The sequence below is a fragment of the Hemicordylus capensis genome, chromosome 3, assembly GCF_027244095.1.
Source record: "Hemicordylus capensis ecotype Gifberg chromosome 3, rHemCap1.1.pri, whole genome shotgun sequence".
Taxonomy (NCBI): Eukaryota; Metazoa; Chordata; class Lepidosauria; order Squamata; family Cordylidae; genus Hemicordylus; species Hemicordylus capensis.
The window spans coordinates 22,860,106-23,148,463 of record NC_069659.1 but is presented as its reverse complement, the minus strand read 5'-3'; positions in this window follow the sequence as shown (position 1 = coordinate 23,148,463).

Below are 288,358 nucleotides of genomic sequence, written 5' to 3'. Positions count from 1 at the left end.
ATGGGATATTACAGGTCTTGTCTGTTTAATGCAGTTTCAGTCTTTCCTCTCGGGAAAGGATACCATTTGCACTCCCTCAAGTGAGCAGAATTTGAAATCAGTTCTGATTAGTGCCCTCCCTTTCTCCTCCTGGTTCAATTAGTAGAAGATATTGAAGCCGTGAATAACCTGTCAGGCTAGCCTTTCTGGGATGTTTACGGACACAAGTGGACTATATTATAAAAATATTGTACATGAAAATGGAGCATTTGTCAATAATTTCCTCAACAGCTCAGCAGGCATGCAAGCTAAGCAATAACCAACTCAAGCTGCTTCTCTGCGCTACATGTATCCCCCCACCTCCCTTTATCACCACTGCCACTGCTTAAAATGAAACACGGTAGCAATATCGGAAATCTGCACTGCTGCTTTTATGACCACTTTGCCCTGTTCTGGCTGGATGGTGGAACAGTTGAACATTGGGTGTGGCCCAGCACTGACTTGAAGGCCCTTCTAACTCGGAGCTGAAGAAGTGGCCAGATGTAGGGAAGAAGTAGCTGGGGGCAAGAGCTCAGCATCTTCCTATATCACTGCTTCCCAATATAGGTGTTTCCCATAGTCTGGGAAACATACCAGCGTGGATTTGAACCGGCAACCTCTGGCTTGCAAGGCAAGTCATTTCCCCGCTGCAGTGTTAAATGGTCTCTTTGGATTCTCCCGGAGACCAGTCTAGCTGCTGCATTCTGCACCAACTGTAGTTTTCAGACTATGTACAACGGCCGTCCCACATAGAGTGCATTACAGTAGTCAAACCTGGATGTTACCAGCATATGTTAAGGACATCTGAGGAGCTCCATCTCCAGTTGCCACTGATTCGTCTGGTGGCGACGCAGAGGTGGGCCTTCTCTGTAGCTGCTCCTGGGCTGTGGAATGCACTCCCGGCAGAAATTCATAATTTGAGTTCATTGCTGTCCTTCAGGAGAGCTCTTAAAACCTATCTGTTTGGCCTGGCCTTCCAGGGTTTTAAATTATTGACTGTTTTAAACTGTTTTAAAGTGTTGCCCTGATTTCCAGGGTTTTTAGCTGTTTAATTGGTTTTATTGTGTTTTAACAGTTTGATTTTAATTGTTAATTTGTTTCAATTGTTTTTATCATGCTGTAAACTGTCCTGAGCCATTTTGGAAGGGCGGTATACAAATATAATAAATAAATAAAAATAAAATAAATATGTACCAGTGCTTTAAGGTCATTTTCCTCCAGAAATGGGCATAGCTGATATTTCAGCCAAAGCTGATAAAAATCGGCCCTGGCCATTGCCTCAGCCTGAGTGACCAGAGAGAGTTTGGGATACAGAAGCACTCTCAAGCTACATACTTGTTCTTTTATTAACTGCGGACTGAAAGTAAGTCCTCAGTAGCCTAACTAAGATGTAGTGATGCTGATGAGTAGCTTTCAGCTGGGCCCTCAAACAAAGACCAAAAGGGCACTATGTAGCCTTTGAGGGTTGGTGCATTGATTCAGAATGAGTCTCAGACTCCCAGAAAGAATGGTCCATTCCTTCCCAGTGTGTCTGGAGAGTGGGCTCTTTGCCCCAGCTTTCCGAAAGGCATGAGGCATGTTGGGTCCAGCCATTGGCTGGTAAGTAATCTGGGGGAAGGGCTCGGGCGGCCGTTCATTTCCCAGCCTGCCTCAAACGCAATCCTTCTGTGAGTAGCAACCCCTCCCACTCATCCCTGGTTACAATTGTGGGCTTCTGCTGGTTGTCCTTTGGGGGGGGGGGGCGAGTAGGAATTTTTTGACCCTTGACAGATTGGCTTTGGTTGGGGCCCTTTTTGCCTACCTCACACTCTAGACCTTAGTAAGTTATTGAAGTTGGGTCCCCTTGGTCACAATGGCAGGCACAGTGTGGTTTCTTGGGCAAAGGATTTCTGGTGATCACCTTTTAGGCAAGCACTTGGTGTAAGTGGAGGTCATTGCCAGTCCCTAGAGGCTCTCCGGCTCAGGGAGTGTTGATTGATGGCTTACTCCAACCTGCTAAGGGACTCAACACCCTTTAAGGCTTTCTGGCTTGGAGATGGTGAGTCCTACGGCAGGTGCCTGCACATTAGGTGGGTTAAGATGGGCAGCAGGTTGCCTTAGGCCTGATGCTGCCTGGAGTGGAGGTGTCTTGCTTTAGGTGTTAGGTTGGTTGGCTCACGCGGAAGCAGCGAGTCTTGTGAACTGGTCTTGTGGTAGCAAGGAGAGCTGGTCTTGTGGTAGCAAGCATGACTTGTCCCCTTAGCTAAGCAGGGTCCACCCTGGTTGCATATGAATGGGAGACTAGAAGTGTGAACACTGTACGGTATTCCCCCCTAGGGGATGGAGCTGCTCTGGGAAGAACAGAAGTTCCCAAGTTCCCTCCCTGGCATCTTCAAGACAGGGCTGAGAGAGATTCCTGCCAGCAACCTTGGAGAAGCTGCTGTCGGTCTGTGAAGAAAATACTGAGCTAGATAGACCAATGGTCTGACTCAGTATATGGCAGCTTCCTATGTCCCTATGTTCCTATGAACTGCACTGGAGTGGGGTGGAGCATCAATCCTCTCTCTCTCTTTTGTTGATGACAATTAATAAAGTTGTGGCCCTATTTTATTCCACACTTATGTCTCATGTATTTATTGTCCAGATGCAAAGGTTTTCAAAAAAAGGATTATCAAAAAGGGATCCAGAGGCAATCCGGGAAATCACAGGCTAGTTAGTCTAACGTCCATTCCAGGCAAATTGATGGAAAACATCCTCAAGGATAAAAATGTAAAGCACCTAGAAGAAAAAGTCTTCCTGGGAGTGAGCCAGCATGACTTCCACAGAGGTAAATCTTGCTTCACCAACCTTTTGGAGTTCTTGGAGAGTGTCAACAAGTGTGTGGATCAAGGTGATCCAGTTGATATAGTATACCTGGACTTCCAAAAAGCTCTTGACAAAGTTCCTCATCAAAGACTCCTGAGGAAAGTTAGCAGTCCTGGGATAAGGGGACAAGTACATGTGTGGATTGCTAACTGGTTGAAAGACAGGAAACAGAGGTAGGTATAAATGGAGAGTTTTCACAATGGAGGGAAGTAAGAAGTAGGGTCCCCCAGGCATCTGTATTGGGACTGGTGCTTTTTAATTTATTCATAAATGATCTAGAAGTTGGTGTAAGCAGCGAGGTGGCCAAATTTGCAGATGATACCAAACTCTTCTGGGTAGTGAAATCCAAAATGAATTGTGAGGAGATCCAAAAGGATCTCTCCAGACTGCGGGAGTGGGTGACAAATTGGCAAATGCAGTCCAATGTTAGCAAGTGCAAGGTGATGCACATTGGGACGAAAAACCCCAACTTCAAGTATATGCTGATGGGAACTGAGCTGTCGGTCACGGACCAGGAGAGGGATCTTGGGGTCATGGTAGACAGTTTGTTGAAAGTGTTGACTCAATGTGCGGCAGCTGTTAAAAAGGCCAATTCCATGCTAGGGATCATTAGGAAGGGGATTGAAAATAAAACGGCTAATAATATAATGCCCTTATGCAAAACTATGGTGCAACCACACTTGGAGTGCTGCGTACAGTTCTGGTCACCACATCTTAAAAAGGACATTGTTGAACTGGAGAAGGTACAGAAGAGGGCAACCAAGATGATCGGGGGCCTAGAGTACCTTTCGTATGAGGCAAGACTACAACACCTGGGGCTTTTTAGTTTAGAAAAAAGATGACTGTGGGGAGATCTCTCCAAACTGGGGGAGTGGGCAACAAAATGGCAAATGCGGTTCAATGTTAGCAAGTGTAAAGTGATGCACATTGGGACAAAAAACCCCAACTTCAAGTATATGCTGATGGGATCAGAGCTGTCGGTGATGGACCAGGAGAGGGATCTTGGGGTTGTGGTTGACAGCTCGTTGAAAGTGTCGACTCAATGTGCGGCAGCTGTGAAAAAGGCAAATTCCATGCTAGGGATCATTAGAAAGGGGATTGAAAATAAAACAGCTAACATTATAATGCCCTTATACAAAACTATGGTGTGACCACACTTGGAGTAATGCGTACAGTTCTGGTCACCACATCTTAAAAAGGACATTGTTGAACTGGAGAAGGTACAGAAGAGGGCAACCAAGATGATCGGGGGCCTAGAGTACCTTTCGTATGAGGCAAGACTACAACACCTGGGGCTTTTTAGTTTAGAAAAAAGACGACTGCGGGGAGACATGATAGAGGTCTATAAAATCATGCATGGTGTGGAGGAAGTGGAGAGAGAGAAATTCTATTCCCTCTCACACAACACTAGAACCAGGAGTCACTCCATGAAACTGATTGCCAGGAGATCTAGGACCAACAAAGGGAAGTACTTTTTCACACTACGCGTGATCCACTTGTGGAACTCTCTGCCACAGGATGTGTTGACAGCCAACAACCTGGATGGCTTTAAGAGGGGTTTGGATAACTTCATGGAGGAGAGGTCTATCAATGGCTACCAGTCGGAGGGCTGTGGGCTACCTCCAGCCTCAAAGGCAGGATGCCTCTGAGTACCAGTTGCAGGGGAGTAATGGCAGGTGAGAGGGCACGCCCTCAACTCCTGCCTGTGGCTTCCAGCAGCATCTGTCGGGCCACTGTGTGAAACAGGATGCTGGACTAGATGGGCCTTGGGCCCGATCCAGCAGGTCTGTTCTTATGTTCTTATGCAATGATTGATTCCAGGGTCAGAGTCCATCAATATGTTCTCTTCCTCAGGAAGATCTATGCAGTTCATTTACTCTTCTCATTTGAAAAAGAATGATCAATGTATCAGAAAGCCACTGAGGACAGGCAGGTGCCTCTGAAAACCAAAGGGGAGCAACAGCAGGAATGGGGCACACCTTTATCTTCTGCTTGTGGGCTTCCTAGAAGCATCTACTTGGCCACAGTATGAAAGAGGGTACTTGACAGGTCATGGGCCTGATCCAGAAAGGGATGTTCTTATGAAAGGACTACAATATACAGGCTTTAACTGTACTCATAGTCACAATTTCTCTTAATAAACGCTTGGAACTGTGTGAGGGTGCTAACAGTGCCCTCCTAGATATTTTTTGAGTATAATATAGGACTGACATAATCATCAGGATTCATGATGTTCATGGAAGAATCTGCACATGTCCCCATCTTTCAGCCCATGGTATGATGGTCACATGTATCCACCATCATGTACAGAATTCAGCTTTGAGCATCCTTTTGGAAGTGCTGCATTTCTGATACTTTCCAAAGTGTGCTGAAAACCAAATTCTGTACTACATAGTAGCAGGTGCACAGACTGGCTCACTACCATGCTCAAGCTTTTCATGTGCATTTCCTGTGGCTACCACATACTGAATGGATGTGTGGAAAGAGTCTTTGATTTCTCAGTGAAATGACTGATGTATGTTTGTTTTTCAAACCTGTAGGTCCAAAGTTAAGTAACTAGCTGTTGACTGTAGGAGTGACAGGAGCTGAGAAAGCTATTGTGGTTATTTTTCCTGAGCAGAACCGATGCTATGGAAAATCAAGCCCCCACCCCACCCCCGACACACACACACACACACACACACACACATCCATCTTGTGTACCTATCCTATGTGTTCAGTTCCTGGGAAAACTGCATATCCCTTTAGATTCTGTTACTGTTCTAGAGACTAGGATGAGCAATATAAAAACCAAGAAAGCAGTCAGAACCACAGAAACCACAGACAAGAAGTGCAAGACAAGAAGGCCTTTCTCACGAGCATCTGGAGGTGGGTGTGGAGCACCTAGGGGCACAAAAGCAGGGTGGGTGGTAGACAGACAGGGGTGCCTATCACCCAAAAAATCCCAAGGCAATTGGACACTCCTCTGATTATTGGTGAATTGTTAAACTATTTTTGAATTCCTCATAGAGAATAATTAGGATTGCAGCAAATGTATAGCTTCACGTTGGGGGAAAAGGGGTGTCGTAGAGTGGAGTGTGGTGGCTGGTAGTTCCTAGGGCAAGGAAGCTATCAGAATTACTTGAAAGGAATTGGGCAAAGGGGTGATTTTTAAGTGATTTTTGAAGTTTACGCGTCTTTAAGGTTTTTCTCCATAAAGAAGCATGGAGGTGTCAGCAAATGTATAGCTTCACATCGGGGGCAAAGGGGTGGCCTAGAGCAGTGTGGGGTTGGTGGTCGTGTCAGGTAGGGGCAAGGAAGCTACCTGATTTTTTTCAAAGGATTTGGGCAGAGGGCTGATTTTTGGGGAATTGTTGAAGTTTACGCGTCTTTAAGGTTTTTCCTCATAATAAGTTATAATGGAGCTTTCAGCAGCCCCATAAGTGCACTTGGGGGGTGCTGGGGTGGCCCAGAGTGAGTGGTGGTGTAGTGCACATAGGGTGCCAACCACCCCCATGGGTTATTAACCCATGGGGTACAGGGTTCTGTTGTTTCTGAGGTATTGAGTGTGGATTCTATGATAGCATATTAGAGTGGATTCATGGTGTCTCTCTCATTGAAAATCTCATTTGCTACTGTATAGTGGAAGTTCTGTTAGGATGGTTCCTATGGAAAGCTGAAAAGAAAGATAGCTTTTCCCAAAAACATTTAAATTTGGACTCCAAATGCAAACGTGGGCCTTGGAGACCTTTTAAACACCTATCGTTGAGATTCTGACTTTTATACCTTTAAAAAAAAATAGCACCATTACAAAGGGAGAAAAACAGGAGCGGATGCAAAACACTTATGTGAACCCTTGTTGAAAGCAAGCAGGAGAGGGAGGGGCTGGGACCTTGAAAGATGCTGTGTCTAGTGAAGTGAAGGTATTATAATGATAATTGGTATCTTGGGTTTTAAAACTACAAATTATTTCCCTATTAACATCTCCTTTCCAGCTGACCTTTTATTGATTTTGACTGTAATTTCTACCTTCCTGGCAAACTCTGTTCTGTTTTTTCCTGCGAAACCTGGTTACCTGACGAGGCAGTAATATTATTAGCATTTTTCATATTATGCATTTAATCAGTCCTAGCTGTCTGCCTCCAAGGATTGCAGATAAAGATTAAAGCACACTTTTTAAACAAAAAGCCCAGCAGTCTACTTTTTGTACCCTTCTTGCATGGCCTTCAACACCATGGTCAGGCCATGGTCATTATCATGATCTGTACTACCTCACAGGTTTGTTGTGAGAATGCACCGGGTGAAGAGAACCTTGTGTGCCATCCTCAGCTCTTCCAAGGGAAATAGATGGCTTTACAAATTTAAATTGGACAAATTGCACAAGGCTACTGGGAGCAGCAGTAAGAAAACTAGTAAGGCCCTGGTGGATCAGGCCCAAGGCCCATCCGGTCCACTATCTTGCCCAATACGGAGGCCAACCAGGTGCATCTGGAAAGCCTGCAAGCAGGAGAAAGAGAGCAACTCCCTCCTCTTTTGGTGCTCCCTAGCACCTGGTGCTTAGTAGCATGCAACCTCTGATTCTAATGGAAGTATACATCTGCCAAGGCTAGTAGCAACTGATAGCCCTACTCTCCATGAATCTGTCAAATCCCTTTTTTAAGCCATCTACTGTAGACTGGTGGCCATCACCACATCTGGCAGCAGCATTAACTAGATGCTGTTCTAATCTTATGAGAGAGGGAGAAAAACTTCTCTCTATCCTCTTGATCTGTAGCATTGTGCATAATTTTATACACTTCTATCATCTCCCCCCTCACCTGCTTGCTTTCTAAATTAAAAAGGCCAAAATATGGTAGTTTTTCTGCGGGGGGGAGGTTACTCCAGCCACCTGATCATTTTGGTTGCCCTTTTTGGCACCTTTTCTAGTTCTACAACTGTAGAAGCCTGTGAGGGCACCGCCGGGGGTGGGGAAGAGGCACCTTTAAGGATAAATTAATTGGTGCTTACCTCTGCTCCTGCTGCACCTGAACACTGCTCAGAGCAGCAGTGCACTGCCCAGCACCTGCTGGGGTGGGCGATCGCCTCCACCATCCACCTGGCCTCCCTGGAACCGATCCCCTGCCAGCAGCCAGGTGAGTGGTGGAGGAGATCCTCCACTGCTGCTTGGAGTAGTGTTCAGGTGAGGTGAGAGCAGACGTAAGCACCGATTAATTTATCCTTAAAGGTGCCTCCATGCCCTCCCGCACCAGCCACTACTGTTCTACAATATCATTTTAAAGGGCCGGTGACCAGCACTATATACCGTATTCCAAATGTGATCACACCATAGGTTTATATAAGCCTTACAAATTGTATGAGAACATCCTTTTGCAAGTTAGGTGTAATCCACATGGGCAGCTTTCAGAAGAGATTCTTACCCAGAAAGGTGTCAGACAGGGGTGCATTTTAGCCCCACATTTGTTCAATTTTTATAGAAGTCCCTTGGTGGAGAGGCTAAGTAATTTAGATCACCACCCTCCAAAATTAGCATCTAAGCACATATCTGTGCTCCTTTATGCGGATGATGCCATGATTTTATCCTGCCCCCAGCCCCCTGTTGAGTTAAGAGCACTGCAGGCTCTTGCATGCTATTGCAGGGAAGAATCCTTGCAGTTTAATTAACAAAAAAAAGAAAGAAAGAAAATCTTGATGTTCACAAATTCCCGTAAGCAGTGGAATTGGAGTACTGACGGACTTAAAATTGAGCAAGTTAACCATTTGAAATATTTAGGGGTAGTTTTCCAAGCAAAAAAGTTAGTTTAAATGTGCATAAAGAGTTTGTAATGCAAAATGCCCAAAGAAGTATTTTAGCAGTCTTGGCTTTCCCCCCCTTCTTACTGGAGGACAGTTTGTCCCAGCTGCTATCAAACTATATGAAGCTAAAGCATTTGCTCATCTCCTATATGGTGCCCAGATCACCTTTTATATTCCAATTTCACAGCCTTAGAAACAACCCAAACCAAGTTCTTGGGAAGTCTATTTCAAGTGCCTTGCTGTGTGCCTAATGTGATTTTATGTTTAGAGGCAGGTGTACCAAGTGTGAAAATTAGGGTCTGGCTAGCAGTATGTATTTTATGGTTAAAGCTTATTTTTATCCCTAAGGGATTGGCACCTTTGATACTGAAGGATGGCTTTCAGTCGCAATGGAAACTATTAATGGTGAAGAAATTCTATTTATTGAGATTCTCTCCTGAGATACTGATAGGGTGGAGCCATGAATGTGCCAAGTTCGCCCTCAAACAAATGCTCCTCATTATCACACACCAAAACAATCTAAGTTATGTTACAAATAAGTTCTACTTTGGAGCCAAATATATAACTCCAAACCAGCAAGGTACTTTAGCACATTAACAGTGCCTAAGTATAGAACAATATTCTCATTGGCACATTTTAATGCTCTCCCATCAACAGTTCTGGAAGATAGGTTTAAGTGGGTTCCTAATGGGAACACATATGGTCATGAGGAGATGAAGCAGTTGAGTCTATAGCCCATGCTTTATTATTCTGTACTTTTTATCGAGATTCTTGTATTTTTCTTATAGCTCCTTTACTAAGAAATTTTCCAGGCCATTCAGATGAGGTTTTTTTTGTTTCTTTTCTTCCTGCTGATCATGATTCTGATGTTACATATAATGTAGCCAAATTGTGTGTGGTGGCCAATAGAATCAGACAGACTTTAATACCTAATCTAATTGGTATACTTTAGGATGAATTGTTATTAATGGTTAAAATGTTTTATCTGTCTGCTTTGTATTGCTGGTCAGAGACCAAAATAAAACTGAACTCAACTGAACTGATTTATATAAGCTTCTATGCCACACAAAATATGTCCCCAAGGGCTGCACAACCCTCAGAGACATATTTTCAGGTGGCACAGAGGGCTTGATGGGGAAGGGGAGGGCATCAAAAATGGCTTCTTCCCCACTGCACCAGGGCAGTTAGTTGGGAAGTTCTGTTAAGCTGCTTTCTTGCTGCACCAGTGCATCCTTCCGGTGTATCCCAGCAACTGTTTTGGCTTTATTTGTCATTCTTTGTCATTCTTTGATTTTGTTGGCTTCCCTTGTCAACTGTATAGTTAAGACCATTTACCAAAAAGGGGGAAAAAAGAAAAAGAAAGCAATCAACCCTTTACACATTGAATGAAATTAAACATGCTGACCCTTGCACTGAGAATATTATGACATAATTTGTCTTTCCAGAAGCAATTCTTTTCTGCCTGGGAAAAAACAACAACACTTGCCTTTGAACCTTTGATTCCATCTTCATTCCAGAATCACCAACAATTAGAAGTAAAATTCACAGGGAGCTGAGTTTCATTCAACTGCAACAGAAGTGCATTGGAGAGTGCTGACCCAAATGAATGAAAACTAATTTCTGTCATGTACATAATCTAGCATTTTGTGCCACAGTGTTGTACACTGTTTGAAGGTGTGAGACCACTTTCATTATGAAGTTGCCTAGTTACTGCTTTCAGGAGCTGCTGGAAATACACTGATCATGGTCAGTCCATTTTGTTTCAGGCAAGTACAAAGGATCGACTCTGGTTTTGCATCTCATTTTCTATCCTGGGCTTTTCCAGTGCATGCATGCACACACACAAATACATACATACATACATATATCTATAATCTGCCCTTCCTCTAAGAAGTGAAGGGTGGTGTTGGATGGTTATTTTTTTTTATCCTCACAACAACCTAGTGAGGTAGGTTAGACTTAGAGAGAAGTGACTGGCCCAGTGAGTTCCATGGCTGAACAGGGATTTGGATTTGAGTCTTCCTGGTCCTAGTTCAGTACTCTAACCATTACATATTACTGGCTCTCCATATAGTAATCCTGGGACAGAGAGCATCGAAGCCCAGAAAGGATCACTTCAAAAATTTGCTTGGAGTCAGAGGCGTAACTAGGGAAAACGGCGCCCGGGGCAAGCACTGAAATGGTGCCCCCCCACTGCGCCCCCCCAATATACTACATTATACTTAGGTTTTTCCTCACAAGCGCCCGCCGCCAAGCTAGGCCACTGACTGGCCGCCAGGCGCCAGCAAAGCAATGGGGGGATGCAGGCGGCGCGGAAGGGACCGCTTGTGGGGAAGGGGGCACCGACGCGCTCCCTTGACTGCTGCAGCGCTGCTGCACTGAGCAGGAAACATTTGTATTAACAAAAATTTAAAAAAAAAATAAAAAAAATTTGGTCATGGCGGCGCCCCCCATGTGACCAGAAAAGATGGCGCCCGGGGCACATGCCCCCCCTGCCCCCCCTATAGTTACGCCTCTGCTTGGAGTAATCTATTCAGAGAAGACTCCAGAGTTCAAGATCTGGCTTGATCATCAAAATCTGATGATCTTTCAAAATTCTCATTAATTCAATCTCCCTAGCTTAAAACAAAACACAAACAAACAAAAAACCCTCCATGGGATGTGGGTTCGCTTACATTCATTTTGAAAGAGGCTTATTAATCACACTGGCTGACATCCTGACTAAATTGCTCAACACAAATCCTATTGAAATTAAGTAGTCCTTTTCAGTAACTCCTGAGTAGTACTGTTGAGTAACTGTCTGAATGTCAGCTACTTTAAAAAAAATCACAAATGTTCTATAAATGTGTTTAAGACACTCAAACAATGCAAGTCATGTAAAGATTAATAAAGATTAAATTGCAACCTGCCATATAATTATAACTTCTGATTAGATAATTATTACCATGTATTAAAATATTATATATTAAACTTGACATCTGTTGTTTCTTTGAAGTATATTCTAACTTCACTAGAAGAGCTTTGCAAAGCCCAGCTGCTTTCTCTGGCTGACATGTTCCGCAGGGAAACACTGGAAATTCAGACCCACCAGTGTGGTTGTGGGGCTTTCACACACACAGTGACACTGCTGTGCAAGAGGGCTGTTCTAGTGCAGCTTATCTTTGCACAATTTCAGGTTGCATCCTATATATCCAGTTCAGGAGTGTAGCTATAATTGAATGGATGGGTTCAAAGAACCCGGGGGTCCCAGCTCCTGAAGGCCCTCAGATCCACCCCTCCCTATTTTCTTAATTATCTCCCTCACTCTGAGGGGCTGCCAGGTAGAGGGGTGAACACAGGCCCGCTCTCCCCTAGCTACACCCCTGATCTAGTACATGTACTGTGTGTTAGGGATGTGCATAAAACCGGTTCTCCCGGTTCGGTTCGGGTCCGGACCGGGTCCGGACCGGACCGGGGAGGTTCGGTTCTGGTTTTGCCGGACCACCCCCCCGGTCCTGTTCGGATCCGAACCGGTTCGGATCCGAACCGAACTGGTTCGGATCACAAAAAGTGGCTGGTTTTGAAGGGGACATTGTGTTCTACCTGCCACCCAAATTTCAAGTCGATTGGACCTTCCTCTGATTTTTTACAAATTTTTTTTAAAAAATTAATTCTTGCCCATAACTCGCAATGTGGAGCCCTTAGGGGCAAAAAAGCTGGGGTGGGTGGTAGCCACCCATGGGTGTCCTCCACCCCAAAAATCCCAAGGCAATTGGTTGCTCCTAGTATTATTGGTGAATTTTTGAAGAAAATTTTTTTTCCATTGCCTAGAATGGGGGTTTGGGGCTGCCCCAGACCCGCCTCTGTGGGGTGGCAGCACCCCCAAAGTGGGTCCGGGGCCATGGCAAAAATGCCCTCAGTCCCTCCCTGCAATCCCCGTAGAGATAGGAGTGATGGTTCTGTTGTTTTTCTGAGGTGTTCTGAGTGTAGATTCTATGATAGCTAATGAGATTTCCAATGAGACACCATGAATCCACTCTCATTTGCTATCACAGAATCCACACTCACTCAGAACACCTCAGAAAAACAACAGAACCACCACTCCTATCTCTACGGGGATTGCTGGGAGGGACTGAGGGCATTTTTGCCATGGCCCCGGACCCACTTTGGCGGTGCTGCCACCCCACAGAGGCGGGTCTGGGGCAGCCCCAAACCCCCATTCTAGCCAATGGAAAAAAAAAATTCTTCAGAAATTCACCAATAATACTAGGAGCAACCCAACAATTGCCACCCCATCTTTTTGGCCCCTCTCTCTGGGCGCCCTAACACGTAACACCTAGTCAGTCCATCTTAATGCCTACCTACTACCACCACTCCTATCCAAGCAAGTAAGAGGAGGACACTCAGAGAGACAACACCCACTCTCTGATCTAACAAAAAGGCCACTGCTGTGCTGCCTGCCAGCACAGCAGCAGCAGCGGAGCAGCACACTAAGCACAAGAGCAGCACACACAGAGAAGAAGCAGGAGGCGGAGCAGCAGAGCAGCAGACCTGCCGCTCTGCATGATGGGTGACGTGATGCCCAAAGAAACCACCGCCTCACTCAGTGCCTGCCACTGACTAGGCCCGACAGACAGAAGCCAGCCAACCTGCTCTGCTCTGCTCTGATGCTCCCCATGGATGATGCACACACACCCTACATCTGCATCCCAATGACCAGACCAGACCAAGTGCGCAGAGTCAGCACAGGCCAGCAGCCACCAGCCCAGAAACAACAACAGCTACTACTGCTACCACCACAACCAGTGTTGCCGCTACAATAACATTCCCAGTCCAGTCACGCGCGCCACAGCCTGAGCCTAGCACACAGCCAACAGCTGCTGCCAGCCAGTGCCTGGCAAGCCCAGCCAACATGAGGAGGAGAGAGCTAACAAGTAGACGGCGCACGCACATCACCAACCCATCACGACGGCGCAACTGCAAGGGGAGAGGGCACAATTACAGGCAGCAGCAGGAGGAGGAGGCAAGGCAATCCTAGCACAGATTTGAAAGTTTAGAATCCACCAGGACATCTTCTAGAATCTAGACTTCTGTTTTTTCTACCACCAGCTGTAGTGTCTAGTTAGTCAGTGTGCTGTGCAGCTGAGCTGAGCTGAGCTGAGCTGCGTGTGAGGAAGGGTGATTGTAGCTAGTTCTTCAGTTTCAGCAGACTGAGCATTGAGCATGGGCAGTGGCCTTGGGAAGCAACACAATTACACGACACTCACCTGCTGCTGCTGGTCCTAGAAGTTGCCTCTTCTCGTCTTCACCTCTTCGTGTGTGTGTGTGTGTGTGTGTGTGTGTGTGTGTGTGTGTGTGTGCAGTGAGTGCATGCCTTTTGCCTTGCTGGAAAGAAATGCTTCTCTGGTCCACCACCACATATCTGCTCAAGGACACAGAGGCCCAAGGCAGAGGTGGTGGTGGCACCAGTGTGAGTGCATGTGTGCTGGTGGTGTTTGCCACCACAGGTGTTTTGTGTGTGTATGTGTGCGCTGCTAGCTAGGAGGGGGGAGGGAGGCAGGGAGGGAGGCAGGGAGGCAGGGGGGAGGAAAGGGGAGGGGGAGAGGGATGTAGAGGGGATTGAAGGGGGGAGGGTCCGGCTCAGAGTTGGTCAGCCACATATTTGTGCACACACGTGCTCACGTGTGTGCTTCGGTGGGAGAGACCAGACTCTCATCATCTGCCAGACCGGGGTTGGGGGCAGGTGAGGCGGTGGTGGGCTGGAAGGGAGGGAGGATGGAAGGTGGTGAAGAGGAAGGGGAGAGGATGAGAGGGGAAGGATGGAGGGAGGCATGGGGGGGAGGAAAAAAAACATGTAGACAGACACACACCAGAAAGCATCCACACACAGAGACAGTGCTAGGCATCCATTCACACAGACAGACAGACAGACAGACAGACACACAACAGGAAGAGACAGACTGAGCCTGCACCACACACACACACACAGACCCGATTCCCCCCCTGCACAGTTATCAATCAATATGTTGTGTTGGCAGCCAGTTCATTGCTATTCTGATGGTTCTGGGTTTTTTGCCATCAGCCAACATCAACAGTGACCACAATCAAGATGAACATAAGATGATAATAATTCATTTGTTTCATTTCAAAAAATCAACCAATCATTTTCTCCATGTAAACCAAGCCCCCCACACATGATTTCTGGTGACATTTTCAATAAAATCAATTCATTTGGCATTCATCATTTTGTTCTCCCTTTGTCACCTTTTTTTCTTTCTTTTGCATAATTTTGAGGCTTGATTTTGACATGGGGTTTTTAAAGAAAAAATTATTTACATGTTTATTTACTAGTATTTACATATCTACACTGCATTTTTGAACGTATACCCACCGCTGCCGCTAAGTCTAGTACTCCGTGGGCTGTGCTACTTTGGGGGGGTGTGCCGTGCCCACGCCAGGTCCCCAAATGCTGACAGGTGGATAGATAAAGGGCCTGTGCTGGTCAGCATTGGGTTTCTTTTTAGGTGGGCGTGGGCATTGTAAACATCTGGCCAGTCGCAGCACTACAACTACTACTACAACTGCATCTCTGTGTGGGCACACTACACGCTGCGACTGGCTGGCACGGCTCAGCATCTGTCACGTCAGCTCAGCTAGAGGTGGAAGGGGGGAGGGTAGGGATAAGCAGAGGTCGAGCCAGGCAGGTGACCAACCATGGGGCAACCCACGGTAATCACTCGCCCGTCTCAAACTGCAGCTTGGGGTAGCCCAACAGGGGGAGGTTCACCTTAAGGAAGACCAGCTGCTCCACCAGACCAGGGTCCAAGCGGGAGCGAGAGGGTGTCACCACGTCCCCGGCACGTGAAAACACCTGCTCGCTCTGGACACTGGTTGGGGGGCAGGAGAGGAGGCGCATAGCCACCACCGCCAGGTCCGGCCAGACTTGGCGGCGGCTCGCCCAGAACTGTGCGCAGTCCACGCCGTCTCCCTCCACAGGCTCCTCCAAGTACTGCGCAACGCATTGCTCAGCACTGGAGGGGGGCCTGGCAGGTCGAGCCTCCCGCATACCAGGCATGGCGCCATAGCAGAACCGCTGAAACCACTGGGCGGATCTCGAGTCGGTAGCAAATGGCTGCTGCGATGGCGCCCCCTGGGATGCCGCGCTGCTGGACTGGGAAGAGGGAGGGGAAGGGGAAGCTGACGCCGGCTGGCCGCCCATGCTGCTGCTGGGTGCGGGTTGGGCCGCGAGGGCTGCCCCCGCACCACCACCAACACCCTGGTCTCTGCGGGCCCTAGCGGCCTCCTCCTCCCTAACCTTCTCGACCAGGATGCCCTTCCACCTGGGCAAGTCGTCGGCACTCACGGCATTGCCCTTGAGGGCTGGGTGACAGAGACAAGCGAGGACATACTCCTTCCTGTCTCCCAGCACATCAACGAGCCGCTTGTCAACCCCAGACCTCAGCCTCCCAGCCAGAGCACGACCCTCTGGCGTGGTCAGAGAGATATGGAGTCCACCCATCAGCTTCTCGAGACCAACAGCTGTGGGCAGCGCCTGGCTCAAGGGAGTGGTGTCGCCACACAAGCCCTTCGTGGCAAGCTGGAAGGGCTCGAGTGCCGACACCGCCTCGGACATCTGCTTCCACTCTGCGTTCGAGAAGTCGCAGACATCCAAGGACTCGTCCCTCGCCAGGGCGACAAGGGCTCTCTCCTGCTCCAACAGGCGCTGGAACAGGAGGAAGGTGGAGTTCCACCGCGTCTCCACATCCGTAGGGATGAGATGGCGAGGAAGGCCAAGGTCATCCTGCTTCTGGCGAAGCAGTCTCCTGGACTTCTCGCTGCGGTGGAAGTGGGCGGCCAGCTTGCGGGACTTATCCACAAGCGTGGCCGTGGCAGCAACAGCAGCTGCGATGGGGCGGGCCCCCTTCTCCTGGGACGCCTTCAGCTCCTTAAGGCCAAGGGCGTCCCTGACGGTCAGATGGAGCGTGTGTGCCATACACCGTATGTTCACACAGTCCATGACTGTCTCGACAGCGGCGGTAACGTTGGCTCCATTGTCGGTGACAATGAAGCCACGGGAGAGGTGTGGACACCCGCCAATCCACTCCTCTATCTGGCGGTCGAGTACGGCCGCCACCTCCTCCGCGGTGTGCCTCGTGTCCATCGTCTCCACGTGCAGGACGGCCCACCTGTGCCGTAGTGCATCGGGAGCCGCGCCGGACCCGGAAGCATCGCCCGCGGAGGTCCCCTCACTCTCCGGTCCCCACCAGTGGGCAGTGAGGGCCAGGAAAGAAGCGTGCATCCCACTGACACTGGTCCAGAGGTCAGTCGTGAAATGCACGCTTGTCCCGGCCGGAGCTGCACGCAGCTCGGCCGACACGAGCTCCCTGCACCGGCGGTACAGGGAGGGGACCACGTTCCGGCTGAACGTCGTCCTTGAGGGGATGACGTATTCGGGAGCCAGGTATTGGAGAATCCGGCGGAAGCCGTTGTTCTCGACCACCTGAAACGGCTGGTCATCGGTGGAAATCATCTCCCCTATGAGGCGGGTGAGGTGATGATGGTCCACGTGAACAATACGCTGGCTGCCCGAGGACTGCGTCCACCGCTGGACGGGCAGTGTAGCCTGCCTGCTGGCTGGCACACTGCCGCTGCCCGCCCTAGTGGCAGATGCACAAGGCGCACTAGCGCTGCCAGCCTGTCCCCTGAGACCTGGGTGGTGACGCTCTAGGTGTCTCCACATAGGCGTCGTACCCAGGTGCGCAGGGTCCCTTCCACGGCTGACAAGCATCCTGCAGTGGACACAGCGGGCGTGGAATGGGTCATCTTGAGGGACCTCAAAATGCACCCATACACCACTGCCCTTGGCCTCCTGCGCCCTGGCCGCCGTCCTAGGCCGTTTCTCGCAGGGTGGCTGCAGTCCTGGGGGGGGCGGCCGCCGCTGCCTGCCCACTGCTGCCACCCAACCCGCCCCTTCCGCCCTCCACAGCGGAGGAAGGGCCCGGCTCAACTGGCATCGGAGAGGCAGGCCTCTCCTCCACCACCTCGCCAGACCGCTCCCCACCAGAGTGTCGGGCTTCACGAGGGGGGGCCCCACTGAGCGGCGAAAGGATAGGGGGAAGGGGCCCCAGAGGGAGGGAGAACCTGGCTGCATCGCTGCCAGCCGCAAGGTCCTCACCGCCCTCTACCTGCTCTTCCAACTCCACAGTCTCCTCCACCTCAACAACTGGCGGTAGCTCAGCAGCACCTGGTGCCGCCGGCGAGGAGGGACCCGCCACAGCCCTAACGGTGCCTCTGCCTCTGCCGCGATTGGCGGCAGCAGGCGTGGGGAACTGAATCCTGCGCACCAAAGATGGGGCCGGAGCAAAGAATTCTCCAATGGGGAGAACTGGGGTGTCCTCAGGCTCCCCGCGTCCTCTCCCTCCCCGTGCCGCAGGCGCACCCCGCACCTGGCCTCTCCCACCTCTGCCTGCCAGCCTTGAGCGAGCCCTGCCCGCCACACGGCGCTCAGACATGCTGCTAGGTCAGAAGGAGGGAGACTTTAGGAGGAAGGCCAGAGAGGGTCAGAAAAATAATTTGGAGGGGCTTAGGGGCCAAAAAAAAGGCAGCTGATTTGGAGGCGGCGGGGGGGAAGTTTGTTTTCAAAAAAGGAAGCCAATTGGGGGGAAAGGAAGACTTTTTGATATGGGGGGGAAGCCAATCGAAGTGAGGGGGAGGGTGTCCTTTTTGAATTTGGGAGTCAACCACCAAGCCAATTGGGGAGATGGGTCTGGGAGGGTTTTTTTTTAGAAAAATAGGGGGTTAAAGGGTGGAACCCCGGTGTGGGAGGGTGGCACGGGCAGTTGGGTGGAGTAGTTGTGGTGTGGGTGGCAAGTTTTTAGCTTTTTTTGGGGGGGAGAGTGGATGGGGGGAGGGCACAGCACCTACCGGGGGTGGGGGAGGGATGCAGTCAACGCTTGGGAACCTGCAGATCAAAGGAGGAAACCCTTATTTAGTGAACTGGAACACAAAGTGTGGGTTCTGGGGGGTGGTTCTCAAGTAATGCTCCTGTGGGGGGAGCATCAAACTCAATGCAGCCTATTTAGTGACTCTGAATTGCACACAACCAAAACCAGAACCCAGTCACACCAACACAGAGGTTGAACCCACCCACTCTGTGACTCTGCCCGCCCAATGCCATGGCAAGCAAGCAGCAGCAAACACTTGATGGCAGCCTCATGGATTGAACATCATGATCATCATCATACGTGTGTATTGGCCCAGCATGTAGTGGCAGCATCAGAGCCCAGCCAGGACCCCACTCAGACTGCCCCAGAGGCAAGGAAGCACTCTGGCATGGCATGGGCCCAGCATGTAGTGGCAGCATCGCATCAGAACCCTGGACCCCACTCAGACTGCCCCAGAGGCAAGGAAGCACTCTGGAAGGCACCTGTTCAAAAACCACCTGCAAGACGCATGCAATGCAACGCAACACACAGCAGCAATTTCTTTACTGGGCATGGGCATGAAGACACAAGTTTTACAACAGTACATCTCCTCTCCAAGGTTCCCTCCCTCCTCCCCACACCCAAATGCATTTCAGAATAGGGGTGTCCCTATTTAAAACCGCCAGCTAGGGAGAGAAAGGGGCAACAAAAGGTGCACAATCGCACACGCACTAACCCCTCTTCTTCCGGTCCTTCTCCTGCCGCTCACTGCTGGTCACGGATTCGCCGCCGCCAGCCAGCCACCCTGGGCTGAGACACAGCAGGGCGGCCGCACGAGGCACACAGGCAACCGGGGTAGTTCAACAACGATGGAGGGGCAGAAGTGAGGAGACAACACTATTTGTGTCGCTCAACTCACCCCCAAGCAGAGACAAAATCAACCAAAAACTATAAAAAGAAAAAAAAAACCGATGGCAGTCGCCAGGTGGGTAGGCTACTGTGTGCGGCTGCAGCTGTGGGAGAGGAGGTGGAAAGTGAAGGGGAGCAGAGAGAGAAAAGACTAAGAGAGAGAGAAAAGAGAGGGGGGGCAGGGACAAAGAGAAAGAGAGGAGAGAGAGAGAAAAGAAAGAGAGAGAGAGGAGAAAGAGAGATGATAGAGAGAAAGAGGAGAGAGGAGAAGCGCAGCACAGCAGGGAGGGGGGATTCAGGTGTGGGGGGAGGACACAGCAGTAGCAGCGGTCCAAAGAGGTGGGGGGAGCAGAGAGGGTGTGTGTGGTTGGGGGCTAGTGTGTGGCAGGGGGCCTGGGGTAAGTGGAGAGAGTCGGGGGCAAGGAGGAAAAGAGGTGGGGTGGGGGGAGCAGAGAGGGTGTGTGTGGTTGGGGCTAGTGTGTGGTAGGGGGCCTGGGGTAAGTGGAGAGAGTCAGGGGCAAGGAGGAAAAGAGGTGGGGTGGGGGGAGCAGAGAGGGTGTGTGTGGTTGGGGCTAGTGTGTGGCAGGGGGCCTGGGGTAAGTGGAGAGAGTCGGGGGCAAGGAGAAAAAGAGGTGGGGTGGGGGGAGCAGAGAGGGTGTGTGTGGTTGGGGCTAGTGTGTGGCAGGGGGCCTGGGGTAAGTGGAGAGAGTCGGGGGCAAGGAGAAAAAGAGGTGGGGTGGGGGAGCAGAGAGGGTGTGTGTGGTTGGGGCTAGTGTGTGGCAGGGGGCCTGGGGTAAGTGGAGAGAGTCAGGGGCAAGGAGGAAAAGAGGTGGGGTGGGGGGAGCAGAGAGGGTGTGTGTGGTTGGGGGCTAGTGTGTGGCAGAGGGGTGTTGGGGGGATGGGGAGGGGGCAACAACAAACAGCAAAGGAGAAACTGGAACAACTCGGGCAGCAGCAGCGATTAGGCTGGATGGGGTGGTTGGGGGAGGAGCTGGGCCTGGGCTAGGGTCTGGGAGGAGGGAGGGTGGGGGGGCAGGCAGGGGGGGAGGAGGAGGGTAGCAAAATATATAAAGCAATATATATCAAGAGAACACAAGCCAGAAGTTTTAAAAAAAATGAAAAGAAAGACTATAACCAGCAGAAAAAACTTGGGTGTGGGGGTGTGGGGAGGGGGAACCAAACACAGACTCTGAGGGGGGCCACTAAGTGAACAGAGACAATGAAACCACAATTGCTGCAAATTAATAATAGCAAATGAATAAGTGGAACTGCAAGCAAAGAAAACTGGACTCTGTTTGGCAGCAGCAAACTTGGGAGAAGGCTGGATGGGGTGGGGTTGGGGTGGGGTGTGGTTGGACTTGGAGGGGCAAGTTTGGAGCAGGGAACCAAAACTGATTATATGGGACAACAAGAAACAACAACAGAATCCTCTGGGGGTGGGGGGGAGGGATTCAGGGAACCAACTCGCAGGGCAGCAGCAGTCAGCAGAAACAAACAAAATGGTACAATTTAAGCAAAACCAGCAAGCAATATATAAATGAAACCAATGGAATGCAATGTGAAAATCAAAAAGTTGGACAAAAACAAGGCAGGACAAAGAGCAATAATTAATGGAAGAAGATTTAAAGCAATGAGGATGCAGTGGGTGGGAGTGGGGGAGGGGGAGGGTAGGCCCAAAGGATGAGAAGGGAAAGGGGGGAGGGGGGGAGAAAAGCAGACAGACAAGGAACAGGGAAAATTGGGGGAAATTAAGAAGAAAGTAAAGTGAAGTAACACACATTATACAGACAAGAGACAGAGAGAGAGAGGAGACACACAGAGAGTCACAAAGGGCAGGTGGACAAAGGATTAGACAGAGCACACACAGAGAGACACAGGACACAGTCAGGACTCACAGAGACACCAGAGCAGCCAGCAAAGGGCAAGCAGGTCTCAGAGATGATCCCACAACTGCAGCCAAGAGAAGTTTCCAGAGAAGAGGCTTGGGTTTATATAGGTTTGAAATTCCCTCCTTTGGGAGCCCCCACCTTTGCACTCCCCCCATGGCCAACAGGGTGCCAGCTCTCAACAGTGCAACAGCCAAGCAGCCTACCAGACCAAAGGACTCATTCTGGCCAATCAAGGATCAATAGCGCAGCCAATACAATGCCTGGAAATAGCATCACAAAATGGATGCAAGGAGGAGCAAAAGTTTCGGGAAGGAGACACAAAATGGAGGACACACTTGGAACTTTAAAGAGACACTCCAGAGACTCAATTTCGTTCCCGAACTGGTTCGGGAAACCCGAGCCGGTTCGGTACCGAACTGGCTCGAATTCGGTCCGGCTCGGTCCCCGGAACGGCCCGATTCGGTCCGGGATCGAGCCGCCGGATCCGGACCGGTTCGGACGAACCGGTCCGGATCCGAACCGAACCGCACATCCCTACTGTGTGTTGTGACCTGTGATCGCCCAAGGCTGAGCTGTACTGGACCAGCCCACATGTGCAGCAGCATTGCAGGCCAGTCTGCACCACACACATTTTGCTGTGGAACATGTCAGCCACTCTATATCTGAAATTACATCAATGGTTCCCAACCTGTCGTCCGTGGACCACTGTTGGTCTGTGAGGGTACTGCAGGTGGTCAGTGAGTGGTTGGGGGGACATAATGTAATCATCATCATCATCATCATCATCATCATCATCATCATCATCAGCCTTCTCACTAGGTAAGTGTTATCTTTTTCCCACTGGTAGGTGTACTGCAGGAAAATGTACTATGACAAATGCAATATCTTTGTGAGTGAGCATAAAAGGTTATTAGAAATAGCTTCATTCTTAATACCCATTGATATAGAAGTTTGACTCCTGTCAGTAATATGATATTCCCTTCAGGGGGTGGGGTCACTCTGGGAAGAGCATCTGCATGCTTGCATGCAGAAGGTTCCAAGTTCCCTCCCTAGCTTCTCCAAGATAGCACTGAGAGAGACTCCTGTCTGTATCCTTGGAGAAGCTGCTGCCAGTCTGGGTAGACAATACTGAGCTAGATGGACCAATGGTCTGACTTGGTATAAGACAGCATCCTTTGTTCCTATGTTGCATAGGCGATGTTTAAAATGGCTTGTTTACGTGGTGGTCTGCAAAAGCTTTTGATGACAATGTAGTGGTTCACATAAAGGAAAAGGTTGGGAACCACTGAATTACATTAAAATAGTGAATGAATTTACAAAGTTTATAATACCTGCTCAGCTTTGTGCAACTTAGAGATGGGCTGATTTCAACCTTGTGTGATCCCTCTCTTTTTTAACTAGAATCGTCGTGATTCATTGATTTGTAAGTGCTTTGCCGTTAGAAATCAGGAGTGCAAACACAGAATCTCTTAAAGCCAAACTAATCTTCTAACAAGTTGTTCTAGTAAGAACTGATCTGCCTACTTTCCTTTCACTATCCCTACAACAGGACTAAATTTGGTCCAAATCAGTTTGGCAGTTCACAAGTTAGCCCACATGTGGCTCAATTGTTCATACATCTGCCATCTTTAATTGGGGTGGAGGACATCATTACAGTGTGTTTGGGGTGTCCCTATGGTGTCCCTATAACTGTACCAAATTTGGTACAAATTGGTTTCCATTTGCACCTAAAATGCTCACATGTCCACCATCTTGAATGAGGGTGGATGACATCATTACAGACTACACCCTTGATCCATCCCTATGTGTCCCTAAACCTGTAGCAAATTTGGTTCAAATTTGCTAAGCAGTTCACATGTTAGCCTATATGCACCTCAAATGTTTATGTGTCTGCCGTGTTCATGTGCCTGCCATCTTGAATTGGGGTGGATGCCATCATCAAAAACAATGTCATTGAGGTGTTCCTGTGTGTCATTCACTACAATTGTACCAAATTCAGTTCAAATTGGTTAGACGGTCTACAAGTTAGCCCTGTTGCCCTCAAATGTTCACACATCTGCCATCTTGGATCAGGGTGGAAGACATCATTACATTCTGCTCCATGGAAGTGTCCCTATGTGTTTCTCACTACAACTGTACCAAATTTGGTTCAAATTGGTTAGACGGTCCACAGGTTCGCCCACTTTCACCAAAAAGGTTTATGCAGCCACCATCTTGAATTGGAGTGGGTGACATCATCACATACAATGCCATTGAGGTGTCCCTATGTGCCTCTACAACTGTACCCAATTTGGTTCATATTGGTTCAAGCACTGCAAAGTTGATAGTGGGGGACACACACATAGACGGGCACACATTTGGAATGGCGGGTGATCTCATAATCCCACTGGGAAACAGGCTTTACAAAGGGCTGACATTCTCTGCAGGGCTATAGAAACAGAAGTAAACAGACTAGAGCTTAAATGCACTTCAGTCTTTCTCCGCAGCCCCAGTGACAGAGATGAAGTGGCCACATTCACACATAACATGAACCTGGAGCTCCCTGGAGCTCCAGTTTCAAAAACTGCATGTCCGAATCCAAGCAAAAATGCAGCTTCAGCAAAAAAAATAAACCCATGGTTTACCTCCCCAAACAGAGAATTGTACCTTCGGTTTCTAATGAGCTGCCTGGAAATCCAGTTCCACAGTGCCAGCATTACATCCTAACACTGGCACTGCAGTTTGCCTTTCCTCCAACTGGAGTTGAGGGAGGAAGTTCCTCCCACACTCCAGCTGCTATTGGCTGTGCAGGCTGTCCTTCATGAAAGAAGGAAGCCCACACAGCCAGTTCACCTTCCTCTCTGCATACAGCGGGACTGTAGAAAAGGAGTTCTCTGTTTTGTCCGAATGCAGATGGCAGAGCGGGGGAGAGGGGATGTTCTGTGTTATGTCAAAAGGCAGCCAGTGTTTTTAGTTGCTCTCCCTCTTTCTTTCTCTCTCTTCAGATGGAGTTTTTCCTTCCAGGCATCTATCCCAAGATAAAACAGTCAACTGGATCGGTAAGACTTTTAAAACAGATTAAAACAGCTAATAGTCAACTGCAAGAATAAAAGATGGGGCAATTTTCTCAAAATATTTAACAAGTCCTCAACAAAATCAGTTTAAATCCAATTTATCCTTCAGGTCAGAAAGTAAAATCATATTTAAACTCAACCTAAATGTAGCCTGTTACATTCAAGGTTTTCTACATGATCAATAGCAAATGATCCTAAATCGTTCTCTGAGTGTATTTGACTCAAGATGCCAGACCAAAAGTGTGCCTGCATTAATTTGCTTGATTTTACTCTTATGTTCAATAATCCTATTCTAAGGGATTTTTGTTTCTTTGTTTCTTTGTTTTACCTGTCCGTAAAAGATTTCATGTACAGACTTCAATTACTCAGCACCATTACTCAATATTCAATACTCAGCCCCGTTCACCATGGAATCTTTATATTGACAAAGACTTCATTGTACTTGATTAAATTTTCATTGATGGTTTAGTAACCTGCTAGTTTTCAGTATTGTTTGTAAGGCAGCAGTTACTGGCTGATATCCTAACAAAGCCCTTAGGTCACAAACAAAGTTGTGGTAGCGCAAGAAGATTACATAGTTGCACACACACACACAAAAAGATTTATGGGGATTTGTGGGATTGTGCTCTTAGGAACATAGGAAGCTGACATATACCAAGTCAGACTATTGAACTTTCTAGCCCAATATTGTTACATCCCAGGGCTGCTCAGCTTCAGCCCTTCTGCAGATGTTCTGCAGATGATACAACTCCCATAATCCCTGGCTATTGGCCACTGTGGCTGGAGAATATGGGAGTTGTAGTCCAAAAACACCCGGTGGGGCGGGGGGCAAAGTTGAGCAGGCCTGGTCTACACTGACTGACAGTGGCTCTTTAGGGCTTCAGATGGGTATTTTCCAGCCCTATCTGGAGATGCCAGGGATTAAACCTTGGACCTTCTACATGCAAAGTAGATGTTCTTCCACTAAGCCTCAGCCATGGAAAAGGGAGTTGGTGCTGAGATTACATAGGGAGCTGCCATATATTGAGTCATACCATTGGTCGCTTTAGGAAAATAGGAAGAACATAGGAGGATGCCTTATACCGATTCAGACCATTGGTCCTACTCAATATTTTCTGCACAGACTGGCACTGGCAGTGGTTTATCCAAGGTTCCAGGCAGGGGTCTCTTTCAATCCTCTTTTGGAGACATCAAGGAGGGCATTTGGAACCTTCTGCATGCAAGCACGCAGGTGCTCTTTCCAGAGAGGCCCCATCGCCTATCTTACAGTGCTCACATTTGGTCTCCCATTCAAATGCAAACCAGGGCAGTCACTGCTTTGCAAAGGGGACAGTTCGTGCTTGTTACCACAAGACCAGTTCTCCTTTCTTGTGCTGTTGAGCTCTTGTGCAAAGGTTCCAGTTAAAACAGTATCAGAGTTGCACAACTGTTGCTCAAGCATGCTTCTGGTTGGGTTGGTGGGAGCTTGCTGGCAGCATGAGCAAGCACGGAGCCAGCTGAATGGCAGCCTGGGTCTGGTCCCACCTGGTGGCCCATCTAGCAACGTCCTGTGCACGTGATATCACATTCATGGGGCGTGGCTCGGGCTCCAGAAGAGCCCCAAGAGAAGCCCCCCATGCCCCAGAGAGCACCAAGCAGCACTTGCCACCTGAAAGCATCTACTGTATTTCCCTTTCTCTCCCTTGCTGGAAATAAAGGAGCCTGGGTGTGGGCAGGAGGGAAATTATCTAGGGGCTCTTATGGAGCCTGAGCCATGCCCCCTTTCGGTGGCCCTTTCCATTAGTGGCCTGGGTTCTTTGAACTCGTTTGCACAATGGTGGCTCCACTATTGAGCATGAGGGCTTGCAGATGCCACTGGTCCCTCCCCTGCTGCTTCCTGTGTGTTGCAGCCACTCACCCATGCATCGATGTCAGCCACAGGGGGTGTGGCCAGCACCCAGAAGTTGTAAACTAGAAATGTGCAGGAGCTCCCCAGGAGAGGTCATTGGCCTTTTTTTGTTCCCTTCTATTCTCTCAGGAGTTATTCCTGAGTAGGAACCTCCAACGTTACCTCCAGATCTTGCTTGGGATGAAGTTTGGTGGTGACACAACTGGCTACATGAGGTGTGGCGATGCTGCTGCCTCCAGCATCAGACCCACTGGTTGCTCATTGGTTGCTCATTGGCTGGTAGACAAGCACCTACTCTCCCCTGCCAGTTGCTGCCACTCATCCATCTCCTCTTCGTCTCCTCACTGACCAGCCCGTTCTGCTTCCTACTGCAAAGAGGAAGGCAGTATGGAGTGCTCCACAAACTTACTTCCACTCCATGTCCCCCTTCTGCCTCGTCCAGTGGTAGGGAGTAGGACAAATGGTCAAGCAGGAGGAGATGGATGTAGTGGTGGCCCATCCAGGTCAGGTAGGTGTGTGTGTGTGGGGGAACTGTAGGTGTAGCTCATTCCCATTCTTCTCACAGCACCGCAGCTGCCTCTCTCTCCCTTGCCCCACCCCACCATGTTGTTAACCCCAGGCACTCGCGCTGGTTAGTCACCTGGTGCTACCTGGATGGGTGAAGAGGAAGAGGAGGGAACCCAGCTTCCGTTTTGCAACTCACAGTATCAAGCCAGTGGCATATATAAAAATTAATTCATAGCATGTAATTCAAAGATATTACTGCTTTAAGAGAGGGAAAGGGAGAGAACCACCAATGTTATTTTGTCTAAAAGCCTGCCTCTTTTGTATAGCAAAAAACCAACAGGAATGTGCAATTAAAACCTCATAGAGAGAAGGGAATATCTTTCAGGATACGGCATCATCTATGCATAATGGTTTGAGGGGGTTTTGTGTTTGGAATATATATATATATATATAATATATATATATATATATATATATATATATATATATATATATATATATATATATAGGAGTACAGATAACAGAGCTGTTTGCAAGTTCTATTATTATAACTTCTCAAGGTCACACACTCATAAGAGACAATTATCATATCATTAGCCTTCTCCTATAAAACTAATTTCCTATTTCAACATTGATGTGAATATCCTTAGCTGATTGAAAGGGATGGGGAAAATTCAGGCATAATTTTCTTTAATGGGTTGAGTCTAGGGAGTTTACTTTTCATAAAAAGAGAGCGGGGGAGATAAAGAGAGAGGTTGCCGTGATAGCACACTAAATACTTGCTAGCATGGTTCCCAGTTACAAAGGATTCAAGGAGGCCATCATTCTATGAGAAGGATCCAGGCCAAGTTAGTTGTGAGTAAGCGCCATTAAAAAGAATGCTCCATGACTAATGTAATTCCCATTCATTTCAGTGGCTGCTTTCCTTACTAGGCAGTGCACCAGGGAGATGTGCCCACACTGTGGAGAGAGGATTCCTAGCTCTGTAGAATGGAGCACAAAACAGGGCGTATGTGTGATTTTTGTTGCTCTCTTCCCTCAATAATGCCCGCTGCCCTCCACAAATATTCCCTAAGGGTCGTGCAGCACTCAGGGACATAATTGCAAAAAGTGAAGGGCACTTCAAGGGGAAATGGAGATATCACACACACACACACACACACACACACACACACACACACACACGTACTCGGGAAGCCTTCCACACTGTAGTCATGTCCTCTGGGTGCACTGTCATAGGAACATAGGAAGCTGCCATATACTGAGTCAGACCACAGGTCCATCTCGCTCAGTATTGTCTACTGAGACTGGCAGCGGCTTCTCCAAGGTTGCAGGCAGGAATCTCTCTCAGTCCTATCTTGGAGAAGCCAGGGAGGGAACTTGGAACCTTCTGCTCTCCCTAGAGTGCCTCCACTCCCTGAGGGGAATATCTTACAGTTCTCACACATCAAGTCACTGGTTTCATCAGGATATCAGTGAAAGGGTCTTAGACATAGCTAACTTAGTTGGGGTCCAGCATTGTATCTCTCTGAGGTAATTCACACAATCAAAAACTGTGTTCTACCTGGGTTTAGGAGCTCTGTGTGCTCCCAATTTTCTGTTGTGATGAAGCAAGGTAGGAGGAAAACATGTGTTATGTGATAGTGTGGATGCAAGGTAGGAGGAAAAGTTTTCCTCCTACCTTGCTTCCACATAACTGAAAATTTTGTGCACACACAGATCCCAAACCCAGGTAAAAGGCAGCTTTTGCTTGTGTGAATGACCTCATAATTTCCACATTCCGATTGAACATAACCCCAATTCAGAGCTCTGATGAGAAATTGTGCTTGCAGTTACAGTAGCTGAAAGTGGGTAGGAATAACTACTGCTACTACTACTTCTATTTATATACCGCGCTTCAACAGAAGTTTCCAAAGTAGTCTTTAAAAAGACTTTTAAAAGTGCCTCTTTGCTTGGTTAGCAGGGGGTCCCGATTCTGCTCTGTCACTCATTCACTCATTCACTCTTGATGCTTACAGAACTGTTTGTGTGAAGAGGGAAGCACTGTAACTGCTATAGCTGGTGTTTCCACAGTCAGCAGCCTGGGGTGATCCCAGATGGTCCCCACCTGATAACAGGGAAAAGAGGAGGAGACAGAAGCCCAACAGAGCTGTCAGATCTCTGTTGCGACAGCAGGGAGCCTCGCAACAGTTCTGAGGCTCCCTGCTGTCATGTCACATGGAATTCCACCATTTCCTGGTATAGAGCATGTCAGGTCCAAAAGATCTATCTGGCCCGACAACACGCGGCCCTACATATTAGGCTTCCAGTGTCAACCTCGAGGTCATGAAAGAAGCCCAGAATCTGATTTGTGAAAACTGAGCTGTTTTCTGAGCTGGAGGGAATAGTTCAATTTTTTCAAGCCCAATGCACAGCCTGAGTGGGGGGAGAGGTTTCACCCATCTAGTTTTGTCCAGATCGAAATAAAGAATAAGGCAGCACCTTTTAGCCTAATTTCATCTAGTATAACACCACAGATGGGGTGCTTCCACACTCAGCTTTTACTGTGGTATTGCCAATGTTTTTTCACTCATTTTTGAGGCACATGTAATATGATGCAGCCATCAAATCAAAAGCTGTCTTGCGGGCATTTCTAATAAAAATACACTTGATTGATGGATGGGATGCGTGAATAAACCATCTAACAGAGGATGAAAATATGCATGCAATGAACAGCAATGGTTCAGATCACAATTATAAAAAACCACCTATCTGTTCCAGCGCATAATTGTCCTGAGCATGTGATGCCACCGTGTGGGGAGGTTGAAATATAGGTGGGAATGAGGAGAACAGGTTCTGCACATCCCTACTTAAAGGATAGCACTCAAATTATGCTTGATTTATATCTCTGTTATTACATTTTGAGTTTAATTAAAGGCACTTGCTAATAGAGAAGCAGCACAGACTTGAAGTGTTCAGGAGGAAAAGGTTGGACTGTGCTCCTCATGCAAATGAAGTGGCAACCATGCATCTTCGGAATGTTTCCCACTCTGAGCAGCTGGCGCTATTTAGTCTGACAAATGAAACACTTCAGACAGTTTCTCGATTGGTGTAATTAAAAAAACCAGAAAATAGCAAGGTAAATAAAGTAATCATGGGATCAATAAAGCATTATTATTATTTTAATGAAGATCTCACCAGCAGAAAGCAAGGTTTGGAAGCATGGGGAGGGGGGGGGACATATCCAGTGCACATTGGTCTCCAGTGGTGCTCTTCAATGGGGAGCCAAGGAACAATGAAGTTTAGGTACTTCTACTTAAAAATAACTGGGATATTCCCAATAGATTTTGCAGTCAGAGGAGGGGAAGGTGAATCCAGGAAATAGGTTGCACATTGTTACTGTTATTCAGACAGATGGGTCATTGGACCACTAATGTGCAATACATTGTCCAGTAAATTGAACCAAGTCAGAGATCCCCAAGTCAGATATCCCAGTGCACACCAAGATATCCTCGGGGAGTGAGGACTTGAATGGGGTCACCCCCCACCCCAGCAATCAGACACCAGCACATTACTTTATTGCCACATTCTTCGTGCATGTGCTCTACCTAGAGATGTGAAGGCCTGGAAGAAATGGGCGGTTTCCCCTTTTTTCTTGAATAAAACAGCCCCCCTTTGGCGGGGGGGATTACAGAAAGAAAGAACACTGTTAAAAAAAAAAATCCCCAGGCTTTCTATCTCTAGTTCTACCATTGAGCTACAGCCCCATCCCTGGGCAGGGAGTGGGGCGGCTGACATCCAAAGCAATGTGGTCATGTGAGGAAGCCACTGTGGACATACCACAACATGCTTTCCCACTAATGCTGTGTCTGTGCGTGCAGCAGAGGGAGCGATTTTTGACAGTTTGCAGGGCCTCTGGAAATGCCCTGTGTCACTCAAAAATATGTTCCTGAGGGTTGTGTAGGCCTCAGGGATATATTTTCAGGTGACACAGCGCACTTATGGAGGCAGTACAAATTGCTAAAATTGACTGCTACCCATTGCACGCCCCATGCTGCACAGCTAGGAAAGCTTCTTGCAGTGTGGATGTGGGTATGTTCACAGTGTCTTGTTCTGGATGTAGCCCCTGTCTGGAATCCAACTCTGGCTGAGACTCGACAGCTAAACTCCGCCGGTTTCTGCTTGTCCTGGTTCCATTCCCTGCTTCATAAGACTAGAGATTTTTGAATCAAAACCGGAGAGGCATGTTATTTACCAATGGTCACTCAGTCGGTTTCTTCATAGCTGAGCACGAATTTGAACTCTGATCTCCATGGCATCATTCCAACATTCTGTTGATCACACCCAAATGGCTCGTGCCTGTGGATAGGGAAGCTACAAATCTTGAAAAATATACAGTAATTATGTACCTTCGGAAGTACTTGCACAGAACCACATAGGAACATAGGAAGCTGCCATATACTGAGTCAGACCACTGGTCCTTCTAGCTCAGTACAGTCTTCACAGACTGACAGCGGCTTCTCCAAGGTTGCAGGCAGGAATCTCTCTCAGCCCTATCTTGGAGATGCCAGGCAGGGAACTTGGAACCTTTTGCTCTTCCCAGAGCAGCTCCATCCCCTAAGGGGAACATCTGACAGTGCTCATACTTCTAGTCTCCCATTCATATGCAACCAGGGCAGACCCTGCTTAGCTAAGGGGACAAATCATGCTTGCTACCACAAGACCAGCTCTCCTTCCACCACCCAGTCCTGCTCTGTGGTGTTTGAGTGGAAAGGACAAGGAAATCATTCTGCTCTGCTTGAATTTCTGAGTGACTTACGTAATTCACTGCGGGCAAGAGCAAAGCGGACTATGGGCACATCAGCGATAGCTGGGAGGGGTGGAAAATGAGCTACAGGTGCAGCTTGCTTATTTATTTATTTATTTATTTATTTATTTATTTCTCAAATTTGTACACCGCCCCAAACTTCCGTCTCTGGGCGGTTAACAATTGCATAAAACAAGTTAAAAGATACACAAAAACTTTAAAAAAATTAACAGTTTATAAAACACCAACAAATTAAAACTTTGCATTACTCTCACCTTCTTCTTGCCCCACCTGGCTGCCTGTCTCTCTCTTGCCTCATGCCACCACAGCATTAACTCCAGGCATGTGGGCTGCTCATTCACCAGGCTGGGGAACCCGGCGAATGAGCAGCCTGTGTGTCTTAACACCATGATGGGCAGAGGCAAAAGGGAGACAGGCAGAGAGGCAAAGCAAGAAGAAGGCGAGAGGATTGCAAAAAGAAAAAGAAAAAGAGGGGAGGAAAGCAACTGTGGTTTATTTTCCGCCCACCCGCTCCACCCCTACCGAGGGGGCACATTCAAGGCCAATGGGCACACACTAAGAAGTTAAGCCTGACTGTGCATCTCTGATCCAGGGAGCAGTGGTGTTTTTGATGGATCCCCCTCATTTCATACCACTCCTCATACTGGGATGAGGAAAAACTCCATCCCTCACCACCTCCTCTGGATGTGAGGTGCACGCAGGTGCATCAGAGACTTCCGGTCATATCCGGACAACGGGGGCACTGGGGCAGCAGGGAGGTACGCTGCCACCCTGATGTAAATGGACGTCAGTTGGGAAAAAGTGGCAAGAGGGGTAAGTGTACCCTCCCCCGCTCTTAAAGCAGCACCCCTGCCACCTTTGAACCTCCCCGCTGTGGTTTCGTACACATCACTAATTGGAGCCTTTCCCCACATGCCCCAAATTCTCCAAGGCAGTGAAGCAAAGTCTAAAATACCTCACCTTCCCTGTACCAGAGGCCTCCCTTTGATTTCAAAGCAGTCCTAGAGCTCCCTGGGAAGCTGCAGGGCCTACTTGAGAAATTATTGCACCCCCCTTCTTCTCAAATCCATCCTGGGCCTGGATTCTTCTCCCCATCCCTAAAAGGAAAGCACTTATTCCCTCACACATTTCGCTGTTAGTGACTGGGTATCATCAAGGAATACACTGAGACCGCCAAACATATACTGTATGTCTCTCTGGGAACAAAGATTAAATACTAATTTAACTCTTGCCAGTGGATAAAGGTAAACTGGAATCATTGTCTTTTTTACTATAAGAATCCATTGCTGTAATATTAATAGTGATGCATGAGAGAGTTAAAGGTTGTATAACTTCTTATTGATCCAACTTCTAACTGAGGTTTTTGTGGGCAGAGTTTATTCGAAGGTAAATGTTTTCTGGCATAATCGGAGGGTTGGGAAATGATTATCTTTACAAGAGCGAAGGGATCAGGGATGACAATCTGGATTTTGGCCATCGCTTCCTGGTCTTTCTCTATCATTCCATTGGTTTCAAACAGCTATTCATTGGGCATCCTATGTGGGAGAGGAACGGAAGCAATCTTATAAGACTCATTAATCTTAATTAGGTTTATTTTCCCAAAGAAAGTTGTTAAATGACCTTACTTATGCAAATTAGTCCTAATTACTTTGAGTAAAGGATCCAAGTTCAGTTATATGGCACATTGGAATGCAGCCAGTGGATGTAATTTGAAATATTTCAACTCCTTTGTAATTCTCTTAAAATTATTTTCAATAAAGCATATCAGTTTCAACTACTAAACTCAATGGCTGCAGTCTGTCTTGCAAGTGTCTTGCACAGTCTTCAGGATGTAGCTAATTGATAAAATCAAAGGTATTGACTTTGGCTGGAACTAGATGTTCTAGAAGAGATGTGGTTGCCACCAGAAACAACATCACTGTGTCTCATCCTCTCACTTTCCTCTGCGACATCTAATAATGCAAAATATGTGCAGGGGTGGAGCCACCATTGCATGGTAGGGTTCAAATAACCCAGGCCACCAATGAAAAGGGCCGCTGGGGACCTCTGTGCATGTGATATCACTCATAAAGCGGGTGTGGCCCAATAGCTGGAGGGCCCTTCCCAGCCTTCCCAATCACATTTCGATGTATTTATTTCCCTTTCATGGAGGGAGAGAAAGGGAAATATATGCAGCCAGTCAGCAAATGCTGGTTGGAAATAAGCTCAGGAGAGCTCTCACAGCAATCCAGAGCCCCGGCCATGCTCCCTTTGCACGTGATGTCACATGCAAAGGGGGCTTGGCCCGGGCTTGACAGAGCCTCCCAAGTTCTCTCAAGCTTATTTCCAGCCAGCATATGCTGGCTGGCTGTACTTATCTCTCACATACGGGGGCCGCCAGTGGGATGGACTGCCCTTCCTCTGGCTACGCCACTAAATGTGTGATTTAAATGGAGGGGAAGGTGATACTTGTAGTGCAGTCAGGGCTGGCCCATCTACTAAGCAGATCTAGATAGTTGCCTAGGGCACCAATTCTTGGTGTGTGTCCCAGAGAGTGCCAGAATCTAGCACTGCCAATTATTCTTTCTCTCCCTCTTGTATGACACCCCTGAAGTTCTGCATAGAATGTGTTAGCCAGGCTGGTCTCTGGGTCATCTAGGAGAGACCATATTACTCCTGTAGTGAAGGAGTTACACTAGTTGCCAATATGTTTCCAATCAAAATACAAGGTGTTAGTTATAACTTATAAAGCCCTAAACAGCTTGGGCCCTGGGTATTTAAGAGAACATCTTCTTCGTTATGAACCCCACCGCCCATTGAGATCACCAGGAGAGGTCCGTCTGCATTTGCCACCGGCTCGTCTGGTGGCTACTCAGGGACTGGCCTTCTCCGTTGCTGCCCCGAGGCTTTTGGAATGCGCTCCCTAGTGAAATAAGAGCCTCCCCATCTCTGACCATTTTTAAAAGGTCTTTAAAGATGCATCTGTTCACCCAGGCTTTTAACTGATACTGTTTTGATTATTTTTTAATGTTGTTTTAGAATATTATTTTATTTTTTAAAAATTGTGTTTTAAATTTCTTGTTTTTGTTTTTAACTAGTGTTTTAATGTTTTTATCTTGTTGTAAACTGCCCAGAGACGTAAGTTTTGGGCATTATAAAAATATGTTAAATAAATAAATGAATGAATAGTGGTGTAACATGTAATCCTGCACTTGGCTTCCCAAAGGACCTACAGATTCTGCGCTCCAAAATACACATGCATTGCACCTCAATTCCCAGTAAACAGCTAGACTCCTAAGTTGTACTCCCTCTTTTGAATATGAATTGTCTGCCTCCACATTCATTTCCAAGAACAAAAGGTCTCCGATTTGATTTCCAAATTAACAGCGCTATCTTTTTATCTCTGAAATGTTAGAGCTCTGCCCCTATAAGAGACTAGGAACTTGTTCCTACTTTATGCTCAAACCAAAGCAAGCTAGTCGTTGGCTGGTCTTCTGCGTGGGCTGGTCATTCAGTCTCATGAATGAGAAGCCTGCACTGCTCAAATTAAAGTCAGGGCCCTGCACTTCTTGGCTGTGATGTGGGGCAAAATCAAATTTCACCTAGGGCACTAGAGGATGATTCTGCCGCCCTTCCTATGGGAGAAGCTCTTGGAGGAACTACTGTCCACAGGGTTCTCTGCGCTTTTTCTCAGCCTCCCCTGCATCACTCCCTGCCTGCCTCCCGATTGCTCTCTAGAATCTCCACAGCCCCCCGGCTTTTCCCGTGCCAGTGCTGAGTCAGCTTTTAAAGAACATCCCGTGGGGCAATTGCCCTGAGATTGGCTGCCACCTCATGGTTGGGGGCAGGAATTCCAGCCTGGGCATATGACTCTGCAGATCTGCACAGTCCTAGTATAAACTGCTCAGCAAGATTGCTAGTATAAACTGCTAGTCCTGGTATAAACTGCTCAACACGATTCCCCTGCTAACTGAACAGAAGAGGCACCTTTTTAAAGTGGTGAACATAAGAACCACTGGAAGCCTATAGGCAGGCATCCTGCCTTTGAGGAGGTGGCTTATAGCCCTCCGACTATTAGCCATTGATAGACCTCTCTCCACTATGAAGTTGTCCAAACTCCTCTTAAAGCTATCCAGGTTGTTGGCTGTCACCACGTCCTGGATGCCTTTAAGATGGGTTTGGATGAGGTGAGGTGATTCTCTTTACTGAGCAGGGGGAGAGCAACTGGCCCTATCCATCCCCAGCACAGCATCCTTCCAGTGGCTGTTGCTGGTCCCTATCTTATGTTTCTTTTTTATAGATTGTAAGCCCTTTGGGGACAGGGAACTAGTGTCTGTGTCTGTGTCTTTGGGAACTTTTGTTGAAAGCAGTATATAAATGTTGTGTTCATATTCGTATTTTTATTGCTCAGATACACATCAATATTTGTGCTGGACTCTAATCGCCAGCTTTGTGCCTGACCTCTTTTCATTATCTCTCTGCAGCGCTATGCACACATGACTAACCCTATGGTCCTCTGTGGAAACATTTTCTAAGCAAGATAATCAGGAAGTCTCACCAAATCTTATAACTGTTGAACTGATCTGGAACTGAAAACATGATAGAGATGCACTTCCTCCAAATACTAAGGGAGATCATATATTCAGAATCAATCCAACAGGTTAATATACTACATATTACATAATATCACGGCTGGCCCAAGAATTTTTAATTGGTTTGTGCTGATGCCACTAATTAGAACACAATTAAACCAAATTAACTCAAATAATAACAGAACACTTGCCAAAACTATTACAGCAAGGGGATAATGTAAAAGTGGCCACAGTTCATGATTTCATATGTTCTGAATGACCTTTCATAATAACAAGGAATTTAGGCAGCAGGATAGTCTTGTTTCAGCCGGTTAAGCAATTTGTTAAGCTTCCCTGTTTGTCTGGTTTTGTACATCTTTACAAATTGTAATCAGGTAAACAGAAACAATAATGTAGCATTAGGTTTGTGTAAGTAGTGAGTATTTTCAAATAGAGCTGGGTGAGCTCCGTTTACTTATAATAGTATGGAACTGGGGAAATAGTGCACAAAGACAGGAAGAGTTCTAGCCTAGCAATCCCTCCTCCATTTAGATTAAGGGCCAAGAAAGCCCTTGCATTGCCAGCAGCCAGAACTGTGGGGGTGGGGCGGTTCCTAGGGGAATGAGCTATTAAATTGCTGCCTAGAAATTTACAATAGCACACAGCATTTGGGGAACAAGGAACTACAAGGAACTGTGCCTTAGGGATGTGCATAAAACCGGTTCTCCCGGTTTGGTTCTGGTCCAAACCGGGTCCGGACCGGACCGGGGAGGTTCGGTTTTGGTTTTGCCGGACCACCCCCCCGGTCCGGTTCGGTTTCGAACCGGTTCGGATCTGAACCGAACTGGTTCGGATCACAAAAAGTGGCTGGTTTTGAAGGGGACATTGTGTTCTACCTGCCACCCAAATTTCAAGTCGATTGGACCTTCCTCTGATTTTTTACAATTTTTTTTAAAAAATTAATTCTTGCCCATAACTCACAATGTGGAGCCCTTAGGGGCAAAAAAGCTGGGGTGGGTGGTAGCCACCCATGGGTGTCCTCCACCCCAAAAATCCCAAGGCAATTGGTGGCTCCTAGTATTATTGGTGAATTTTTGAAGAAATTTTTTTTCCATTGGCTAGAATGGGGGTTTGGGGCTGCCCCAGACCCGCCTCTGTGGGGTGGCAGCACCCCCATAGTGGGTCCGGGGCCATGGAAAAAATGCCCTCAGTCCCTCCCTGCAATCCCCGTAGAGATAGGAGTGATGGTTCTGTTGTTTTTATGAGGTGTTCTGAGTGTAGATTCTATGATAGCTAATGAGATTTCCAATGAGACACCATGAATCCACTCTCATTTGCTATCACAGAATCCACACTCACTCAGAACACCTCAGAAAAACAACAGAACCACCACTCCTATCTCTACGGGGATTGCTGGGAGGGACTGAGGGCATTTTTGCCATGGCCCCGGACCCACTTTGGGGGTGCTGCCACCCCACAGAGGCGGGTCTGGGGCAGCCCCAAACCCCCATTCTAGCCAATGGAAAAAAATTTTTCTTCAAAAATTCACCAATAATACTAGGAGCAACCCAACAATTGCCACCCCATCTTTTTGGCCCCTCTCTCTGGGCGCCCTAACACGTAACACCTAGTCAGTCCATCTTAATGCCTACCTACTACCACCACTCCTATCCAAGCAAGTAAGAGGAGGACACTCAGAGAGACAACACCCACTCTCTGATCTAACAAAAAGGCCACTGCTGTGCTGCCTGCCAGCACAGCAGTAGCAGCGGAGCAGCACACTAAGCACAAGAGCAGCACACACAGAGAAGAAGCAGGAGGCGGAGCAGCAGAGCAGCAGACCTGCCGCTCTGCATGATGGGTGATGTGACGCCCAAAGAAACCACCGCCTCACTCAGTGCCTGCCACTGACTAGGCCCGACAGACAGAAGCCAGCCAACCTGCTCTGCTCTGCTGCTCCCCATGGATGATGCACACACACCCTACATCTGCATCCAAATTACCAAACCAGACCAAGTGCGCAGAGTCAGCACAGGCCAGCAGCCACCAGCCCAGCAACAGCAACAGCTACTACTGCTACCACCACAACCAGTGTTGCCGCTACCATAACATTCCCAGTCCAGTCACGCGTGCCACAGCCTGAGCCTAGCACACAGCCAACAGCTGCTGCCAGCCAGTGCCTGGCAAGCCCAGCCAACATGAGGAGGAGAGAGCTAACAAGTAGATGGCGCACGCACATCACCAACCCATCACGACGGCGCAACTGCAAGGGGAGAGGGCACAATTACAGGCAGGAGGAGGAGGAGGCGGGCGAGGCAATCCTAGCACAGATTTGAAAGTTTAAAATCCACCAGGACATCTTCTAGAATCTAGACTTCTGTTTTTTCTACCACCAGCTGTAGTGTCTAGTTAGTCAGTGTGCTGTGCAGCTGAGCTGAGCTGAGCTGAGCTGCGTGTGAGGAAGGGTGATTGTAGCTAGTTCTTTAGTTTCAGCAGACTGAGCATTGAGCATGGGCAGTGGCCTTGGGAAGCAACACAATTACACGACACTCACCTGCTGCTGCTGGTTCTAGAAGTTGCCTCTTCTCGTCTTTTCACCTCTTCGTGTGTGTGTGTGTGTGTGTGTGTGCAGTGAGTGCATGCCTTTTGCCTTGCTGGAAAGAAATGCTTCTCTGGTCCACCACCACATATCTGCTCAAGGACACAGAGGCCCAAGGCAGAGGTGGTGGCACCAGTGTGAGTGCATGTGTGCTGGTGGTGTTTGCCACCACAGGTGTTTTGTGTGTGTATGTGTGCGCTGCTAGCTAGGAGGGGGGAGGGAGGCAGAGAGGGAGGCAGGGAGGCAGGGGGAGGAAAGGGGAGGGGGAGAGGGATGTAGAGGGGATTGAAGGGGGGAGGGTCTGGCTCAGAGTTGGTCAGCCACATATTTGTGCACACACGTGCTCACGTGTGTGCTTCGGTGGGAGAGACCAGACTCTCATCATCTGCCAGACCGGGGTTGGGGGCAGGTGAGGCGGTGGTGGGCTGGAAGGGAGGGAGGATGGAAGGTGGTGAAGAGGAAGGGGAGAGGATGAGAGGGGAAGGATGGAGGGAGGCATGTAGGGGAGGAAAAAAAACATGTAGACAGACACACACCACACTACACACAGAAAGCATCCACACACAGAGACAGTGCTAGGCATCCATTCACACAGACAGACAGACAGACAGACACACAACAGGAAGAGACAGACTGCACCTGCACCCCCCCCCCCACACACACACAGACCCAATTCCCCCCCTGCACAGTTATCAATCAATATGTTGTGTTGGCAGCCAGTTCATTGCTATTCTGATGGTTTTGGGTTTTTTGCCATCAGCCAACATCAACAGTGACCACAATCAAGATGAACATAAGATGATAATAATTCATTCATTTCATTTGAAAAAATCACCCAATCATTTTCTCCATGTAAACCAAGCCCCCCACACACATGATTTCTGGTAACATTTTCAATAAAATCAATTCATTTGGCATTCATCATTTTGTTCTCCCTTTGTCACCTTTTTTTCTTTCTTTTGCATAATTTTGAGGCTTGATTTTGACATGGGGTTTTTAAAGAAAAAATTATTTACATGTTTATTTACATACAGTATTTACATATCTACACTGCATTTTAGAACGTATACCCGCCGCTGCCGCTAAGTCTAGTACTCCGTGGGCTGTGCTACTTTGGGGGTGTGTGCCGTGCCCACGCCAGGTCCCCAAATGCTGACAGGTGGATAGATAAAGGGCCTGTGCTGGTCAGCATTGGGTTTCTTTTTAGGTGGGCTTGGGCATTGTAAACATCTGGCCAGTCGCAGCACTACAACTACTACTACAACTGCATCTCTGTGTGGGCACACTACACGCTGCGACTGGCTGGCATGGCTCAGCATCTGTCACGTCAGCTCAGCTAGAGGTGGAAGGGGGGAGGGGAGGGATAAGCACAGAAGTCGAGCCAGGCAGGTGACCAACCATGGGGCAACCCACGGTAATCACTCGCCCGGCTCAAACTCCAGCTTGGGATAGCCCAACAGGGGGAGGTTCACCTTAAGGAAGACCAGCTGCTCCACCAGACCAGGGTCCAAGCGGGAGCGAGAGGGTGTCACCACGTCCCCGGCACGTGAAAACACCCGCTCGCTCTGGACACTGATTGGGGGGCAGGAGAGGAGGCGCACAGCCACCACCGCCAGGTCCGGCCAGACTTGGCGGCGGCTCGCCCAGAACTGTGCGCAGTCCACGCCGTCTCCCTCCACAGGCTCCTCCAAGTACTGCGCAACACATTGCTCAGCACTGGAGGGGGGCCTGGCAGGTCGAGCCTCCCGCGTACCAGGCATGGCACCATAGCAGAACCGCTGAAACCACTGGGCGGATCTCGAGTTGGTAGCAAGTGGCTGCTGCGATGGCGCCGCCTGGGATGCCGCGCTGCTGGACTGGGAAGAGGGAGGGGAAGGGGAAGCTGACGCCGGCTGGCCGCCCATGCTGCTGCTGGGTGCGGGTTGGGCCGCGAGGGCTGCCCCCGCACCACTACCAACACCCTGGTCTCTGCGGGCCCTAGCGGCCTCCTCCTCCCTAACCTTCTCGACCAGGATGCCCTTCCACCTGGGCAAGTCGTCGGCACTCACGGCATTGCCCTTGAGGGCTGGGTGACAGAGACAAGCGAGGACATACTCCTCCCTGTCTCCCAGCACATCAACGAGCCGCTTGTCAACCCCAGACCTCAGCCTCCCAGCCAGAGCACGACCCTCTGGCGTGGTCAGAGAGATATGGAGTCCACCCATCAGCTTCTCGAGACCAACAGCTGTGGGCAGCGCCTGGCTCAAGGGAGTGGTGTCGCCACACAAGCCCTTCGTGGCAAGCTGGAAGGGCTCGAGTGCCGACACCGCCTCGGACATCTGCTTCCACTCTGCGTTCGAGAAGTCGCAGACATCCAAGGACTCGTCCCTCGCCAGGGCGACAAGGGCTCTCTCCTGCTCCAACAGGCGCTGAAACAGGAGGAAGGTGGAGTTCCACCGCGTCTCCACATCCGTAGGGATTAGATGGCGAGGAAGGCCAAGGTCATCCTGCTTCTGGCGAAGCAGTCTCCTGGACTACTCGCTGCGGTGGAAGTGGGCGGCCAGCTTGCGGGACTTATCCACAAGCGTGGCCGTGGCAGCAACAGCAGCTGGGATGGGGCGGGCCCCCTTCTCCTGGGACGCCTTCAGCTCCTTAAGGCCAAGGGCGTCCCTGACGGTCAGATGGAGCGTGTGTGCCATACACCGTATGTTCACACAGTCCATGACTGTCTCGACAGCGGCGGTAACGTTGGCTCCATTGTCGGTGACAATGAAGCCGCGGGAGAGGTGTGGACACCCGCCAATCCACTCCTCTATCTGGCGGTCGAGTACGGCCGCCACCTCCTCCGCGGTGTGCCTCGTGTCCATCGTCTCCACGTGCAGGACGGCCCACCTGTGCCATAGTGCAGCGGGAGCCGCGCCGGACCCGGAAGCATCGCCCGCGGAGGTCCCCTCACTCTCCGGTCCCCACCAGTGGGCAGTGAGGGCCAGGAAAGAAGCGTGCATCCCACTGACACTGGTCCAGAGGTCAGTCGTGAAATGCACGCTTGTCCCGGCCGGAGCTGCACGCAGCTCGGCCGACACGAGCTCCCTGCACCGGCGGTACAGGGAGGGGACCACGTTCCAGCTGAACGTGGTCCTTGAGGGGATGACGTATTCGGGAGCCAGGTATTGGAGAATCCGGCGGAAGCCGTTGTTCTCGACCACCTGAAACGGCTGGTCATCGGTGGAAATCATCTCCCCTATGAGGCGGGTGAGGTGATGATGGTCCACGCGAACAATACGCTGGCTGCCCGAGGACTGCGTCCACCGCTGGACGGGCAGTGTAGCCTGCCTGCTGGCTGGCACACTGCCGCTGCCCGCCCTAGTGGCAGATGCACAAGGCGCACTAGCGCTGCCAGCCTGTCCCCTGAGACCTGGGTGGTGACGCTCTAGGTGTCTCCACATAGGCGTCGTACCCAGGTGCGCAGGGTCCCTTCCACGGCTGACAAGCATCCTGCAGTGGACACAGCGGGCGTGGAATGGGTCATCTTGAGGGACCTCAAAATGGGTAGCAAAATATATAAAGCAATATATATCAAGAGAACACAAGCCAGAAGTTTTAAAAAAATGAAAAGAAAGACTCTAACCAGCAGAAAAAACTTGGGAGTGGGGGTGTGGGGAGGGGGAACCAAACACAGACTCTGAGGGGGGCCACTAAGTGAACAGAGACAATGAAACCACAATTGCTGCAAATTAATAATAGCAAATGAATAAGTGGAACTGCAAGCAAAGAAAACTGGACTCTGTTTGGCAGCAGCAAACTTGGGAGAAGGCTGGATGGGGTGGGGTTGGGGTGGGGTGTCGTTGGACTTGGAGGGGCAAGTTGGGAGCAGGGAACCAAAACTGATTATATGGGACAACAAGAAACAACAACAGAATCCTCTGGGGGTGGGGGGGAGGGATTCAGGGAACCAACTCGCAGGGCAGCAGCAGTCAGCAGAAACAAACAAAATGGTACAATTTAAGCAAAACCAGCAAGCAATATATAAATGAAACCAATGCAATGCAATGTGAAAATCAAAAAGTTGGACAAAAACAAGGCAGGACAAAGAGCAATAATTAATGGAAGAAGTTTTAAAGCAATGAGGATGCAGTGGGTGGGAGTGGGGGAGGGGGAGGGTAGGCCCAAAGGATGAGAAGGGAAAGGGGGGGAGGGGGGAGAAAAGCAGACAGACAAGGAACAGGGAAAATTGGGGGAAATTAAGAAGAAAGTAAAGTGAAGTAACACACAGTATACAGACAAGAGACAGACAGAGAGAGGAGACACACAGAGAGTCACAAAGGGCAGGTGGACAAAGGATTAGACAGAGCACACACAGAGAGACACAGGACACAGTCAGGACTCACAGAGACACCAGAGCAGCCAGCAAAGGGCAAGCAGGTCTCAGAGATGATCCCACAACTGCAGCCAAGAGAAGTTTCCAGAGAAGAGGCTTGGGTTTATAAAGGTTTGAAATTCCCTCCTTTGGGAGCCCCCACCTTTGCACTCCCCCCACGGCCAACAGGGTGCCAGCTCTCAACAGTGCAACAGCCAAGCAGCCTACCAGACCAAAGGACTCATTCTGGCCAATCAAGGATCAATAGCGCAGCCAATACAATGCCTGGAAATAGCATCACAAAATGGATGCAAGGAGGAGCAAAAGTTTCGGGAAGGAGACACAAAATGGAGGACACACTTGGAAATTTAAAGAGACACTCAGAGACTCAATTTCATTCCCGAACCGGTTCGGGAAACCCGAGCCGGTTCGGTACCGAACCGGCTCGAATTCGGTCCGGCTCGGTCCCGGAAGGGCCCGATTCGGTCCAGGATCGAGCCGCCGGATCCGGACCGAACCGCACATCCCTACTGTGCCTTGTAGTAATGCACCAGAGAGAAGTCCATCAGGGGTTTGGATAACTTCATAGAGGGCTATAGGCCACCTCCAGCCTCAAAGGCAGAATGGCTCTGAGAACCAGTTGCAGGGGAGTAACAGAAGGAGAGAGGGCATGCCCTGAACTCCTGCCTGTGGCTTTCAGCGGCATCTGGTGGGCCACTGTGTGAAACAGGGTGCTGGACTAGATGGGCCTTGGGCCTGATCCAGCAGGGCTGTTCGTATGATTGTAGCTCGACTGGGGACCTATAGGATATCTGGCTTTGCACTTACTGCAGTGGTGGGGTTCTGGCGAAGTACTGTGCCTTGAGAGATCAGGCAGAAATTTGTCAAGCATTTCTGGCAAGTGATTTCTAGCAAGTGATTGCTAACTTGGCAAAGAGGCACCTTTTAACGTGGTGATTCTCTTTATTTAGCAGGGGGAGAGTAACTGGCCCTCTCCACCCCAGCACAGTACCTCCAGTGACTGTTGCTGGTGCCTATCTCATGTTTCTTTTCAGATGGTGAGCCCTTTGGGTATAGGGATCCATCTTATTTATTTGTTATTTCTCTGTGTAAACTGCCCTGAGCTGTTTTGGGAAGGGCAGTATAGTAATCAAATTATTATTATTATTTATTTACACAGTCAGTCAGGTGTTATTGACTGGTTTGTTTTATCCAGACATCGAGTCCTTCCCAAGGACCTGCGATGGCTGAATTTTATTGTCAGTTGTTATAGATATCGTCGCAGAACATAGGCTCTTCCCAGTAAAGCTGCTTTTTGTAATTGGCTGATGGTGATTTCTGTGGCCCCTATGGTGTTGAGGTGCTCTTCAAGGTGTTCTGGAACTGCACCTGGGGCGCCAATTACCACTGGGATTATTTTGGTCTTTTTCGGCCTTTCCATTTCAATTGGTAGATCTTTGTATTTTGTGATTTTTTCTATTTCTTTTTCTTCTATTCTGCTATCCCCTGGTATTGCTATGTCGATTATTTTAACTTGTTTTTCTTTCTTCTCGACTACAGTTATATCTGGTGTATTGTGTGGCAGATGTTTGTCTGTTTGTAGTTGGAAGTCCCATCATATTTTTGCATCTTTATTTTCTACAAATTTTTCAATTTTATGGTCCCACCCATTTTTGGCTACAGGTAGCTTGTATTTTTTGCAGATGTTCCAGTGTATCATCCCTGCTACCTTGTCATGCCTTTGTTTGTAGTCAGTCTGTGCAATCTTTTTACAACAGCTGATTAGGTGGTCCACGGTTTCATCTGCTTCTTTACAAAGGCGGCACTTGCTGTTTGTTGTGGATTTTTCGACTTTTGCTCTTATTGCATTTGTTCTTAGTGCCTGTTCTTGTGCAGCCAGTATTAAACCCTCTGTTTCTTTCTTCAAGTTGCCATTCTTAGGCCATTGCCAGGTCTTCATGATGTCTGATTTTCCACTTATATTGTGCAAATATTGACCATGCAGTGGTTTATTTTTCCATTTTTCTGCTCGGTTCTCGACTTGTTCTTTCTTGTAGACCTGCTTTGTTTCATTGGTGTTGAATAGTTTCTCATTATTGACCATCTGAAGTGCATCTTCTTCACTGTCCTTGATATATTCTTCAAGGCCTCTTTTCTCCTCCTCTGCTGTTTGATGGACTTGCAGCATTCCTCTTCCACCTGAGCTGCAAGGGAGCTATAGCCTATCGACATCACTGCGGGGGTGTGGAGCATGATTGATGGTCATGGTTTTCCTGGTCTTACGATCTAGCGTCTCTAGCTCTGCCTGGGTCCAGTCTATTATTTCTGCAGTATATCTGATAACAGTTATAGCCCAGGTGTTTATGGCTTGTATGGTGTTCCCGCCATTGAGTTTGGACTTGAGGATTTTTTGAACTCTCCTGATGTATTCACTTCCAATTTTTCTTTTAACTTCAGTGTGTGCAGTGTTATCAGCCTGGAGAATGCCCAAGTATTTGTAAGGTTCTTTCTCTTCCAGGTTCTTGATCTTGCTTCCATTGGGCAGTTCTATTCCTTCTGTTTTTCTCATTTTTCCTCTGTTCATTATTATTGCAGCACACTTGTCTAATCCAAACTCCATTGCTATATTGCTACTGAATATACGGACAGTGTTTAGCAATGATTCAGTTTCTGATTTGGACTTTCCATACAACTTCAGATCGTCCATGTACAGCAGATGGTTGATTTTACTGGATGTTTTAGATGTTTGGTATCTGAGGCCTGTTTTGTTTAGTATTTGTGAAAGTGGGGTCATGGCGATTACAAACAACAGAGGGGATAGTGAGTCCCCTTGGAAAATGCCTCTTCTAATGCTAACCTGTCCGAGTGTCTCGCCATTGATTGTTAACTGTGTACTCCACATGCTCATTGCTTTTTTAAATAAATATCTGAATGTTTTTGCTGATACCAGTTGTTTCTAAACATTTTAGTATCCATGTGTGAGGCAATGAATCAAAGGCTTTCTTGTAGTAAATCCATGCAACACTTAGATTTGTTTTTCTTCTCCTGCAGTTTTCTAAAATCATTTTGTCAATCAGCAGCTGGTCTTTTGTGCCTCTGGTGTTCGGGCAATTTCCTTCCTGTTCAACTGGAAGCTGTTTGTTAGTAGGGATGTACACGAAGTTTTTTTGGCACCAGCGGGGGTAGTCCTTTAAGGGCGGGGGAGGGTGCACTTACCCCTCCTGCCGCTTATCCCCCGCCGGCGCTCCGTCACTGTTAAGCCCCTCGGGGCTGCAGCATTCCTCCCTTCTGCCCCATTTCTGTCATCAGCCGGAAGTGGCCAGAAGAAGCAAGCATGCACGGGTGCATGCACGCCTGCAGCGGGTGCAACCTCCCCTGCCCTTAAAGGACTACCCCCGCCGGTGCCAAAGCACCGAAAAGGCCCCCGGAGCTGAAACGTTTCGGAGGCCTCTATAATGGCCTCCAAAACGTTTCGGGCATAAGCCTATTTGTTAGTTAATAAGTGTTGCATCACTTCATCTGCTATTATTCCAGTTAATAATTTGAACATGGTTGGCAGGCAGGTTATCGGTCTATAATTACTTGGAACTGCACCCTTTGCTGGGTCTTTCATGATGAGATGAGTTTTCCCAGTTGTTAACCTTGCAGTCTCCAGCCCTGGTTGCTCAACTGAAGATCCTGAGTCCTGTTGCCCACTTGCCACCAGATGTCCAGGGACTCCAGCACCTGGCGCAGTCCTTGTTGACCCGAGTGATGACCGATCCCGTATAGATTTCTTAAAGTTACGTCTCACCATATAGTTGATGGGAGAGGCATTCTTTGTCTGGCTCCTCTGGTGAGACCTGTCCAGTATGGTTGGACTTCTGGCATAGCTCTCACCTTCCTCAGAGCATGCAAGCCCCACAACCACACCAAGGTAGTGCCTCACTGGGGGCCAAGGTAGTGCCTCACTGGGGGCACTACCTTCTAATAACAACTACTACTGCTACTACTACTACTACTACTACTACTATTATTATTATTAATTGGGGAAGGTTTTTGACTTCCTGAATTTGGTGGTGGTAATGTGTAGGGATGGTAATTAAAGGAAGTAACGTATTGCTGTGCAGTGTGTCCTTTAGGCAATATGACTTTTGGGGTCTTTTGAGCACATAAATGACATTAAAAATACTTTGTGGAAACCAAATTTGGAAGAAAACCCTTTTGGGAATTATTGGTGGCCACTTAAGGAGTTTGAAGAGAAGCACATTTACTGCATAGGGAATTTTACAATGACATTGTGGGGCCATTTTGAAAAGCCCATCACCACACACACACACACACACACACACACACCCGACCACTGTGTGTGAGAGAGAATGTGTCTCCCAGTGGGTTTGGAAACTTGCATAAGCATACAACATTTATCTGAAATATGTGGCTGGTAGCTGGAAGTGAAATAATTTGGCACTATTTGGCACTAAGCCCCAGCATGAAATGACTTTAGGTCAAACATGCACACAAGCCTCCGGCATGTCCCAGGACTGAATGAACCTCCATGACTAAACCTGTGCTCAGATTTAGAATGGGGATGAAAGAACAATTAACATTGATTTCTGCCAACACTAGCATGTGTTCCTCCTGGACAGATCTGAAGAACATGTACGTTACATTCAGATTACTTGTGGGTTCTTTTCTTTCCCTTGGCTAACAGCCAGACTAACACTGCCCCAGTGCAAATATGTGGCACTTTTGCCAGGATGTTGTGCTTGCTAGTTCCACTAAGTTGGGAACTTGCATTCCAGAGTAGTGTTGTGCTTGTACAGCAGCACGCTTCCAGCTATAAAACAACCTCCTCGGTCTATATAGGTGATAAGGAATGATCCAAACCTATCTGCTATCCTTGTTGTGCACACAAACAAGAGTGCATGAGATTGAGCAACTTTGCGCATCTGCTCAGCAACAGGACCTTCCTGCTTGCGTGCATGCATCTTTGTTCAGTGCCCTAGTCTAGTGCTGTCTAAATGCCGGTCTTTAAGGTCATTCACATGACCAAACCCTTGAGGGAAGGCAGGAGCCTACCTGCCGGCCCCATGAACCAAAAGCCCAATCAGGACTTTGCCACCCACATGCCCACACAAACATTGCAGCGATCAGAAGGTGGAGAGAAGGAAGCTGGACCACCAAGTATCCCACAACACACGACTTGAGCAGCATGGTGCATTGGAAAAGTTCCCGCTTCTTCCCCCAGTCTTTGTGGCCAAGATGGCTACCAGCAGCCTGGGCATAGGCAGATTACAGGAGAGGCAGTGGCAAATATCCCCTCAGTGGTATTTTAAAAAAGAAATATATACATTTTTGTGCATATGTGTGTGCGTTTTCACTTGACAGCACGGCGGCAGGTGCCTTCCATGCAGGATGCAAAGGTGCAATGGGCGGCGGAAAGAGCCGGCAGGTAGAGGGGCAGCGATAGCCAATGAGGTGGAGAGGGCAGCTATGGGTCCTATCCCAAGCTCGCCTACTTCCCAACTGAGAGGGATCGCCCTGTTTCGGGCCCTTCTGTGCATGCATGTGCATGTGCAGAAAGGCCCGAGACAGGGTGATCGCTCTCATTCGGGAGGTAGACGGGCTTCGGATAGGACCTATCGCTGCCCTCTCCTCTTCATTGGCTATCGCTGCCCCTCTACGTGCTTGCTCTCTCTGCTGACCATTGTCCTTTTGCATCCTGCACAGCACACACACACACCCGCCACCGTCATAATTTGGGAGGCGGGTGGGTGGGTGCAGAGGAGCTTGCACCACGCGGTGGCAGTTTTGATTAAAATATAAATTCAATTAAACTCCCCCCCTTCCTTGCCGCTGGGGTGGCAAATCTTTGGCCGCCTATGGGTGGCAAAAAGCTTAATCCACCCCTGAGCCTGGGAGCAGCTGCAGGCAGTGTGAAAGCCCACATGACCAGGCAGTGATGTAGGAGATGCATGCTTGACCACCTACTTCGCTTTTAACCTTGGGTTTGAAAGCAGGGCTACCTGGGGGAGGAACAGCAGGATCCAGTAGGATCAGGAGTGATCCTGATGCTGATCCTGGCGCTTCACACAACCTATCTGCCAGTTAGGGCTGTCTGCCCAGTTAGGGCTGGTCGTGTGAATGACTTCTTTGTATTTTAGGTTTTTAGGCTACTGCTTGATCACATGTTTTTTTTAACCTGTGCATGAAAGCCATAAGGGACATAAATTACTTTTTTAAAACATCACTGCCAGTTTGTATTCTCAAAGGTTTTATGAGTTGGGACACTCAAATATAATGAATCACAGATAATATAACAAATGTATCTCAGAAAAGCATTAGGCACTGTTTGATAGGTGTCTTCTCAGTTTTGTAGAAGTCGTATAAATTTACTTAAATATGGTTATACTAACAATTCCTCGGTGATGGGAAAGAAGGTGTTTGAGATAGAATGGAATGCAGTAAATGTCCCTTTGTTTGCAAGGAGGAGCAGATGTGGGATGAGTGAGATATTTTGACAGGGGATATTTATATTAAAAGGTGTGGCTGCCTTTCATCAGTCGAAAAGACGACAATGTTTGGGCCTTTTTATTTAGAAAGAAGGTGGCTAAGTGGGGACATGGCAGAGATGTATAAAATTATGCACAGTGTGGACCAAGTGAATAGAGAGTAATTTCACCATATTATCTCATGATAATATCTCATAATAATATCTCATAAGATGAGAACCTGGGGGTTTCCACTGAAGTCAAATGCTGGGAGATTCTGAAAGTACAATATGAACGTCAAGTACAGCATGCAAAGAAACAGAAATAAACAAATCAGACTCCAGCAACAGCCATTTGGCGGGGGGGGAGCTTTTTAGGGTCAAATATAAGGTTGGTTCCAGAGGAGGGCAACAGGCAGAAAGCACCCCCTGGAAAGGTAGTTTGCCACCCACTTGCCCCTCGTTTCAGAAATCTAATATGTGGGACATAGCTCATCCACTCATGAACGCAGTTTGTTCCTTCTTTGCCCAACCCACCTCCAGTTTTTTTCTGGTCAAATATTACAAATACAAATATGACAAATTTATATATATATATACCGCTTTTCAACAAAAGTTCCCAATGTGGTTTACATAGATATAAATATAAATATTTACATGAAATGAAATACATGAAATTGTTAAATTATTATTTTTTAAAAACTACATACTAATTTTCAATAAACTTTTAGTTTCAATTAAAAAATGATCAAACTAGTTTATATCAAACCAGTTTATCTAGTGAACTATATGACAAAATAGCTCACAGTCTTAAACACACATATACACACACACCAGCCATTGGAGGGATGCTGTGTTGTGCTGCACAGGGCCAGTTGCTCCTGCAAAAAAAATATGACAACTACCACTTTTAAAACAACCCTCTTTGCCTGGTTAGCAGGGTATTTTAAATTGCCCTTATATAAAAAAAAGAAAAATCCTAAAAACCTTTAACTCCACTTTCTTTGTTAGATATTTGTTTAATTTCAGTAAGTGTAGAAGTTGCATAGTAATAGGAAACCACACACTAGCCAAACAACAGTTCTAATACTTGTATATCTACACCACAGGCTTAAAGGTATACTTAAAATGATGCTACAGTCTCAAGAAACAATTCCAGTACATAGCTCATCCTGCCGAAAAACAAAGAATAGATCATACATATTCAGGCGTTGGTTGGGATGCTTTTTGCAGCCAGGTATGTTGCGGTGGGAGGGAAACCAGATTTCTAAGAAGACCTAAAACAGACAGTCATGAAAGTACTTCATAACAAAACCACTTCTTTGGGAAACTGCTTTTTTGTTATGGAAGCATTAATTTGTTTTCAATGGTACACACAAGATGGGATTAGATTTTATTGAAACCAGACAAAAACTGTGTATTTCTTGATGCTTAGCCAGAGTACAACACAATGAAAGCAGCGTTAAGCTCTGTGAAATTAACATATCTGCAGAAACTCATAAAGTAGGAGAAAACCAAGAGATGAAAAAGCTGCAATGGATCTTCAAGCTTAGCATCTTGAGCAGCCAGCCAATGGGAATCATCTGAGAAGAAACGGCATATCCTATCATATGCTGCTGGCAAATGACTCAGCACTTTAGCTTTAAGTTGTGCATTCCGCTTCCCTAAAAATACCATCCGGGCAATGCGTAATGATCTAGGGGGGTATGGTTCGCCTTGAAGATTTCGGTGCTTTCAAGACTGCAGTGGAGGAAGTGGGGTGAAGTCTGACAGCTAGCCCTAAGGTTTTGAAACCAGTTAGAGTTAGCTGCTTTGGATTTTACACCACTTCTCCCTTGCAGAAGCTTTGAGGGGAGAGAGAGGGGGGGAGGAGGAGAGGACACAACCCCAATCCATGGCCACTTTCCTGAGGGAGATATATGGCAGTATATGGCTGATTCCTATGTTCCTATGACCCAGGCCAGCTTTTGATGGGGCTTTAGTTGCTTGTATTCCAACCCTGGGGTAGAGGCAGGGCTAACAAACAGTCAGCAGCAAGAGCATGGAAAACAAAGCAGTCTGCACTTCCCTCTCTGTTCATAATATCCATTTCATTAAACAATTAACATCCCTGATTCCACTCCACTGCCTTGTCCTTGCATACCACAATTCTTTCCCTTGGATTCTACAATGTCATGCTGTAACATGGCATTCGGATGAAGCATTATATTCCCACACACACACCATTCGAAGAGCCTGTCTTGTTTCATTTGGTGGAATGAAACCTCTTTCACTGCCATATCTGGCTGAATCCGTCATGTTTCATTAGTCTATTGACACCGCAGAACACAATATTATGGGGGCAACTGGAAGTGTCAGATTAAAAGTATGGTGCAGCAGCTCGGGAAATGAAACCCAGCTCTTAAGTTTTGTTTTGTTTTTTACTCCCCTGAAAAGCTGCTTCAAAGGGTGGGAGGAGAATATACACAACAATAAAATCTATTACATTCTTTTAAAACTAGCATGGCTTTTCTTTTTCTATCTTTCCTTTGGCCTTTGTTAAATTAAAAAAGAGCTTATAATAAAAATTGAAAGTGTAGTAAAGATTGTGGTTTGCCAGAAATAAAGGAAATGCCCATCTAATGAACTGGCAGTCTGCCTATGCTGGGAAATATGATCTCATATTTTGGAAGGGCAGTATAGAAATTGAATTATTATTTCTTGTTTACACAGTCAGACAGGTGTTATTGACTGGTTGGTTTTATCCAGACATCAAGTCCTTCCCAAGGACCTGGGATGGCTGAATTTTATCATCAATACTGTTGGTTATTATAGATATTGTTGCACTTGAAGGGCCTGTATCCCGGGTTGAATTTTAAAATGAACCCAGGTACAGTAATTCACACCAATTTGTGTACACCTCCACAGAACAGTGTCTGAATCGGGATAAAGAAGGTCAAGGGATGACTAGAGGATCTGGGGAGGTTGGAGTAGATCTGGGCAAGCAACAGGAACATGGAGGAAAGCTTTTCCAAGTGTATCCTCCATTTTAGAAGGGGAATGGTGGTGCAGTGGTAAAACTGCCGCCCTGTAACCAGAAGGTTGCAAGTTCGATCCTGACCAAGGGGCTCAAGGTTGACTCAGCCTTCCATCCTTCCGAGGTCGGTAAAATGAGTACCCAGAATGTTCGGGGGCAATATGCTAAAATCACTGTAAACCGCTTAGAGAGCTTCCAGCTATAGAGCGTTATATAAATGTAAGTGCTATTGCTATTGCTAAACACCTATCAGGGTTGCATGCTTAAAAGAGACCTCACTTGGGAATATTTTAATGAGGTTTCTGTACATGTGGGTAAGTCAGGCATGTGTGCAAAAATGCAAACAGTGCAACAAAGAAATGCAAGGTCTGGTTGCCCAAATGAAACAGCATTATGATCTTTGAATACGTACTAAGTTTATATTAGACAACAAGAATGTACTTTTACTAGAAAATCGTGGGTTAAACTGAGATTTAAATCATAGCAGCCCAGATTGCAACCATTCTATACAGTTTCTAAGTCAAAGCCTTAATGAACTGGGGGGTGGGGGCTTACTCCCAGGTAACCGTTGTGTGTTTAGGTTTTCAACAAAAGGATATATATCCCAGAAATGTTTATACTGTGAGACAGTGAGAGAAAAGTCTTGCTTTTAAAAAGTGTGCATGTGCGTATTTGTGAGAAGAAAGGAAGTTAGTGGGCTTTGGTGGAAACTTCTCATCATCAGAACTTGTGCTAATAGAATGCTTTCTTGGGCTGAGGATTACAACTGTCAGGGGTACAAGCTGGCTCCAGTGATCTCTCTGGGGACCCCATGATCGCACAGACAGTGAGTCTGCAAAAACAAGATGGCTCAGAGAGACGCAGGCTATTCACCTACCCCCTGCATTTTATTTTGCCAGAGTTTGTGTTGCTTTTCTGTTCTCTTCATTTGGGCAGGTCTTCCAATTACTGAAGGAAGTCTTCTTCCCCTCTAAAGCTTCCTTGACTTTATTTGTTAGCCATGCTGGCAAAGTGGTGGGGACATGTTCAGAGGCCCTGGGTGGTGAATTTTGTTCATAGAGGGGACACTTAACCTCGTTTCAGCCAATAAAGTTACACAAAATGGCCGCCTGACCATTATCATGCCTGTGCACATGGACCTTTCCGGGGTCTGAAACCTGTTCCCATTGGTCCAGGGTGGCTAGGCATGTTCGTAGAGGGGTCACATGCCCACCTTCGGGACATGTCTGGACATATTCCGGGGGGTAGGAGTGGAAGGTGGGGGCCAAACCTCCGGGGTGAGGGTGTACCCCTACGTCTGACCATTTCCGGCCACATGGGGGTCTCCTCTGACCCTTTCCGCTGACGTATTTCCGCTGACGCATATCCGGCGATGTATTTCCGGTGACGTCAGCACATTTTGACAGCTGCACTCCCGTGACGTCACTATGACATCATCTTCCAGCCACGTGCATTTGTTTGTAAACAAAAGCACATGGCTTTTGACAGCAGGTATGTCTCTATACTACTCATGCACACTGGTTCCATTGGAAATGATCAAAGTGCCTTACTGTGACTCCTAATTCTTAGTAGTCATAGGAACACTCTGTATGTGCTAGCAGTGCCAATAGGCTTTGCAGTATCATGGAACCTGTATGTGTGCCCTGCTCTTCCATTGGTGGGATGTAAGCCACTTAGGATTGATCAGTGGTAATGGTGAATTCTAGGGTTGCACCAAATATTCTTTTTTCAATGTGTATCTTTGTTATGTTGTCTCCTTATTCAGTCTTTATCCTAATATTCTGGTTTGATTCTCTGCAGGTCCCCAGGATGCAAGCTACTCCCACAAATCACCTGCATGCCAGGGAACCTGTAAACGAATGGTAGGTTGAAAGCCTGTGTGTAGTATGGAAGGTCCTCCTAGGATTGGTATTGGGCATGCATATTGCAAATACACCAAGTGAACTGGGCAAAAAATGGCAGTAAGGATTCAGTAGATTGCTTATTCTGCAAGGCTGCCCATGCAGAAGGTTCTGCATGTCCTGGAGAGATAGATTGTCCCAATTTTTGTGTTTAGAATAAAGGGTTCCACAACATTCTTCTCCCATTGCATCAATATCATTAGAAAGATCATTGCAGTCAAGTTTGTATGTGTATACAACTGCACACACACACACACACACACACACAAATATGGACTGTATGAAGACACTTTGTTGGCCAATTTGATTTGGAAACAGTTTGGCTGGATTCAACCACCAAGGCTTAGATTCAGATCCAAAGTGGCAGAGCAATGGCATAAAGCCGTGGAAAAGACGACAATTCCACGAAAACTCTCAGCCTTTCCCAGGACTGCAGGAAAACCCCATCTTTCAAGTTTCTTTTAAAGCTGAAACTGTTAAAGACACTGCTTCCTCAGTGCACTCTGGGTGGTTGGTGGGAGGAGTCAGCCAGCAAGTACCTACAAGGGTCAGGGGATCTGTGAGTCAGGGAAGCAGGAAAGCCTTGACCCTGAATCAAAGCATCCACTTCGATTTAGACTGAAGAAAAGCAGGAACCCCTGAAATCCTGAATGGAATCAGTGGCGCTCAGACTAAACTAGGGCTCTTTCACACAGCCCTTATGTCTATGTGTATAGTGGCATTGCAAATGTGATCAAAGTGAACAAACAACTTGGCTTTGTCCCCCCCAAAATTGCAAACATTTTTATGCTATATAATCCAGCTCTCTTCTCCTTTAGCAGCTATTCCCTTTGTTGATAAAATTGGCTGCTGCTTTCGGTTTCATCCTCTTTTTGTTCTTTCAGCATCTTGCCTCCTTTCTTCTTGCCTTGTGGCATCTTTCCATTCCTTTCTCCAAGGTTACCATAGAAATATCCGTCCAGACGTTTCAGTACAGATAAAACAAAAAATGACAACCATTTTGGACGAATACAAAGCAATCGTGTATGTGAGTTGCTATTAATTTTATGTATTTTGGAAACCAAGCAATGTGGGCAGAATGCTGTCGAGCCGGTCCTCTAACGTTTCGGGATTTTGCTTGCATTCTGCTCTTTGCTTTGGTCCCATTAGTGGTAAATAGCACCCTTATTTGAAGCATGTCAACTAGGCAAGTCTGTTTTATCTTCATTCAGCAGAACTTTTCTGAGGAAATAAAATAAAATAAAATAAAATCTTTGGCACTCATTAAAAACAAGAGGCAGAGCAAAGCTACATAGGACACAGCTGCATAGGAAAATAAATAAATAAGTCATATAAACGGCATGACTGAAAAGGTGAGAGGCCATCAAAGAAAGGCTGGTGCAGAATGCCAAGCAATGGGACTCCACATCGTTTCCACATTCTCTCTGATGACACATGGAAAGTGTGAATCAAACAGAAATTATTCCTCAGTAGACTGTGAGTGGATGTTACTTTCACTTTTGTTTCCCATCTGATGACCTTCAAACAGGTTAGATGGTGATTATTTAAAAGAAAGATTTATTTTCAAGTTTTCTACATTTCCCCAAAGAATTGTGTATTGGTGTGAATCCAAAGAACTGTGTGAGTTGTTCTATATGCTCAGGGGAGCTTTGGACTGGTAGTTCTCCAGCAGCAACTTCTCATGCTGCACATCAAATCTCTTTGGAAATGCATAAGCTTGTGATCTGTCATGGAGAGCCTGAGATTCAAAGGCCTGCGGCGCGCCTGCGCAGTTGGAAAGCAACGCCGGGCCAGGAGGCAGGCTCGGCATCGCTCTGCCTGCACTCCGTCCTTGGCAGCCGATCCACCGCCGCTGCTCGGGCCGCACTACAGCCCATCGCTGCCATGCCAGCCACAAGCCACCGCCGCACTCGGCGGGCCACGGGCAACCCACCACCGCACGCCGCCGCCAAATCGCCGCCGCACGCCCGCCACCACACTAGGCAGGCGATCCAGGGGGGCGGGGGGAAGCCACTTTTTGGTGCCCCCCACGTGACCCACTGGGGTGGTGCCCAGGGAACGTGCCCTGCCTGCCCCCCCCATCATTACACCCCTGCTGACCCCAGACCTAACACCTATGGCCTGTTTGGGGGGTTCGTGGTTTTTTCCAAAAAGTAAACTTACCCCCTCCGGGGGGGATTCTTGGAGGCGGGGGGGGTGTCCATGGAGGTTCCCCCTCCCCCCGCCAGCCTGACATTCTTCGGCCTGTTTGGGCCCTCCCCCAACCGGCATGGCAGCCATTTTGGAGGCCACAACGCCTGCACAATGGGCCTCTTCATGGCCTGGCATGACCCAGGCCACACAGATGCCCATTGTGCAGGCACAGCTGCCTCCAAAATGGCTACCGTGCGGGGGGAAGGGGAGGCCTGAACGGGCTGAAGAATGGCCGAACAGGCCGGTTTTGGATTGATGGGAGGCCAGCGGTGGAGGGGGAACCTCCACAGACCGCACCACCACTGCCGAGAACCACCCCAGGGGGTATGTTTTTAAAAAAATAAGCTTGTGAATTCCCCCCTGGACTGGACCAAACTGGGGGGGGGGCAGGGGGTGTCAGACCAAACTGGCCTGGTCCAGTTTAGGTCTGGTTTGTACTCAACCTGAACTGGACCAGCCAGTTCAGTGCACACCCCTACTCACATTTCCTTTTGCAAAATGGTAAGAAAACACCCTCCAAATATCCAGATCTCTCTGAAGTTCCCTAAATCAATTTGGATGTTACCAATCAATCCAGATGGTTGGTTCTCATGATCTATTTGGCACTGAAAGATGGGAGGAAGAGGAACATTCCTGATACTCAATCATGTGGGCAGCCAAAAAGTCGGTCAGAGGACTGCAAAGTGATCATGTGTGAGGCACAATCATAGTTTGTCGGCATAGGCGACCGGCATCAATAATCTTAGATTTGATCTAGGGAAGAAGAGATCTGCTGCCCACTCCAACAGACTATGATTGTACTTCACACATGATCACTTCCTAGTTATCCAACCGGCTTTTTGGTTGCCCATATAATCACATATAGGGAGTGGGCACATATCCTCCTCCTGAATTTTGGCAGCAAATGAATATTGAGAACCAGACTGTAGAGAAACTGTAAATCTGAAAGTACAGAGATTCAATTCAGATTTAGCTATTCATTGCCAGATTTAGCCTTAATCTCAGCTGAATCCGAACATAAGAACAGCCCTGCTGGATCAGGCCTGAGGTCTATCTAGTCCAGCATCCTGTTTCACACAGTGGCCCACCAAATGCCTCTGGGGAGCCCACAGGCAAGAGGTATGTGCATGCCCTCTCTCCTGCTGTTGCTCCCCTGCAACCGATAGTGAGAGGCATTGTGCCTCTGAGGCTGGGACTTTGAGTATCAAATAAGAATTTGAAATGTCAGTCCTAATGTTATCTGTTGCTTTCTCCCCAGGTGGTGTGGAGAAGAAGGATACATAAAATCCCTGAGAAGTACTGCTAGCTTTATCAGCTTCCTTTGAGACTTCTTCGATCTTTTGTCCATTGAGGAACCTCCATATTAGCTTTAGGTTTTGTTTCCATTGAAATCTGGTGATGGGAAGGATTTGAGGGAGGACTAGCAAATGAGATTTTCAATGAGACACCATGAATCCACTCTCATTTGCTATCATAGAATCCACACTCAGAACACCTCAGAAACAACAGAACCCTGTACCCCATGGGTTAGAAACTCATGGGGGTGGTTGGCACCCTATGTGCCATACACCACCACTCACTCTGGGCCACCCCAGCACCCCCCAAGTGCACTTATGGGGCTGCTGAAAGCTCCATTATACCTTATGAGGGAAAACCTTAAAGACGCGTAAACTTCAACAATTCACCAAAAATCAGCCCTCTGCCCAAATCCTTTGAAAAAATTCAGGTTGCTTCCTTGCCCCTACCCGGCACTACCACCAACCCCACACCACTCTAGGCCACCCCTTTCTCCCGACGTGAAGCAATACACCCTCCATTATACCTAATGGGGGAAAACCTTAAAGACGCGTGAACTTCAACAATTCACCAAAAATCAGCTCTCTGCCCAATCACTCTGAAATTGGGGTGGTAGCCTCCACCCATTAGGCACTACCACCCCACCCCACTCTTTTGGCCCAGATCCCACGTTATGCCCCCAATTTGCCCCAAAGACACTAAAACCTCAAAAATTCACCAAAAATCAGCCCGTTGCCCAATCCCTCTGCAATTGGGATGTTAGCCTCCACCCATTAGGCACTACTACACCACACCACTATTTTGCCCCTGGGACCTGAAATTCAAGCAGACGTCACATCAGACCTTTTTACATTGAAGTCAATGGGAGGCAAAAAGGTGGGAAATTCAAATAGACGTCATTGCTCAAAATGGAGTGGGGGGGGGGGAGAAGGCCACAAAATGGAGGTCCGAAACATCCGAATATTTCGGATCCGAAACAGGGGTGATTTATTTCGTGTCTGAAAACTCCTTTGGGTTTCCTCAACATTTATCAAGATGTTTTAGATCTCTAAATCCCTAAACAGCTTGGGCCCTGGGTATGTCTTCTAGTGGTATGCCCGAACCGGTCCGGCGGCCATTCCAAAGAATGGCCGAACTGCCGGACCGGTCCGGCCCTGCCTGGTCCGGGTCCGGGTGGGGGGTATGCCCTTAAGGGCGGGAGGGCTTGCTTAGCGCTCCCGCCTCCTTGCCCCCGCCAGCGCCCGTATTTCCTAGTATAGGGGCGCTGGAAACCAGCCGCCCCCCCGCGGCGGCGGCGAAAGAACTCCCCATGCCAGCCCTCCCTCCCTCCCAGCTAGCTGGCCGCCCGCCCGCCCTCCCGCCCGCTTGCTCACCGTTCACCGGATAGAAAACGAGAGGAGCTCCGGCACAGAGCTCCTCTCGTTTAGAAGGCCTCCCGCAGAATGGTGTTTTGCGCACGCGCGCATGCGCACGCCGCAAAGCACGCCGTTCACCGGAGGCCCGGTCTACCCACTGGGAAAGGGCCGGGTAGACCGGGCCTCCGATCGCTGGGTAGACCGGGCCTCCGATCGCCGGAGGCCCGGTCTACCCAGCGATCGGAGGCCCGGTCTACCCGGCCCTTTCCCGGCGGGTAGACCGGGCCTCCGGCGATCGGAGGCCCGGTCTACCCGCCGGGAAAGGGCCGGGTAGACCGGGCCTCCGATCGCTGGGTAGACCGGGCCTCCGGCGATCGGAGGCCCGGTCTACCCAGCGATCGGAGGCCCGGTCTACCCGGCCCTTTCCCGGCGGGTAGACCGGGCCTCCGGCGAATGGCGTGCTTTGCGGCGCGCACATGTGCGCGCGCGCAAAACACCATTCTGCGGGAGGCCTTCTAAACGAGAGGAGCTCTGTGCCGGAGCTCCTCTCGTTTTCTATCCGGTGAACGGTGAGCGAGCGGGCGGGAGGGCGGGCGGGCGGCCAGCTAGCTGGGAGGGAGGGAGGGCTGGCATGGGGAGTTCTTTCGCCGCCGCCGCCGCGGGGGGGCGGCTGGTTTCCAGCGCCCCTATACTAGGAAATACGAGCGCTGGCGGGGGCAAGGAGGCGGGAGCGCTAAGCAAGCCCTCCCCGCCCTAAAAACAAGGCCCCCCTTCGGTGCCGGTCCGGACTTCTCTGGACCGTGCACATCACTAATGTCTTCTTTGCTATGAACCACACCACCCATTGAAATCATCTGGAGAGGTTCGTTTGCAGTTTCCTCCAGCTCGTCTGATGACTACTCGTGGACTGGCCTTCTCCATTGCTGCCTCGCGGCTTTGGAATGCGCTCCCTAGTGAAATAAGAGCTTCCCCATCTCTTACAACTTTTTAAAAGGCAGTCAAGATGCATTTGTTCACCTAGGCTTTTAATTAGATATTGTTTTCATTGAGTTTTAATAGTTTTAACATTTCAAATTTTAATGTTTGAAATGTTTTAATCTTTTTATTGGTTGTTTTTATTGTTTTGTTGTAAACCGCCTAGAGAACTTGCATTTGGGGTGGTATAAAAATGTGTTAAATAAAATAAACTAGCCGACCCGCACAGAGCATCTGTGCACTCTTTGGGGTGGACTTTCCCCCCTTCCCCCTGCCCCAATCTCTCCTGCCCGCCCTCCCCCTCCTGTCCCACTCTCTCCTGCCCTCCCTCCCCCTCCTGCCCCACTCTCTCCTGCCCTCCCTCCCCCTCCTGCCCCACGGTCTGCTTCCCTCCCTCCCTCTCCTGCCCCACTCTCTCTTGCCCTCCCCATCCCCGCACTGAGTTCTTTACCTCTGCTGCCACAGGCCTTACTGGCCGGAGGGCGGCCAATAAGGGCCCCGCCACCACTGCTCCTCCTCCCGGGTGGTGAACAGGGAAGTTTCGCTGCCCGGTTCCCTCCCACCCCAGCCTCCCACGGGTGCCTGGCTTCCGCGGGCGGGGTGGGCCCCCCGCCCCCGCCTGGCTTCCATGGGTGGGGCGGGCCCGCCGCTGGGCCAAGTACCAGCTCCACGGCCTGCTGCTTGCCTCCGCAGTACACTCCCCCCATCTTCTGCCCCAGTCCCCTCCCCCAGCCTTCTGCCCCAGTCCGCTCTCCCCCCAAGCCTTCTACCCCAGTCCCCTCCCCCCAAGCCTTCTGCCCCAGTTTGCTCCCTCCTCTGTTTCCCCCTCTTTCTTTCTCTCTTTTTCGCTCTCTCATTCATGCTCCCCCCACGCTTTTTAGCCTACTTGTGTTTTCCCTGCTGGCCATTGCTGCCTCCTCCTTCCTCCAGTCCCCAGTGTCTCGGGCTGCCAAGCATTCAGCCGGGTCCTTCCTGCATGGCCCTCCCTCTAGCGAGCATCTTCCGAAGCGGCCAGCTGTTTGTCTCTGCCCAGCCAGGCTCCACCGCTTTCTGTCCCTGCAGCTTCTCCCCTCCCTTCTGCCCCAGTCCATTCAGCTCTCCTCTCCGCTTGCCCGCTTTCCTTCTTTTCCTTTCCTCCCTAAGTGGCCACTTCCCTACATGGCCAACCACTGCCCAGCCAATCCGGCGCCTCCGCTGCCCAGCCAATCTGCTGTGTTGCCAGGAAGCATCCCCACAGAGGCACGTCTACGAGAATTAATATAATTAATAGATAGATAGATAGATAGATAGATAGATAGATAGATAGATAGATAGATAGATCTAAATGTAAATGTAAAATAATAAATGTTTCATGCAAAGAAGAACCCTCACAAATTATATTGCATTTCACTTTCATTGACATTCCTGTAACAACTTTATCTGGCATTGCATTCCACTGAATTTATCTGGCATGTGATCATTTTTTCTAATATGAAACCAGATCTGGTCAAATCAGTGGAGGGGAGTTAAGACTAGGGATGTGCAAAACGTTTCAGATACAAAATGTTTTGTAGACAAAACAAAACACCCATTTTCCAGATCCAAAAGTTTTGTATACAGAACAAAACATCCCTGTTTCGGCTACAAAACGTTTTGTTGTTTCGGACCTCCATTTTGTAGTGATCTCTGAGTCAGTCTCCATTTTGTGTTTGACATAACTTTTAATTTCCCACCCTTCCAGCCTTCTGATCGGTGACCTAAATCATGGGCTGACCTGCTGACAATTCCCTCCTTGTTCCCCATTGGCTCTTTTGCTTCTTGCCACTCTTTACTGACCCCACATTGGCCAGGGGAAGGGTTGCTAACCCATGGGGTGCTGGGTTCTGCTGTTTCTGTGGTGTTCTAAGTGTAGATTCTCTGGTAGCATATGAGAGTGGATTCTTGTTTTTCACTGATAATCTCATATGCTACCAGAGAATCTACAATGAACACCTCAGAAACACAAAACCCAGTACCCCAAGGGCTTGTGGGTGTGGAGGTGGTTGGCACCCTATGTGCACTACACAACCCCTCGCTCTGGGAAACCCCAGTGCCCCCCCAAGTGGAATTATGGGGCTGCTGAAACCTCCATTATTCCCTATGGGAGAAATCTTAAAAGACACGTAAACTTCAACAATTCACAAAAGATCAGCCCTTTGCCCAATGGAGAGGAGAACTGGTCTTGTGGCTGAGCATGACTTGTCTCCATAGCTAAGCAGAATCTGCCCTGGTTGCATATGAATGGGACACTTGATGTGTGAGCACTGCAAAATATTCCCCTCAGGGGATGAAGCTGCTCTGGGAAGAGCAGATAGTTTCAAGTTCCCTCCCTGGCTTCTCCAAGATAGGGCTGAGAGAGATTCCTGCCTGCTACCTTGGAGAAGCCGCTGCCAGTCTGTGAAGACAATACTGAGCTAGATAGACCAATGGTCTGACTCAGTATATGGAAGTTTTCTATGTTCCTAATTCTTTTGAGATAATTCTGGAAGTTTCCTTGCCCCCATTGGGCACTACCACCCACCACACTCCGCCCTGGGTCATCCCTTTCCCCTTGATTTGAAGTGATACATTTGCTGGAATCCCCATTATTCCCTATGGGAAAATTCTTAAAGATGTGTAAACTTTAAAAATTCACAAAAAAATCAGCCCTTTGCCTAATTCCTTTGAAATTTGGGTGGTAGCTTCCACCCATTGGACACTACCACCACCCCCCACTCTTTTTGCCCTGGGACCCTTTTTAAAAATCCAGATCGATTCAGATTCGGAAAATTCAGCTACAAAACAAATCAGGGCTGATTCAGATTCAGAAAATTTGGGTACAAAACAAAACGGGGGTGTTTCGATTTGGATACATATCAAAACAAGAAAATTCCAAAATGCACACCCCTAGTTAAGACCTTACTGATTGTCAGGGTTAGGGTTATATGGAAGTTCAAATGGTGAGGAGAGGCTGTGGCTCGGCAGTAGAGCATCTGCTTTGCATGCAGAAGGACCCAGGTTCAATTCCTGGCATCTCCAGATAGGACTAAGAGAAATTCCTGCCTGGAGCCCTGGAGAGCCACTGCCAGTCAGAGCAGACAATACTGAGCTTAATGAACCAATGGTCTGACTCAGTAGATGGCCGCTTCTTATGTTCCTAGTGGCAGAGTACATACTTTTTGTACAGAAGATCCCAAGTTCAACACAGTATCTCCCATTAAGGCTTGGAAAGACCCCTATCTGATACAATAGAAAGCTTCAGCCAGTCAGTACAGTCAATGCCGGACTAGATGGACTAATGATGCAATTCAGTGGAAAGCTTCATGTGATACCCCTGGAAACTTGTGTGATGCAGAAATGTAAGGTAGATAATTAAGAACTAAAATATATGTGGGGAAATGAATGGATGGATCATCTTCATAATTTTGGTTAAAAAGTAAATTTTGTTATATATGACAACAGGGAATATTTACAACAAATACTTATATACTGAGTTTCAACAAATATTCCCAAAGCAGTTAACATAGATATATAAGAATGAATGAATGAATGAATGAATGAATGAATGAATGAATGAATGGCTCCCTGTCCCCGAAGGGCTCACAATCTAAAAAAGAAACATCAGATAGACCCCAGCAACAGCCACTGGAGCGATGCTGTGCCGGGGATGAATAGGGCCAGCTGCTCTCCCCCTGCTAAATAAAGAGAATCGCCCATTTTAAAAGGTGCCTCTTTGCTTAATTAGCAGTGTAGGTGTGAATTCATCTCATTCTGATGTTCAGGCTGAGGTCAGGAGATGAATGGATGCATTGACAGTATTGCTGATGAAATTACTTTTGTTTGTCTGTAGGCAGGGGCAGGTGAATGATAAGTCTCCTTCCCTTAATCTTCTGCCCTCTGGGCTAAAATCCAATTCAGCCTTTGGTCATAGAATTTATCTTCCAGAGACTTCATCATCCTTGAGGAAATTCTCTGCATTTCCTCTGGACTGTCAATATCCTGCTTTAACTGTGGCACCTAGATCTAAACACAGAAGGCCAGATGAAGCCTTACTAATATTAACGAGTGTGGTGCTTGTGCTTCTAATAGTACTAAAGCAATACTATTACTACTACAGTCAGAGGGTGAAGGACTATTTTATATCCTTCAATAATGTACACATAGGAGACCTATACTGTAACATTTGAAGTACAGAGCAAGTAGCCTGCACTTGGATCCTTAGCCTACTACATGCCATGTCTAGTTCCTGATAAAACATCTAGTTCCTGATAAAACACACCTGTCTTCTCATGTTCCAGGGTGTCATGGCACAGACAGCAGATCAGTTAGGGATGTGCATGGAACCAGTGCCTGCCGGTTCAATGGTGGGGAGAATAACTTGAAGGATGGGGGAGGGTGCTCTTACCCCTCCCACCGCATTTCCCCCGCTGGCACTGTCTTTTAAAACAGTCCGGCGGGTCGGCACCATACCTCCTTGCTGCCCCAGTGCCTCCTTGGACCAGAAGTGGTCAAAAGTGCCCAGTGCATGCGTGCACGTCGTGCGTGCACGTGACTGTGTGCGGCATGCACACGCACACATGTACATGTGCACCAGGCACTTCTGGCCACTTCCAGTCTGAGGAGGCACCGGAGCAGCAAGGAGGTACACTGCTGCCCTGCCGGAACGTTCTAAAAGACAGTGCCAGTGGGGAGAACTTGGCAGGAAAGGTGAGAGAGCACTCTCCCCTGTTCCTTAAAGATATCCTCCCCTTCGAACCGGCCGGACCTTTGAACCAGTTCGGAGGTCTGTAAAAGAGCCTCTGAACCAGTTTGTGCACATCCCTACTGGGTATTACAGATGTTTCAGACCAGCACTGACCTCTGCTTAACAGCTAACGCAAGGCACTTCTAGCTTCTCAGCAGACACTGCCGACAACAGCAGCTGTTTGAGAAGGCTTCTTTTCTGCCAGGTTGACACTTCCCATTAGGAAATCTTTATCCTTCTCTTTTGAGTTTACTGCACATACTTGGTGGGTACATATTTCTAATGTCAATGCTTAACACATATTTCTATTGATCTTCAACAGGAAAGGCAGCACAATCATTTGGCAGAAAGAGAAAGTTAGCGAGTTTACACTTAATAAATGGTTTCTTAAAAACAGACACAGAATGTGTATCCCATGTTCAAACACTAGGGATTTAGTTTAAATTTGAAAGCTTTGGGGCCAGTTTGGAGAATACTTCGTTTGACTGTCCTGTCCTGCTATGAGTATGCATGTCTCCCTCCCCAGTGTGCTGTTTCTTAATTGCATGGGATGACCTTTCATCTGAATCGATCCTGTACACATGGTGGAAATATTTTTTTTCTGTACTACCATATTTACCCAAATAGAAGACAATTCTGAATTTAAACCAACCTCCTTAAAATATGCAGATTAAATATTTTGTGCGCATCCCTAGTGAGGTCATCAAGGGATTTGGTGTTATCATTATGCTGATGACACCCACATCTATTTCTCCTTGTCATCAATATCAGGAAATGTCATTAGCAACTTAAAGGCCTACCTATGGGCAGTAATGTGCTGGATGAGGGATAATAAACTGAATCTGAATACAGGCAAGACAAAGGTGCTAATTATTGGAGTTTGTAATCTATGGGATGGGATAGAACTTCCTGTTCTGGACAAGGTTACACTACTCCAAAAAGAACTGGTTTATAGCTTGGGAGTGTTCTTGGACCCAGGTCTCACCCTGGTGCCTCAGATTGAGGCTGTGGCCAGGAGCACTTTTTACCAGCTGTGATTGATTCAACAACTCCACCCGTTCCTTGAGGAGAATATCCAGAAAACAGTGGTACACCAGCTGGTATAACCTCCAGGTTGGACTACTGCAATGCACTCTATATAGGGCTGCCTGTGTACATAGTTTGGAAATTTCAGTTAGGTCAAAATGCGGCAGCCAGATTGGTGTCTAGGGTATTCCAGAGAGACCACATTATGCCTGTTCTTAAACAGTTGCACTGGCTGCCGATATGTTTCTGGGCAAAGTACAAAGTGCTGGTTATTAACTTTAAGGCCCTGAATGGCTTAGGTGTGGGTTACCTGAAGAAGTGCCTTTCTCTAGAAGATCTCCACCACTCATTAAGATCATCAGGGGGCGCCTTCTCAGTTGTCGCCCCTGGGTTGTGGAATGTGCTCCCTGTGGATATAAGAGGATCATCTTCCTTGGAGGCCTGGACGAGAGTCTTCAAGACCCATCTTTTTAGCCTGGCTTTTAATGATATCTAGTTCAAATTTTAATTTTAAACTGGCTTAATTTTTTTCTGATTTTATTATGTGCTTTTTATTTTCATGTAAACTGCCCTGAGCCACTTTAGGAAGGGTGGTATATAGATTGAATGAATGAATGAATGAATGAATGATAAGAGCCTTGCTGGATTGTTTTCAAGGCCTATCTATCCCAGCATCCTGTTTCCCAAAATGGCCTGCAAAACACCTCTGGAAAGCCCACAAACAAGTGGTGAGGGCATGCTCTCTCTATTGCTGCTGCTCCCCTGCAACTGTATTCAGAGGCATCCTGCCTATAGTTCAGAGGTGGCCTATAGTCATCAAACTAGTAGCCCTTGATAGACCTGTCCTTCATGAATTTGCCATCCCATCTAGTGGCCATCACCACATCCCATGACAGAATATTCCATAGATTAGTTATGTGCTGTGTGAAAGAATGCTGCTTCCTTTTGTCAGTCCTACATTTCCTGGCAATCAATGTCATGGGACAACCCCTGGTTCTAGCATTGTGAGAGAGGGAGAAAAACTTCTCTCTGACTTGGACAAAAGGGGTGAAGAATTTTGATGTAAACCTTGCCTGTGTGGAAAAAAAAGACCAGTTAAATGGCACTAATTTGGATCAGTACTATATGTATATATTTCTATGTCATGGACCAGTATAATGCTTTCACTACCCGCATCTACCGTCCCCTTCAATGTTCTTTTTCTGTGTCCATATCTTCACTCTAGTTAAAAGTCCTTCAGCAATGAATAGGGTTTTGATTGCTGATGAGATGTGCCAGCTGTACTTGGAGTTGAAAATTGATTACGCACAATCCTCACTGAGTAATGGGTCACCATTTATTATTAGCTTTGATTTCCTTGGTTTACACACATTGGAGTGCCCACTTCTCTGTTTCTTACTTAATAGTTCACTTAATAGTTCATCTTGTTTCTGCTACAGGAATTTTCCATCAGTTATGAGAGAGTGAGAAAAAAAGCAAGATTTTTGAAGAAAGGCATCTTGACATTATATGTCTTTGATTATGATGAGCCTATTCAGTCATTATACGCCCTCCACCATGAAGGAAGAGTGTGATATAAATGTCATAAATAAATAAATTACAGTGGTTGTTTGTGTGAGGGGGCATGAGGGCATGCTTATTGGCCATACTTGAACAGACCAATGCTGAGTGTGGGGACATCCAGGGGGCATGGCCAACTGACACATCAGCTCAAAGATGTGGCTAGCCCAAGTGCTCCTGTTTCTTTCTCCACACATGCAGTGAATGCAAGGAGAGTGATTTCTGAAGAGGGTATCAGTATCTTGCATTCATTGGAGCTATTCACACAACCATTCAGGAGGGCAGGGCTGCAAAAGCGTACCTTCCCACCAGACGATCCTTCAAATGTTGCAGGCAGGTGGAGCCTCAGTGCCTCCCCCCACCCCCAAAACAGGAGACCAGGCAGGCTGGGTTGGTGGCCGGGTCGGTGGCCGGTGGGTCGGTGGTCGGGCTGCTGCAGAGCATCTGGTGGCAGTGCAGGACAGTGGCACAGCCACCACCTGTGGGACATTTGGGGGCCCCTGGCTGGTGGAGGACCAGACTTCGGACCAGAAGCCTGGTCCAAAGAGTGCCATTGGGCTGAGACACCCTCCTGATGAATGTCCTACGGGAGGCAGGACTTCTGGACCAGCATTAACTGATGTAAGTGTGTCCAGCAGAGTTTTTGTAGAATGCCTGAAAAGCAGTGTGATCTTCTGGTTGTAGTGCAACCAGAAGATCACACTGAATACTATTCATTGTAGTGATTTGTGTGCTCTTCTGGTTGTAGTGCAGCTTTGTTTATTGCACAAATGCACCATTAGAATGTTGGGCACTACGTTTCATAGACTGGGACAACCGAAACCTGGATTCATAAGTAGGATGTCTGTTCCGGGTAAGTTGCTGGAAAGCATACTTAAGGATAAAATTGTTCAACACATAGAAGAACATGGCTTGCTGAAGGAGAACCAGCATGGCTTCTGCAAAGAGAAGTCTTGCCTCATTAGTCTCTTGGAGTCCTTTTATAGTGTCAACAGGCAGGTGGATAAAGGTGATCCAGCTGACAGAGAGCCCTTTCTCAAGCTTAGTGTGAAAGGGCTATTGAGTTTTCGAGGAGGAAGCCCTAAAGAGCTTACCTCCCCACAGATGAGCATTCTGCCATCCCTGGGCAGGCGGATCACCTGCCCACATGAGCACTGGCTGCTGCCGGCAGCTCTGAGGGTTGGGGTACCAAGATATACCATGCCACATCACCCTGCCCCCTGGAGCTCCAATAATGCTCCAAATGAGTGCATGGTGCATTATGGGGATCCCCCCTCCCCTCCCTGAGTCTGCCAGCCACAGCTGCTTGCAGCCGTGGCTGACACATGGCCAAAAATGAGGTTATCGGAGCGCTCGCTCCCTTAAATTCATTTTGAATGGTGGATCCATGGGCGGGTTTGCTGCAGTGGTGATCGTGGCAGTTCACCGTGGTGATTGCCGTGGTGATTGTGCTGATCATGGCAGTTTGCCACCATGGTGATCATGGCAGTTCACATGCGTGTGCAAAACCAAGCTGGGTTCCCTTTTTGCACATAAGTGTGAACAGCCTCAGAGTATACTGGACTTTCCAAAAGCTGTTGACAAAGTTCCCCGCCAAAGGCTCTTGAGCAAACTTAGATAAGGGGACAGGTTCAGTTGTGGATTGATTAAAGGGCAGGAAACAGAGGGTAGGGATGGAGGGAATGTAACAATGGAGGGAAGTAAGAAGTGGGATCCGCTAGGGATCTATTTGGGGACCTGTGATTTTTAAATTTAATCATAAATGATCTAGAAGTTGGGGTAAGTTGCGAGCTGGCCAAATTTGCAGATGACGCGAAACTATTAGTAGTAAAATCTAAAACAGATTGCAAGGAGCTCCAAACTGGGTGAATGAGTGACAAAATGGCAAATGTGGTTCAAAGCAAGTAAGCGTGAAGTGGTGTGCATTGGGACAAAACTCCAACTTCACATATACACTGTTGGGAGACTGAGAGTGATGTTAGGCTGGATGTGGACAGTAGTTCTCCCGCTGCCAAATATTTGAGAATCACCAATTTAACAGTTGCCTCTTTGCTTAGTTAGCAGGGGTTGTTGCTGCCTCCCTGCCTTAGAGTTACTAGATGCTATCCTTCTCAAAGTCAATTGGAAAAACATTTGTCATAAATCATAATGTCCAAAATAGTAACTTCTCTCCTGATGTCCTTGAAGGGCCTCCAATTGGATGGATTACACAGTACAGCTTGATGGAAGGGATTGGAGTACCACAGAGAGATCTGGAGAATAGGGGTATTCTATGAAAGTGGGACTGCGCAAGGAATAGCAGTTCCTTCCCCTGCAAGGATTTTCTCCTCTCCATTCTCATATGACAAGCCAGGTTAATTGTGGTGCGTCTCTACAGGCAGTACGTCGCAAGGAGCAAGCATACAAAAGACTGCAAAGCTGTGGTAATTGGGGTCACAAGCAAAATAGGTGTCTTTTGCAGTTAATGATGCAGTAATATGAGTTAATAACCTGTTGGTTGACAAAAACTGTCGACGCAGACAAATGAACTTTCATATAATCTCTTGTGCCATGATTGAGAATCATTTTGCACATCAGTGACTGGCAAACTGCATAATGTTACTTTGTTGCAACATAAGAACGTATACTGAGTATATGAACATATACCGAGCCAAGAACATATACCGAGCCATATACCGAGTCATACCATTGGTCCATCTAGCTGAGAATTGTCTACACCAGGGATTCTCAACGTGTGGGTCCCCAGATGTAATTGGACTTCAACTCCCATACTTCCCAACCAAAGGCCACTGGGGCTGGGGATTATTGGAGTTGAAGTTCAATAACATCTGGGGACCTACACGTTGAGAATCCCTAGTCTACACTAATGGTTCCCAGTGGGTTCCTCCTGATTTTGCTGAACTACAACTCCCATCATTCCCAGCTACAATTTATTGTGGCTAGGGGTGATGGGAGTTGTAGTTCAGCAACATCTTGAGGAACCCAGGTTGGGAACCACGGGTCTTCACAGACTGGCAGCAGTTTCTCCAAGGTTACAGGCAGGAGTCTCTCTCAGCCTTATCTTGGAGATGCCAGAGAGAAAGCTTTGAACCTTCTGCATGCAAGCATGCAGGTGCTCTTCCCAGTGTGCCCCCCCCCCACCCTAAAGGGAATATCTTACAGTGTTCACATATCGTCTCCTATTCAAATGCAAACCAAGGTGGACACTTTTTGGCAAAGGGGACAATTCATGCTTGCTCTCCACCCATAATATTGGTGCAGTTACACAAAAGCGCTCTTGAGCAAGCTCAGCCCATACCACTGCGCAACTCCATTTAAATTTTTTTAGATTTACATTTCTAGCCCGCCCCATACTCAAAGGTCTCAGAGCAGGTTACAATGAAACCAATATAAAACATAATTAAAATACATCATCATAAAATCGAAAATACAGTAAAAAAAATACAGTGTCTGAGAGGGGAAGAGCCACTACATTACTAGTCAAAGACAAGAGTAAAGAGGTGTGTCCTCACCATTCTCCTGAATGTGCACAATGTTGGAGCGTGATAATGTTTCTGGTCAATGACCGAAATAAAGGAGGAGGAGGAGGAGGAGGATGATTGGAGCTTGGTGCACCTCAGAGGGGAGGGCTTTCCACAACCTAGGTGCCACCACAGAGAAAGCCCTCTCATGTGCTCCTACCCCTTTAACAACTGCTGACAATGGGGGCACTACCAAGAGGGCTTCTCCTACAGATCTTAATTGACGGGCAGGTTTATATGGGAGAAGTCGTTTCTTCAGGTGTTTGAGGGCCAGGTTGTTCAGGGTTTTATAAGTCGATGTTAACACCTTGAATCGGGCTGGGTGGCAAATTGTGGTAGCATGCATGACTCGTCCTCTTAGCTAAGCAGGGTCCGCCGTGGGTTGTATATGAATGGGAGACTTGATATGTGAGCACTGCAAGATATTCCCCTTAGGTGATGGGGCCATCTAGGTTCCTAGTTCCTTCCCGGGCTTCTCCAAGATAGGGCTGAGAGAGCTTCCTGCCTGCAACCTTGGAGAAGCTGCTGCCAGTCTGTGAAGACAATACTGAGCTAGATAGACCAATGGACTGACTCAGTATATGGCAGATTCCTATGTTCCAAACTGACAACCAGTGCAGTTCCTTTAAGATTGGTGAGATGTGCATCCAATATTTGTGCAAATGTTAAGCTTATACAAGAGCACTCCTGCACAACCGAATGAACATTATGCCACAGTGTGCATGTAATGTTGCACAGCATGTCAGTCAGTTTTTTTTAATTTGAAGGCACACCTAAATATTAATGTGAAAAATGGCAGTGTTTGACATTAAATTTGTTTTTGTTTTGTTTTTTGGCACGGCATGTTTGATTTGTCTTTTTGTTGTTGAAAGTACCAGCTGCTGGGACTGTGATCCAGATTAGGCCATGGCATGCATGGAGGGAGGTTTCACCTTTTGTCCCCATGGTCTCAATTCCAGGAAATTTCCAGCAGGAAATTCCGGGAGCCCTCTAGCTGCCCCAGAGAGAGAACAACAGTTCTATCCCTGGGCAAAGCTGCAAGAGAATTTAGAATCATAGAAAGTTGGAAATAAAAGGTCCTTTAGAGTTCCAACTTAGTCCAACCCTGGAGCCCAGCCCCCTGCTCAGTGCAGGAAACTCCTTTGGAGAGGAGAGCTGGTCTTGTGGTAGTGAGCATGAATTGTCCCCTTTGCTAAGCAGAATCCACCTTGATTTGCATGTGGATGGGATGTGAGCACTGTAAGATAGAGGATGGGACCATAGCTCAGTGGAAGAGCATCAGCAGGTCTGAGAAGGTCCTGCATGAAGCATCTGCATGAAGAAGGTCCGAGGCTCACTCCCTGACATCTCTAGGAAGGGCTGGGAGAAACCTCTGCCCGTAGCCTTGGAGAGCCACTGCCAGTCAGGGTAGACAATATTGAGCTAAATGGGCCAATGGTCTGACTCAGTATAAGGCAGCTTGCTATTTTCCTATGTTCCTAATCTAGATCCGAAGCAGATGTTTACATGGGGATGAGGGAGGGAGGAATGTGCACCTCTGAGGCAGAGCGATGTCACATAGAGCTTGGTTTAACCACAGTTCCATGTGATATCTGAACCAGCCCAATGGTTGACACCCTCCGCTGCAAGCTGCCTATCTAAGTGACAGATGAGCTCACTGCTGCAAAGCCCCTTCAGACCTCACTGCCACAACAGGCAGGGAGGCTCCATGGCTAATAAAGAATGTGTGATCTCACTCCCACTGCCATTCCCATTGGAATGATCACACCATCACACACTCCTCATAAGAACAGCCCTGCTGGATCAGGTCCAAGGCCCATTTAGTCCAGCATCCTGTTTCACACAGTGGCCCACCAGATGCCGCTGGAAGCCACAGGCAGGAGTTGAGGGCATGCCCTCTCTCTTGCTGTTAATCCCCTGCAAATGGTACTGAGAGGCATCCTGCCTTCAAGGCGGGAGGTGGCCTTTAGCCCACCTTGGTAGCCTTGAAGCCTCCCCATCTTCACAGGCTCCACCAATGAGATTTAAAAGGGCTCAGAAGCAGCAAAGTGGCCTGCTGCTTACATTGGCACCTGTTGCTCAGATCTGTACATGATAGTCACTCAGGCTGTTCCCAGGACCAGAGCTACCTGGGTTAACCCTCTTCTACCCAGATAGCTCTGGTCATCTGCAACAAGAACAGCTCTCCCAAGCCAGAAGCTCCATTCCTGGGCAGCCCAGATTGCCTGCCCAGGTTAAAAGTGAGTGAGAAGGAGAAGAAACCTCTTCCTACCACACCCACGGGCCGTGTGCACTGCCACTTCCAGCACTGTTCCCGGGCAGCCGGCAGCCATGCTTCTCAGAGAGCGGGGGGTGGGGGGAGCAGCCAGGCAGCATGGCGCTTCCCCAGTGCACCATGTTGCTTATGCAGTGCATTGTGGGATGTCTGGCATCCCCGACTGGCTTATCCTCTCTTGATAGCCATGGGGCTAGCTGCCCTGCTGCTCGTGTGGGTGGTGGAGCCCTGATGGGCGGATGGTCATCTGGGGGAAGGCAGGTAGGTGTCTTTCTTCTCCCAGCCCACCCTGTTGTGGTTGTGTGAATGACCTCACTGTGTTTAAAGCCACGCATTTGTCCCTTAGAGTGACTCTGTAAGAAAGTGGAGATGCTCCTGAGGAACTGCTACCAAACCTCATAGCCTCATGTGAGAGTTTGTGGGATGGTGGCTACTTTCTTTCTGCTCATGATTCACTGGATCCAGTCCCAAATGTGGTCCCACCATCACTGCACATAAAGGCATTATGATACTTGCTGTTTTATGGCCAGTCCTTTTTCTAATCCTTCCTAACATGAAACAGACCTCTCTTTTTTTACAGTTGCTTCACACTGAGTTGATGAGCATGCACTTAAACATTTAAGTCCCATTGATCTCGATGGCATTTTCAGTTCTCTTAATTTTCTCTGGACTGTGGCTATTACATTTACCCATGTATGCCAATACAACTTCTGCTAAAACCTAGCACGCGCATCTGCCCTTACTAAGCCCATTTTGAGATTTAATAGGCTCATTTTAATTAGCCTCTCATCAGTTTAATATTTTTCTCCAGCCATTCAGACACTATGTCATAAACATATCTGTGGATCACTATACTCTCATGTAGCATCACTTCCTTATTCAATGCATGTCTGCTCATATCTTGCAATGATCCCCCTGGTAAATTAATGTACTTGCCTTAATGATATTTAGGTGATGTTTTCATCTTTTTCAAATCTTGCATTTATGTTCCAATTAAACAGGTACCTCTTTGTTGTCTAGTATGTCCAGACTGTAATAAGTTGCAGGCTTTCCTTAAAGTTGCAAGCACAGTCAGGTTGGCTGTACATACAGTCCCACAGGCTTTCACTCTCTGTTCTGCTTTGTTTATTCTCTGACCGCACGTAAAGCAGGAAGTTAGCACAACTCTGGCAGTGCCACACACTGGCCAACTCTTGCATTCAGTAGCTGACATACAGATGAATCCTGTTACCCATGGGGGTTTCATTCTCCACTGCAACTGTGGAAAACAGAACTGTGGCTAATGGGGAATTAAGGGAATGGGACTGGGAATGGGGGGGATTAGGTTCCTTCCTGAAGGCTGGGGAAATGGGCAAAAAATGCCCCCCCCCAAAGCCCTACTGAGCTCCATGGGTCTCCAGCTATGCAGGAGTGCCCCCACATCCCAATTCACCCATTGTCCACAAAAAACCATGGGGAAAATGTTGTTTTTAAAAACGAGTCACAAAATGACGCTTTTTCTTAAAATGGTGGCCGGAAATGACTTTGCAGGTCATTTCCGGCCACCCTGACATTGCAGATACGCAAAACTAACCCTTTCCACCACAAATGCCAAGATCGGGTGTCAATTGCCTGACCACAGATATACTGAACCGCGGATGTAAGGGCAGTAAATAGTGAGGTTTGTCTGTAGCATGAATGGAAACACAGGCAGTTCGTGCACCAGCCATGCTGCTGCATATGTGGAAACATCGCAATGGTGTTGCATAACAGAGCTGTTCCACTCTGTTTTAAGGTTATGCAAATGCAGTTGCACGCCTCAATGCCCATTATTTCCAATGGGTCATGCAACTGTGTTCATGCAACTTTACAAGGGAGCAGAACAGCCCTGTTTCATGACACCATCAGTGGTGTTTCCATAGACACAGCGACACGGGCAATGCGCCAACCATCCACATTTTCTTGTGTGGTATGTTAGCCAGTGATTTTAACCACACACCCTTTGTGGCAACTGCAGGTTAATCACTGAATGCATGAGCTGGCCAGCAGGTGGCGCTACCAGAATCACCCTAGCTCCCTGCTGACTGAGATCTGGACATCCCCATTGCCATGGTAAGACATTAAATCCTGAACAATAAAGAAATAACATCATCAGCAATATTCTTGTTTATTTACCATTTATGTAAAGTAACATCTGTAAAACATTCTACATTCAAGGTACCATTTCCACATTACATTAGTAATCTGTACATAGGAACATAGGAAGCTCCCATATACTGAGTCAGACCATTGGTCCATCTAGCTCAGTATTGTCTACACAGACTGGCAGCAGCTTCTCCAAGTTTGCTGGCAGCAATGTCTCTCAGCCCTATCTTGGAGATGCCAGCGAGGGAACTTGGAACCTAGATGCTCTTCCCAGAGTGGCTCCATCCCCTGAGGGGAATATCTTGCAGTGCTCACACATCAAGCCTCCCATTCATATGCAACCAGGGCAGACCCTGCTTAGCTAAGGGGACAAGTCATGTTTGCTAACACAAGACCAGCTACCTCTTCACTCACTCTCTCCCCACTATGTGGCTATGGACGTAACAGGAAACCAAAGGTCCCTTAACCTTCAGTAGCCACACATCAATTTGGTAGCCATACGTCCAAATGTGGGCAACCAGAGTGAATAGAGAAAAGGGACCCATGGTTTCCCTCCCTGAATTTCAAACTGAACCTTCAGTTCAGAGTGGAGTTTGGTTGCCTTTAACTCCAGTTCCATGGTGGTGCCTGCGTAACATCCAAACGCTGGCACCTCAGTTTGCTCCTCGTGGAATTGGAGTTGAGAGAGGAGGCTCCTCCCTCACTTCAGCTGTCATTCTCTGCCAGGGCTGTCCTGCATTAAAGAAAGAAGCCCTGGCAGCCATTTCCCTCTCCTCTCTGCAGTCATCATGACTGCAGTTAGTCCTGTCCGAATTCAGACAGGAGAGTGGGGAGAGGGTTGCGCAGAACCGCGGGCCCAATGGACCCGTAGTTAAGCAATGCATCCGAAGGCAGCAATTGTCAGAGCAGCCCTAGTCAGACATTATGCTGCTCATGCATAGAGGCATATTCTGTACACATGTGCATGTTTTTCTCTCTCCTCTGAATGTACACATGATTATTTATAAAGTGAATTGGGGAGCAGGACCCTCAAATGCAGATAGGAAACATGCTACTATATGTGCATTGGACATCACATATGAATGAATGTACTTGTATAAAAATCTGTACACACATAAACTGTTCACAGATCACATTTTTATTGGACATAATCCAGACTTGCTTCTGTTGGCCAAACATACCCAGACATCCACATGTTCAAGAAGTGTGAAAGGAACCTTAACAGGCATGTTTACATTCAAAGAGGAATGACTTAATGGGGCTGTCAATGTCCCCTGTGCATCTGTTAGAGAGAACTGCAAAGGATTCTGGGATGCGTTCAAGGGTGCAGACTCATTTCACACAGACTTCAGGCCAGACTTCTTGAAGCTCACATAATCACCTTACATGAATTCAGAGTGTGTGTGTTAGAACAAATCCAGTGGTGCTTTACAGCAGAAGATTGAGTAGTGACAGTCGCAAGGGATCTTATCTACTGTTCCTGTTCTTCTCATGATCGTTTTTCAAGGAAGCTTATCTGCTTTTCCTGATCTTCTCATTAAGGAATCATGATAAGCTTGCGAGAAACCTCAGCATCTCCTGCAATAGTCTGAACAACACTGATCTAAAACATTAATCTAGAAGCCATGCATTACCTTATCCCTCTCTTCCTCCAAGTTGCTCAGTACGTGGTTCTTTTTCTCTCCCTGCATATTTTATCCTCCCAACCAGGGTAGTCATCTAAGGGCCTGTCTGAAGAGGAGAGCTGGTCTTGTGGTAGCAAGTATTAATTGTCGCCTTTGCTTACCAGGGTCTGATTTGGTTTGCGTTAGGGATGTGTGGACCGTCTTGAGGTCGAGCCCTCAAGCTGGACGAGGCCCAGTTCAGTCTGAACTCAAGCCAAACCCTCTTGGCCAGCTTGGGGCCAGTTCAGGGGTTCAAAACTTTTAAAAAATTGAACTCACTGCTGTGGTGCGGGTGGCTTTGGTGGGTGCTTGCATAGCTGCAGGGGGTTCTCTGCAGTCTCTCTCTCCCCTCCCTGGCCTCCCCCGGTCCTGTGAGGGCCATTTCAGCCCATTTTTTAGCCTCCAAAATGGCCACCGCCACCAGGAAATGGGCTGGATCACCCCCCAAATGGGCCAAAATGGCTCTTGCACAACTGGGGGAAGGTCGGGGGAAAGGGTGATGAAGGAGGAGAGATGGAGACTATGAAGGACCCAGCTCCCAAGGCTGCAGGACCCATGGCAGTGAGTAAAATATAGTTTAGAATCCCCAAACTGGCTAGAATTTGAGCTGGGCTGACATGGGAGGATGTTTGGGTCCACAAAACTAAACATGCCTGGTTCGATTTGAGTCTGGTTTGGACTCGAACTGAACCAGGCAGACCAGTTTTGTGCACACCCCTAGTTTGCATTTGAATGGGAGACATGTGAGCACTGTAAGATATTCCCCTTAGGGGATGGGGCCGCTCTGAATGCTTAGCTGCAGGAGGCTCCAAGTTCCCTCCATGGCATCTCCAGACAGGACTGAGAGAGACTCCTGCCAGCATCCTTGGAGCAGCTGCTGCCACTGGACAATGCTGAGTAGGGATGTACACAAATCATTTTTTATTCAATTTGTGGCAAAAACAAATCATCCCTGATTTGTTTTGTGTCCAAGTCTACCCCCACAATCACCCCAGATTCGATTTGTATTTGCTTCAATTCAATTTATATTTGGATTGATTCAGAGCACTTAACAAGGTCCTAGGAGCATCAAACATGGCTGGTGGGTAGGTCCCCATGGGTGTCACCTACCACCCAAATTTCAAGGGAGTGGAACACTTGGTTGACTTTTAATTTTTTTATTTTTTACTGATTTTGAACATTTCTGCCATAGAAAAAAATGGGGATTCGAAGTTGCCATATCCTAATGCTAACACGGATCCCCAGATTTCATTTTAAAAAACAAGGCTAAGCTCTAGCCCTTATAGAAGTAGAGTTATGGAGCAAAATGTGCAGTCATTATTTTTCAAGTGTTTGGATTCTTTGGTGTATAATAAATTTTCTTCCTAATGAATCCCTATGAGGATTCATTGCACACCTTCATTTCTTCTGTTCATTTTGACTATCATTGGACAGTGCCAACTGTAAACTGCCATGTGTCAACTACACCCCCCCACACACAAACACACTGGGGTACTCAGTTTCTTTTTGAGGTATTTTTGAAGTGTTTCGATTCTTTGTTGTCTTCATTACACACCTTCATTTCTTCTGTTTATTTTTACTCCACTGCTTTGCAGGTGGGGGTAGGGAATTAGTGGCATCCCATGTTCCAACTACCCCCAAACTCACAAGCCACTGGGTACTCAGTTTATATTTTAGGAATTTTTGAGGTGTTTAGACTCTTTGGTGTGTAATGACTCTTCAGAGGGATTCATTATGTGGAAAGGTTATTAGACACCGAAGAGCCTAAACACTTGAAAAAATCCTAGAACATAAACTGAGTAGTACCCCACTGCCTTGCAGGTGGGAGTAGGGTGTAGTTGGCACATGGCAGTTGACAGTTGGCACTGTCGAAAAGACAGTCAAAATGAATAGAAGACATGAAGGTGTGTAATGAATCCTCATAGGGATTCATTGAGGGGAAGTTATTATACACCAAAGAATCCAAACACTTGAAAAATAGTGACCACACATTTTGCTTCATAACTCCACTTCTACAAGGGCTAGAGCTTAGCTTTTATTTTTTAAATGAAAGCTAAGGATCTGGGGGGATCATAAGAGGGATCCAAATCTCGAATCAATTTGAATTGAATCAGGTGCAATTCAATTTGTACCCGAATCTAGCCAATGGACCACAGGGGTGATTTGTTTTGTCTCCAAATCACCCAAATCATCTAGGTTCGAGTACAAATCGATTTGTACCCAAATCAATTTGCACATCCCTAATGCTCAGCTAGATGGCTCAATGGCCTGATTCGGTATAAGGCAGTTTCCTGTGTTCCTGTGAAGGAGATTTGTTGTTTGCCTCAGCTGTACAGAGGTCTTGAACGCCACTGATCACCAATGCATTGTAAGAGGGTGCAGAACTGAGGGCTGGGGCAAAAAATAGTTGCCTAGGAAGTTCAGTGCAAAGGTGAGATTTGAACCAGAAACTCTCTGAGGTGCTGTTGTCATAATGCTACCCTCACTCCTTAGCTAGAGAGCTTGTTAGCTCCTCATGATATTTTCCCATGGCTCCAACACAGGAGGCAACCTTAGACATAATCAATACAAACCGCCACAATGAGCCTCCGGCATTTCTTCCTTAAGTGAAACCATGCAATGCAATTGTGCTGCCGAATCTTCCAGAGACCCCTGTTGGCCCGATGCTTGTACAATTACTGCCAAGATGAATTATATGATGAATTCCATTCAAGCAGAACTGGATTACGAGGATGAACATATTACCTGCAGTAAGATTGATTTACGTTGTGGAGCTTTATGCTTTCCAAAAGGGCAGTCACTGGGACTATCATGGTATGGTAAATGCTGCAAGAATTGTGTTTGATAATGTTCCCTATCTCTGGACTGGGACACTTAAGGAGACATGCTGTACATTAGGCAACAGCAGCCAGACTGACTTGGAGGCAAACAAGAGAGATAGAGGTGGTGTTCAATCATGGAATTAAAAGTTCAGAGGAGGCCATGATATCCTCCTTCAAACATACACAAAAATGTCTGAAGCAGATGTCACCCAAAGAGAAGGGTTTCCAACCGTGGGTCCCCAGACATTGTTGGACTACAACTCCCATCATCCCCAGCCACAGTGACCTTTGATCGAAGGAAACTAAATTAATTAATAAATTGTGGAGCCCGAAGCCCTTGTAAACCACAATTCCTAGGGATCTTTATGCTAGGAGGTTCCTGTTGGAAAGCTTTAGAACAATGAAAAGCAAAGCCGGCATTCCCTTCGTACTCTCCTGTCCCCCTACAAATATATGAAAGTATAGCCTCATTCAGATAATATAAAATTGCTTTGCAGTAGGTGTGTATAGTGGGGTGAAGGGAGAGGAAGTCTCGCCCCCATTGTGGGAATCAGCCGCACACACCGCCACTGATGCTGACAGTGGGGCTTGTCTGAAGAGAGGAGAGTTGGAAGCATGGTGGCGGGCACTTCCGTGATTATGCGACTGAATCGATCCAGTCCTGCAATCATGGAAGTGCCCACCATCACACTTCCAGCTATTCCCTCTTCAGACAAGCCTCATGTAAGCATGAGTGGCAGGTCACACTGCTGATTGATTGGGGCGGGAGTTCCTCTCCCTTTTCTCCACTGTTCACAGCTACAGAGGAGCAATTTTATGTCTGAATGAGGCTTATGTCAGAAGCAGATGTCACCCTACCTTCTAAAACAAGGGTTTCCAAATATGGGTCCCCAGATATTGTTGGACTGCATCACCATAATACTAATACTAATACTATTATTATTATTTCTTGTCTACACAGTGAGGCAGGTGTTATGACTGGTTTGTTTTATTCAGACATTGAGTCCTTCCCAAGGACCTGGGATGGCTGAATTTTATTATCAATATTGTTATTATTATAGATATCATTGCAAAATGTAGGCTGTCCCCAGTAAAGTTGCTTTTTGTAGTTGGCTGATGGTGATTTCTGTGGCCCCTATGGTGTTGAGGTGCTGTTCAAGGTGTTTTTGAATTGCACCTAGGGCGCCAATTACTACTGGGATTATTTATTTATTTATTTATTTATTTATTTATTTATTTATTAGATTAATATACCACCCTTCCAAAATGGCTCAGGGCGGTTCACAACATGATAAGAATAATTAAAACAAATTAACAATTACAATCAAACTATTAAAACACAATAAAACCAATAAAACAGCTAAAAGCCCTGAAAATCAGGGCAACAGTTTAAAAGCAGTTTAAAACAATTAATCATTTAAAACTCTCGAAGGCCAGGCCAAATAAGTACATTTTAAGGGCTCTCTTGAAGGACAACAATGGTCTCAAATTACGAATTTCTGCTGAGAGTGCATTCCATAGCCCAGGAGGAGCTACAGAGAAGGCCTGCCTCTGCGTCGCCAGACTCGCCACCAGACGAACTGGTGGCAACTGGAGACGGACCTCCTCAGATGACCTTAACGTGCGGTGGGGATCATGTAAAAGAAAGGGGAGAGGAGAGCTGGTCTTGTAGTAGCAAGCATGACTTGTCCCCATAGCTAAGCAGGGTCTGCCCTGGTTGCATCTGAATGGGAGACTTGATGTGTGAGCACTGCAAGATATTCCCCTTGGGGATGAAGCCGCTCTGGGAAGAGCAGAAGGTTTCAAGTTCCCTCCCTAGCTTCTCCAAGATAGGGCTGAGAGAGACTCCTGCCTGCAACCTTGGAGAAGCTGCTGCCAGTCTGTGAAGACAATACTGAGCTAGATAGACCAATGGTCTGACTCAGTATATGGCAATTTCCTATGTTTCCTATGTTCCTAAGGCTCTCTCTTAGATAACTCGGACCTAAACCATTCAGGGTTTTAAAGGTAATAACCAGCACTTTGTATTTTGCCTGGAAACATATCGGCAGCCAGTGTAGCTGTTTCAAAACAGGCATAATATGATTTCTCCGGGTTGCCTGGAGAGCATTTTTTTGGTCTTCTTCTGCCACAGCCTTTCAATTTCAATTTTAGATTTTTGCATTTTGTTATTTTTTCTATTTCTTTTTCTTCTATTCTGCTATCACCTGGATGCTGATGCTGCTGCTGATGATGATGATGAACATTTTTATACCACTCCATCCAGAGGCACAACAACAAACAATGAACAAACAATCACTAGAAACAAATTTTAAAACAAATTAAAGCCATTAAAAATAATCAAAAACATTTATAACAATACATCTCCATCCACAGTGGCTTTTGCTCTAAGAAAACTAAATTCTAATATGGATCTGGGAACCCTAGGAAACCATAATTCCCAGGCATCCTTATGCTGTGAAGTTCCTGCTTGAAAACTTTAGAACCTAAAGGAAACCAGATAAGCCCAGAGGTGCAGCTCAGTAATGTTGGAGCCCCTACCTAAAGACTTTTGGAGGCCCTCCTCCCACCACTGCAAGTTAAGCATCATCACCCTAAACACACACACACACACACACACACACCATGACACACAATATTTTTAACACATGGGTTCTTGGGGGCACAAACAGCAACTGAACTCACAAGAATATAAGAATACAAAGCAGGTATATTTATGCAAATCTGCATTAGCAGAAACATTTCAACATGCAACTTAACATATTCCCATCACACATATTTTTCAGATAGATAGATAGATAGATAGATAGATAGATAGATAGATAGATAGATAGATAATGTGGGCCAGTGGTGCAGTGACCACACCACCTGGGACTGTCTAAAGAGGATTTGGGAACCACCAGAGGGTGTGGAGGCCCTGGACTTTGACCCAGAAGACCAGGGGTAAGAGCACTTTTCGATAAGCCAGTCACTTCATGCTCTCCTGTCACTATTGCTCCTCCTCCTGTCAATCAACAGGGTACATCCAATAAAACTGGAGGTCTGTGGGGTGGGGTGATGAGAGAAAGAATTGGGAGAAGGGGATGAGGGGAAAGAGCAAGGCAAACATCAGTGAAAAGACCCTAACAACTTCCTACTGCCCATCAATGCCCTATTCTGTCCTCTCCTCTCAGGGACACTGTTTTAGGAGGTACAGGCAACTGCAGAGGGAAGGGAAGTGGTCAAAAATCACCCCTCCATGTTGCATTGGTGCAGTGTTAGTCTGGATGAGAGCCGCTGTATAGATTTAGGCCAGCACCTTAAAAGGCTAATGATGGTGCCAGTGAGTCTCTGTGGGGAAGGAATTCATAAGCTGGGACACCACCAGTGAAATGATATGTCCGGTAACCATCCACCCAAATGTTGAAGGCATAGGAAGCTGTCTTATACCGAGTCAGACCATTGGTTCATCCAGCTCAGTACTGCCTGACTCACTGGCAGTGGCTCGCCAAAGTTTCAGGCAGGAGTCTCTCCCAGCCCTAACCAGAAATGCCAAGGAGGAAACCTGAGACCTTCTGAATGCAAGCAGATGCATTTCCCTCAAACTAATGGAAGAGCCCCATACCTTACAGAGATATCTTACAGCAGGCAGTGCTAACATAGAGTCACCCATTCAAATGCAAACCCAGGTGAACCCTGCTTAGCAATGGGGACAACTCATGCTCACTGTCATAAGGCTGGCTCTCCACCCCTCCGGAAGTCATAACTGATTGGCAGGTATGTATAGGAACCGGCAATATTTCAGATACAGGAAGAGGCCCTCTTTATTTGCAGGGGTTTTGTTCCCGCCTATTTCCACAGATAATAAAACTGTGAATAAAGCGAGTGAGACCTTAACTCACTGGGGACTAGGGGGTTAGGTTCATAAGCACACTGAAGTGAAATCACAAGAAAAAAAGCAGGGAAGCAGAAATAAGCACAGTGCCTTCCTTTCCAGCTCTCCAGCAATGCCCCCTCCCCAAAAGCCTCCCATATGGGGCCTTTTTTTGTGTGGGATGGGGTGGGGTGAGAAAAGAGCCACAAAATGGCTCTGGGCTACAAAATGGTGGCCAGAAATGATATCAGAAGTCATTTCCAGCCACTGAGGAACTGCTGATATACAAAAATAGTTCTATTTTCACCCCGCAGATAAAGAAACCAGCCCCTATGACCTGACTGCAGATACGCAAATCCTCAGATGGAGAACCTGTGAATAATAAGGGTCTCCTGTGCTCTGATCCCACACTATTTGGGGTTGATGGATAGCTTGGAGCTCAGTGGTAGGTTACCTAATTCGTATGCAGAAGATCCCAGGTTCAGTTCTCAGCATTTCCAACTAAAAGTACAAGAATGACTCCTGCCTTGGGTTTTTGAGCATATATCAGTCAGAAGACATAGGTAGATGGACCAATTGATCATTTGATATAATAATAATAATAATAATAATAATAATAATAATAATAATAATAATAAGAAGAAGAAGAAGAAGAAGAAGAAGAAGAAGAAGAAGAAGAAGAGCAATAGCAATAGCAATAACTTTATTTGTTGGCTGCCCCATTACAAATTGTTCTCTTATGTTATTTGATAGAATATGGCAGCATCATATGCTTAGCATGGAATTCTTAAACATAGTAAGAATGAAAGCATATTTGAAATGGTAAACATGGTTAACATGATAAAAATGGCAAACAATCCATTTGAAACATGATAATCAATATCCCTAATGTGTATAGTACTCATCTATTTTGTATGCTGTTAAATCAAACAAATTCTTGAAGACTTGTAATCTGAAAATTAGAATTCCAGTCACCACTATTAACAATTTTGAAGTAACATTAAGATCTTTGTACTTACTTAATTTCTTTAGTGCGAGGTAAACCTCATCCCACCAAGGCTCTCTAAAGTACTTAATATTTCTTTGTGTTATTTATTCATTGCTGTGTTTGTGCACCGGTTTAATCTGGCCCAACACAGTCTGTGCAATTTAATCTCAAAAGTGCAAGTAATTCAAACAGAGACCAAATATTGCAAACAACTGAAGTCACTTTTTTAAAAGAAAGAAAGAAATAGTAATGAACTTAAGCTTCTAGAAACTGAAAAGCAGGGCGATGCCTTAGCATTATATAGCACGGAAACAAACTGGATAGTTCCAGTCAGATTGAAAGAAAGCTATTGTTTGGATGTTAGGAACATAGGAGGTTGAGGCTCTCCACATAAGCAGTGTGGAGAGCCTAGGAGGGTTCTGCAGGGAGGCTTGTTGCAGCCTCCCGGTTGGGGGTCTTCTCGTGAGTCGCTGGAGCCGCTCCGTGGTGATTCACGATCAGGAAAACAGGGTCAGTGGAGCGTGCACTCTGCTAACCTCAACCGGGCAAAGCTCCTGGTTTCTCCTGGTCATGGGAGCAGCCTCGTTGCCATAAACCAAATCAGACCGTTGGTCCTTCTAGCTCAGTAGTATCTATACTGACTGGCAGCAGCTTTCCAAGCTGGTAGCAGCAATCTCTGCAGACAGTTGGGCAGCTAGCCTTGGGAGGCCAAATCGGCTGTCCACATGATTACTGGCGGCGGCTCCGTCACAGAGCTGGTAGGGACGGTGGGCATTGGGGGCTGCCTGGCCCCCAGAAGTCCCAGAATGCCCCACGCAAGTGCGCGGGGCACTCTGGGGAGACCCCCATGCCGGGAGGCTTGTTGCAGCCTCCTGATTGGGGGTCTCCTCATGAGTTACCGTGCCGCGGTGCTGCTCCATGGTGACTCACAATCAGGGAAACAGGGTTAGTGGAGCATCGACTTGGTTAACCTCATTTAAGGGGAAGGGCACATAGAGAGGTTTGATGCTGGGAACTGCACAGTTCCCGGTGCAGCACACAACTAGGGAAAACCGGGCTAGGCTCCCTTAGCCAAGTTTCTCCTTGTCATGGGAAGAGCCTCATTGCCTTATACAGAATCAGTCCATTGTTTCTTCTAGCTCTGTAGTATCTATGCTGACTGGTAGCAGCTCTTCAAGGTTACAGGCAGGAGTCCTCCCCAGCCATACCTGGGGATGCTGCCCAGGATTGAACCTGGAACCTTCTTCATGCTCTACCCCTGAGCTATGGCCCCATCTCCATGTTATCTTCTGCTGGTCATCTAAAGAGCATAATTCTCCACTTTTTCACTGAAGCAATTGTATGGACATGTTTCCTTTATATTTTACATGTGCTAAGCACATGAAAACTGTAAGCATACAGACTGGCATCTTGTCTAATGAGCGCCAGTGCTTTGTGACATGTGCTGGTGTTGCAGATATGATTGACTAACTCAGCACCAGCGCTCATGTGTGGGGAGGGGATTGTGACAACCTCCTCTTCCCTCAGAAGTGTTCTATGTCACTGGAAAATATCTCCCCAAAGATCACACAGCCCTATAGTATATGCACAGAAATGGAAAGATAATAGAATGCCCTCAAAAGAAGATTGGTTGATAAAAATTTTGGAATATGCTGAGATGGCAAAACTTACAGCACTCATAAGGGATGAAAACTTGGAATGTTTCAGAGAAGATTGGGAACCATTCTTACTTTACTTAAAGAACTATTTTTTCCAATATGGACCTTTCAGCAGGGTTTGAAATTTAGTAACAACAGCAGGTTGGGTAGGGTAAAATCGAGTTTGCAATGTGGAGTATATGTGTTTTGAATTATTATAGCCATGGTAGATTTGTATAGCTAATATGAACTGTGCAGACTGGTAAGCAGGAAGTCAAGATTTACTTAATTTAATGTAATTGGACTGTTAAGATATTGTAAAAACCAATAAAATTTTAAAATGCAAATAGTAGCACACACAAAAAAAATTCACACAGCCCTCAGAGACATATTTTCGGGTGAAACAGAGGACTTCAAGCGGAAAGGGAAGTCATTTTTTAAAAAAACCCTGCCCTGTGAGTATCAGTGCTGCATTGGTCAGGAACTCATTCACAACACCAGTGCATCTTACAAAGCACGAGCACTTCAATGGACAAAATAGCAGCCATAGGATTGGATCCAATGGCGTCTCAAGCAAACATAAAGGCACTCCCATTCATAAAGGCACAATTTCTGCCACCTTCCTTCTTCGTTTGAAGCTTCACACATCATTTCCCATACTATTTCCAAAGCCTGCTTTTAGAATGACTTTTGGGGGCTGCTGATGGCTATAACAGGGAGGAGAGGGCAGGAAAGTTCCTTTATGCAAACTACTCACAGAGGCTATTCTCACAATGGGGGAAAACTGGGGAGGCTATTCTCATGATGGGCTTTTCCCCATGGTGAGAACCACCAGACTTGCCATCGAGCCTGGTGGTTCTCTGGTGGCTAGCCTGACAAAGAAGCCCTTCCCATTAACCCAGGTTAGCGGAGCGAGTGCTCCACTAACCTGGGTTTTCTGGCTGTGTGCCACCGCAGCATGGCTCTGTGCTGTGGCAACATATGAGGAGACCCGCGCCAGAAGCCTGAAACAAACTCCCCGGTCCCAGGGATCTCCCCAGTATGCTCCGTGCACCTGAGCCGGGAAGCCCCTGATCCCCACCGCCCCAAACAGCTCCATGACAGAGCCAGTAATCGTGTGGGTGGCCGATTCGGCCTGGGAGTTTCTTCTTACTTCCCCCACCTTTGAGAAGTAGATTCCATAGTTCTTAAGATTTCAGTATAGTAGGTGCCAAAAATGCACATGTGTGGAGGTGGGTCATCACAGTGAGGGGCTCCGGTCCCATTTTATGAAGATTTATTTACACATTGGAAGAGGGTCTACACACAAACGCCAATGTAGGCTCTCTTCTGATCCCCTCCCCAATTAATATGGAGAGGAAGGTTGCTTCTGTGATGCCATGCCTATCCACCACACACTTAGTGTACTTATTGTACTCTGCTGAGCAAAACTGAACATCCCTAGGGATAAAATTTAGGAGTTGCTAGTTATGATGAGAGGGGGAAGATTTTGTGTGTCTTTACTAAGGTTTCTTTAAAGTTGTTACTTCCTAATCTTCTCAACAGGGGCTTGTTTTGCTGCCACCATATGGTCTCTTAATAACCAGGAACTCTTTATAGGGGCTTCAGGTTTGGTGACTGTAGATAGAATCCAGAGGAAAGAGTTGTGACATGCAAGGACATGACAGCGGAGTTGAATCAGGAATATTAATGGTTTAATGAGACAGATGTTATTTGTGTTTGGGTTTGGGGCAGTATACAAATATGTTAATAGAAAGAAAGAAAGGAAGGAAGGAAGGAAGGAAGGAAGGAAGGAAGGAAGGAAGGAAGTGTCTTTAAGGTTTTTCCTCATAAGGTATAATGGAGCTTTCAGCAGCCCCATAAGTGCACTTGCAGGGTGCTGGGGTGGCCCAGATCGAGTGGTGGTGTAGTGCACATAGGGTGCCAACCACCCCCATGGGTTTCTAACCCATGGGGTACAGGGTTCTGTTGTTTCTGAGGTGTTCTGAGTGTAGATTCTATGATAGCAAATGAGAGTGGATTCATGGTGTCTCATTGAAAATCTCATTTGCTATCATAGAATCCACACTCAGAACACCTCAGAAACAACAGAACCCTGTACCCCATGGGTTAGAAACCCATGGGTGTGGTTGGCACCCTATGTGCACTACACCACCACTCACTCTGGGCCACACCAGCACCCCCCAAGTGCACTTATGGGGCTGCTGAAAGCTCCATTATACCTTATGAGGAAAAACCTTAAAGGCGCGTAAACTTCAACAATTCACCAAAAATCAGCCCTCTGCCCAAATCCTTTGAAAAAATTCAGGTAGCTTTCTTGCCCCTACATGGCACTACCACCAACCCCACACTGCTCTAGGCCACCCCTTTCCCCCTGACGTGAAGCGATACACCCTCCATTATACCTAATGGGGGAAAACCTTAAAGACGCGTAAACTTCAACAATTCACCAAAAATCAGCCCTTTGCCCACTCACTCTGCAATAGGGATGGTAGCCTTCACCCATTAGGCACTACCACCCCACCCCACTCTTTTGGCCCAGATCCTATGTTATGCCCCCAATCTGCCCCAAAGACACTAAAATTTCAAAAATTCACCAAAAATCAGCCCTTTGCCCAATCCCTCTGCAATTGGGGTGGTAGCTTCCACCCATTAGGTACTACCACCCCACCCCACTCTTTTGGCCCCAGGACCCACTTTTTAAATCTGAATCAATTCAGATTCAGATATGGATTAATTCAGATCCGAATTGAATCAGGGGTGATTTGGAAGGGCCAGATTCGGATACAAAATGAATCAGAGGTGTTTCGATTCGGATCCAAATTGAAACACTGAAAATCTGAATTGCACACCCCTACGCAGTATGAGCCTTTCAGCACCTTCCTATATTGCTGTCACCCGATATAGGAGTTTCCCATTTTCTGGGAAACACACCAGCGGGGATTTGAACCCACAGCCCCCTGCTATCTAGGCAGGTTACTTCCCTGCTGCACCACAAGTAACTAAAGCACCATTCAAAAGCTGGCCTAGATCAAAGAATAGATTAACCAAAAACACCACAGTAATCCAGTGATGTACAGACATAGACAGTCTCCTTTGATATTTCAGGAAATGAATAAAGATTTATCAGTTTACATATTCTGAAGTTTGTTTGTTTCTCTGCTTTAAAAGTATGGTAGTACTCTTGCTTGGTTAAAAAATGGTATCTTTGACCAATCAAGAATACTTTCCGTTTCAGTTTCTTCTGGCAAGTACACACACTTTTATGAGTCTGGTTTAACACTCGCTTTATTCCCCGAGTTCATATATAAGAATTACAACTCTGTTTATTTTTACAGAACCTTCCCTGGTTCTGGGCTGTATTTCTGACACATCCCCTCTGTCTTTGCAGTACACACTCCTCCTGCCAACTGACTCCCAGTGGATTTTCCCAGCAAAGGGTTATGTGGGCTGCCCTTAGAAAGAGTGTTAACCATTTCTTGACCAGGCTTGTTAACATGTTTCGCTTCTAACTCATTTCATCACACTAATACTGGACGAGTCTCTTCCCCCAAACCTCTGCTCATCCCAGTTATAAATGTTTCTTTTTTGAAGCATTAGTAGCACAACTAGCTAGCACAGCAGATCTATGCTAGCAGAAGGGGAGTGGGCAAGTGGGGAGGAAGGTTCACTCACCTTGCCTTCCAAGCAAATGATCCATCGAAGGAGCTGGATGTGCGGGTCACACACCCAGATGATCTTCCGCTGTCCCAGGCAGCACAGAGGGTCAGGGGCCAGGACGCATTTCCCCAGCCCCCAGAAATCCCATGATGTACTGTGTGAGTGTGCAGTGTATTCTGGGTATCCCTTGGGCGACAGGTGGGAGCCCTGCAGTTCCTGTGGCTAAAGAAGACCTCGCCCCCTTAACCCCATTTAATTGGCTGGCCTCTTTGGTGGGGTTGCCTCTGAAGTACCGCTGGGATTGGGTGCAATCCAGGTGGTTCTTACAATCAGCCAAGAACCGGGCTTGGCTTCCTTGGCCCAGTTTTGGCTGATCGCAAGAACAGCCTCTCTTTTTTTTAACCTTTAAATTTTTTATTTTTTTTTTGCATTTTGTATTTTACAGCATCTTTCCCATCCCCCCCCTCGCACCCCACCCCAGAGCCCAACCTTCCCTTCCCCTTTCAGCACTGGTTGCAGGGAGATGGGAAAAGAAAGGAGAGATGGAAAGAGAAAGAGGGAGAAAGAGAGTAGAAGGGGAAAGAGGGAAGAAGAGAAGGGATACTCACCATTGCACTAGCAGGTGTGGGTAGATCAGAGGGGTTTCTATTCTAAGAATAGTTCAAGGAAGTGGTCCTAGATTTCTGACCATTTATCCGATTTATTTACTTTGATGAGGGCCCATTTTTCATGTGCCGCTAACTCAAGCAGGTCCTACACCCAACCCTCACTCCTAGTGGGATTGGGAGATTTCAACTGCCTCAGTATTAACCTCTTGGCAACCAATAAGCTCCTCCATAGCCATTGTTTAGAACTGGATTTTAGTCCCCAGTCAGATGGGGCATACCCCAACACTACATGCAGATCCTTCAGTGCAAGAGATGAATCCATCACTAAGTTGATTCACATAGTAACCTCCCTCCAGCCTCTTTGTGTTTCCGGCTCTTCCATGGGCAGTGCACTGCAGTGTATGTAAGTCAGTAAAATTAGCCCTCCCAGCACAGATAAACCACTAGTCAAAATGACAGGCATTTTTGTTAGCTCTAGATAATGACAACTAGTACACAATGCAATGAAGATGGTTGCAGGGAAAACAAATAAGCAACTAAGTCCCCGAAGGCAACCCTGAAATCATTTCCCTGCCACTGATTTTGATACACTAAGCTTAGAATCAATCTTTGCCTGAAGTGTGAGTATACAAATCCCTAACTAGGTCCCATTGGTCTCTATAACTTGGGAAGGGAGAGATGCTGTCTATTTGCCAATTGCCTGGAGGTATATTGCCATTAGTCTGGTACCCTTTCTTCCACTTCCATCTGAAGAAAAAAAAAAGGCATAAGATAACTCTCTCAAAGCATACCAGTCCTTAATAGGCCTAAAACCCATTCAATTATTCAGGCTTTTAAGAAGCACTTTATTTAGCATGTTGTTCAGCAGATTAAATATTGCAACATGTTCCTGTCTTTCAGGATCCACTCTTTTGAAAATATAGGTCCACATTTCAAGACGATAAAAAGAGAGCAAAGGGAGGGCTAGAAGCTGAATATCCCTAGATATTTAAAAAAAATGCATGCACATATGTCGACCATCAAAGATGCTTTTCACTCTCTGTGAATACTAGGAGTCTTATTATGGATTTATTTTGTCTCTCTCTTTTTTTGAATTTCTGTTAAGATGATTTGGCCAGAATGACACATTCTGGGCAGTATAGTGTCCAGGGTCGGACTAAGGGGTGGCCAAGCCAGATGGTCACACAGGGCACCTACCTGGAGTGGGTGCTGAGGTCTGGCAATCCTGCATGAGTTGTACAAATTGGGGACACTGATAAACTAACCAGGAGGAGGTGGAGTGCTGAAGGCACTCCTCACCTAGGGACTATTTATCCAAGGCCCGACCTTCTCATGTCTGGAAGGAGGAGGAGAGCTGGTCTTGTGGCAGCAAACATGCATTGCCCCCTAAGCTAAGCAGGGTCTACCTTGGTTGCATATGAATGGGAGACCACATGTGAGTAATGTAAGATATTCCCTTTAGGACAGGCTTCCCCAAACTGCGGCCCTCCAGATGTTGCTGAACTACAACTCCCAGCATACTCAGCCACAATAAATTATGGCTAAAGATGCTGGGAGTTGTAGTTCAGCAACATCTGGAGGACTGCAGGTTGGGGAAGTCTGCTTTAGGTATGAGGTCACTCTGGGAGGAGGATCAGGTTCCAAGTTCCCTCCCTGGCATCTCCAAGATAGGGCTGAGAGAGATTCCTGCCTGCAACCTTGGAGAAGGCACTACCAGTCTTGTGTAGACGATAGTGAGTTAGATAAACCAGTGGTCTGACTCAGTATATGGCAGCTGCCTATGTTCCTATGAAACCTGGGTCTTTGCAGTCTAGCTGCAATGCCACGCAGTGAAGAGTGATTTGCAACAGAGAAGTGTCTAAAAGGAGGGGAATAACTCTTTTGTTATTAATTTATTTTACTTTCTCCCAAAATGCAGCTCTTTTTAAGCACAGGGATTTGCACTCTAGCTGTGCATGTGCTGCACATCTGTCATTATAATGATGAATATGATGTATATTTATATACCACTTTTCAACAAAAGTTCCCAAAGCAGTTTACATAGATATAAATAAATAAATAAAATGGTTCCCAGTCCCTAGAGGGCTCACCATATAAAGCAACAGCCACTTAAGGCTTGCTGTGCTGGGGATGGATAGGGCCAGTTGTTCTCCCCCCTGCTAAATGCAGGGACTTGTGTTTTGGGCGGTATACAAATATGTTAAATACATACATACATAAAAAGAGAATCACCTTAAAAGGTGCCTCTTTGCTCAGTTAGTACATTTTAATTATTTACAGAGCTTGTGGAATTGAACACACCTGGGTTTGCCACTAGTGTACACTCAAAAGGGAGCCGTGATAAGTTTTTGCTCTCTGACAAGTGTCCCTCTATGATACGCAAAAGCACATAAAAAGGCCTGGACTCTCACCCAAATAGTCCACATATTTCAGCATCCTGCTTCCCAGAATGGCCAAGCGGCACCTGAGGAGTGTTAGAGATGTGCATTCACTCCATGAGCATTCACTCTCAACCCCATGTAATTCCTATTGGCCACTAGGGACATTAGGAGTTAAAGCAGAGAGTATAGGGCTGCCCCCTTGTTCTCTTGAATCTCTGCTCTGATTCTCCTGATTGGTTGGCTGATTCTCTGAGGACACTCTCCTCCTCCTCCTCCTCCTCCTCCTCCTCCTCCTCCTCCTCCTCCTCCTCCTCTTCTTCTTCTTCTTCTTCTTCTTCTTCTTCCATTCAATTTCTATACCGCTTTTCCAAAAATGGTTCAGGGAGGTTTACACAGAGAAATAACAAATAAATAAAATGGATCCCTGTCCCCAAAGGGCTCACAATCTAAAAAGAAACATCAGATAGACACCAGCAACAGTCACTGGAGGTACTGTCCTGGGGGTGGATAGGGCCAGTTACTCTCCCCCTGCTAAATAAAGAGAATCACCATGTTAAAAGGTGCCTCTTTGCCAAGTTAGCAGGGCGTAGCTGTTCTTCTTTTCTCTCCATTCATCTTCCTTCCTTCCACCATGAGGCAGCTAGTACAGCATGCAGGCTTTCTGTCTACATTTTTACTTTTTAAAATAAACCTTTATTCGGTTTAGCCCTTAAACACCTGTCTCCTGATCTCCCCTGTGAGCAATGTTCTCATCAAATTGGGTTTCTCTGCTGAATAAGGGGTTGGCTCAAATTCTCCCCTACAAAGACAATAGCCCTGTTTTACTTACACCCAGCAACTGGTATCCAAAGGCACAGAACAGCACCTGAAGATGGAGGTACCATTTAATCATCAGAACTATTGGTAGACCTCTTCATGAAAACTAAAACCCATAATAGCACATGTTGGGACTCTGTCTGGGGTAGGGATGCAAATTGATTCAACTCAAATCTGGTTGATTTGAGTGATTCAACCTCAAACCGAATCACCCTTGAGGGTAATGACCAGATTCAAGGTTGAATTGAATCACCCAAGATTCAGCTCAAATCAATTCAGTGATTCAAACCTCTATTTTGTCTCTGCAATGTCAGCCCTCCAAACTTCTCTGCCATCTCTGATTGAGTGAATCAGCCCAGATCCAAGGCCAGAAGATTTGAACTTGAATTGAATCAGGCGGATTAAATTCAAACTTGAATTGAACTGCAAAATTCGATTCGTGCAAATCCTTCATCTGTGGGATACTGGGTTGGGCATACATGAGTAGAACAATGAAATTGGGGACAGGCAGCTTCAAACATCAGTTGAAGCAACCAGACAGAAACTGCCTGCTGTCTGGGGGAAGGAACAGGCAAGTAGTCCATATTATGGATGGGTTATGATGAAGATACAACATCTCTAGATAATGTATGGAACTGAACAGTTGGAACAGTTGGGCCATGGAAGTGGCCAGAGGAAAGGCAACCTTAGACTTCATCCTGAGTTGTAATATGATAATAGTTAAAGTCACACATTGAGGCTCTTCACACACACACATGCAAAACTGGGCTAAGGGAGCCCAGCCTGATTTTATGTGTGAACCACCAGGATTGCATCCAATCCCAGTGCCACCACGGCAGCGAACCCACTTGTGGAGCCTCTCCTCAAAACAGGGTAAGGAGACCAAGTGCTCTCCTAACCCGTTTTTTCCAATCGTGTGTCAGCCTCATGGGAAGGGAGGATCCCAAAAATGCACTGCACTCTCATGTGGTGCATTATTGGAGCTCCAGGGGGGCAGGGTGATATGGGCAGCATGTCTAGGAACCCTGACTCTCAGAGCTACCGGCAAGAGGAAGAGCCGCTTGTCTGAAGGGAAGGTACGCCTAACCTGCCTTCCCCACAGCCCACCCTGGAGCCCTTCTCACGGCTCATGAGAAGAGATTTATTATTTTCCATATTGTGCCTGTATGTGGAAAGTAACAACTCTAAATGGACCTTTTAATTAGAAGGGGGGGGCATTCAGAAACCTCCATCTGTGCCATGGCCCTGATCCAAAATCACTCTCCCTTCCCTGCTATTGCTTTCCACAAAAGGAAAATAAGTTGGATGATACAATCACAGTTCTCTCACATAATGTGTCATTTGCTCCTGAAATGTCCTTCTAAACTTAATTTAGAGAAAAAAAGCAGTTTGACTTAGCTATAAGAGGTTGGAGTCGTAAGGAGACTAATGTTCACCTCCTAACAAAAGAACTGCACATTAAAAACTGCTCTTAAGAAATCAAGTTCAACAAAAATATTGAGTGCAGGGAAGCTAATTGCTACTAGAAGTCTGAGACAAAATATTTCCCATTAGAGAGCTATGTTTAAAGAGTATTCCAACGAGAAGTTTAGTTTCACTACAAAAACCCGAACAGGTCAGCCTCATGCCCAGTGTGAGGAGATGTTTTAAAAAATTCTCTGCCACCATTTTTCATCTGACCAGCTATAAGTGCTCCTCTGCTGGAAATTGTGTTGGGGATTGGTATTCAAATAATTGTGGTGGCAACTTCAAATCGGTTAGATTGTTTGGGGTTTGGGGGGGTGGGTTGGAATACTTATATACTGCTTTTCAACATCAACAAAAGAACTTATCAAAGTGGCCAGTGTGGGTGTGCTCCAAGCAGCAGAAAACCACCCAACAGTCTCTGCGGCAGGGGATTAGCTCTGCCACTCAACTGGCTTCCACTGAGCTGATGCCCCGCCACTGGACAGGTAAGTGGCAGAGCCAATCCCCTGCTGCAGGGAGTGCTGGGCAGCTTGCAGGTGCGACCAAAGCAAAGGTAAGCACCTACTAATTTATGCTTAAAGGTGCATTTTGTCACTGTCACCGTCCCCCCAGCAGTGCCCACACCAGCCACTACTGGTTTACATAGCAAAAATGAAAGACAAGTTGATTTCCCCTCCCAGAGAGTCTCACAAACTAAAAAGAAACTCAAAGAGGAGGAGAAAGAAGGGTTCATGAGAGATGTCTGCAGCTGAGCTGAATTCAAGGAGGACACCAGCAACAGATGCTGGGAGGGGCACTCCGTTGGAATGGGATGTGGAGGAACACTCTGAGAACATTTTCTGAAATTTCTCCTTAGGAGGAAGCCTGAAATTTGGGGGAAATTTCAGTGTTTCCTTGGGGAAACCCTCAAACTCTGAAATTTAGAGTGAATTTCCACGCTGGAGAAATTTCTCTCATCTTTGCTAAATATAAGAGAACCAGCACTTTAAAAGATGTAACTTTGTGCAGTTGCCAAATTAATCAATTAAAAACAAAATTTCATCAACTACAATGGCATCCCTGATTATTCTGGTAACATGTTTGTTAATCATCTTTAGTATAAGTACTTTTAAAAAACAGGCAATTGCAACATAATCTTAGAAGAGAGTTTCCCCCTTCACTCTTATATAGGAAGTACAGCCTCTTCTGAAGATGGTGTCTGCGGCATCATATATATGAACACACCAAAAGTGAATAAAATATTCTATCTTCTTCTACACTATTGTTGTAGTGATATGAATTAAATCAGTTAAACAGTTAAAATGCATTTGATTCATGGAGTAGGATTTATATGATCAGGTGACTGCCATAAACAGTCTTGATACTCAACTTACATAAGTTTTTTTATGCTTCAGCTATCATAAGTTTGAGTTATACGTTCAAGGAGTTTCTTCTTGAATATGTAACAAGAAGAGTTACATTTTATCTCCACAACTTTATTGTCATTGTTGGGGCTCAGGGTCACCCACATGTGGTGGGAACGTGGGAGATATTTACAGGAGGAGCATAGCAGAACCGGGACAGGTGACAACAGACACTAGAGGGACAGGTGATGACAGACACTAGGTGGAGGGGCTGGACAGAAGCCACTCACTGACACTTCTGGGGCAGAGCTGATGGTTCAGCCATGGAAAGGAGAGACAAAGAAATCACTGGCATCTGGGAAAGCTCATGTGAAGCTGGAAGTTTCCGGGGGTGGGGTGGGGGTGGGAATATTATCTCACTAGATTGTAGCAATGGTGTTGAATTATCTAGAACAGTAATTGGTAGCTCCAAAGAAGAGAAAGAGGTATCTAGAACAGTCATTGACAGCACCAAGAAAGAGAAAGAGGCTGTTTCAAGAATGGCCAAGACTTCCAGAGGAGAGCTCGGCTGGAGGACTGTGGACAATGTTGAGGAAGACTGAGGTTGATCCTGGAGACAACCCCCCACCACTCTGAGATGCAGAGAGCGCAGATGAGCATGCAGCCCAGCCACAGGGGAATCTCACAGTCAGATTCAATCTGCATACCTCCAGCCATCCTAAAATGGTCAGAATTCAGTACTGTATACACTAGTCAAGTTAGCCCTAGACCACATGGCACCCCAGGTGAGGCGCATCAACACCTTACCACTTGTATAACTTTGTTTTTAACTAATACTACTACTAATATTTATATACTGCTCTTCAACCAAAGTTCTTGCAGCAGCTTACATAGAGAAATAAATAATACATCAGGGTTTCTTAACCTTGGGCCCCCAGATGTTGTTGGACTACAACTACCATCATCCTCAGCCACGAAATGGCCATTGGCTACCCAGGAGCAGCATTGCAAATGGCAGCGGCATTGATGACCAAAATGTGAAGGAGGATGGGCTCCATTTTCCTCCTACTTAACTTTCCCCCCAGGTAACGGATCTGGGCTATCCAGGTCTCTGGAGCAGCTAGGTTGGGAGGCCTCCCGTTGGCTCAGACGACATGAGCTGTGTGGGTTAACTCTCTCCTACCTGGGTAGTTTGTGACATGAGAATGGGCTCAATCCCTACTGCCATAATTGCATGCATAGCCTCTTTCAAGGCTTTGGTGCACAATCTGCATGCACACACTATATGCCAATGAATTAGGATGCATGCATCTGCAAATCTGCACATATTCATCCTGTATATGAGCAAATAAAAACCAAATTTGTTTTCTTGAATCATACGGAAGCATTTTAATTTGAAGAATAACTAAAAAGCCGCGGGGCTTTTCACCCCCAAGCCTGGTGATGCAGGCAATCACCTCCGTCGGTTGTCCTTATACCTAGCCAAATTGCAGGACTCCAATTCCAAGCGAGGCCGGCAGTGTGGAGAAGTTATTCTAGACAGCAGACTTTAGAGAGCAGAACTGAGCGTCCAACATATGCTGAGCAAAGACAAGCAGATGCTGTGCACCCGGGTAAAAGAAGTGCCACAGCTAGGATAAAAATGTGAGCAGAGTTGCATGGTGTTGCAATTATCTATTCTGAAAGCAAAATCCCTTAAAGAGAAAGTCTGGCTGTCTCTGAACAGATGGAGCTGTTTTTGAAAAAGAAGAACCATGCATTCTGTACTTCCCTTATTGACACTGGATTTAGCCATAATGTTTGTCAGCAAGACAAGCAAGAGCCCTCTACTGCATGTGATTATGTCCCTCATGCCTTTGCTGTTTGCTGAGAAGCCTGTTTTCTATAGAGCTGCATCATGATGATGATGATAAAAGACGGTGCAAACAATGAACACTATTTATTTATTTATTTATTTTTACATATGCATCGTACTCTTCCTCCAAGGAGCCCAGAGCAGTGTCCATGGTTGCATTTATCCTCACAACAACCCTGTGAGGTAGGTTCAGCAGAGAAATAAGGGACTGGCCCAGAGTCACCCAGTGAGTTTTATGGCTGGATGGGGATTTGAACTCAGGACTCCCCAGTCCTAGTCCAATATTCTAACCCAGGGCTGCTCATCCTGGGCCCTCCTGCAGATGTTGGCCTATAACTCCCATAATCCCTGGCTATTGGCCACTGTGGCAGGGGATTATGGGAGTGGTAGTCCAAAAAGAGCTGGGGGGGGGCTAAGTTGAGCAAGCCTGCTCTAAACACTACACCATGCTGGATCCGAAGCTGTTTTATATTGAATCAGACCCTTGGTCCACCAAGGTCACTGACTGGCAGTAGCTCTTCAGGGTTTCAGACAGGGCCAGGGGTCTTTCCCAGCCCAATCTGAAGATGCCAGGGAATGAACCAGGGACCTTCTTCATGCAAAGCTGATGCTCTATCACTGAGGCACTGCCCCTCACCTTTAACAGTGGTTCCTCCCCTTTACTAGAAAGTGTGGCATTTGATGGAGCAAGTCGTTATATGCAATAATATGTGGCCAGGTGCTCCCCTAGTGGATGTGGATTAGGCACCCACCATCTTTGTAGCAGAGGAACACCCTGATATCTGGTGTTGTGCCGAGTACCAGGGATGCCTAGTTGATGCAAACATCTGGCCTCCAAAGAAAGGGTACTGCAACTCGTTTGCACAGTATCTCCCAGGCAAGCCTGCACTTGTCTCTTGAGAGCTATATATGGCCTGCCACATACTACCTGAAAGGGTCCAAGAGGAAGCCAAGGAAGATCAAACCTTATAGCCTGGCCGTCAGAGACAAGACCAAATATGAGGTGGGAAGAGACACAGGGGGGTGCACCCAACACTAGGGGTGGCTCAGCCATTGGGCGACCATGTGTGAGCGTGCAGGCCCTCCAGTGGGACCAGGGTGTGCACCACCTTCCTCTGCAGCTGCCTACTTGCCTCCCTCTCCCTTCCTCTGTGGCCCCCATGTGGCCACAGACTCATTGCCACTGACTTTCCTCCCTTTCCTGATGGCAACACATTCCGAAGTCACAGTCTGACGGCATCACATGCCTGGTGGTGATGTCATCTAACTGTGATGGACAGGGAGGTGATGAATCCATGGGCAAGTGGGGGCCAGGGAGTCAGGCAAGCAAGTGGGTAAGCTGAGTCTAGTGGTGGTGGTGACAGCCATCAAGACATCTAGCCACACCTCATTTCCAGCATCACTATGCTTGTGCCTGACACCCTCTTCCCTCCACAACTGAGGCATCAGGGCAAGGGACACAGACGCACAGTATAGGGTGATACCCAGTACCTTGCTGCCCCCAACCCATAGAATGCAACACGAAATACCCTCCAAGGGAAAGTTCAATCTGTTCATTCATTGGTATTCGCCTTGAAGCAAGGATGATGCCATATTGTTTCAGAGGGCATTTGGAAGCTTTCAGGCATAGAGAAGATTCTCTCTCTTCATTGTTGGACTGCGTTTCTCCTCCCCTCCTGGTTTTAGCTCTGCTGTTAATTTGAATGATTTTTTTAGTTTGCTATTTTTAGTTATATTTCTTTTTAATATTGTTCACTGCCTTGAAGGGCCTTGGTTATTTCATTTTTATTTAATTTCTTCCTTTCTTTTTCTCTATGTGCATTTTTTAAAAAGCAATGTAGTCATTACAGTGCAAGCCAAGATAGCTCCGAAAAAAGTTTTACAGTCTCAAAAGAGCAAAGGGGGAAAAAAGAAGTTAGCTGAAGAGGGTCGGGGGAGGGCCAGCCATGAGGGGCACTGAGGAAATGGGGACAATTCCATATCTTAAAAAGACTCGGGATGAATGTGCCTCAAAATATACTTCGGAGATTCTCAGTGAGTGGAATGTAAATTGGGAAATTCTGAGAATTTTCTGCTGCACTTAAAAATATTCTTTGAATATTCACCAGATGATTTTCACACTATCATTTACAAAACTGGTGTTTTCTCAAATAAGAAATATACCCCATACAGGCTTATTTTCAAATTTCTTAGGGAAAAAAAGGGGGGGACAGTTTAGAGAAGAAAATCCTGGACTAAACTGTACATTTGAACCAATTAAGGTAGAGAGCCTGGGATTAGCCTTTATAATTTTTCTTTGTTTACTTCCAAAGCATATCCTGCAAACAAATTGAGAGATCTGGTTGCTATAATACTATCTCTCCACAGCACTAAAACAGGCACTCTGAAGGAGCCCTTTTGTTTTTATTAAAAATCAGCATTGTAGGTGCATGGAACAATTGGTAATTACAAGTTAACGAAGACCTGAGTCTAGGCCTCTGGACTCAGGAAGTCCAGACTTTGCTTCTCTGCTCTTCCCAAAATGTTATTTTGTTCATTAAATAGACTCTATCAGCCACTTATTCATTATTTATTCTATTTATATACCGCCCTCCCTAAAGTGACTCAGGGCAGTTTACATTAAAATAAAAAACACAGAATAAAACAATTAAAATCAAAGAACATTTAAACCAGATTAAAACTCATTAAAATTAAGTTTAAAACTATATATCATTAAAAGCCTGGCTAAAATTATACATCTTTAAGGCTATCCTGAAGGCCTCCAAGAAATATAATCCTCTTATATCCACAGGAAGAACATTCCATAACCTAGGGGTGGCAACTGAGAAGGCCCGATCACAGTGGCACCTGAAGATGGATCCCCTCCTGATGATCATAATGAGCAGTGAGGATCTTGTAGAGAAAGGCACTCTCTCAGGTAACCTGAACTGAAGGCATTCAATGCTTTAAAGGTTATAACCAGCACCTTGGACCTTGCCTGGAAACAAATAGGTGCCAATGCAGCTGTTTAAAAACAGGAATAATGTGCTCTCTCCAGGATACCCCAGAGACCAATCTGGCTGCAACATTTTGGACTAACTGAAATTTCCAGACTATGTACAAAGGCATCCCTAAATACACCACATTGCTGTAGTCCAACCTGGACGTTAGCAGCTAGCTTACCACTGTTTTCAGATCAATCTCCTCAAGGAACAGGCGGTTGTTGAATCAATTGCAGCTGGTAAAAAGTGTTCCTAGCCACAGCCTCAACTTGAGGCACCAGGGTGAAACCTGGGTCCAAGACCACTCCCAAGCTATGAACCTGTTCTTTCTGGGGGAGTGTAGCCTCATGCAGAACAGGAAGTTCTATCCCATCTTGCAAACTATGACCTCCAAACAAAGAGCATCTCCATCTTGCTTGGATTCAGCTTTGGTTTATTATCCCTCACCCAGCCCATTACTGCCTGTAGGCAGGCATTTAAGAATCTAATGTCATTTCCTGATATTGACTGCAAGGAGAAATAGATCTGGGTGTCAGCATATTGATAACACTCAGTACCAAATCCCTTGATGACCTCACCCAGCTGTTTCATGTAGATGTTAAAAAGCATTGGTAACAGAATGGAGCCCTGAGGAACTCCATATAGCAGCTGCCAATTTGAAAAGCAACTGCGACCAAGTGCCATAATCTGAAATCTACCTGAGACACAGGAGTGGAACCACTGAAAAACAGGGCCTCCTATCTCCAAATCTCCCAGGCGACCCAGAATGATACCATTGTCGATGGTCTTGAAAGCTGAAAGATCCAAAAGAATGAGCAGATTCACACTCTGTCAATTCACTAGCAAAGGTCATCTATCACGACGATCAAGGACATCTTAATTCCCTTTGTCTGCCCTAAAGCCAATTTGAAATGGGTATAGATAATCAGTTTCCTCCAAGACTATTTGGAGCTGGTCAGCCACCACCCTCTTAGTCATCTTACCCAACCATGGGAGTTGGAGACTGGCCTACTCCCTTAGCAAGCTATTAAAAATATCAACTAGGCCAGCTACAACAACCTCCCTGCAAGATGAAATCATCCATGTGGGGCAAGGATCCAAGGAACAGGTAGCAGGATGTACAGCTCCAAGCAGCTTGTCCACATCCTCAGGAGTCACAAACTGAAACTGATCCTATCTAATATTGCAAAACTGATTGCTGAACCACTCCCTAACTGGCCCTGCAGAAATTTTGGAGTCCAGATCAGCCTGAATGCAATATATTTTATCTGCAAAGACCTTATTGAATGTGTCACAGGGGGACATTTTTTCTGGAAACAGATTTGAAACACAAGGGACTTGAGTTAAACCCCTAACAATCCAGAACAGCTCTGCTGAACTTGCAGACAAAATACGCACAGAATAAGATCGCTTCCTCGCTGCACATATTGCAACAGCATAGGCCTTCAAATGGGCTCTATGCTATGTCATCAAATTCAAGATGAGTCCTCCTCCATTTGTGTTCCAGTTGTCTACCTTGCTACTTCAGCTCCCATAGCTCTTCCATATACCATGGAGCCAATTTTGAAGTAGATCGGAGAGGACACTTAAGAGCAATAATGTCTACTGCCTGCTAAGTTCTTTGTTCCAGGTATCCACCAGGGCATCACCAGAATCACGGGCAGAACCAACTCCAAAACCATCCAAGGCCCTTTGGAATCCTGCTGGAACCAACAGCCTTCTAATAGGTCCACCACCCCTGCAGGAGTCAGACATGACTGTGAGACCAACCTTAACCAGAAAGTAGTCTATCTATGACAATGGGGAAACTATAGGAGACCCACCCACAGAACAGCAAGCGAAATACCAAATCCAGCATGCATAGGTCCCAGGACTAATTGGGATAGTCCTATAGTTGTCATAGTTGCTATGAACTCCTGAGCAGCACCAGACAAGCCAGTCCCAAAGTGACCATTGAAATCACTTAGCAACAAAAGCCTGGGCAACTCCAACACCAGCTGAGCTGCCAGCTCCATCAGCTCAGTTAGGGGGTCCATTAGACAGTGGGGTGGACTGTAAGCCAACAGAATCCCCAATCTATCCCAACCTAAAGTACATACACTCAATATAAGTCAATTTTCTCACTGGTATCCTGGTAAGGGAGATGTTATTCTTATGGACCACAGCCACCACACACACACACACACACACACACACACACACCTACCTGCCCACTTCCCCTACCCTGCTTAACAGCAGAGTACCCTGGGGGAAGAGGTTGGGCTCACACAGGACCACTAGCCTCCCCCAAACAGATCTCAGTTATACAAGCCAGGTCAGCTCCTTCATCCACAATCAAATAATTGATGGTTTCAATCTTATTTTGAACCAACCTGGCATTACAAAGGAACATGGCTTGCTTAAGTGGGGAGTTGGAACTACTCCCCAAGTCCCGAGAGCTGACAGGGCAGTCATAAGGTAAAACAGTAATTAAATTACTAGACTCTCTTCCCCTGTAATGGCCTGCTGGCCTGCCAATGCCCAATCCTCTATTCCCACCACCACCAAGACTGCCGCCCCAATCTCATCCAACACTCCTCTTGCACCATCCTTAACAAGAAAGCCCAGACACATCCCTGTGAGCAGCCTGGCACAAACCACCAAAAAACAAACAAACAAACAAACAAACAAACAAACAAAACACCTAAACTAAAAACTAAAAAGTAACACTGGAGGACCTTGAGCATAACTTCCCCTCAGAAGGTGGCCGCCTACCACTGCCCACACTGGCAACTGCATCTCTGGCTTGCCTCTGTCTTTTTAAGCCCAACTCCCCGGACCCCACTTCTCACCATCAGCCTGGCTGATGAACCTGGCCCTTGCAGCTGCAGCTCATCAGGGCAATCAGAACAATGACTAGAGCTGGAAGAAAGAATTCCAGCCTTCTCTGCTGGTCAAGGTCGAAGGGAGGAGGCAGGACTGGCTTGACAAATCTCCCGGCTCAAGCCAGAAAGATTCAGGTGGAAAAAGAGTCTTTGGCCTCTTGGCTAGTCCCCCAGTCATCCTTGCTGCCTCTGGCTTGCCCCAGTCCTTTTAAGCCAAACTCCCCAGACCCAACCTTTCACATGGACTCTGGCTGATGACACTGACCCTCGCAGCAGCAGCTCCTAAGGGCAATCAGAACAGCCACACAAGCTGGCAGAAGGAATTTCATATGGATGGGATATAAACAGATGGACAGGCTGGAATTTGGTGAAAGTAATTTTCACAAGCAGATGCTTACAATGACAGATGGATCTGGTGGAAATCCAAAAATATGTCTTCATTCTTCATCCATTCAACAGTGGACACTGTAGCAATCTCATTTAGGCAACTGTCCACAGTCACTGCCCCCAACTTATTTTATTTTATTTTATTTTATTTATTGTTAAATTTATATACTGCCTTTCATTAAAACAATCCCAAGGTGGTTCACAGAAAAATCTATTAAGCTAAAATATAAAAACATAAATCTGACTAAAAAGATTTAAAATACAAGCATAAAATAACCATACAAAATACAATATACAAAGAAGCAGCAGTAGAGACAATCATATAAAAGCCAGGGTAAAAGGCCAAGGTGCCTTTTTTAACATGCTTTCTAAAAACTGTGATGGAGACTGAGGAGCAAATAGCCACCGGGAGAGCATTCCAGAGTCTGGGGGCAGCAACAGAGAAGGCCCTGTCCTGAGTACATGACAGCAGAGCCTCCCTCATTGTCGGCACCTGGAGCAGAGCCCCCTCAGATGACCTCATCAAGCGGGCAGCAACCCTTGGGAGCAGGCGGTCCCTCAGATACCCCGGGCCCAAACCGTTAAGGGCTTTAAAGGTCAATTGGGCTCGGAAACAAACTGGTAGCCATTGCAGATCTTTCAAAATGGGTGTGATGTGATCCCAGCAGGCAGCTCCAGATAAAATCCTCAAAGTAACAAAGAAAAAAATACCACCCAATACAAGAAATACAAACACATACAAAAGACACCAATGCCAATACTCATAAATGTAGCTTCATAAATCACTTAATTAATATAAATCACTTAATATATGATTCCTATATTAAGTGATTTATGTTAATTAAGTGATTTATGAAGTTACATGATTCATATATTAAGTGATTTATGTTAATTTGATTTATGATGTTACATGATTCATATATTAAGTGATTTATGTTAATTAAGTGATTTATGAAGTTACATGATTCATATATTAAGTGATTTATGTTAATTAAGTGATTTATGAAGTTACATTTATATGAGTATTGGCATTGGTGTCTTTTGTATGTGTTTATATTTCTTGTATTGGGTGGTATTTTTTTCTTTGTTACTTTGAGTAGTACCACTCTCCCCTTATATATTTTTTCCAGATAAAATCCTAGCTGTCACATTTTGCACTAGTTGCAGTTTCCAAATATTCTACAAGGGCAGCCCCATGTAGAGTATGTTACAGTAATCCAGCCATGATGTGACTAAGGCATGGGTAATGCAAGAAAACCTCTCAGGTATATAAAATAGGAACAACATTGAGTAGATAGTTTTTCGCCCTTTGCCACAATCGTTGAACAAGAGATCATCCAATGACACTGATAAGCTGGAGAACTAGGGTGGACAAAAGGAAGTACTTCTTCAATCAACACCAGGCGCGGCTCGTGAACTTTCCTCTGGGGAGGCGGCAGGTGGTTTCTTTAAGGTAAATGGAGCCGGTGCTCCGTGCCGCCCAGCAGCCCCCACGGCGGGGAATCGCTTCGGCCACTCACCTGGCCGCTGGCGGAGTCTTGCCTCCACGGGAGCCAGGTGAGTGGTGGAGGCAATTCCCCGCCGCGGAGGCTGCTGGGCGGCATGGAGCACTGGCTCCGTTTACCTTAAAGAAGCATTCATGAGCCGCGCCTGATCAACACATAATTAATTTATGGAATTTGTTGCCAAACAATGTGGTGATGACCAATAGCTTAGATCAGGGGTTCCCAACCTGCAGTCCTCCAGATGTTGCTGAACTAAAACTTCCATCATTCCCAGCCACAATAAATTGTGGCTGGGGGTGATGGGAGTTTTAATTGAGCAACATCTGGGGCACTACAGGTTTGGAACCCCTGGCTTATATTACTTTAAATGGGGATTGGACAAATTCCTAGGACAACTTTACACTTCACACCAAATCCAAATCCAAATCACACCAAGTTTGGTGGAGCAGCTGGACCCCTGTGAATGTGCCCACATTTTATTTCTGGTGTTGATGTGGACATGCTAAGGCTGGATATGTTGTATGAACTCACCAACTTTACCATATCCTTCTCTACTTACAGTACAGTACCCGATTTCTGTCCCTCACATAAAGGGCCCTTTCTCCCGCTCCTGTGAGAGAGATACCAGGCAGATGGTGGGAAGGCTGCTTAAATTTCCCTTCCCTTCCAACCAATCCTGAGTCCTTGCTGGGTGCACTGATCAGATGCCCAGTTGGTCACTGGCTGTCCCAGATGGCATGGAGGGTTTGGGGGGGGCAGAATGTGTTGACCTGGCCCCCAGAAATCCCACAATACACTGCATGAGTGCATTGTGGGGATCCTTACAGCAATGGGTGGGCACCTGTCAGTGTTATGACACCAGACAGAAGCTACTGGTGCTGCACACAGTCAGAGAAACATGGTTAAGAATGCGCTTGCTCCCTTAACCCCATTTAAGAGGCAGGCTCCCTAGGCAGGTTTGCCACCGATGTGCCACTGGGAGCCACTCAGCTCCCATGGATTCCCATAGGCCGCCAAGCCCAGATATAGCTGCCCTAGACCAGTCTTGGCTGCTCATGAGAACAGCCTCAAAATCTTAGTTGCAGATGTCAGGTTCCATACTGTACATAGGGCAGGATATGCCAGGATTGGCAGGTTTGTACAGCACAACCAATCTCAGCATGTTCATCCCAACACTGCAGGTAGAGTGCATGTGCATTCGGGGGGCTCCAGATGAACTTCAGGTTTGGTGTGACATGTGAAGTCACCCATAGAGGACAAATCTATCAATGGCTATTAGTCTTCATGGGGATATTCTACCTCCAAGTTTAGAAAAAGTATGCCTCCGAATCCTAGTTATAGGGGAGCAAAAGTGGAACAGTGGAGATTTCTTCATCGCCTCTTGTGAGCGTCCCAGGTGCCTCTCTTTGGCTCCTGATCCAGCAAGGCTCTTCTTCTTCCAAGTGTTATCCAGAAAACAGTTGAAAAACTTCTCCTTTGGAGCATCCCAAGTGATCTAATGAAATAAATTACGTTGAGTACTAAAAGGTCTGTGTGGAGTCACCTTTATAGAACTTTATATAAGGAACGTTATCGTTCAAAAGAAGCTTTGTTTTCTTTTAATTAAATGTCTTCTTCCTTCTTTTGAAATATTGTAGTGTGATTTTGAAAGATGCCTGTGAAGGCCTCTCAGCAAGCAAGTGACGGGGTGAATATTGCAAGTGAGAGCTCCCCCCCCCCAACTGATAGCTTTGCACCGACTACCTATAGCTTTCTGACCCTGTTTCCACAGAAACCATATGCTGGCGTTTGCTATAAGCAATGCTCTTCTGAATAATGCAGTGTGTTCTACTTAAACAATATCACTTCGGTAAAGAAGCTGCTGGCATGTTTAATTATACCTCTGAATGTTCTGCCCTCAGTCTTGTTTTAGACTGCAACGTTTTAATGTGGCACATTAAAGCTAATTAGATGGTGTTATATGAAGTCTGCGCAGGTAGGATTGTTGAAAGTTCCCAGAAGATGTGAGTCAACTTTCAGAAGATGTTTGTTACCAGGCCTGATTCCAAAAATCTTCCCAGCTGGCATAATCAGCTAGCTTGTGGCTTCGCCAGGGTGTATCTCAGGCCCATACACCTTGGGGTCCACAAAGTGAAATGCAGCCACAGGCACTGGACAACAGCCATAGAGAAGGCCCAAGAGAAGGGTGCTGTACATCACCCTTACCAGCAACTGTAAATGCCCTACCCGTGATTACGGGTGCTTCCATGATTGCGAGGCTGAATCAATCCAGGAAGTGCAATCAAGGAAGCGCCTGCCATCATAGGGATAGGGCTCTTCCCTCTTCAGACAAGGCTCACTGAAAGTGAGGGTGATTGACACAGCAGGGGCAGTACTTCCTTCCCCTTGTATACGGATGTCTACGGCTACAACAGTGCGATTTTATAACGTCTGAATCAGGCTATTGTGATGAAGGCAGGGGTGGCAGTTCTAGCACTGCACAGATGAGAGGCTCCTGACTCCTGACTACTAGCAACACCCAACATGAGCCACAGGTACAGTATCAGAGTCCTGTGGTTATTTAGCAGCTGCATGTTTGCCTGGTACTCAGTCGGCCATCTTCTGCCTAACCAGCAACACTCACCAGCAAGGGGAGTAGGGTTCCTATTACTGTCAGCAGTGGCACAGTAACAATTTTGACCCATCTCAGTGGCTGCCACAGTATGGCTCAAAGAGTCAATACACTTCCTGGTTGACATACAGAGCAAATATACACCGGTGTGACATGGGGCCAGTCTAACAGAACTTCCCAAGGAACTGAGGCATGGACGTTGCAATTTTTGATGCCCTCCCCTTCCTGAAGAAATCCTCTGTGCCACTTTAAAATATGTCCCTAAGGGCTGTTCAAGCCTCAGGGACATATTTTCTTGTGGCACAGAGGGCTTTCTGGGGAACGGGAGGGCATAAAAATGGTTGCTTCCCCAGCATATCGGTGCAGTTAGCTGGGAAGTTCTGTTAGGCTGCTCTCTCACTGCACCAGTGAATCATTGCTGTATGTGTTAGCTGCTGTTTTCACTGCCTGCCTGGGACTGCAAAAAGTGTGTGAGGAAAAGATGGGGTGCGAAGCATCAGTCAGACCACATTAAGTACTTGATAGGTTGCATTGTGATTGGTAAATTGCAAACTTCCCAGATCTCACATATCTTTAGAGTCAAAGCTACCTTGTTTTTATTCCTACCTTGCTTCCACACAATCACTTCTACTCAGGTTTTATTCCTACCTTGCTTCCACGCAACCAAAAATTAGGAGCACAAACAGCTCCCAAACCTGAGAAGAACACAGTTTTTGATTGATGTTGTTCTCACAATCAGCTGCAGTGGGGCAGGAGTGGGAAAACCTGGGTTGCGAGGCTCATGTGTAGCCTCAGAACCTGTTCCCGTCCCACTGCCCAGAGGAGGGCTACCCTGTTGGAAAGCCCAGTTTAAGACTGAGGTTAAAGGGCCAGAGTTCCATCTAACCTTGCAAGTCCGATCATGTATGTGATCGGGTTGCGTTCTGCTGCTCCCAGCAGCCCAGCTCCCTAAGGATAACAGAGTGCCACTTATAGAGTGTACACTTCAAATTTTCTAAATTTGTACCTGAAAATATAAAGTGTAAATGTGACTTCCAAGGGCTCTTTGCATGTTTTACTTATGTATAGGTGTTTGGGTCATGGATATTGGGAAAATAATCACTCTTCCTTTTGTTTAGTCATTTGATTCACTCAAGAATCAGTGATCTTCTTACCTGTAACTGTTTCACCTGAAATTTCATGCTTGAGTTTCTCAGGATGGTTTTAAGACATAGTTCCGTTTAGTTACCCAGTTTGTTCTCTGCGCCTAAAACACAAAGATTAGTGAAGGAATTTTTATCTACATGAAAGGGGTTAATTATATATCTGAGTTAGAATAACAATAGGACAATGGAAGATGACTAGTATATGACAACCAGTTTTCTATGAAGAGAGGAGTGGAACATTCAAATAGCTGTCATGTTGCATTTTAGCACCTCATTTCACTCTTCTTTTGTAGTTTGTACGTACTAATGATAATTGAAATTATCTTTCTTGTAAAGCCCTTCATAATCAATTATAGTTTGATGTCTTACATTTTATGTGTTTTATGTTCTATATACGCTGTTCTAGAAGCTACATAAATAAACTAATATTTTAATAGATGCTTTGTCTTTTGAGTTGATATTTTAATTGTCAATACAATACCTTTGTGAACACAAACTCACATTGTGGTGTAATATATGGATAGGGGATTTCATACTCCTTGCTCAACTGAAAAACTTAAGGCGGGCCTAAACACTAAAGGTATGAAAAGCTCCTGTTTAACACAATCTGCAACAGATCTACATGGAACATAGGAACATGCATACAGGTTTCCATATTAATGAGTGTATATTTTAAAAATCAATACAGAAAATGGACCCCTCAAAAATGAAGAGTACAGATGGCATATAAATGTTGAAAAGGTATTGAACATAATGTATGAAGATGTACATATAGCTTGATATATGTGCACTTCAAATAAATTATCTATACATTGAACGTAAGTGTACTTAGGTTCACTTGTCAAAGAGCCAAGCTTTGCTGACTCAGCAATAGGGCTACCTCGGGGCATAGCAAGCTGCTTTTTGCTGAGTCAGACCATGGGTCCATCAAGCTCAGTATTGTCTACACAGACTGACAGCAGCTCCCCAAGGTTACAGGCAGGAGTCTCTCCTCCTGAAATGCCTTCTGAAATGAAGGACACAGGCAAGAAGTGTACAGCTGTACCTGCAAGTAACATGTGAATAACTGTACCTGCGTACAGCTCTGTACCTGTGTACACTGTACACGGATTAAGCAAGTGTTTTATAAAATGTGTGAATTGGGCTGTTATGTGGCACAGTGGGGAAATGGCTTGACTAGCAAGCCAGAAGTTGCCAGTTCGAATCCCCGCTGGTGTGTTTGCCAGACTATGGGAAAGACCTATATCGGGTAGCAGCGATATAGGAAGATCCTGAAAGGCATCATCTCACACTGTGCAGGAGGAGGCAATGGTAAACCCCTCCTGTATTCTACCAAAGACAACCACAGGGCTCTGTGCTTGCTAGGAGTGAACACCGACTCGACGGCACACTTTGAGGCGAGTCTCACAGTTAGTGAGACCCCCCAGAAGGGGGGTTGCAGGGAGAGCGGGCTTAGCCCGCTCTCCCTGCAGATGATCGGAAGGCAACCCTGGGAAGCCAGACTGGTCGCCGGCTCCGTCACGCGTGTCAAGGGTCTACTCTGCCGTGGCAACACACGAGCAAAAATATGCGGTTAACGGAGCACTCGCTCCGTTAACCTCGTCTTAGGGGAGGGGTACTTTTGAGGGTTAGCTGTCGGGAGCACGGCCCCCATTGCAGCACACGGCCGTGCAAAAGCAGGCTAGGCTCCCTTAGCCTGCTTCTGGGCAATCGTGAGAATCGCCTCTTTACCTTTAAAGGGATTGTATAAGTGTTGAACACAATTTTGTGAATTACTCCTCCTCCTCAGCCCTAGTCTCAGAGGCGGAGCGCTGGTCTTGTGGCAGTGAGCATGAGTTGTCTGATTTGCTAAGCAGGGTCCATCTTGGTTTGCATTTGGATGGGAGACTACATGTGAGTGTGAAGCTATTTCCTTTAGGGACGAGGCCATAGCTCAGGGGAAGAGCATCTGTCAGGTCCCAAGTTCACTCCCTGGCTCACCAGGTAGGGCCACTGCCAGTCAGTGTAGGCAATAGTGAGGAAGCTTCCTAAGCTCCTACGATCCTTAGACCAGTATTCTTACATTAGACCAGCTGGAAGAAAGGCTGGATGTATTTCATAAAATGTGTTTTCTTCAGTTGCCGAAGATCAGAAATTAATGGCAACATCCTTTCATTGTCCAGTTTACAAAGGAAAATGGCAAAACTCACATTAAGACATTTCACACCATTTTTCTTCTGCCAGACCATGCCAAAGTTAATTTTAGGAAGGGAAAATAATCATTAAATTCAATCACCAGGCTACAAACTAGTTACCCATGTGTGGTCCCCCCCACCTTTCCCCCCTTCCTACAAGTATTAAATCTTTAATGAGTGGTGTCTTATTTCAGGAAGCCCAGGAGCAATGATGGTACTTACAAGTGAACTCTTTCAATCAAATAATTTACTTCCTCAATTAATCTTCTAGCAAGACCCACATTTTTCATTACTCTCCCTTGGTAACATTTTCTTCACAGACGCTATGCCTTTTCAAGAGACTCAATAGTACAAGAACCCCATTAATAATAACTGATGTGTAGTGAACAAAGAAGTAATAGCCTGTATCCCAGGAAGAGATGTTTTAACTAGAGGATTGTGCAAATAAAATACACATGTCATCACAGAATTGTAGACAATATCCACTCTGTAGAATCGTACCTTCATCCACACTTTTTCAAATGTATAAAGGTAAAGTGTGCCGTCAAGTTGATTTCGACTCCTGGCACCCACAGAGCCCTGTGGTTGTCTTTGGTAGAATACAGGAGGGGGTTACCGTTGCCTCCTCCCACACAGTATGAGATGATGCCTTTCAGGATCTTCCTATATCACTGCTACCCGATATAGGTGTTTCCCATAGTCTGGGAAACATAGCAGCGGGGATTTGAACCAGTAACCTTCTGCTTGTTAGTCAAGCATTTTCCCCCTGCGCCACTTAAGGTGGTTTTCAAATGTATAGTAGACTCAAAATGTCCCTGGTGCACGTTCCCTGATGTTCTTTAAGTCAGTAGAACCATGAACTATGAAAAAAGTGGCTGAACATGATGACCCCCATGCTGTTCAATATCTACATGAAACCACTGGGAGAGGTCATGAGGGGACTTAGACTGAATTGTCAGCAATATGCAGGTGACACTCAGCTCTATCTCTCCTTGTCACCTGATCCTAGGGAGGCAGTGGATGTCCTGAACCGGGGGTTGGAGGCCATGATGGGTTGGATGTGGGCTAATAAACTGAGAATGAATCTGGACAAGACGGAGGTAATGTTGCTCAGTAGAAGAGCCAATCAAGATGAGGAGATTCTCCAGTTATGGATGGGGTTGCACTCCCCTTGAAGGAGCAAGTACGCAGCTTGGGGGTATTGCTGGACCTGGCTCTGCTTTTGGAAACTCAGGTGGAGGTGGTGGCCAGAGGTGCCTTTGCAGAGCTTCGGCTAGTGACCAGCTGCGTCCCTTTCTCAAGAAGGCAGGTCTGGCCACAGTTACCCACCCATTATTCACGTCACAGTTGGCTTACTGTAATGTGCTCTACGTGGGGCTTTTGTCTATCCTAGTTCTCGAGCTTATCAGTATCATTGTATGATTGCTTGTTCTACTATTGTGGCAAAGGGCGAAAAACTATCTACTCAATGTTGTTCCTATTTTATATACCTGAGAGATTTTCTTCCATTACCCATGCCTTAGTCACATTATGGCTAGATCACTGTAACACGCTCTACATGGGGCTGCCCTTGAAGAACATTTGGAAACTGCAGCTAGTGCAAAAGGAGGCAGCTAGGTTTTTATCTGGAGCTGCCCGTTGGGATCACATCACACCCATTTTGAAAGAGCTGCACTGGCTGCCAGTTTGTTTCCGGGTACAATTCAAGGTGCTGGTTTTGACCTTTAAAGCCCTTAATGGTTTGGGCCCGGGATACCTGAGGGACTGCCAGCTCCCAAGGGTTGCTGCCTGCTTGACGAGGTCATCTGAGGGGGCTCTGCTCCGGGTGCCAACTATGAGGGAGGCTAGGTTGTTGTGCTCTCAGGACAGGGCCTTCTCCTTTGCTGCCCCCAGACTCTGGAATGCTCTCCCGGTGGCTATTTGCTCCTCGGGCTCCATCACAGTTTGTTAAATCCTGGCTTTTTACCCAGGCTTTTATATGATTAACTCCACTCTTGCTGCTTTGTATTTTTCAACTGTTATATTGTGCTTGTATTTTATATCTTTTTAGTCAGATTTATGTTTTTGTATTTCTAGCTTAATATTTTAATTGTGTGATTTTTATACTTTTTAATTTTTTTGGTGGGAACCACCTTGGGATTATTTTAATGAAAGGCAGTAATTCAACAATTAAATAAATAAACAAGCAAGCAAACAAACAAACAATGAAAACGGCAAGGATGCACTGGTGTCAAAAGAGAATATCCTAACACAACTTCCCAATAAACTATATAGGCAGCAGCAATTTTTGATGCCCTCTCCTTCCCCAGAAAACCCTCTGTGCCACCCAAAATTTTTTCCTGGGGGTTGTGCAGTGCTCAGGGAGTGGGACATATTTTGGGGTGGCACTGTGGGTTTCCTGAGGAAGGGGAAACCAAGGCTACACTTTTGCTGCACTGTTGCCTCCTTGCTCTGTATCATACAGGCAAGGAGCAGCTGGAAGAAGCTCCCTGCTCTAAAGGTTGCTGCTGGTAAGTCTGATCCTTTATTAGTTTGTTTTTGTTGGGGGGGGGCTCTGCCCCTCCTGCCCTTACGGACCAACCACCACTGTCTGTCTGTCAGTCTGCATGATGCATCCTCCTGGCCTCCCAAGCATTTTCTTGCTTGTCTGGGGGGAAGGTGAGTTGGACTTGTCTTCTCTGCAGCCCGCCCACCCACCTGCACACCTGGTCATGTGAATAGCCTTCTTGTCTGTCTACTGGGTCTAAAGTAAAATTTGTCTGTGAGGAAACCATAATTTATATTGGTCATCCAGTTAGAGAGATAAGTCAAGTTCTAAAATCAAGCTGCCTCTTGGTGTTCCTTTTCCCCATGCCAGAGCAAAAGATCCCCCTAAAAAGCAGACACTTTTGCTTGAGAATACAATTTGAATGATTCCCTCCAAGCAGGACTGGAATGAAAGAAGAGTCCTTCCTCTGACCTTGACCAGAGGTCTGCAACACTTCAAGAGCACAATGGTCCTATCCTTTCTTTCATGTGCTTTAGCACTTAATGCAGAAGGGATGGGATCATTCCAGCTGGGAGCGGGTAGTGGGTGCTCCCCCCAAAATATTTACTGCTCCTCCTTTCAAGCCCCCACCCACCCACCAGACTGTAACCTAACAGCAAAGTATCAGACAATACAGACATAGTATATTATTGGCTTATAACTTGAATTAATTGTTTACAAATTCCTTTGTGGTTGAAAGAAGAGCTGCTACTGAGAGTAAGGGTGCATCAGTGCAGTGGGAGATCAGCCTAACAGAACTTCCCAACTAACTGCACCAGTGCAGCAGGGAAGAAGCCGTTTTTTACACACACCCTTCTTCAGGAAGCCCTCTGTGCCACCTGTAGAATCCAATGGAAAGAGTTGTGGTATGCAAGGACAAGGCAGTGGAGTGGAATCAAAATATATTATCAGTTTTATGAAATAGATATTATGTACAGAGAGGCAAGTGCAGACCGCTGATCAGTGCTCTTGCTGCTGGCTGTGAGTTAGCCCCGCCTCTACTCCAGGATTGGAATACAAGTAACTAAAACCTCATTCAAAAGCTGGCCTGGATCAAGGAATGGTTTAACCAAAAACACCACACCACCCGAAAATTTTTTCCTGAGGATTATGCAGCCTTTGGGGGCATATTTTCAAATGGCACAGAGGGCTTCCTAGTGGAGAGTGTTAAAACAAGTAGATGCTTCCTTGTTTCAAGTACTTGGGAAGTTCTGTTCGACTGCGCTCTCGCTGCACTTGTCTATCCTTGCTCCTTCGGTGGGTCAGTAACCGTATAAGATTCCCAAGCTATCTCAAATACACACTTTTAGAAGCATAGAAAGAAAAGATGTACAGGTCCTTTTCCTGTTTCACTAGGCTGTTAAATGGTTAACGTTTTCTGTACATGTTGTTCAATGTGCCTAAACAGTGAGAAATGGACAGCTAGAGCGAGAGAATGCTTTATTTCTGTTGCTTTAAAGAACTGAAAACTGCTCTCCCCACCATTTGGGGGGGGGCATGGTTGGAACTGTAAGAAAAACAGCTGCTCAAAGGAATCTTCAAGACATGCAGAAGAATTTAACAAAATAAATGTCTTTCTCTAGAAAGCATCGACCAAGAGGGTCTAATAGCCTGCCAGCAGGTGAAAATTCCAAAGCCGGTTTCCCCCATAATGCTATAATATTGGACAACTTAATTTCTGTCCTGCAGTCCTGAAGCCTGAGTGCTCCTACTGAGATGAGAGATGGAGAAGGGTTTCTCCGATAATTGTGTCCTAAATTATTTAGATTTTTAAGAATAATTGACATGTTGCATGCAATCCACAGGCAAAGAAAAAAAGGACTCAGGGCACTGCATGAAAGTGATGCATAGTAGATCAGAGTTATGAACATTTGTGGAATGGAGACTGTATATTCCTTTTACAGCTTTCTAATTGTGAAAGTTCCTTCTCACTTCTTAAATGGCTGCTGTTCTTGCAGAGGTGCAGCTAGGTAATTTTGGACCCTGGACCTAATGAGCTTACACCTCACCTCCTTCAAAATAAGTATCCTTTCTGTATATATATACAAACCCACAAATCTGGGTCAGAGTGCATGGCGGGGGAGGACTACACAAGCCTCAAAGGATCCATACATCTTCTTGATCATTCACCACAAACCCACAGATCTGGGCCAGAATTCATTTGCCAAAGCTGCAGGGGAAGATTTTGCAAGCCCCAATTGATTCACATAGCTTCTTTACAATAATTCACAAACTAACTGGAATGCAACACATGTCCCTTTCTGCACAGTTCAAACACAAAATCAACTTGGACTTAGAGCGCATTCATAAGGCGGGGGACTAAAACTACAGGACATGCCCCCTTGGTTCACAGTTCTCATGCAGATCTTTTGGATCACAAACCAACTTGAGCACAGTGCATTTGTTAAACAATTTTTTTTGTTAATTCAGCTTTAACAGTTCTACTTTCACGGGGTGTGAAGTATTCTATTTATAGAGATAACTCTTTCTGGCAGTTTTACTGCAGTAGGGGGGGAAATCATTTTTAAAAATCACAGGACTGACCAAATTCCTTGAAATAAATATACAGAAAGTCCTACCATCTTGGAGTACATGTGTGCCCAATTTCAGAACTCAAATCCAACCATTCTGCAAATGTAAAAGGCTGGGCAAAGGGGAGGGGGGATGTTGGACTTTTTTCTGAAGGAAAAGGGCAGATCCCTTCACATGGGGATGGAATGATGGTTGGGAGGGAGCTTTTGTTCCAGAAGTTTTTGAATTTTTTTGCCATGAAAAAAGCCACTTATAGGACTTTGGCTTTTTTGAAGTTTTTTAATTTTTAAAAAATCATTAAAAATAAATGCATTGACCAATACAATTCAAAATCAATACACAGCATCCTGCTAATCTCTCCTACATCTGAGCCCAATTTCAAAACTCTAGGCAAAGCCATTCCAGAAATATAAAAGAGACACTCTTTTTGCTTGGGAAAATTCATGGAGCCCGCTAGGAGAGTGGGCATATAGACCTGGGCCCCTAAGTCCATGCCTAATGGTGCACCTGCATTCTTGTATCCCTCTCCCCAACATTGCCTTTGAATGAGTATCTGCATGGCAATCTCTACTGGTTTGGCTTTGTGAGTTTTTGGAATACAGATGCATCCTTCCTGGATAAACTAAGCCATCACACATGCCCATAAAGGAACCAATTCAGAGAAACTAGATGTGGCTAATTACTGTGAAAAATTAAAAATCAAATTGGAATAAAACCAGACATTCTTAATTTGATTATGGGGCCATAGCTCAGTGATAGAGCACCTGCTTTGCAGGCACATGGTCCCCAGTTCAATCTCTGATATCTCCAGGGCACCTTCCAGATTAGCCGCTCAACTGAGGCACAATGCTTCCATTCAGGCAAATCACATTCAAAACATAAATAGCAAAGTGCCCAGCAGGGGGAGCAGTCTCGTGAACACTAACAACCCCCACAAAACCAGAAACTTTTTAACGCCGGATATACGACGTTATAGCACTATATCGCAGTGATTAAATTCAAAACAAGGCATTTGAAATACGAACAGCACCCTGCTGTCAGCGTAGGGGCTACTGTGTTACAACACAGGAAATGTGGAAGCACACTTCAGAGATATGTCATGACCCCGTTGCAGAGTCTAATCTGGAAAGTGCTCAGGTATGGCTGGGAAATATCCATCTGAAACCCTGGAGAACTTCTGCCATCATAGTAGACAATACTGAGCGAGACTAACCAATTATTTGATTTGGTATAAGGCAAATTCCTATGTACCTAAGTAGTTTTGTAAACAATGAAACCACTCAGGACCCAGCTAATCTTATATTAAACATGTCATTTGGACTCCCCACCACTTGTTTTTCCCTTTGAAAGGCAATTACAGAGGAAAGCTGGAATCAGATGCATAGTGAGAGAGCAGGGTTTCTAGCTCATGCTAAAAGGCACTGCAGTTGCAACAATGAAAATTGTTTCCCCCAAGCTGCTGTTTGCCTCTGAAGGAAAGATGCTATTGCTGTGAATGGAAATTTTTCTCTTGGACCAAATAGCATCAGGTCAATGGTTTCTCAAAGAACCATAACATGCCATAAAAGGTTTAACCATCACCACCCCCAGTACCCCAATCCTGTTCACGCCCCTTCCCGTAAGGTAAAGGTAAAGCATGCCGTTGAGTTGGTGTTGACTCCTGGCGACCACAGAGCCCTGTGGTTGTCTTTGGTAGAATACAGGAGGGGTTTACCATTGCCTCCTCCCACGCAGTGTGAGATGATGCCTTCAGCATCTTCCTATATCACTGTTGCCCGATATAGGTGTTCCCCATAGTCTACGCTGCTGGCAGCCATCTTTACCATATAGCCAGGGGGAAAGAGCAGCCAGGCAGTGTGGAGCTTTCCCAATGCACAGTGTATTGTGGGATACCTGGTGGCCCCAGTTTATGTCCCCCACAATCACTGCTATGCTTGCTGCCATGCTTTACATATTCCCCCCATCTCTGGTTAAGAACAGAATACAGAAGATCACATAAAATGCCCACTTGTGCAATATTATGATATTCTACAACCCCATCTTAGCAAAACATGACTGAAAGCTAAAATTAAATGCAGAGGTCAGAAATGTTCAGATTTACTCTAGATCCCTGGGTATGAGTGTACTATATTAAGAACACAAAAACTACAGCCCAGAATCCATTTTCTCCATTCTTACAAACTGTGGGCAAACTTTGCAGCAAAGGATCATGAGAAAACTTCTTCTCCTATTTTGTCTCTTATTACTTTTCCTTCATACCACACACTTCTCAATAAAACATAACAATAAATAATGCTAATGAAATGTAAATAAGATGCCTACTGGCAACAAAAGGAAGAAGGCAGGCACACATACACTTATATATTGTTCAGTGAGAAGAAAAAATATTTGCCTTTCAAACAAAGAGATAAATTCTATTACAGCTAAATTTATGGTGCACATTTTTAAAAAAATGATTGTACTATATGCAAATTGAAGCAAGAAATAATGGACACAATCTAGCAAAAGACATATAGGCTACAATCTTAGGGCTGGTTCAGATATTTAGGACCTTGGATAGAGATGGGCTCCATGTGACATTTCTGAGTCTTGGGAATGCATGCTTCCCTTCCCTTCCTGTGCAAGCAACATGAACTTCCTATCTGGGTTAAATAAACCAAGATTGGTCATGACATCTAAACTAATGTCTGCTTATACTAACCTACTTACTTCAAATATGGCAAGATCAAAGCCCACAATTTGAAGCAGGCTGCAGTTCTCAACATAGCTGGGGGAAGTAGGTGAGACTAAACTGAGACCAGACATTTCAGATGCCTCAACCAATCTTGGTGTATTGTAATCCAGATAGAAAGTGGATGCTTGTGAGTAGGTTGGGACAGCATATGAACTCAAGACTCACAGATTATTTATTTATTTAATTATGTTAATTTATTTGTTCAATTTATATACTGTACCTCCATTCCTAAACCGCTCGGAGCGGGTTACATTAAAATAAAAAACACATAATAAAACACAATTAAAATGAGAAAACGTTTAAACCACATTAAAACTCATTAAAATTAAATTTCAAACCAGATAGAATCCATGAAGCCCAGCTTTAACAATATGATGCCTGAACTAGCCCATAGACAGACTTTTTGGGGCTCCCTGGGGCTGAAGGCTGGGGTCTTGAACTGGCAACCTGAGAGATATCTGCCTGTGTGCTACTATTCTGACACACAGGGGAACTCAGGGAAGATGGCCATACCATCTAGGAAACCTCCCAACACCATTAGGCTAGAGAAAAGCTCCATAAAAGTATCTGGGTTTAGATTAGGGTATGCATTCATTTTGAAACAAATTAAAAAATGAGCTAAATGGGACCACCCTATCATGGAAAATCTATTCCTGCTGGCAAATCCTCCATTTGCCAGAACTCAACAAGAGGTGGGTCCTAAGGATGCAATCCTGTGCACTCTTAACTTGGGAATAAGTTCCATTCTAGGGTGGAGCCACCATTGAGCAAACATGTTCAAAGAACCTGGGCCACTAATGGCAAGGACCACTGGAGCACCTGTTGTGCGTAATGTCATGCTCAAAGGGGGCATGACTCAATTGCCAGAGGGCCCACTCCAGCCCTCCCGATCTCATTTACTCCCCGTGGGGAGTAAAAGGTAATTAACAATATTTTATTTTATTTTTTAGAATTTAAAGGCCCGTGAACTGCCCCCCCCAACTTCAGGGAGTGTTTGGTCCGAGGTCGGACTGAACGTGGTGGGGGGGGGTGAGGTGAGGTTCAACCTTGAACAGTTGAACCAGTTTGCACATCCCTAGCTTCCTGCTCTGAAAGTTTCCCTGGCTCCTGTTAAGTCTGATCCTTTATTAGCTTGTTTGTTTTTGTTGGGGGGCACACTGCCCCTCCTGCCCTTACTGACCAGCCACCACTGCAGTGCGTCAGTGACTCACACATGTGAATGAGCGATCACAGGTCAATTGCTACAGAATGATCTTTCACATAACCCAATGTCAACTTGAAACACAGAATTGTTGTATTGAGAGAGTAAACAGAGCTGGCTAAATAAAGCCTTAGAAATTCAGTGAAGAGAAATCAAATTATGTATATTATTTATTATTTATTTAATACATACATTTATATACCACCCCAAACCAAAGTCTCAGGGCGGTTCACAATCATAAAACAATCCAAATAATTAAAACATTAAAATCAATTAAAACTCCCCAAAAGCTGCTTAAAATGAAAAATTTACAATATTTAAAATCACAAAAGCTAAAATGCCTGGTTAAAAAGACAAGTCTTCAAAGATCTTTTAAAAACCGCTAGAGATGGGGAGAGTCTTATGTCAGCGGGAAGCGCATTCCAAAGTCTCAGAGTGACAACTGAGAAGGCCTGTCCCTGAGTGGCCACCAAACGACTTGAAGGTAGCCACAGACAGGCCTCCCCTGATGAACGCAGTGGGTGATGGGGATTGTGCAGAAGAAGACACTCTTAAATACCATGGGCCTAAGCTGTTTAGGGCTTTATAGGGTGCTAGTATTTTTAGCCCGTTAAGATAACGGGCACTAGTAGGGTGCAAAATAGTGTTTTGGGCTTTTGAGCTGATCCCGCCACCGCCGTTTCTCCTATTCCCTCGCCCGGGCTGGCCCCTCCCCCCTTGCCCTCTCCCTCCCCCCCCCACCTCTGCATCCCCCCCCCTTATTACAGCCCGCCGCTCCTCCTCCCCGTCGGCAAGCAGTGCAGTTTGGAAGTGTCGGCGAAGCATCAGCAGGAGGCGGCAGTGACTGGGTCCGATGGCGGCCGCAGTGGGCCCGCCACGCCATGCGGCCTGCCATGTCTGCTGCTGCCGCTTGTCCCTCATTGTGCTAGACTGCCACCGCTCCCCCCATTCCCACATTCTGCTCCTGATATTGGGGTCCACTGCGGGCTGGCGGTCCTCTGCTGGGCCGGCCCCGCAACCACCAACCGTCAGCCTGCCGCCGCCATGGGCCCCACTCGCCACCGTCAACGCTTCCCCGTTGCGGCCGCAGCCGCCGCCATCGGGCCCTGTCGCACCACCGCGGCCGGCATCAGCCCCAGTCACCGCCGCTGCCGCCTCCTGTTGCTGCATCACCGCCGCTTCCAGGTATGGGGGTCCAGACCGGGACCCAACATGGCTGCCCGTCTCTGGGCAGCTGTATCTTTTTGGCCCGATCTGGGCATGCGCTCCGCACATGCCCAGAACAGGCCAAAAAGACACGGGCGCACGGGAACACGCCCTAGCCTTTTATTATATAGGATAACCAGCACTTTGTATTTTGCCTTGAAATCTATTGGCAGCCAGTGTAACTCCTGTAATATAGGAGTAATAAGGTTTCTTCAAGATGACCTGGAGACCAACCTGGCTGCTGTGTTCTGTACTAATTGTAGTTTCTAGACTACGTACAAAGGCAGCCCCACATAGAGTGCATTGCAGTAATCAAGTTTGGAGGTTACCAGCAGATGTACTACTGTTCTGAGGTTATGCATGTATGAACCAGCCACACAACTGAAATCCTGTACTTGGGGGTGGGGGCTGCATAAATCTGATTAAAATCAAGTCAAATCCATTGCTTGGTGCTCAGAATATGGGCGTGAGTATGAGATTCCTCCTGTGGGCTTCACACTTTTGCCATGTGGATAAAATGTGAGCCATTACACATGTATTTCTGTCTTTTTAAAGAACCAGCTTCAGTTTCAAAGTCAGTAACATCATGCTAGGATCCTAGGATAGTATACTGCAAGTAACAAAATGGAATGGAAATGGATTAAACAAGATTTGACTCTTTCACATGAAGTTGGAAATAGGTTAAATGACTTTAATCTATTGGCTCATTTCAAATTGATTTCATTTAGCTATGGATGTAGCTCCTCGTGATACAAAAAGCAAGATAAAATGGGGGAATTGAATGGACTAATTATCCTGTAATACAATGAATCCCCCCACCTTTCTCTTACAACAGATCCATAAACATGTCATACAGTGGTCTGCCAAAAATGCCACTGGGAGTTAATTATATTCTGTGGAGTCACTCCATACTTCTGCACACTGCAACACTGAGCACTTCTAGCATTTAATGGAAAAGAGGAGCATTTCCCATTGCAGTCAGAGACAGACAGATCTAGTTAATTAGTCTTTGATGTCTGGAATGCAGACTCCCCATGCATGGGATGCAGTCTGGAAGTAATTCCTGGTTAATGTAAAGAAGCAATCAAAACAATGAAGCCCCAGTGAAAATTTCACCTCTGCCATTAATTCATTAAGTGGCCTTAGATGAGCCATGTCTTAGCCTCACTCTTCACCTAAATATGGGGATAATCATCCTGACCTACTTCACAGGGATTATTTGTGTGACAATGTTACCCTTTGTACTGCCTAAAGCACTCTGTTTGAATGTTAAATATGAGGATGATTATGGTAGACCACCAATAGCTGATGGGAAGTGTAAGGAAGATGCAGACTACAAATCTAACTGCATTTTAAAAGTCATCTTATAGCTGAGACACATGTATGCTGGTTAATTATGTAGCATGTCATTAAATACCAGGGTAACCCAAAGATCACAAGACATTATTTGGAGATCTCTGTGGGTTGATTCCTGATTTAACCATTCCCAATGCTGAAAGATCATTCACCAAGAGATAACTTGAAATACTCATGGCGACCTTATTGTGGGGAAAGCATACACACACACCACTCTCCTGTGAGAATATGAACATAGGAACATAAGAACATAAGAATAGCCTTGCTAGATCAGGCCCAAGGCCCATCTAGTCCAGCATCCTGTTTCACACAGTGGCCCACCAGATGCCGCTGGAAGCCACAGGCAGGAGTTGACAGCATGCCCTCTCTCCTGCTGTTACTCCCCTGCAACTGGTACTCAGAGACATCCTGCCTTTGAGGCTGGAGGTGGACTTTAGCCCTCCAGCTAGGAGCCGATGATAGACCTCTCCTCCATAAAGTTATCCAAACTCTTAAAGCCATCCAGGTTGTTGGGTGTCACCACATCTGGTGGCAGAGAATTCCACAAGTTGATTATGCGTTGTGTGAAAAAGTACTTCCGTTTGTTGGTTCTAGATATCCCAGCAATCAATTTCATGGGATGACCCCTGGTTCTAGTGAAATGGGAGAGGGAGAAGAATTTCTCTCTATCCACTTTCTCCACACCATGCATGATTTTATAGACCTCTATCATGTCTCCCCACAGTTGTCTTTTTTCTAAACTAAAAAGCTCCAGGTGTTGTAGTCTTGCCTCATAAGAAAGGTGCTCTAGGCCCCTGATCATCTTGGTTGCCCTCTTCTGCACCTTTCCCAGTTCTACAATGTCGTTTTTTAGATGTGGTGACCAGAATTGTCCAGGTGTGGCCACACCATAGTTTTGTATCATTGTATACGGGCATTATAATATTAGTCATTTTATTTTCAACCCCCTTCCTGATGATTCCTAGCATGGAATTTTCCTTTTTCACAGATGCTGCACATTGAGTCGACACTTTCAATGAGCTGTCCACCATGACCTTAAGATCTCTCTCCTGGTCAGTCACCGACAGCTCAGATCCCATCAGCATATACTTGAAGTTTGGGTTTTTCGTCCCAATGTGCATCACTTTACACTTGCCAGCACTGAACCGCATTTGCCATTTTGTCGCCCACTCCCTCAGTTTGGAGAGATCCTTTTGGAGCTTCTCACAATCCATTTTGGATTTCTCTACCTGAAAGGGTTTGGTATCATCTGCAAATTTGGCCACCTCGCTGCTTACCCCTGCTTCTAGATCATTGATGAATAAATTAAAAAGCACCGGTCCCTGAGGGACCCCCCTTCTTACTCCGCTCCATTGTGAAACTCTCCATTTATACCTACCCTCTGTTTTGTGTCCTTTAACCAGTTAGCAATCCACACATGTACTTGTCCCCTTATCACATGACTGCTAGGTTTTCTCAGGAGTCTTTGATGAGAAACTTTGTTCCTTTGAATAAATGGAGCAGCCAGAAATGACAGTGGCAAAGTTGAAGGCTGTTTTAAGAAAGGAATGAAGCAGAGTTGTAATTAGTCACAGATGCAGTGGTACTATTATACGAATAGTGCTAATGTATTAAAATAGGGGGGGGGGGGAGACAAGCTTAAAATAACAGATGTTATTACTGAAATGGCTGACAAAAGTTCAAACCAATCTATGTATTCTTGATGTCTTCATCATCAGCCAAGCATGAGGAGGGCACCCTGGAGGTATTTATCGTAGAGATGTGCATAAATCAAGTTTCGAGACGTGATTCAGAACACATCTCCTGCCCCTTTAAAATGGAGGAGAGCAGATCCATTCCTGCTCCTCCGACATTCACCGCCACTTCCTGAATCTGTGGCGCTCCTCCCAGCTATCTTCAGGTGCCAGCAGCACTTTCCTCCAGTTGCCCCCATGCGACTCCAGCATACATGTGGAGTGTGGAGGCCATTTGCATGCTGGTGTCATGTGGGGGCAGCTGAGGAAGAGCACTGCTGCTGGCATGTGAAGATAGCTGGGAGGAGTGCCGCCAATTGAGGAAGTCCATGGGTGAGCGGTATGCAGGTATGCAGATGCTTGCCTCCATTTTAAAGGGAGAGGGGAATGTGTTTTGAATCACATCTCGAAACATAATTTGTACACATCCCTAATTTATTGGCTCTTGTGGTGTCTTCCAAGGATGGTACTGAACACAAAACCCAACCTATAGACTAAAGAAGCATATGTATAGTGGTGCTGCACACAGGGTCCAGTGAGGAGGCATTTTTGTTGCTCTTCCCCTTCCCTCTGAAGCTGACTGTTGACTCCCAAAAATATGTTCCTGAGAGCCCCATAGATCCCATCTGCGGCACAGGTGCTTCATTAGTCTGGATGTCAACCAAAATTCTACTGGAGCTTTTCTGCATGAGGCTTTGACAACGTTTTTGCATGCTGAGGCTGGGGGTGTGTTCATATGAGGGTGGGATTTAGCCCAAAATCAGTACTGAGACAGTAAGGGGCTGTTTATATAGCAAGCTTAAATATTTAGGTCTTATGAATGGAGCTTAACTTGGAGTATCTGCATCCCAAAATAGTTTATTTTCTAAAACACTTTCTTGGGATATGCCATCATTCTGCAGAGTATGATTTTCATGTGTGGAGAGACCCACCGATAAAGCGAATCAAGATGAGATGGCGGTGTGGCTTTGCCAAGTGGCTGCTGATATGACAGCACTCTGGGCAGACTTGTTTCTGTACTCTGGAGTCAACTTCCGTTCATTCATTTCTATGTTTTTTCCTTCAGTTATTAAAATTCTTTCTTCCTTAAAAGCCTGACTCGTGGTTTTTTTTTTTTTTTTTTTTAATCAATTTGCACAAGGCTGCCACACATTTCTATAGCCAGCAACAAGGTTTTTGGGTTTTTTCCCCTATAGAGAGGTCAATGGAAAATTATGGAGGGAAATGTAGGTTGGGAAGGGCTGGGCATGGAGCTCTAAAACCAGGCCCAGTTGTAGCACAGGATAGTGGGACTCTATGTACTAAATTTGAAGTGGATCTGTCAATTGATTGATTTTTAATTTAAAAAAATTAGACAAGGAGGATGCTTCACATTCTTTTAATTCTCCCATCGATCATGCACAAGCCTGCCACCTGGTGGTGAATTGCAGTCTTGTGCAAGATCAATGTGGAAATAAAAATATGTTTTGTTTTTTTTAAAAAAAATACCCTCCATTGATATTAAAAATCAACCAGTTAAGAGATTGTTATAGCCCCCTTCTTAAAAATTGCTTGGGTCAGTTCTTGGGGGGTGGGAAGTATCATCCAACCCAACCCCTTCTCCATTATCTTACTGTTCTCAGAGAGCTTCTTTGAGAGGAGAGCTAGTCTGGTGATAGCTAGCATGAATTGTCTAATTCATGAATGATTTTTCATGCATGAATTTTCATGCATGAATTTTCTAAGCAGGATCTGCTCTCAGGTTTGCATTTGGATGGATGACTACTTGTCTGTAAGATATTCCTCTTAGGTGATGGGGCCGTAGTTCAGTGGAAGAGCATCTGCTTGCATGCAGAAGGTGCCAGGTTCACACCCTGGCATCTCCAGGTAGACTGGGAAAGACTCCTGCCTGAAACCTTCAGGTAGTGTAGACATTACTGAGCTAGATGAACCAATAGTCTAATCCAATATATGTCAGTTTCCTCTATTCCTACAGTATGTAACTAAGCACAATATATTACTCTGATGCTGCTGCATGTCTGGGGAAATGGATTCTTTTCACAAGATGGCTCCTTTCACAAAATGACCAAAATTTGGTTTATGCATTCTGGGAAGCAGGCTGACAATGAGCTAACAAGGCAGAAACAAAAGTTGCAAAGAATAAAATAGAAATGGGAAGGCCAGAACACGAGAAGAGATCATCATAGATGCCAATGCTAAAAAAAAAAAAGTATATCGCTTTGTTACTTTCTGTAATATACACGGTATGGTGCCCACAATGTCACTCACATTATAATTGACAGCACTACATAATAAAATGTGCAAATCAAATTCCAGATGCATGTAGGAAGTGGGGGCATAAAACTAAATTTCACTGTAATCTAATATATTTTATTTTATTTCTAGTATATTCCTGATATACCATCTAGAATAGACAAAACATCTGAAGAAGCAGCTTTTTTAAAACATGTCTTCATTTCAACTTTGTTCTAGGACATCTGTTTTTAGTATTACAATGCATAATTTGAAAGCTTTGGTGCTGTTCACACAACATAACTTTTTCTATTGTGTATGTCATCTTCCCTTCTGAGCTTTACATTTCTGCTATTTATGACTGAATCGCTTCTCCTCAGCATCCACAAGCAGTGAAATGTTGAGCAGTAAAATGTAATGAGGGGAATGCAAAGTATTTAGTGCAAGGAGAAACAGCAAAGGAATTTCACCAATATCCTCCTTGTTTTCAAGTAGAGTTGCCAGCAAAATGTCTCCCACACAACTGCATTTGGATGAAATTTGGCGGCGGGGGGTGGGGGGTGGGTGGGTCCTCAGGTGGAATTCTGAAGAATTTCAACACAAAACAAAAAGAGTTTGGAAATTTCCAATAAAATAAACATTTTTCAAGTGGGTTCCACATATCTGTAGCTTGTACTGGAGGCTTTACACACAGGGCTTTTACTTCAAATCTCCTCTGGAATGGAGCGGACCAGTCCACATATTAGCTGCATTTACCCAGAAATAGCTGTGGGCTATCAGGCACCAGTACAGACAGGACTCTGGTTTTCCCTGAATCAAGGCTGCACATTCTGGCTTAGCCCAAAGTATGTCCAGCTTGAAAAAATCCTCTAGTTTCAGTGGCTTTTGAGAACAAAAAAAATCCAAGGCTTCTGTTGTGTCCTGCCGCTTCTTCATTGATGTGTGGAGTCGCAAGGTCAGTAATTCAGCTTTTCAAAACTTAATGAAGGGGAGTTCACATAGGCTTTAGATATGCAGAACTGATGTAACCTGAGCCTTTTTGTCTGAGCTGATTCCATTAGCCCGCAATTTTCTTCATGACAGAGAAAGCTCTGATTTCTGGTTTAAACCTCCCTGCCTCTTAAATTGTCTGTGTGGGGGTGGGGAGGGGACATGAGATGATGAAGGCAGTCACTCACAAAGGTGAGGGTTAAGCGCTCTGCTGTTTGATCTGCCTGCTTGGCAACTCATCATGCCACTCTCCTGTTCTTACTTTCAAACTAACAACAAAAAAAAGGCTCTCTCACTCTCCTCCTCTCTGATGTGATTTGTGATTGCTTGGAAGAAAACCCCAGAGTAAGCCAGTGGGAACACACAGGAAAAAGATCTGCAAGGGATTGCAGAGATGAGTTGACCCTATGTGAACTGTCCATTTAATCCCCAAATTAAACATCTAGTGAATCTGCTGCAAAGCATATGCATATTTGCTCTTCAGATACCCCGCATCATGAAGGCATGTGTGAATAACTCCCTGGTGTTACCAAAACATGTAATTACTTGGTTCAGAATACAAACATATTCAGCTCAGAATGCTCAGATCTATTACAGCTCAGGTCTCTCTCCCTAGCTTATGTGACTGTAGTTAGAGCTGGAGGTGGGGCTTTTATGAATCACTTGATCTAACGGAAGGGGCATTGCAAGATTGAAGTAGGCTCTGGGAAAAGAATCGAAGAAGGGTCCCTGGGGTCCTCCTTTCTTCTCCTTTCCCCCAGAGAAGTTGCAGTTCTGCAAAACTCCCCCTCAGAGAATTTCCCCATTTGCTACAGGAGAACTGTAAGGACATGGTGAAAAATAGAACACTCTCAGCACTCACTTTTTCTCGCTCATATCTTATCAGACACTCCCCATGGATGCAGATACTTTCACACACACACTTGTATGCTTTACCCTGGCTCAGAAATCTATAGCTATATCTCTGTCTAAAAGAGGGGTGGGGAATCTTGGCCCTCCAGCTGTTGTTGAACTACAACTCCCATTATCTCCAGCCACAATTATTATGGCTGAGGATGGTGGGAGTTGTAGTTCAAAAACGGCTGGAGGGCCAAGGTTCCCCACCCCTGATCTAAAATCTAGTACAATGATCTCATATATTCATCTATCAAAAATGAAAAATGAACGGTGAACTTCTAACTAGCCAACAGGACTCCTTTCTCTCAGGGGCCAAGGGACATTTGTGTACCCACCCCAAACCTTGTGCAATTATGGCTATGTCCCTGTCTAAGGTGAGGGTTTTTAGAGAGAGAGAGAGAGAGAAGTCGCATAAGTATAAACTTCCACTATTTATTTTCACTCTTTCTCCCAGAGTCCACACCAGAGACCAACTCAGAAATGAATTCAGAGGCAACAATAAGAAATCATATGCTGTTTGTTAAGCAACTGATTGGTTGGTTGGTTGGTTGATTGATTCATTGAGTGCTGTCAAGTCAGTGTTGACTCTTAGCGACCACATAGATAGATTCTCTCCAGGATGATCTGTCTTCAACTTGCCCTTTAAGGTCTCTCAGTGGTTCATTAATTGCTGTCGTAATTTGTTTTCCTGGCTGTCCATGGTATCCTCAAAAGTCTTCTCCAGCGCCAAAATTCAAAACTGTCAATGCTTTTTCTATCTTGCTTCTTCAAAGTCCAGCATTTGCATCCATAGAGTGTAACGGGAAAAACCATTGTCCAAACAATTCTAATCTTTGTATTTGTAGACACATCACAGCATCTAAATATCCTTTCCAAGGCCTTCATAGCAACCATACCATGCGCTTGTCTGTGGCATATTTCTTGATTGCTGGATCCTTTGCTGTTGATGGTCGATCCTAAAAGCCAGAAGCTATCCAACACTTCAATGTCTTCATTATCAATTCTGAGGCTGGTTGCTGTACCCATTGTCATTAGTTTAGTGTTCTTTACATTTAGTTGTAGTCCCATTTTTTCACTGTGCTCGACTTTCATTACTACAGCTTGCCGATCATCTGCATTCTCAGCTATCAGAGTGGTGTCATCAGCGTAGCACAGGTTATTGGAATTTCTACCTCCAACTTTAAAACCACACTCATCTTCTTCCAATCCAGTTTCTCACAGTATATGTTCAGAATATAAATTGAATAAATAAGAAGAAACTATACAGCTTTATCTTATTCCTTTGCCAATTTGGAACCAGTCTGTTTCACCATGTTCCATCGGGACTGTGGCTTCCTGTCCTGTGCATAGGTTTCTCATGAGAACAATGAGATGTTCTGGGATGCCCATTTTCCTAAGGATATTCTACAACTTGACATGGTCGACACAATCTAAGGCTTTGTCGTAAATCTGTTGGCACGGCTGACCCGACAGGATTTACAATCCCTTCAGCTCTACTTCTGTGAGTTAAATAGAAAGTCCGGAGATAAGTGTTGCAGCTTAGCTGCAAGAACGAAAGTGAAAAATGACTCACAAAGAAAAAGTGGTATAAACAAAAATAAAGTCCCTTGAACTAAACTAGGTACCCCCCTCTACGACAACTGAGTAATAACTGAAAATAAAGGAGGAAGGAATGAACAGAACAAGGATAGGCTGAAACAAGCAAGGTTGAATAATTCTAAGTACGAAGAACACTGTCTGCGGTAGGCAATGTTGCTGACACTAACTGTCCCAGGAACAGTGTCTGCTTAATATAGGGCTCAAGATAACCGGCAGCCAATCAGGTTTTCCTGACTCAGCATTTCTATTTCCTCTCCTGTGAGATCTCATGCCTACGTGTCTCCCACTGAGTCTTTCTCTTGAGACGTCTTCTTAACACAGGTGCAATTCCAGCTTCTTCCTGATAAGTCTCTTCATTCCTCATCTCTGCCAGCTGTTCTGTCTGCTGCCGTTCCACCCCAGCTTCAGCATCTGTTCTCACAGCCAAGTCCTCCTGCTGTGCTTCTGAGCCTGCTCTCCCAACCAAGTCTTCCCGCTCCTCCTCTAACTCTTCTGACTCAGAGGTCTGGGCAATGACAGGCTTTTTGGTAGTCAATAAAGCACATATGGACTCCTTTCTGGTATTCTTTGGCTTTCTCAATTATCCAGTGTGCATCAGCAATGATGTCTCTTGTTCCTCGGCCTTTTCTGAAACCAGCTTGAACATCTGGCATTTCTTTTCCACGTAGGGCTCTAATCTGCATTGGATGATCCTGAGCATTATTTTGCTAGCATGTGAAATTAAGGATATTGTGCGATGGTTTGCACAACCTGTTAAGTCTCCTTTCTTTGGTATGAGTATGTAGACTGACCTCTTCCAATCTGTTGGCCACTGTGTTGTTCTCCAAATGTGCTGACAAAGCTTGGTTAGAACCTTGACTGATTCTTTTTCTGTTACATGCGATATTTCTGTAGCTATTCCATCAATTCCTGTAGCCTTCAAACTTGGTAATGACCGGAGTGCTGATCTAACTTCATCTTCTCATACTAAAGGTTCTTGCAAGTAGGGGATCTCTTCTAAAATATCTTGGATCTTGATGTCCCTGCTATACAGATTTACAGTATATACCTTCCATTTCTGTTTGATCTTCTCTGAATCAGTTACTATCTGTCCTTCAGCATCCCTTAGCATACAAATTTGAGGTTGAAACCTCCCTCTGAGTTCAGAGATGTTTTGGAAAACCTTCCTGTTTTTCTGTGTCTATTTTCATCCTCAAGGTCTCTACAGATGTCATTGTAGTACTGCTCCTTGTCTCTTCTAACAGCTTTCTGAAATTCCCTTTTAAGTTCCTTCCTGAGGTCTTTATCTTTCTTGACTTTGGCTTCTCTCCTCTTCTGGGCAATTTCCACCATCTGTTCTGACATCCGTTTTGCTTTCTTCTGTTTCTTGGTCTTTGGCAGTGTCTTTTCACATTCGTCCTTAACAGCTTCTTTGATTTCATTCCACAGTTCCTCTGGTTCCTTAGTAATGAGGTTCAGAACTTCAAAGTGGTTCCTGATGTTATAGTTGAAAATGGCAGGTACATCCTGAAATGTGCGGGATCCTGTGGTTTCCACTATTGTAATGGATGGACCACTACCTGGTTAAGGTTGGTTTCACAGCCACAACCCAGCTCTTCAGGGGTAGATGACCTATTAGGATAGTCCACCTGAGACAGCTGCTGGACTCAGTAGGAGTCCAAAAAGCCTTGGAAGGTTTTAATGGTGGTCCTGCAAGTGATTCTGTCAAACTCACCAGGGCAGTAGACACGATCGCAAGTAGCCCCTTGGTATACAGAGGAGTTGCAGGGTCTGAAGCAGCAAGGTAGGCAACTGGAGCACAAGTGGAGGAGAACTCAGCTTGAATGTGACAGGACACAGCATAGAGCCTATTTGAAGGTTTATGCAGAGCAGCAAAGGTTTATGCGTGCAGCAAAAAAAAAAAAAAATCTGGTCTACACGCATTGCTTCTGCGGGTTCGTGTCCAGAAGAGCTGTCCTGGGTTGTGAGGAGTTTGATTCAGGGTCCTTCCAATTCAAACTAATCCCCGGGGACTTTGTTCTGCTGCAATGCTTTTAATGAATTCTTTGCGGACAAAATCTCTTGTATTTGGGCCGATTTGGACTCCACTGTTTCTGCAGATCTATTAAGGTGGTGTCCAGCAATCTCTCTTATAGTATTAGATTGGATCTGTTTCAATCTGTGATGCCTGATGACAAGCTGCTTGGGGTGGTGTGGCCGACCACTTGTTCTCTGGATCCTTGCCCAACTGGGCTGCTTCTATCTAGCAGGGAAATTGTTGGAGATGGCCTAGCTAATATCATTAACTCATCGCTGAGGAAGGGTAGGATGCCTCCTTGTTTGAAGGAGGCAATGATTAGACCATTTCTTAAGAAGCCTTCCCTAGATCCCTCAGTGATGGATAGTTATAGGCCGGTCTCCAATCTCCCATGGTTGGGCAAGGTGATTGAGAGAGCGGTGGCTAACCAGCTCCAGGTGGTTTTGAAGGAAATCTAGACCCATTTCAAACTGGCTTTAGAGCAGACTATGGGGTTCAGTCTGCCTTGATTGGTCTGATGGATGACCTTTACCAGGGAATCGACAAAGGGAGTGTGACTCTATTGGTTCTTTTGGATCTCTCGGCAGCATTTGATACCATCGACCATGGTATCCTTCTGGATTGCATAGGGGAATTGGGAATAGGAGGCACTTCTTTGCAGTAGTTCCACTCCTATCTCTCAGGTAGATTCCAGATGGTGGAGCTTGGTGACAGTTCCTCTTTAAAACAGGAGCTATTATATGGAGTCCCTCTGGGCTCCATTCTGTCACCAATGCTTTTTAACATTTACATGAAACCGCTGAGTGAGGTCATCAGGAGATTTGGTGCAGGGTGTTATCAGAATGCTGATGACACCCAAATCTCCTCCTCCTCCTCCTCCTCCTCCTCATGAAATGGCATTCACTCCCTAAATGCCCGCCTACGGGCAGTAATGGGATGAATGTGGGATAACAAATTGAAGCTGAATCCAAGCAAAATGGAGGTGCTCATTGTGGGGGATCAGAATTTAAGGGATGAGTTAGATCTTCCTGTGCTGGATGGGGCTACACTCTCCTAGAAGGAACAGGTACACAGCTTGGGTGTGCTCTTGGATCCAGGCCTCACCCTGGTATCTCAGGTGGAGGCTATGACCAGGAGTGCTTTCTATCAGCTTCAGTTGATTCGACAGCTGAGTCCATTCCTTGAAGGGAACAATCTCAAAACAGAGGTGCATCATCTGGTACCTTCCAGGTTCGACTACTGCAATGCACACTATGTGGGGCTGCCTTTGTACGTAGTTCGGAAACTTCAGTTAGTTCTAAATGCGGCTGGCAGATTGGTCTCTTGGGTAACCCAGAGAGACCATATTATGCCTGTCTTAAAATAGTTGCACTGGCTGCCGATATGTTTCTTGGTGAAATACAAAGTGCTGGTTATTACCTTTAAAGCTCTGAATGGCTTGGGTCCAGGCTACCTTAGAGTGTGCCTTCTATGGTATAATCCCCTTCACTCGTTGAGGTCATCTGGAGAGGTCTGTCTCCAGTTACTACCAGTACATCTGGTGGTGACTCAGAACCAGGCCTTTTCTGTAGCTGCTCCTAGCCTATGGAATGCACTCCCGACAGATATCCACAGTTTAGGCTCACTGTTGGCCTTTAAGAGAGCCCTAAAAACTTATTTGTTTGACCTGGCCTTTAAAGGTTCGTAAATTGTTTTTTAAAGTATTTTAATTAGTTTTAAATGGTTTTTAATTGCTTTTGAAATGTTTTTATATTGGTTTTATCACTGTGTTTTAAATGGTGTGTTTTTTTATGGTGATTTTTAAAAAAATTAGTACACCATCCAGTGCCTCTGGATGGGCCATTTTATAAATGTAATAAATGTAATAAATAAATAAATAATAATTCTTAAGATCATATCATGGAAGCTGGGTAGCTAGTTTTTCCCACTTTTGCTTGACTTGAAACTTGCACATGAGCAGTTCATGATCTGTTCCACAACTGGCCCCCAGCCATATCTTTGCTGTTATAACTGAGCTCTTCCACCTCCTTGCACCAATTATTATTATTATTATTATTATTATTATTATTATTATTATTATTATTTCTTGTTTACACAGTCAGACAGGTGTGATTGACTGATTTGTTTTATCCAGACATCGAGTCCTTCCCAAGGACCTGGGATGGCTGAATTTTATCATCAATACTGTTGGTTATTATAGATATCGTCGCAAAATATAGGCTGTTCCCAGTAAAGCTGCTTTTTGTAATTGGCTGATGGTGATTTCTGTGGCCCCTATGGTGTTGAGGTGCTCTTCAAGGTCTTTTGGGACTGCACCCAGGGCACCAATTACCACTGGGATTATTTTGGTCTTTTTCTGCCACAGCCTTTCAATTTCAATTTGTAGATCTTTGTATTTGGTGATTTTTTCTATTTCTTTTTCTTCTATTCTGCTATCCCCTGGTATTGCTATGTCAATTATTTTGACTTGTTTTTCTTTCTTCTCGACTACAGTGATATCTGGTGTATTGTGTGGCAGATGTTTGTCTGTTTGTAGTCGGAAGTCCCATAATATTTTTACATCTTCATTTTCTTCAACTTTTTCAATTGTATGGTCCCACCAATTCTTGGCTACAGGGAGCTTGTATTTTTTGCAGATGTTCCAGTGTATCATCCCTGCTACTTTGTCATGCCTTTGTTTGTAGTCAGTCTGTGCGATCTTCTTACAACAGCTGATCAGGTGGTCCACTGTTTCATCTGCTTCTTTACAAAGGCGGCACTTGCTGTTGGTGGTGGATTTTTTTACTTTTGCTCTTATTGCATTTGTTCTTAGTGCCTGTTCTTGTGCAGCCAGTATTAAACCCTCTGTTTCTTTCTTCAAGTTGCCATTCTTAAGCCATTGCCAGGTCTTGGTGATGTCTGATTTTCCACTTATATTGTGCAAATATTGACCATGCAGGGGCTTATTTCTCCATTTTTCTGCTCGGTTCTTGACTTGTTCTTTCTTGTAGGCCTGCTTTGTTTCATTGGTGTTGAATAGTTTCTCGTTCTTGACCATTTTAAGTGCATCTTCTTCACTGTCCTTGATATATTCTTCAAGGCCTCTTTTCTCCTCCTCTCCTGTTTGATGGACTTGCAGCATTCCTCTTCCACCTGAGCTGCGAGGGAGGTAGAGCCTATCGACATCACTGCGGGGGTGCAGAGCATGATTGATGGTCATTATTTTCCTTGTCTTAGATCTAGCGTTCTATCTCTGCCAGGGTCCAGTCTATTATTCCTGAGGTGTATCTGATAACAGGTATAGCCCAGGTGTTTGTGGCTTGTATGGTGTCCCCGCCATTGAGTTTGGACTTGAGGATTTTTCTAACTCTCCTGATGTATTCACTTCCAATTTTTCTTTTAACTTCAGTGTGTGCGATGTTATCAGCCTGGAAAATGCCCAAGTATTTGTAAGGTTCTTTCTCTTCCAGGTTCTTGATCTTGCTTCCATTGGGCAGTTCTATTCCTTCTGTTTTTGTTATTTTTCCTCTGTTCATTATTAATGCAGCACACTTTTCTAGTCCAAACTCCATTGCTATATCACTACTGAATATACGGACAGTGTTTAGCAGTGATTCGATTTCTGACTGGGACTTTCCATACAACTTCAGATCGTCCATGTACAGCAGATGGTTGATTTGACTTGATGTTTTAGATGTTTGGTATCCGAGGCCTGTTTTGTTTAGTATTTGTGAAAGTGGGGTCATGGCGATTACAAACAATAGAGGGGATAGTGAGTCCCCTTGGAAAATGCCTCTTCTAATGCTAACCTGTCCAAGTGCCTTGCCATTGATTGTTAACTGTGTACTCCAGCTGCTCATTACTTTTTTAATAAATATCTGAATGTTTTTGCTGACACCAGTTGTTTCTAAACATTTTAGTATCCATGTGTGAGGCAATGAATCGAAGGCTTTCTTGTAGTCAATCCATGCAACACTTAGATTGGTTTTTCTTCTCTTGCAGTTTTCTAAAATCATTTTGTCAATCAGCAGCTGGTCTTTTGTGCCTCTGGTGTTCGGGCAATTTCCTTTCTGTTCAACTGGAAGCTGTTTGTTAGTTAATAAGTGTTGCATCACTTCATCTGCTATTATTCCAGTTAATAATTTGAACATGGTTGGCAGGCAGGTTATCAGTCTATAATTACTTGGAACTGCACCTTTTGCTGGGTCTTTAATGATGAGATGAGTTTTCCCAGTTGTTAGCCATTGTTCAATATGACCTCCTTGCAAAATGTGATTGAACTGTTTTGATAGTTGTTTATGAAGGCTTATTCGGTGTTTAAGCCAAAAGCCATGCAGTTCATCGACGCCTGGCACAGTCCAATTTTTAATTTTCTTTGCTCTTTCACTTATTAATTCTGGTGTTATTATTAGATCTTGCATTTGTTGGTTACATTTTTTGACCTCTTTCATCCAGCCTGCCTTTTGATTATAATCTATTGGATTGTCCCATAATTTCCTCCAGAATTGCACTGTTTCTTCTTTGTTTGGTGTTTCTGCGTTTCTTGCAGTTTCTCCTTCTATGCTTTGGTAGAAATGTCTCTGATACGACTGGAATTGGAGATTCTGCCTGTGTTGTTTAATTCTGGCTTCATATCTGCTAATCTTCTTTGACACTGCTGTTATTTGCTGCTTTATTATTTCCAGGACTTCTCTAATTTTCCTTGAATCTAGGTGGTATTTTTGGATCAGATACTGTTTGGTGTTTTCATTCTTCAGCTTCTTGTCTTTCATATCTTTCAATTTACTAGCATCTGATCTAAGCCTGGAGATTTTATTTTCTAATCTAATCTTCCATTTAGGTGATGTACTGCTTTCTTTTTTTACAGGCCCACTGATCTTATATCCGAGCTCTTGTGTTGTTATTGTTGCTGCACTGTACATTAGTTGGTTTGTTTCTTGCAAATTATTGGTTGTTATTTCTGCAAGTGCAGCATTGACATCTTTTAATGCCTGAGCAAGTTGTTTTTTGGCAACTGTTTTTAGAGCTGGAAGTCGAACCCTGGTGGTTGTTTGGTTCATGTGCTCAGTTATTTTTTGCTTTAGTTCTTGTTGCTTTTCTGTTAAACGACATTTGGGTTTTTGAGGTGAAGGCAAAGTAGCGGTTGCCTGGTTTTGATTTGGAAACAGTTCAGCAACAGTGGCATCCTCGATTTCCAACACCTCCTCCACCTGCGCCTGAGCAACTTCTTCAATTGGTGATAATTCTTCTTCCATATCTTGAGCCTGTGTTGCTCTTTGCAGTTCTTCCAGCTCAACTCCTGTGAATACTTTATTTCTTATTATGAATCTTCTCTGGTCTGCTAGCCTTTGTTCTGTTATTTCTGTGTCTGGATGCTTCTCTTTCCAAATTTGGTACATTCTTTTTAAATAACCTCTTCTAGTTGGACTAGACTTGTAATAGCAGATCATTATTTCCTTGTTGGCAATTTTTTTATATATTTTTTGGTTAAGCGGCGTTTCTTCCAGTAACTTTGCTGTCTCCAGCCCTGGTTGCTCAACTGAAGATCCTGAGTGCTGTTGCCCACTTGCCACCAGATGTCCAGGGACTATAGCATTTGGCTTGATCCTTGTTGATCCGGGTGATGACCGATCCGGTATAGATTTATTAAAGTTATGTCTCACCATATTGATGGGAGAGGCACTCTTTGTCTGGCTCCTCTGGTGAGACCTGTCCAGTATGGTTGGACCTCTGGCATAGCTCTCACCTTCATCAGAGCACACAAGCCCCACAACCACGCCAAGGTAGTGCCTCACTGGGGGTATTATTATTATTATTATTATTATTATTATTATTATTATTATTAATTCAATTTCTATACTGCCCTTCCAAAAATGGCTCAGGGCGATTTACAAAGAGAAATAACAAACAAATAAGATGGCTAACATAATCAATTTGATTTCTGTGTACTCCATCTGGTGATGTCCATGTGTATAGGTGCTACTTTGATTGTTTGAAGAATGTGTTAGCAATGAAGAGATCATTGGCTTGGCAAAAACTAAGTCATTCTTCTGCTTCATTTCTATATCCTAGGCCATATAGGCTGACTGTGTTTTCCTCCGTACTTTGGCGTTCCAGTCTCCAACCACCAGCATCACATCTTGCTTGCATGTTCTGTCAATTTCAGACTGAACTTAAGCACAAAACTCGTCAACTTCCTCTTCTTCTGCATCAGTCGTTGGGGCATAGACTTGAAGAACTGTCATGTTAAAGGGTTGTCCATAAAATCTAACTGATATTAGTTGCTCATTGACTGCACTGTACCCAATAATACTCTCATTGCTATATCCTTCCTGACTATGAAAGCAACACCATTCTTTCTTTGGTTTTCGTGTCCTGAATAGTAAACAGTATGATTTTCTTACTGAAAGTGTCCCATTCCTGTCCATTTTAGTTCACTGATGCCCAAGATGTCAATCTATAGTTGATTCATTTCATCTTTCACTGTGTTGAGATTTCCCATATTCATGCTTCTTATGTTGCACATTCCCATTGTAATTCTGTCTTTGCAGCTTCAGATTTTCTTTTCCCGCATGGCAACATCAGCTGCTAGACATCCAAAAGGCTTTAGTCTAACCGCATCATAAACACCATCATTACACTGAGGGATTCTCAGCTACTGGAATAGTAATACTGAGAGATCCTCAGCTATTCCACTGGAATAGCTGCCCCATAATCAGTGTGGCTGCTTTACAGTATAAAGCTGCCACTCTCCTCTCCTTCCAGTCCCCCGGTCTCTGTCCCTTCTAAGATCTTCCACTCTCAGTCACCTCATAAACTTCTTCCCTCCAAAATCAAGCATCTCCTCACAATTTATCTCTCTCTCCCAGAGTCTTTCCTGAGAATTCTTTCTCTCCTATGGCAACCTGTTTATATTTTTCCCTTGTTGTTTGATATGGTCCATCAACCAACCAATTATTCTATTTTATTCTATTCTGTTCTACTCTACTCTACTCTACTCTACTCCTACAGCACCCACAGAGCCAAGAATTATTCAGCTTACTCCCTGTCCATCAGAGAGCTACACACAGGGTTACACAAGCGTTGGTTAATTCAGGATAGGAGGTTTTCACAAAACTTGGTCAGACGAGCTCAGGGATTGCATAGCCCTATCTACACATTGTTGTATATGTCTATAATCTGTGACCGGAGTGCGCATGCACTGCATACAGACAATTATTCACATGTAATGAGTATACCCATATTGTTATCAGAGTATGCATGTTGTGTGATTCTCATACTCACAGTGTAAGTTGGGTACAATTTATCGCTTCATTTCTCATTATCCAGCTGTCTGGTAAAGGTTTTTCCAGAGTTGTTACACAGAAGTCTGCAATTCTTGTTGTGCTGGAAGCAGGACAGATGTAGATGGGATTTTTCCTAAATAAATCTAAAACCTCAGTGCTGAGCTAATGTTCAGGGACCCTCTGCAATGTGCTCCCATGATCTGAGATAAGGCATGTCGCAAGCAACAGCAGAGAAGACCATACTACTATGAATATTTATATACTGCTTTTCAACCAAAGTTCTCAAAGCCGTTTACATAGAAAAATAAATAATACATACATAAGATGGTGCCCTGTCCCCAAAGGGCTCACAATCTAAAAAGAAACATAAGACAGATACCAGCAACAGCCACTGGAGGGGTGCTGTGCTGGGCTTGGATAGGGTCAGTTGCTCTCCCCTTGCTAAATGTAAGCGAACCAACACCTTAAAAGGTGTCTCTTTCCTCAGTTAGCGGGGTAACTGGGCATATCAGCCATGGTGATCCATTTGTGGAATTTTATCCTCAGAAAAGTTCACCTGCCATCTATAGTGTTGTATTTTGGGCACCAGGCAAAGAGCTTTTATTCTCTCTGGGCTTTAAAATCATTTTAATTTTGTTTTACTTATTATATAACTGCTTTTAATTTGTTTAAAGCTGCTATTCATATGCTGATTTATTATTGTGCTTTGCATTTTATATGATGATTGCATTGTTCTTGTGGTTCTTTTGTTTGTGTAAACTGCCTCAAAAACACCTGTGCAGGGTAGTATATACATTTAAAAATCAACATGTCTGCATTCAAGGAAGTGGAGCATAGGCTTCTATGCTGAAGGGGATATAAGGGGACAATTTAATGAGGCTGACCTTTGCTGTAAAGTCTATTCTGCGTGGGAGATTGGGGCTGCAAACTCAAACCAGTCTCAGCCTTGCCTGCAATAATAATAATGCATTATATTAACAGTGGATACTTTTGCAGAGCTAGTGTAAACTACTTTCTCAGCCAAATTTCCCCTGAACTTCATTATGGAGATAATGGACTGTATTGGCACTGGCTTTTTGATACTGAAACATTCAAAGTATTTCTCCCCCCACCCACCATTGCAAAATAAGAGCTGTGCTAGAGCAGTAAATCCTGTGGTTGCTGCTACCTTGTTTTGAGAAGATACAGTGGGACACATCACATCAGGGTCTGCTTTCATAAGTGCGACATTTTCCAGTTCAATTTGCCTGCTTGAGGGCCCTTCCTCTTCCTAAAGCCCACTTCAGGCAAACTCCAATAATGAACAGGGATATGTTGGATTCACATGATAAATGTTGAGATCCTTACTGAGGATTCTTTTTGGCGTCCCTTCAACGTTTCTTGGAGAAGAACCTTCACATATACCTCAGATTTCCCTATAGATTAAAACGACATTGGGCTTTGGAACTATCAGTCTAATTGCAGATAGTTTATTTTCCTTTGGAATTCCCTTTTGCTCTCCCATCGAAACATTCAATTCCATTTGAAGAGGAAATCTACAGATTTGTTCAGGATTCAGCTTGTGTTGCCTCAACAGCATCACAGGTTTAGTATGCATGCAAGCAGCAAGCCAGGTTAATATTGTTAGACTTTATGTTGGTGTATATAACTCTAGAAGAATAATTTAGTCTATGTTGTTAGAGGAACCAGAAGCATGTTGATCGCAAAAGCAGAGAACAGCTAGCACAGCCTGTTTAGAACCAATGTATTGGGAATAGCTTAGTAGGGCAGTCTCTGTCTGAGAGCCAAAAAAAGCATGACTCCTCCTTTGCTTGGGCCTTTCATGTTTTCCCCGCCTGTCCTAACAGTAGAAGAAAAAGGCCCTCGCTGGGAAGGAGGGAAAGAGGCCTTCAATCCTCACCTGAACCTGCCTGAAGACAATGGTCTTTTTACCTAATGGGTTTAATGTCTAAGCATCATCAGTCTGAATGAACTGACCAACAAACTCTGAGGAAACAGCATCTATTATATGTGAGTTATCCTTTTGCATGTTAGACAATAACAATCATTTTGTTGAAGCTAGGACCCTGGCAGCATTAACTCTCAGCTGCAATGCCTCCTAGTGACCACTGGTCTTAGGGTCATGGATAAAAGTGCTGGACTCCTCCCCTCTTTGTTCTTCCAATGTTAGTCTCCATTCTGTCTCTCCAGAGATGGCTGTTTGTTTTGGTCTCTCTCTTCAGCCTTGAGCTACAGCTGAAATAAAGCTGCAGGCTTATTCACATTTGTTAGTAAACTTTTCTTTAAATAAATCCTTGTAGTTCTTCAATACTAAAGAACTGTCTCAAGACCTCTTGCTTTGCTGCTTTCTCACCAAACTGATTTTACTCTTATTTGGTGACTGAACTGCCATTCTTCCCCTACAGAGGGTTATGGGCCATGAAGCCAGTAAATAAAAGAGAAAAGCCAGAGAGTTAACTAGAAAGCAAAACAAAGAGAAAAGCTTTGGGAAATGGAGACAGCACAAGGATTCCAGATGATTGAAAAGTTGCAAGGTCCTGAGTATGAGCTCTGGTCTTTCATGATGGAGATGCTTCTCAAGAGTCATGGACTTCACAGTTTTCAGCAAACCCAGCATCCTGCAGATGCAGGAAAGGAGCAGAAAGAATGGGACAGAGCAGATTAAAAGGCATCAGGAATTATTTGCTTGGCGGTGAGTGACCCAATCTTACTGCATCTAAGAGAGAAAGAAAATGCAAAAATATGTGGGAGAAACTGAAGGGATTATATAAAAAGAAGTCTGTGGTTTCCAAAGTGCATCTAGTAAGAAAATGGAGCAATAAAAGACTTAGAGAAGGAGAAAGTCTGTCCAAGCACATAAATGAAATGTTAGAAATATCTAGAATGCAAACTCAAGAAGTAATCATTCCAGATGCAGTTTTGATATCATTGCTGTTGAATAGTTTGCCACATTACTTTGATAACGTGACTAGTACCTTGGAAGTCATGGAGGAAGCAGATTTACAATTTGGAATTAACCATCCAGAGGACGGATTTGCACAGAAGGGATAATAGGCAACCAAAGGAAAGTGAGGAAAATGCATTTAGAACCTTGCAAAGAAATAAGAAATGCTTTATTTGTGGAAGCCCCAAACACTTGCAGAATAAGTGTCCCAAGAATAAAGAGTTTTCAGACAAAAGACAAGCAAAATAAAGTTGCAAAGATAGTGGGTCATCTGGGAACACAGAGTACAGAACTTACAAGCATTCAGGGACTAAAGCTAATAAGCAAAGGATATACCCTGCAAGGACAGATACAGTTTTGGAAGCCAAGAATAAGGAATGCAGCAGTGCATTTGCATTGACTCATGTGCTACAAGCAACCTGATTAGAGAAAGGGAGAGATGTACAAACCTAGATACAAGTTGTAAAATCCATATATATATGGCAGATGGAAAACTGATGTACGCAGAAGGGAAAGGATCTGCACAGTTGCTCTGCAAACTGGAGAAAGGAGAAACCATGGGATTAACAAAAGAAGCTTTGTATGTGCCTACTCAAGAAACAAATCTGATGTCTGTAAGATATGCTACAGACAGGGGCTACAAAGTAAAAAATTAAAGGAAGGCACTGTTTCATTATTCATAAACAGGAATTTCTTTTCAAAGCAGTTTTACAAGAGAATGGGTAGAATGGGGAGAATTGAAGTAGAATGTGTGACTGAAAAGGCCAAAACTGTGAAGGAATGCACATACAAAGGATGTCTGAATTTGTGGCACAGAAAGTTAGGCCATAGAAATGCCAAAATGATATGTCAGGCTGAAAAGTTGGATCTGGTAAATGGTGTAAAAATAGATGCCTACAGCACTGAATCAAAGTGTGCATGTTGTATAAGAGCAAAGGCAACACGGCCTGCTTTTCTTTTACACAAGAAAAAGAAACACTGGATCTCATTCATAGTGATGTTGTGGACCTACACAAATTAATACATCAAGAGGGAATAAATATGTCCTTAATTTCATTGATGACTATTCTAGATACACATATGCATACCTGTTAAGTGAAAAGGGACAAATACTAGAAAGACCAAAAGAATATGTTGCCAGATTGAGCATGAAGTTTGGGAGAAAGCCAGAGATCCTCCACACTGACAGTGGTGGCACATACACTGGGAATGATGTCATAAGATTCCTAAAGGAGGAAGACATTGAACACCAAAAGATTGTTCCTTATACACTGGAGCAAATGGACTGGCAGAAAGAAAGCACCGTTCTCATATGGAAATGATGAGATGCATGCTTGTATCTGGCTACTAAATTTTGCATGCAGGTTTGGCTACGTTTTCGGGAGAGGGAGTGATGACTGCTACTTAACTGCAAAACAGATTGCCAATAAAGGCCATAGGGACAATGATACATGAGTTATGGCATGGCAACAAGCCCACTTTGAGTCATATGAGAGTGCTTGGATCTAAAGCATATACCTATATACCAAAAGCCACAAGGACCAAACTCAACTGTAGATCTGAGGATGGAAAACCTGTTGGCTATTCCATAGGAAGCAAAGGATATAGGATTTTAGATCTTGCCACAGAAACAATTAAAACATGTTATGTAGCATACTTCAGTGAAAATGAAAAACCAACCACTAGTGAAGTGCCAACGTTAGTGTCCAATTTATGAAAATCTAGATCTCACAAATTGAGAAAATTAAATTTAAAACTAAACACATTGAAACAAATTTTTATTATGTGCAGGATGCACAGGAAAGGGGACTTGTAGAACTGATGTATTGTCCAAGTGAACAAATGGTAGCAGATGTGCTAACTAAGCCATTGCCCAGGGATCATTTCAAAACCTTGAGAGAGATGTTGGGACTTAGACTGCAGCACAAGCTGATGGAAAGGAGTGTTGGAATTAGGACCTTGGCAGCATCAGCTTTCAGTTGCAATGTCTTATAGTGACGACTGCAGGGGGTTAGGGTCATGGATAAAAGTGCTGGACTCCTCCCTTGGTTGTTCTTCCAGTGTTAGTCTCAAATCTATCTATCTATCTATCTATCTATCTATCTATCTATCTATCTATCTATCTATCTATCTAGTCTTTCCAGAGATGGCTGTTCATTTTGGTTTCACTCCTTAGCCATGAGCTACAGCTGAAATTAAGCTGTAGGCTTATTCACATTTGTTTGTAACCTTTTCCTTAAATCCTTGTAGTTCTTCAGTACTAAAGAACTATCTCAAGACCTCTTGCTTTGCTGCTTTCTCACCAAACTGGTTTTGCTTTGCTATTTGGGGACTGAACTGCCATTCTTCCCTTACATATTTAACCGTCTTGGATATTCTCTCATTTGAGTTATTATCTAATTTGATTTTGCATGAAATCGTCTGATGTTCAGAACACAGCTGTAAGAGAAGAAAAGGATGTATCCTTCCATTTGGCATGGGTATTGAAGAAGAGGCAAATCTGCACGGAAATGGGGGCGGGATCTTCTCCTTCTTCTGTGACAGGCAGGGATCGGGCAAGCAGTAATTCTGATTGCAGTATTTTATGCAGGAGGTCCCCGGAAGGGAAAAAATGGTACTATTGCCTTCCTTCTCAGGTGCCCTGCACAAAGTGGAGAAGAATTGGTCTCATGGTAGCAAGCATGAATTGTCTCCTTTGCTAAGATGGTCTGCCCTGATCTGCCTCTGGTTGGGTGACAACATGAGAGTGCTATCTGCTGTAAGATATTCCCATTAGGGGATGGGGCCATAGCTCAGTGATAGAGCATCTGCTGTTCATTCCTTAGAATCTCCAGGTAGGGACTGTGAGAAACCCCTGCCTGAAACCTGGCAGAGCAACTGCCAGTCAGTGCAGACAATGCTGAGCTACATGGACCAATGGTCTGATTCAGTATAAGGCAGCTTCCTATATTCCTGTTGTGATGTGTTTGGACAACATAAGAACATAAGAACAGCCCTGCTGGATCAGGCCCAAGGCCCATCTAGTCCAGCATCCTGTTTCGCACAGTGGCCCACCAGATGCCGCCGGAAGCCACAGGTAGGAGTTGAGGGCATGCCCTCTCTCCTGCTTTTACTCCCCTGCTACTGGTACTCAGAGGAATCCTGCCTTTGAGGCTGGAGGTGGCCCTCAGCCCTTCGACTAGTAGCCGTTGATAGACCTCTCATCCATGAAGTTATCCAAACCCTTCTTAAAGTCATCCAGGTTGTTGGCCGTCACCACATCTTGTGGCAGAGAATTCCACAAGTGTATTATGTGTTGTGTGAAAAAGTACTTCCGTTTGTTGGTCCTAAATTTCCCGGCATTCAATTTCATGGGATGATCCCTGGTTCTAGTGTTATGGGAGAGGGAGAAGAATTTCTCTCTATCCACTTTCTCCACACCATGCATGATTTTATAGATCTCTATCATGTCTCCCTGCAGTCATCTTTTTTCTAAACTAAAAAGCCCCAGGTGTTATAGTCTTGCCTCATAAGAAAGGTACTCTAGGCCCCTGATCATCTTGATTGCCCTCTTCTGCACCTTTTCCAGTCCTGCAATGTTCTTTTTTAGATGCGGTGACCAGAATTGTATGCAGTATTCCAAGTGTGGTCGCACCATAGTTTTGTATAAGGGCATTATCATATTAGCCGTTTTATTTTCAACCCCCTTCCTAATGATCCCTGGCAAGGAATTGGCCTTTTTTTACAGCTGCCGCACATTGAGTCAACAGTTTCAACAAGCTGTCTACCATGACCCCAAGATCCCTCTCCTGGTCAGTCACCGACAGCTCAGATCCCATCAGCGTATACTTGAAGTTGGGGTTTGTCATCCCAATGTGCATCATTTTACACTTGCCAACATTGAACCACATTTGCCACTTTGTTGCCTATTCCCCCAGTTTGGAGAGATCCCCTTGGAGCACCTCACAATCAATTTTAGATTTTACTACCCGAAAGAGTTTGGTATCATCTGCAAAATTGGCCACCTCACTGCTTACCCCTGCTTCTAGATCATTTATGAATAAATTAAAAAGCACCGGTCCCAGTACAGATCCCTGGGGGACCCCACTTCTTACTTCCCTCCATTGTGAACTCTCCATTTATACCTACCTCTGTTTCCTGTCTTTCAACCAGTTAGCAATCCACACATGTACTTGTCCCCTTATCCCATGACTGCTAAGTTTCCTCAGGAGTCTTTGATGAGGAACTTTGTCAAAAGCTTTTTGGAAGTCCATGTAGACTATGTCAACTGCATCACCTTGATCCACACACTTGTTGACACTCTCCAAGAACTCCAAAAGGTTGGTGAGGCAAGATTTACCTTTGTGGAAGCCATGCTGGTTCACTCCCAGCAGGGCCTATTCATCTATGTGCTTTACAATTTTATCCTTGAGGATGCTTTCCAACAATTTGCCTGGAACAGACGTTAGGCTAACCGTCCTGTAATTTCCCAGATCACCCCTGGATCCCTTTTTGAAAATCTACTCTCCAGTCCTCTGGTACTGAGCCCGATTTCAGGGATGTTATATATTTTAGCAATAAGCTCAGCAATTTCATATTTGAGTTCTTTGAGGACTCTTGGATGGATGCCATATTTGTGGATGCCATATCTGGCGATTTGTTAGCTTTCAGTTTTCCCAGACTCTTTAGAACATCATCTCTTGTCACTTCTATCTGACTCAGTTCTTTAGCCTCCATCCCCCAAAAGCCTGGTTCAGGAACAGGTATATTCTCAATATCCTCTGCCATGAAGACGGACTCAAAGAACTCATTTAGCTTCTCTGCAACCTCCATATCTTCCTTAACAATCCTTTTCACTCCCTCATTGTCTAATGGTCCAACTGCCTCCCTGGCAGATTTTCTGCTTCTGATATATTTAAAGAAGTTTTTGTTATTCCCCTTGATACTTTTGGCTAAATGTTCCTCAAACTTTCTTTTTGCCTCTCTTATTGTCACCTTGCATTTCTTTTGCCAGAGTTTGTGTTCCTTTCTGTTTTCTTCATTTGGACAGGCCTTCCGATTTCGGAAGGAGGTCTTCTTCCCTTTTATGGCTTCCTTGACTGTACCCGTCAGCCATGCTGGCATCCTCCTGGACTTGGTTAATCCATTCCTTGATCCAGGGCAGCTTTTGAATGGGGCTTTATTTACTTGTATTCCAGTCCTGGTGTAGAGGTGGGACTAACAAACAGGCAGCAGCAAGAGAACTGAAAAGCAGTCTGAACTTGCCTCTCTGTACATAATGGAGCTCTTCTCATGATTGTTGAGAAGAGCTCCTTCTTAGAGTGGGTTTCGCTTAGCCTCCCCGCAGATGATCACTTACACTTCACTGGGTGGACGGATTGTCCACCCTGACAAGCCATGGCTTTCCTGTAGCTCGCCCACAGCTCGCCTGGTAGCTCTGGGGGTCGGGTGCAGGGAAACACTGCCACGCAGCACCCCACCCCCCGGAACCCAAATAATGCACTGCACGAGAAGAGGAGAGCAGGTCTTGTGGTAGCAAGCATGACTTGTCTCCTTAGATAAGCAGGGTCTGCCCTGGTTGCATATGAATGGGAGACTAGAAGTGTGAGCACTGTAAGATATTCCCCTCAGGGTATGGAGCTGCTCTGGGAAGAGCATCTGAGAGACTCTTGCCTGCAACCTTGGAGAAGCCGATGCCAGTCTGTGTAGACAATACTGAGCTAGATGGACTAATGGCCTGACTCAGTATATGGCAGCTTCCTATGTTCCTATGTCCCATCCCAGCCCCCCGCCCCACCCCCAGTGATAGCTTGCAGGGACTTCAGAGTACATTTGGCTAATATGTGAACGCACATCTCCATTCCAGAGATGCGAACTAAAAGCCGGGTATAAAAAATTTCCTTGCAAGCAGAGAGCTAGGTTTTGTTTTGTTTTGTTTATGCCCTTGTTACCCTGAAAAACATCCTGTACAGTGGTGTTGCTGCATAAATCATAAAGAATCCTGGATCTTCCTGATTCTTTATTTGATTGTGATCTGTTTCGCTCTAGGTGTTTCTGTCTCATAGTAAAGTAGCTGCGGAAGTGATCACGTAGGGCCTCCTTCAGGAACCAGTTACAAAGAGGCATTCTGTGGCCCTGTGTCATTTTGATGCTTTGCTTTTCAGAGTGTATCAAACAAGTTGAAAACATCCTTTAATCTTAAGAGAGATAAAAGGTGGGAGAGGAGGAAAGATGAAGGCCAGGGCTAATAAGACATCAGAAGAGCCTGAGGGAGACAGCGAATGTAAGAGGGAACAGTCACTTCAACAAAGGAAAGGTTGTAAAAAGGCATATAAAGCTATAAAGTAAAATTAACAAAGTCAGGAGACCATTGAAGAAAATGTATTAAAGGACCCAACTTGAAACTGGATGAGAGCTGTCAGTGAGAATCAGTCTCCTGAGCACCAATTTGTACTGGAAAGCACACGAAATATTGAAAAGGGCTCTCTCTCTCTCATTCATATATATATATATATATATATATATATATATATATATATATATCTCACAGCTTTAAAACTGCTATTTATTGTGATCTCCTTAAAGTGGTTGTCAGTTATAGGAACGCAGACTGGCAAGTAGGCCATACATTAAATCAAGGTAAATGTGCCGGTTGCCATATGAATAAGAAGATCAAACGTCCTCCACATCCTCACATCTGCAAGAACCAAACAGAGGCATCATAATCTCTGATCTGTCAGAGGAAAGTGTGGACACACCAGGGAGATCACATGCTTCTGAGGGCTTCCCGGCTACTGTTGGGCCTGTGCGTGCAGCAGGAGGGAGTGGATTTCAATGATATAATCTGCTTCCGGATGTGCCCTGCGACACCTAGAAGATGTCCTTCCGGGTCGCATATTTTCAGGCGGCACAGGGCACTTCTAGAGGCAGAATAGATGGTGAAAATTTGCAGTGGATGCTGTACAGCTAGGGAAGATCTCTACAGCACAGATGCTTCTTCTTGGCACATCAGGAAGTCCTCCTTCAGCATCCCTCAATGCCCCACCCTAGGAGCATAGTGCATTGAGGGTTTCCTCGTCAGCCCCATGTGCTTGCCGCCCGACTCTGTGTGTGCTTGAGCTGCCTGAAGCCCACAAGCACACATGACCAGGTACCTGAGTCTCACCCATCTACCCAGGCAATAGCCCAAGGTAAAACCTTGGGCTACCTGGCAGGGCTGCGCCAAGATTGGCATTGATCCCAGTGCTTCTTACAAGCCCCAGTAGGGCTGTGCAAGCCAGGTAGGGTTGCTCATGTGAATAGCCTCAATGTGTATAACAACCATGCATAAACAATTAACAGCTCCAGAGTTCCCATCCACAGAGGACGCTGAGCGCTGTAACTCTCTATGATATGAACTAGGGGTGTGTCAGCTGGCTCGGCTCGAAAGCTCTCCCTCGAACCGGACTGAGGCGAGCTGGCCCGAGGGCGAGTCGAGCCAAGCCCCCACTTTGCGAGCTGGCTCAACGGGAGAATCCAGTAAGGATTCCTGTGGTAGGGAGGGGAATGATTGTAGCCTTTAAAATTAAGCCACAGCAGCGACTGTGGTGATGGCAGAAGCGGTGGTGAGGGTTCTTCCACTCCGCCCCACCAGCCTCCCACATGACTGGCTGAGCCGAAATGGGCAGTCCTAAATATATACTGACCCTGTTTCCTACTAATCAGCCTCTGATGACATATGTTACAACTGTCCTGAGTTAACAGGAAGAACCCCAATTTGCTGTAACTTCTCTTTGGGGATGATATTGGGGATGACTTTTAAAATATAATCCATCATTATATCATGATTGTGTTATCATGGGCACAATAGTATGCTAGCTTCCCCTCCACCATCGCCGCCTCATCATTGCCTATCCAGTTATTCATGTGAGTTCATGTGAGCAGTTTATTCATGTGATCATTCATACAGTTATTCATGTGTTACATTCAGCTGCCATACAGCAATACACTGTGCTGTATAGTCAATCACACTAAAATTATTATTATTATTTACATTAATATCCTGCTCTTCCTCCAAGGAGTGTAGAGCAGTGTACTACATACTTAAGTTTCTCCTCACAACAATCCTGTGAAGTAGGTTAGGCTGAGAGAGAAGTGACTGGCCCAGTCACCCAACAAGGATCATGGCTGAATGAAGATTTGAACTCGGGTCTCCCCGGTCCTAGTCCAGCACTCTAACCACTACAACACACTGGCTCTTAAACACCATTCTGGCTCTTAATAATAATATATAATAAAATCATCATCATCATCATCATCATCATCACCATCACCATCACCACCACACTAAAATGCCTATGTGCATACTGAGAGCTGTATGTGCATACAACATAACATGAGACTAGTCCTCAGAGAGTATATCTGCATTGCAGTGGAGAATTCTGCCACTTCACTGTGGATTTGATTGGATCATTTATCTGCCCTCAGAAGAAACATATCTAGCATACTGACTCACACAGAAAGGTAGAGAGTGAACTACGCTCCTTTGCAACCTTCATGCATCCTATACATTTGCATATATTTCATATCCTCCAACATTTCACAGATAAAAATAGGGACACACTTGCAACAGCTCAACTGTCTTACTGAGGATTAATGCACGAGCCCCCAGAACACAAAGCCGAAACTGAGTCTGCTTCATCTGCTGCATGCTTGATTCATTTATGCTATAATAATTCATCCTACGCTGTTTTAAAAGCCAAGAAGTTCTTTGTTCTTTAGGTTAAAAAATAATTTTCTTACAATCTGTTCTCAACCAAGTCTCAGCAGCATGAGAAATGGTACCATAATGTTTATGTGGGGGCATTCACATGTGCGTGTGTTAGATGCAAGATACATCCAATATATATCCAAGAACCTCTGTGGTATAGTGATTAGAATATTGGACTAGGCAAAGGGAGCCTTGAATTCAAATCCCCATTCAGCCATGAAACTCATTGGGTGACTCTGGGCCAGTCACTTATCTGACTCTCACCCTAACTTACCCCACAGGTTTGTTGTGAGGATAAACATAAGCATGTACGCCACTCTGAGCTCCTTGGAGGAAGAGGGGGTACAGATGTAAAAATAAATAAATATCTACTTGGAGAGTAAACTTCTAGAGGCCCTGGGAGAGGGTTGGACCATTAAGAATGACAATTGTAGCAAACCACATTAATCAATATTGAACAAGGAATTCCCAAACAGGAAAAGCGGGGGGGGGGGCAGGGAGAGAGACAATAGGGACAATGAGTTACCAGGGACAGAAACCAAAAATCTGGAACTGAAATTTGGGACGTTACCAAGTGTTCTTCTTGCAGATTGGCAAGAGCCACGTGTTGGAATATTTCATACTTTGGAAAGTGTACACCAAAACAGAGAGGCAGGAGATGGGATTTGGTATAAAAACACCAGCTAACATTTATTTGGGAATAATGCACAGGGGTGGGATCAAGTGGGGGTTAAGGTTTTGGTTTTGGTATTATCCTTTTGTTTTTGGTATTCAGTTAGATTAGACTTTGAGGCTTGCCACTTAGATAAGACTTTGAGGCTGTTCATATGAACAGCTGGGCTTGCACAACCCTATACAAGTAGGGCTATTTATGTGGAGCACCAGATCGTTTGGAGCACTGGGAGTGCACCAATCCCAGTGCTGCCCCACTGGGTAGCCTGAGGCTTTTTCCTGGGCTACTATCAAGGTAGAAGGGCACAAAAGCTGGTGAGGATTAGGGTCAGTGTTCCCTCTAACCAATCCCCAAGCAAACGCCATTGCAGCTGGGGATTCTGGGACTTGTAGTCAACAACATCTGAGAATCCCTGTGAGAGGGAACACTGGTTAGGGTTAGAAATGCAAGAGTGCCCTTCTACCTCAGCACCCGGTAGGAAGGCAGTCTGAGCAGCCACAGAGCCAGATGCCTAGAGTGCCTGGCTTGCGGGGAAATCCCCCAATGGACCACACTCCTCACATGGTGCATTGAGGGATTTCTGGAGGCCAGGCTGTGTTCCCCTGGCATCCAGGTGGCCATGTGGCTCTGGGCAGCACAGCTTGTGTGGGCATGTGAACCACACATCCTGAAGAAAAGAGATCACCTGGGGGAAAGGTAAGAGCACTCCTGTCTCCCCACCTCCAGTTGTCCCCACCCGCACCATCCTTGGTCATGTGAATGACCTTTTCTTCTTATAATCAAGTATTCCTGAATGCTTTGGAGAGGGGCTTCTTGGAGCAGTCCGAAACTAGGGCATTGAGTTGGTGATTCATCGAGATGCCTTCAAGAAGGAAATCTCAAGAACTTTATTCCCTGTAATAGTTAGGGGGAGCGAGGCAATAATATTGTGATTAACAAAGCTCTTGCCTCAGGTCTTACTGCCAGCAGAAATATTTCACAACCAAGAGGGATTTTTGCAGTTAGAGTTGCCCTTCTATCTATCTATCTATCTATCTATCTATCTATCTATCTATCTATCTGATTTCTATACTCCCCTTCAAAAAATGAGAAATAATAAATAAATAAATAAATAAATAATATGGATCCCTATCCCCAGAGGGCTCACAATCTCTTTTGATTTCCAGGCTGCCAATTCCTGTCTTGGCAGGGTATTGATTTAGCCATGAAGATGCAGGTAGGGGCATTTCTTTACAGACAGTTGGTACATACCCCACACTTGTCACAATTGTTTTAGGGGATGGGGCTCTAACTCAGTGGTACAGCATCTCCTTTGCATTCAGAAGGTCCCAGGTTTATTCCTTGGCAGCATTTCCAGGTAGGGTTAGGGAAGACTCTTGCCTGAAACCTTGGAGAGCCACTGCCAGTCAGTGTAGACAATTCCGAGCTAAACGGAGACAGAAGGAAAGTTTGAGGAGTAATTCCTCACTCAAATTGCGGTGGGCAAGAAAGCCACTTTTGCAGGGGAGATAGGGGTTATTAGATTTGTTGGGGAGGTTTCAATAAAATGTCAGGGAGTTTCTCAAATGCTTAGGGGGAGCGGATCTGCACCCCTGAGATGGACCAATGGTCTAACTCCACATAAGGCAGCTTCCTATCTTCCTATGACAGTTTTATTGCTTTGTACAAAGTATTTTGAGAACATTTCATTGATTCCCTTGCATAACAAAGTGAGACCTTCATTGAACTCCTGCCTGTGTAATATTAGAGGCTTGTTTTCATATGATGGAATGCTTCTCTAAAAACAAACAACAACAACAACAAAAAACCCTTACATGGAAAACAAGTTCTCAGGGACAAGACCTTTCACCTACCTTTCTCCCTGACATGCACAGCAGCAATCTCTTTTTCATGGGGGAAGCATTTCGTTCTATCAGCCGTCACCTGCTATCCTTCAAGTGCTTCTGTTGAGATAGAATTTTAACACTTTGTTTTAGTCCTCTTCAGACATTAGTTCTCTGTGGGGGGCCAATATATGAGGGGGCTGCAAGAGTGTATTGGTGCAAAGAGTGTGGAATATAGGAAGCCGCCTTATACTAAGTCAGGCCCATCTAGCTCAGTATTGTCTACATTGACTGGCAGTGCCTCTCCCAGATTGTTGCAAGAGTCTTTCCCCAGTCTTATCTGGAGATGCCAGGGATGAAACCTTCTGAGGGCAAAGCAGATGCTCCGCCACTGAGCTATGTCTGGCTAGTTGGCACATTCCTAATTGTCCCTTTCACATATTGATCCTCCATGGAGGACCAATGTCTGAAGAAGACTTTACTCTTGGCACCTTTGGATGTATCTTTAACTGCGGGTTCAACAGATCGGCAGTTTGCCTGTGTAATGTGGAACAAGTCATAGGAAGCTTGCAAGGAGGAAAGAGAGAGAGAAGTAGAATGGATATACTGTACGGTGTTAATTGCCTGTGAAATACCACAGGACCCTTTTAATGTATCTGTTTGAAATTCTGCACATCTGATCTTTTAGAGGACTGGTCAAAAATAGGTCTAAGGAATTCATACCAATAGGCTGGAAAATACAGACTTTCCGCTCAAAGAAAAGCTGCTGAATCTCCCATTGAATCAATGGGGAGTTTATAGTATTTAGTGCATTTATACACTGCCCTATACAAAATGTCCCTGGGCGGTTCACAACATAACAACCATTAAAACATTAACATAATTAAAACAACTTACAATACAATATGAACTATAAAAAGTGAAACTTTAAAGCTATAAATTAAAAGCCTGACTAAACAGGTATGCTTTCAGTTCCTTCTTAAAAACATTCCGAGAAGGGAAAACTAATTTCACTAGGAAGCAAGTTCCAGAGTCCCGGGGCAACTCTAGAAAAGGCCTGGTGGCAACCTCAACTGGACCTTCTCAGATGCTCCTGAGAGGCAGTGGGGTTGACGAAGAAGAAGGCTTTCTCTTATATCTTGGACCCAAGCCACTAACAGCTTTATAGGTAATGACCAGCTCTTTGTATTTCACCTGGAAATTTATTGGCAGCCAGTGTAGTTCTTTCAAAATGGGTGTAATATAATCTCTTTGGGTAGCCCTGGAGACCAAGCTGACTGGTGCATTCTGAACTAACTGCAGTTTCTGAACTACATACAAAAGCAGCCCAATGCAGAGCACATTGCAGTAGTCAAGCATGGATGTTACCATCATATGCACCAATGTTTTAAGGTTGTTTATCTCCAGAAATGGACATAGCTGGTGAATCAGCCAAAGCTGATAGAAAGCACTCCTGGCCACTGCCTCAACCTGAGGAATTAGGGAAAGGTTTGGGTCTGGAAGTACTCCCAAACGATGTACCTGCTCTTTCCAGGGGAGTGCAACCCCATCCAGAAAAGGCAGCTCTAAACCACTTCCTAAGCCTCGACTTCCCATAATGAGTACCTCCATTTTGTTTGGATTCAGCTTCAGTTTGCTCTCCCTCATCCAACCCATTACTGCCTCTACGAAGGCATTTAGAGGTTAGACCGTTTCCTGACAAAGTTGACATGGAGAAAATAGATTTGGGTGTCATCAGCATACTGATAACACCCTGCACCAAATCATGTCTCCTAGAGGTTTCATGTAGATGTTAAAAAACATTGGAGACAGTATGGAGCCTTGTGGAACTCCACATCAGAGCTCTTGTTTTGAAGAGCAACAGTCTCCAAGCGACACCATTTGGAACCTACCCAAGAGGTAGTAGTGGAACCACTGCAGAGCTGTGCCTCCCACTCCCAACCCCTTCAGGTGTCCCAGAAGGATACCATGGTCGATGGTATTGAAAGTCACTGAGAGATCCAAAAGGATCAACAGAGTCACACTCCCCCTGTCAATTACTAATTGGAGATCATCCAACTGGCTGACCAAGGCTGTCTCAACCCCATAGCCTGCGCAAAAGCCAGTTTGAAATGGGTCCAGATAATCTGCTTCTTCCAAGACAGCATGGAGCTGAGACACCACCATCCTTTCACTCACGTTGCCCAACCATGGGAGGTTGGAGACAGGCCTGTAATTGCCTAATTCTGAAGGATCCAATGTAGGCCTCTTCAAGAGTGATCTAATAGTTGCCTCTTTAAGACAAGGGAGGCATCCTGCCCTCCCTCAGAGAAGCATTTATGATCTTAACAAGATCCTCTCCAATAACCTCACTGCTAGATCATATAAGCCATGTTGGGCAAGGGTCAAGAGGACAGGCAGTAAGGCTCAGTGTCCCAAGTATCTTGTTCACATCCTTGGGAGTCAGAAACTGAAATTGATCCAATTTAACCATGCAAAAGGAGCTAATGGACACCTCCACAATAGACTCTGCAGGAACTGTGGAGTCTAGATCAGCTCGAAAATGGCTTCCTTTGTATACATGTCTTCCTTTGATTGGATCATTCATCCAATCCCTCTGTAATCTGGCACATCTTATGCTTTGAAGGCTTAGAAAAATGCCTGAAAATCCAATGCCAATTAGATGGAAAACTCCAAAGTTTCAATCTTCAGAAGGAGTCTGAGCCTCCCACTGAAATCAGTGGGAAATGAAAACAAATGGGGAGAACAAAAATGAGTAAAATTAATAATGAAACAAATCCAATTAAAATGTCACGAGCCATGGCCTCTTCTGGTAAAATTGGGAGAACTTCAAAAGTTCTCCTACTAGCACTGAAAGCCTATCACAGTTTGGTGGGTAGCATTTCTGCCACTTTAGAAGAGAGTCACAGGAGATGTATGGTGAAAGCTGTTATGGAAGCAAATTATATTTATGATTATACTGCAAGAAATTCTAAAAATAGCCCACCAACTGAGGTCTACAATTAAATATAATTCAGCAGTTGCCTGGCTGCTGCACGCACTTGGTATTTCTTCTGAAATGTGGCTAACTAACTTTACAGTCCCACAAGGTGGTATTATGTGTGAAGAGAAAAGCTATTACCTGCTCCAGCCTTCATTTATGGGATTCTTCCCCCTTGCCGTAAGTGCTATGCTGCGACTCTATCTGTTTCTAAATCAAGATTGAAATTGCACCTTTCCATGACTTTGCTTCCATCATTCAAATGAGCTGAAAAGGCAGTTATTTTGTTCTGAGAGCAAGCTATTGTCCTAGCATCTTTTAATGCCTCATATTTAGAAAGTGCTTTGGATGCAATTGTTGAAAAAGCCTTTCCGAACCAATGCAGAATGCACAGTTCATTTAATGCATTCCAGTTGCTTTAGACAATGATGGTTTTAATGTACAGCGGAGATTGCTTTGCCAGTTGTTTGTATCATGATATAAAGGTATATGATCCCCTTTTTTCATACAGTGGTCAAGGTGCCATGCTCTACCTGCCCTGAAGCATTTTATTTGCCCATTGTGGCAATATGCTCAATTTCAACAAGCTTCTACAGCCTGGGACAGACCTCACCCTATGGGATCACTCATTGCCCTTTCTCTACAATGGAGTTGTGCATGGAACAGGAAAAGTCAGTTTGGCTCAAATCCAAACGTGATTCAGGCCAGTGCGGGCCAGTTCCGTGCACACTAGAACTGGACCCAGTTTGGGTTCAAACTGAGCCAGTTCGGAAGGCTCGGATGCCTACTGGTAAATGGGAATCTGGTAAGTGCTGCTGCATCCTCACCCACGCTACCCCGCTGCCACACTTCTAAGGTACATTTTAACTTCCCTCCCGCTCTACTTTAATGGAAGCTCCCCTGCCCTGCCTTTACTCATAAAGGGGTATCTGAGCTGGCTTGGGTCAATCCGGGTCCAGTCCGGTTCTATCTCAGACCAAACCAGGTCCAGTTTGGTTCAACTTGACCCCTCCAACCCGAGCCGGCTTGCACACCTCTACCCTATAACAGGAAGTATAGAAGAAGCTTATATACTTTATATATATGAATTGTAAACTGCCCAGAGACACAAGTTTTGGGCAGTATAGAAATATTATAAGTAAGTAAATTAAATTAAATTAAATTAAATTAAATTAAATTAAATTAAATTAAATTAAATTAAATTAAATTAAATTAATACTTCCTGGCTGAGGCAGAACTTGCCTGAGTATCAAGGTCCTCTTGTGTAGTCTCCCTTCTGATGATCTGCTCTGTGTGATCACTGACTTCTTCCTGACCGCTGGCTTCTGTCTGAACCTCTGGCTCCTGGTAACTATGGGGCTGACCCTTTGCACATTCCTTGCTTCTGTCTTGACTCTCCTGGCTTCTGACTGCCTTCCCGGTGTGACCCCTAATGAACGCCTGATTCTCCCAGCCCTGGCTTTGGACTTGTGCTTGCTAGCAACTACTGCTCATGGCCCAGCTGCCTAACACAAGATGAGCCTCTCACTATGCTTTAAGACAGCCAGGGGCATGCAGTGTTTAGAGTGGTGGATGGAGGGCAGATTCACTTCCCCAAAGAAGCTGGTCAGTTGATTCTGACCAGTTACTATCTCTCAGCCTAACACACCTTGTTGTTAGGAAAGAATGGGGTGTGGAATCAAGCATGCATACAACCTGAGCCCTGTGGGGAAAGGGGATGAAAAACATAAAGCTGGCATGAGTTTGGCCTCTCCTGTCTGGAACTGTACAGCAAGAAGCAGAGTCTTCAGTGGGTGGTATATCAAATGTTTCAAATAAATATGACTTCTCTGGCCCAAATCTTAGATATTTCATAATTCATTTTCAATAACCTAAATTTCTAAAGTAATCGTTTTGACATTGTTGGCAAGAAGAAGAAAAATCCTTAGACAATAGGGAGGGTATTCTTCACTCAGTACAGAGCATCTGCCACTCTCCATGCCCTTTTGCCTCCTTTCCCTCAGACACCTATTTCCTTCCCTGGCCCCATAAATTCCCTTCCCAAGGATATCCATCAATATCCTTATTTGATCAAGACTTTGTTATTCTGAGAGGTTTTTACTAAAGGGGTTTAATCTTTGCTGACTTCTAATAGATCTTAGTGTTGTGATGGTCTTGTTGTTTTTATTGTGGTTGCATTATTACTTTGCTATTTTTACTACCTTTTTTCATCTTTGGAAGCTGCCTTTTAGAACAGACCACCTTTTGAAAGGTGGGGTATAAAAAAAATTAGCAGTCATTGAAATATCCCCGACAGTTCAAGGATGCAAGTTTTTCAAACTCACAGTTCACATCCCAACTCTAAACATTGCCCCACTCACAATGAAGAAAAAATTAGAAGTGTGCACAGCTCCCAAGTATATCCCAAGTATATGCTGATGGGATCTGAGCTGTCGGTGACTGACCAGGAGAGGGATCTTGGGGTTGTGCTGGACAGCTCGTTGAAAGTGTTGACTCAATGTGCGGCAGCTGTAAAAAAAGGCCAGTTCCATGCTAGAGATCATTAGGAAGGAGACTGAAAATAAAACTGCAAAACTTATACAAAACTATGGTGCGGCCACACTTGGAGTACTGCATACAATTCTGGTCACCACATCTAAAAAAGGACATTGTAGAACTGGAAAAGGTGCAGAAGAGGGCAACCAAGATGAGCAGGGGCCTAGAGCACCTTTCTTATGAGGCTAGGCTACAACACCTGGGGCTATTTAGTTTAGAAAAAAGACGACTGTGGGGAGACATGATAGAGGTCTATAAAATCATGCATGGTGTGGAGAAAGTGGATAGAGAGAAATTCTTCTCCCTCTCCCATAACACTAGAACCAGGGGTCATCCCATTAAAATGATTGCCAGGAAATCTAGGACTAGCAAACGGAAGTATTTTTTCACACAATGCATAATCAACTTGTGGAATTCTCTGCCATCAGATGTGGTAACAGCCAACAACCTGGATGGCTTTAAGAGGGGTTTGGATAATTTCATTGAGGAGAGGTCTATTGATGGCTACTAGTCGGAGGGCTCTAGGCCACCTCCAGCCTTGGGGTCGGGGTGCCTCTGGGTACCAGTTGCAGGGGAGTAACAGCAGGAGAGAGGGCATGCCCTCAACTCCTGCCTGTGGTTTCCAGTGGCATCTGGTGGGCCACTGTGAGAAACAGGATGCTGGACTAGATGGGCCTTGGGCCTGATCCAGCAGGGCTGTTCTTATGTTCTTATGATCTTAAGCTTAATCAATACATGTTGATATAGTATGAAGGATGGGTAAAATTCGACATATAAATGCAGCTAGTCCTTTGACCTGTGCTTGCCCTCAGGGGCGTAACTATAATAGGGCAAGGGAGAGAGTTGTCTGAGGGCCCACTGCCTTGCTCCCACCCGAGACAAGTTACATGACTGACTCCCCCAGCTGCATACCCGCCTGAACTTCCTTCAGTTGTATTCATCATCCAAAATTGATGTGGGTATTAAGACCTGGAGCTACCAGAACAGCATGTCTTTCTCTAGCACCATTAAATGACTTGCATTGTCCACAATTTACAAAACCTTAAAAAAAAAAATTAGGATGATGTTCTATTGTGGCACATAGGAGATATATATAAAAAAATGTTTACTATGCTTTTTGTTACCACTATTCAGCCTCATTTAAGATTTCTTTACTTCACGAGCTGAGCTTCAGTGAGGGGGAGTGGCATTTTAAAATCTTGTCTCTGGGCCCACTCCAACCTTGCTACGCCCCTGCTTGCCCTGGTGAAGAAGAATGGTTGTGACACCTTCCACATAACTGGGTGGGTGGGTCAAGTTAGCTGACAACAGAGGGAACCAAGTAAGAAAGAACATATTTGGTAAAGAGGGGAGGGGAAAGTGGATTAAGCTATAACATGCTTCAGTGGAAGCATCTACATGATAAGGGGCATGGCTTAATTATAATAAGTGATATGATGTGGACCAATAGATGTAAAGAAGGGTGGACACCAGTCACTCTAAGCCATGAGTGTGTGCGTGCACTCAAACATGTTATATATCTGCTCAGTTTATTTTGGATCCCGCTCAGGTTTAATCAGGAAGGTCCCACTCTGAATAAACATGCAGACACACTGCCTTGATACTGCCGCCTAGAAGAAAACACATTCCACACAGAGATGACAAAAATTAGAGAGAACATTGGTGGGCACGAGGAAGAACTATCTGATCAAGAAAAGCCAGTCACATCGGAGAATATTATTAAATATGGTATTTGATTCCTATAGGATGGGGTTATAAAAAGTGTACCTTGAGAAGAATCAAGGGTGAGCCATGCCTTTATGTGTGCTGTCTGTCTGCCACAGTTGTAGGATATTGCAATATATTTTGTGTCTGCATACTGCTACTTCAAACTTAATGTGATGCAATAAATGTAACACATTTTTCCTTTACTTCCAATCTATACTTTATTCTCTGGAAAGAGGGGAAAATAATGGAGAGGGCTTGAATTTTGTCCTACAGCTGTGCTGTTGGTCAGGCTATTTGCAGGGAGCTTACTAACTCTTCTACTGTAAGGTGTTATGAGCTTGAGCAGGCAAATTCCTTCTGTCTCTCTCCATGTCCTTCCCACCAACCCTCCTTCCAACTGATACCTTCAAAATGCTGAGGTGCTCATACCCCTGGACTTTGGGGCCTGCTAGAGTTGGTAAATTCACAGTCAGGTAACGACAAAGAGGTCAAATTTCTAGATACGCTGAATGACTGTGCCCTAGAAAGTTGTTCTTGGAACCAACCAGAGAGAAGGCGATCTTGGACTTAATCCTGAGTGGCACCCAGGACCTGGTGCGTGATGTCAGTGTCATCAGCTCTTTAGGGAAAGGTGACCATAGTGCTATCAAATTCAGCATACATGCGGGGAGAGAATCACCAAAGATGTCTAACACAGACATTTTGAATTTCAGAAGAGGAAACTTCTCCAAAATGAAGAGTATGGTGAAAAGAAAGCTGAAATGGAAAATCAGGAGAGTCACTTCGCTCCAGAGTGCATGGAGTGTGATCAAAACCACAATACTAGAAGCCAAGTTAGATTGTATACCCCAAAATAGGAAAGGTACCACTAAGGCCAGGAGGATGTCAGCATGGCTAACAGGTAACATCAAGGAAGCCAAAAAAGGGAAGAAGACTTCCTTCCGAAATTGGAAGGCCTGTCCAAATGAAGAGAACAGAAAGGAACACAAACTCTGGCAAAAGAAATATAAGGTGACAATAAGGGAGGCAAAAAGAGAGTTTGAGGAACATTTAGCTAAAAGCATCAAGGGGAACAACAAAAACTTCTTTAAATACATCAGAAGCAGGAAACCTGCCAGGGAGGCAGTTGGACCATTAGACAATGAAGGAGTGAAAGGGATTATTAAGGAGGATATGGAGGTTGCAGAAAAGCTAAATGAGTTCTTTGCATCCATCTTCACAGCAGAGGATACTGAGCATATACCTGTTCCTGAACCAGGCTTTCGGGGGATGGTGGCTAAAGAACTGAGTCAGATAGATGTGACAAGAGATGATGTTCTAAAGAGTCTGGGAAAACTGAAAGCTAACAAATCTCCAGGGCCATATGGCATCCATCCAAGAGTCCTCAAAGAACTCAAATATGAAATTGCTGAGCTTATTGCTAAAATATATAACTTATCCCTGAAATCGGGCTCAGTACCAGAGGACTGGAGAGTAGCAAATGTAACACCGCTTTTCAAAAAGCGATCCAGGGGCTATCTGGGAAATTACAGGTTGGTTATCTTAACATCCATTCCAGGCAAATTGTTGGAAAGCATCCTCAAGGATTAAATTGTAAAGCCCACAGAAGAACAGACCCTGCTGGGAGAGAACCAGCATGGCTTCTGCAAAGGTAAATCTTGCCTCACAAACCTTCTGGAGTCCTTTGAGAGTGTCAATGGATGTGTAGATCAAGGCGATCCAGTTGACATAGTATACAATGACTTGCAAAGAGCTGTTGACAAAGTTCCTCATCAAAGACTCCTGAGGAAACTTAGCAGTCATGGGATAAGGGGACAAGTACATGTGTGGATTGCTAACTGGTTAAAGGACATGAAACAGAAGGTAGGTATAAATGGAGAGTTTTCACAACTGAGGGAAGAAAAAAGTGGGGTCCCCCAGGGATCTATACTGGCACTAGTGCCTTTTAATTTATTCATAAATGATCTAGAAGCAGGGGTAAACATCGAGGAGGCCAAATATGAAGATGATACCAAATTCATTCAGGTAGTGAAATCCAAAACGGATTGTGAGAAGCACCAAAAGGATCTCTCCAATTGGGTGAGTGGGCAACAAAATGGCAAATGTGGTACAATGTTGCCAAGTGTAAGGTGATGCACATTGGGATGAAAAACCCAAACTTCAAGTGTACGCCGATGGGATCTAAGCTGTCAGTGACTGACCAGGAGAGGGATCTCGGAGTCATGGTGGACAGCTCTTTGAAAGTGTCGACTCAATTTGCAGCAGCTGTGAAAAAGGCCTATTCCATGCTTGGGATCATTAGGAAGGGGGTTGAAAATAAAACGGCTAATATTATAATGCCCTTATACAAAACAATGGTGCGGCCACACCTGGAGTACTACATACAATTCTGGTCACCGCGTCTAAAGAAGGACATTGTAGAACAGGAAAAGGTACAGAAGAGGGCAACCAAGATGAGCAGGGGCCTAGAGCACCTTTCTTATGAGGCAAGGCTACAACACCTGGGGCTTTTTAGTTTAGAAAAAAAGACGGCTGCGGGGAGACATGATAGGGGTCTATAAAATCATGCATGCTGTGGAGAAAGTAGATAGAGAGAAATTCTTCTCCCTCTCCCATAATACTAGAACCAGGGGTCATCCCATGAAATTGATTGCCAGGAAATTTAGTACCAACAAAGGGAAGTACTTTTTAACACAACACTTAATCAACTTGTGGAATTCTCTGCCACAAGGTGTGGTGACAGCCAACAACGTGGTTGGCTTTAAGAAGGGTTTGGATAACTTCATGGAGGAGAGGTCTATCAAAGGCTACTAGTAGGAGGGCTATAGGCCCCCCTCCAGCCTCAAAGGCAGGATGTCTGAGTATCAGTTGCAGGGGAGTAACAGAAGGAGGGAGGGCATGCCAGTTCCCCCCCAGTTCCGCCTATGGGAGAGAGGGCATGCTCTCAACTCCTGCCTTTAGGCTTTCAGTGGCATCTGGTGGGCCAATGTGTGAAACAGGATGCTGGACTAGATGGGCCTTGGGCCTGATCCAGCAGCAGGGCTGTTCCTATGTTCTTATCTAATTCTTTACATCCCATTTCCTCTCTCCTCGAATGGAAGTGGGAGCCGCTGAAAGAAAACAATGGAGATATACAGGATTCTATTGAAGCTGTGATTGGTTGGCAACATAATTTCGTCCTACCCCCACCAAGTACTCGCAGTACTTCCAGTACTTATGTTTTGTTTTAGAATGTGAGCCCTTTGGGGACAGGGAGCCATCTTATTTATTTATTATTTCTCTGTGTAAACCGCCCTGAGCCATTTTTGGAAGGGTGGTATAGAAATTGAAATAATATTTATTTATTATTATTTATTTATTTATTGGATTTATATACCACTCTTCCAAAATGGCTCAGGGCGGTTTACAAGTTAATAATAATAATAATAATAATAAGAAGAAGAAGAAGAAGAAGAAGAAGAAGAAGAAGAAGAGGAGGAAAATCAGACATCACCAAGACCTGGCAATGGCTTAAGAATGGTTGCTTGAAGAAAGAAACAGAGGGTTTAATACTGGCTGCACAAGAACAGGCACTAAGAACAAAGTCGAAAAATCAACCACAAACAGCAAGTGCCGCCTTTGTAAAGAAGCAGATGAAACAGTGGACCACCTAATCAGCTGTTGTAAAAAGATCTCACAGACTGACTACAAACAAAGGCATGACAAAGTAGCAGGGATGATACACTGGAACATCTGCAAAAAATACAAGCTCCCTGTAGCCAAGAATTGGTGGGACCATAAAATTGAAAAAGTTGAAGAAAATGAAGATGTAAAAATATTATGGGACTTCCGACTACAAACAGACAAACATATGCCACACAATACACCAGATATAACTGTAGTCGAGAAGAAAGAAAAACAAGTGAAAATAATCGACATAGCAATACCAGGGGATAGCAGAATAGAAGAAAAAGAAATAGAGAAAATCACCAAATACAAAGATCTACACATTGAAATTGAAAGGCTGTGGCAGAAAAAGACCAAAATAATCCCAGTGGTCATTGGCGTCCTGGGTGCAATTCCAAAAGACCTTGAAGAGCACCTCAACACCATAGGGGCCACAGAAATCACCATCAGCCAATTACAAAAAGCAGCTTTACTGGGAACAGCCTATATTCTGCGACGATATTTAGAACAACAGCAACAACATTGACAATAAAATTCTGGCATCCCAGGTCTTTGGGAAGGACTCGATGTCTGGATAAAACAAACCAGTCAATAACACCTGTCTGACTGTGAATAATATTAATAATAATAATAATAATAAAGGTAGCTGCAAAGGCAGAAATTCTGTCTCTCCAGAAAATGAGATGGGTTATTCTAATATTTTCTTTTCTCTATGCCCTCAATGGTCCTGGAAACACATAAGGGCCATTTAAAAACTAAACGAAACTCAACTCAATTTCTTGCATATCTTTTCATAGCTAGAAAGCCACCCTCCATGTCAGTATCAAAAACACTGTTCTTTTTGAATGACCCTGTTTCACTTCCAAACCGCTAGACATTCAACAACTGCTATTAGTATATATGATAATGTGACATCTGGAATCAAAGTGTTGCCCAAAAAATAAGGCATCAACCAGCCCAGTGTCTCATTGTGTTGCAAAGTTACTTATATCTTTGCCTTATTTGTCAAGCAAAGCTTTGAGCTTTCCACAAACTGTGTGGGTATTGTAGGGATTTCCTTAGTGCTCTGCAAAAGGGCACTTAACTTTTCAGCGGCCAGAGACTGCACTTCTGAGACTTCCTTTAATGGGCTCTATGACCACTGGACAGACCTTGTTAAATAGATCGAAGCTCAGTTTGGAAAATGCATCACATTAAGAAGAAATGGATCAGGGAGATTCCCAAATGTCTGTCCATGCCAGATGGTTTAGACTGCCTTCCAAAGTGGTGGTGGTGGTGGTTGTTGTTAAAGAGTTGTGAGACAACCTTTCACTTTAAAAAGGATGTTTGATGTAATGGGCGGGGGGGGGGTAACTTTTTTTTGGTGGAATGAGACAGATAGTTCAGGGGATGAGACAGGGTGGGGAGATCCTGTGATCCAGACCCCAGATGATCTGCTGCACCTGGAGAATCAGAGGAACCTCAGCCAGTACCCCCACCATGATTTGAGGACACATCCCTGCCAGTGTTCCCTCTAATAGGGATTCCCAGATGTTGTTGACTACAATTCCCATAATCCTCAAGCAAAAGCCATTGCAGCTGGGGATTCTGGGAGCTGTAGTCAACAACATCTGGGAATGCGTGTTAGAGGGAACACTGATCCCTACCTTTGTCCTCCAACTCCGATGAGCCCTTGGAGGACCTACCATTATTAGCATGCATGTTACATATATAGCAGCCCAGAAGGACCTCGGTAAATGTCCTGGCATTACAGCAAGCCTCAAAGTTCAACAACGGGGCAGTCATCTGGCACCCTGTAGACCACAATACATGGCTGTTGAACTGCATTTGGCTTAGTGGACCACAGTCTGCCTATAAGGTATAACTTCCAAAATAATTATAGTTTCTTCCAAAGTGGGGGAAGTGGGGACCAACTGGCGAAGCTCAGAGTTATTACAAGTTAGATTCTGTGGACAGGTTGGCCACGTCTCTAGAAAATAGGACAATATATTTCTACAGCTCTGTCGGTTACTATACACATTTGCTGAATTTGTCTCCTGCTCTTACTGTATTGTGGAAAAGGAGATTGCCTGCTTACTTGCTTGCCTGTGGATTGCCTAGAGCCTGTGTTGGTAGAAGGGGTATCAAAGCAGATACCATAAGAATGTCATTCGTAGCTTGCAAACTCAACTACTGCAGCAAGAAGCGGCGGGTGGGGGGGAAGGCTCTTCCTAGTGACTTAAAGAGATTTTTGAACGAATTTACATTCCATGCAAGTAATTTCCTTCTTAGCCTCAAGGGTGTGGAAAGCATTCCGATTTAATTCTTCCACTCTTTTACTTTGGCTTGTCATCTCCTCTTGAGTTTCAGTTAAATCAGACTTTTGCTCAGAATTTAAGGGTGAGACCAAATGTCACAATTTCAGCACACCCTTTGCAGAGTGTGAAGTTGGGAGTCATTTCAGCTATCCCAAAAGGGGCAAAACGTACTGCTGGGGGCAGGACTATTCCCAGAGGCTAGTGGCCACAATTTATTTCCCAGAAACACCTTAGAGTGATGCAAGAGTTTTTGCCCTCAAAGTAACTGGCTTCAGAACAAGGTTATACCATCACATTGCATTGGCCTGTAGCTGATTAAAGTTAGGGTAATGTTTTCTGACTTCACTCTAAGGGACTCCTGGGGGAAGAAAAAAATTGGCTGCCTACCATCAGGAGGAACACACATGTAATAAAAAGAACAGCAAAACAAGGTGAGAACTGGAGGCATTTTCAACAAAACTTTCCTTTCATTAGCCCCCTCCAAATTTAAGCTGAAAGTTTTCTAATGGGTGGGCTCTGCTGTTCCCACCTGTAGTAAGGGCATAATCAAATCAAAGGAAAAGAAGTATTTAAAACTGCCACGACTAAGGTCAGTCCACCCACTCAAAGTGAAATTCATCAGCCCTGCCCAAAAAAGACTGCTAAAATCCATGCCCCGCCCCCCACCCAAGGGAAAGTCCAAGGTGAAGTTGCCAAACTACAATTCATTAGCAAACTGATTTTACTGTGCTTACTCCTTACTTCCTAGTTAGGAGCGGGTTACACTTGTGTTGATTGAACCTTATCCGTTTCATTGGATTCTATGATCATTTGCTCCCTGCATGATAGGGAGAGGATGAGGCTATTCACATGCTTGGAGGAAACCGGGCTAAGGGACCCCAGTCCAGTTTCCTCCACACATGTGAGCCACCAGGAGCCATGCGGCTCCCAGAAATAGCCTGCCTAATTGACCTCCCATTAAATGAGATTAGTGGAGTGAGTGCTCCACTAACCCCATTTTTCAAATTGTGAATCACCATGACGCGGGTCCACGCTGTGGCGACTCGCGAGGAGGCCCCTGACCGGGAGGCTACAGCAAGCCTCCCAGTCCCAACAATGCCCTGCGCACTCGCACCCGGCAACCCCTGATCCTCACTGTCCCTACCAGCTCCATGACGGAGCCAGTAATCACGTGGGCGGGCGATCCGGATGCCCAGGGAGGGCTGAATGTTCGTGTGTGGGGAGTGCGGGTCAAGCCCACTCTCCCTGCCAAACCCCATCTGGCTCTCCACAATGCTCTTCTGGAGAGCATCAAAGTATCTCAGTGCTAGAGCGCATTCTTTGCTTGTAGGGGTCTCTGATCCCATCTGTAGCAGCTCTAGGCAGAGCTGGGAAGAGAACTCCTGTCTGAAGCCCTGGAGGACTGCTGCCAGTCACTATAAAATATGCTGAGGTAAGTGGACCAATGGTCTGATTCTGTATGAGTCAGCTTTCTTTGCCTACAGGAAGACATCTGCTACCATATCTTGGGGGTGGAGGGATGAAGTACCTACCATAGTAGATAATTGGATGTATTATAATATCAATAGAAAGAGAATGTATGCATTGGTAAAGGACGAACTTACAATATGAAGTAACCCAATGATAAAATTAACAAAATGCTGAAACAGACAAATTGCTGAGGCTTGTGCTGCTCAAACACAGAGGCGCTTCTCACAAGCAGTGGGAAGCGCCGAGAGGAGGTTTGCAGACGATCCCTGCAGATGATCAAGCAGCCACCCACACGACTGCCAGCTCCATCACGGAGCCGGCGGGGGGCTGCGGGGATCGGGGGCCGCACAACCCCCGGAAGTTCCAGGATGCCCTGCGAAGCACGCATTGTCTCATTTTGCCTCATGGGTGAGCAGCCCCTGCCACCCATAGTACCTCAGATGGGTGGGGCCTGGAGGAGTGCCTCCAAAGATAAGCTAAGTTGGGTTACTATACCCCTAAAGGATCTGGGGCCTTTTAAAAAACCTCTTTTTGGCCCACTGCTGCCACCATTGCCCCTGCTGCCTTGATGGCAGCAGCGGAACTAAACAGTGTGCTGCTGCCCCACTGTCATAAATCTATTGGCACGGCTGACCTGACAGGATTTATGATCCCTCCAGCTCCACTTCTGTGAGTCAAGATTGAAATTATGTAGATAAGAGTAGCACCTTAGCTGCATGGACGAAAGCAAAGAATGACTGTCAAAGATAAAGTAGTATAAGCAAAATAAAGTCCCTTGAAACTGAACTAGGTCCCTCCCTCTACGCTATCTGAGCAGTTACCTCCATGCATGTGAAGCAAGGAAGGAACAGAACAAGAACAGGCTGAAACAAAAAAGGGTGAACAATTCACCTCCTAAGAACGAGGAACACTGTCTGCGGAAGGCAACGTTGCCGTCTCAGGAACAACGTCCGCTTGATATAGGGTTCGAGATAACCGACAGCCAATCAGGCTTTCCTGACTCAGCACTTCTATTTCCTCTCCTGTGAGATCTTGCGCCTGCGTGTCTCCCACTGAGCCTTTCTCTTGAGACGTCTTCCAGCTTCCTCCTGATCAGTCTCCTCAGCCCTCATCTCTGCCAGCTGTTCAGATTCCCCTGTCTGCTGCCGCCTCACCTCAGCTCTAGAGTCTGTTCTTACAGCCAGGTCCTCCTGCTGTGCTTTTGAGCCTGCTCTCCCAACCAAGTCCTCCCCTGCCTCCTCTGACTCTTCTGACTCACAGGTCTGGGCCATGACACCCGCGTGTGAAAATCCAAGAAGGAAGTGGCACATGCACACTGCTGCCACTTTCCTGCTCACTTTTCACACACCAAGTGGCACAATGTTTTGCTTCTCTGCTGCTGCCCTTGTGGTGGTGGAGGGCATGAGGCATTGGGCAAGGTGAGAGGCGAAGGGAGGGAGGTCCAGGGCACCTAACAACACCTCTGACCAAAGTGTACAGTTAGGCTCATGGGGGAGTCAACAATCCTGCAGGTACTCAGGTAGCCAATTGGGTACTCGGGTAGCCAATTGGGTACTCGGATAGCCAATTGGGTACTTGGGTACCCAATGGAAAGGCCAATTCCATGCTAGGGATGATTAGGAAGGGGATTGAAAATAAAACAGCTAATATTATAATGCCCTTATACAAAACTATGGTGCGGCCACACCTGGAGTACTGCATACAATTCTGGTCACCACATCTAAAAAAGGACATTGTAGAACTGGAAAACGTGCAGAAGAGGGCAACCAAGATGAGCAGGGACCTAGAGCACCTTTCTTATGAGGCAAGGCTACAACACCTGGCGCTTTTTAGTTTAAAAAAAGATGACTGCGGGGAGACATGATAGAGGTCTATAAAATCATGCATGGTGTGGAGAAAGTGGATAGAGATAAATTCTTCTCCCTCTCTCATAACACTAGAATCAGGGGTCATCCCACGAAACCAATTTCCAGGAAATTTAGGACCAACAAACGGAAGTACTTTTTCACACAATGCATAATCAACTTGTGGAATTCTCAGCCACAAAATGTGGTGACAGCCAACAACCTGGATGGCTTTAAGAGGGGTTTGGATAACTTCATGGAGGAGAGGTCTATCAATGGTTACTAGTCAGAGGGCTATAGGCCACCTCCAGCTGCAGAGGCAGGATTCCTCTGAGTATCAGTTGCAGGGGAGTAACAGCAGGAGAGAGGGCATGCCCTCAACTTTGAGCCTTTGAAGCATAAGATGTGCCAGATTACACAGGGATTGGAGGAATTCATGGAGGAGAGTTCTATCAATGGCTACTTGTCGGAGGGCTGTAGGCCATCTCCAGCCTCAAAGGCAGGATGCCTCTGAGCACCAGTTGCAGGGGAGTAACAGCAGGAGAGAGGGCATGCCCTCAACTCTTGCCTGCAGGCTCCCAGAGGCATGTGGTGGGCCACTGTGTGAAACAGGATGCTGGACTAGATGGGCTATGGGCCTGATCCAGCAGGACTATGTTCTTATGGGTGCCAAGCCATGTGGGGTTTTCCCGATAAGCACCAGCATTGTCAATTGCTCCTGGAAACAGACCAGGAGCAATTTAAGCACTGGTGAGATAAATACCCATCAACCTGCTGCAGCCTAGAGGTAATATTCTGATCTAACAGCAGATTCTTAATGGTCTTCAAAGGCAGCCCCATATATAATGCATTGCAATAGTCTGCTCTGGGCATTCCCAGAACATGGAAGGGTGTTGCTGATCGCTGTCCAAAAGGGATTATAGCGAGCCCAGCAGGTATAACTGGTAGGTGGTGTTCCATTCTATTGAGGCCATTTGCTTCCTAGGATTATTCCCACACTTTGAACCTGCTCCTTTGGGTGAGTGCAACTTTATGCAGAATAGGCTGAATACCATCTCCTCATGCAGATGAGCCACCCAGCAACAGTAGCACCATCTTATCTGGATTGAACCTCACTTTAATTGTGCTTCAGTTTAATTTAAACTCAGTATGAAGCCACCAGTCACAGAACCCATACATTACTTAATTACTTGGCGTAATTACTTAATAATTTCCAACAATGTTTATTTGCATTTGGTTTCTTAATTATGTGAATTAGCTTATGATCCTAGCAGAATGTTAATTAGCTCTATACCATTCTAAGAATAACAGCTTCAGTTGTACCTTGAAATGCAGCTGTATCGTATGTCATCATCTTAAAATTTCTCTCTACTCTTTGTATTCAGCTCTTCAAGATGTGATTTTTAAAGTCTTCATGCTTAACCCAGTATTTTCCCCTACCTACACTCCCATGTTCTGATCATTTTATTTGTTTTTAATTAATTAATTAATTTATATACCGCCTGACTCCAAAGGCTCTAGGCGGTAACTTCATAACTTCATTACCACGCTCTGGAATTCAGAATTCAGATTTTCTAGTGATGAGAGATATACAGGGGTATATCATTTTTTGTGGGTTCTCCAATTGCAGATTCTGTTATTAGTGGGTGGGTCATAGAGACCAGGCTCATTTGTCTGTGGACCCAAAAATAGCCCTCACAGTATTCACAGTATAGAGTCCTGGTTTATTTGTTTGCATGCCTAAAACTAGGGCTATTTTCATCTATTCATGGTATAGAGACCTAGTTTTTTCGTGTGTGCACTAAAACTAGGGACATTTTCATATATTTCTGGCTAAGTGCCACAGAAATGACTTTTGGTGTCATTTCCAGTGGCCATTTTGTGACTTTCCAAAACACACACACAGTCCAAAAATTGGAGGGTTGGGGGGTTAGGGGCATTGCTGGAGAGATGAAGAGCCAGGTAATGTGCTTTACAGCTCTTATTTCTCTCGCCTCACCCACTACTTTTTAATGAGATTTGAGCACACTTAAGTATGCTGAGGCACCTAATCCCCCAATCCCCATAGGCTCAAATTTCTTTTTTTGCAATTTACCTGTTTGCATCAATAGGTCAGAATGGAACCCCCATTTAAAAAGAGGGCCTCCTAGAACCCTGAAGTGCTAAATACTTAGCATCTTCAGTTTTCAAGAAATTATTTGGTGAAGGAACTGTTGATGTATCCCATTTTAAAAAAAAACAACTCGAAACATATTTTTGCTCAGTTTTTTGTGCCGCATCACTGAGTACAATACAAGGTTTTTCATCTTGTATATGACATGCCCTCTAACCGCAATAATTCTTTCTCTGAGAGTTAATCACATGGGTTTGTGCAGACAGTAAGGCAAGACCTAATGTACAGTGTGTCATATCCTTTCAGATAAGAATCTTTGAGGCTCTTCACATGATCAGTGTGAAGAGCCTCTAGAGGGTTTGTGGGGAGAGCGGGCTTAGCTTGCTCACCCTGCAGATGATCACTATTGAAGCCCTGGGCGGCTGGATCAACCACCCACACAACTGCCGGCTCCATCACAGAGCCAGCGGGGGCTGCAGGGATTAAGGACTGCACAGCCCCCAGAACTTCCAGGATGTCCCACGCAAGCGTGGGGGGCATGCTGGAGAAACCTCCAAGCCAGGGAGACTGGAAGCAGCCTCCCGGCCAAGGGTACCCTCGTGTGCTGCTGTGGCACAAAGCAGTACACAATTTAAAAACCAGGTTTAGCAGAGCGCTCGTTCCGCTAACCCCAATTAAGGGGAGGGGTATTAAAGTGGGTTACCCGCTTTGGGGAAATCGGTCTCGCCTGTGAGCCCGGTAGTTCCCACGATCCATGGAAAGCGGGCTAAGCTCCCTTAGCCCACTTTCCATTGATGGTGAGAATATCCTCTTTGAGTAGTGATGTGTTATATCAGTGTCCATCAGCACATTAAATTGTGTGAGTTGGGATGGCAAATGGCTTGCTCACTTTACATCCTAGCATTGTTCCAGAATTACATCATGGTTACACCATAGCATCATTCCATGATTACATGTTGGTGACCACACCATTCAAAATGTTGGACAAATCTTTTCAGTTAATCACTGAAAAATTCCCCGGACAGTAGTCAGTTTCTGAAAGCGACAAAAAGGAATTCCAATGTGGCTGTGAATTTTATGTTCAGCTTTCTTTTTAACTAACTCACGTCCAGTCGGGGAGTTTATACCTTGCCAAAGGAAAGTGTATTAGAAAGACAAAGTCTAATGAGAAGAAGGGGGTCTCCAAAAATACGCTATTAACCTTGGGGAGAAAACCTGTGCACAGAGACTGCTTAAATCTTAAGTTTATCTGTTATACAAATTGTAGAGCTTGAAGAGTACACATATGGAGGCATTTTGGAAACTTTGCCAGCTTAATTGGTATTCCATGTATTAAAAAAAAAGCCACCAGTGTAGTGGTATCCAATTAAGGCGGCATATTAAATTGAAGGCATTAGTGTGCTGCCGACTCTTACTAATTCAACTTTTTATGGGCACTATCAGAAAGTTTTATTTCTAACAGGTGGCATATATAAATTACCAATAAATGAAAATGACCTTAAGTATTGCTTTTTTATAGAGTCTTTAACAAGTCTGAAATCAAGGCTCGAGAAAGTGGAAATGGACTAATTTTTCAGCAACTGTCTTTTATGGCTCTCCATTACAATTTCTAGACATGTGTATAGGCTTTAATCAGCAGGAGATTATATTTGCATGACAGGTGACCAACAGTGCAGTCATATGCATATATATATATTTTAAAAACCACCCTATTTAGAATTTGCTTTACACTTCAATATTTAATCTTTTTTTGCTGAGAAAACAGCAAAAAGTAACAGCCCTGAACACACTGAAGACAAGGTCTCTTGAACCTTGAATATAGCGCCATAGCTCAGGGGCAGAAGCACTGCACACAGAAGGCCCCAGGTTTAGTTCCTGGCATTATCAAGTCAGACTAGGAAAGCCTGTCATCTGAAAATCTGAAGAACTGCTTCCATTCAGGCCGTGGCTGCTGCCAAAACCATAGAGAGGTTGGCTCAGATCAGCCCAGAAATGTTTCAGCTCTATGCCTGTCACACTTCCCATGGGCTGCCTCTGCAAGCCTCTGCAAGCACCTGCCCACCCACTGTCTCCACACTCCTCCAGCCAGTGCCTGACAACAGGGACATCACATTGCCAGATCCCAAGATTCAAAGCATGTCAAGGGCAAATGCCTCATTAGGGGGTGCCCGCTTTCCACTGTGTCTCATCCCTCCACCCTTTGGCAGTCTGCAGAAAAAGGGGAGAGGATGACAAGTTGGCCACTTTGTGGAGAGGTCTCCACAAATCAGGTGGTGAGTAAGTAATTACACAAGCACATAGAGTCCCTGGGCAACATGATTGTTTCCTGACAAAGATAACACATGATTGGGAGTGATGCCCAGGGCCTGGGTTGAAAGGCAGCCCCTGGAATTCTTGAGTGGCTCTGCTCTGTTTTTTGTACAAATTTTATATGGACTACTTGGGAGTCTGTAGGAGTTGAGAGTAGAGGGGAACAAATCCATCAGTGGGGCCCACTATAGATGGATGCCCTAGCTCATGAAGGGAGGCCCAGCCCATTCCCCTTGGGTGCAAGTACACACTCTATTACATTACTAATCAGAAGAACCATCTTGGGGACCATCGGGCTGGATCACTAATAATGTGTGATGATGCCCTTTCTCCAAGGACCGCTGTGTCATGAGAGTGGCAGGCTGTAGAGCCATGCATGTGAGCCAGAGGGCATTTGCTGCCCCCCAGCCTCATTGCTATATCCCCGCAAGCCCAGGGGAAGGGTACCACACCAACACCTTACCAGGTCACAGTGACTGGTGAACAGCAGGAGTGAACACACTCACTCTGGCAATCTGGTTGACCCTTGGCACATACAGTATGCATGTTGATTTTTGCCCAGCTTGCCAGGGATTGCTGAAAATAGGGGCTCCCCTCACCTGCAATTCCCCCTGGTGGCTGATCTGCAGACACCGCAACACCGATCCAAGCCCAGGAATTTTGAAAGTGTACTGGGAGCCATCACCGACCTTGACAGACTGAGCCCATCGGGCAACACTGGACACATGGAGTGGCCAGGACTCCTTGGGAGTCTGTAGGAGTTGAGTGTGGAGGGGTATGTGTTCTATTGTTTAAACAGACCTACTGGGGGGCCCACATCAATGGGGGGCCCTATAGTTGGATGCCTTAGCTCATGAGGGTGCAATCCTATGAAGACCCAAAGCTTATGAAGCCTCTGGTCCTTCCCAGTGGACTGGCCCTCTCATGAGAGGATTAATCCCTGGCTGGCAAGCCAACATGGGGACAGGAGTGTGTTGGGGGTTCCTGTGCTTCTTCAACTGGGTCTGCCATCACAAGAGCATCCTTTGTCACTGTGGACCAGACCCCAGGATCCTTTGCCCACCCTCTAATACATATTCCCTCCTAAGAAGTCATCATGATCCCTTCCTAGAATAGCAGAAAAATAGTGTGCTTGTTTAGAAATACAGTCTGTGTAGATAATACAGTGTAGATGAACTATTGGCCTGACTCAGAATAAGGCAGCTTCCTATGTTCTGAGGAGGGTGGGCTCTCCTGGCATTCCCCTGCATGTGCCAGGCTGTGTTCCTCTGAACTGGCCCCAGTTTGGGTTATTATTTTCTCCCCCCGCAAAAGGGGAATAGACATGAGAAATGGGGCCCAGCTTTCTTCCACAGAGAGTGCAGGAATGACATGCTATTTTAGCATAAGGGGAAGAAAGAGTGCAGCCTGGAGAGATCTAGCCATCCATCCACCCCAGAAGGGGAGGTACCTGTAAGACATAACATTTGCTTGAAGCAAGCCCAGCACAAAACCAAGAGATGGAAATGAATCATCTGAGCTTTGACTAAGCAGAAGCCTGAGATGAGGTGTGGTTTCCAACTACCTCTCCCTGTTGATGCAGCAGGGAAAGGAATCAAAGGCTGCTGCAAGGTGGGAAGGGGAAATCTTCTGTTGGGAGAGGTGGGCTGAACCACAGCCTCCAAGGATTTTCAAAAATAACTGGACTACTTCAGAAGTGTGTGTGTGTGTGTGTGTGTGTGTGTGTGTGTTAGATAGCAGACTCTCATGTCACATACTAAGCCTGTTCACACAAGCAGCCTAGCACATACTAGGTCAGCCCAGCCTGGGTTGAGCTGCTCATGTGCAGTGCCAGGATCAAGCCCTCCCGCCCGGCCCAACTTTTGACGCTGCTCTTTAGCTGGGGTTAAACAAACCTGAGGTTCATTTAACCCTAGAAAGCGATTGTGAGAATGATCACCACCAGAGTAGAAGGCTTCTCCCCAGTCTGCCACAATTTCCAGCAGTGAGCTGGGGAGGGGAGGAGCAGCCGTGCTCATGCCACAGCGCAACCAGGATGCAGGAGCGGGGGAGTCCTCCTTCTCCCAGCTTCAGGCTTTGCTGCTCTGCCGCTCATGTGGGCATGCAGCATGGCACGCAAATGGCCAGTGCACACAAATGGCCAGTGCACATGTGCGGTAGCCCCCTTCTGAGACGCCTCCGCAGCTGTGGCAGCACCCACCAGAGGCCAGCATTATAACCCAGACCCAGCGGTGAGTCGTTTAATTTTAAAAAAAAATTAGAACCCCGAACCGGCTCGAATGCGAGCCAAACAGGGGTTCTAGTTCAGGGTGCCAAAACTGAAAATGCTTGATCCGGTTCAAGTCCTGTCTGGACTCGAACCGAACTGGGCAAATCGGTTCTGTGCACACCCCTAGTGCACTACCTCAGTAAGATTATTTTGAAGGTGAGGAGAACTTGTGAAATGGTGGTCCAGTGTTCAAGTAACACAATGCCAAAAAGTCCATATGGTCAATGCCGGCCCTTCAGTGCACCAAAGCCACTCTTTGGATCTTCACCACATCTCTCCCATCAGTTACAGGGACAAACAGGGACAAACAGAACAGGATAATAAATCTTAAATTTGACGAACAGCAGCCAGAGGAGTCCCACTCCTGAGGAGGGGATATTTAACCCTTCCCCTTGTGCCTTTTTCCCCTGTGAAAAAACCACTCCAGTTGATCTCTGTCAGGGAAAATGTATTGTGTACACTCGGGAAAGAGTAGTTTGGGGGAGCAATATCCCTCCTGCATCCACAAGATGCAGCTCTTGGGGGTTCCTGCTTGGAGGTCCTGACCTCTTTCCTGAGGTCCTGACCTCTTTCCCCTCAGAGCTATCTGAGGACTGCGTGCCTCCCAAATTGCTGCCTTGTGTGCTGATGTGGGGAAAGCCCATACAATTCTTCCTGAACAACATGGCTTCAATTAACAGAATGGAAACATGTCACTGATTTGGTGTGGGGTGTCATAATGCTGACATGCTAAAGCAGATTTTCTGAGGTGATCCTTGCCCTGATACTGTGAAATTCAGGCTTCAGTTGACTAAAAGTCCTTGGAGACACAAAGAAGATCAGCTGTGATGGGGAAGAGACTGGATTTGAACAAAACATTTATGCTATGGGGCAGTGTGGAAATCTGGATGCAGTAGGTTGTGTGAGAAAATCTAAATGCACCTTCATTCTTTAGACATATGTGGAACCAGTGGCCAGAAATATTTTTCTAGACTAGAAACAATGGCTGACACAGAGCAAGATGTCAGCAGTCTAACAGAACTTCCCAACTAACTGTGCAGTGGGGAAAGTGGCCACTTTTGACACCCTCCCCTTCCCCCGAAAGCCCTCTGAGCCACCCAAAAATATGTTCCTGGGGACTCCATAAAGTTCCTTTTTAATAAATAAATTAGGTTATTGCGTTAATATCCCACCCTTCTTTAATTAATCTCAAGGCAGTAAGCATGGGGTTCCTAGCAGGGATGCCCTTGGTATAAATAGCACCCCTGTGTCTTTGGCACACACACCCCCACACACACCCATGGTAACTAATGATACCACTCTTATGCCAAATCACTGATCAAGTTGGGTCAATTCGTAGGTAGTACCAAAAGGTTAAGATAGTAATAAAAGGTTAAAGACTCTAGGAGGTCATTCACACAATCAGAAACTGTGTTCCGCCCAGGTTTGGGAGTTATGTGTGCTCCCAGTTTTTGCTTGTGCAGAAGCTAGTTTGGAGGAAAATATGGGTAGAAGTGATTGTGTGGAAGCAAAGTAGGAGGAAAATCTAACCAGGTTTCCCTCCTACCTTGCTTCCACACAAGCCCTTCTACCCAGGTTGTCATCCTACCTTGTTTCCACACAACTGAAAACTGGGAGCATACTCAGCTCCCAAACCTGGGTAGAACACAATTTTTGATTGTGTGAATGACCTCTAGCCCTGCCCCCCTTTAGCTCACTGCAGACTCAGCCAAAAATGATCCACCAAACTCATCTTGGCACCACATTCAGGTGGGTGCCCTGGGCAACCGCCCAGCTTGTCCATCCTTAAGACTAGCCTTGGTTCCCAGGCAGTCTCACATCCAGGTACTGACCAGTCCCAGACCTGCTTAGCTTAATCATGGCTACTGTATCATATGCCTTCCGACCATAGCCCTGGCTAAACAATGCATATGGCAAGTGGCAAATCATATTAAACAATAACATTTCGAGGGCCTTTAAGTGGAGGGAACACCAGAGATTTGGAACACCTCTCAGTATTGGCAGTCTCTCTGTGCTGGTCTGTCTTCTTTGTTTTCATTCCAGATGGATGATTCATGACACTGAATGATCCATCCTTGTACTCTACATCTAATCATTGAGTTAACAAGCCTCTCAACCAATTTGATTCCCTTTGATAGCATAGCAGAATTTACTTTGAAGATTATTGAGTAATATTGCATTTTCAACAGAAATTAAATGTTCTGATCAATCATGTATGCATCATGAATAACTTTCTTCATTATCATGGCTAATGGCTGTTAAATCTATCTTCCATAGCATGTCTAATCATCTGTAAAGCCACCTCCAAGACAGTGACCATCACCACATCATGGGACACCAATTTTCATTCGTTAATTATCTGATGTGTAGTGTGTACAGAGGAAATTCAGGAATGGAACGTGTTGATACTGTGTAGAGAATTGAATCTATTTTAAATGTCATAGCCACTACTATGCTGTAATTATGATGGTGAGATTATGGTTCAGTAACTAGCTAATGTCTAATTGCAAAGATTGTCAACAAATTAGCAAGAGCCCCCATTTTTGTTTATTTTTTAAATGAAAGAGATAAAATGCTCTGTGATGGGAAATTTACCTAGCTATTGAACATACTGAGGCTATGCCAACAAACAGGAGGGTGGGTGGGTGGGAACGAAGGGTTTCACCTACCTTGCACGCCCCCCCCCCCCAGATGATCTTTGGAGCCCTTCGTGGGCATGCCACCACATGCCATCATGATCTGTGCTGCTCCATGCAGCACAACTTGCTGGAGGCTGGGACTCATCCTGGCCTCCAGGAATCCCAGAATGCACCACGCAATGAGAACGGTGCATTGCGGGATTCTCATCAGAGTCAGGCACTCTAGGTGCCCAACTCTGTGTACAGAGTTGGGCACCTAGGGCTGCGTACAGGGTGCCCTTAGCCCTGGCTAAATGCCAGGGTTAAAAGTAGGGTTAGATGGTTCTGCAGCGCTGGGATTGTCCCCAATCCCAGCGCTGCACATGAGCAGCCTAGCCTAGGCTGCTCTTGAGAATATTTATTTTATTTATTTTATTTATTGTTGCATTTATATACCGCCTTTCGTTAAAAGACAACCCCAAGGCGGTTTACAAAAGTTAAAACATACAATAAAAAGGCAATAAAAACATCAAGCTAAAAATTATAAAAACATATAAACTACAGGCATAAAAACAATACAACAGGTAAAAACACACAGAAGCAGCCGTAAAAATGATTATGTAAATGCCTGGGTAAAAAGCCAAGTTTTAACAAGCTTTCTAAAAGCCGTGATGGAGGCTTACTCTCATACAACACCAGTGAAGGCCTGTAGCTTAGAGCATCCACTTTCCATGTAGAGGGTTCCAGGTTCAATTCTTGGCATCTCCAGGTAGGGCTGGGAAATATCCACCTGAATCATTGGATGGCTGCTGCCAGTTAACATAGACCAGGAGACCCCAGCAGGGGATACTAGTACCCCTAAGGATAGTTAGATAGGCTCCCAGGAGGTTCTGAGAGCCTTCCTGCCTTGTATCCTCAGTGATGTGTCTACTGCAGAAGAGAAGGAAGGAAGGTTAATGTCTCTCTTAACTTCCACTACTTCAGATTGGTTGGCTATGTGTCCTGTTTCCTTTTTTAAAAAGCCTTTATGATGTGCATAAAGAATTTCTTTCCAGGGTATGTTGTGCCTTTTCTGGTGTTAGCAGAAGCAGCCAGAGGCGTAACTAGGGAAAACGGCGCCCAGGGCAAGCACTGAAATTGCGCCCCCCCCCCCGACATCAACTTGACGGCACTTAATCAATCAATCAAAGTATGAGGAAGATATGATTCACTCATTTGCCTCCAGAATTTTTTTAAGCACTTTTTACTGACTTCTTGTAATATATGAATGTAAATAACACATGCAAAGTTTAAAAGTTAATAATAGTGTAATTAACTTTTTCCTAAACATGTGCAGGGTTGGGCTGTGAAATGCCTTTAATCAGTTGACAGCTAACTTTCATGCTTTCCCCACCTCATTATAATAAAATCGTAATAGCAGTATCGATGTTTCAGAAGCAAACAATGCAACCAAACGTTTTTCATAAGGGACATTCATTACTGTGATGCTCTTGAATAAGAAACAGTAATTTTGAATCAGGTGCCCCTTGAAATCTTAAATACCAATTCTTTTATTGGGGAGTTGGTGAACACTGTACAGTATAGGGATGCAAGATTCTCCTTGTTTTAATATATCTCCTTTACTGGACAACATGACAGCTTCTTGGGTCATCACAGGTTTCTCTATGTACAGTTCCATTTAAGAATATACTCCACATTCTCTCATGTGGTCAAAATTTTGGAAACAGCAATCCTAACACCCATTCTTTGGAAATTTTGCCCTCCAAGCATTTCTTATGGACCCTTCAAACTAGACTTCTTATTTCCATTAAGAACTACTTTATATTTCAAAAAACCCTACAAACAAAGCACTTGCACAAAGAAACTAGTAGATCATGGACACTCTCACAAGCTGTAGGTATATGTGGTGTACACTGACTGGCGCGCGGGAACGGAAAGGCCACCTAAGCTGGGGAGGGGGCAACTTGCCCTAAAGGAGGGTTCCGGTAGGGGAGGCCCTCCTCGCTCCCGCCAGGAGACAGTCCCAAGCTGGAGGCACCGGTGGCGGCCACAGGAACAGCGAGCCCGGGACCCAGAGGCACACTTGGATCCGGCAGCCCCGTCCCATCGATGGGGCCCGGCCGGACAGCAGCACCGGAGGCGGCCCCAGCTCGCTCGCCAAGCACACGCAGAGCGCCTCCTTCGGCTCCTCCGCTGCCGCCCCATCCTGGGCTGGCAGCAGCAGGCTGCAATGCGGCCGGCACCCACCATCTGAACAGCACAGCAAGGTGCCAGGCAGCATCCCGGCGCCGGGACAGGCAGCGCAGCCCTTCCGCAGAAGGAAGCCCCGCCGCCAGGCCCCCTCGGAGGGACTCCAAGCCCGGGAAGGGCGCACCGGGCGCAGGCGGCAACCTGGCCGGTCCCTCAGTCTGTCCCTGGAGGCTGGAGCCGGCGGCAGCAGCAGCAGCAGCACTCACCATCTCTGCTCGTCCGCCCCGCGGCTGGCTGGCCAGCCAGCTGGCGACCTGCCCTCCTCAGCCCGCCTCGCCTCGCCGCCGGTCTTCAAGTCGCAGGAGTCCCTGGGTGCAGCTCCGGAGTGCACTGCGGGGGTGCCATGCAGCCAGCCAGCAAGCAAGCAAGCATCGCCAAGTGTATCACGTGGTGCCCGTATTTCTCCTGGAAGAACTGGAGAAAAGTCTGACGCACCAGCGCGGCTGACGGGGAGGCGGTACTCGAACTTCCATGTGGTCACGTAGGCATGCGCTCTTTGCAGAAGTGTGAGTGGGAGCGCCCGCCAGCCACCCCCGCCACCCTCTGCCGCCTGAAATTTGGGGGGAAAAATTTTTGGAAACATTTTTGTTTTGACTCCAAAAACAAGTTGGAGTTGGCTCCAGTATAACTCCCATAATCCCCAACCAAAGGCCATTGCAGCTGGAGATGGTGAGAGTTGTAGTCAACAACATCTAGGAGTCCCTGTTAAAGGGAAAACGGGTTGGCTCCATCCACCTCCCCCACCCCCAGAAGTGCCTTTAGAATAATGCCACATCATGATTCCAGGGGCATTCTGGGAATATAAGTATGGAGTCAGTCACTAGGAAGAGGTCTAGTACTTCTAGTACTACTTCTGCCATGGCCTACAAAGGCCCAGCACAGATTAAACAGGAAAAGGAAAATAACCCCTGCTACCAAACAGCAGCAATCCATTTCCCTCAAGATTTAAAAGTATTTCTCAAATTTCTCACCCGCCCCTGAAATATTTCATTTCATTTGCCCTGCCCCCTATAAACTTTTGAATATATCCAAGGGGAATGTTTAGCTCAGCTCTGTGGATGTGCAGAACCCCCTTGAGAAATTCCACTTGTCTATGAAAACATCTATCTATCTATCTATCTATCTATCTATACAGTTTTTATATTTCGCTTCCTAAAGTGGTTCATAATTTGGCTTCTCTTCAAATTATCAAATGTTTATTTTTATTTGTTGTTGTTGTTGTTGCTGCTGCTGTATTCTTGTACATTGTAAGGTTATTCACACAACCAAGTGGTTGTGGGGAGTGGGGCAGGCTTGCTTAACTCATTTCCCCCCACCCTGGATGAATACTGTTTTGTTGCTGGACTGTGCTCCCAGATGTGCTGCAGTGTGGAGCTCCAGAGGCTGAGATGACACGTCCCGGCTGCCGGAGGTCCCACAGTGCAACACGGGACATGCCTGATGTACTGGGGGATTCCCCCAGGAGACGGGTGCTCTAGGTGCCCCTCTCTGTGTCTGCTGGTGCTCAACATAGCCCCAGCAAACACATGGTCCAAGAGCCCAGGTTAAGGGCACTTTGACTTCAGCCCTTAACCCTGGCTAAGAGCTCGATCCTGGCAATTCTCATGCACAACCTAACCCAGGCTGGGCTTTCCAAGTCTGGGTTATGGTTCACGTGAGAATCACCTCTGTGAATATTGTTTTGAATGCTAAATTCTGGAAATTTATGTTTAATAAATTGTTTGCATAGATAGATATTTCTTTTTTAGAGAAACTCCGAAATTTGCTTCAAATTTGACTTTCCCCAAACTTCCATGCTAGCCCTACTGGAAATAGTCTTTGTATCCTCAAATACCAGACCAGATCACTTGTTTATATGTACAGTATGTGGTGCTGGATTGTGCCCCAGAAGATATAATATCTATTTCCCAAAAAGATTGAAATATTATCCTTATGGACATAAAATTGGAACACCTGCGGGCAAGAGGAAGGTACTGACAGGTTAGGGGTAACCCGCAGAAACTTCGGTTTTACAAAAAACTGAAGGGAAAATACCTAAGGGCGCTACCCTTAAAGAAAAGTGTTCCAATGTAACTAAATGAAGTGGAATGTTTGTGGACCCAGAGGGCAGTTAACATACAAACAAGTACGTGAAGCTAATGGAACTCAGTAGTGAGGAGAAGGCAAGGCCATCCCTAGGGGGGTGCAGGGCTGGGGGCGAATCAGCATGTGCGGGGCCTCCTTAACATTTCATATCATTACAGAATCATACTGATTGATGACATACAGTGTAAACAGTGTGAGTGAGGCTTTTGGACATGTCCAACGAGCTTGGACATATAATGCATTTCTAAAGAAATAGAAATAAAAAGCACCACACATGCTTCACAGCTCTCAGACCTTCTGGGTTGCAAATCAACTTGAGCATAGTGCATTCATATAGAGATACATAAATACGTATATATATTAGATATTGTTTGTTCCAGAAGTTTTTATAATTTTCTGCCATGAAACAAACCACTTATAGGACTTTGGGGATGTTTTTTTTAAAAAAACACCCAACAATTTGTCCAATCCACTTCAATTTAAATATACATATTACTCCCACCCTGCCCTACACCTCTGCTCAATACCAAAGCCCTATGGCAAGCCAATCCCTAAATATTCAAGCAGGGGGCGGGGAGAGAAAACCACAAAAAGGAAATCACATTATATCTCCATTACTAAGGCTGGGTTGGTCTGGGCTGGGTAGAGGGTCTGCAGAGAACTCTGGTGCTGGACACTCTCTGCCTGCCTGCTTGCTTGTTTCCTGAGCTTCAGGCTTCAGGGAGACCTGCATGGAGGCCTCTCTGGAAGCCCCGCCCACCCCCAAACAGCTGAGAGGCGGAGAGACAGAGGTTTGCCTGGGAGCCTTTCAAGCTGCACACAGACACAAAAGATGGGCTCCACTGACCCAAGCCAGTGCAGGGCTTGGGGCAATTGCCCCAGTCACCCCACCCTAAGGACACCCTGGGAGAAGGGAAGGGAGTGCTTGAACAAAAGAGTGGGGAATTTCTCAGCATCAAAAGACAGTCACAACTTGTTCTGCTTCTGAGGTGGAAAGGTGTCCAAAACTGGGGGCTAATCCTCCCAAAATAACATAAAAATAACTGTATGTTCATGAACTCTGCTTAGGAGTGGAGGGGGGAACTTGTGGACTGAAATGGTTAATCTGCTAATCATAGTATTTGTTCATGCACATACACAGTCACAAATAAACAATATTCACCATTAGATATAGGCTGCATTCACACATAATGGGGAATCAGAGTTGCAGGGGGCAGAGGTTTCCCTACCATTATGTCTGAATGCATACAACTCTGGTCCCGTTCCTCCTGTGGCTCAAGGTTTCACTCTGGTGACTCCAATTTGAACCCTCGATTTGTAGTGAGTTCCATTGCTCAAAACTGGGGTTCAATGGGGCCTCTGTCACATCCAAATGCAGCACTGGAGGCTGGACTGGAGCTAAGGGAGGAAGCGCCTTCCTCAATTGTTGCATGATTGGCTGCATGGGCTGTCCTTCCAGCAAGAAGGAAAGCTGCACAGCAAGTCCCACCTCCTCTCTGCAGTCTCAGTGATTGCAGAGAGGAAGCTCTGCATTTTGTCCGAATGCAGACAGGAAAGCAGGGGCTGTGGGGGGAGTTGAAACACAGGTCCATTGGACCCACAGTTCTGTGTTACATGTGAATGTAGCCACAATCTATTCCACAATCCTTTCCCTTCCCTTCAACCTCAGCAAATATTGATGGAAACATTAAAGTGACGCCTCACCAGCCATTAACTCATGAACCATTAGGGCTATCTGAAAAGGAGCTGTGACTGAGCACGAGTGCCTCACCCATAAAAAACACACCAAGAAACAAAAATAATAATATTTGCATATGAAGTAGGACCAAACTTAGAGAAGGGATTCCTGTTTCTGTTGCTAATTCCCTCCATGCTTAGTCACAGTCTCGAGTAACACAATCTTACCAGGGACATACCTCAACCTTTTTTGTTGTGGGTCCATGCTTGACTTTACTTCTTTTCTAAAAACTGCTATTGCAAACACCAAGGTGGAAGCAGCTGTCCTAAATCAGTGTGTATGAGCGTGTGTTTTTTAACTTTTCCCTTGCTGTACCTGAAAATAGTTCCTAGGATTGCAACCATAATAAAATATGAAATTAATTGGTTTGTAGCTCACTAGTATGTCCCAGTAGTGTTTTTCAAAGGGGAGCATTAAAAATGCTTTTCAGCTCCAAACTTGCTAAACTTGGTCAAAAACATCTCCGGAAGCCTCTTCACTTTTAATTTAATTTCCTCTAGGAATTAGAGGTGTTTTTCTTCTCCCGCATGCATAGCTTAATTTTCAGTGCCTTCAGACACATTCTGAAAACAATAGGTAATACCTGCCTAATAGGCTTGTGTGCCTCCAATGCTCCTTTTCAGTGCAGTACTCCATATCTAATGTTTTTGGAAATAAAAACATATAAATATTTTATTTGGATTCTTTGGATTCCAAACATTTTTTATAGAGGACAATTTTTGTATAGCACATCTGTGCATTGATGTTCAACGGTCTCTTCCTTCTTGGCAGAAGCTTCCAGAATTATTCCCACATGGTCTCCCTTTATTTGGATGGTAAACTTTATTCATCTCTCCTCCTCCATCCCTCGCAGCTCAGATGACAAGTTTGGATGCATTGTGCTCATGACGACCCGTGCTGATGGGAGAATCTTCTGTCCGCCTTAATCCTCCATCCCTCTGCTGAGCCATCAGTCTGACTCTCCTGTCGTGTTCAGTCAGCACCTCTGGAAGCAGGGACTCTGGAGAGCTTTTCAGAGTTGCTGATTTAGTGCAGTGGAAGGAGCTGAAGCAGATGAATAGCAGCAAGCAGATCAGTGCAGCAAACTAATGAAGGCTTTAAAGCCGTTAAGTCCTGCAAGTGAGAAGGATAATCATCATAATCCTTAGCACTTATAGGGCCCACACTTGCAAAGGGCTAAGCATTTCCACGATGGTACTGTGAAGCTGGAAGGATGAGAGCCATAAAGTGCTCTACAGACATTTAAAACCGATTAGGGCATTTCTATCTGGCTCTGACTATGGAAATTGAGAGCAGTCCTTGCAGTCCAGACCTGTGGGAAGCTGTGGTTCCAAACAACACTTATTTATTTATTTCAGTCATTTCCATCTTGCCTGATAATTGGGATAATCTTCAAGGTGGCTTTCATCAGCACAAAAGCACTATTAAAACATTTTTGTCGTCATCGTCGTCATCATCATCATCATCATCATTATCAAGATGTCTCTGAATTTAAGACTACCCCCTTAAGAAGTAACAGTTAAATAAAGTGTTTACCTGCAAAAGGAACAGGACTCTGGATTAAAGACAACCTCCTTCCTTCCTTCCTTCCTTTCTTATTTCTATACTACCTGATATATACATTTTTAGGCAGTTTACTATCAAAACACTTGGGGGGAAACTAGTCTTGGATTCAGGTAAATACGGTAATGATAATAATACGAGTGTTCGGCATGATACACAGCTCCAAGGGGGACAGAAGATATCAGCACCACTGCTACCGCTGCAGAACTGGAAGCAGTGGTGCCACTGTAGAGAAAATGGCGGCAGCATTGACACTATCCACAAAAATGGGAATAAATACAATGCTTCTATACTGTGCAGTCACGCACTGACAGACATGGACAGCATGCACACTGCCTTCATCAGTCCTGAAACAGCACTTGTGTGTGCCTGACAGAGTAGTTATGTCCAACTCCCATTGGGAATGCTGCGAACCAGCTGGAGCTGCTCTGTCGTAGTGTGCTATTTGGATGGAGTAACCTGCACCACCGCCAGATCCACCAACACAGTTCCAGGCTGGATGGAGGCACTGCATGTACCCCCCCACACACACACACTTCCATTAGCAGGTGGTTTTGCAGTATGTGAGCCAGTAATGCTGATAGCACTACTCAGGGGTGTAGCAAGGTTGGAGTGGGCCCAGAGACAAGATTTTAAAATGGGCCCCCCACCCCACTGAAGCTCAGCTCAAAAGTTTTGTAAATTGTGGACGATGCAAGTCATTTAATGGTACTAGAGAAAGACATGCTGTTCTAGTAGCTCCAGGTCTTCACACTCACATCAGTTTCGGAGGATGAATACAACTGAAGGAAGCCCGGCCGGGTGCGCAGCTGGGGGAGTCAGTCATGTGACTTGCCTCTGGGGGGCTCCCCCAAGGCAGTGGGCCCCCAGACAACTCTCTCCCCTTGCCCTATTATAGTTACGCCCCTGGCACTACTGCCAGTTCTCTATATAGCAACAGCACTACTTCCCTTGGAACTGTGCATCATGTTATCCAATGATGATGACGATGATGATGATCATGATGATGATCATGATGATACCTAAATTAAGGTATAAATTGCATGGAAACATAGGAAGCCATCTTATAATGAGACAGACCATTGGTCCATCAAGGTCTGTATATCTATAATGGTCCATCTATACTGACTGGCAGTGGCTCTCCAAGGTTTCAAACAGGAATCTCTCCCAGCCCTACCTAGAGGGGCTAGAGCTGCTAGGGAGTGAACCTCAGGCTCACTCCCTGAGACCTTCTGCATGCAAGCATACAGATACTCCTCCATTGAGCCATGGCCCCATCCCCTAAAGGGAATATCTTACAGCAGGCAGTACTCACATGGTCACCCATCCAAATGCAAACAAAGGCAAATCTGAGCAAAGGGGATTCACGCTTGCTCCCACAAGACCAGATCATGCTGCAGACAGGGAAAAAGGAAGGATGACCAGGTGGAAAGGTAGGTTTGTGGGGGAAAGCATACCTCTCATAGCTGAGCATGGAGTACAGCCCTATTCAAGCACAAAGGAGAGAAGTGGGGCTAATTCAAGAAGCAAAGGGGAAAGTACAGCATAAGATGGGTGGGAGAGACAAAGAGAGGAGTTATAAAGAAGCTGTATATTACATCAAATAAAACTAGTTGTCTGAATTATTGAACTATAATTCCATCAAGCCTTAGATGAATACATAAACCACTGAAGCTTTGCCCTTGTGGTTTATAATATCACTATGGCTCATCTGTAGAATTACAACCCTATAATTTACACCTTTGATAAGGATTTTTTTTCCTTCCTTGCAAGTTCAAAAGGCCTGCATGCTAATTATATCACTAAACATTGATAGCAGTCTTCAACAAATTATACACATTGCATATTCCCTTTTTCAAGTCAAATCTATTGTTCCTATCTGAGAATGACAACCTGTCCTGTGATATGTCCTCAGAAATTTCAAAGTTCATTAACTTGGTCCCCATCACAAACTGGTACACCCTTAAGAATTAACACCCAAAATCCCACATCCCTTTGCCAAGAAACTCATTAAAAGTCAGGTTGGTCCTGGTAAAGTGTCTTTTATTACATGATCCTTCCTGTATCCAGCCCATGAGTCCAAGTAAGTGAATTTTCAAAAAGGAAAAATGTCATTGTGGCGCTTCTCCTTGGTGGGCCAATCACAACAGAGAGCTCACAGGCCTCAGAAGGTGGGGAGGGGGTTTCAAACACCCTGGACCTCCTCCCCCTGCCAGGGAAAGGGAATGCCCTGCTCCTCACCAGGAACCCATACAGGTCGCCACCCTCCGTCTCCACTGGCCTCATCCCTGGCCCAAGGCCCATTATATAGTTCCTCACAACCCACCCAGTCAGCTGCTGCCCTTACTGGCCTATACTCAGTCCTATGTTGTAGCCTTTCATCATTCCCCCATATAGCCTCTGAAAAGACTGCTCTCCAGGGACCTGGTTCCTCTCCCTGCATCATCACGCAGGGCCTGTGCAAAGAGGCAAGGCCTGTCGTCTCCCAACTGCAGCCATATTACAACCTGTTTGGCCAGCCCAGCCCAGCCATGTGCGGCCAGCCTCCCGGTTTCCTCACCCTCCCTGTCTTCCACAAATGGGCACCATCAGCCCTGCACAGGGTCAGGCCCGTCCCAGCCATTCGGCTGGGTAAGTGTGGTGCCCTGATGTGAGGGAAGCCCAACAATCATTTTCTCTTACCATTATGTGTGTGTGGTTCTGATATGTGTTTGTCCACATGTCCATTTGTAGTAAATGCTCATATATTGCAAGGATTTGTGGAGGTCCACCAACCCACCAGCACTACGAAGACACCCATCCCACCCCCTGCAGAAAGGTGGTACATAACTACTTATTGTAGCAGAATGAGAACAATTTTTTTCCCCATTGGGAAAAGATAAATTTGTGTGCTTTGTGGGGAAAAGACTATCCCCCGAAGAAGAGGTTATTCCTCAAAATGTGTAGAGACTTGTTCTGCTACAATAAATAGCTTTGTACCACCTGTTTTTTGGTCCAAGGAGTCCTGAAGGGGCAATCTACTGTATCTCTGTGCACAAAGAGACACATTATTTCACAAAGGATCTGCCAGTGAAAAAAAGAGCTATGATATATCATAGTAGGTTTTGCTGTCACTGCAACGGTATTCCCAAATCCGTAGTGTATTCCGCCCCCCCCTTGGATTGCATGGCAGCCAATCACTTATAGGAAAGTGAAAAGGGGTACACTTAAGTGGATCTTGGAGCTGGACCTCAAGCTGCTCCAAACTACTCATACTGTGGCCTCCTCTTATTGTGTAGTCCACCCTGGGTACTGTTTCCTAGTCACACTGGAGTGTGACAAAGGCTGGGTTCATACATGTCGCGGGACCTGAGTTTCCTCCAGCCCAAGATATGGAAGGAACTTGCAACTGGAACAGCAAACAATCACATATCTCAGTTTGTTGGAAGTAGCTGAATTGAGCCAGAGGTATGTCCCCTGTTTGGGATTCCCAGTGAGGCCCAGGATGCTTTCCCAGCCTGCTTTGCATTGCCCTTCAATTGGCAAGCCTTCCCTATGTCAGCCACCTTGCAACCATTGGTCCTGATGGCAAAGAAGGCAGACTTGCCTGGAACAAACCAGAGGTTCATGTTGACAAGCACAAGTTCAGCTATAACATGCACCTCAGCGTGAGCAGCACTTGGTTTGGCAATGGCAAGCCAAATTCAAATATTGGCTACATATCTCCATTTGAAACCCCAAGTTGCACCAAGGTGGGTTCTCAGTTAGAACTCACCTGGGAGCAGGTTCAGACAGTCAGAGAGATGTCGGTTACCATACCAACTTTGCAAGTAGATGTCTGCATTATATGAATACCTGCCCAGAGCATTGGAAACTGACTTTTGGAGATGTGTTTTGTATGATAGTTTGCTTCTTTGCATCTCAACCCCCTTGTATTCTAGGTTTGCTCATGATAAACCCTTAATACCCATTGGTGGGGAAGAGTGCTGGTAGATCACCTACGTATTAAGGCTGCGGTCGGCAGCCTTTCAGAAGTTGTGTGCCAAGTCTTCATTTATTCACTCTGATTTCCAGTTTTGTGTGCCTGTTAGGGATGTGCATGAACCTGTTTGGCATTCTATTCCTAGAATGCCGAACAGGTTTAGAACCCTGTGTTTGAACCGGTTCAAATGTGGGGACAGGGACACTTTTAAGGATTGGGGGGATGCACTCCCCCTCCACACACACACACTCACACTGCATTTCCCCCACCAGTGCTACCTTGAAAACTGGACTGGCGGGGCGGCAGCGTACCTCCCTGCCGCCCCGTCCCCTCTTCGGTCCAGAAGTGACCAGAAGTAGCATGCACATGAGTGAGTGTAATGTGCACGTGCCCAGGATGTACACTCGCACACGCTACTTCTAGTCATTTCCAGACCGAAGAGGGGACAGGGCATCAGGGAGGTATGCTGCCGCCCTACTGGTCTGGTTTTCAATGGAGCGCCAGTGGGGAAAATGTGGCAAGGCAGTAGGTGCATTCTCGCCCATCCTTAAAGGTGTCCCTCTGCCTTCGAATCGGCCCCTGCCAGTTCCATGCACATCCCTAGTGCCCGTATTACATGTTAACATAGAAGATCTCTATATATAATTGAAATATTGTTTTATGTAAAGTAAATAATGGCCAAATTTGCATGGACTGTGGAACTGTGGGTCCACTGAACCTGTGGTTCTGCTCTCCACCCCACCCCCGCTCTCCTGCGTGAATTCAGACATAACAGAGAGCAGGGAGTCGGCAGTCAGCAAGACTGCAGAGAGGAAGGAGAACTAGCTTACATGAAGGACAGTCTGCACAGCCAATCATGGCAAGAGAGAGGGAGGAGCTTTCTTCCTCAATGCCAGTTGAGGAACACAGCCTCCAGTGCCTCATTCACATACAATGCTCTGGAATTCAAACCTGGGTATGAGCAGTGAAACTCACTACAAGCTGAGAGTTCAAACTGGAGTTTGTGGAGCACTATCTTGGGTTACTTTCAGAATGGGATTGGAGTTGCACATACAGGTTTGGCAACCTCAGGGCCCTTTAACTCTGGTTTCCCATTACATGTGAATGCCGGCAGAGTTTTTTAAAAAATGTAATAAGTTTAATTTAAAATAAATTAAAATGCAGATCTTACCAGATTAATGTGAAATGTTTAGTGGACAAAGAGAATTTCTGAGAAACTCCCACTAATATTGCCCATCCCTAGATATAGACATGAAGAAATCCCAGTCACCCTTTCTAGACATGGGGGTGAGGGAAAAGATGATCTAGCACAGAAGAACTGGCTCCTGCCAAATTCAGTGGTGCGGCCTCCTTTCCGGAGTCAGTGTGGGTGCCACCCAAAATCATTTTGTGTGCCACTTTTAGGACACATCCCATAGTTTGCCTACTTCTGTATTAAGGCAATACATGTATTGGTCCTCTGTAGTTGTCAGAATAACAGCTAACACAAACTATGAAAACAGTAGGATATAATTTTGCTTAAAATTTGCCATGGAAATTTGCCTAAAGCAACATCAAGGAGAACTGGGAGGTTCTTAATGAGGTGAGTGGACCAAGAGAAAAAAGGAGACTTGATAAAACTAGTGACGTTTCTCAGGGGGATTTTCCCTAGAAAAGCTCTCTAAATTAGGACTGGTCCCTCAAGGATTTAAATGCCACCATCCACAAAGCAAACAAGCCAGGATATTTGCATTTAATCAAGGTTAGTTCAGTAGAGCTTAAACTGAAGAATCCTAGCTTAATTAATTTGGGGATAAGGTTATTTATTGCCTTGAAAATTCACTATGAAGTTTTTTCATACATTGGACTTTTTCTATTTTTGACAGTTGGTAGTAGTAAGAAAATTTGCAACTACTTAATGAAGAGTTCTGCCTGCACCATTGCAGTCAAAGTATATTTAATGCCAGCATGAGCCTGATTCAGAAATTATGCTGTATGAATACAAAGATATCTGTAAATTTGTACACATGTTTGTATGAATGACAGTACCTGTGTTCATTTTAAAAGTGAACCTGGATACTGGACCTTCAAATGCATGGTATAAATAGGAAGTGTACTTCTGTGCCCGCATTCAACATAATGTGAATTACTGTACCTGTGTACACTGGTTGTACACATGTTGAACATAATGTGTGAATGGGCCTATGAGCTATCATCACCACTGGGCAATGCTCAGTTTTCACATTCTTTTCTTTTCCCTGTCAATTTCTTTTTCCTGCCATCCTCCCCCACTCCTTTTTTTTCTTCTGAAAACACTTTTATGTGGGTTAGCATATTCTGGAAAATGGAAACCTTCAACAGATCCAAGGATTATTCCAAGGGGTAGTGGGTGCTCCCCGCAAAACATTTTCCCTTCCAGTTTCACTCCTCCACCCACCAGACTGGAATTTTACAGCAAAGTGTCAGACAATAGTCACTCATAGTATATTATGGTCTTATAGTTTAAATTAAGTAATTTAAAAGGCCCCAGTTGTTTAAAGAAGTCTAATTCATTAACATTCAATTTAAAAGGCCCCAATTCAATTTAATTCAATTCAATTTAATTCTAATTCAATTTAAAAGGCCCCAGTTGTTTAAAGAAGTCTAATTCACATGAGCCCCTGGTGGCGCAGTGGTAAAACTGCCGCCCTGTAACCAGAAGGTTACAAGTTCGATCCTGACCAGGGACTCAAGGTTGACCCAGCCTTCCATCCTTCTGAGGTCGGTAAAATGAGTACCCAGAATGTTGGGGGCAATATGCTAAAATCATTGTAAACTGCTTAGAGAGCTCCGGCTATAGAGCGGTATATAAATGTAAGTGCTATTGCTATTGCTAACTCCGCTGCACCGTAATAAGCTTCAAGAAGTCAGTACAGACAGATAAGTAGGAGACCTGTTGATTTCCTTAATTGCCTTACTACTGTATAAGTATTTAATGTATCGCAAAATCCTTGCTCTCCTAAGAATGTTCTTTGCTACCTCAGACTAGCTGTTATAGAGTTGCTCCTGAAGGATGTCCTCTGATCTTATGATGCAGGGGGCATATTGAGAAGGAATGTTGGCTCATGTTGACTTCCTTCTGTTGATTCTTGCTGTTGATTCTCAAGCTTAAATAAACAAGGACACTCTGGGTATTTCTAGTGGAGGAATTCTGCTTTAGATGGCCGAGTTTTGTTCAGCAGGGCCTGAGTCAAAAGCACTACCACAGATACATCAGCTGTCTTACAGATTGTTAACAAGTGGGCACTGAGGCTGCTGCACAATTTCAAAGGCAGCCCCGATGGTGTAGCAATGGGGCTGATGAGCAATGATTTTAAAGCACTCCTGGGCAGTGCCGTTTTTCAACTGGAAACAATTGAAAGTTGTGCTGCACTGCACTGCTGACCAGCACTTTAAAGTCATTGCACATTAGCCCCATCACTATACTACACTACACTGCCTCTAAGTACAAGTTGCAGGGGAGTAACAGCAGGAGAGAAGGCATGCCCTCAACTCCTGCCTGTGGCTTCCAGCGGCATCTGGTGGGCCACTGTGCGAAACGGGATGCTGGACTAGATGGGCCTTGGACCTGATCCAGCAGGGCTGTTCTTATGTTCTCATGTTCACTACACTACACTACACTACACTACACAGTGGTCCCATTACTCACACAGTTGCCGCATCACTACACCAAGACCTAAACAGGTTGGGTCCAGGTTATCTGAGAGTGTGCCTTGCCCCATACCCAGGCCTTAAGATTTTTTTCAGAGGCCCTGCTCCGAGGGCCCCTACCAAGCAAGATGAGATGGGTGGCTATTAGGGTGAGGGCCTTTTTGGTGGTGTCATCCCATCTATGGAATAGCCTCCTCAGTGAGGCTCACCTGGTGTCGACACTTTGTTCTTTTAGATGCCAGGTGAAGACCTTTCTGTTCACTCAGGCTTTTTAAAACTTATTTTTAAAAAAAGGGTTTTAGAATGTTTTGTACTGTATTTTGTATTTTTTTTTTACTTTTTGTGTTGCGATTTGTCTTGCTTTATGTGTTTTTATTGGATGTTTTTTATTGTGCTGCGTGCTGCCCAGAAAGCATTCTGCTTCTTCTTGTTGTTGTTACTACTACTACTACTACTACTACTACTAATACCCTGATTGTCAACAGAGGACTGTGCATCATATATTCCAATAGTGCAACAACTGCTAATTAACACAATTGTTTTATATTGTGGGGATCACAGGAGGTTCACCATAGGATGAATTAAAATGTCTACTCCTTCCCTAGGAAGGAAGAACAGTGTTTTTCCAGGGATAGGAAATAGAAATGCACAGAAATTTTCTATCCCTGGAAGAAATAGAAGATACAGAAGTATTCCATGCACCTGAAATATCCAGACTGAATTAATCATAACTAAGCATTATTGGCTGCATTCAGACAATGACAAGGGTCCTGGTTAAAAATGCATCAGGATTTGTGAGACCAGCATAGCTGATGGTGTGAACACAGAATTCCAGAGCAGTCCTAGTCAAACTGCTCCAGTTAACCAGCATTTAACCACCACTGAATCTTGGTTATCTATCCTGGTTAAATGCTCATTAACCAGAGTGGTTTGACTAGGATTACCTTGAAATTCTGTATTCACACAATCACCTCTGCTAGGCTCACTAATACTGATTAACTCTTAAACCAGAATTCTGGTGATTGTGTGAATGCAGCCATCAAAAAAATGAGAAAGTTAGTAAACTGACATGAGGCCCATGGATTTCAGTGGGATGTAGTCATTACTGACTCATGACTAATGGGTCTTACTAATGACTAGTCTAGATCCTGCCTGATGTATGAATAGGCTGGTGAATGTTGCTAAAAGGTGGACTTCACATCATGCTGAGATGGAAAGGCACCCCCTAGAAACATTACCAATCTTTTTGAGGCTCTTTAGACTTCCTCTGAAATGTCCATGTTTTATCTTGGGGGAATGTGTGAATTTGCTTTAAATGCTGCAGGTAACATCTGGCAAACAACCTAGTTGTTCACAGAAGCCCCTAAGAAATGTTGCTGAATTTTTTTCCAAGGAAATGTATCATGTGTTTCAGCTGAAAAGCAACTAGGGATGTGCACGAAGCGTTTCGGTGCCTCTAATTTGATTAATGCTTTGAGTTCCCCAGCAGAATCGTTTCAGTGGGTGGTGAGCAGGCACTTTACATGGAGGAAGGCAGGTCTTACCAGCCCCTCCGTCGCTCCTCCCCCATTCCCCACCACCCACCACCCCACTGTAGCGCGGTCAAGATTAAAAGCCATGCCACATGGCTGCAGTAATCCTTCCAGCAGCCCGCAGCATCATCATCATGTAAATGGCAACCGCACATGTGTAAAGACCATCTTGAGTGGTCAGCATGGTGACCACTCAAAATGGTGTCTGTGCATGCAGCACTGCAGCCACGTGGTGTGGCGTTTAATTGTGTGAATGCAGTGCTGTGGTGGTTGTGGGGGTAGCGGATGCGCAACAGAGGGGCAGGAAAGATGATACCAATGGCCACAAACGTTTTGCCCAAGTTGAAATTTCTGCAGTGATGCCACCTAAAATCAGAGCTAGATTAATGTAGCTACTATGTCAAACTAAAATCTCTTTTTTTAAATTCCCTCCCCCCTTTCCATTTCACCATCTAATCATTTTATGCATAACAGCCATCGACCAGCATACAGGACTTTCTTTGCTGTTTGCTGACTCCAGTCGCTTTTGTTTATAGTTTAATTTACAGACCTCGGGAAAGAGAAGAACATTTGTGCCAAGAATGCTTTTAATGGCTGGAATACATATATTTTTCCAGAACACATTTATACATGGGGAACTCACATCATTTACTAGAGCTTGCATGTAAGTTTGGAAAAGATTATTATTATATTTTTAAGAGAAAACAGGGATGCTGAGATATATATTGGTTGCTATGTTGGGTTTGGTTTACTACAATTTAATACCAAAGTATTTGGGGTAATTATGCTTTCAAAAAGGTTCGCATTTGGTGAGATCTGAAATCACTGTGACCACAAAGTAAATAGTTTCAATGCACATGGAAAGATAAATGACTGCAGATTTAAATTTAGTAGAAACTGAGGTTGTTCTCACAATTATTATTAGGTTAGGAGAAGGGTCCTACCCTAAATGGGGAGCTGGGTGCGTTCCCAATATTTGATCATGTTTTAGATAAAAGTAAAGTTGGAGGTGGGGAACTTGCTCGTCTGACAAGCCCCAGCTGTGGAGGATGAGCACACCCTATCCAGAATCTGTCCATAACTTAGGAATGAGGTAGGAGGGAAAAACCGTCTATCCAGCTGGTGCTTGATAAACTCACTTCCAACTTTGCTTTTATCTAACACATGATCAAATATCGGGTGCACAACCAGCTCCCAAACTAGGCTCCTCATACCCTAATAACAATCATGAAAACAGCTCTATTCACTTCATGGATCAGAGCCTCATGTATGTCGGTGGAGTGGTTGCCCTGTCCAACCACAGCACAGCATCCCTCCAGTGGCTGTTGCTGGTATCTGTCACGTTTCTTTTTAGATTGTGAGCCTTTTGGGGACCGGGGACCATCTTATTTATGTATTTTTCCCCCCTGTGTAAACTGCTTTGTGAAGAGGGGTATGTAAATATTCGTAGTAGTAGTAGCAGCACTAGAGTGGTGAGTGTGATGCATGGGAATGGATCCCTACATATTTGGGAGGAGAGCTGATCTTGTGGTAGCAAGTATGAATTGCCCCCTTTGCTAAGCAGGGTCCACCCTGGTTTGCATTTGAATGGGAAACGTGTGTGCCGCAAGATATTTCCTTCGCGGATGGGGCTGCTCTGGGAAAAGCATTTTTGTGCTTCCATGCAGAAGGTTCCGAGTTCCCTCCCTGACTGCTGCCAGGCTGTGTAGACAATACTGAGCTTGATGGACCAATGGTCTGACTCAGTATAAGGCAGCTTCCTATTTTCCTTTGCTCTATCACCACAAGCTCTTTCCCTTGATATACAGACAATGTAGCAGAAAACCTTGGAAGGAGGTGGTATTTTTGCTTTCAGTTCACATTTTCACTGTGTTCATCCGTATTCACCCAGTGAGAGAGGGTAAAAGATCAGGGTAGAAATAGAATTGCTCAAACAATAATTGACTGCATCAAATGAATGCATGTTGGCTGATCCTCCTGATAAGCTATATCCATTAATAAGTCCTTTCATTGATAATTAGCTGTAAGAGACATCTTTTCTAAAAAAAATAAAAAATCAAACTGCTAGTAAACTGACAACATGGCTAGTTTTATGGTGCCAAGGTTCTGCGATTTCTTTCGATCACAATATGCAGATGTAAGATTTGTATAGGGAATGGTATACTAAAGCAAATATGAATGCATATGATAGGCCATTATGAGATGTCTTTGCAATTGAGTCTGTATGACTGACTGATAGGCAGCTATTCTGAAGTCTTTGGGGTATATCAAATCGTTATGGATCTCTTCTTAGTCATGTCATGTTGTCTATAATGCCTACAAAGTAGACAAGGCCTTGATTTAATGTTTTATTCAAAGGACAGACCCTTCAGCTGGATTGCAGCAGGCCCCATAATCCTTTGCAGACATTTCTGGATTCAGCACATTAGTTTAATCACAATTCAGAGACTGGATTCATGCAACCGCATTTCTCCTAGCTGTTCAGTGATTTTTTAAATGAGAGGATCTTGCATGTGGGATCCATGAATATGAAAGGACCAATGTTGGACTAAAAGTTCTCTATCAGATTTTTTTCCCCCAGCTTGAAATGCTGGACTTAAAGAGCAAAAAACAAAAACAAATGCTCTACCCATTTTGTTTGCCCCCATTTTCACTGTCTGTAGTCTTGGCAATGGCAGTGCCTATCATGTTCCCCCCGCTAACAGTAAGCTCCATTTTTTTCTACTCTCCTCTCATGCCATCTAGGAAATGAAGATTGTCCTCACTCTGATTTGGCTTAAATGATCAGATTGACCGTGCTCTTTGTCCTCGCTGTGTTTCATTTGAAAATGGATGCAAACTTGAATAAATGATAGATCAAATAAAATAAATACATAAATAAATAAATAATACATATTTTCCCTCACACCAATACAGACACAAGGAAAGACTTATTGGAGGTTGAGGGACACAACTCTATAAGTACAAATCCGATAAACTGGAGTCCAGCAGGAATGGACTCTTCACCCCATTACAGCACAAGTACAAACTGCTTCTGAGTCAAGATGCTATCTCTATACCTAACTTTTGTTGTGCAATTAAACCTCAGCTTGGTGCAGTATAACAAACCTAAGGAGAAGCACTGCTCTTCATAGCTGACCCATATAGGGTCAAGGCATCATCCCTGCACCCCAAGCCATGCAGCCTTTAAGGCTTTGATTCACCAATGCCAAGAGAAGCCCCAGGCCAGTTACCTTGAGCCATGAAGCCTCTTGGGCAGAGCTGCATAACTTTAGCCCAGCTGTTGTTGGACCACAGCACCCATCATCCTTGATGATTAGGCACTGTGGCTGAGGATGATGGGAGTTGTAGTCCAACAAACGCTGGAAGGCCAAAGTTGTACAGCCCTGATCTAGAGAATGGCTGGGAAGCCCCTTTATGCAAAACCATGTGCCTTGGGGTGTTCACCAGTAATCTGTGCCTAACCACCCTCCAACCTGCTCTGTAGCTGCCATCGTGACCAAGGAACCTAGCTAAGTATAAACAACAATATAAGGTAAACAAAAACACACACACCATTATTGTCTAATTCAATGAGAAGCCAAAAATGTCAATGCAGCCAAAGAACTTGCAGTCAGGACCGGAACTGTTCTCCAGGGAGGGAGGGAGGGAAGGAAGGAAGGAGGGTTTGAGCAGGAACAGGAGAGGAGTGAGGCTGGCAGCGGCCTGTGTGCAGCTGCCGTCATGGCCCCCTGGCCCCGCCCCCCACGTCTGACCTCAGACACAGGGGCCCGGCTAGCCATGCCCCCGTGTCTGACCTCAGACACTGGGGGCATTTCCAAATGCGGCCCCATTTGGAAAGCAGATTGGCCCATGCTGCGTTGGGCAGCATGTGTCGGAGCAACTCTCCCTGCCTTAAAGGAAGGGAGAGCCGGTCCGGCCACGCTGCCAATGCAGTGCAGGCCGATCTCTCTCCTAAATGGGGCCACATGGCCCCATTTGGGAGGGAAATTAATCAGCCCCGCTGCATTGGCAGTGAGACCAGGAGCAGGGAGAGTCACTCTGGCTGTGCTGCCAATGCAGAACGAGCCAATTACAGCTCCAAACGGGGCCACGCGGCCCCGTATGGGTCTGAAATAACACCCCCGCATCTGACGTCAGATGCGGGGGGCATGTCTGGGGCCGCACTCATGGTCCCTGATAGGTTGCGGCCGGGGTTCTTTGAACCCATTTGCCCAATGGTGGTTCCATCCCTGAGCAGGAGAGCACTTTGATGGCTCTTTGGCTCTATCCACTTGAACACTCCACCAATCAAATAACCCCACTTATGCTTTATCAAAGGCTAGGTGAGACAAAATTGCCTCATCCCTCATGCACTGTGTGGGCAGCATTAGTTTGACTAAGATTTCTTTAAATGGGTGACAGCCTTAGATTATACTAATGGATGATTCCAGATATTAGGGGCTACTGAAGGCTGAAATTCAAATAAATAAATAAATACTTGCATATGTAAAATTCCCGCTGCAGAAAACTGAAACTGAACCTGTTTTAGTCTGAGACTTAAACTGTAACTTCCACAGAAGTGTTTATATTTTCTTCCCTCTCAAACCAGCATTGGAGGTTATCCACATGTACACATCACAGCCAGATGATTAAATAAAACTTCACAGCTACATAAGTGTTTAGGCACTTCTAGCTCAATATATGAGCCTTCTAGTGCCATTAACATAGTAGTAGCAAACAAGCTGCTTGTGGTTTCTTTTCCTTTTTCATATATATTGCTACAGTTGAAGATATCCCCAAGGTAGATTTAACAAATCACTCCAGGCCAACAAGAAATGCCAGCACTTTATTTCCCAAAGGGCCACACTTACTCCGAAAAGCAGAGTTTTTTCCAACCAAAATGTTAGATTTATATTCGGTGTCACCCATGTCCTCTACCCAGCAAATGCAGCATTTCTTTTTAAAGGAGGAATTACACCTAGAGAAGAAACTTGGTGGAAATGGTTGCACCCAGACCCCAGTGAAAGACAAGACACGTGTAATGGAGTAAACTAGGGCCACACTTTATTAACAATCTTACAGAACATGCAGTGGGCAACATTTCTAACTTCCCTAATCTGAGTGAGGGCAATTCGTTCCCTCATGAGATTTAGCCTCCTAAAGATGGTGATTTCCCCCACTGCCTGGTGAATCAACCAGACATGGTGGTTGCCAGCAGTCATCCAACCTCTGGCTTCCTCCTTGCCACACAGTATTCTGTGTTGCGTTGCCCATGCCACCACCACCCCGAGCCCCAAATCTATAAGTGGGTGAGGTGAGCAACTCCCCAACGGGACTCCATTCCCTGCTTCCCAGACCACAAAACCCTGAGGTGCTGTCCTTCACCATGAAGGTGTCTCCATTTGAACACCAATAAGGCACATTACCTAACCCCAGCCGCTCTTGCCTGCCAGTGTGACCAGGCTAACCAATTTAATGGCACTAAGCAATGATCCAGTGGGGGCTAGGCAAGAAGGTTTCCACCACAAGTCAATCAGGTGAAAACAAAATATTTCTACTCAGCCCTATCGATGGCGACCAGCTGTCCTTCACTAGTCAGGGTGGGTAGGTGGGTGCCAAGCTGTGTGAACGACTATTGGAGGGCAGCCAGGGCCAGGCTTATAAGGTGGCCACCATGCCTGCCCGCTATTGGTTGTGCAAATGCGCGCAGAATGGGCAGACAGCCACCCACATTTCCAGCCTTCCTCAGAGCTGGGCACAAACCCCGTTTAGCCACAGAATGTGCTTCGTCTGGTGGAGGAAATGGTAGAACGTTCACTCACAAGTGAATGCAAGGCTAATTAAGCCACCTTAAGGTCCTCAGAGTACAATTTTTAAAGTAAATTAGGATTCATTTATATATTTGCTGTTCCCCACATTTCTTTTTTAAAAAATGCACATCATGTTTACATTAGGCTTGTCCACACCACCATAAACAGGGTTGGAGGATTGCCCTGCCAGGGTAGGAGAGCCGTGTACATGAAATGAAATGACTTATCAATGTTAGAGGCTATGATCTAGAGCAGAGGCAACCTTGGTTCTCCAGGAGCTCTTTATCACAACCAGTGAGGAAGGGCAATAGGGTCAATGGGGAGGAAGCCCTGAAGAGCCTATCTCCCTGCAGATGACCAGTTTCCTTTTCTTTCCTTGGGTGGGTGGATCGCCCGCCCAGACAAGCACTGGCTGCTGCCAGTAGCTCCAAGGGTTGGGGTGCTGGGATGCATTGCCCTGTATCGCCCCCCCCCCCGAGTTCCAATAATGCACAGTGTGAATGTGTAAGGCATTATGGGGATCCTCCCTCCCCTCCCCGAGAGCACTGCAGTCGTGGCTGCTTGCAGCTGTGGCTGACAGACGACTGAAAAAAGAAAGGTTAAGGGAGCACTTCCTCCCTTAACCTAGTTTTAGAGGGAGCCTCTATAGGCGGGTTTGCTGCCACAATGCCGCCAGGATCAGACCCAATCCAGGCTGTACACACACACATGCAAAACCTGGCTGGGCTTCCTTAGTCCAGTTTTGCACGTTTGTGTGAATAGCCTCCAGTTGTTGCTGAACTATTATTTTATTTTAATTTTATTTACTATTTAACACATTTATAAACCACCCAATACCAAAGTCTCTAAGTGGTTTACAACAAACCAAAACCAAACTATTTAACACATGTGAAACATATATAAAATTTAAAGTGAAAACAATCAATCAAATTCAGCTAAATACACCAGCTAACTACAGCTAAAGAACCCAAAAAGAAATGAAGGGGTTCAACAAACAAGCAGGAAGTTCTGAAAAAACCCTCTCTTGAAATGTAATGCACTAGAAAATGGTATATAGGTTTATTGAAATAGAATAAGACATAAATATAGTACATGAAAACAAACAATATGAAAATTCAAAATATTAATACAGTGAAATAATAATTTTCTAGAGTTGCCCTGGGACTCTGGAATGTGCTTCCTAAATAAGTCCGAGTTTTCCCTTTTCTGAATGTTTTTAAGAAGGATCTAACAACATACCTGTTTAGTCAGGCGTTTAGTTTAAAGTTTTAAAGCTCTGGTTTTAGAGTTTTTATTGTAATTTAAATTGTTTTAATTATGTTAAAGTTTTAATGGTTTTATATTGTGAACCACCCAGGGAGACTTTTTGTATGGGGCAGTTCATAGATATGCTAAATAAATAAATAACCATAAGAAGTATGAAGCATGATAAGTAAATATATCTAAAGGTTATCCCAATTGATCCTTGCATTTACAGTTACATTTCAGAGGCGGGTTCTTTCAGAGCTGAACTACAACTCCCATGACCCAGCTAGGGTAGAGGAGCTGTGTTCACTCCCAACCAGTGGCTGTGTGTTTGCAAAGATCAAGGCATGAGGTGGGGTGTTTGATCATGTGGGAGCTGGGTAGAATGGGCGTGGCCAACTGACATTCTGTCCCCGACATTTTCTTGAGGGTAGATGAAAAGCCATCCCACCTAGATCCTGGCTCTCATATGATCACTCTCTCATTCTCCTATCTTGATCTTTGCAAACACATGACCACTAATTGGGAGTGCACATGGCTCTCCTACCTTAACTGGTGTGCCTCCAACCCTGTTTAGGCTCATGAGCATAAACTCATAGGGTCATGAGCATACATCTCTGGGTAAACCACCCAGAGATGTAAGTTTTGGGCACTATAAAAATATGTTAAATAAATAAAAAAGAATAAATAAATAAATGAGAAAAGCCCTATTTTCTGTTGAACCTTGAATACAAAATTCAAATCCCACTCAGGCATTAATACTTTATCTTACCAGTTTTTAATTGGAGTTTATATACAGCTGCCTAGCAGGGTTCTAAACCCTGGTCTACAGCAGGATTTCTCAAAGTCCAAGCATTGGGAGAAGACTGAAGGCTAGGTTGAAATTAAGGGTACAGTGTACAGTCATTTAGAACAGCGCTTCCCAATGTGTGGTCCTCCAGATGTTGCTGAACAACAACTCCCATCATCTCCAGCCACAATAAAATGTATCTAGGGATGATGGGAGGTGTAGTTCAGTAACATTGGGATGGCCACAGGTTGGGAAGCCCTGGTTTATGACTTGTCCCCTAAGCTAAGCAGGGTCCACCCTGATTGCATATGAATGGGAGACTAGAAGTGTGAGCACTCTAAGATATTCCCCTCAAGGGACGGAGCTGCTCTGGGAAGAGCAGTAGTTTTCAAGTTCCCTCCCTGAGAGAGATTCATGCCTGCAACCTTGGAGAAGCCACTGGCAGTCTGTGAAGACAATACTGAGTTAGATAGACCAATGGTCTGAGTCAATGGGGCTATTCTCACAATCAGCAAAAATTGGGCTAGGAGAGCCTAGCCTGACTTTTGCTGATTGTGTAAACCAGGGATCCTCAACGTTGGGCCCCAGATGTTCTTGGATTTCAACTCCCATAATCCCCAGGCCCAGTGGCCTTTGGCTGGGGATTATGGGAGTTGAAGTCCAAGAACATCTGGGGGCCTAACGTTGAGGATCCCTGGTGTAAACCACTGGGCTCACAGGTGAGCCCGGTGGCTTACAAGCGGCTAGCCCGCTTTTGTAGCCCTCCCCTTAGCCCGGGTTTGCGGAGCGAGTGCTCCGCAAACCCAGGCTTCCCGATCGTGAGTAGCCACAGCGCAGCTCCATGCCGTGGCTACTCACAAGGAGACCCCAGGAGGGGAGGTGAAAAACCACCTCCTGGCTCCAGGGTTCTTGGCAGCATGCCCTGTGCACTTGCACAGGGCATGCTGGAGCTTCCGGGGATTGAATGGCCCCCACTCTCCACAGCCCCCACTGGCTCTGTCAAGGAGCCAGCAATCGTGTGGATGGCCGATCCGGCCGCCCAGGGCTCCCTCCCTGCTTGTGTGTGGGGAGAACAGGCTTAGCCCACTCTCCCCGCGCACTCACAAAAACTGGGTCTCACTGATCGTGAGATCCGGCTCAATATATGGCAGCTTTCTATGTTCCTATGTTCCTAATTTGATGCTAAAGAAAGAGGAGGTCTTGCCCTTCCAAATTTAAGATTGTATTTTGATGCAGCATGTTTGGTATGGATGAAAGAATGGATAGTTTTAAGAAACCCAAGAATTTTGGATTTGGAGGGCTTTGATAGAAGGTTTGGTTGGCATGCGTATTTATTTTATGATAAGACCAATGTACATAGGGACTTTCTTAATCATGACATCAGAAGAAGTTTGATGATAGTTTGGGAAAGAAATAAGAAATACTTAGAAAACAAGGTACCTCTGTGGTTATCCCCGCTAGAAGCTGTTATGTGTAAAGAAGTGAATATGAAAACCAGATGGCCGACACATAATGAAGTGTTGAATAAGTGTGATAATAAATGGGAACTGAAAAAGGAGGAAGAACTAAAAGATAAAGTGACCAACTGGTTTCAATATTATCAGTTAAATGAGGTTTTTTAAAAAGATTCAAAAATATTATTATTACATTTATATCCCGGTCTTCCTTAAAGGAGCCCAGAGCAGTGTACTACATACTTAAGTTTCTCTTTCACAACAACCCTGTGAAGTAGGCTAGGCTGAGAGAGAAGTGACTGGCCCAGAGTCACCCAGCTAGTATTCTGGCTGAATGGGGATTTGAACTCGGGTCTCCCCGGTCCTAGTCCAGCAGTCTAACCACTACACCACACTGGCTCTTTAATATAGGCTTTGAAGAGCAGAGATCAAAATTTGAAATAGAGTTATGTGAAAGTGATGTAAAACTAATTACCAAAATGTACAATTTGTTATTATGTGAAGAAACAAGAGATGAAGTGGTAAAATCAACAATGGTAAAATGGGCACAAGATGTAGGTCATAATATTAACTTAGAGGCCTGGGAGAAGCTATGGAAGGAAGATCTTAAATTTACAGCGTGTTATAATTCAAAAGAAAATTTAATTAAAATGATGTACAGGTGGTATTTAACACCTAAGAAACTAGCTTTAATGTATAAAAATGTATCTAATAAGTGCTGGAAATGTAAAGATAGCAATGGGTCCTTCTATCACATGTGGTGGTCCTGCAGAGAGGTAAAGAGGTTTTGGGATATGATTTATGATGAACTTAAAAAGATTTTAAAATATGTATTTCATAAGAGACCTGAAACCTTTCTGGTGCATAATTAATGAAGAAATCTCAAAAGAAAATAGAAATTTATTCCTGTATCTTATGATGGCAGCTAGAATGGTTCTTGCTCAGAAATGGAGATCTGTGGAAATTCCAGCAAAAGAAGAATGGCTGATGAAGGCATATGAATATGAAGAAATGGCAAAACTTACTGTATTAGTAAGAGATAGTCATATAGAAAACTTCGTAGAAAATTGGAAACCTTTTTTGCGGTATATGAAAAACAATGTGAATTTGGATTTATTAACGAGGGTTGAAATGTAAAAATAACAGTTGGGGAATTTGTTATAGTAATGAAACTAATAGATTACTATGGTGATGAAAACAAGGATTAGGACATAACAACCAGATATATAAATACGAAGAAAATATTTACATGAGAGCAAATATGGATGTTGCAGTATAACTGTGTTGAAAGATGAACGGGAAGTCACACTTATATGTAGAAAACTAATAAAAATAAAGTGCAAAAGAGAGAGAGAGAGAGAGAGAGAGAGAGAGAGACCCTGTTCAATATATGGCAGCTTCCTATGTTCCTATGTTCCTAATTTGCTCTATAAAATGCAGAAAATGGTTTTTAAAAGTATGTGTATCAGTTACCTGGCAGATCTCTGTTCACGCACACATAATTCGCTGTAATGATAAGTTTTAGAAATTAGGCATGCACAACTTGAGACTCAACAGTCATGCATTGCAACCTACCAAGTGCTTGACAGCCCTCCTGTTTTTTCACGGTGCCAGACAGGCAGCATTACCAGGAGGCTTATTGGAAGGCTACCAGGTGGCTTAAAGTGTGAAAAGCTCTACAGGCTGAAATTGAAGTGTGATCTAACTAAGAGCTGAGAATGGGCTTGACTCACTCATCATAAAGAACACAAGACCAGGTGCTATAACCCATTGACATAAATAGGTTTCCAAACTGCTTAAATTTGGATCAGACTCAAAAAGGTTTGATGGCAGAGCTGATTTTTCTTGGGAGAACAAAATATAGCATGTACTGTTCTGATTAATTAATTAAACAACACTGCTGTTTGATAGTAAGACATCCATAATATTATGGACTGCTATGAAAATAACATTTTCATATATATATATACACACACACACACACATACACACACACACACACAGAGGGAGAGGGAGAACATTTTGTAAACCATCTCCAGAACCCATTTTTTTAGTCTAATAGTGGAGTAAAATATATATGCAGATCAAGAAAATTAGTGGAATTCTTAGCAGGAAGAATAATAGTGACTGACATCCAGGCTAGCACTGCATGGGTTCAACAGAGCTGAGCTTCAGGCTAATTTGTTACACCATTGCACAAGTGGAGGAAGAACCAGTTTTGGACAATCTCCTCTTCCCTCTGAAGCTCACTGTGCCTCTTGAATATATGTCCCTTTTAATTGTGTGACCCTGTCTATGACCAACTGTTCCAAGGCAAAGATACATATAAGGGCTGACATAGCAGACAGCCAGTACAGTATAATGGTTAAAGGACAGGGGAGGGTAAGCTTGGAGCTCCAGCTGTTTTTGGACTACAACTCCCAGCATCCCCAGACACAATATGTGGCTAAGAATGCTGGGAGTTGTAGTTCAAAAACAGCTGGAACTCCAAGGTTGTCCACCCCTGGACTAGGACCAGGGATCTAACTAAAGTTAAACATGCTTTAGTTTAACTTTTAAATTAAGCTAAATTATTTAATTTTAATTTCAGGCAGCCTGTAAAGCTTGTCATGCATAGAGCTTCCCAGCAGCCTACCGATAAACTGGGACCAGAGAGACCCGAGTTTAAATCCCCATTCAGCCATGAAACCCACTGGGTGTCTCTGGGCCAGTCGTTTCCCTCTCAGTCTAACCTACCTCACAGGGTTGTTTTGCAGATAAATATAACCATGTGCACTGCTCTGGGCTACTTGGAGGCAGAGCAGGATATAAATGAATAAATGAAATACCAGACCTTCATAATGGGAGAGAGTTGCTTCAGCACTGACATTATTCTTAGCAGCCCTGGATCCTCTCTGTGTGCTATAACAGAGCACAGGTACACTTAGGAGGAGACAGAGTGACCTCGCCCGCATCAGCAGGGGGGCATTACTTTGGCATGGCATGTCAGCCAAAGTATCTAGAAATTCTGTGGCTTATGTATGGCGCAGAGGATGGGAGCAGACCACACCTGTGAGGATGTCAGCAACATACCTATGCTGCTGTATAGGTAGGTCTATTCTGCTTCTACAGATGCTTGCTCAGTTTCAGTGACAGTACCTCCATATTCCCTGTCCTCACAGGCGGTGCAGGTGTGTTCTGCTCCCATCCTTAGTCCTCTGCACATTGTGTTAGCCAGTGCTTTTTGCTTCCCACAATTGCCCAAGGGAGAGAGTGGATTGTGCAATAGTTAAAAACAGATGGTGGTGGCAGCAAGTGTGGCTGCTGTGGAGTGCTCTGAATTGGATTACATATCATGGATGCTCTCAGTCATTTCAACCAAGCTGGGAACTGGCTTAAGGGATGGGCTGTGGACCATTTCCGGGAAATTACAGGCCGGTTAGCCTAACGTCCGTTCCAGGCAAATTGATGGTAAGCATCCTTAAGGATAAAATTGTAAAGCACCTAGAAGAACAGGCCCTGCTGGGAGAGAACCAGCATGGCTTCTGCAAAGGGAAATCTTGCCTCACCAACCTTTTGGAGTTCTTTGAGAGTGTCAACAAGTGTGTGGATCAAGGTGCTCCAGTTGACATAGTCTACCTGGACTTCTAAAAAGCTTTTGACAAAGTTCCTCATCAAAGACTCCTGAGGAAACTTAACGGTCATGGGATAAGGGGACAAGTACATGTGTGGATTGCTAACTGGTTGAAAGACAGGAAACAGAGGGTAGGTATAAATGCAGAGTTTTCACAATGGAGGGAAGTACAAGTAACTTTATTACGATCGTAGATCAGACAGTACAACAACAGAAAAGAGGGAAAAGAAGAGAGAGAAAAGAAAAGAAAAAATTTATAAAAATATTACATGAGACTACAACGGATAGTACAAACAATGTAGCAAATGGAGGGAAGTAAGAAGTGGGGTCCCCCAGGGATATGTACTGGGACCGGTGCTTTTTAATTTATTCATAAATGATCTAGAAGCAGGGGTAAGCAGCGAGGTGGCCAAATTTGCAGATGATACCAAACTCTTCCTGGTAGTGAAATCCAAAACGGATTGTGAGGAGCTCCAAAAGGATCTCTCCAGACTGGGGGAGTGAACGACAAAATGGCAAATGCGGTTCAGTGTTAGCAAGTGTAAGGTGATGCACATTAGGACAAAAAACCCCAACTTCAAGTATACGCTGATTGGATCTGAGCTGTCGGTGTCTGATCAGGAGAGGGATCTTGGGGTCATGGTGGAATGCTCGTTGAAAGTGTCAACTCAATGTGCGGCAGCTGTGAAAAAGGCCAATTCCATGCTAGGGATCATTAGGAAGGGGATTGAAAATAAAACTGCTAATATTATAATGCCCTTATACAAAACTAGGCTGCGGCCACACTTGGAGGACTGCGTACAATTCTGGTCACCACATCTTAAAAAGGACATTGTAGAACTGGAAAAGGTACAGAAGAGGGCAACCAAGATGATCAGGGGCCTAGAGCACCTTTCTTATGAGGCAAGACTACAACACCTGGGGCTTTTTCGTTTAGAAAAAAGACGACTGTGGGGAGACATGATAGAGGTCTATAAAATCATGCATGGTGTGGAGATAGTGGAGAGAGAGATATTCTTCTCCCTCTCCCATAACACTAGAACCAGGGATCACCCCATGAAATTGATTGCCGGGAAATCTAGGACCAACAAATGGAAGTACTTTTTCACATAACACATAATCAACTTGTGGAATTCTCTGCCACAAGATGTGGTGATGGCCAACAACCAGGATGACTTTAAGAAGGGTTTGGATAACTTCATGGAGGAGAGGTCTATCAACGGCTACTAGTCAAAGGGCTGTGGGCCACCTCCAGCCTCAAAGGCAGGATTCCTCTGAGTACCAGTAGCAGGGGAGTAAAAGCAGGAGAGGGGGCATGCCCTCAACTCCTACCTGTGGCTTCCGGTGGCATCTGGTTGGCCACTGTGCAAAACAGGATGCTGGACTAGATGGGCCTTGGGCCTGATCCAGCTGGGCTGTTCTTATGTTCTTATGTTATCCAAACACATCACAACAGGAATATAGGAAGCTGCCTTATCCTGAATCAGACCATTGGACCATTGCTACTAGTCCGAGGGCTACAGGCCACCTCCAGCCTCAAAGGCAGGATGCCTCTGAGTACCAATTGCAGGGGAGGAACAGCAGGAGAGAGGGCACACCCTCAACTCCTGTCTGTGCCTTCCAGCGGCATCTGGTGAGCCACTGTGCGAAACAGGATGCTGGACTAGATGGGCCTTGGGCCTGATCCAGCAGGGCTGTTCTTATGTTCTTATGATCTTCTGATGGTCCTGCACTCCCCAACCAATGCCTGACTTGGCCAACTTCTAACACTGCTCATCACATTAATGCTTGGGATAAAATGAGAAAGACAAGATGATATGAAAGGGAGAATGAATTATTTTATTTTATATAGCAAATTCATTGACTGCCTGACTTCCATAGACTCGAGGCATCTATGGAACAACAACAACAAAAACATGAGTAAAAAGGGGGGAAAACATTAAAAATGAAAAGTCTGGCAAAATAGATAAGTTTTCAAAAGTTTCTTAAAGGACAGAAGGGAGGTGGCATTACGAATCTCAGGAGGCAGAGTGTTCCATATGGATGGGGCTGCAACAGAGAAAGCCCTCCCATGAGCTTGGGCCCCCACATATCTCTCCTGGGCCCAGAACACTGAGAAGGCCCACCTGAGATGACCTCACAGGATGGGTCAAAGTTGGACGGGAGAGGCGATCCTGAAGGTACACAGGTGCCAAACCCTGAAGGGTTTTATAGGTGATAATCAGCAGTTTGAATTGGACCCAGAAGCGAACTGGCAGCCAGTGTAATAACTGCAATAAAGGTGAAACATGGTCATATTTTCTGCTGCCCATAAGCAGCCGGGCTATGGCATTTGGGGCCAGCTCAAGCTACCGAGTCAACTTCAAAGGCAACCCCAGGTAGAGCGCATTGCAGTAGTCCAACTGAGAGGTGACGAGGGCATGAGTCACAGTTGCCAGGGCCTGCCAGTCAAGGTAAGGCCACAGTTGGTGCACCAGACAAAGCTGGGCAAAGGCTCCCCTGGCCATGGCTTCCACCTGCTGTTCCAGCAGGAGCCGTGAGTCCCAGATGACTCCCAAATCACGAACCTGCTCTTTCAAGAGGAGCACGACCTCATCAAGGAAGACACTCAAAACTGGAACCTGGCCAGATCGAGAACTGAACAAGAGCAATTCTGTCTTGGAGGGATTAAGCCTGAGCTTGTTTTGGCCCATCCAAACCCTTACAGCCTCCAGACACTGGGCCAACACATTCATGGCTTCCCTGGATCGGCCCGGGGTGGCAATGTACAATTGTGTATCATCAGCGTACTGATGATACCTCACCTGAACCGACAGATGACCTCACCCAGTGGCTTCATACAGATGTTAAAAAGCACAGGAGCAAGGACTGAGCCCTGCAGCACTCCACAAGATAGAGGCCATGGGCTAGAGCACTCACCTCCAATGCAAACTTTCTGAAACCATCCACTAAGGTAGGAACAGAATCCACTCAAGACTGTCCCTCCGATTCCCAGCCCCCACAGATGATCCAGAAGGATACCATGGTCAATGGTATCAAAAGCCACTGAGAGATCTAATAGAACCAAGAGAGGCACGCTCCTCTCATCGAGGCTCCGATAGAGGTCATCCACCAGAACAACCAATGCTGTTTCTGTGTTGTGCCATGGCCTAAACCCTGACTGAAAAGGGTCAAGGAATACACTTCATCTAGGATTCTCTGTAATTGTGCAGCAACGACTTTCTCCAAAACCTTCCCCAAAAAGAAATGGCTTATTAATGTTAGAGGTTATGCTCAAGAGCAGGGATAGGCAACCTTGGTTCTCTAGCTGTTGCTCAACTACAACTCCCATGATCCCCAGCCATAAGACATTGCAGCTGGGGATGATGGGAGTTGTACTTCAGCAACACCTGGAGGGCCAAGGTTGTCTGCCCCTGATCCAGAGCATCCCTAGAGTGTTCTAGAGAAGTAATCTCCAACACTAGAGAAGTATTCTTCAACAATCCAGTGACCCACCTAGATAGATAGATATAGAACAACAACTTTATTTGTTAGCCGCCCCATAACAAATTCTAACAACAATAGAATACACATGCAAATAAAACACATGAAACTAAACAAAAAAAAGCAATAAAATACAAAATAGAAAATGCAAAGTACAATACAAAAGCATTTTAAAAACCTATCTGAATATAGGTACACAAAAATACACTTCTCCTCTCTTCCTAGGATGACTAGATGAAACGGAAGACAGAACACATGCACATTTAATCGTGCTAAGAGGCAGATTTTGTCAGACACAGCTCATCATGTGGAGGTGAAAAAAGTTGCACCTGCTGAAAATAACTTCTGCATATCCCTTGCACCAATCTGAAGAATCAGGAAATAAATATATGGAGTACACCTCTGAAACCTGATTCACTGGCAAGAATCCATTTTCTCCAGCATAAGAGGTGCATGATTTACGAGAGGAATTTTACTCATTTTCATCTTTGGCAATGTTTTACCCATTTTGACTGGAAATAAGGAACCAGTAAAGAGTGCTTGGTATAAATCAATTGAGTATATGTTGTTATATGCTCCCCCTCCTCACCTTGAATTGTAGGTGCTCTCATTACTAAGGATGAAATCCAACTGTGTTTATTTGAAGCAGAAAAAGCTTTGCTTGTGGTGGTGAAATTCTGAGTAATGTTTTGTTCATTAGTGAGGCACTTCACACAATTGTGTGAAGCACCAGAGGGGGTTCTGCGGGGAGAGGGGGCTTAACCCGTTCTCCCCCACAGATGATCTAACGGTACCCCTGGGAGGCTGGATCAGCTGCCCAAACGACTGCTGGCTCCGTCACGGAGCGGGTGGGTTTTGCAGGGATTGGGGGCCATGCAGCCCCTGGAAGTTCCAGGATGCCCAGCGTGAGCACATGGGTCATCCTGGAGAGACCCCCAAGCCCAGGAGGCTGCTTGCAGCCTCCCAGTCGTGGGTCTACTTGTATGTCGCTGCGCGCCACCGCAACACACAAGCAAAAAGATGAGGTTAACGGAGTGCTCGCTCCATTAACCTTGTCTAAGGGGAAGGGTAATTATTCGGGCTTGCCACTTTGGGAGCTTGCCTGCGAGCTTGGTAGTACCCATGATCCCTGGAAAGTGGGCTAAGCTCCCTTAGCCCGCTTATCAGTGATCGTGAGAATAGCTTCAGTGTTTCAGAATGCATTACTGCCAGGACCAAAATGAATTGGTCAGTCCAACCCAAAGTTAAGCACTTTGCATCCCACTGATTTCAACAGGAGAGGAAAGCATGTGCTTAAAATAGGTGGCTGACATTCTCCGCAGTGAAATGCAAGCAGCACAGATCCTGCTTCTGCTGCTGCATAACACTAAATCCCTCACCAGCAAGGGAGCAGTGCCACTTCTACAAATGATTTCACAATTGCCTATTGCACATTGTTTCCATTATTCCCAATGGAAGCAATGGGCAACTGCAAATATGCAATACTTAGGAGGAGCAGTATGCCTTCTTATACAGGAGCATCAGCAAGGAATTCATTAACATGCAGCAGCACAGGCTGTACTGCCCACATTTCGCTGAAGAGAATGTCATCCAGAAGGATCTAAAGTCCAGCCTAACTCTTTTTTCTCAGAATCAAGAGAACTTTAAAATGCTGGCTGACACCCAGACTAATGCTGTGCTTGCACAAACATGTTGCACAAGTACAATAAAGTTGCATTAGCCGGAAGTGCTAAAGCAGGAGCTTGTATTCCAGACTATTGTTGCATGAGTGCAAGGGTGAATGTGGGTGTCTGTTTCTGCCACAAGTGGTGAACCTTGTTGCACAAGTGCAACAAGGTTCACCACTTGTGATAGAAACAGACACCCACATTCACTAACCATGTTGCCCAGGTGCGACACTTATGCGAGTCCAATTTTGAGGATCTGTGCAGCTATGCAAACTTCTTGAACAACTTTGTTTGTTGTGCAAGTGTAGTGTTAATCTGGATGTCACATGTGGAGACATTTTTTCTGCTGCTGACGAGCAGAAGTATGGCTGTATATATTCAGTTTTAACACCCTGAAGAAAGGTCTAAATAGAAATCAATATTTCCCAAACATTTCAAGTTTCACCAATGTTACTGATTTGAAATGTTGATGAGATGACAGTGACATTTGGAGCTGCTTGTGGGCTTTACCTTCTTACCTTAACACTGGATTTTATTTAACATTTCTCCTAATAGTTGAAATAATTCTATGAGGCTATACTCACAATGGGAGAAAACTGGGCTAAAGGACGTCACTTTTTGATCCTTCAATGTCAGCTCTTCCTATCATTGTGAAGCAGAATTCACCAAGCGTTGGATTGTTCACCCACTAATAGGGAACGTGAACTGGGATTAGACCGTCATGAGACAGATTAGTTTTACCCTACTGATGATGTCTTGTTGAAATAGTAATCTTGCTCAGTACGAGAGGAACCTGCAGGTTCAGACATCTGGTGTATGTGCTTGGCTGAGGAGCCAATGGGGTGAAGCTACCATCTGTGGGATTATGACTGAACGCCTCTAAGTCAGAATCCCTCCTAAACGTGACGATACCGCAGCGCCGTGGAGCCTCAGTTGGCTCCATCATGAGAACCACTGGGCTCACGGGAGAGCCTGGTGGTTCTCTGGAGGCTAGCCCACCAAAGAAGCCCTCCTCTTAAATGGGGTTAGCGGAGCGAGTGACATGTAATATGTACCACCGTTTTGATATCTTTGCTATTATTAATCAGGTCATCTTAAATTCAGAGTCTTGCTCCTTTCAAGTAAATGCAGGTATAACTTGTATTTAACTTCTAATTTTTGGGGAGATCATCTTAAATTCAGAGTTGTTTTCAATTTGGGTAAATACAGTATATTACTAAAACTCTGTACCACAGTAATTCTCTTTTCCTTTTACCTTTATTGCGCTGAACATCTCTCGGAGACATGGTGGGGGCGCACAGAGGGCTTCCTGGAGATGAGTAAGGCACCAAGAATTGCCACTTCCCTACTGCAGCCATCCAATTCATTGAGAAGTTCTGTTAGATTGCTCTCTCACGTCACCTGTGCATCCTTTCTCTTTATGTCAGCCAATTACATTTTAAATAAATTTCTTCATTTTCATAACTGGGTAACAATTCTGACTCCAAATATGTAAGCTTTCAATACAACAGTATTATGGTCTAAAAACATGCTTCTTTAAACACCTTTCCACAGTCCATATTTTGCTAATTGTATCAACATTCTTTTAACTTTCCTCAAAGTTCCCACTGATTTCTGCCTGAAAAGGATTCTCCTGATGAGCCTCCTATTTCACTTTAAGAAAAATATGATAGCAACTTACTTGATATACAATGTCTCCCCTGCAAGATTATTTTCCAAAGCTTATCAACAATTCTTGAACTTCCTTTGGAAGTTCTATAGTGGTTTCATCAAAGCAGAAACCTTTACATTTGCCTCAAGTTTTCCTTTAGGGGTAATTTTGTGCAAACCACACTATTTTTGATACAGATAGAGACAGTACCAAATGATTGCAGTAGAGCATGATGGGAAGGGTCACTGCTTGTCCAAATGGGAACCATCAATGTTTTAGAGCTTTGAAAACAGAACATGGTAATATGTGTTTATATTACTGAATTCTGACACAGATACATCATGATATCTCTTTCATCTGATGACATGCTGTAAGTGCCTGTGGCTGTGGATACAGCTCATAAGAACTTAGCAATTTAGCCTGCAGATAAAAACTGATACATGGATGTCGAAAACCACTTGTATATATTCCCAGGCAAACACTTGGTTTGTTAAATCTGAATGGGATCTATGCTAAAGAAGAGGAGGGACTGCTGTGATCTGAAGTCAAGGATAGAAGCCTGTTTGTTGCACAGGCTCATCTGTACACAAAATCTAAAATTAGTGATGCTTCAATTTATATACATACAATATAAAATAAAGAAGAGGAAATAGAGATCTTAAATGACTGGCCTTTGGGTGAAGAAGATGTTGAAAAGGACAGTAATTAAATCATGCTTGAGGAATATCTTCAAAACGTGAAAAGACATGAATGAACATAAGTTATTAAATCAGATGGTGTGAGGGAGTTTGGGGAGAAAAGAATTGTAATACAACAGAATGCAAAATCAATGTATTTTTTCAGTTCCACTGTGAAAGACAGAATATCATTTTCAGGATAAAAGACTAAAAGGGAAATTTTGGGTTATTTCAAAGCAATCCTTGTGGTTTTGATTGACAAAGAAAAGAAATAAATACTTATTATTATTATTATTATTATTATTATTATTATTATTATTATTACAAGCCATAAACACCTGGGCAATACCTATTACCAGATACACTGCAGGGATAAGAGACTGGACCCAGGCAGAGCTAGAGATGCTAGATCCTAAGACCAGGAGAATAATGACCATCAATCATGCTCTGCACCCCCACAGTGATGTCGATAGGCTATACCTCCCTCGCAGCTCAGGTGGAAGAGGAATGCTGCAAGTCCATCAAACAGTAGAGGAGGAGAAAAGAGGCCTTGAAGAATATATCAAGGACAGTAAAGAAGATGCACTTAAAATGGTCAATATCAAGAAACTATTAAGCACCAATGATACAAAGCAGGTCTACAAGAAAGAACAAGTCAAGAACCGAGCAGAAAAATGGAAAACTAAGCCACTGCATGGTCATTATTTGCACAATATAAGTGGAAAATCAGACATCACCAAGACCTGGCAATGGCTTAAGAATGGCAACTTGAAGAAAGAAACAAAGGGTTTAATATTGGCTGCACAAGAACAGGCACTAAGGACAAATGCAATAAGAGCAAAAGTCGAAAAATCAACCACAAACAGCAAGTGCCGCCTTTGTAAAGAAGCAGATGAAACCGTGGACCACCTAATCAGCTATTGTAAAAAGATCACACAGACTGACTACAAACAAAGGCATGGAAAGGTAGCAGTGATGATACACTGGAAAATCTGCAAAAAATACAAGCTACCTGTAGCCAAAAATCGGTGGGACCATAAAATTGAAAAAGTGTTAGAAAATGAAGATGCAAAAATATTATGGGACTTCCGACTACAAACAGACTAACATCTGCCACACAATACACCAGATATCACTGTAGTTGAGAAGAAAGAAAAACAACTTAAAATAATCGAAATAGCAATACCAGGTGATAGCAGAATAGAAGAAAAAGAAATAGAAAAAAATCACAAAATACAAAGATCTACAAATTGAAATTGAAAGGCTGTGGCAGAAAAAGACCAAAATAATCCCAGTGGTAATTGGCACTCTAGGTGCAATTCCAAAAGATCTTGAAGAGCACCTCAACACCATAGGGGCTACAGAAATCACTATCAGCCAATTATGAAAAGCAACTTTACTGGGAACACTCTTTATTTTGTGATGATATCTATAATAATAACAATGTTGATAATACAATTCAGCCATCCCAGGTCCTTGGGAAGGACTCAATGTCTGGATAAAACAAAGCAGTCAACAACACCTGTCTGACTGTGTAAACAGGAAATAATAATGAGGAGGAGGACAGGGGCGTAACAAGGCTGGAGTGGGCCCAGAGACAAAATTATAAAACGGGCCCCTCGCTGATACACACACACACACACACACACACACACACACACACAGACTTCACATGTGACTTGCCTCGGGGGGGCCCTCGAGGCGCAGGGGCCCCCAGGCAGCCGCCTCCCCTTGCCTAATAGTAGTTACGCCCCTGGAGGAGGAGGAAGAGTAATGATAATCTCTAATAATTAATAAAAGGTAGAACTAATCTCCCCTTCTCTCTGAATCCCATTATACATCACTAAAATATGTCCCTGAGGGCTGTGAGATAGAGATAGATAGATAGATAGATAGACAGATAGATAGATAGATAGATAGATAGATAGATATAGGGGACATATTTGGGTGACACACACAGTGGGCTTCAGAGAGAAAGGGAGAACTTCAGAAATCACCCCCTCGCTTGATCATGTGATGGCATACGATTAGATTGAGCACTCATGCAGTCAGTCAATCAATAAGGGATGCCATTTTAACTGAGAAACTTTCTCACCAGATGCATATAGCACAAGAAAGACTGAAACTGATGAGTTGTTATGACATCTGTTATATTGGGGTGGAGGATGGGGGGGAAAGACAAATGAAATATCCCAAATACTGATATTTGTTTTTATATTAACGAAAAAGATATGTTGAAGAAACCTGGTGAATTGGGTTGTTTTATTTTATAAACAGGATAATTTAATGATTGGGTGTAGTCAGAAATCAATATTTAATGATAGTTAAGATTATCAAAGCAGGGTAAAATATAGGGTATATATTTTAATTTATTCCCTGAGTTATGAAATGTAAACATCTTGGACTGCATTCTGTGTGCAATTAGGCTCACATGCTCCATAATGTTAGGAGGGCAGCATGGGAGCTGCATTCTCTCAAGAGACTGCTTCAGAGTTCAGACAGAGCACTGCTCAAAAGCTGAACGTGCATGGAGGGAGAGCAATTTTCACTTATTTTCTCTCCCAATAATGTGCTATTGGCTGCAAGGCCATGCAGCTCTCCGGGACATATTCCTGGCAGTCAAACAGCACTTTTGGAGGGAGGAGAGATCAATGGAAACCACTCCCCCTTCCCCCTCCATGCATGTTCAGCTGCTTGGCCATGCTCTGGCTGAACTCTGAAGCAGTCTCTTGCGAGAAAGCAGCTCCTGTTCCAACCTTCTAACATTACAGAACATGTGAGGCAGTTGCATTATTCTTAGGGCTAGTTTGGATTATACTTCTCCCATTGGCTCAGCCACATGAATTAAGGATGGTGCATAACATCCTGCCAGGCAGCATCCCAGACTGCCCTTCCCTAATTGTGTGGGAATTGGCTTATGAATCTTCCATTTGTGAATATCTCATGTGGGTGGTGGCTTGTAACAAATGGTTCCTCTACACATGCTACAAATACAGGTAAAGGTAAAGTGTGCCGTCAAGTCGATTTCGACTCTTGGCACCCACAGAGCCCTGTGGTTTTCTTTGGTAGAATACAGGAGGGGTTTACCATTGCCTCCTCCCGTGCAGTATGAGATGATGCCTTTCAGCATCTTCCTATATCGCTGCTCCCTGATATAGTACCAGTGGGCATTCGAACCGACAACCTTCTGCTTGTTAGTCAAGCATTTCCCCACTGCACCATTTAAGGTGACTACAAATACAGGCGTTCCTCTTTAGTCATGGAGTTCCATTCTCACTTGAAACTGCGAGTACAGAAACTGCAAATAAAGAAAACTTACCCCTATGGAATCCAAGAATTAAGTTAAGCTTTAAAAAAGCCCCCCTCCCTCCGCAACCAGAATAAGAGGAATAAAGCACAATGCCTTGTTCTCCAGGTCTCCAGCAAGCTCCACCCATCAAGACTCCAAATCCATGAATATTCATTTAAAAATTACTGGGGGGAAACAGCCATTACATGGCTCTGTGCTGCAAAATGGTAGCCAGAAATGACACCAGAAGTCGTTTCCGGCCACTCAGTCACTGCGGACCAGTGAATTTTGCCTATTTTTTAACCTGTGAATAGAGAAACTGGTCTCTAAGACCCAACCGCAAATACATGGAACTGCAATCTATGAGTCCATGGATAATGAGGGCCTCCTGTACTCAGGCTGGTGTTTATGGCATGCACAGGAGCAGTTTGACGCCCCATCACACTAAGAAAGGACAAAGATGTGCTTGTTCCTACTGCGCACACACATCCATATCATGTCTGCTTGGGCTGCTCAGAGACGTATCATTTTTATTTTACAATTGTATTTACAATATTCTAAATGAATTAAAGGAAGTAATTGATGCTGAAGTGTTATATATGTTTGTTCCTGAGATGAATTTTATCTTCTTTTTTTAAAAAAATTGTGTTCTTGTGTACATTTTTGCAAAAATTAAAAAGAAAAAGTATAGAAAAGAAGTACCATCTCAATTGGCCTTCTTTCAGACATTATGTTGAACAGGTGCCTGTACATGTTTGTGTGAATGACTGTACATGTGTTCATTTTTAAAGTGAATATAGTAGAAGATATACTACCATATGTGTCTTTCATATATGGGGCTATTCCCACAATCAAAATCCCTGATGGCTAGGGAAGGCTGTTGGGGAAGGCAGGTACCTTCCTGCCTCCCCACATGACTAGACAGTTGCTAGAGCTACCCACACGCCCAAATGACCGGCATGGCAGAGCTGAATACATTGAGGATCTGGAAGAGGAAGTCCTCCAGTACCCCACAATGCATTGTGCAGGAGGTTAAGAGGTTTCCCGTGGTAATGTTGCAGCTCCCAGCTTCCTGGCCTCTCTTTAAGTGGCACTCTGTGATCCTTATGGAGTCAAGCTGTTGGGAGTAGGGATGTGCATGGTCCGGACCAGTCCAGACCAGCACCGAGAGGGGGTCTACCGTTAAGGGTGGGGGGTAGAACTTACTTATCCCTCCTGCTGCTCTTACCCCTCCGGCGCTGTAGTTTATAGCGAAGTTTTGGGGGCGGCAGCGTTCCTCGCTGCCGCCCCTGCCCCCGTCGCCGCCTGGAAGCCTTTGTAATAGCAGCACGCATGCGCGCGTGGCAGCACGCGCACGCCTGTCACCGCCGTGCACACACGCGCCACCACGCACTTATGCATGCTGCTATTACAAAGGCTTCCAGGCGACGACAGGGGCAGGGGCGGCAGCGAGGAACACTGCCGCCCCAAAAACTTCGCTATAAACTACAGTGCCAGAGGGGGAAGAGCAGCGGGAGAGGTAAGCTCTACCCCCCCTGCCCTTAAAGGTAGACCCCCCCCTCGGTGCCAGACCACCAGACCGGTCCGGCTCCGAACCGGTCCGGAGGCCTCTAACATGGCCTCCGGACCGGTTCGTGCACATCCCTAGTTGGGAGCTGCAGAACACAGCCCCAATCGCACACATGATCAGGACTTGCAAGGTTAGATGGGGCTTTACCCTTAGTTCAAGGGCAGGCTAAAAAATGGGGTTGCCCTGCTCTGGAGCAGTAGGGTGGGAATGGGTTCCAAGGCTTCTTCTGCAGCTGGTCATGAGAACATGTGAAAAACTGCATAAATCTGTATACACTGTATACAGAATGTGCATATATTGAACATAATGTGTGAATAGGGCTTTTGTTAATAGGTTCTTCTAAAATTACCTTTGTCATTATAATTTGTCCACTACCCAGGCATGGTTCAGGCATTCCGCTAGAACCGAGGTACAGGAGACAGGAACACCCTGTCTAGACATGCTCCCTCCACTGACGTCTTCTGTGGCCATGCCCACTCCTTGCCCAGCATTAAGGTTCCATGCTCACTCCTCGCCAGGCATTAAGGTTCATTACTGAGCCTGTCAAATGTCTCCCCGTATTCTAGAACCCAGGTCAATCAGAAATCTAGAACAGAGGGAGAAACTCTCTCCAGGTTCAGTGCTTACCTCTGCATACAAGTGCCAAAAACTGAGGGAGCGTGGCCACTGAGTGAGTTGGTATGGGGCCATGAGTAGCTGGCACATGCACATTCCTTCTACAATGGGAGCTCAAGCTGGACACAAGCTGAATTCCTGAACAGGGCTGCTAAGTCTTGGAGTTGCATGGAACAATGTGCAACTACAGTGCATGTAATCAAGTGCATATAACAACATACAACTACCGATTAGGATTGTTTACCTTATTTTATTTTATTTCCAGTTCAGTTGCATTTTATTTTGGTCTCTGAGCAGCAATAGAAAGTTGACAGATAAAACTTTAAACATTAACAAAAAGTCACCCTAGAGTATAACAATTTAATTGGTTATTAAATTCTGCCTGATTCTATTGGCCACTACCCAAAATTTGGCTACATTATATGTAACGTCAGAGTCATGGTCAGCAGGAAGAAAAGTTGTTTGTTTTCTCATCTGAATGACCTGGAAAATTCCTTAATAAAGGATCTATAAGAGAAATATGAGGATCTCAATAAAAAGTAAAGTACAATAAAACATGAGCTATAAACTCAACTGCTCCATCTCCACACGGGCATACCCATTCCTCTTAAGGAATCTGCTTAAACCTAACCCTCAGAACCACTGATGGGAGAGCATTAATACATGCCAGCAAGAACATTCTACTACATTTAGGCACTGTTGATGTGCTAAGGTACCTAGCAGGCTTGGAGTTATATTATTATTGTTGTTGTTGTTGTTGTTTTTACATTTATATCCCGCTCTTCCTTCAAGGAGCCCAGAGCGGTGTACTACATACTTGAGTTTCTCTTTCACAACAACCCTGTGAAGTAGGCTAGGCTGAGAGAGAAGTGACTGGCCCAGAGTCACCCAGCTAGTTTCATGGCTGAATGGGGATTTGAACTCGGGTCTCCCCGGTCCTAGTCCAGCACTCTAACCACTACACCACGTTGGTTCCCAAGGTAAAACTTATTTGTAACATAACTTAGATCGTTTTTGCATGCAATATCTAGAAGCTTTTGTCTGAGGGCTAACGTGGCATGTTCATGGCCCCACACTATCAATAGATCAGGAGAGAATCCAAGTAAATGAAATTTCTTTGTGATTAGTAATTTCAATCGTGATTGAAAGCCATCCATCAGTATTAATGGTGCCAAACCCTTAGGGAGAAAGATAAACTTTAACCATAGATTACATACCAGTAGCCATACTTTATCATTTCTTAATTTATTTGCTACATTTCTATCCTGCTTTTGCTCCAAGGCACTCAGAATGGTGTATCTGGTTATATTTATTCTCACAACAGGGCTATGAGCTAGGTTAGGCTGAGAAAGAAGTGACTGGCCCTGAGTCACCCAGTGAAGTTGGTGGCTGAATGGGGATTTGAACTCAGATCTCCCCGGTCCCACTCCAATGTTCCCACTACACCACACTGCCTGTCACTTACAGCCTGACTAATGAAGCATTTGCGTATGTAACAAAGCTGTGTGTCTGTAAGGAGAGTGGGTAGCTGGTCAAATAACAAAAACACAAGCATGGCACAAGCACAGGACATTCAAAGTGATTGTGCAAGGGCACACCAATTCAGCTATGGCATGGGTTCAGCTATTCCTCTGGCTGCACTGGCACTCAGCTTGCACTGGAGCAGTTGCAGAAGTGGAATGCCAGTTTGGAATGAAGCCTCCCTATATAGTGGAACTAGGTTGTGCCAGCATGTTGTGCAAGCACATGTTTCCACGAGTGCTTCATTTGGATGTCAGTCCCTGTTTCTTGACAGTTAGTTTGCTATATTTTTCCTTCATTCAGAGTGGCCTGTGGATACGTACATAGAAACATAGGAAGCTGCCATATACCGAGTCAGACCATTGTTCTATCTAGCTCAGTATTGTCTTCACAGACTGGCAGCGGCTTCTCCAAGGTTGCAGGCAGGAGTCTCTCTCAGCCCTATCTTGAAGAGGCCCAGGAGGGAACATGCTCTTCACAGAGCAGCTCCATCCCTAAGGGGGATATCTTACAGTGCTCACATATCAAGTGTGACTAGAACCGGGGAGACCCAAATTCAAATCCCCATTTAGCCATGATACTTGTGGGGTGACTCTGGGCCAGTCACTTCTCTCTCAGCCTAACCTACTTCACAGGGTAGTTGCGAGGAGAAACTTAAGAATGTAGTACACCGCTCTGGGCTCCTTGGAGGAAGAACAGAATATTAAAAATCGTAAAAAGAAAAAAAGTCTCCCATTCATATGCAACCAGGATGGACCCTGCTTAGCTAAGGGGACAAGTCATGCTTGCTACCACAAGTCCATCTCTCCTCTTTGTACATGGTTAAGAGGACTAGGCTCTGCAGTAGAAAACCCAGATACGTATCCTGTAAAGAAGTGCTGTAACTTAATAGTTGCCATAAATATTTTTCACTTCAAATAAGCATTTATAAGCACTAAAGTCAAATGGTCTTCCTCTAATGTGAGTCTATAGCCTGCCCAGAAGGCTCATGGGTTATTCATTTTTATCAGCAATCCGGCTACAAGTAGCAGCAATATTTGTATCCTAGTAAATCTTCATTATTTGCTTTGACAAAATAACGGCTACATATTATTTACTTAAGTGCTGCAAATCGATGTATTTTGAAAACAGATAATTCTGCCTGTTCTTTTAAAAATCTTTTCTTCCTAAGCTCTCACACTTCTATCCTTGCTCAAAGCATGATCACATTTGTCACTAGCTGACATTTTCATTTACTGCAAAAGTGCCCAGGAACAACATGATGGCCAGCAGAAGCTAAACTGTGTCAGAGAGCTTGTGCTGTTCTCTTGTCTTAGCTGCTAGCTGGAATACCAGAAGAGCTAATGGCTGCATATTGGTTCGCATATTGGTTAGCCTGGGCTCCCCTTAAACTTTGCAGCAGTACTTCTAAAGGCTGGCTAAAAACAGTCGACCCTGCTGGATTTCAGTGGTGCTTAGGTTAATGGGGATTGCTTTTTGCTCCCCCCAAATATGGAGGCTGTAGCTTCTTTGCCCCCTGACCTCAACAGGAGACCAAAACCACAAATGGCTGAAACTTAAGCCATATTTTATTAATTAACTACAAAGAGCTGCACTAGCTAAACGTACAAGCTGACACATGAGCGATGTGTAGAGCCCGGGAGGGTTCAGCAGGGAAAGTGGGCTTAGCCCACTCTCCCCACAGATGAGCAGCTGTGAAGCCCTGGGTGGCTGGATTGGCTGCCCACACAACTACCAGCTCCATCAGGAGCCAGTGGGGGCTGTGGGGATCGGGGTCCGGCCAACCCCCAGAAGTCCCAGGATGCCCTTTGCGAGTGCACTGGCCATTTTGGTGGGGGCGAGACCAGGAGGCTTGTTGTTGCCTCCCGGTCAGGGGTCTACCCATATGTCGCCGCACGCTGCGGTGACACACAATTAAAAAACAAGGTTAATGGAGCGCTCACTCCATTAATCTCATTTAAGGGGAGGTGAAATTAGGCAGGCTAGCTGCTGTGGAACCACCGGGCTTGCCCGCAAGCCTGGTGGTTCCAACAATCACCAGAAAGCGGGCTAGGCTCCTGTAGTCCGCTTTCTAGTGATCGTGGGAATAGGCTCATATAGTAGGGATGTAGCAAGGTTGAGGCAAGCCCTGGGACAAATAGTGAAGACACACACATGCCACTTCTTCAGAGAGGCATGAGGGGGAGAACAAAGTGACAGGGTTGATGACAGGGTTAGGAGACATTCGTGTCTAAAATCTTGATGAGCCACTGCCAATCAGTATAGATCAGGGCTGCTCAACTTTTTTTCCTTTTTCCTAGGCCCTCCTGCAGATGTTGGCCTGCTGTATGTTGTATAGAACTCCCATAATCCCTGGCTATTGGCCACTGTGGCTGGGGATTATGGGAGTTGTAGTCCAAAAATAGATGGGGAGGCCTAAATTGAGTCGGTCTGGTATAGACAATACTGAGCTAGATGAAAAAATGGTTTGACTCAATATAAGGCAGCTTCCTATGTTCCAATGCACAGTTCTCTTCCTAAATAGTATCAACTAGATATCACTAGTCCTCTTTTGGCATGGGAGATGTTGTAGAGCAGCGGCTTCCTGCATCAGAACTAATAAGAGTAGTTAAGGGTACTTAAGAAAACGCCGCCTTTGTCATGAACCCTGCCTCCTATTAAGATAATCTGGGAGGTCTGGTTACGGTTGCCACCGGCTCATCTAGTGGCAACTCGGGGCTGGGCCTTCTCTGTGGCTGCCCCAGGGTTTTGAAATGCACTTCCTGTCAAAATAAGAGCTTTTCCATCTCTGATTGTTTTTAAGAAGACCCTTAAGACATACCTGTTTTCCCAGGCTTTTAATTAAAACTAATTTTAAACTAATTGTTTTACCCTGTGAAATTGTTTTAACTGCTTTACTCTGCAGAATTATTTTAATTGCTTTTATTCTGTGAAAGTCTTTTGTTTTTATTCTGTTTTTATATTGCAATTTGGACTATGTACACCAACAAGGGCTACCTAATGGCACAGCGGGGAAATGACTTGCCTAGCGAGCAAGAGGTTGCTGGTTCAAATCCCCGCTGGTATGTTTTCCAGAATATGGGAAGGTGCTGAAAGGCATCATCTCACACTGCATGGGAGAAGGCAATGGTAAACCCCTCCTGTATTCTACCAAAGACAACCACAGGGCTCTAGGGTCACCAGGAGTCTACACTGACTTGAGGGCACAACTTTACACCAAGTGTGTGTGTGTGTGTGTGTGTGTGTGTGTGTGTATGATAGATAAATAAATAAATTTCAAAATGCCCACTTCACATCACATTAGAGGATTCATAGGCTACTTTCAGCTGTTCATCCAAATTAATCCTTCCCTAGCCTACCTGGCACAATTGCATGAGAAGCTCTCCCACTCTTCTCCCTACTTACCACCCTCCCCACTTACCACCCTTATCGCTACCACCTCTGTGTTCAGTGGCAGGAACCTCCTTCCAGGGGCCAGATGGCTGCCTTTACAGGTCAGATTCTGCCTGTGGAGTAGCATTTGCTGGTTCCCACTTTACTATCATTATGTGGAATGATACTTGAATTGCAACCTTGCTTTTTGACTGCTATCCAATGAAGACAGGCATGTATGCAGGAGAAGCATATATATGAAGCTTCTTTGAAGTTTCTATTTCAGGCAGTTATCCTGCCAAAGGCATAAACTTGAAAAACTAAAAATTAACAAATCGCCAGGGCCAGATGGCATCTAACCAAAAGGTCTGAAAGAACGCAAATGTGAAATTGCTGGTCTCCTAACAAAAATATGTAACTTGTCCCTACAATTGGCTCCGTACCAGAGGACTGGAAAGTAGCTAATGTTATTACAATTTTCAAACAACGATCCAGGGGAGATCCAAGATACTATGGGCCAATTAGCTTAACTTCTGTGCCAGGTAAATAGATGGAAAGCATACCTAAGGACAAAACTGTTAAACACAGGCTGCATTCACACATGAAGCTGGAGGTCGTTTCACCTCGAGTTTCATTAACTACGTCCAAATTCTGGCAAACTTAGTTTCATTCAGAAATAGACCCACAGTTTCCCTCTCTGAACTCCGTTAACTCCAGTTCTGCAGTGCCAGCATTACATCCACAGTTTCCCCCTTAAACAACTGGGGTTCAGGGAATAAGCTCCTCCCTCACTCTGGCTGCTATTGGCTTCCACGACTGTCCTTTAAAGAAGGAAGCCCTAGCAGTCAGTCTCCCCTCTGCTCTGCAGTCAGCAAGACCGCAGAGAGAGAGCTTTGTGTTTCATCTGAATGTAGATGGGAGAGTGAGGGGGGCGCCGAAACACAAGTCCATTGGACCCATGGTTCTACATTACATTTGAAAGCAGCCATATATAAGAACAGGCATTCCTGAAGGAGAACCAGCATGGCTTCTGCAAGGGCAAGTCTTGCCTCACTAAACTTTTGGAGGTCTTTGAGAGTGTCAACAGGCATGTGGATAAAGGTGATCTGGTTGACACAGTATACTTGGACATCCAATAGGTTTTGACAAAGTTCCCCACCAAAGGCTCTTGAGTAAACTTAGCAGCCGTGGGATAAGTGGACAGGTCCATGTGTATATTGGTTGAAATGGTTGAAGGACAGGAAACAGAGGGTAGGAATAAATGGACCATTCTCTAAATGGAGGGAATTAAGAAGTGGGGTCTCCCTCTTGTTTATAAATGACCTAGAAGTTGGGGTAAGCAGCGAAGTGGCCAAATTTGCAGATGGCACTAAACTATTTAGGGTAGCGAAATCCAAAATGGATTGTGATGAGCTCCAAACGGATCTCTCCAAACTGGAGGAGTGAGCAACAAAATGGCAAATGTGGTTCAATGTAAGCAAGTGTAAAGTGATGCATGTTGGGGCAAAAAAAAACGCTATTTAACATATACAGTGATGGGGTCTGAGCTATCAGTGACTGACTAAGAGAGACATCTTGGAGTCTTGGTGGACAGCTCATTGAAGGTGCTACGTGCATGGCAGCTGTGAACAAGGCAGATTTCATGCTAGGGATCATTAGAAAGGGGGTTGAAAATAAAAATGCTAATATTATAATGTACTGCTCCTGTAGTACAGCTCCATTGTAGCAGTACTACAGTGACATCTGTAGAGACCTTGAGGACGGAAATAGACATGGAGAAAGAAGGAAAGTTTTCCAAAAGATCTCTGATCTCAGAAAGAGGTTCCAACCTTGAATTGGTATGTTAATGGATGCCAAAGGGATGCCAAATCTTCTCAAAATCCCTTGAGAAGTCTATAATGCTGGGAAAAGTTGAAGGAAAGAGAAGAAGAGGATGACCAACAGCAAGGTGGATTGACTTGATGATTACGACAGCAATGAATGCACCACTGAGAGAGCTTAAAGACCAAGTTGAAGACAGATCATCCTGGAGAAAATCTATCTATGTGGTTGCTAAGAGTCGACACCAACTTGGTGGCACTTAATCAATCAATCAATCAATCAATCAATATTATAATGCCTTTATACAAATATATAGTGCTGCCAAATTTGGAATACTTTTAAAAGTTCTGGTAATCGTATCTTAAGAAGGACATTGTGGAACTGGAAAAGGTGCAGAAGAGGACAACCAAGATGACCAGGGGCCTGAAGCACCTTCCAATGAGGCAAGGCTACAACACCTGGGGCTTTTCAGTTTGGAAAAGGGGCAACTATGGGGAGGTATGATAGAGAGTTCTATAAAATTATTCATGGAGTAAAGAGAGTGGGCAGATGTAATTTTTTCTCCCTGTCTCACAATAGTAGAACCAGGGGTTATCCCATGAAACTGAAGGCCAATAAATTTAGGCTCACAAAAGAAAGTACTTTTTCACACAGCCCATAATTAATCGAAGGAATGCTCTGACACAGCATGTGGTGATGGCCACTAGCTTGGATTACTTTAAAAGGGACTTAGAAAAATTCATGGAGGAAATGTCTATTAGTGGCTACTATTTTGGTGGTTATAGATCACCTCCAGCTTCAGAGGCAAGATGTCTCAAAATACCAGTTGCAGGGGAGCAACAGCAGGAGAGAGGGCATTCCCTCAGCTCTTGCCAGTGGGTTTCTCAGAGGCATCTGGTGGGCCCCTGTGGGGAACAAGATGCTGGACTAGATAGGCCTTGGGCCTGATCAAGCAGGGCTGCTCTTTATATTCTTTTCAGGTTAAATCAGATCTATATGTGTTTACACTGTACATGCATTGAGCAAAATATTTCCTTCAATTTTACAACCACTCTCACTATGGCTGAAATTGAAAATTTCAAGTCAAGGGATAAACTTTGTAAAGAAATTGGCCTATCCTTAGTAATAACTGTTATTACTTTTACTGTTTGGCACATGAAGTAGAAGCTTTATTGATTCAGACTACCTGATGGATTAATAAATATATGAAATATCATTCCCTAGAATGACATGTGTTTGAAATAGGAAATAATCTCACAAAATAGAAAGAATTAAATTACAATTCCTTAGGGCAGTCCACTGCAATTGATTTCTGAGCCACTAAATGAAAATCATTTGAAAGACTAACCAAGTGCCCTAGATACAGCTTTAAACTGTGGGGAAGAGCTTAAAATTAAAAAATAAAAAACAAAAAAAACACCCAAGTGTTGCACAATAGACAGTTCTATTTCAGAATGTGGAGATCATAGCAACGTATGAATATTCATCATACCATTTTTGCAGCTCCTCTTGGGGGATATTTACGAGGCTCAAAGAGAGGCAGAGAGAGATTGACATTGACAGTGAAGGGAAACAGGAGAGGGGGAAATGACTGAACCAATTTGATGAAGCAGCGGATGGAATGAAAGTTTGGGTTTACTTGGCAAAAATATAAATAAGTTGCAGAGACTCTAATATGGCAGGAGAAGGCTCTTTTGTAATAGGTATAGAATGAACATCACAGCTGCAATCCTAAGCTTGGATCCCAGAACATGGTGTAAGGGTGTACGGTGAAGCGATGCAGGCCTTGGTGTGGTCAGTACCTGGATGGATGAGTCATGCATGCCACCTTTGGAGATGCCACCGTAGCTCAGTGGCAGAGCATCTGCTTTGCATTCTGGGAAAGGGCTGAGAAAGACTGGGCTAGATGGACCGATGGTCTGGCTTGGTGTAAGGCAGGGGTTCACAACCTGTAGGACTCTAGATCAGGCATCCCCAAACTGCGGCCCTCCAGATGTTGCTGAACTACAACTTCCAGCATACCCAGCCACAAAAAATTGTGTCTAGGGATGCTGGGAGTTGTAGTTCAGCAACATCTGGAGGGCCGCAGTTTGGGGATGCCTGCTCTAGATGTTGCTGAACTACAACTCGCATCATCCTCATCCACAATCAGTTGTAACTGGGGATGATAAGAGTTGTAGTTCAGCAATATCTGGAGCGCCACAGGTTGGAAACCCTTATTATAAGTAAGTTTCCTATGTAAGACTAGTTTATATGAACCAGCACCCATGGAACATAAACCTCAGGCTGTATGTAGCAGCTGTGTATGCTGAAAACTGCTACAGAGGGCTGTAGAGTGCCTAGTGCTACTGTGAGTGGTAAAAATCTCATTGTGGCCGCTGCTTCTGCAGTCAGTAGAGAGAACAATGACATTGCAGCCACTTCCCTGCTCTTTTCTGTTTCCTAATGAAGGTAGGCACTGCAGAGGAAGATGAAGAGCGGAGGTGGAAATGTCAGCACAGGCTACAATGAGATAGCTGGAGTGGGGCTTTGCACAGGTGCCTGCAATCGCTGTCAGAACAGATAGCTATAGCTCAAGGCTTCTGTATACATGGAAGCTGCTCCATGTCTGGGTTCCATGTCATCAGCTTGCTCAGATTCACTCATGCCTGGAGATTCAGAACCAGAAAGGGACTAAGAAGCAAGAGGGAATCTTCAGGGCTTTTTAGGGAGAACACTGCTGGGGATAGATGGACTAGATGTGATGCTGCTGAGAGCCTGGGCCAGGGGCGTAACTATAATAGGGCAAGGAGAGACAGTTGTCTGGGGGCCCACTGTCGGGGGGGGGAGAGGCAAGTCACATGACTGACTCCCCAAGTCACATGACTGACTCCCCAAGTCACATGACTGACTCCCCAAGCCACACACCCTCCTGGGCTTCCTTCAGTTGTATTCATCCTCTGAAATTGATGTGAGTGTTAAGACCTGGAGCTACCAGAACAGCATGTCTTTCTCTAGTACCATTAAATGACTTGCATTGTCCACAGTTTACAAAACCTTTAAAAAAATAATTTAGGATGATGTTCTATTGTGACACATAGGAGATAGATAGATAGATAGATAGATAGATAGATAGATAGATAGATAGATAGACACACACACACACACAAATTTTACTATGCCTTTTGTTACCACTATTCAGCATGGTGTAGGGTTTGAGTGCTGGACTAGGACCGGGGAGACCCGAGTTCAAATCCCCATTCAGCCATGAAACTAGCAACTAGCTGGGTGACTCTGGGCCAATCACATCTCTCTCAGCCTAACCTACTTCACAGGGTTGTTGAAAGAGAAACTCAAGTATGTAGTACACCGCCCGGACTCCTTGGAGGAAGAGTAGGATATAAATGTAAAAAATAATAAATAAATTTAAGATTCCTTTACTTCATGAGCTGGGCTTCAGTGGGGTGGGGGGGGCATTTTAAAATCTTGTCTCTGGGCCCACTCCAACCTTGCTATGCCCATGGCCTGGGCTCTTTGTTTGTTTGTTTATCAAATGTGTAGACTGCCCCAAACCTTTGTCTCTGGGTGGCTAACAATAGCATAAAACAAGTTAAAACATATACAAAAACTTAAAACAATTTAACAATTTAAAAATCAACCACAGATTAAAACTGAAACATTTAAAAAACTGAAAAATTTAAAAAGTTCTCTTGGTGGGAGACGGGGGCAGGTTAGATTGGAGATGTGTCCGTAGGAGGATATGGATGCTTGTAACCCCCTCCCTTACACACTGAAGTGCAAGAGTGCAGGAGACACTTTTGTTCCCCATGACATTTGGAAAACACCAGCTTCTTAGCAGGGGCATTGTAGGGACTTAAAGATATAGGATCTGGGCCCACAGCCCCACTTTTGAGAACTGGACTCATTCCTGCCCATCCCAAGAAGAATCACGTATCAAGTCTCTAATTTTATAGCACATCTGAATCCAGTCTCTAATTTTATAGTACAGCACGAACAAAGGTGGAAGCATCAGAGAGCTAGATGAGGCCAGGAACACCCCAGGCTTTGTGCAGGTGACTCCACTGCTGCACTTCGTCTCTGGAAGAGGTCTTGGAGGAGGGAGGTAGCTGACAAGATTTGGGGCTCTGAACAATTCATTGGGGTAGCCCTGTCCCACCCCCTAACAAAGCCCCCCCTTGCTTCTTAGTAAAAACAACTTCCTATGTTTTCACCTTATCCTTCCTCCAAGGAGCTCAGGGTGGTATGAATACTACTGCTTTCCAATCCTGCCCTTGGGTTTCATGAAGGCACCCGGTTGGCCACCGTGGGAAACAGGATGCTAAACCAGACTGCTCTCTCGTCAGCTCCAGCAGGTCTTTCCTTACATCTCCTACCCTTATCCTCATAATAATCCTGTGAGGTCATTTAGGCTGAAAGTGCCTGGCCCAAGGTCACCCAGTGAGTTTCATGGCCAGATGGAAATTTGAACAAGAGTCTACCTGGTCTGTGAATGCTCTACCTACTATACTACTGTAGATTTATACTTAAATAACTGAGAGTCTGCATAAAAGTCCCATTTGTTGCACTGGCACTCATCGGCCACCTTAGGACATAATGCAGTACTGTGGGTCCAATGGACCTACGGTTCTGTGCCCACCCTCTGCTCTCCCGTCCACATTTGGACATACTGAAGAGCAGTCTCTCTGCAATCAGTGACACTGCAGAGAGGCAGGGCAGCTGGTTGTGCGGGCTTCCTTCTTGCTTGAAGGACAGCCCGCACAGCTAATTAGAGAAGGAGGGAGGAGCTTCCTCCTTCAACTCCAGTCCGGCTGAATGCAGCCTCCAGTGCTGCATTTGGATGGAATGGAGGCTCCTTTTACCCTCTTTCTGGAGCAGCAAAACTCACTACAAACCAAGGGTTCAAACTGGAGTTTCCTGAGTGCGATCTTAGGTTGCGCTACAGACGAGACCAGAGTTGCATGCATTCGACATACTAGTAAGGAAACCATGGGTCTCTGCAACTCTGGTCTCCCGTTACGTGCAAATGCAGCCATCATGAATCTAACTAGGTGCCGTGCTGCAGCATCCACATGTACAGCATGCTCAGATAGTTCACAGAAGCCTTTTTCTAGGTTCTTATGCAATGTTCCCTCTAACAGAAATGTAAACTGCCCTGAGCCATTTTTTGGAAGGGCGGTATAGAAATTGAAGAAAGAAAGAAAGAAAGAAAGAAAGAAAGAAAGAAAGAAAGAAAGAAAGAAAGAAAGAAAGAAAGAACAGGGATTCCCAGATGTTGTTGACTACAACTCCCAGAATCCCCAGCTGCAATGGCTTTTGCTTGAGGGTTATGGGAGTTGTAATCAACAACATCTGGAAATCCCTGTTAGAGGGAACACTGTTCTTATGTACCCATGCACATAGTTGCACAAAAGAGTTTGGCAACATGAAATAGCCCAGTCTTTGCATGCATGAAATTTAAATAATAGCAAAGTATGGAAATTGGTCCAAAACACTGACTATTCAGCAGTGATCAGTACATTCTTATAACCTGATCCCTGTGAAAGCAATAATGATTGAATTAATATTATGAAGGATTCATGATTGCCTTGTATCAGCTTTTGGAAGTTGAATTAAGAAAAGAATTTTAAAAAATAAAAAAATAAAAACTAGTTAGGCAATACCTCCTGTGGTGCTTAATTATGTATAGTGATTCATTATGTAAGGGAAATGCTTAACAACTCAAGCAGGGGCATTTTTCATACTGATGAACAAGTTGCATGTAATCCGGAGGCCACAGAAAGAGACACAATAATTGGAAAAGCTCTGGATAGTCCCTAAAGAGACTGATGCAGGGACTTGATAAAAGAGCTTGAAGTGCAGCATGAGTCAGGCCTGCTTGGTTTTCTCCCCATTACATACTTACAGTTCTTGCCTAAATGTACAGTAACCAAGTAATGTTTTATTAGTTGTTATTTATTTATTTCCCCGCTAACTGAGCAAAGAGATGCCTGTTAAAGTGGTGGTTCTCTTATATTTAGGAGCAGGGAGAGCAACTGGCCCTATTCAGCCCCAGCACAGCATCGCTCCAGTGGCTGATTGTGAGCCCTTTGGGGACAGACAACCATCTTATTCATGTATTTATTTTTCCGTATAAACTGCTTTGAGAACTTTGGTTGAAGAGCAGTATATAAACATTTGTTGTAGTAGTAGGAGGCCTGAGGCTGGGACCTTATTTGGCAGGGGGGCTTCTCAGTGTGTCAACATTGAATGAAGCTCAGTGACATGCACATGAGACAGGGCCTGCTCAGTTATTGCCCCCAGACTATGGGATGCCCGACCAGGGAAGTCTGCATCCTCCTGTTTCTCCTAGTCTTTCACGAAATGTCTGAAGACAAGAGGCTGCATACGCATGTAACGTGGAACTGGAGTTGCAGGGGCCAGAGGTTTCCCTGCCGTTATGTCAGAATGCATGCAATTCCCGTGCCGCTTGTCCAGCGACCTGAGGTTGTGCTCCACAGACTACAATTTCGACCCTCAGTTTGTAGTGACTTTTGCTGTTCATAACTGGGCTTCCACCTGCAGAACTTTGTCTGCGAATGCAGTACTGGAGGCTACATTTGCTCCAACCAGAGTTGAGGGAGGAAGCTCCTCCCTCTCCCTGGGCATGAATGGCTGTGTGGGCTGTCCTTCAGGCAAGAAGGAAGCCTGCACAGCCAGTTCCCCCTCCTCTCTTCAGCTTCCCGGACTTCAGAGTAGAGTACTCGCTCTCTGTTTTGTCCGAATGCAGACAGAAGAGCGGGGTTGGGGAGTGGAAGCGCGGGTCCATTGGACCTGCAGTTATGCATTACATGTGAATGCAGCCACAGCTTTTTATTCAGGCCTGTGGATAGTAGCTGGTGGGTCCCTTTTTCTTAGGGCCGGTCTACTTGTTTGTTTATTTGTTTATTTGACTCATTGTTATACTGCCTCTTACCATGTCTCAAGGCAGTTCACAACTGGTTCTCATGACCAATGCAATGTGAGCATGCTGGCAAATCCTAGAATGTGGAGCCATGCACGCTCCTAGGAGCATGTTGCGGGGCTGCAAAAAAACCCCTCCCAATCCCAGGTTCATACTGTCACTGACTGACATTTAACTGGGATTATTAATCTGAAACTGGAACTCTGTCTGTTGATCCCAGTTCAATGTTGTTTGACGGCAGTGCAAATCTGGGATCGGGAGGTTTTTTGCACTCCGCACAATACGCTCCATGGGAGCATGCATGGCTCTGCAATCTTCCTTTGATCATGAGAACTGGCCCTTAGACAGCCTGTTATAGTGAACCTCTTGAATGTTGTGAAGGGACTTATGTTGCTATTTTAAATTGTGGTTTTACTGATGTATACAGTGCTGTGTTTATTCTCTTTTATATCTGCTGAACACTGCCTCAAGGTATTTTTTTTAATGAGAGGCAGGGTAGAAATATAAAGCTGAATAAATAAACCAACCCCACTAAGTAGAAGTCGGACAGTAGTGAGGGAAGGAAGGAGGAACAGCGAGGAAACTATAGGTCATTAAAACTAAGTAGACATCAATTGGTTTCCAGCTTCCAGTGCTTCAGGAAGGAGTCAACTGTGAGGGACACTGAAATCTGGATGGTAAACTCTGGGAACCTCTTAAAGTGGTGGCTCTATTATATTTAGTAGGGGGATAACAACTGTCTCTATTCAACCTGGCATAACATCCTTCCTGTGGCTGTTGGTGTCTTCCTTGTCTTTCTTTTCAGATCGTGAGCCTCTTTGGGACAGAGAACCACCTTCTCAACCTTCTGGCAGCAGAGAACAAACCTTTCCGCCCTTCTTTATGGCAGTCTTTTAGGTATTTGAAGAAGGCTATTGTGTTCCCTCTCAGATTTTTCTTTTCCAGGAGATAAACGTACCCAGTTCCTTCAACCTTTCCTCACTGAGTTTGTTTTCCAAATGGTTGACCATCTTCATTGTCCTCCTCTGAACCTATTCCAATTTGTCTACATCCTTGTTAAAGTCCAGTGCTCAGAACTGAACACAGGACTCCAGATGAAGGTGGCTGACTAGTACAAAATAAAGTAGAACCAACCACTCTCTGAATCTTTGTCTGTCATTCTTGGGAAAGGTTCTGAAAGCACACCAGCAAGATTTTTTTAGTTCTCTAGGATGCAGTTATCTGCCCTTGAAGATTTGAACTAATGTAAGAAAGACAGGTGTTTCCTAATCAGTTCATGGGCAATTATGAACTGCAATCCTGGCCCCCTCACTGCTTTTTGTAAGGTTGCACACAATTCCCCTTTTGGGTGAAGAGAGGGGTAAAATAGGAGTCGAGCAATTCCACCTTCTCTTTGTCACCCATTAACACAGAGGTTCTCAAACTTGGTTCTCCAGATGCTGTTGGACTACAAATCATATCATCCTTTGGCATTTGGCCATTGTGGCTGAGGATGATGGGAGTTGTAGTCCAACAACATCTGGGGACCCAAGCTTGAGAACCCATGCATTAACAATTCACTGTCCTCACTGAGCAGCAGGCCTAGCTTTTCCATCATTTTCCTTTTCCTTTGAAAATGCCTGAAAAGGGATTCCTTGTTCTCTTCGCATCCCTCAGATCATTCTGAGCTTTAGATTTCCTGACACCATCCAGGGGCGTAACGAGGTTGGAGTGGGCCCAGAGACAAAATTTTAAAATTGGCCCCTCGCTGATACACACACACTCACTTCACATGTGACTTGCCTCTGGGGGGACCCTCGAGGTGTGGGTAGTTACACCCCTGACACCATCCCTACAAGTCTGGGGTCATCATCCTTGTTGATCTGTGTCCTTTCTTCCACTTCTATATTCAGTTCACCCCTAAGCTTTTTGGATAGCCACATTGGCTTTAAAAAAAAAAAAAGATGGCTCCCATTTTTCTTTTTTGTTGGATTTGTGGCTGCACCTTTAGTAACGCCTTCTTCAGGAACTCCCAGGAGCCCATCATGGCCTCCTTTATCTAGCCATGGAATCATACCTACCTAGCACTTCTCTCAGCTTATTAAAATCAGCTTTTCTGAAATACAAGGTTTGTGTATTTCACAGTACACAATACAATGCTCACCTTTGGCTTTTTGTAAGATCAGAGGTGTCATTCATCTCCCCTGCTTCACATACGCACATTGCTGTAGGGTGGAGATGACAACGACAACTACTTACATACCACTTTTCAACAAAAGTTCTCAAAGAGGTTTACAAAGAAAAATAAATAATAAATGAAGATGGTTTCCTATCCTCAAAGGACTCACAATCTTAAAAGAAATATTAGGCCCACTCAATCAGCCATTTGGGAGGGTGGTGAGAGAGGAAGGCTGTATAACCTCCCCTTCCCTGCAGATGATTACTAAGACATTGCTGGGTGTGCAGATCGCACACCCAGCAATGATACACATGATGCACAAAGATCGCACACCCAGAGGGTCCACTGCTGCCCCAAGCAGCACAGAGGTGTGGGCATTGGGATGACCCCTGGAAATCCCACAATGCACCATGCGAGTGCACCGTGAATTGAGGGGATCCCCCCAGGGATGGCCATGAGCCCACTCCTATGCCTGCGGCAGCTGGGATCAGCCAGCACTCACACATGATCAATTAGCCCAAGATAAGGGTGCACTCATGCCCTTAACCTCAACTAACCAGCAGGCTCAGTAGGCAGATTTGCTGTGGTGGTGCCACTGGGTTCCACGTGAATCCCGGCAGTTCTCACAGGCAGAGAGAACAGCCTCATAAGGTAAACATCAGCAGCAGTCACTGGAAGGCTACTGTGCTGGATTGGATAGGGACAGTTGTTCTGCCCCTGCTTAATATGAGAGATCCACCACTTTAAAGGGTCCCTCTTTGTCTTTGCTCAGTTAGCAGGGACCACCAGTTAGTGAGAAAATAGGCCAAAAAAGGCAAACCCAGCCATAATTTCTCATTATTGCTTCATTTTTGACACATGAGTAAATATTCTTTCATTGTGCCTGGAATGAAAGTAATTCCTCCTTTAAATCGCCACTTTGGGAAAGGAAAAACAGGAACTCAGTCTGATGATCCAGTCCCCAAGGTCCCACTGGAAAGGAAACGGCTCTCCGGTGTAGGGAAATCCAGACTGAACTACCTGAAAAAATTCTCACCCTGACATGTTCTCTCCTTTTTCTGGCCAAGGAATGGCATCAGCAGGCTGTAAAAAGGATGTCTGCCAGCAGGAGCTGTCACATCTGCTTCATGCGCTCGTCTGGCAGAGCACATGTTTGGAAGGCCTAGGGAGAAAGCTCAGCCACAGTGCCATTTAATGTAGTGTACGAGAGGGCATGTTGCTCTCTTAATTAAAGTGGGTCTGAAGGCCATCTTTCAAGGTGCATATGTGCATCGGAAAATGCTGCTTTTGGAACATGCTCTCCTGGCCTTTCTAATTAAAACTGACAGGAATGAATAGGTTTAAACAGACCTGATACCTTCGGGTCATGGGGTCAATAGAAAAAGACTAGAAATGTTGCCCTCCTTATTCACCTCTCTCTTTTTCCCTCCCTGCCTTCTACATTCCTCTAAATTGGATCTAGGATGAAGAGCAGCATTGGCCACACACACACACACACAAACACACACACACACACACACACACACACACCCCTACCTTGCAAAAGCTATAGGAAGAATAACGTTGCCATGTCACGGCTCTCAGGACACAGTGCATTCTGTGGTCATTGCTGCCAATCTTTATTGAGATCAATTGCATTGCTCCCGTGTGTACGCTGAAGTTCTAATGACAGACAAAATCAGCACAGCCCTTTCATCAGACAAGGTGAGGCACTCTACATAGGAGCATAGGAAGCTGCCACATACTGAGTCAGACCATTAGTCTATCTAGCTCAGTATTGTCTTTACAGACTGGCAGCGGCTTCTCCAATGTTGCAGGCAGGAATCTCTCTCAGTCCTACCCAGAGTTGCCAGGGGTTGAACCTGGGGCCTTCTGCACGCAAGCAAATACTCTGCCACTGAGCTACGGCCCCATTCCCTATGTTACAGCAGATCCTAAATCTAACCCTGTCCAGCACTTACATGTGGTCACCCATCCAAATGCAAACCAAGGTGAAGCCTGCTTAGCAAAGGGGACAATTAATCGGAACATAGGAAGCTGCCTTATACTGAGTCAGACCATTGGTCAATCTAGCTCAGTTTTGTCTACCCAGACTGGCTAGGGCTTCTCCAAGGTTACAGGCAAGAGTCTCTCCCAGCTTTATCTGGTGATGCCAGGGAGGGACCTTGAAAGCTTCTGCATACAAGCATGCAGATGCTCTTCCCAGAGTAGACCATTCCCCTAAGAGGAATATCTTACAGTACTCACATTAGTCTCCCATTCAAATGCAAACCAGGACAGCCCCTACTTAGCAAAGGGGACAACTCATGCTCGCTACCACAAAACCAGCTCTCTTCATGCTTGCTACTACAAGACTGGCCCTCCGCCAAGGAGAGACAAGAAAGACACATACAAGTGAATTAAGGGTAAAAGGGCCACCACATGATTTAAACGTCATTATGACTCTAAGAACTGCAGCAGTTCTACACTCCACACACCCCGGCATTTCGGGCAGTATCTCAGACTAGGAGCCAGACACTCGTGGCCTCACCCTAAACTTGCTTGGGTGATCACACCCTGGTTCAGAGCATGGAATCGGAGGCATTCCTATCCCTGTTCCTCTTTGCCAGTCTCTAAAGGGGGTCAGGGTTATTTAGAGGCATCACTACCCCCAAGCCATTCAGCCTTTGTGGTGTATGGTGCAGCCTAAGTGGTAGAAGTCCCAATCCTAGCCCTCATGCCACCAAGCCATTGATTGGGTACCCCTCTTTCAAACATGCCCTAGGATGCTAACTAAATAAACCCATCCCTAAATCTCTCCCCTGCCTGACTTGAACTTGGCAGTTGTGACCTGAGCTAACTAAGAGGACAGAATGGAAGAGGTAAAGAACCCTAAAACTTGGCAATTTGCTGGAAAACAAAAGAATTCCTACTTGACACCCCAAAGGACGAACAGCAAAAGCCCATCCTGTCCCCAGGGCATGAGGGGGGGACTCACCACAAGCCACAAATGGCAAGGAGGTTGGGGAGGGGGTGGAACAGCTATGCTTGCCCTGTGCCTCCCAATTCCCGCCACCCCCGGGAGCCCTAACTCCACCCATTGTCTCATGCTTCATGCAGGGCGGGTGGAACATGAAGCTGGGAGCACGATGTTAGGGGTCTGCACGAACCAAAAATTGCAGTGCAACTCGAATCCAGATTGAATTCGTGCCGAACTCTGTGTTGCTGAACCGGTTTGACATTTGACTGAACTGGTTTGGCAGTTTGGGCAGCTAATACTTGTAAAAGGGAATCCTGTGAGGACAAGTAGAGGGGTGGGGCTCCTGGCTTCTAGGAAGCAATGAAAAGCAGCAGGGAGGGGGTGTCAAGGGAGGTAGTTAAAGAGCCCTCTTATGGACCTGGTGTGGCTGCTGGCACCACCACTGGGGCGACAGCGAGAGAGGTAGTTAAAGGGTCTTCCTACCTGCCCAGCACCACCACCACCACAGCAGAGCCCATAGTCAAAGTGCTATAAAAGGAAACCACATAAAGTTGGGGTGGAATGGAAAGAGAGATCCATCTGCCCGAGGCACCACAGCTCACCATCTCTCAGAATCCCAGGCTTGAAATTTTGAAGAAAAATCATGATGTTGCCAAGGTTCATAAATATCTCGCCTGGAATATGAATTTGCTACACTCCTAGTGTCTGGGTCTATCATGATTTGAGCATCCTTTCTCCAATAAGTACATTCACAATCAGAGAAGGAAAAGCGGGATTATGCTCATACAGAATGGAGGTGCTTTTTGCCAATAAGAAAAGTGAAATCAAAACCGAAAAGACATTTTGACTCCGCTGTACAGTATTTGGATCAATTCAGTCAGTCAGTCAGTCAGTCAATATTTCTTTACTGCTCAGCAAGAAAATTACCCTAAAATATAGGGTCAATTCTTTTGATTGTTTCCTGCAAATGTATGATTCTTCTAGCAGTATGATTTGTTCCCATGTAGATCAACAGGAAAGGGTCTCAGATGGTGGGTTGGATGAGCCTGGGCTATCTTTCCATCACATCCTGGATGCATGCAGCAGGAAGACAGTGGAGCTCCTCCAGTGACAAATCAGGTCTGAACACAGTTGCCTCTGCCCCTTTGAGTAGAGAGTCACCCACCTCTCAAGTCTTCTGTTCCTCAGGGCTTGGTTTCCGCCCATCCATGGGTGGCTCTTCCTCCTTTATCTGTGGAGCTTGGGATGGCAAGCCCTGAACACTGGCCATGGACATGAGGTGAGGGGAAGCGGTCACCTCAGGTGGCAGATTATGTAGTTGCTGGCAAGGCAGCAAGGTGCCTTCCATCGCAGTCATTGAGGCAGCTCTTCAGGGCCAATCAGATGCTTGCAAGCTTTGTGAGCAGCGCCTCTTCTCACACCTTTGTAAAGCTTGAAAGTAGCAAGGAGGCTGTTGGCAACCTCCCCTCCCCCCCTTCTCTTTTAAAGCATGTTTTGAAAGGGCACTGAGCCTGAGATCCACCAGGGGCCACCCCTGACTGTGGATCACCCTCCATAGGAAGAGCCTCCTAGCAATTGCTCATCTCCAGTGGCACCAAATTTCTCCTGATTCTCCTGTCCCTGTGTGTCATGTACTTCCATGAGACTCTTCCAACAGTCTCCATGGAAGCCTTTTTCTTCTCTTGTACTTGCTGGAGCCTTCTGTCCTGTCCTCATATACTTTGCTAATCTGTGGAGTAGAAAGGTGAAAATTCGAGCCCTTTCGCCTTCTCTTCAGCAAGGCTACTGGTTTGCGCTTGTCGCTAGAATAGTTTAAGTTCTCTTGAGGCAGGAAAGTAAACATAGCAGGTTTCCTGCAGGTCGCCAAACACTTCTGTTGCTGTCCAAGTTGCTTGGAGCTTCCGAACACTTGATGTGCCTCCCCTGCTCAATTCCCTGCTAAACTCCCATGCAAAACTCCTGTATTCTTATTTTCAGTCTCATGTTTACACACGCCAGCAACATCCCTTAACAAAACTGAGCAGCCCACGAAACAGAATGGCTGACATACTGTGCAAGATTTTCTCAGTTTTCTCCTGAGCAAAGAGGACCTTTTAAAAGTGGTGATTCTCTTCATTTAGCAGTGGGAGAGCAACTGGCCCTATCCAACCCTAGCACAGCATCCCTCCAGTGGCTATGGCTGGTGTCTATCTTATGTTTCCTTTTAGATAAGAACATAAGAACAGCCCTGCTGGATCAGGCCCAAGGTCTGTCTAGTCCAGCATCCTGTTTCACACAGTGATCCACCAGATGCCACTGGAAGCCTACAGGCAGGAGTTGAAGGCATGCCCACTCTCCTGCTGTTACTCCCCTGTAACTGATACTCAGAGGCATCCTGCCTTTGAGGCTGGAGGTGGCCTATAAGCAGGGATCCTCGACGCTGGGCCTCCAGATGTTCTTGGACTTCAACTCCCATAATCCCCAGGCCCAGTGGCCTTTGGCTGGGGATTATGAGAGCTGAAGTCCAAGAATATCTGGAGGTCCAATGTTGAGGATCCTATAGCCCTCTGACCTAGTAGCCATTGATAGACCTCTCCTCCATGAAATTATCCAAACCCCTCTTAAAGCCTTCCAGGTTGTTGGCTGTCACCACATCTTGTGGCAGAGAATTCCACAAGTTGATTACGCATTGTGTGAAAAAATACTTCCGTTTGCTAGTCTTAAATTTCCCGGACATCAATTTCATGGGATGACCCCTGGTTATGTGAGAGGGAGAAGAATTTCTCTGTATCCACTTTCTCCACACCATGCATGATTTTATAGAACTCTATCATGTCTCCCCGCAGTCGTCTTTTTTCTAAACTAAATAGCCCCAGGTGTTGTAGCCTTGCCTTGTAAGAAAGGTGCTCTAGGCCCCTGATCATGAGCCCTTTGGGGACGGGGTCGGCCATTATTTATTTATTTTTATTTCTCTATGTAAACCACTTTGGGAACTTTTGTAGAAAAGCGGCATATAAATATTTGTCATAGTAGTTGTTGTAACTCAGGGATTCTCAACATTTGGGTCCCCAGATGTAATTGGACTTCAACTCCCATAATTCCCAACCAAAGGCCACTGGGGTTGGTGATTATGGGAGTTGAAGTCCAGTAACATCTGGGGACCCACACGTTGAGAAACCCTGTTGTAACAGAACAAACATGCAGTTGTGCAAGAGTCCTCTTGCTCTACTGCATGTACATTCCATTACAAAGCTGACCCTCTCTCTCTCTCTTCACCAATCCCATGGAAAACTCCCATATTTTTTCCTGGGATGCCTGGAACCATGTCCTTTAAAAATGATAAAATAGTCCTTTTTAAAATGACAAAATCCCACCAATCATCATTTCTCGAGTGGATGCACGGGTGCATGTCTGTCACCCACCCATTTGCCCTTCCCTGGCAAACATCTGGTTGTCAGGACTGCAGCATTTTTATGGGGCTATACACGTGTCACCGCAATTGCTCTGCACGTGCTCTGTTGTCTGTGTTTATTTCTTTCCTTTCCTCATCCTTCCTTAGAAATAAACACTTGGTCTCCCATCCAAACAAAATGCTGAACTTGGAAATTATTGAAGCAAATCACAGCAACTACACAGAAAAGCTCTCTGGAGACTGCAAGGGTCTTAAATACTACAATGATTGTAATTTGATGGTAATTTAATTAAAGATCACGGTTGGAAACCGCACAGAAATCATTATTACTCCAGTACAAAAGCACTAATGACAGGGTTGTTTTTTAAGAAAAGGAGTATTAATAGTGAAATATGGAGTATTACTAAATTAAGCAGCGTTATTGAAAAAATAAAATATATAGACGTGTATATTTATTCCTTTTCCAATGCAATTGGCAGATGCATTAACATTTTAAAGGGGTTAAGAAACATTCTGGCCCAAGCTGAAGTCTTAATCCTTTAAAAAAAAAAAAAAAAAAACCAAACCAAGATAAGAGTGGCTGCAAATACAATAAGATTAGTAAAAGCTTAACTGGCATGGATCTGGCATGCAGCTTATTTCAAATGCTGTACTTATATTCTGCCTCTAACAGTGGAAATGTGAACAGTGAGAGCCTCTATGTTATGGAATTAGCACCGTTGCCTTTCCTTTGTGGCTCCTTCCCATGCTGCCCTGGTAAGGTAAGAATGGAGAAATGACATAGGAGAGGTGGGAAAGTATGACATCAGTTCAAGTGGCTAGGGATGTGCGAACCGGTTCGAACTCAAACCACTTCAAATTTGAACCAGGGTGGTTCGATGGTTTGAATTCGAACCAAACCAGCCATCAGGTTCGAGCTGCAGGTTCGAATTCGAACCAAACTGGGGGTGGTTCTATTCGAACCGGTTGGAACTGGTTGGAACTGGTATGAACCTCCACAAGTGGGTGGGGTTGTAGCTAGCACCCATGGGGGCCTACCACCCAAACCCCAAAGCAATCAGACACTCATACGATTTTTTTAATGAATTTTTGAAATTTATTTTTAATTTTTTCTCATAGGGTATAATGGGACTTGAAACATCCCATTATTCTGTATTGTGGAGCACCCATGTTGCCAACAACCACCCATGTTGCCAACAACCACCCATGTGCCAACAACCACCCAAACCATGAAGCAATTGGACACTCCTCTGATTTGTTATGAATATTTGAAAATATTTTTAATTATTTTTCTCATAGGGTATAATGGGACGCAAACCAGCCCATATACCCTATTGTGGAGCATCTAGGGGCACAAAAGTGGAGTAGGCGGTAGACACCCAGGGGTTCCTACCACTCACAAAACCCCAAGGCAATCGGACACTCCTCTGATTATTGGTGAATTTTAAAAGTATTTTGGAATTCCTCATAGGGCATAATGAGGATTGCAGCAAATGTGTAGCTTCACGTCAGGGGGAAAGGGGTGTCCTAGAGTGGAGTGGAGTGGGTGTTAGTGCCCAAGGGGATCCAGGAAGCTATCAGAATTATTTGAAAGAAAGTGGGCAGAGGGCTGATTTTTAAGTGATTTTCTTTATGGAGAAAAACCTTAAAGACGCGTAAACTTCAAAAATAACTTAAAAATCAGCCCTTTCCCCCTGATGATTTCTCCCTGAAAATCAGCCCTTGGACACCCCTTTCCCCCCAACATGAAGCTATACATTTGCTGCAATCATCATTATTCCCTATGAGGAATTCCAAAATACTTTTAAAATTCACCAATAATCAGAGGAGTGTCTGTTTGCCTTGGGGTTTTGTGGGTGGTAGGTACCCCCAGCTGTCTACCATGCACCCCACTTTTGTGCCCCTAGGTGCTCTACAATAGGGGATACGGGCTGGTTCGGGTCCCCTTATACCCTATGAGAAAATAATTAAAAATATTTCAAATATTCATAAAAAATTGTACGAGTGTCCGATTGCTTTGGGGTTTGGGTGGCAGGTACCCATGAGTGCCAGCTACCATCCCACCCACCTTTGGAGATTCAAACCAGTTCAAACCAGTTCAAAATGGTTCAAAACGGTTCAAATTTGAACCGAACCGGGGGAGTTCAAGCAAAACCAAAACCGGACCACCCCCTCCTGGTTTGAACCCGGTTCGAATTCAAACCGAACCGAGCAAACCAGTTTTGTGCACATCCCTACAAGTGGCTGGATCAGCAGGTGGCAGTGATGTGGGTCTTCCTACATGATTCTGTTCCTCCCATGTGGTTCTTTCATTCCTATGATCAATAGAAGCTGCCATATATTGAGTCAGACCATTGGTCCATCTTGCTCAGTATTTTCTACACAGACTGGCAGCCATTTCTCCAAGGTTTTAGGCAGGAATCTCTCTCAACCCAATCTTGGAGATGCCAGGGAGGGAACTTGGAACCTTCTGCCTACAAGCATGCACATGCTCTTTCCAGAGTGGCCCCACCCCCTAAGGGGAATAACAGTGCTCACCAGAGGCGTAACTAGGGAAAACGGCGCCCGGGGCAAGCACTGAAATTGCGCGCCCCCCACCCCCCACCCCTTAGCTAAGCAGGGTCCACCCTGGTTTGCATTTGAATGGGAGACTAGAAATGTGAGCACTGGAAGATATTCCCCTCAGGAGATGGAGCCACTCTGGGAAGAACATCTAGGTCCCAAGCTCCCTCTCTGGCAGCATCTCCAAGATAGGACTGAGAGAGATTCCTGCCTGCAACCTTGGAGAAGCCGCTGCCAGACTGGGTAGACAATACTGAGCTAGATAGACCAATGGTCTGACTCAGTATATGGCAGCTTCCTATGTTCCTAAATACTACTGCAGCACACACACAAGACACCTGTCCCATCCTGACACTCAGCCAACTTCCATAATCAAGATCCTACACACACACACACACACACACACACACACACACACACACCACAACTGCCTACTCCTAGATTTACAAGGAATACAAGCCACACCTAATGGCACAGCAGGGAAGTAACTTGCCTAGGGAGCAAAAGGTTCCGGGTTCGAACGGAAACACCTATATTGGGCAGCAGTGATATATGAAGATGCTGAAAGGCAACATTTCATACTATGTGGAACCCATTTTGAGCAGAGACCATCATAGTCACGAGACAGAAAAAATGGACCTATGGCAATGACAGCAGGACAGTGCACATTCTGTACTCTGGAAAGCTCTCGTTTGAACACAGCTTGAATTAATTTCCCAGCTCATCTGTTTCAGAGGGCCACACTAGATACAACGATGGCAAACCTGTGTCTCGCACAGCTGGGGTGCAAAGCAGTGCACTGCTTGGGGCAGGGGAGAGATTTTAGAGTACAGCATAGGCAGGCAAATGAACACTTTCCCAACCCATATTCTCACCTAAAGTGTTTCTCTCCAGCTACTTTTCTCCCACTGGGAGTCCATGAGGTTATCCCTTCCAAAGGAAAAACTACTGGAGAGAAGTTGGGAGTGGGGGAAGTATGGGAGAGGAAAGGGTTCAGTTTCTCCCACTCCTTCAACTCTTTAAATCTCATACTCTAGCCCCCTTTGCTACAGGGAACCAGAACAACCTGGGTTGGATTAAGCCATATCACCCTCACACTATCATTGAGGCAAGGCTTAAGGTGCCATTGGGGAGGCCCTGGAGGCAAGCAGGAAAGCTCTTTGCCTTCATTGCCCCCTATAGGGATAAATAGCTGGTTCACTCACAATCACTCCCTTGCAATCATCTCTTTAGATTTATATGCACACACCGTGCAGAAGCTGCAAAGGAAAGTAGGTGCTGCAACCAATTAAACCACTAAGACAAGGGAAAAGCACACACAGAGAAACCTCAATCAAGATAGCAAAAGAACCTGTTCTTTAATGACAATACAGCTTGCCTCACCAACCCAAGGTCTGAATCCAAATTGTGATTTTGTAAACTACAGGAGCACTGCTGGAAAGGCACAAACATTCAGTTGGTGACAGCCAAAGTTTCACCCATGAAATACCTGTTTGTAACCATAAGGAAATCTACTGCTATCCTTATGAGTGCAGTGCTTATATGGAGAAATGGGGGAGGGCTAATTTGGTCATATGTGCTTGCCTTAGCAGATTCCCACTCCTCTTGGAAAGAGAGAGGAAGAAAAGACTCAACCCCACCTTTGAAAAACACCCCCTTAATTAACCCCCCCCCAAAAAAAGGAAGAGAGAAATGCATTTCAGGCAAGATGTATGGATGCATTTACACCCCAATCCTCTCCCTCCCCAGATCTGCATTAAATTTCAGGATACTGTATGCAGCACTGGGCTCCCTGTTCCTTAGCCAAACAGCACAACTTACCCAAACTCTGAGGCAACAGCAGCACTCTCCGGCAGAGGAATGCAGGAGCCTCGCCCAGCCCAGCCCCGCCCCCAGCCTGGCCCGCACCACCGGACTCCCAGGGCTCCTGGGAGTTGTAGTTCACGGCGGGAAAGCAGGTTTGGGGGGGGGAAACTGTTTTAATCAGGCTTTGCTGCAGTTGCAAGCCTGTTCCTTCCTCTCTCTCTTCTCTTCCGAAGCAGGAAGGCCTCCGTGCTCACTCAAGCCATGTGAGCTGTCTGCAACAGGGGCGGCAGAGTTCTAAAGGCAAAGGCAGCAGGCGGCGCCGGGAGTTTGCATGCAGCCCTTGCCCTTCCCTGGCTTTGCATTGCATTGCATTGCAAAATAGCAGCGGCGTCGGCAGCAGCGGAGGCGGAGCAAGCCCCGCTCGCTGGCTGGCACGCAGGGTGCACGCCGACGCCCTGCACTGCCCAGTGCCAGCGGAGAATTGAGATAAGCAATGGGTGGGGGCGTGCTGGGCCCGGGGGAGGGGGACTGCTCCTTGCAGACTGCTGCACACACACACACAAAAATCACAATAAAATAAAATAAAATAAAAATTTCTGCAAAGGCAGGGGATTGGCGGGGCACTTTTTGGCGCCCCCCACGTGACCAAACGAGGTGGCGCCTGGGGCACGTGCCCCCCCTGCCCCCCTATCGTTACGCCCCTGGTGCTCACACATGTAGTCGCCCATTCAAATGCAAACCAGGGTGGACCCTTCTTCATTGTCATTCATTGGGGCTATTCTGATGATCACAAAAATCGGGCTAGGAAAGCCTAGCCTGATTTTTGTGGGTTGTCAGAACCACCGGGCTTGCAGCCGAGCCCGGTGGTTCTGGAGTGGCTAACCCGCTCCTGTAGCCCACCCCTTAGCCCAGGTTTGCGGAGCAAGCGCTCCGCAAACCCAGGCTATCTGCTCGTGAGTAGCCGTGGCACGGCTTAATAGCAGCCTCCCGGCTCGGGGGTCTCCCCAGTATGCCCTGCGCACTTGCGCAGGGCATACTGGGGCTTCCAGGGGCCACGCAGCCCCCGAGCTCCCCGGCCCCCACTGGCTCTTTCTCGGAGCCGTCCATCGTGTGGACAGCCAATCCGGCTGCCCAGGGCTCCCTCCCCGCTCGTGAGTGGGGAGAGCAGGCTTAGCCCATTCTTCCTGCTCACTTCCCCAAACTGGGTCTCACGGATCGTGAGACCCGGTCCATTGTCAACACCAAATGGAGGCTACATGAAATGACTTCCTTCGGAGAGGAGAACTGGTTTTGTGCTAGTGAGCAGGAATTGTCCCCTTTGCTAAGCAGAGTGCACCTTGGTTTACAACTGGATGCGAGACTATCCATGAGTGCTATAAAACCCTTAGGGGATGGGGCCATAGCCCAGTGGAATAGCATCAGAAGGTTCCGGGATCACTCCCTGGCATCTCCAGGAAGTTCTGGGAGAGACTCCTGCCTGAAACCTTGGAGAGTAGCCGCCAGTCAGTGTAGACAATACTGAGCTAGATGGACCAATGATCTGACTCTCTATACGACAACTTCCTATGTTCCTATGATGGCATACTTCTGCTGCAGCTACAAGGTGTATCATAGACAATTACAGCCTTGTCATTTCCAGGAGGTGGGTGACACTCACATTCTTTGAGCCAGGTTCCAGAATGACATTGTGAGGAAGCCATCATGCAGAAGGATTTCCAGTGGCTTCTACAGAGTGCTGATAATTGTTTTCTAGCCCCCAAATTCAGGAGAACTTTCCAGTTTGGGATATAGTAGTCATCTGACCTCAGTGAAAAAGGTTAAAGGTTTAAAGAAGATTTTTTAAAATAGAGACTCAAAAGAGTGCTTCTCAAACACTGAATGGAACAAGGCTTGATGGTGGATATAGCAAGCATCATATTGAGTGGACTTCTGTGGGAAAACAAAAACATGGCTTTCACCACCACTGGGCAGAGCAGTGCTGCTGACAATTGTGAAAGTGTGGGCCGGTAGGCAGTTGCGGGAGAGCTTTCTCTGATCCTTATCTGTCCCCAATTCTCAGCCAACCTTTTTTTTTTTTTTTTGATAAAACCTTTCAATTCAGTGCTAATATCAAGTTGACTTAGACCAAGAGTGGACAGTAGTCTAAACTGATTGAAGCAGCAACATACATGTCATACAAATTATCACATTAAGTTATGAGATGAACAGACCAATTTTCATCACGGCACATGATGCTAATTCACAACATGGAACTCAGCCAAAGCAGCACGAGATTTAGAGAATGCCAAAGCAGAAGTTGCTGATTTAAATAACTCCCTTTGAAAGTTATATTGGAATAATTGCCTTCTTGAAAAGCTGACTTGAAAAGGTGTGCACAAAACTAGGTTGCCCGGTTCGGTTCAAGTTCAGACCAGGCATGTTCGGTAGGGATGTGTGAGTCAATTCAGGTCCAAATCGTACTCTTTTTCAAATCTAGCTGATTTGAGCGATTTGTAAACAGAACAAATTGCCCCTGTACTCAATTGCTCAGATTCAGGTCCAAAACAAATCGGCCAGATTTGGACCTGAATAAATTCAGAGATTCAGACCTCCGTTTTGTGGTGATCTCTCCTGCTCTCCGTTTTGTCTCCCTGAATTTTTTTTTTAAATCCCTCCCTCCATGCTTCAGACCAGACAGAAGGGGACAACAGGGCACAACGTGGGCAAAATCCTAGACTGAGTGAGTAGTACCCCATTTTATTTCACACACACACACACAACACACACACACACAATAAAGTAGTTTTTGATTTTGAATTGTGTATTTTTAATTGTGGTTTCTTCTGGTTGAGGTGGGAGGGAGGTTTGACTTGTTTTTTAAGGGCTGGTTTTAAAAAAAGGTTTATTTAGTTTTAAAGAAGTTTAAACGGGGGTTCTGTGGGAGGGATCCCCTTAGTAGCTAGGTGGTTAAGAAAGGGAAGGGTATCCTAGTTGTTGTTGTTGTTTAACCTTTCTGAGTAACCTTGCTGTGCCACTGTTGGTGCTGTTTTTGCATCCAAGGATCTGAACGTAATCTACTTAAGGCCAGGTGCCAAAGCAGCACACACAGCTTTGCGTATGTGTAGTAGTGTTGCTGTGTTCTTGTTGATGAAATGCTTGGGGGAGTGAGGGCATTTGATGCTAGTCCTAGTAGTCTGCGCTATCACACTTGCTTGCTGGCTGCTGCTGTTATCCTGCATTTGTAGGGGTCCTGCACTGTTGTGTAGATCAATTGCATTTCTGTTGGCTGGGGGACACAGTGGATGTGGTGTGTGATCTTTGGAAACATTTGTTGAAAAGCAGTGTATGTATTTGTTGATGATGATGGTGTGCACTGCACCACTCACAGGGGACAACTTATGTATGTATGTATGCATGTATGTATGCATGCATTTATTTATTTATTCACTCATTCATTCATTTATTTGTTTCATTTATAAACTGCCCCATCCAAAGGCTCTGGGAGGTATACAACAAATTAATGGGGACACGAGTGCCGATTTCTGCCTGTGGGTGCCTCCTAGGAGTGCCACAGTGGGTTGGGTGGTAGTGCCAAATGGGTAGTGTCTACCACCCAAATTCCAAAGAAATTGGCCAAAGGGGTGGGGGTTTTGTTACACATTTTTAAAGTGTGTGTTTTAAGTTTTCCCCATAGGAAATATTGGGGATTTCAGTGGCCCCATAACTCCATGTGGGTGGTGCCAGGGTGGCCCAAAGCAGGTTGCAGTTTAGTGCACATGGGGTGCCCACAAGCCACAAGCCCATGGGGTACTGGGTTCTGTTCTTATTTTCATTTTTTGAATGTTCTGAGTGGATTCTTTGGTGCAAAATGAATGATGAATGACCAACGAATCCACTCAGAAATATTTTGCTGCTGTGGCTTACCTGCAAGAAAAACTTGTTGCAAGGACTTTTTGCTGTGTTCCTGGTTTCATGTTCCAGGTACCTGTGTTGCCTTGCTTCTAGCAAGTTCTTGCTGCTGCTGCTGCTGCTGCTGCTGCTCTCAATTTGTTCCAGCTGTTGAGTTTCTGCCAGAAGGATTGGTTGGCTGGTTGCTCACCCCACCTCCTCTTCTTGGACTATTTAAGGCAGCTGCAGTCAGAGGAGCAGCTGCCTGCAGATAGCCACCAAAGCCAGCCACCAAGGGGGCTGGCCTTGGGTGGCAAGACTGAAACTGGTTTTGGAACTGCCTCTCTGTTGTCTGACTGAAGGACACGTCTTAGCTTATTGGAGTATGGAGAGGTGGGCGTGTGGTTCCTCAGTGGGGAGTGGCAATTTCAGTGGTGGTGAGGCCACAGAAAGCGAAAGAGAATTGGCAGCTCAACAGGGCCTTACAGGGGAAGGGAAAACAGAAACCTAATAGCTGAGTGATTGGGCAGAGGGCTGATTTTTGGCGAATTGTTGAAGTTTACGCGTCTTTAAGGTTTCCCCCCATTAGGTATAATGGAGGGTGTATCACTTCACGTCAGGGGGAAAGGGGTGGCCTAGAGTGGTGTGGGGTTGGTGGTAGTGCCAGGTAGGGGCAAGGAAGCTACCTGATTTTTTTCAAAGGATTTGGGCAGAGGGCTGATTTTTGGTGAATTGTTGAAGTTTACGCGTCTTTAAGGTTTTTCCTCATAAGGTATAATGGAGCTTTCAGCAGCCCCATAAGTGCACTTGGGGGGTGCTGGGGTGGCCCAGAGCGAGTGGTGGTGTATGGCACATAGGGTGCCAAACACCCCCATGGGTTGCTAACCCATGGCGTACAGGGTTCTATTGTTTCTGAAGTGTTCTGAGTGTAGATTCTATGATAGCAAATGAGATTTTTAATGAGACAACATGAATCCACTCACTCTCATTTGCTATCATAGAATCTACACTCAGAACACCTCAGAAACAACAGAACCCTGTACGCCATGGGTTAGAAACCCATGGGGGTGGTTGGCACCCTATGTGCACTACATCACCACTCGCTCTGGGCCACCCCAGCACCCCCCAAGTGCACTTATGGGGCTGCTGAAAGGAAAAACCTTAAAGACGCATAAACTTCAACAATTCACCAAAAATCAGCCCTCTGCCCAAATCCTTTGAAAAAATTCAGGTAGCTTCCTTGCCCCTACCTGGCACTACCTCCAACCCCACACTGCTCTAGGCCACCCCTTTGCCCCCGACGTGAAGCTATACATTTGCTGACACCTCCATGCTTCTTTATGGAGAAAAACCTTAAAGACGCGTAAACTTCAAAAATCACTTAAAAATCACCCCTTTGCCCAATTCTTTTCAAATAATTCAGGTAGCTTCCTTGCCCACCCTAGGAACTACGACCCACCACACTCCACTCTACGGCACCCCTTTTCCCCCCGACGTGAAGCTATGCATTTGCTGCAATCCTAATTATTCTCTATGAGGAATTCAAAAATACTTTAAAAATTCACCAATAATCAGAGGAGTGTCCAATTGCCTTGGGGGTTTTTGGGCGGTAGGCACCCCTGTCTATCTACCACCCAGCCCGACTTTGTGCCCCTAGGTGCTCCACAATAGGTGATATGGACTGGTTCGGGTCCCATTATACTCTATGAGAAAAATAATTAAAAATATTTCAAATATTCGTAAAAAATCATAGGCGTGTCTTATTGCTTCGGGGTTTGCATGGTTGTTGGCACCCATGCAACAATAAGAAATGAGAAAAAATAAAAATAAATTTCAAAAATTAATTAAAACAACAATAAGAAATGAGAAAAAATAAAAATAAATTTCAAAAATTCATTTAAAAAATGGTACGAGTGTCCGATTGCTTTGGGGTTTGGGTGAAAGGTACCCCGGGCTGCCAGCTACCATCCTACCAATTCTTGGGTGTCTGAACTGGTTCTAACCGGTTTGAACTGGTTCGAATCGAACCACCCCCTGGTTCGGTTAGAATTCGAACCTGCAGCACGAACCTGATGGCTGGTTCGGTTCTAATCCGAACCTCCAAACCACCCCGGTTCAAATTTGAACCAGTTCGCACATCCCTAGTGACTGGGTGTAGGGGGCATTGCTTTGCTCATACCTCTCAGGCAGATTTCAGAAGGTGTTACTTAGAGACTGCTGTTCTACAAATCAAGAGCTTTTGGATGGTGTCCTTCAGGACTCCATTTTGTCTCCAATGCTTTTTAACATCTACATGTAACTGTTGGGAGAGATCATAAGGGGATTGGGTGCAGGGTGTTATCAGTATGCTGATGACACCCAAATCTACTTCTCCATGTCAGCGTCATCAAGAACATAAGAAAATAAGAACATAAGAACAGCCCTGCTGGATCAGGCCCAAGGCCCATCTAGTCCAGCATCCTGTTTCGCACAGTGGCCCACCAGATGCCGCTGGAAGCCACAGATAGGAGTTGAGGGCGTGCCCTCTCTCCTGCCATTACTCCCCTCAGCAACTGGTACTCAGAGGCATCCTGCCTTTGAGGCTGGAGGTGGCCCACAGTAGTGGTGTGCATGGTCCGGAATTCCCATGGTCCGGCACGGGGGGGAGTTTCTTTTTAAGGGGGGGTAGTACTTCCCCCCCCACCGCTCTTACTCCTCTGGCGCTGGCGCTTTTCAAAATGTTCTTGGGGCGGCAGAGTTCCTCCCTGCCGCCCCTGCCCCCGTCGTTGTCCTTGTAAGTTTGAAAGTAGGCAGAGCTGGTGGCGCGCATGTGTCCTTCGCGTGCGCGGCAGCGGCACAAACGAGCATGCGGGCCGTGAAGGGCGCATGCGCACCACCAGCTCTGCCCACTTTCAATCTAACAAGGACAACGACGGAGGCAGGGGCGGCAGGGAGGAACTCTGCTGCCCCAAGAACATTTTGAAAAGCACCAGCGCCGGAGGGGGAAGAGCAGCGGGGGGGGGGGGTAAGTACTACCACCACCCCCTTAAAGAGAAAGTCCCCCCACCGTTCCGAACCGAACCACTGGAATTCCGGACCGGTCCGGAGGTCTTGTCAATGGCCTCCAGACCGAACCATGCACACCACTAGCCCACAGCCCTCTGACTAGTAGCCATTGATAGACCTCTCCTCCATGAAGTCATCCAAACCCTTCTTAAAGCCATCCAGGTTGTTGGCTGTCACCACATCCTGTGGCAGAGAGTTCCACAAGTGGATCGCGCGTTGTGTGAAAAAATACCTCCGTTTGTTGGTCCTAGATCTCCTGGTAATCAATTTCATGTAGTGACCCCTGGTTCTAGTGTTGCGTGAGAGGGAAAAGAATTTCTCTCTCTCCACTTTCTTCACACCATGCATGATTTTATAGACCTCTATCATGTCTCCCCACAGTCGTCTCTTTTCTAAACTAAAAAGCCCCAGGTGTTGTAGTCTTGCCTCATAAGAAAGGTGCTCTAGGCCCCTGATCATCTTGGTTGCCCTCTTCTGTACCTTCTCCAGTTCAACAATGTCCTTTTTTAGATGTGGTTACCAGAATTGTACGCAGTACTCCAAGTGTGGTCGCACCATAGTTTTGTATAAGAGCATTATAATGTTAGCCGTTTTATTTTCAATCTCCTTTCTAATGATCCCTAGCATGGAATTTGCCTTTTTCACAGCTGCCGCACATTGAGTCGACACTTTCAATGAGCTGTCCACCACAACCCCAAGATCCCTCTCCTGCTCCGTCACCGACAGCTCGGATCCCATCAGCATAAACTTGAAGTTGGGGTTTTTCGTCCCAATGTGCATCACTTTACACTTGCTAACATTGAACCGCATTTGCCATTTTGTCACCCACTCCCCCAGTTTGGAGATATCCTTTTGGAGCTGCTCACAATCCATTTTGGATTTCACTACCCGGAAGAGTTTGGTATCATCTGGAAATTTGGCCACATCGCTGCTTACCCCTGCTTCTAGATCATTTATGAATAAATTAATAAGCACCAGTCCCAGTACAGATCCCTGGGGGACCCCACTTCTTACTTCCCTCCATTGTGAAATCTCTCCTTATATACCTATCTTCTGTTTCCTGTCTTTCAACCAGTTAAAAATCCACACATGTACTTGTCGCTTTATCCCATGACACTAAGTTTCCTCAGGAGTCTTTGATGAGGAACTTTGTCAAAAGCTTTTTGGAAGTCCAGGTAGACTATGTCAACTGGATCACCTTGATCCACACACTCGTTGACACTCTCAAAGAAGTCTAAAAAGTTGGTGAGGCAAGATTTACCTTTGCAAAAGCCATGATGGCTCACTCCCAGCAGGGCCTGTTCTTCTAGGTGCTTTACAATTTTATCCTTGAGGATGCTTTCCATCAATTTGCCTGGAACGGACGTTAGGCTAACTGGCCTGTAATTTCCCGGATCGCCCCTGGATCCCTTTTTGAAAACCGGTGTTACATTTGCTACTCTCCAGTCCTCTGGTACTGAGCCTGATTTCAGGGATAAGTTAAATATTTTAGCAAGGAGGTCGGCAATTTCACATTTGAGTTCTTTGAGGACTCTTGGATGGATGCCATCCGGCCCTGGTGATTTGTTAGCTTTCAGTTTTTCCAGACAGTTTAGAATATCATCCCTTGTCACTTCTATCTGACTTAGCTCTCTAGCCTCCATCCCTAAAAAGCCTGGTTCAGGAGCAGGTATATGCTCAGTATCCTCTGCCGTGAAGACAGATGCAAAGAACTCATTCAGCTTCTCTGCTACCTCCATATCCTCCTTAATAATCCCTTTCACTCCCTCATTGTCTAATGGTCCAACCGCCTCCCTGGCAGGTTTCCTGCTTCTGATGTACTTAAAGAAGTTTTTGTTATTCCCCTTGATACTTTTGGCTAAATGTTCCTCAAACTTTCTTTTTGCCTCTCTTATTGTCACCTTGCATTTCTTTTGCCAGAGTTTGTGTTCCTTTCAGTTCTCTTCATTTGGACAGGCCTTCCAATTTCGGAAGGAAGTCTTCTTCCCTTTTATGGCTTCCTTGATGGAACCCGTTAGCCATGCTGGCATCTTCCTGTACTTAGTGGTACCTTTCCTCCTTTTGGGTATACAATCTAACTGGGCTTCTAGTATTGTGGTTTTGAGTAAACTCCATGCACTCTGGAGCGAAGTGACTCTCCTGATTTTCCCCCTCAGATTTCTTTTCACCATACTCTTCCTTTTGGAGAAGTTTCCTCTTCTGAAATTCAAAATGTCTGTGTTAGACATTCTTGGTGATTCTCTCCCCGCATGTATGCTGAATTTGATGGCACTGTGGTCACTGTTCCCTAAAGGGTCGATGACACTGACATCACACACCAGGTCCTGGGTGTCACTCAGAATTGGATCCAAGGTAGCCTTCTCTCTGGTCAGTTCCATGACCAACTGTTCTAGGGCACAGTCATTTAGCGTATCTAGAACTTTGAACTCTTTGTCCTGACTTGAATGTGAATTTACCCAGTCTATGTGAGGGTAATTGAAATCACCCATAATTACAGCCCTGCCTCTCCTTGACGCCTCCCTGATTTCCTCCTGCAACTCCCAGTCACTGTCGGCATTATGATCCGGAGGGCGATAGCACATCCCCAGTAGCACGTTCCCTTTCCGGCCTTGTATAGTCAACCACAGGGTTTCTGTGGAGGACTCCAGTCCAGCTAGGTTTGCTAGCTTGTTAGATTCTATCCCTTCTTTAACATACAGTGCTACCCCTCCTCCAAGGCACCCCTCCCTGTCCTTTCTATAGAGTTTATACCCAGGGGTAACAGTATCCCACCGGTTCTCACTGTTCCACCATGTTTCTGTTATGCCCACTATGTCTATTTCTGCATTAGCAACCAAGCACTCCAGCTCACCCATCTTGGCTCGGAGGCTTCTGGCATTGGCATACAAGCACCTATACACTGAATCTTTCCCCTGATGTATGCTATGCCTTTGACTCTTTGACCTGCTGGCACAGCCTCCCGTCTGCTCTTTTTGCAGTTCTGCTCTGTCCCCATCTGTTTTATTTGAATTCTTTGCAGCCTCACACTTTAAAGGATGGCTTTTGCCAAACGGGATACTGCCCAGCTCCCATCGGCTGTTCCCCAGGTGTCATTTTAAAAGCTGCTCTGCAACCTTTTTGATTTTAAGCGCCAGCAGTCTGGTTCCATCTTGGTTCAAGTGCAGCCCGTCCCCTTTGTACAGGCCTTGCTTGCCCCAAAATGTGTCCCAGTGCCTAACAAATCTAAAGCCCTCCTCCCGGCACCAACGTCTCATCCACGCATTGAAACCCCTCAGCTCTGCCTGTCTCACTGTACTTGCGCGTGGAACAGGTAGCATTTCTGAGAATGCTACCTTGGGGGTCCTGGACTTCGAAATGCTACCTATCAGCCTAAATTTGGCTTCCAGGACCTCCCGACTGCATTTCCCCAAATAGTTGGTGCCGATGTGCACCACGACAGCTGTCTCCTCCCCAGCTCTGCCTAGGAGCCTGTCTAGACACTGCGTAATGTCCGCAACCTTTGCACCAGGCAGGCAAGTCACCGTGCAGTCAACACGCGGGTCACAAACCCATATCTCTATCCCTCTAATGATTGAATCACCAACTACAAGGAGGCCCCCACCCCCCAGAGGAGTATCCCCTGTGCGAAAGGATATGGGCTCATCATCCATGGAAAGGGTCCCTTCTAAAGGAGCATTTCCCTCTTCCTCAGACCGATGTCCTCCTTGCCTTCATTCTCCCTGGCAGCAGAGGAGCTACCAGCCCTGGAGTGGGATGCCTCTATCACATCCCTGAAGGTCTCGTCCACATGTCTCTCTGTCTCTCTGAGTTTCTCCAGATCTGCCACCTTGGTCTCGAGGGAACGGATTTGTTCCCTGAGAGCCAGGAGCTCTTTGCACCAAGCACACACCCATGACATCTGCCCATGGGGCAAATAGTCATACATGTGGCACTCTGTGCAATACACTGGGAAGTGCCCCTTCCCCTGCTGACCTTCTATCTTCATACTGTTTTAGCTGGCTGTTTACAGTATTTAGGGAGCTTATTGTCCGTTTATTAGATAGTTTATTAGGATAGGTCTCAGCTGTAATGGTCAACTATTTAATTGTCCAAACAGTCTTTCCCAAGAATATGAGGGATACGAGGGAGGGATATGTACTTACGTCCACCAGGCTCCTTGTGATCGCAGGGGCTTGTTCCAGGCTCCCCCGCACACTTCCCGCTAAACTTCTGCAAAACTCCTACATCCTGTTCGCTATGCTCTGTTCGCTATGCTCTTGGGGCTTCACTTCATATGTAGAGTAGCCTTCCAACTGTCACACAGGATGTGAGTCAAAGGAAAGGCATGTGGGGCCTCTCCCAGCCCTAGCTGACTCCACTCCCTCCAAGCAGCCACTAAGTAAACACTGCAGTTAGGTAACCCTAAGAACTCCTAGCCCTGTGATATCTTAACCCTAACAAGAAACCTTAACAAGTAACAGAGAGAGAGAGAGAGAGAGAGAGAGAGAGAGAGAGAGAGAGAGAGAGAGAGAGAGAGACCCTTTAAAGAGAAACAGCCCGTGCAAAACTCCCCTCTTCCTGTAAGTTTGAAGGGGGAAAGGCTAGATGTTTAGAAAGGCTTGCTCACCTTCTCAGCTGTGTCTGCTCTTCCCAAGCAATGGCATAACTTCCCTAAATGCCTGCCTTCAGGCAGTAGTGAGGGATAACAAACTGAGACTGAATCCAAACAAGATGGAAGTGCTCATTGTAGGAAATGGGATAGAACTTCCTGTTCTGCGTGGGGTTCCACTCCTCCAGAAGAAACAGGTTTGCAGTTTGGGAGTACTTCTGGACCCACTCTGTCTCTGATACCTCAGGTGGAGGCAGTGGCCAGGAGTGCTTTTCATCAGCTTCAACTGGTTTGACAATTGCACCCTTTCCTGGAAGTGAGTGATCTTAAGACAGTGGTGCACATGCAAATAACTTCCAGGCTTAACTATTGAAATGCACCAGGGGTAGAGCTGCCATTGGGCGAACGGGTTCAAAGAACCCGGGCCACCACCATCAGGATCTGAGGGTGGCCCCAGACACACTCCTCATGTCTGATGTCAGATGCGGGGGGCATTATTTTGGTCCCAAACAGAGCTGCACAGCTTCTCCCTGCCTTAAAGAAGACTCTCCCTGTGACTCTGCCTGCCTTAAAGGAGAGTGAGGCCAATCAATCTCCCTCCCAAATGGGGCTGCGTGGCCCCGTTTAGGAGAGAAATCGGCCTGCGCTGCATTGGCAGTGCAGCCGGAACGGCTCTCCCTGCCTTTAAGGCAGGCTGATCTCCCTTCCAAATAGGGCCACACAGCCCCGTTTAGGAGGGAGACCATATCCCCCGCGTCTGATGTCAAATGTAGGAGTGTGGCCAGCTGGGCCCCTGCATCTGACATCAGATGCAGGGGGTGGGGCCAGGGGGCACCACCGCAGCTGCACACGGGCCACCGCCAGCCTCCCTATGCTGCTGAAATGCACTCTAAAAGGGGCTGCCTTTGGACATAGTCCGACAGCTACAATTGGTGCAGAATGCTGCTGCCAGATTGCTCTCCGGGACATCCCATAGCGACCACATTACTCTGATTCTAAGAGATCTATACTGGCTACCAATAGGTTTGGGGGCAAAATACAAAGTGCTGGTTTTTACCTATAAAGCCCTTAACAGCTTGGGCCCATGATATTTAAGGGAATGCCTTTCTCGGTATGAACCCCAGCATCTATTAAGATCTCAAGGGAGGTTCATCTGAGGGTTCCACCAGCTCATCTGCTGGTGACTCAAAGGTGTGCCTTCTCTGTAGCTGTCCCAGGACTACACTTCCTGCTGAGATTAGAGCGGCTCCATCCCTATTGGCTTTTAGGAAACCACTAAAGACACCTCTTCAGCCAAGCTTTTTAGTTAGTTGGTGTTTCTATGGGTATTTTAAATCAGAGTTTTATATGTTATAAGTGTCAAATGCTTGGTTTGTTTTATGCTGTAAGCTGCCTAGAGATTTTGGTAGCAGGTGGTATACAAACTTATTAAATAAATAAATAAATAAAGGTGTGAATTGGAGAAAATGTGGGTCTATATTTTTTTTTTTTTTTTGCCTAAATCTGGTTGCCCACATTCAGAAATACAGTTCCTGATACCAGAGGTGAAGGAACCTCTGGTTTTTCACATTGCATATGAATGAATGCAGCCATAGACTCCAATTGCATTGTGCCGGAGAATGGCTGAAAGGTGGGATATTCTCCATTTCAAAGTGGCACATGATCAAATTTCACTTCTTAAATGCAGGATGTTTGTGGCATGTTCCCTATATGCTGTGCAACAGTGGTTTGATAGATCTCCTGGTTTTGTGCATTTCTTTTTGATGCCTGGCTTGGCATCAGATCGCTACACTGAATATTGTTGCTTTAATAATTGTTGCCCTTTGATGATAACAACTGCTGATAGTTGTATCAAAGGAAGCAACACCAGAGTATGACATGCTGTGATATGCTATTGGTAAGGCTTTATTAAGAACAAAAATAAAAAGTATTCCATAGCCTGCAATTTGAAAAAGACTATATTTAAAAAACACACACCAAAAAAACAGATCCCTCACTTCAGTTGCACAGGAAAGCAATCTAAAATATAGCCTTGGCACACTGCATGTGTTACTGGTAAATGTGGAGCCAGAGTAATCTTTATCTTAATAAATACAGCCCCCACTGGGGTGACTTTCTTATCTGAATGCTTATAATGTCTTACCAGACTTCCTTCTGTGGAACTGATGCCATATTGTATATTGCCATTAAGGAAAGATATCAGGGTCTTTCAACATTTTCCACAATAAAATTAAAAGTAAAATGACTTTTGAAAGACTCATGTTTTTCCCCCTTTGGATTTGTATAGGATAATGCTGTTCCAGTGCGGACATCCTTCAAGACTCTGTAACAATACGATGATGGCAAAAATTTATTTACCACTTTTCAACCAAAGTTCCCAAAGCAGTTTACATAGATATAAAAATAAATAAATAAAATGGCTCCCTGTCCCCAAAGGGCTCACTATCTAAAAGGTAAACTTAAGACAGACACAAGCAATAGCCACTGGAGGGATGCTGTGCTAGGGATGGAGAGGGCCACTTGCTCTCCCCATGCTAAATAAAGAGAATCACCACTTTGATTCTTTTGTTGAGCAAAAATGGTGCCTCTTTGCTCAACAAAACAGTAACAACAGAAATATCATCTTGCCTACTGAAGCAACAATAAGCAATGCAAAAAGGAACACTCTGAGGCTATTCTGACAATCACTAGAAACCAAGCTAAGCCTGCCTAGGAACCACTCCCCTTAAACGAGAGTAACGGCACGCTTGCTCCGTTAACCGCATTTTTGCAGTCATGCGATGACATGGTGCAGATTTGCACCATGACAACTCTTGAGGAGATCCCCGCCAGGAGGCTCCAACAAGCCTCCCGGCCTTGGGGGTCTCTCAAGTATTCCCTGCACACGTGCAGCTCCCGATCTCCACCGCCTTTGCTGGCTCCATCATGGAGCCAGCAACTGTGTGGGCGGCCAATCCTGGGATGGCTCCCTGCCTGTGTGCGGGGAGAGCAGGCACAAACCCTAACAGCACACACACACCCCCCACAAACCCTAACAGTGCATCGGAATTGAATGAGGGAATCATAACCAGCGAATCGGGGAGCAACAGTGGGAGAGAAGGCATGTACACAGCTCTTGCCTGCAGGCTTTTCAGAGGCATCTGGTGGGCCACTGTGTGAAACTGGATGCTGGACTAGACAGGCCTTGGGCCTGATCCAGCAGGGTCATTCTTATGTTCTTAGGACAGATATCCCAACTCTGTCATGGCATGTTCCTTTCTTGTGTTCTGGGAGGGGGTGTTCCTCACTTATTTAAACAAGTATTTGGAGTGCAGATGAGCAGCCTCTTCAGATGATAAAAGAACATGACTGTAGAGCAGCATTGGAGAGGAGAGCTGGTCTTACAGTAGCAAGAATTTATTGTCCAATTTTGCTAAGCAGGGTCTGCTGTGCTTTGTATTTGGATGGATGACTGCATGTGAGCTCTGTCTGCTATAAGATATTCCCCTTAGAGGGTGGGGTCGTAGCTTAGTGGAAGAGCCTCTTCAGGCAGAAGGTTCCAGAGGCGCTCCCTGGCATCTCCAGATAGGGTTGGGGAAGATTCCTGTCTGAAATCTTGGAGAGACACTGACAGTCAGTCCAGAGAATACTGAGCTAGAAGCACCAATGGTCTGATTCAGTACAGGACAGTATAGGATTCATTGCATTTTTGCACTGCCAAGTTGTAAAAATCTCATGGTGGTTTATCAAAAAATAAAGAAAAAATTAAACATCCTCTGTGGACATCCTGACAGGTCTGCTCTCTCTGTGTGCCTTTCTTAATTGCATGCATGGGGATGGTATTGTACGAACCAGCCCATAGACTAGCAGCAGATGGGGAGGTAAACTTTATTATCTATCTATCTATCTATCTATAAATATATAACTGAAATAAATAAATGGTCCTGGTCTTAGGGAAGAGAGCTGGTCTTGTGATAGCAAGCATGACGTGTCCCCTTAAGCTAAGCAGGGTCTGCCCTGGTTGCATATGAAAGAGAGACTAGAAGTGTGAGCACTGTAAGATATTCCCCTTAGGGGATGGAGCCACTCTGGGAAGAGCATCTAGGTTGGTTCCAAGTTCCCTCCCTGGCATCTCCAAGATAAGGCTGAGAGAGATTCCTGTCTGCGACCTTGGAGGAGCCACTGCCAGTCTGTACAGACAATACTGAGCGAGATGGACCTATGGTCTGACTCAGTATATGGCAGCTTCCTATGTTCCTATAAACCACCCCATCTAAAGGCTCTGGGCGGTGTACAATAGTTTTGTTTCTGGGCTGTATCACTTCAGACTCTAACTGTTTCACATGATTGATTTTTTCTCCAAATCAAAAATAAAACTCCCTGGGTAGTGGTGTCTTAAAGTGCCCCCTCAGTCACACGTCAATGCCTTACCTCTAGCACACTTAGCGGGTCTGGGAGGTACCAGCACACTTAGCGGGTCTGTGCCTTGCTAGTCTCTGTATTAAGAAAGCTGGCAGGGTCAAAAGTTCATGGCTGCTGTTCTGTAGTTTCAGTTTTAAAGAGAAGTTTGGAGGGAAATGGAGGTTTGATTTCATTGGTTATGGTTTGAAAAACAGAGGGAATTTGAGTTATTCTGATTGGGTATTTTGAAAAGTATAGGAGGGAAATTTGAGTATATATATAGGAGTCTGCTTCAGCAGGGTTTTGGTGAAGTTCAGACTCAGATTCAGAAGAAGAATTCAGAAGGAGAGTTCAGGGTGCAGTCAAGGTTGAAGACTTGAAGAGATTTAGAGGAGAGTCTCACGATCGGTGAGCTTAGCCCGCTCTCCCCGCAGACGACTGGAAGGGCTGGGTCAGCCGCCCACATGACTGCTGACTCCATCATGGAGCTGGTGGGGGCTTGGGAGTTTGGGGGCTGGTGGGGGCTTGGGAGTTTGGGTAAGTTCCAGTATGTCCTGCGCGAGCGTGCAGAGCATGCTGGAAAGACACCTGAGCCAGGAGGTTGCTTTTTAGCTTCCCAGTCAGGGGTCTCCTTGTGAGTTGCTGCGGCGTGGCAACACACGATTTTAAAAACTGGGTTTGCAGAGTGGTCAGTCCACAAACCCAGTTTAAGGGTAGGGGCAAATTAGCTGGTTACCCGCTTGTAAACCACTGGACTTGCCTGCGAGCCCGGTGGTGTACATGACCGGCGAAAATCGGGCTAGGCTCTCTTAGCCTGATTTTCGCTGGTTGTGAGAATAGCCTCATAGTCTGGAGAAGGAGTACAGAACTGAAGAATTGCTGGCACAGTCTGAGAGAGGATCAGAACTGGGGCTGTAGAAAAAACCATGAAAACTCTCTGAGGAGATGAAATCACTCACAAGCAAGGAGAAACATTCTGGGGCTAAACTCCTCAGCACTGTAAAGGAGAGAAGGATCTGAGGCTGAACCAGATCTGAACAAGCCAGAGTTGCTGGAAACCCTGAAGTGACTGCAGTAGACTCTAAGTTAGGGCCTAGTGTTAATCAGGTCCGTTTGCATGTGTTTCGACCATGCTTCATTTGTTTCCTTGTGCTCAGTTGGTGCTTGTTTTTGTATCAAACATTTCAAATAATCTACTGGGTTAAACTGAACTATTTTAAAAGTAAAATTTCCTGTTATATTTTAAAAGTAATAGCTCCTGTCTGTTTTCTCCACCCCATGCCTAAAGACTTTAAAACTCTACTATATTTTTTGATACAACAGAGGTTTAGAAGGCTGTTTTTAGCCAGAGAAAACCTAAAAGTCTTCTTGGTGGCAGCAGATAAACTTGAGAGTCATGGGGTTGGTTAAGATTGGGCCGTGACACGTGGAAGCAGCATGGTCCATGACATGTGGTGGCACAGTGGTGGGATAAGTAATTCTACCACATGTGCCAACAGACATTTCATTCGAAATGACCCTCTATAGGGTTTCTGGGTGTGGCTAATCACTCTGGGGTGCATGGCTAGCTTGCTATGCTCCCACTTCCCCTCTCCATATGCTTACTGACTAAAGGGAGATAACAACCGAAGAGGACCATAGTTTTCCAAAGATCTCAGGCAAGAAATCTGCATCTGAATACATGCGACAAATACGACAAATATTTAAATACGACAAATATTCATATACCACTTTTCAACAAAAATCCCCAAAGCGGGTTACACAGATATAAATAAATAAAATGGCTCTCTGTCCCCAAAGGGCTCACAAGCTATAAAAGAAACATAAGATAGACATCAGCAATAACAGCTGCTGGAGAGTTGCTGTGCTGGGGATGGATAGGGCCAGTTGCTATCCCCCAGCTAAATAAAGAGAATCACCACTTGAAAAAGGTGACTCTTTGCTCAGTTAGCAGTGGGTAAGACAGAGAGGACTTCACTTTTCTGATCAGGATTTCTGTGGACCTTATGCATGTAAGAAACTGCCCTCCACTGTACATAATTACAAAAGCAATCTATATATGTACAGTAGTAGGTAACCTTCTCAGTAGTAGAGAAGGTTAAACACATAAATTTTAATTAATGAAGTTGCTGCCTGCTGACTTTCTGGTGTATTTTAATGTAGATACACTAATTAGTAAGTGTTCATCAAGTTTGCCCATGAAATTTTTGATTCACCTTTCTTTATTCTGTATATTGCTCAGGGAATAAATCTGGATGTTTGAGGGGGGTGGGGTGGGGAGGCTTACAACTCTTGCTTCGACTTTTGTGCCAATAAAATGCAAATAAGGTAAACTGGGGTTTTTTCCCCCCCAAAGCCCTAACAATTTTATGGAAATAATGTTCTCATGTATCCCCAACAGGCAGATGTGGTTGTTAGTTTAGTATTTGTAGAAATGTAAGGCTGATACTAATAAGCCTTTGCTACTTGGAGGTGGCACCAGGTCTTTGGACAGAGGGCAAAGAAGATGCTCCCATTACTGAAAGCTGAAGCAATTTGTGTTATCAAGAATCAACATGCATAAAGTGATAAACTTGAGTTTCACCAAGTGCAAAGATGGATACCATTTCAATTAACATACAGAGAGATGAGGGAGGGCATAAAGTTATGAACTTGAATCATATCAAACATAAAGATAGATATAATATCAAGCACATTGTTATGGAGAAATGACTATGGGTCCTCAGAGATGTTAGCAGCTGGACCTATAAGTTGAGCAGGCAGGGAAGGAGTGAGAAACACAGGGCAGGAAAGTCCAGAGTGCCTTTATATAGTGCATTGTCAGTTTGACTAAAACTAATATGAAGCTCCTTCCTAATTGTTTTTATCCTCCACCCTTTCTCAGATGAAAAGAGAGAAACTCTTAAGAGTCCCAGTGCTTTGATATGAGAATAATCTCATACCAAAGATAGTTTCCCAAGTTCCTTCCCACAACTGCACATTCTACATTTGAATCCATCTTCTGAATACTGCACCCATTTACTCTACAGTAGCCAGTCCTGAAATTATTTAAAAACCAAGAGGGTATTTGTTATTTGGGTTAAAATATGCTAGACAAACATCTAAAGAAAGGGATTGTGGATGGACTGACCTGTTGAATTTCTTCCTGGACATGGCGGGGGGGGGGCTCTAGCACCTCTAGACAATTATTGGGGAAACTCTACCTTTTGAATTTCTGTCCATAGGCACTCTCCAGCCCAGTGCTTACATAAAAGAATAAGGCAAGTATGGATGCACTGGGCTGGAGAGTGCCTATGGACAGAAATTCAAAAGGTAGAGTTTCCCCAATAATTGTCTAGAGGTGCACCTTATGAATTGAATTGGTGAAGCCAGCATAATCTACAAGATTGTCCAAAGTATTTACCATTTTCATGGTGCAGAACGTAAGGTGAACGCCTTAACTTGATATTTAAGTTAAGAAGTGAAGGTGAACACCTTAACTTGATATTTTGATGTTTTAGAGCACAGATGAAAATTGTAAGCACCTAAATTATCATCTTAAATCAAAGGGTTTTCAAAGATAATTCTCAGATTAAATAGCAGTTGTATTCATTTGTTACATTGCAAACAAAACAGTTTCTTCTTATTTGCATTGAATGTTTATACATCGTTCAAAACTGGTTTGCAATTCCTGAACTGGATACTAACCCACTTTTTAGTGTCTGAACTGGAAATGAACAAGAAAGTTTAAAACACTGGTGAATTTGAACTGAAATGGTCTCAGAAAGAACTATTTTTCTAAGAGGAAACTCCCAAATCTCCTGTTGTGATGTCACCAGTATCCTGATCTCCATTACTACACAGACCTGTTTGCTGCCATCTGTATCAGCTACCTTTGTACACCAAACCAAAGGGTTTAGTTCAAAGTCAACATGCCGGAGGAAATGTTGCTTTGTCAATTTTCTTTTCCTGCCTTAGCAGAAAGCCTTTCCTTCTCCATAGCCCACTCCCATTCTTATTTGATCTATGACAACCTGCCAGCCATTTCTGTTTGCCTACACCTTTGCAAGCTGGCAACATCATGCTGCTACGTTGCCGTTGTCAGCTTCAGAAAAAATATTACTCCTACATTTCAAAAATGGGGAAAAAAACACCTGATATGCTTGCACTGAAGGAAGTTATTTGGTATTACTTTTCAGGATGTGAGAAGGATAAGTGATGGAGATTGTGCTTTCTCTCATAATTCATCACTGTGCAGTGTCTGACTTATAACAAATAGAGTGCTTCTTGCAAAAATGCCTGGCTGATGTCCCTTGAAACTGGTCTTGTGGTAACAAGCATGACTAGTCCTGTGCTAAGAAGGGTCTACCCTGGTTTGTATTTGAATGGGAGGCCACATGTGTGAGCATGGCAAGATATTTCCCTCTGGGGATGGGGCCGCTCTGAGAAGAGGCCTTGCATGCTTGTGTGCAGAAGGTCCCAAGTTCCCTCCCTGGCATCTCCAACATAGGGCTGAGATGTTGGAGATGCCAACATCTCCTGCCTGCAACCTTGTAGAAGCCACTGCCAGTTTGTGTAGACCAGGGCTGCTCAACTTCAGCCCTCCTGCAGATGTTGGCCTAGAACTCCCATAATCCCTGGCTATTGGCCACTGTGGCTGGGGATTATGGTAGTCCAAAAACAGCTGGAGGACCTAAATTGAGCAGGCCTGGTATAGACAAGACTCAGCTAGATCAGGGGTTCTCAACGTTGGGACCCCAGATGTTATTGGACTTCAACTCCCATAATCCCCCACCAAAGGCCACTGGAGCTGGGGATTATGGGAGTTGAAGTCCAGTAACATCTGGGGACCCAACGTTGAGAATCTCAGAGCTAGATAGACCAATGTTCTGACTCGGTATAAGACAGCTTCCTGTATTCCTATGTGCTTATGAAGTTGGCTTCCCAAACCAAGTGCTGCTCTCATTGAGGTGTGTGTTATACCTGAACCCACACATCTGCTTCATTCCAGGCTGGCCTTCCCCCTCTGTCAGCAGGACCAACAGCTGTGAGGCTGTGCAAGGCAGGCTGGGATAGCATCCAGGGCTGCACTGGAAGACCTGGCAGGGGACACACCTGTGGCTTAGCTCAACTGCTTCCAACAAAGCAAGATACATGATCATCAGCAGTGCCAACTTCAAGTTCCTTCCATGTCGTGGGCTGGGGAAACCTCAGGTTCTGCATTATGTGTGAATCTGACTTTGGGCTGGAAGGTTCTAGAAAAGGAAACATCACACCTTGGGCTGAAAGGTTCTGGAAACAGAGCCCTGCACAGATGAACACAGGGATAGCTTTAGTTTCCCCAAATTCTCATACCAACAGTGCCTCGACCACTATTGCACATTGTTGAAGGCTGTGTACCATCCACTTCTCTACATTTCATATTCATCTTTTTTTTTTTACTGATTCAAGTCAAAGAGATATTCTTTCTTTTGGTAAACATTAGGAAAACATAATTGTCCTACCACAGATCATCAACCATTTGACATCTCTGAGTATCAGTTGCAGGGGAGTAACAGCAGGAGAGAGGGCATGCCCCCAACTCTTGCCTGTGGCTTCCAGCGGCACCTGGTGGGCCACTGTGAGAAACAGGATGCTGGACTAGATAGGCTTTGGGCCTGATCCAGCAGGGCTGTTCTTATGTTCTTATCTCCTCAGCAGCTGCAGCTGACCAGGGGTCATCCCATGAAATTGATACTTTTTCACACAATGCATAATCCATTTGTGGAATTCTCTGCCACAAGATGTGGTGACAGCCAACAACCTGGATGGCTTTAAGAAGGGTTTGGATAACTTCATGGAGGAGAGGTCTATCAACGGCTACTAGTCAGAGGGCTGTGGGCCACCTCCAGCCTCAAAGGCAGGATGCCTCTGAGTACCAGTTGCAGGGGAGTAACAGCAGGAAAGAGGGCATGCCCTCAACTCCTGCCTGTGGCTTCCAGCGGCATCTGGTGGGCCACTGTGAAACAGGATGCTGGACTAGATAGGCTTTGGGCCCGATCCAGCAGGTATATCCTTATGTTCTTATCTCCTCAGCAGCTGCAGCATGTCAAATGGGATGCTGCACACATCATAGTGCCTTTGTGTTCATGAGCACACACTGACATTACAGACAATGCATCTGCTCCCCACTCTAGGGTTGAACTCCTAGGGTCCTTGGAAGAATGAAAACCTTGGCAACTCATACATTTTAACAAGATATCCCATAAAAGCAAACTTTGGGACAAAAAGGGGACAGAGATTTATCAGGAACAGATAATGTGGACTGTCCCTGATATATAGGGACAAATGGACCATATGCACTTAAGAACATAAGAACCGCCCTGCTGTATCAGGCACAAGGCCCATCTAGTCCAGCATCCTGTTTCACACAGTAGCTGCCTCTGCAAAACTCACAGGCAAGAGGTATGTGCATGCCCACTCTCCTGCTGTTGCTCCCCTGCAACTGGTATAGAGAGGCATTGTGCCTCTGAGACTGGAGATGGCCACAGCCACCAGACTAGTAGCCATTGATAGACCTGTCCTCCATTAATCTGTCTAAACCCCCTTTAAAGCCATCCAAGCTGGTGGCCATCACCACATCCCATGGCAAGGAATTCCATAGATTAATTATGTGCTGGGTGAAAAAGTACTTCCTCTTCTTGGTCCTAAATTTCCCAACCTTCAGTTTCATGGGGGTGATCCCTGATTCAAGTGTTGTAAGAGAGGGAGAAAATTTTCTCTCTCTCTACCCTCTCCACTCCATGCATAATTTTATACACTTTGATCATGTCTCCCCTTAGTCACTCTTTTCTAAGGTAAGGAGCCCCTGATGCTGTAGCCTAGCCCCATAAGGAAGGTGCTCTAGGCCCCTGATCATTTGGGTTGCCCTCTTCTGCACCTTTTCCAGTTCTACAATATCCGTCTTAAGATATGGTGACCAAAGCTGTATGCAGTACTCCAGATGTGGCCACAGCATAGATTTGTATAAGGGCATTATAATATTAGCATTTTTATTTTCAATTCCCCTCCTAATGATTCCATAATGATTCCATCATAATCCTCCTAGCATGGAATTCACTTTTTTCACAGCTGCTGCACACTGAGATGACACTTTCAACGAGCTGTCCACCATGGCCCCAAGATCTTTCTCCTGGTCAGATACCGACAGCTCAGATCCCATCAGCGTATATGTGAAGTTGGTGTTTTTTGCCCCAACTTGCTGGGGATGCTAGGAGTTGTAGTCCAAAACCAGCAGATTACTGAAAATGGCCAATGAGCAGCTCCAGAGGCAGCACAAAGAATGCCAGGGTTATTATGGTAGCCACTTATTTTCTGGCAGGGTTTCCATGCTTTTAAATAAATTGATGTGAGTAAAGTTGCTGCTGCTTCTCCACCTCCCATTAGAGGCAGTATGGTATAGTGCAGGGATAGACAACTTTGGATCCCAATGAATTGTGGCTGGGGATGATAGAAGTTCAACAACAGCTGGAGAGCCAGGGTTGCCTACCTCTGGTGTAGTGGTTAGTTCAGGGGTTCCCAACAGGTGGTGCTCCAGAATTTACTGAACTACAACTGAACTGATGTTGTAGTTCTGCAGCATCTGGAGTACTACAGGTTGGGAACCCCTGGGTTAGTGTATCAGACTAGAACTGGTCAGACTTGGGTTCAAAGTCCTGTTCAGCCCCAAAGTTCATTGGGTGACCTTTTGTCACACACTTGGTCTCTTGGTTGTTTGACTAGGAGCATTTACTGTATATACCACTTGTCAACCCAAGTTCTCAAAGTGGTTTACAAAGAAAAATAAATAAATAATAAACCTCTCCTCCATGAATTTGTCTATAAGAACGCCCTTAGCGTACCTGAGAAAAAGCCTTTTCCTTGAAACACGTAGAGCCTAATAAAAAAGACATTTTTAAGTGCACCTTAGAGGTGGTCTCCCCTGTTGTTTCTGCACTGGTGCTTTCCCTCCCAGGCTATGCTACTTTTTCATCCCATGATGTGCTTGGGCTGCAAAGCACACTGGGCTGTGATGAGTTACTCTTTATGGAAGTTGGGAAGGAATTATCAGTATTTCCTTGATTGACCTTTGGCTGGAAGGTTCTTATTTCCCTGTGGTGCCTATTAACTTATGGAACGTTTACATCTTCAGATTGTGTTATGGAGTACCATGTCCTTGATATGCTGTGCTAATATGTTTTGTTAATTTCATGGCTTGCTAATAAAAGCATCATTCATTTACTTTTTGTTTTTTAAGGATCTATTCCAAGCACTCCAGTCTGGGTATTTAGCAGTAAGCAAACAGACGATTCTGTAGGGAGTTAACCTCCATGTTCTCACTCAAAATCATTCCAGAATGACTGCAAAAAAGCATTTCCATTCCAAATGCATAGACACCTTGGGAGCATACCCTCCATTGGTTTCATTCTCAGGTCAGCAAGAAGTAACCTGTAGGATAGTCTTTTGCAATCCCAGGACTTTTGTTAGGTGAGAAAATAACACACGTGCACTGCAACATCTGCAAAATAAGTCCAGAGGCAGGCAGCCTTCTCCACAAATGAGTTAACCCAGCACACTCAGATTCAACCCAATGAATTCAAGGAGAAACTCAATAGGACTAAGTACATTGTCTGTTTTAATTGATCTGGATATTGGACATTGCAGGGGGGAGGAAATGAAGAGGCAGATACTGATAGGTGGAAATAAGCAAGCCACAACTTGAGTAAAGGAACAAGGCAATGAGATCTTTCACATGACCTCACAGCCGCTCCTGGTTGTGCTGCGGGGAAGGCAAGAACTCGCCTGCCTTCCCTGGAAGATAAGCAACGGCTGCCCTCCCCTCTGCCATGCCACACACCCACACAAGCGGCAGCACAGCAATGGCAGAGGCTAGGAGTGGGAGTACTTCCCCCTCCCACATTCTAGAGTTGCCCATGCTATGAGTGCATGACTCCTTCCTCCCACACCGGGTCGCTGCTGGAAATGGCGGCAGGCCCAGGGAAAACTTCTTAACCGAGCAGTGATTACCCATATGATTGCCAGCCAGGGCTAAGCGAACCTGTGTTAAACTCCAGGTTCAGGAATGGGGCTTGGCGTGGGGCCAGCACTGGAAGCAACCTCGCCCCCAGTGCTTCACACACTCAGGCTAACCCAGGCTGGGCTGCCCTAGCCTGAGTTAGCCTGCATGAGTTAATAGCAACAATATTAAGGGTTAATAACACTTAATAACAAGCAAGCTTCTAAGACCAATGCAGAGGAGGAAATTGTAACACTTCAGGGGTTACTCTAGAACAGGCCTGCTCAACTTAGGCTCCCCCAGATGTTTTTGGACTACAACTCCCATAATCCCCAGCCACAGTGGCCAATAGCCAGGGATTATGGGAGTTGTAGGCCAACACCTTCAGGAGGGCTGAAGTTGAATAGGCCTGCTCTAGAAAAAGGATTTTGCAGGGAAAGCTCGATTTCGGTGGACTGTGAGAACCACCAGGCTCACAGGAGAGCCTGGTGTCCTCCAGGCGGTTAACCCGCCAAACCGGATTTGTGGAGCAAGCGCACCGCAAACCCGGGTTTTTTTATTGTGAGTTGCTCACGAGGAGACCCCCAACCGGGAGGCTGAAAAGCAGCCTCCCGGCTTGGGGGTCTCTCCAGCATGCCCTGCGCGCGCGCTCAGGGCATGCTGGAGCTTCCAGGGGCCGCAAGGCCCCCAAACTCCCCAGCCCCCGCTGGCTCCATGATGGAGCCGGCAGTCATGTGGGCAGCTGCTGCGGCCACCCAGAGCAGACTGACTGCTTGTCTGCGGGGAGAGCAGTATGATGATGCAGGGAGAAAAGGGCATAGCTGGCATAGGGTAGTGCACTCAGCGGTGATCTCAGCACCTGGTCCTGGGATCACCTGGAACTGTGCTATGCCCCTGTGCACAAGATCTCCCTTGTGGAACAATATGCACATTCTGTTAAAACACAAATGGAATGTACAGTTTGTCAACCAGCTTCAAAAAGACTACCACAATTTCTCAAGGAAATTTGGCATTGAAGAAATCAGTCAAGGCAGAGAAGTAACCCCCTGCCCCTGCCCCAAACAGTGTGTTCCAAACAGAGCCAAGTGGAAATGTTTCCCTGAGGGGAGGGTGTTTGAACACCATTGCATCCATTCTGGCTCTCTAATTTCTGTGGTTCGTTGACACTTCAGAACCAGTGTGGCAAAGGCATGCAGGTTTCTTCCTGACATTTCTTCAGCTCTCCCCAAAGGAACAGCATTTAAAGAACATTCTTCTTAGAAGTTTTAAATACCAAAGCGAACTTCATGAAGAGCAAATGCCATGTGGTCTAAAAACAACTGGCAACTAATTTGCTCTTCAGGAGCTTTCAAGATTAGCATAAATCTAATGAAGAGGAGTTGAAATCTCAACAATATCTTTGGAGGAAGAGCCCAAAGGGATTAAGCTAGAATTCTTCCAAGCTTCCTGGAATCCCATTTTCATGCAAATATCTTTCCAAATAAAGGAACAAAGGTAGAAGCAGATAGCTTTTCAAAATTTGCTATGTTGTGCTTTCTGCTCTTTCAATTTAAAGATGAGGATGCTGTTCTTTCCTCCCCTACTTCACTGCCAAATGTTCCTTTCTTGGATGGAATAAAGTGGCATAGGACAAGGATGTTTCTTAAATCTTGTACAGCCTGATTCTTGTGGTGAGTTCTGGAGTCCCCACTGATATGGGGACAAACTTCTTGGGAGACAGACTCACACAACCTGCATAGATCCATGCAAACCTCTTCAAGGCATGATGTGTTTTTAGAGAAGTATAAATCTTTTGAAAAGCCTAACAGGAAAATAAGAACTAGAAGCTGCCTTATACACTGAGTCAGACCATTCTTCCATCTATCTCAGTATTGTCTATACTGGCTGGCAGATTTCATGCAGGAGTCTTTTTCAACTCTACCTGAAGATGCCAGGGATTGGACTTGCTGCAGAAAAAGCAGATGCATTACCATTGAGCTATGACCCCATCCTCATCATTTCTTACATGCCGACAAAAGTGGACAGCAATATATGGTATGGATGGATAGATTAATCTCTTTGGTGCCATTCCACCTACCTCTTGTCCTTTCATTTCCATTCCACTCTTTTCTGCTAAACACCTCTGGATTTTTTCCATCCCCCAAAGCATTCCTATTCATTTATATATATATATATATATATATATATATATATATATATATATATATATGTATGTATATATGTGTGTGTGTGTGTGTGTGTGTGTGTGTGTGTGTGTGTGTGTGTGTGTGTATCCAAATACATGTTTTCCCAAGCTGCAAGTATGTCCTATCCAAACAGTTGACAATAATATGTTGTGAAATATGCATTTAAATACATATTTTTCTGCAAATCTATGGGATGCATAGAATCCACAGAAACTGCTGCATTGTATAAATCCTATGTGGTAGAGAGCAGGGAGGGTACAGGACGATGTGTTCCATTGTGAATTTTGGCAAGGGATGAATTCGGTAGCATCCCTAACAGATGGCTACAGTAAAAAGGGAAATGAAGAAAAGAAATTATAAAAATAGGCTCCAGTCCAGTTGCTGTCTGGGATCTCTTCTTGGGAACATATTACCTAAATTTTACATAATATGCATTTGTTAGCCATTGTTTTTGGACTTCACTAAAGGTCCTGGATCTTTCTTTTAAAGGTACCCAAGTTTGGAACTACGTACCTAAAGGACAATCTTCTTTTGCATGTGGCTCTCTGTATGCTCCTTTTATTTTCATTTTAGGCATCTTTCAGGGACACTGTAGCAGTTTCCTGAACTGAGCAAAGGGTTGGACTAAAAGACCTCCAAGGCACTTTAGAACTCTTAACGTTATATTATTATTTGATTATAAGAACAGCCCTGCTGGATCAGGGCCAATCTCATCTAGTCCAGCATCCTGTTTCACACAGTGGCCCACCAGATGCCTCTGGGAAGCCCACAGGTAAGAGCTGAGGTCATACTCTCTGTCTTGCTCTTATTCCCCTGCCACTGGTATTTAGAGGCATCCTGCCTCTGAGGCAGGGGGCGGCCTACAAGACTAGTAGTCATTGATAGACCTCTCCTCCATGAATTTATCCAAAACCCACTTAAAGCCATCCAGGTTGTTGGCTGTCATCACATCTTGTGGCAGAGAATTCCATAGGTTAATTATGTGTTGTGTGAAAAAGTACTTCTTTTTGTTTGTCCTAAATTTTTTGGCTATTTCATGGGATGACTCCTGGTTCTAGTGTTATACGAGAGGGAGAAAAATTTATCTTTGTCAACCTTCTCCTCATCATTCAGAATTTTATAGACCTCTATCATGTCTCCACTCCATTGCCTTTTTTCTAAAGTAAAAAGCCTCAGGTGTTGTAGCCTTGCCTCATAAGGAACATCCTCTAGGCCCCCTATAATCTGGGATCATTTAATATGTTGCCCTCTTCTGCACCTTTTCCAGTTCTACAATATCCTTCTTAAGATACGGTGACCAGAACCGTAGCAGTACTCCAAATGTGGCGGCACCATTGATTAGTATAAGGGCATTATAATATTAGCAGTTTTATTTTCAATCCCTAATGATCCCTAGCATGGAATTGGCCTTTTTCACATCTGCCGCACACTAGGTAGATGCTCATTGAGTTGACACACATTGAGTCATCTGAGGCCCTGCTTTGGGTACCCTTGCATCTGAAGTATGGATATCCACTAGGTGCAGCAGATTTTCATTGGTGACACCCACTTTATGGAATGCCCTTCCATTGGAAGTCTGCTTGCTCGCAACACTTTATTCCTTCAAAATGTGGATTTTCATCTTGCCCTTGGAAGATGCTCATATTATATGTAGTTGTTTTCTGATGGATGGTTTTCCTTGGACAGTTGTCTTAGGAAGAGCCCAAAGGGATTAGACTGGCACTTCTGTTTAGTTTTCCAAGTACGCCTCCACATAGTATTTGGGTATTTCATGAGCCCCAGCATACTGAAATTTGTAGTTTCCCAGCATTTTTTGGTCTGGCTACATCCACTGCTAAATAGTTTTTGAACTATTAAAAGATTAACAAGCTTGACTTGTATTTTTCAGCTGATATTATGGTAAAGTTATCTGAAAGATGGGTGTCAGATGTTTGGACAGGGGTGCAATTTCAGTGTTTGCCCTAGGGGCTATTTTCCCTAGATAGGCCTCTTCGGCCTGATCCAACAGGGTTCTTCTTATGTCAGCCATTATACTGCTCCACAGTATAATGGGATCAACTTTTGTGCCGTCTATAACGTGCATCTAGTTTTACCTAGGCTGATGAGAAGCTGCCAGTGCTGGTGTCTTTCAACAAGCCACCATTCATCTAAAAAGAGGGCTACATTTTATTACAGTGCTGAACTGATGCCTAAAGTAGATATATTTTCCTCCAGCGCGTGTATGTGCAAGAGCACAAGATATACAGCTTTCCCCTTCACCGCTCCAACCAGTTCCTTTGAAGAAAGATTGCCCATTTTAGTGCTCAATTGAACAACTGTCAGAAAGGTTTCATGGTGCAGATAATAATTTTCACAAACAAATCTCGACCACTAATTTCTTTTGGAAGTAGTTCAAGCACCCGTGACTTTCCTAGAGGGGACGCGGTTTGAGTCCAGTTTAGCAAGGTGCCAATGACACAATGTCAATTTCCTTTCCAGCTGCACGCCATGTCTGGAAATTAAGTGAGTAATTAGACAAGACTAAATGGAATTCATTTCAGAATTAGGCATAGGCAGACACAGCCCCCTCCCCCCCCCCCGATTATGCTGTAACAGCCTTGTACATTAGCTGAAAACATGATCAAAGTTCATAAGCTTATGTAATTACAAATGTGCAATTCCCTGGCCTTTAGTATAGCAGAACAATCTATTGCAATTCCAATGTATTTGATAGACAAGACTGAAGGGCAGAAAATGGCCCATCTGAGTGGGGGCAATCAATTCCCCCCCTTCCCCGCACTTCAGAGCCAGATATTCCCATTACACCCACATACTGAATGAGATTCCAGAGTAACCCATAGGTCAGTGTGCATTAATTACAGCAACAACTAATTAACATTAATTTAGCATCCACAGTCTGCTATTTGCTGTATGGGACATCTAAGTAATGCAGGAAGATGGGGGCAGAGAGAAAAGGAGGTAACTGCAGCTTTCTCTTATTTTATTTATTTTGTAACACCCAACAGAGTGGTTCCCAACCTCGGGGCCTCCAGATGCTGCTGAACTACAACTCCCAGCATCCCCCAATATCATTTGTTGTGGCTTCCGAATGTAATGGAAGCCCGGCTGGGTTCAGAATCATCTTGCTCACATCAGCCAACCAATGCTTCCTGAAATAGGCAATCACCATTGCACCTTATCAACGGGCACTCAGTGGCATACAGACTGGCATAACCATGCAAAGGTACATCAGCCCACTCACACTGCATGCGTATAAGTGCAAAAATGATACAAATGACATTACACAAGAGTAAGCCCCTTTGTGCAATTTGTGCAATGCAACATTAATGGGCTGACATGCCCAAGCACAATAGGTTAGCCACCGTCTCCATCTCTCCTCCCTACTCATTCAGAAGGGCTGTATAAAAATTTCTTTTAAAAAGAAGTCTGGATTGAAATTTGCATTTTTTATTTGGAACATTTTTCATCCAGCCAGTATGTGAATGATCCAGTTACTTTGTATAAACTGTTCCTGCCATGGCCCTGGGTCCTCAGTCCTGAAACCCCTCAGCTGAGGGAGGACATGAAAAGAACATAAGAACAGCCCTGCAGGATTAGCCCCAAGACCTATGTCATCCAGCATCCTGTTTCCCACAGTAGCCCATCAGATTCATTTGAGAAGCCCACAGGCAATAGGTGAGGGCATGTCCTCTCTCCTGCTGTGCTCCCCTGCAACTGGTATTGAGAGACATCTTGCCTCTGAGGCTGGAGGTGGCCTATAGCTAGAGGCGTAACTAGGGAAAACAGCGCCAAGGGCAAGCACTGAAATTGCGCCCCCCCACCCCCCAAACATCTGACACACATGTTTCTGAAAACCACAATAGAACATATTGCCCTAAAAATATTAAATAAAAATATTGCCCTAAATAAATCACACGAAAAGTGTATCAAAATGCACTTAATACTTATAACTACTTTTACAATGTTTTTCTAGAGGGGGAATCTCCCCCCCCCCCATGACAAAAGCAGAACATACTTTTAAAAGACAAAACAAACATGCTTTTCTGGAAAAGGTATCATGTTATGCGCAAAAAGAGAAAAAGAAAAACTGGGCCCCGAAAGAAAAGCACGACACGAAAGGCACTTCGAAGGGAGTTGCGTTCACTTAATCAGGGACGCGTTGCAGCAGGAAGCATCTCTGCGTCAGTGCAGGAGCCGGCCGGTGCAGTGCCTGTGGCGAACGGAAGCCGCCAAGACGGCGACGCGTGAGGAACTCCTCCCAGGCAGCGATCGGCTCACCAGCTAATGCAGCAGCGCGCGATTGGGAAAGGGAAAAGTGGGAGGGAACCGGGCAAGGAGAGCAAGCCCAGCAGCAGCCGAGCAGCGCTCCACTTAAGCAGACGGCACGGCCGGGGAGGGGAGGCGATTGCAAGCAGGAGGGCCTCCCCTTGCCAAAAGACATCTCTCGGACGCCAAATTGCCTTTTGGCAAGCGACCCGGAGTGCCTTCTGGCTGCATGTGCGATGCCCTTGGACTCAGGGCGCCCCCCTCCCCAAACGCCGCCCCCCAGGACACACACACTAGTGCAGCAGTGCGCGATTGGGAAAGGGAAAAGCATGCCGCCCCCGCGGTTTACTCACCATCCAGCCACGTTCTCTACTCGGCGCCTCACCCAGCTGCTGCCGGCTTTGCACAACACACGAGTGACCCGCCAACCCCACCAGCGGCAACTTCTAGTCACCTGACTGAGTCGGAGATGAGCTGGAACTGAGAACACGCATGCGCGACTGGTGGCGGGGCGGGGAGTGAGCGGAGCCCAGGTCAGGAAGAGGTGATTAAGAGGTCCGACACCGAAGCAAGCAAGCAACAAACTTTAGGCGCCCACCAAGCCAGCCGGAGCCGAGCAATGGGGGGGGGCGGCCCCGGGGCCGCTCGTGGGGGAGGGCTCCTTTGCAGACTGCTGCTGCACAGCCTGCGCTGCGAACAAGAAAACAAATTTTTCACGAAGGGAGGGAATCGGCGGGCACTTTTTGGCGCCCCCTACCAAGTGGCGCCCAGGGCACGTGCCCTGCCTGCCCACCCTGGTTATGCCCCTGCCTATAGCCACCAGACTGGTAGCTGTTGATAGACTTATCTTCCAAGAATTTGTCTAAGGCCCTCTAAGACAACCTGTAAGGCTGGTGGCTGTTACCACAACTTACAGCAGAGAATTCCATAGGTTAATTACATGCTGTGTGGGGAAAGTGTTTCCTTTTGTTAGTCCTAAATTATCTGGCAATCATTTTCATGGGATGGCCCCTGGTTCTAGTGTTATGAGAGGGGGAGAAAATTTTCTCTTTGTCCACTCTCTCTACTCCATGCATAATTTTACATACCTCTTTCATGTTTGCCTGTAGTCCCCTCTTTTCCAAACTAAAAAACAAACACCCAGGTGTTTTATGAGGGATGTATGAGTATGAGGAATGAGTCAAGATGGGATGCTTTAGCCACATCGGTTCTTTTCATTATGCCCAAAGGAGATGAATCCCCAGATTCTGATGGCATGGGCAGTCCTCCTATCTCACCCCCTCACAAGCTTGGAATGCTTCTTCATCAGGGCCAGGAACAGCTGCACAGAGCTGGCAACACTTCTGATCCCCAGAAAGGACAATATCACCACAGCAACATTAATGTCCGTAAAGAAAATAATGTGGGTCAACATAACCAGTTAGATTCAGGTACTGACAATGCACACCATGATGCCATTGAAAATGAGAGCACAGTCAGACAATGAGGTCATTCACACAATCAAAAACTGAGGCTCTACACACGATCTGTGCGTAAAGCCTAACTGGGCTCTGCGGGAAGAGTGGTCTCCCACACAGGGTTAGCCCACTATCCCCGCAGATGAGCAGGGAGCTGTCCCTGGGCGGCCGGATCAGCTACCCACATGATCACTGGCTCTGTCATGGTGGGGATCATGGACCACCTGGCCGCTGGAAGTCTCAGCATGCTCCCGTGCAAGTGCTGTGGCGACTCGCGCTCACTCTGCTAACCTCATTTAAGGGGAGGGGTATTTTGGGAGGTTCGCTGCCGGGAGCTGCGTGGCTCCCGTTGCTGCACACAGCCTCCCAAAAGTGGGCTAGGATCCCTTAGCCTGCTTATGGGATGTTGTGAGATTAGCCTCTTTGATTGCGTGAATGACATCAATATGAAACATGGGAGAAAATTGGTGGGGAGGGGGGAAATACTGACAGATGTGCTGACAAACTGATTTTAAAAACAGAAACATTTTTAATGTAGAGGGACCCAAAACAAAATGAGTAAGATCAGCTAGTCTGTCCTCTCTCCTCTGTTGGAAGTGAAGGACTATACACTGTCTCTTGTCTCAAGGACAGTGGAGGACATACTAGTGAGTCAGAGGGTCAAGACATTGGTCATCCCTTCTCTACTGCTCTGACACTATCCCTTTGGAATGTAGATTGCTACTCTTAGGGACACTTCCTTCCAGCCACTTCCTTTCTCTCCCCTTCTCTTCCTGTTCCTTCTACCTTGCAACATGCAAGCTCCTCTCCCTGCACCATGTGTGCAGAGATGCCGAATCCATCTGCATCCAGCTAGCTAGCTAGATTAGAGTGGATGAGATGCAATTGTGAGCAAAATATGCTTGCAGGAAAACTTCCAGGGTCTTTAATTAAAGTGAAATGTTTGATAATGTGGAATAAAATAATGCACCAGATAAAGTTCAAATTGGCAGCCAGTTTTATCATTGAAATCAAGACTGCAAAACATGTTGGCCTTAAATAGCAGTTGAGTAGCAAAGCTTGGGCAGCTTTAAGCAAGTCTTAGACAATTCCATGGTGGACAATTCTATCCATGGCTACTAGTCTTGATGGCTGTAGAGTACCTCTAGGTTCAGAGGCAGGAAGCCTCTGAATACCAGTTGCAGAGGAGCAACAGCAACAGCAGGAGGGGGGCATGCCTTCATCTCCTGGGCTGTGGGCTTCTCAGGGGCATCTGGTGGACTGCTGTGGGTAACAGGGTGCTGGACTAGATAGGCTTTGTGCCCAGAGGTGCACCTAGGTAATTTTGGAGCCTGGACCTAAAGAAGTCCCCTCCTCCTGCCCACTGCAAGTTAAGCATCATCCCCTTACACAGAGAGAGAGGGGGGGGGAGAGAGAGAGAATTTTCAACACATGGGTTCTTGAGGGCACAAACAGCAACTGAACTCACTGAATGTAAGAATATAAAGCAGGTATATTTATGCAAATCTGCATTAGCAGAAACATTTCAACACACAACATATTCCCATCCCACATATTTATTTTCCCACTCCCCCCTTGTCTCTAAAGCAGAGGTCATGCTCGGCCACCTGGTGCAAGTCATAGTCACTCTCGGCCACCTGGCACAGCGCTGGCTGGAAGCGCGGTACGGCAACCACACCACCCTGAAGTCTAGGGGTAAGAGCACCTCTGCTTTGGCCTGATCCAGCAGGGTTCTTCCAATTCATATTGTAACAGGTGCTTCTGCAACCTAATCTCCATGGATTGTGCAGGATTGTTCTCTATCTTTTAACAAGCGGGTGTCTTGGGTGACATATTTACCAGTGGATTCAAATCTCGTGGGGCGATTCTTCAGTCATATGAAACTTGTGTTGTCTGATGTGCCAGCTGAAGAAGTAGCAGACCTTGTTTCATTGACTTTGATGAATCTCCGGACCTCTAGCCACATTGGTTTAATACAAGGACTTGACAGGTTTTTATTATTGACTGCCATTCTTTCTCTTATCTACACCTTCTTAAATGCTTTGCTCAAGAACGGCTTAAGACTCCTCCATAGTTTCCTTTGTTCCTGAGGCTCCTGACAGAATTGTCAGATTGTACCCACTTTTAGCCAGCCACTCTCACCGCATCTTTGATTAATAAATAATACACTCATTTACAATTCTTTTACATGTGTATTTACATAGTCTTCTCGTTACTTCTCTGCATTGAAATCTCTTTGATCGTTTCAACATGTTTACTGTAGCACCTTTTGTATGCTTCCTTGAAATCTATCTGTTTGATTTGGAATGCATTTAATCTCACAAATGACATAAGAAATAGAATAATGCGACATCAAGTAGCTAATGAAAACAAGAAGCAAGGAAGTGAGGGGGGATTTGTGCAGGAAATAGCTATATTTCCTGCAACAACAAAGCAGTCAAGGACTTTTATATCCCTGAACCCTGATGGAATCCATAAGAACATAAGAAGAGCCTTGCTGGATCAGGCCCAAGGCATTTTGTTACCCACTGTGCCTTGCCTGATGTCTATGGGAAGCCCACAGGTGACAGACCTACCCTCTTCTGCTGTTGCTTCTCTGCAACTCATATTCAATGGCATCTGTACCTGAAGGTATCATCAATGACTAGTAGCCATTGATAGACTTATCCTTTGTTAATTTGTCTTGCTCCCTTTTAAAGCCACCCAAGCTGGTTACCATCTCCACATCCTATAAGTGTTGGGATGTGCAACAGTTGCAGCTTGGCTTGCTGTATAGTTTGCTTGCAAGCTACTATGAAGCCAGAGGGGGCACTATAGTTTCCTCTGTATTGGTTGGGCTAGCTAGGAATTTCTATTCTCTTTCCTGTCCCTGTTTGATCCTGTTCCTTTGTGTATGAAACAGCAAGTTCTGTACTGACCTGGTAATACCTTTGTCTCCCAAGCACAGCTGGCTTTGCTGTTTACTCTACACAAACAGAACACACTCTGCAACAATAAAAACATAATAATCACACCAAGTATTGGACCAGTTCAGACAATACCACCCAATTGGCCCACACAAATATGTGAGGAGACCCATCTGACCATACATCCAAGCACCCACCACACCAGTCCACTGCCATATAATCATGGAGAAGCAAAATGTACAGACCTTTCAGTGTGTGTTTTAAAACATTATTTTAAAGTTAAATCACACAGCAAGGAGCAATTAGTAAGTTCTCCCCTGTGTAACTAACTGTGTTGATTGTGTTCTGGTGGGATGGCACACAGGGGAGTGAAACATGCATGTACACATTGCTCCCGATGTGATGTGTTGGGCCAGCTGGGCAATTGGGACGTCTCTTGCAGAAGGGATTGGATCTTGTTGCATGTCCGGTTATATCATCAGGGGAATGAAGGGGTTGGAAACAGGCTCAGAATTGAGTTTTTAAAACCAAAAGATGTTTCAAGTTATAGGGGAAGGTTTGTTTTTTTGAGTCTGATTGAGGTGTGGGTAGTTCACCCATCACTATTTGCAACATATATGGAGTAAGTGCTATGTGAACCAGTAATTGCAAGAACAAAACAAAGATGGCAGAATCTATTGCAGACTGCTGAAATGTTGTTATGACAGGTCGGATGTACATGGACTTGTAAACTGTAGGGGTCCTCATGAGAGTGCTGTGCCTCTCTGTGTGTCCTGTGAACAGAGAGATATTACATTCCCGCTGAATTAGTTCCCATCACAAGAATGTCCCCAGAGTATGTGAGTATGTAGATAGCCTGCACTGAACAGGGCATTGGATTAGTTAACCTTCAAGGTACTTTCCAACTGTTCCATTCCATGTGGATGGTATAGGCTGGCAACCGGGTACTTACAATGTCTAATGCTAGCTTTAAAGTATCTTCAAGGTAGCTTCAGTTTCATAGATTCTTTGGTCAACTTCAGACATCATGCAACTCACCTCTGGTTCAGCCCTCGTGTTCTCCAAATGATCAGAACCGCAGTTCCCAGACCCAACCATGGTTTCAATATTGGCCCCAAGCCTAGGAATGAACTGTTGATTTGCAGTGAGTTCCACTCACCAACCAAGGGTCCCTTCCTCCACAATGTCCATATTGGGATTCTTCACCAAACCTGAGATGAAGCTTCTCCCATGAGCTTCCCTCCCATTGGCTGGTGCAGGCTGTTCGTTCACAGTTGGAAGAAGCCTGCACAGCGAGTCCCGTCCCCTTTACCAGCTCTCAGACTTAAGAATATAATTGTCTGGGAGCACACTGGGGCAGGGGATGAAGGCAAACTATGAATCCATTGGACTTTCAGTTTGCCATTGTGTCCAAAGAGGGGCAATGTGTGTATCCCAGTGAGGAGACACATTTGGGAATTAAGACTATCATTCCGCCACTACCATACATCTAGCTCAGGGTTGGCAAACTCGGTCCTCCAGCTGTGGTTGAACTACAAGTCCCATAAATTGTGCGTGGGGATGATGGGGGCTGTAGTTCAACAAGAGATGGAGGGTCAAGTTTCCCACCCCTGATCTAGCTCCAAGGTAATAACTGAACTGGAATTAATCACAGTACAGTGGGGTAGGCAAACTTTCACACTCCAACTGTTGTTGAACTACAACTCCCATCATCCATGATGAGAGTTGTAGTTCAAACAGCAGCTGGAATGCCAAAGTTTACCTACCCCTGCAGTATGTGGGGGGGGCAGGCAATACATATTATGACTGGGTTCCACTTCACACACAACCTAAGATATGGAGAAAATCTGAAGTCGGCGCTCTCAGTTTGTTGGAAGTAGCTGAATTAATAAATAATATGTTTATTGAAAATAGCATACGTTCTGAAAATGTATGCAATCAATCAATCAATCAATCAATAAAATTTATTTATTTCTTCTCTGTGCAAACTGCTTTGGAAACTTTTATTGAAAAGCAGTATAGAAATTGTTGTTGTTGAAGTGAGCCAGAGACACACACCCCTGCCTTGGCCTCCCAGCCAAGTACAGAAGCTATCCCTGGATGCTATCCCAGCCTGCCTTGCACTTCCCTTCAAGTGACAAGCCTCCCTACATCATCCACCTCATAGCCATGGGTCCTGACTGCTGAGTGGGCTGCACTGTCCAGAATGAATCAGAGGCTCATGAAGACCACGGGTCCAGATGTAGTGTGCAACCTCAGGGCAAGCAGCACTTGCCTTAGAAAGCCACCTTCAACTCTTGGTTACACATTTTGGTTTTATGCCCTCAGTGAACCTCAGGTTCCTGCCTTGGCGTGGGTTCAGATGGCTGCAAGCCGGTTACCAACATAGCAAATAGGTTCCATGTTATTTATGCACCCACCCTATATCCATATTGCCTAATTAATGTGTCTATTAATGCTGCAGCCTTAACACACATAATATACATGAGTGAAAGTGGTAAGCCATATAACATGTTATACTGAATAGGGATGTGCAAACCGGTTCAAATTCGAACTGGGTTGGTTCGTTGGTTCGAATTCGAACCAGGCAAACCGGTTTTGTGCACATCCCTAATATTGAACGGGTTTATTTGTTTTTTGTTTTTGTTTTTTGGTCTATTGAATATATATGGGATGTAGAAAGCGAGGGTCAAAATTGTTCCAAGTAGACTAGGAAGTAATCTTCGGGAGCTTTCTTCTGATTGTCATAATTCATATCCAACACCGGCCCCTGGTAGTCTGATTTATTGTTCTGCAGTTGTCCCCCACTGCAGAATCTACTAGCTTTCCCAAAGAAATTCTAAAAATGAAAGATCTAAGCTATTAAATTGCTTTTTTTTGGCACTTCCAAGGGTCAGGAAAGGTCATAACAACAATATTT